Raw genomic sequence first — 205,642 nt, 5'->3', positions numbered from 1 at the left:
CCGAGTGTAGAGGTAGGGCCCTGGGTGGGTTTGCAGGGGCAGGGCTTGGGCTCTGCATGGCAGGACAGAGGCTCCGAGGGCAGAGGATTAGGCCCCAGAGCCTAGGAGGCTCCCCAGTGCCTGAGTGGACAGGGAAAGCACTGGCCCTGTTCCCTTCCGTTCCTTCGTGCCCTTCCCCACCATCTCCCCCAGGGTCTCCCCCGTCCCCACTGGACCCCTAACCGTGGGTGGGTCCCGCTGGGTGTAGGAACTCCTCCCCTCCCCCAGCTGCCCCTCAGGGGTGCAGGCCCCGGAGGTCTGGCCTTTACTTTTGCTCCCCCTTCCCTCCCTCATGCTCGCTCAGGATCCGCCCGGCTGGAGGGGGCCTCAGTGGGCAGAGGATCAGGCCCAGGATCTCAGCAGGCTCCCAGGGGCCCACGTGGTCAGGGGAAACCTGTCCACGCTCCCTTTTGATCCTCTGCCCTCCCAGTGGTCCCCCAATTTCCCCCTTTGGGCGTCGGATCCCTTCCCCTCCCCAAGCCGCCCCTCAGGGGCGCCTGTCCTGTCCCGCCTCCACCTGTCCTTCCCCCTCACTCCCCCCACGCCCCGCGTCCTACCCGCTCGCTGGGGGTTCCTCCCGCCCCCTTAGGTGTCCGCGGTCCCCCGCCGGGGCCTGGTCGGTGCCCTGGCTGTGAGACGCAAATTCCGCGTCCTCCTGGTCCGCCATCTGCTGGACTTTTAAAGTCCTCCAGGCCCCTCCCCACCCACAGTTAGGAGACAGAGTAGCAACGAGGCTTTCAAAATGCCAATAATTTTTGAAGCTGGGTGAGAGGCTTTCTCTACTTCTGTGTATGTTTGAAATTTTCTATTAAAAAAATTGAGAACCAGTACGAAGAGTAGCCTGGAATCAGTTTCTACCTCGCAAGAAGTACACACTATTCAGCTTGCTTCCCGGTTGTGTATTAGATTGACCCCCTTTGAGGAAGCCAGAGGGTCTCCAACGTTACTTCTTCTGTGCGCTCTTCTGCCTCAAAGATTAGATGATGGTAGCCTGTTCCCAAATCAGAGAAAAAATGACCAATGAGTGCCGTGTGCAACCTCTGGGCAGTGGAAGCAATCCCTCAAAAAAAAACTGGAGGGGTTGGGAAGATGTCTGAGAGGGCTTTCCAGTGGACCACGGACAGCCCCTCTGACCCACTGCCAGGGTGCACCTCACGCAGTGGAAACCGCAGATGTAAGTCCACGGATGCCAGGATCCACTGAACTTTCCCCCCATGCAGCTCCAGCCGGCTCTGGAGGCCTCCCACCCCACGACCTCACCCCTGACCTCGTGCCCTCTCTCCTCCACTTGCCGAGGCTCTCCCACCACGCCTGGATCCCCTGCCCAGCATCACTCTGTACACAGATGCTGGGAAACCATTTGCTAAACGAGTAAAGAGCCCACAGTGGCTCCACAGCGAGCACCACATCAAGCCACGCGGCTGCCGGGTCCTCCGCAGCCCTCGTGTGGGTCTCTTTTCTGCCCCACCCAGCCCTCTGCTGGCTTTTCTCCTTCCCTGCTGACAGCTCATGCTCTACCTGCCCTTGAAGTCCATCGGAGTCCCCCTGGCTGGGTCGGAGGCCCTCTCCTCGCCCTGCTTGCCCAGGACCCGCAGACTCAGCACAGCCCGGCTTCCGTGTCGGCCTCCTGCGGGGAGCGTCACTCACGGCGGCACCTCCAGCGCGATTTCTGTTCTGCACCTGCTAGCCAAACGCCTGCTTCGCACTTAACACCTGGATGTCTCAGCGGCCCCTCACCTCACTCCAGCCTGTCCCAGGCCTCACTCATTATCCTCTTTCAAACTTGCAGTGCCCCCCATCTTAGCCGACGGCACCAACATCTGCCCAGAGAACAGTCGGGGACCTGGGCCTCACCCACCGCCCCCATCCCGTCCATCGCCAGGCCCTGCTGACGTCACCCCAGAAACCTCTCTCAGACACTCCATTCACCTCTTCCCTGTCCACCACCTGCACCTTAGTCCACGCCACCATCACTTCACCGAGATTAGTGTAATAGTCCCTCATCTGTCACTCTCCACAGTAGGGCTGAGAGCTGATGTGGCCATAGGCCACTGGGAGGAACAGGCCTGGCTCTGCTTCTGGGGTCTCTCATTCCAGCAGAATCCTGGGGTTCTAGGCCTAGTTTGCCTGAGAGGTGGTAAGTCGTGGTACGTGGCCACTGCTTGCTATGTTAATGAATACCTGCAAAGTTAATACTGAGAATTTCATTTAAAAGGTAGGCAAGTATGAAGGTAGCAATAATGATTTATATACATACCCCTTTTCCATTATTGAGCTTGGGAAATACTGAAAGTGTACAGAAATAAAAGTAGATCTTATAACTTTTGAGTTAATAATGGGTTTCCTTCCTTTCTCTGATCTGGTTATTCCTTAAATATTAATTTTAAAATGATTATTTTTGCCAGTATTTACATAACCAGGTAAACTAACAACTGGGTATGGTAATTAAGCTAAATTCTTGGGAGTTCCCTGGTGGCCTAGCGGTTAGGATTCTGGCCTTTCACTGCTGTGCCCTGGGTTCAATCCCTGGTCAGGGAACTGAGATCCCACAAGCCACGTGGGGCGGCCAAAAATAACAACAACAACAAAAAGCTGAATTCTTTATAGTTATCTAATCTGATGAATGCTTACACACCATATGCAAACTGCTGTTTTATCTGCAAATGACCCAGGTGAGGAAAAAAAATCTGGATATGAAACAATATAGTGTGAATCATATCTAATTTTAAATATTTTAATTTATATACTTTCGTGATTATAGGTCAATAAGAAATCCACTTTTCAGATTTTATTTCATTACAGAATATATTTGATAAGGATACATACACACAGAATCATCTTTAATACATATTGTTTACTGGTGCCCGGCATTTCCGCAGCAGGCTGGAGATGTAATAAAAAATGCTTCCCAATCTTCAGCTTCATCGGCCACTCTAAACAACCAGTGCTGTAGAGTTGATGGTTCAATTCATTTACTTGCCTAGAACAAGTAAAAATCTTAACATTCGTCTTTAAGTCTGTTTATTACTCTTCTATTTTAAAATCTGAGATACATTCCCCAATGTAAACAATAAATTTCAATCTGCCACACAACTGAAATGGATAAGGCCTTCTCTGTTTTACTCAGCAGAGCGCAATCTTATTTCATAGCGTAATAAGCCGTCCATGCGCAAAAGACAGGAAAAGAAGCTGCCCTTAGTACCTGGTGGAGCCTTCCAGACTTCTCCCCGCTGCAGGTGTATGGTACACTAGAGAGATATCTTTTTGACTTGGTCTACTTGGTCTTAAAATACAAATATACAATGTCCGTAAGCATTAAAATAGTAAAGCCTAGCCTTACGTATTCATTATGAATTGCTAAAATCCTATACAAGTACAATACCATATCATGCCAATTAATATACAGAGGAAGGTGGCTAGTTGTCTCCACCATTCACCAGGGCCTGTGAACAGGGAACAGAGGGGACGTGATTCGTGTAGGCTTTAAGTGGCTGACTGCATATGGTTAGGCAGACAGTCTAGCTGGAACTCTGAAATGCCTGGGTACCCTGCTGCAATAGTTAAGTTAATCTGGAGTAGAATCTGCTTAACACAAGAAGAATCTGACCCCTTTCTCACCAGCCTCCCAGAGGGAGAACTGAATGAAACCTTAGAAAATGTTAACCAAATAAAGTCTTATTTCCATTTCCTGATTCAGTTGTGCAAATCAGTTATCCATTCTCTTCTCCATCGACTTATCCTTTTAGGACCAGTTAATCAACAGCGATCATGATTCAGTACCTCGTTATCATAAATATTTGACTCAGCAACCTCCATGGTGACCTAGTAAAGCCTATATACAATCTTTGAAAAGGCATCTGTGACCGTTTTTGAAGAGTTCATAGAAAAGTTATGAAGGATACACCAGTCACTTCTCGATGTCACCGTAATGTAAACCTTGGCATCTTTTTTATATTAAGTGTTTTATATATTGTACAACAAAAGAGAGACCTGAATGGCTGACCCGCTGTGACGCTCACCGATCCACTAAGCTAGGGTAACCAGTAAAGGGCATAATTTTCCTGAGGTTTGTGAGAACTCTTCAAACAAAGCAGAAATCACAGTGACCGAGTGAGCGAAACTCGAGTCTGTACCTCCTGGCCCGTTCTGCTCCCCCGGGTTCTTGCCGGGACTAAATGACCCGCCACTGCATGATGCTCGTGTCTTTGCCGCCAGTGGAGATGAGGTGGCTGTCGTCACAGAGGAAATCGACGTTGGTCACGTGACTGCTGTGCCCACTGTACACGTGGCTGGGAGCCTGGGGAAGAATGACATGGAGGGAGCTGAACGCAATGCCATCGAGGCGGGCTTGGAAGTGCTGGACGTCTACGTTCGTGCCAAACCGCACCGCGCCCCTGTACGTTGAGAATCTGGTCTGGAGGGGACGGAGGCGGGCAGGGAGAGGGTCAACCCCAGAGGCTGCACCAGGCACAGGCCGGCCCAAAGGAGGGCGGACCGGGTGCAGGGGTGGAGGGGAGGGTCTCCTAGGAGGAGGGTCAGGTCTGGGAAGAACGAGGAGGGGTGTTCCAGGCACTGGTGTGGGCTCGGCTCAGCAAGGCTGGAGCAGAGGAAGCCGTGGTGGACAGCAGAGGAGGGGGGCCCACGAAGTGCAGAGGCGGACAAGCCAGAACCACGTGGTAAGGGGCGGGGTTCTCCCTGGAGGGCAGTGGAGGGGGGCCTGAAGCGCCCTGGGGCAGCCGAAGGATGGTCACCCCTGCGTTTGTGACTGGTGGCATCACTCACAGCAGCTTTCTATTCAGTTACCAACAGGCCAGGCGGTAAGTGTGCCCCGTGGGGTGAGGCTAGAGAAGAAGATGGGCCTTTACCCTGAACCGTGAGCAGGGGTAGGAGAAGAGGTGCACTTTGCCAAAGTCGTCACCGGTTGACAGGAGTTTTTTCTCGTGGGCCCGACAGGCGGCATTGATGTCGGTTCCATCCGAGCCTTCTGGCCACACTCCTAAAACAAAGACCCCAGACAGAGCACTGGAAATACCAGGACACAGGGCCATACTGTGTGGGGACTGGCCATCGAACTCCCACAAAAATAGAAACGTCCCAGATTTAGAAACCAGGCCCAAGGAACGCTTCGTCTCAGATCATCTCCCTGCAGGCTGTTCCGGGAAACCCTCACTGCGTATACTGTTCTGCTGCATGACAGTCGCAGTGACAGGCCTTCAGGGCTTCCACCTCTTTCGGGCCCCTTCTTGACGCTACAGCAGAAAGCAGGCCAGAATCCCTGGTTCTGGACACAGTGGCTTTCTTTATCCCCAAAGCATCTGACGGGAAGCTGACTAGTCCTAAGCCTGCAGTTTCCTAACTTTTCTATTTTGGGGGTAACGCTTTACATATGAGAGGCCCTCCAAAGGGCTTTTTAACTCTGGGACTGCCTGTGTGTTTCAGGCGTTCCTTGGTGTCAGCCCTTCATGGCTGCTGTCTGCCTGGTGGTACTGGGCAGGTGGGGTGTCTGCTCACCGTGGGCCGGGTGAGGCAGCAGCTCTGACTCCACAGCCCTGTGCCCAGGTGGGCCTGGGGTGTGGTCTGGGGGATGGGGTCTCCTGACCATTGCTTCAGGAAACCCTGTTGGTCCCAATAACTTTGGATATGAGAGAGCTGCATGCACATCAGTTTCTTAACAGGCAGATCTAGAGTAAACCCAGGGCGTCCTAGCATTCAACACCAGAAGATGGTAAAACGCCAGCCCTAAGGAGACTTGTGAAATTCTGACGAACTTACTGACTTACGGCCATACATACAGAGATTATAAGTACTGCCTTTTCTTTTTTATTCTACTAAATTGTGGCAATTTATTTTAGACCATTTACAAACATATTCCTAATCTTAACTTTGAAGGAGGTGAAAAATTTAGTTTAAGGGCCAAAAAGATACAATCACTCTAACAAATGGTAAATAAATTGATCGAGTGCCATCTGGTCCATTTATCTAGGACGTTTGGCACTACCTCATATAAGAGGCTTCTAGAGAATTATCTCAGGACCCATTTCGTATGAGAGAAAAGGGTTCTGGTTCCTCTCGCCTGGCCAGAGCTGGGCAAGCCCTGGCCCTTCCCCAGGGCTGCGGGGACTGTGTCCTGTGTCCTGTGGGGTCCACAGGGTAGCAGAGCAGTTTGAAGCCGACCAAGAGATTTCATTACTATTAGCAAGTCATTCTAAAAGTAGATACATCCTACGTTTGAACAGAATGAAAGGTGCAGAAACCTTACCAAAGACGTGGAATCCCAAAGTGCAGGTGTATGTGGCCCATTCGATGTCTCTCGTAGTTTCCACACTTACGACTTGCTTACAAGCAGAGGGAACCCCTGGAAAGGCAAATGCAGGTCTGGTGACATCAGTGCCAAAGCCCCCTCTCCTTCTCGGGCAAGGCTGGGCCCTCGGAGCCAGGCCCCATCGGCTACAGAGCCCTCTGGGAGGGGCAGACCATCCACCTCCCAGCTCCGCGGGGACCGTGCTCACTGCCCAAGGCCCAGGGCCTCGGCGGGGACCCCTCTTCTTCCGTTTCTGCTCGTCTCCTTCTCTGGGTCTGTTCCCCCAGTCCGGCTTCTTTTCTTTGACCACCTCTGGTTCTGAGGCCTCTGCCTGCTCACTGTCTCCCTGGATACAACTCTACCCCCTGCTGTCAGGCTCCCTAGCCCTCTCCCAACATACGCTTGGGCGCGCGCGCACACACGCACACACGTGCGCACACACACACACACACACAAACCCCATCCCTTCAGCTCCGAGTCAGGGATGGAAGCTTACGGAAACCAGTCATACCAAGTACCTGTGGTGTTGCAGGTGATTTGTTTGTTCCCCAGTTAAACTCTCACTAGTGGAGTATGAGACCATGTCTGAGAAGATTCTAGACCCATGGCCTGTCCCTGAAAACCATCCCCCACTTCTGCCCCACATCAGGCAGGGCCTCCTGCCCCGCCCCAGGGAGGCCCCTTTCCTCCACCACCAGCAGCCCTGCCCAGGCCTGCTCCTCAACAAGGGGGTGCCCACCTCCCCACCCACTGGCTCTTGATGCCTGTGGCCTTGTATCTGAGATGATATTTCCTCTTCCTTAAACTGGGACAAGCTAGAAAGTGCTGTGGATCACCTGAGAGCCTGCGGGTGAAGCACGCTGCACTTGCTGGTACCTTCCGCTGGGGCAGAGACCGGGCCCGCCTCTGCCCCGGGACCCTGCACTTGGCACGCGGCAGGTGCTTGCCAGATGCTGGAGGAAGCAGTGCACAGCACGTAGCATGCGCCTGGCAAGTGCAGTCTTCACCATTCGTGCCTCCGCTGCCCGGCCCTGCCTGGGCTCAGACCTGGCCGGGAGGGGTTGAGGGAGGAGGAGGAGGGGCCCAGGGGGCTGCTGGGTCTCTGCCCGTGAGGGTGATGCCTTCACGAGGGTCCATCCCTCTCGCCCGGACAGCTCTGACCCACTCTCTCTGCCTCTCCCTGCAGGGCCCAGCCTTCTCCTCCTGGGGGCCCGAACCCCAAGTATCTCAGTGCCAAGGCGGGGGTGTCCAGCCACTCCTGTACTGCGCAGAGGAGGGGCCCAGGCCCAGAGACACCATCATGTGCCCACGTTGTATGGGGCGAGGGTTTTTGCAGGAGGCCCCATTTGGTCTCAGAGTGAAGGTTCTCCGTGATCTGCACCCAGACCACACCTGGCGAACCACTCACAGTAAAGGATTTCATAGTCTCCGGAATTCGACATGAGGAATTGTGAGTTTACAGACCAGTCCAGGTGAGTGATGAAGCTGGAATGACCCTGGGAGAGGAAACACTGGGTGAGTTTCACTCGCCTGACGGATTCCCACCCACACTGTCCTGACGTGACAAACAACTGCACAGACCCACGAGGAGCGACCAGCACGCTCACCGAGCACTTGCCGACCCGTGCGTACTTCCTCCCGTTGTCGCTGACTCCGTATATGTAGATGCAGTTGTCATGGGAGCCTATTGCTAAGAAATTCCCATCTGCGAAAACATGCAGGATTACATTTCAGTTGTTAAGAATAAACATTTTATCAATTACAAGCGATAACGCTAGTGGCCATTACAGAGTTAGAAAAAACAGCCATGAATTATTTCAAAGAGACAAAATTTGCTTTTAAGTGAATCCTATACCACTTCCAAAGCTATCTTTTGAAAATCCGCATCTGATCAGATTCTGCCCCTTAAGAAAACCTTCCCTGGCTGTCCCCACTGCTGAAGGATCAAGACTCAGTTCCTCAGTGGGGCCCCCACGGCCCTCCAGGATGCGGCCGTACCACTCCTCATTGAACAGACCGGGTCCTCTCAGGCCTCTGGCACACTTCCTCCGGCCCCCCCACCTGGAAAGCCCTCCCCCTCACCTCTGTGCACACTGCCCCCTCCTCCTCCCCTCTGTACACGCTGCCCCCCTCCTCCCCTGCCTGGAAGGCCCTCCCCCTCACCTCTGTGCACACTGCCCCCTCCTCCTCCCCTCTGTACACGCTGCCCCCCTCCTCCCCTGCCTGGAAGGCCCTCCCCCTCACCTCTGCACATGCTGCCCCCTCCCCCTCACCTCTGTGCACACTGTCCCCTCCTCCCCTGCCTGGAAGGCCTCCCCCTCACCTCTGTGCACACTGCCCCTCCCCCCCTGCCTGGAGGGCCCTCTCCCCTCACCTCTGTGCACACTGCCCCCTCCTCCCCCCCTGCCTGGAAGGCCCTCCCCCTCACCTCTGTGCACACTGCCCCTCCCCCCCTGCCTGGAAGGCCCTCCCCCTCACCTCTGTGCACACTGCCCCCTCCTCCCCTGCCTGGAAGGCCCTCCCCCTCACCTCTGTGCACACTGCCTCCTCCCACTGGCCTGGAGGGCCCTCTCCCCTCACCTCTGTGCACACTGCCCCTCCCCCCTGCCTGGAGGGCCCTCTCCCCTCACCTCTGTGCACACTGCCTCCTCCCCTGCCTGGAAGGCCCTCCCCCTCACCTCTGCACATGCTGCCCCCTCCCCCCCTGCCTGGAAGGCCCTCCCCCTCACCTCTGTACACGCTGCCCCCTCCCCCTCACCTCTGTACATGCTGCCCCCCTCCCCCCCTGCCTGGAAGGCCCTCCCCCTCACCTCTGTACACGCTGCCCCCCTCCCCCCCGCCTGGAAGGCCCTCCCCCTCACCTCTGTGCACACTGCCCCCTCCCCCCATGCCTGGAGGGTCTTCTCCCCTCACCTCTGTGCACACAGCGCCCCCCTTATCCCCCCCCTGCCCCACCTGGAAGGCCCTTCCTGCTGCTCTTCCAATGGGCCATCAGTTAGCACCTCCTTTACCCAGGTTTCTGGCATCAGGAAAGCTTAAGGAATCAGGCCATGATGCTCGTGTAGAAACACAAGGGAAGGAGCTCACTGTAATGTAAAAGCAGAGCAGCCCCTGTCGCTGGCAGATGAACCTGCCGCGTGTGAAGCCAAAGTGGGGAGGCCCAGGGTGTACTGGGAAGGAAGCGGGGCCTGGGAGACTAGTCTGGAGGAGGTCAGACTTTTCCTGGGGCCAGGAACCGGAAGGAAGGAGAAAGGAACCCCGTGGGGGGCGGACAACCTGCACCCAGAATGGATCCTAGAGAAGGGGGGTCTCTGCCCACGAGCTCGGGGACAGCGAATGCGTCCCTCCTCTCACTGAGCGCCAGTTCCTCCATCCACGAAGCACGGCACCGTCTCATGGAAATTCAGAGGATTCCCTTGGACAACGTCTGTAAAGGACCTAGCGGCCACTGGCACGCCGTGAGGTCAATAAGGGTTCTCCCCCCACCTCCTCCCCCTGGTTTTCCTTCTCGCGAGGTAGGAAGACCTACAGGGAATAGCATGGCCTGGTACCGTCAGGAAACGGTATCTTCGGAAGTCTCGGCCAATGCCTGGTCAAAATCCAGGTGTCGGCAAGTCAGAGTTAGCCTGTCCAAAGCAGGACTCGTGAGCGGGTGGGGTAAGTGGGCCGAGGACTGCTGAAGCTGGGGGACGGGCCACCCTCTGCTGCTGATGGTTCTAGAGAAGGCCAGAGGGCTGCCCGGCAGACCACCTGCACTTGATCCTCCAGCAGATGAAGCCCTGACGATAGTGCTGAGGATGACAGTGAACAGTAAATGCTAACAAGAATTACTATCAAATAATCATAACAGGCGACATTTGTTGAGTAACTACTATGTACCAGTACTATTCTACACTCCTCCTGTATTCACTTATTTAATCCTCATAGACCCCTGTGAGGTAGATATTATCTCCACTTTTCAGGAGAGGAAACTGAGGCATGGATGGTAAAGTAACTTGCACAAGGTCACACAGGTTTATGGAAGCTGGGATTCGAACCCAGAAGTCTGACCAGAGCCTGAGCATTTCTTTGCTAAATGCCACTGCCCCTGTGACAAAGAATAAGGGTAAAGAACAGCTGAAAATCTGATAAATGATGTATGCATCCTGGCTTGTACACTCTTTTTTTTAACATCTTTATTGGAGTATAATTGCTTTACAATGGTGTGTTAGTTTCTGCTTTATAACAAAGTGAATCAGCTATACATATACATATATCCCCATATCTCCTCCCTCTTGCGTCTCCCTCCCATCCTCCCTATCCCACCCCTCTAGGTGGTCACAAAGCACCGAGCTGATCTCCCTGTGCTATGCAGCTGCTTCCCACTATATCTACTGGCTTGTACACTCTTAAGCACAACGATCTTTAGATAAGAACGACCTTATCATTTGTTAACTCTAAAATAATGAGCTCTCTTTCATCATGGAACCATTTGTTATGATTTTGCCTACTCCATCTTTCATGATTTTGACTACACTAAGTACCTCATAAGTGAAATCATACAATATTTGTCTTTTGGTGACTGGCTTATTTCACTTAGCATGATGTCAAGGTTCTTCCGTGTTGTAGCGTGTGTTAGAATTTCCTTCCTTTTTAAGGCTGAATAATATTCCACTGTATATCACATTTTACTTATCCATTCATCTGTTGATGGACACCTGGATTGCCTCCATGGTTACTTATTGTCAATAATGATGCTATGAACATGGGTGTACACATACCTCTTTGAGACTCTGCTTTCAATTCTTTTGGGTATGTATCCAGAAGTGGAATTGCTGGACCATATGCTAATTCTACTTTTAATTTTTTTAGGAACCGCTGTACTGTTTTCTGCAATGGCTGTACCATTTTACATTCCCACCAACGGTGCACATTTCTCCGCATCCTCTCCAACACTTGTTGTTTTCTGTTTTTTTTGATAGTAGCCATCTTAATGGGTGTGAGAGGGCGTCTCATTGTAGTTTTGACTTGCATTTCCCTAATGAGTAGTGATGTTGAGCATCTTTTCACGTGCTTACTGGCCATTTGTATGTCTTCTCTGAAGAAATGCCCATTCGAGCCTTTTGCCTGTTTTTGAGTGGGTTGCTAGTTTTTTGGTTGTTGCTCCAGGAACACATGCACAGTTGCCTGTCAGGGGACTGGAGGTGAGGGGTGGGTAGCTGCCACTGTGCTAAGAGCTGAAACTGACTGAAATTAACTGCAACTTACCATCCAAGTCTTTCTCTGGAAGTTGCAAGCCTTCAATAGACTCTGGCTTTCCAAAACAGTTCTATCAGGCAGATTCTGCCAGTTGCTGTCTAGGTGGGGAGACAGATTCCTGCTGGTTCCTACTCACCATCTTCCCAGAATCCTCTCTCAAACCCCCCACTTAAAAAGCCAACTTTGAGGTATAATCTACACGCAATAAAATGCACATATTCTAAGAGTTTTGACAAAAATACCTGTATAACTACCATCTCCATATGTTTTTAAAGATGAATGAAAAATAGGATTTCACAATCTCCCTTGGCAATTCACTTCTAACAGCCTAATGAGATTGTAATTTCTCCTTAAAATTCGAAATAGAAAGTTTTCATGTAACGGTTTAAGCTCATTCATAAATATGTAATAAAACTGTCTGCCTAATACATCAAAACCAAGCAGTTTCAGTCAATATGCTAATCAGAGGCCAGATGAAACCCAAGTGCTGCCTATTTCTCGGGCCTCCAGAGCACTTTCTCATCCTGTGAACCACGTCCTTTCACCCATAAACTCTCTATGCCTCACCCCCAGCTCTCTCAAGAGACTACAAAATTCCTAAACGTACTCGACTAAAAGAAGCTGGCATTTGGTCCCAAATAAAAATCAGCTGGAGGACTGACTCATAAGAACAGAGAGCAGGGGTCCGGTCACCTGGAGGAGAAAGATAGCACCACAGCCAGTTTCACTGACTGCCTCTTGACAGGGTTAGGGGATGGGTTTCCACACAGCTCTTAACTAAGTCCAGCAGTATTTTAGGAGCAGGGGGAATTTGTCCAGCTGTGCAAACGACGAAACTGAGGTTCAGTAACTTGCCTGAGACGACGCAGCTCAGTGCGTGGCAGGGCTTGGCCTGGGCTGGAAGGACGAGTGAACTGTGGGCGTGGGAGGCAGTGCGCCAGGTCGGGGCACAGCAGGGTCTCCAGCGTAGCTGTATGGCTGCTGTGCATCTGCCCTGCTTGTCACACGGGGCAGGTGATCGGGGGCTCCGCGGGAGACTGCTGCACCTGTACGGGGAGCACGCCTGGTGGAGCGCAGGCTCGGGGACGCTGTGTGGGCAGGAGAGAGGTTGGCTGGGTGGCAGGGGCTGCATCCCAGCGGGTCTCTAGTCCCACCTGGGCAGCAGAGGTGGGATTCGATGCTGGGGTGATGCAAGTGAACACCAGATTCTGATTCATTCTTATAAAAGCAGAGAAACTCCACGTCTCAATGATACGGATAAGATTAAAGAAGAGATCAGTATAATCACATGAGCAATGCATTAGTTCACTGTGATCTTCCCTTTTTCATCTTCACGTTTAGGGTTTTAGATTTTTAATCCAAGTTTCAACAGGTTGAAACTAGACCAGGCAGGCTAAGTGTTTGCAGTGGGGCTTATTAACGAACATGAAATTATCTTCTTCCTATCTCCATTCTTCTTTTAAAAAATTTACAAATTTAATCCAATCAAAACTCCATTGGTCCACTGACAAAGTGCTCTGTAAGGTTCCTGATGTGCGTGTCAAGTTTGAGAACTGTCCCTACTACAGTTCTATATTTAATGAACCTACGAGGGCTCTGGCAATCGTAGTTGACTATGGTTTCAGTAAAAATTCACATAACATTAGCTTATTAGCATTAGGCCATCTTATGTAAAATATTTCATAAATGAAAACATGTAATAAAATGTGACTGAAATGGTTATCAGATGATCCATAGAAATGCTCTAGGTTTGCGGTTCTCAGGATGCCAAAGAACCCCTCCACCAGCCCACCCACTCTGGGCGATTCTAATGCACGCCAAAGGCTCTGCTTCACTGGCTCCCAGCGTGCACCTGTGTCTGGGACTATTGCTCTGAACCTCCCACTTCAACCAAACGCCAGATACAGATTAGCCACTGAAGCCTGGACCTCTCACTAGTGCCTGCGGAATTGAGAAATTATCTTAAAGATTTAGTTCTCAGCCCATACAGTTTAACTTCAGGAAGCAACTGCTCACCTCTCACCCCCCCTGCACAACATAACATCAACCTTAAAGAGGTTTTACAAAGCAGTCTCACTTCCACCTGAGCTCATCCTACACAACCCATGTGCGGCAGTGGGTAGGTGTCTGCTAGCGAAGAAATGTGATCATGCTGAAGTCTGGGGAAGGCATTCTGGCTTATTCATGATTTAACTTGAATTTTAGGCTAGCTAAAACAGCCTATTTGTGGCCTATCAAACATACACTGTACATCTGCTTTACTCATTAAAGAAAAGGGTGCATTGACCAGAAGTAAAGAATATCCACGTTAAAAATAAAGATTAAATGCCTCTCTTCCTGGGATGCCAGTGCTGGGCCTCCCTCAATGATAAGATTCCTTTTCCAGCCACCAGGTGCCGTCCTGACTTGCTGTGTATGTGCTGATCTGTTCTTTTTTTTAAACCTTGAAGAAATGTCTCCCTGACTTGTTTGAAGTTCTTTCTTCTGACAAGAATAAAACTGTGCTGCAAACCATGCTTCTCCGGAGCAGTGCCTCAGAATTATCTGAGAGGCTGTCTCCTGGGCTATGGTCCTCACTTTGGCTCAGTTCTATGCTCATTAGAGACTGGCTTATTGATTATTTCCATCTACATTGCTTGGTGTAGTTGGCAGGATATCAGAAAAACCCACGTGGGGTCACCTGGAGTCTACTTTTCTCCCCCCAGCCTTTGATATTTATTTATTTATTTATTTTTGGCTGCATCGGGTTTTAGTTGCGGCACGTGGGATCTTTCGTTGTGGCGCACGGGATTCTCTCTAGTTATGGTGTGCGAGCTCCAAGGTGCATGGGCTCTGTAGTTGCAGCACGTGGGCTCTCTAGATGAGGCGTGCAAGCTCAGTAGTTGTGGTGCACGGGCTTAGTGGCCCCGCGGCATGTGGGATCTTGGTTCCCTGACCAGGGATCGAACCTGCGTCCCCTGCACTGGAAGGCAGATTCTTTACCACTGGACCACCAGGGAAGTCGCTGGAGTCTACTTTGGATGGATGCTGGGTAGCAAGCACGGACCCTTTGAGCCCCAGCCCCAGCCCCCCAGCTTCACAGCACTCTTCGGTGGTTGAAGTTCGGTGAGTTGAGTTCAGTTGAGGTTGGTTGGTTCGGTGAGTTTTTCCTGATGTCTGGATCTTCTTGAATGAAGTGGCAGTCCATGACTTTTATTTGAGCTGTCATCTTAAGACCTGGACTCTTAAGGGGGTACCATTACATTTCCTAGGTGAAAGGAACCTAGCGGGAAGTTCTAGGCAAGGGATCTAGATGGAGTTTCCAGGTAAGAAACCTAGAAGGAATTTCCAGGCAGGAAAGGCCTAGAAGGAACTTTGGGGTAAACTGGGTTGGTTGACTTTTTTTAAAATGTGGCTTAAAATTGGAAAGATTTGTACTGTATAATAAAATGAAACTAAAATAAATCAGGAAATTGCGCTTCTAACGCCTAAGGGCTCCCAGACAGGCCAGCCACTCACTGAAATTCCGGCTGGCTTCTACAGTTGTAGAAATGATCTAGCTCCAAAATGGCCAGAATGGGACTCTTTTGAAATTCTAAAACTGATTTTTGCACGTGCAATTAAAGAAAGCTGGCTTGATAAAACATTTTTTTTCAAAATTCTGACCTGAGAGAATAAAAGTACTCCTAGGAGCAAACTTGAAGGTATAACTCTTATAACGTCCTTGAAATGCAAGCACAGCCCACACTGCCTGAGACCACAGCCTTGGCTCAACTAGTAGAACCTAAAACTGCAGAAAAGGGGAAATGAGACCTTTAAAAACTCAAGCAGGAAAACTATGAGATCTCTGTCTGTCTATGTGGATGTGTGTATGTCTGTATGTACATTATAAATATAACATGTTTCTACCTCCAAATGATATTATCAAAATTAATTTGAAAAAGAGCTCTATTTAAGTGCTTACCAATGAAATATTTCTAACTATAACAAGAAACTAACCCCTCACATTTTTAAAGTATCATATGATCCAGGATTAATCTTAAATGAAAATAAGTTTAAGTTGTTGGTTTGGTTAATACAGACACGTCTTTAAGTCATCAACATTAAGTATAATACTTTTATTATACCTAGGTTTATTGAAAGGCAATTCAGGGACTTCCCTGGTGGTGCAGTGGTAAAGAATCCGCCTTCCAATGCAGGGGACGCGGGTTCGATCCCGGGTCAGGGAACTATGATCCCACTTGTCGCGGTGCAACTAAGCCTGTGCGCCACAACTACTGAGCTTGTGTAACTCAACTGGAGCCCGTTGTGCTGCAAAGTACAGAGCCCATGCGCCTTGGAGCCTGCGCGCCACAACTAGAGAAGAGAAAAAAAACCCCGCACACCACAACTAGAGAGAAGCCTGTGCACCACAACGAAGAGCCGGCGCGCCACAACAAAAGATCCCGAACGCCTCAACGGAGATCCCGCGTGCCGCAACTAAGACCCGACGCAGCCAAAAAAAAAAACCAAAAAAATCTTTTAAAAAAAGTCAATAAGCTCATGTTATCTCTGTTCCAAACCTTGTCAACAAGAAAATTAACTTGGTATGATGATGTTTTCATAAGTAGGGAAATAGAGATACATGAGATAAAAGTTTTTAGGTAAACTCTTTAAGAATAATTAAGTTTTATATATAGTACGTTTACTTAAAAATAGTTCCTCCAGATTTTGGTAACTTGAAACTTTATAGAGTTTTGCTAAGTTAATATAAATTATGGAAATTCATTAAATATACAGATCATTTCCAAATAAGATAAAATACTAAAACTTTAATTGCTAAGCAAATCTAAGTTTACCTACTTTGTCTTCTTATTAGAGAAAAACTAAAGATGTTTGGGTTTATTGGACACACATCTTATACCACATTGAGAAAAGAAATTATGCTATAAGAAGATGTATGTTTCTAGATGTTATAGAAAATTTTCATAAGTTTGCCAATCGGGAAATGTTAATATGAGACAGTTCACAATTGCTTCTTGGTTTTTGCTAGAGGTTAATGTTTTTTAAGGGTTAACAATTATAATATATATGTAATTCATGCTACTAGAAATAATAAGGGAAATATTTCAGTATACAAGGAAAATAAGATGTGTGTTTTCAGTAAAAGAAGATATGGAATGGAAATGCATTTTGTTAAGGGAAAAGAAAGTGATTTTGTCCTGAAGCATCTCAAAGAGAGATATTAAACTAATTAGGTTTATTTGGTATGTTAAATAACATGGGAAGCGTGGTCAAATAAAAGATAACATTAAGCCTTCTTTATGTTCTGTCTATGTAAGTATATATTATAGGTGTTCCAGAAATTATATGAAATTCTTGGAAATCTTATCTGTCCCGACATAAAATGCTATTTGTCATCAACATTGAGGCTCACACTAAAGGGCCTGAACCCAAGTATTAGGGAAATACTCCAGCTGACTTTCAGGCAAAGGCAACAACAAAATCTGTAAAGGTTATGTAACGATGTAGATACAAAAAATTTTCTGCTTCTACAAAAGTTAACCCCCCATTGTTAGACTTCTGCCATCCTGACGCTTGTGACGTGGCAGCAGTCTGCTCCTAAACCAGATAATTAAGATGGGCAGACAGTAGCTGTGAGGTAAAACAGCCAGGGCTATGGGAAACCCATGACGGCTGCTTGGCTCTCCCTGCTCCCTGGAAAACCCCATTTTTGTTTGATGGGTTAAAGCCTTCTCTTGCTGCAAGGCTAATGTCCTCACAATGACAAAGAAACTGTTAGAAATTGTGTTTTCCACTTGGGATATACTTTCCACAATCTCCAGTGTTCAAAGGCACCCATGTCACTGGGAAAATCATATAAGCCTTAACAAAAACCTTAAAAATTTCTTGAAATTATCACTGTCACTATCACCCTCAATCGTCAGACAAGGTCAACAGAACTGATGGAAAAACTGGACTCAAGTGGAACAAAAATTAATTACATGGGATTGAATGAACTGATAAATATGATTATAATTTTTGTGACTTTCATCTGAAATATTACTGGCTTTTAATCTTTGTTTTCCAGATAAGGGAACCTTTCCTCTTAAGCTAATTATGACTTACAGCAATTTAGTAAATTTTACCTTTGTGAACAGAATTGAAGCATTTATCTTTTCTCTCTACCTGACCTCTCCAGAATTTGGAAACTCTTAGGTTCCCAGCAGCCTTTCCAGGTGAATAAGGAAGGCCCTTTCCTGGCAGGTGCAGTAACCTCAAGATATTTTGGACCTTGAGAAAAGAGCAATTCACCTAAGTCTGTAGGTATCGCAGGCAGAATCTAATGGCAAGTCTTCGGTGTGGCTTTCCTGGCTTTGAGAGGGCTTTTGAAAGTTCAATTTGAGATTCCCTATGAAAAGTTCCAGCAAAGCCAAATTTAAAAGAGCCTATATGATCAATTACATTTATGTAAGTAATCAGGCCAAGTTTACTGAAACCAGACGTATTTTGCAAACAATTTAGTCTTAATTTGACTATATTTGGTAAAAATGAGGATTATCTATTTATTTAACATAAAATTGTATATATTTATTTAAAAGCCTGCATTTTCTTCCCTGGACTTAAAACAAAGCACAGCACGTTGAATCCTGGCCACATGACTAAATACGAAATTTCTCCTTACTCACTTTGGGGTGGGGATGGGCATCAGATTAAGTTCTTTTTTTTCATCCTTAAGACTATTTCAAGGTCAAGTTATTTGCTTTGTTTTTCAAATATTTATTAGCTAAAATGAGGATAATTTAGAAAGAAAAATTATGTTTCAATAATACACCTTTGTGGATATTGAGGTTTTATATTGAGGTTTCTGTATTTACTACCTACATCCAAGATGCTTCTTTGTTGCTATGTTACATTAAAGTTTAACTGAATTATTAACAGGATATTCTAAGCTTGTTTCTGAAGCTGATTACAGTTATTTATCTTTGGATGAAGATCAGATGCACCATGACCTGCACCCAGGAGATTATGAATACTGTAAAAGACATTTTTTAAAGAACTCTCTCTCCAACCTAGATGGAATGACCCTTATCAGGTACTCTGCACAGTGAAAGTGAAGGGAATTGACTCCTGAATTCATATTCCCCACTTAAAAAGGGCCTCCGCACCAGACTGCTCTACCTCTACCTTTGAGGACTGCTAACCTCAAACTCACCTTAAAACAACCATCAAGCCAGGTAGAGAAGATGACAACAACAGTAGACCGGTGGTCCACAAATCCTAACTAGGTCTGGAAGACCCATCCTACCAGTTCAATTGAACTGTTTACTAAATGTTTGTCTCCCTATCAAAATTGAAGGTTACTGTTTTACTTTTAGCTATATTTTTGCCCCAATGTTCAGGATGGAAAAAAATTCTTTAGTAAAGTTATCACAGAGTATAGCTATGGGGGGAAAATCTAACCAATTGGTGGATCTGTCGTCAAATTCCTTGGTCAATACAAGACCGATATAAGCCCCTCATAATATGTATCGCTGACTGTTCAGATTTTCCTAATGTGACCACTCACCCAGACTAACCTCTCTCTGGCCTAATCTTCCAGGTTCAAACTTTTCAACATATTAATATGTCCATCCCTTGTCTGATACTATCCTCAGTCCTTAGAGACCGAGCACAACTTACCCTAGGGCCCCTTGATCTGTCCCTTACTTAACTGAAAAATGTCTTGAAGAGAAAAATGCGAGTAAATTATGCCAGCAACTACTGTATATTAAATACCATGCAAATGACTTTTGGAAAGTCTACAAGAGAAGTGATCCATAGTTTAATATTGTGTTGACAGCCTTCTCTGGTGGCGCAATGGTTAAGAATCCATCTGCCAATGCAGGGGACCACAGGTTCAAGCCCTGGTCCGGGAAGATCCCACATGCTGCAGAGCGACTAAGCCCATGCACCACAACTACTGAGCCTGCGCTCTAGAGCCTGCGAGCCACAACTACTGAGCCCACATGCCACAACTACTGAAGCCCACACGCCTAGAGCCTCTGCTCCACAACAAGAGAAGCCACCACAATGAGAAGCCTGCGCACCGCAACGAAGAGTAGCCCCCGCTCACTGCAACTAGAGAAAAGCCCGTGCGCAGCAACGAAGACCCAACGCAGCCAAAAATAAATAAATAAATAAATTTATAAAAAAAAATTGTGTTGACAAAACTCCCAATTCATGAGGCTATCAATGAGAGCACTCTGGGAGGGATCACCTGTGCTCCCCCAGGTTTTGTCTTCATAGGTGGTATTGGAATTGACCCACCTTCCCAAGGATGGGCACATAAATTTCTTAAAAGCTAACAAATAGAAGGTTTACTCTTATTGGGACATTATGTTACTCCATTGTCTGTACATCAGGAAATAGATGAACCTCCTTTGTCTCTTCATTACAGAGTCAAGAGAACCATGTTAGCAAGATACTAAGATACCTGGTGGCAAAATCTTTGGGGAATCTTAATTCCTAGTGCAGGAATATATGGTTTACATATTGTTACAAAAAAGATGATCAGAAATCTATCAGCCACTGTTGGTTAAATAGCCAAAAAGACGGCAAAAAGCATTGCAGCACAACAGACATCCCTAAATTCCTTAGCCCAAGTAACATTAGATAACAGGGCTGCCTTAGATTTTCTACTGGCTAAACAAGGGGGTGTTTGTGCTATTATTGCTCATAATGTTTGTTGCACTTATATCATTACCTCTGGAGAAACTGAGATGCACCTAGAAAGAATGTCCCAAAAGGCAAAACGGTTATAAGATATAAGAAAAACTGACCCTTTAAATGATCTGTTTAGTTGGCTCCCCTCAGAAACAGGCAATTTTTTTGCTCTGCTTTACAGATGATTATCATTTTCATAATATGTATTATTATTTTTTTCCTAGCCATCAAGTTACTCATGACATATATCACTGCTTGCTTTAAGCCTACTGGTAAAAGCACACGTACAATGTTTGCATGACAATTTGATACAACTGAAAAAATATATAGCCTATAAAATATTTCCCAATTAGCATACGTCTGTACTTGTTCACTATGTCTGCTTAGCTTCCCCCTAATGTGGATAACTAGGCAAATCTCCATACATATATAAACAACAAAAAAGAGGCCAAGCACCAAGGGACATGATGGACACAGGGCAGGCAGCAACCACCCTGACATCAAGGGACAAACATTTTGATCATCAATGCTTTCTATTGAAAGATTTATGATCAAAAGAGGCAAATATCGCAAAAATTTTCACATACTGAGACATGGAGAAGTCATTCTGGCTTATACATGATTTAACTTGAATTTTACACTAACTAAAACAGTCTGTTTGTGGCTTATCAAACATACATCTGCTTTAATCATTAAAGAAAAGGGTGCACTGACCAGAAGTAAAGAATGCCCATGTTAATTTACATTCCCACCAACAGTGCAAGAGGGTTCCCTTTTCTCCACACACTCTCCAGCATTTATTGTTTCTAGATTTTTTGATGATGGCCATTCTGACTGGTGTGAGGTGATACCTCATTGTAGTTTTGATTTGCATTTCTCTAATGATTAGTGATGTTGAGCATCCTTTCATGTGTTTGTTGGCAATCTGTATATCTTCGAACCTAGGGGCAGGACAGGAATAAAGACGCAGACATAGAGAATGGACTTGAGGACACGGGGAGGGGGAAGGGTAAGCTGAGACGAAGTGAGAGAGTGGCATGGACATATATACACTACCAAATGTAAAATAGATAGCTAGTGGGAAGCAGCCACATAGCACAGGGAGATCAGCTTGGTGCTTTGTGACCACCTAGAGGGGTGGGATAGGGAGGGTGGGAGGGAGACGCAAGAGGGAGGAGATATGGGGATATATGTATATGTATAGCTGATTCACTTTGTTATAAAGCAGAAACTAACACACCATTGTAAAGCAATTATACTCCAAGAAAGATGTTAAAAAAAAAAAAAAAGAATGTCCATGTTAAAAATAAGGATCAAATGCCTCCTTTCCTAGGATGCCAAAGCTGTTACTCCTTCAATGATAAGACTCCCTTCCTAGGCACCAGGTGACATACTGACTCGCTGTGTACATGTTGATCTGTTTTTTTTTAACCTTGCAGAAATCTACCCTTGACTTGTTTGATGTTCTTTGTTCTGACAAGACATAAAACTGCTGAAAACCACACTTTTCTGGAGAAGTTCCTCCGAGTTATCTGAGAGGCCGTCTCCTGGGCAATAATCCTCAGTTTGACTCCAAGAAAGCTCTTTTCTACCCCTATTATAGACTGGTTTATTGATTATTTCCCTCGACACTGCCTATGTCACTGACTGCAAAGGCAGCATTTATCACGGTCAAGCCTGGCAGCTGGAGTGTATTGGTCCTTCCCAGCATCCTGGGGGTCAGCTCCACCCATAAAGCTCAAGAATTGTTTGCTTTTCCTCTAGCTGCTAGCACAACATCCAGAACTTGCATGAGACTGAAGGAATGAGAAAAAAGCCCTCATAGTTTGATGTCTTCTCTTCTTAGCAAAGCACAGCTCAGGGAGCCACTGGGAGATGGCTGCAAATGCAGGCTGGGATTTGGCAGCAGTTTCCTGTGTGGCAGCCTGTGTTTGGGCATCTAATTGTGTGTATGTGTGTGTGTGTGTCTGTGTGTGTGTGTGTGTGTGTGTGTGTCTAAAATCTGTAAATACCTGAATCCGAAAAGGAGCCAGCCGGTAATCTACAACAGTAAAGCCCACGTGCCTGAAAAATCTCGTGTGCAACCAGAAAACTCATAATGACGATCACAGTGTGCTTTGCAACTAGTCAGATGCACTGTAGTTAGTCTGTCTGCATTCATGCATCAACTAATATTCACCGAGCATCTATTCTGTCTATGTATATATTACCTCCTCTTTGTACTCTGTTGCATCTCCTCCCAGCTAGGTGCTGGGCATACAGTGCTGAACAAAACACTATGGGACTCGGGGCCACAGCCCGAGGATCTGGGGCCACCACCACTGCCACTGCTGCTGATGACATCACATCACCCATGCCATCTGCATAATGCTCTGCTCTTCAGAGGGCACGTTCACACCTCCTCTTTTGGTTGAGCCCCACAATAACTTGTCTGATTTGACAAGGGACAGCTGGCTAATGAAGAGAGGGCACTGGATCCACATGCAGGTCGCCCAGGCTCATCACCTCTGCCCCACACAGCCTCCAGTCAATGACTCTAAAACCTGAGAGGCAGAGTTACTGGTAGTGAGAGCTCTCTGGTCTCCAGGGGACAGTCATTAGTATAACTGACAAGAGATAGAAATGGACTCCTGAAAGGACCCTGCTATGTTAGCAGGAGCTAATAGATATCTGAGGGCTTTCTAGAAAAGCAGCTGTAGATGAGGCCCTCCTGCACTCAGCAGAGGTTCAAAATAACTAAGAAAATGATGAGAAGCACGTAGGAGGATGCAAAATATTGCCCAGGATGAACAGAACGAAATAGGACACTTAAAATGTCGAGTGAAGTATGGTACTTCTCAACATGGAGAAAAGGTCCCCAAGGTGGCTGTGCAGTTGTCTGTTTAGGATGAGAAGTTATAAGTCTTTGGGTGCAAGGGTCTAAAAAGGGTATTCTTTCTATAAGGTTACCTCTAGAGAACAAGAACATAGCCCCACCATGAGATAGGTACGACCATCTATCAGCTTATAAAATAGAAGACTCCTACAGAGTGATGGCAAGTCTTGGCCAAGTATTTCTAAGGACTAAAACTGCTATTTCCAGTAGTGTTCACATAGCTGAAGGTCCTACATATCACAGAGAAAGAGTGCTTCCTAAACCAAAAGCATAAATGATGAGGCTTAGAAACAATGACCTACCCAGTAGCCATGAGCATCCCAGGAACCCAAGCTGTCAAAAGGACTCAGGAGCCAAACTGAAGTGGCCAATAATGGATAAACTGTTCCACGTACCATAACCATCACAGACTGAAACTTACCAAATACACTTAAATTCATAACGGCACCAAAACCCCCACCAGCAGCAACTGATCATTGTTAAAGGGAGCAGAGAACAAACTCACTATCTTGGAAACTGGTAAATAAAGGGAAAGAAACTAAGCATTTATCTTGGTTAACTCTACCATATGACTGGGTAACAAAATAGTATACTATTTGGGTAACAAAAAGTAGATGAAGGGAAGTTTCTCTTTATAGAAGTACTATATCTGATAAATGAAGAAAGGCTAAAATAGAAAAACCAGTCCCCTTATGGATCTAAGCGTTGGGCAGTGACGGCTCTAATGGCATAGACAGCGAGACAAGCAGACCTCATGTGTCTCTTGTAGGAAGAGGAGACCAATACACATAGAGCCGGAAGAGGACCTAGATCCCAAATTACATTACAGGAAATATGGGGGACAGAGGGACATGTTAAGCAACACCACAGAGATGCACTCACAAAAATCCAGAGTGTGGAAAATGCTCTGGGAAAAATGAAGCAGCTTCTTCAACAAATAAACTGCAAGTGAGGGTGGAGTGTGTTTGCCTGTGTGTGTGTGGAGAGAGAGAGAGAGAGAGAGAGAGAGAGAGCGCCTATGAGAGAGAAAGAGAAAGAGAGAGAGAGAGAGGGCGCCTATGGAGTAAAAGAGACTTATGAGTACAAAATGTACATATGGGGACTTCTTCCCTGGCAGTCCAGTGGTTAGAACTCCGAGCTTTCACTGCTGAGGGTGTGGGTTCGATCCCTGATCGGGGAACTAAGATCCCGCAAGCCATGAGGCGTGGCCAAAAAAAAAGAAACCAACCAATATGGACATATGATCAATGTTCCTAGCAGCATTATTCATAATAGCCAAAACACAGAAACAATCCAAATATCCCCTAACTGATGAATGGATAAACCAAACATGATATATCCGTAAAATGGGATACTATCTAGCAATTAAAAAGGAATAAACTACTGATATACATACAATAACATGAATAACCTCACAAACATTATTTTAACTTAAAGAGGTCAGATGCAACCGGTGACATGTTGTACGACTCCACTGATATGAAATGTTCAGAAAAGGCCATTTATGTTGCCTAGGGCTGGGGGTGGGAGTAGAGGTTAATTACTAATAGGCAGGGAGGGAACTTTTGGGGGTGATGGGAAGGTTCTAAAACTGGACGGTGGTGATGGTCGCACAACCCTACAAATTTACTAAGAATCACTGAATTGTACATTCATAAAGAGTAAAATATTGTATGTAAATTATAACTCAATAAAGCTGTTAAAAAAGGGTCCTCATCTTTTTTAGATCTCTCTATTTATTAACATTAACAGATGAAAGGATAAGACGTCTGGGAACAGCTTCAGAAACAACATGGGAGGGGGCAGTGGGTGGGGCTATGGGTGAACAAAATGGCTAAGAGTCGATAATTGTTGAAGCTGGGTGATGGGTACATAGGGGTTCATTACGCTATTCTGTCCAATTTTGTCCCTGTTTGAAATTTTCTGTAATAAAAAGTTAAAAAACATACAAGTAAACTGCTCCAAAGGCACCTGGCAAGAAAGCATGAGTGCCTGAGAGGCTATTATAAGTATAATAAAGGTTCTTTTTGACATGCTGAAACAAACAAAAAAACCCACACAAGCACAGTGACCCAAAGAAGGGAGGTTGAGAATGCCCAAGTGCCACAATTATGTGCAGATATAGTTTAAATTTCGCTTTTGAGGGGGCTTGTGAATGTTTTTCTTTAAAGACATCTACAGAGAACTTCATCAATCTGTCAGAGTGAATGGACCGTATTCTAACCTGGTGAGTAACGCATTACAGACAGCTGTTCATTTCCATCCGTGTGGACAGTGACCAAGTCTTTCGTTTCTGTGTCAAACACGAACCACCTGTTGTAAACATGGGGAAAAGTACAAATCAGTTGTTTAGTGAGAAAATGAAGACTATTACAGTCACAGCAAGGCTATTAAAAACAATTAACCTAAGAGTTTAAAAATGCTCTGTATTTGCTTAATAAGAATTCTTATTCCCAGCTTTCATTTAAAGAAAATTTCCTACATATGAGCATTTCCTAAAGATAGGAGCAGCAAACTGGGTACTATGGGAAATGATTCAGTTACTGATGCTATGGCAGGGTTCCCTGGTGTTTGAGTTTTGTCACTTACACATTAAAGGAGAGAAAGCCCTGGGCAGGGAAGATGAACCAACACCTACCCCCAGCCTGTGGCCAGAGGAAGCAGCAAAGGGGCCACTGCACAAGCTCACTCAGAGATCTGGCCCAGGGCAAGGCAGGATGGGTACAGGAGGATGGGGCCGGGACAACATCCAGTGCTGCTGCAAGCAGAGCTGGGCCAGCATCTGACCTTCTGTGATGCTGGTGTGCAACCAGCTGGGTGAAAGAAATGACCCAGAGAATGGCAGAAGGGCGAGTAGAGGACTGGCCTTTGAATTTAGCCTCTCTGGGCTCAGTTTCCCCAACTGTAAAATGGGAATAAAGGCCCAGAATGACTTTGCAGGCCCAGCGTCCAATCAGTCAAATTATAACCGACATGGAAGTGCTCTGAATCCTCTAATCAGGACACGGTACCCGGTCAATGTTTGTTAAATGGCAGGAAGATTGAACTCTCCTGCCCACATGTTCTCAAGTAGTGGCAGTGAGTCGGACCTCAGTGTTTTCAGGGATGAAAAGGAATGTGGACTCCCTGCTGCTGCCGTTTCAAACCTTGATGACACACATCCATCGGCGTGTCCACTGAGCTGGAGTCACTATCCACTCAGGGCCCTAATCAGCACCACTCAAGGGGACTGGCTGACCCCTGACATCTGGATTTGGCGTCTCAGCTTTGCTTCCTTGCATCTTTAACAACCATTTACCTTTAATGTGTGCTATTTAACTGTTTTTTTAAATATAAATTTATTTATTTATTTTTGGCTGCCTTGGGTCTTCGTTGCTGCACGTGGGCTTTCTCTAGTTGTGGCGAGCGGGGGCTTCTCTTCATTGCGGTGCGTGGGCTTCTCATTGTGGTGGCTTCTCTTGTTTCTGAGCACGGGCTCTAGGCGTGCGGGCTTCAGTAGTTGTGGTGCGTGGGCTCAGTAGTTGTGGCTCACGGGCTCTAGAGTGCAGGCTCAGTAGCTGTGGTGCATGGGCTTAGTTGCTCCACCGCATGTGGGATCTTCCCGGACCAGGGCTCGAACCCGTGTCCCCTGCATTGGCAGGCAGATTCTTAACCACTGCACCACCAGGGAAGTCCCTGTGCTATTTAACTTTAACAGAGGTCAGAATAGAAGAAGCAGAGAGACTGGGCTGTCTGGGCTGTGCCTTTGAAACATCGTGTTAAACTGCCCCATCGAGAGCTAAGCCTGGTACCAGGACCAGGGGTGGGGGAGGCATAAACGAGGGGAAGGATTAGGTTGCATGTTCCGTCTCTCTTCCTCCTACAGGACACTGTCTGTGATTCTGAGCAGCTGGCACTGTCCCATACCCTGTCCTGCCACAGAGTCAGCACGCAGCTGATGGCAGTAACTGGCTGGCAGCCATTCATTAGAGCCTGCTGAGTTGGAAGCTTCAGATGTCTCTAAGAGAGGTCCAAGGAGTGTGAGTGTGTGTGTGTGTGTGTGTGTGTGCGCAAACATTTTCACGAAGGATTCTGTTGGATACAAGGTGCCCAACTCTTAAGATGTTGCCACCTATGATTTATAAATGGTTACTCTTTCTTTATACATACTCTAAGTTCCTAGCAACAGAATCTAAGTGGTATTCCTTTTTTTTGAAGCACAGTTGCTGTACAATATTTTATAAGTTACAAGTGTACAATGTAGTGATTCACAATTTTTAAAGCTTACACTCCATTTATAGTTATTATAAAATATTGGCTATATTCCCCATGGTGTACAATATATCCTTGTAGCTTACTGTATACTTAACAGTTTGTACCTCTTACTCCCCTACCCCTGTGTTGCCCCTCCCCACTTCCCTCTCCATAAGTGGTACGCTCTTTAGAGAGGAGGGGATCACCAATGGTATATGAATTAAGCTATAATACGTGTAGATACTATGGAAAACAATATAAAAGTATAATCGAATCTTATGAAACAATGATATAATAATAACCACCGAAATCGCCTGCCAGGCAACCCCAGGAGCTGCTTCATCCATTGTCTCCCTCAGTCATCAGTGTACGGCCAGGCAGATATATCGTCACAATTTACAGAGGAAGAAACAAACTCAGAGAGGTTATGTAACTGGCTCAAAGACACACTGCGGCTAAGTGGTAAAGCTGGGATTCAAGCGCAGAGCTAGGGCCTGGCATGTCAGAGGCGCTTTGGCAAATAAGTGTTGGCTGAATCAGACATGAGGCTCAGGATCTGGGCAGTTTCTAAAAGTCTGACAGGGCAGCAAGAAAAAGCATTTAAAATCCGCAGTGCTTTGAAATGCTTTGTTGCCCCATTCCGAAGCTGAGAAGCCCCACAGTCCTGTGTGTGTGGAGCTGGGGCCTCTTCTGGGAGAGGGGTCCACAGCTTCCCTCGGGTTTTCCCAAAGTCCAAAACGTGAAGGGCCACTGCCTCAGGTTTCACTTTCGAGCTCGGACTTAATTCCCGGCAAGTCATTAGGAGCTGAGAGGGGCAGCCGAGAGCTACCCTGTGCCTGTCGCTGGGGACACGCAGACAACAAGCCTCTTTCCCGTGAACTCTGAAAGCCCAAGCCATGCTGACATGCACTTACCTCCCAGTCAGCGTTCCGACTGCAACCACAGACCCTGAAGGATGAAAACCAGAAGACTGAGCTGGGTCCTAGAACATTGTAAAGGAAGTGTAAATGGACGGCCAAACACCGCGCGGCCACATAAAACACTCGCAGGCACGGCTCTCAACCCTTAGCGCTACCTGGCCCCACTTAGAAAACCTCCTTTCTCTCCAGAGAGGAAAACATTTTCCTACTTTAAGGAAGGTCATGTCTCAATAACACTAAATTTTTTTTCTTTTTTTTAAGGGATAGTTAGGGAGGTTTGGGATTGACATGGACACACTGTTATATTTAAATTTATTTATTTATTTATTTATTTATTTATTTATTTATTTTTGGCTGTGTTGGGTCTTCGTTTCTGTGCGAGGGCTTTCTCTAGTTGCGGCGAGCGGGGGCCACTCTTCATCGCGGTGCGCGGGCCTCTCACCGTCGCAGCCTCTCTTGTTGCGGAGCACAGGCTCCAGACGCGCAGGCTCAGTAATTGTGGCTCACGGGCCCAGTTGCTCCGCGGCATGTGGGATCTTCCCAGACCAGGGCTCGAACCCATGTCCCCTGCATTGGCCGGCGGATTCTTAACCACTGCGCCACCAGGGAAGCCAACACTAAATTTTTATCCTCTTATAATTTTTCTCTTTCTGTCTTATATCCTTTCACAGCTACAGTCATCAGATGACAGATCAACAAAGACACGTTCTTCCTCCAAGTCTTGGAAGTTCCTTCAGTTGACCCCCATGCTGAATGGGAAGCTTGTGCTCCATCTGTCTGGAATTACGACCCCTGCACCCAATGCCATCAGGTCGATACTGGGTAAACGCCCCCCACTGGGTGCAAGACACCATGGTAGCCCCAGACGGATCTCAAGGTGAGCGGGGCACATTCCAGGTTTGGCTCTAGTGGGACACGTACGTGTTTGTTCCTAACAAGGTGCAACAAGACTGATGAGAGACGTAAAAGGAGCTGGAGAGGGAGCATTAGGTGAAGTCAGACGGAGAAGCTGGGCCGAGGCATCCCGGTGCTGGAAGCCTTTGACTCGGGCCTTCCAGTATAGGTGAAGGCGGACGTGGACACACCAATATTTTTTTTGGATCGAGTGTTAAGGGGACAACAATATGATCACGGAGGTAGAAGCATCACAGTGTGGGGCATATGTGAGGAATGGCAGGTAGAGTCAGCGGGTTTACAGGGTGGGGAACGGGACAGCGCATGGATGATACTAGTAACGTGGGCTGCCCTGCCATGTCAAGGACGGTGATCACTGGGAAAAACACAGTGAGAATAACTTTTTCTTTTCACTAAAAAGAACGATGTGATCGAATCTATGTTTTAGATCACTTGGTAGGAGGGCTCAGGACGAACTGAAGTGAGAAGAGATTAATCACAGGAAGAACAAGAAAATAGTAGCACTGGAAATGGAAATGGAAGGAGGCACTGAGATACCACTGGAGAAACCGATGAAAAAAGAGAGAGAGACCAGAGAGAAACTCTTCAGGGACTGATGACATTACTGCGATGCTTTTCCAAAGCGGGAGCTGTGATTAAGCTCAGGGCCTCCACTGACACACAGAGAGAAATCATGTGCACTTGAAGCTTTACTGCCTAGTTGATTTGAGGCTCATAACGTTTTTGAGATGAAGACACTTGAGTGTTTCTGTCTAGTGGCCAGTGGGTAAAGAAGCTACGGAACTGCAGATCTTTTTGGGCTCCGGTTTGGCGCCCGTGCCCTGATGCCAGGCTGGTGATGGAGTAACTGGCATTGCTTTCGGCCAGGCTGCCGTGTAGACCGAGGCCGCAGGGAAGGCTGCTCTCCTGGACCATCATGTCCCTGATGCATCAGTGGCTGCCAGCTCTGCGCCAGCGCTTCATGTATTCGCCATTCCACCTGGTCCTCCAAGCCCCCACCAGGGGACAGTCACGACATGGGCCGCCACTTCCTGTATCTATGCCCTGCCACCTGGGCCACTCCCGCTCTTCCCTCTGGTGGCGGTGTCACCCCCAGGGCTGTCATCTCAGTGATCAGCTCGCCCAGTGACCAGCCAGCTCCAGTCTCTCACAGACCTTCTCCAAAAGCGAAGGGCAGGGGCTGCCCTGGTGGTGCAGTGGTTAAGAATCCGCCTGCCAATGCAGGGGACATGGGTTCGAGCCCTGCTCTGGGAAGATCCCACATGTCGCAGAACAACTAAGCCCGTGTGCCACAACTACTGAAGCCCGCGCGCCTAGAGCCCGTGCTCTGCAACAAGAGAAGCCACCGCAATGAGAAACCCATGCACCGCAACGAAGAGTAGTCCCCGCTCGCAGCAACTAGAGAAAGCCTGCGCGCAGCAACGAAGACCCAACGCAGCCAAAATTAAATAAATAAATAAATTTATCTATTAAAAAAAGCGAAGGGCAGGAGGGCTGAAACATGGACCCAGCACATCAGGAAATGCCGGCAACTCTGCGGGGGCTGAAAGGAGGACGTGTGGGGTCTACAGAGGGGCAACCCCTTACCTGGGGCTGGATGTGTCATTAAGGGCGCAAGCAAGATGGGAGGTGTATTTCACTCACTACAGTATGATGTGGTGGAAGACCCTGACTCTGGGAGTCAGACTGAGCTGGGGGTGAACACTGCGCACTGGCTCCATCACAGATTCAGGGACCTTGGTGAGCTATTGACTTACCTAAGCTTCAACTTCCTAATCAATAAAATCAGGGTAAAAAACTTCAACCCGCAAGGCTGCTGCAAGGATTAAGGATAATACATGTACAACGCTTGGTATGCAAACAGTGCTCGATAAATGCAGACACTGCTGTGTGGTACGTAGGGAAAGGATACTTCAGCACTCTGATGTACAATTGGAGTTCCTTTTGCAAAGGTCACAGACATGCTGACTTTAAACTTTACCTTTACCGTCAAACTCAAAGTGCAGAGATAAATTAAACTATATGCTGTTACAATAGTTAATAAATTCTCATTCAAAAGGTACTCTGTAGATAGAATGCAGGCTCATAACAAGGGTTTTTCAGGCTTTAAGCCAGAAGAGATTGCACTTGGGAAACCCAGCAACCAACTCGGAAAGGCTCACTTGCTGTCCAAAAATGCAACAGCAAACTTCCGAATTACACAGATGAGACCATTTGAGGCAATGTTTAAAGCAGTGCAATTTGAAGGAGATAAAGGAAGTGACATTTGCTTTGGGACGAATTTATATCACTATTAATCTCATGCAAAAAAAAAAATCAACATGTTCCAGATGAATTTTTTTAAGAAAGATGGAATATAACATGCATGTCTACCTCTATTACTTTGTCCCAGACAGGCCGGTGACCAACAGCGTCCCACAGGGTGGCGTGCCTGTCATGCCCACAGGTCAAGAACTGAGGTTTTGAGGCATGGATGGCCAGTCCCCAGAGCTCATCAGTGTGACCCTACAAAGAACCGAGACAAACAGAAGCTCTCTGAAATATTACAGCCAACACTCAGGAGCCCTGCAGGACCATGAACCATGGCTTACTGCACACTCTGGAATTTCTCCCATCTGTTTTTCTTCCTCGCTGACTGAAGCCGAGGAAGGTGACGTTAGTATAAAACACAGGAAGAATCTCCTCTTTGTAACTCTGTCTTACGTTCTACTGTTACACAGAATGAACGTGTTTGGTGGGCTTACTGAGCTGGCGCGTACCTGAGTGATAGGTGTGAAGTCTCCGGACAGCGTGCCCTGTAGAACAAAGTTTCTGGTCGTGCCTATCAAGATCACATCGCCTTTCCCCTCAGCCACTGTCCGTATGGGACCAAACTGTTCTGGAATCTGCATTGAAAAGATTTCAAATGTCATTAAATTCTTAGCTCCATCATTCAAAATACTTGTTTATCATGATAGCTCCTATCACAAAGACATACACACACACATGTGCTATGGAGAGAAAGTACTTGAGTGAATGATCTCAAATCTTACATTTAAACTCCAAACATTTCATATACCTTAAAAAAATCAGCAATAGTAAGGTTTTTTTTTTTTAAATATAAATTTATTTAGTTTTGGTTGCATTGGGTCTTCCTTGCTGCGCACGGGCTTTCTCTAGTTGCGGCGAGCGGGGGCTACTCTTCATTGCAGTGTGTGGGCTTCTCATTGTGGTGGCTTCTCTTGTTGTGGAGCATGGGCTCTAGGCGCACGGGCTTCACTAGTTGTGGCTCACGGGCTCAGTTGTTGTGGCACGTGGCCTCAGTAGTTGTGGCTCATGGGCTCTAGAGCTCAGGCTCAGTAGTTGTGGCGCACGGGCTTAGCTGCTCCGTGGCATGTGGGATCTTCCCAGACCAGGGCTCGAACCCACGTCCCCTGCATTGGCAGGCGGATTCTTAACCACTGCGCCACCAGGGAAGCCCAGCAAGGTTGTTTAAAAAACAAAGAATAAAACATTTTTTTCTTGACAAAATATAAAAATAAGAAATACAACTGAGTAGTTTACTCTTTACTTGTTATGACTTCTGATAGCAGAACCAGGTAAAATTTGGAAAGTAAAGAATATGTAACATGCTGTAATAAGAGTTCCTAAACATTTTTTATAACTTAAAAGGATAAATTCTTTGGCAACGTCATTTAGTTTTGAAATCCCACTGCTCATGTTGGCAAACATATATGATTATCTAAGTGTCAATAAAAATAATTTCAAAATACACCAGCCAAGAACAATTTGCTATGATAAAATAAACAGAGGTTCTTGCACTCTATAAAAAGAACAAAAAATCGCAGCGAAACCCTGGGGTGGACTCCAGGCGCTGCGGCTCTGGGACGGTGCGGAGCAGCCGTTCTCACACAAACTTCCTACTTCCAGCTGGTTTGTTAGCGCGGATTTGAGAAGAGCTGGTAACAATCCATGCTAATGAAGAGGAGTTACAGGTACTTAAAAATGATGAGTATCTTCTATAAAACTAGGTGAGACTTTGGAGTATTTGTTAGGATTATAATGTAACTTGGGTTCATCAGATGCTGGTCAAATCTTATTATAAAAATTGCTACTGCAATTAAAGTCTCCATGAAAGGAAGGTGATTTCCAAAGCTCAGATAAAGGCCTTCCTTTATGAAGAGGAGGAATCAACAAAACCAAATTCTCATCCTGTCAGAGCACCAGGCCATGCTGCTCTCTGATGTAACTGTGCTGGGTGCATCTGACTTAGAAGTTGGAAAAGTTCTACAAGGTGTCCATGCTATGCTAGAGAGGAAGAAACTCAACCTTCGGATTGATGCCGACCTTGATATCTGTCTGCTCATAATTTCCCAGGGCCTGGGGAGAGAAAATTCAGTGAGTGTGTAGAAGGAATATTGAATTTCTTGCCTCTGGCTCCTGTTGCGAGTCCAGGGCTGCTAACCAGGTAGTAAGGAGGTGAAAGAGATGCCAAAAGGGGTCAGAGCTCTAGAGATGATACTGGCACTCAGCCATGCACAAAGTAGATACTCAGTAAACACTAGTAGTTCAAAGTGAAAATGTCTCCAAAGTAACACGCTGGAAATTAAAGTGAAAAGAGAAGAAACGTTTTAACGATTAATCAAAATGTGGATAAATGTTCCTTTGGAAAAGTGAGATTGGGTCTTTGATAAAAATATTCTAGATGTGAAACGCCACCACCTCACACTTTATAAACCTAATTTCCTTTTAGTACTTAAACTGCCTTCATGATTTTAGTAAAATACTACCCCGTTTAGGAAAATTTTATCTAAACAATTCTCAAAACGGTAAGCTGAAGATTTCAAACTAACAAGGAAACTGGTCAGTATAACAGTTTAACGTTCACAACGAATGTCAATAGCATGACTTGCTGTCTTACCTCGGTTTTATGAAGTTTCTGGTAGTTTCCATCCCAAGAAATGAGCTTCCGGTCCTTCCCTCCTCCCGACACCAGCGTGCCGTCCCTCAACATACAAAGTGCAAAAATACCGCCCTCGTGGGCCCCTTGAACTGCGTAGCTTATTCGATTCGTACCTAAACACAGCAAGACCAAGCTGAGGACATCGTCAAAGGCTCACCTCTGCCCATCTCATTTCATTTTTGTTTTAAAACGCGATACTGTTGGTTAGAACCTCATTGCAGTGTGAATCTATAAAGGATCCACTTTCTAGAAGTTCCCAGAGCACCAGACAAGCATGAAGTGGATTACTTTATAATTAAGGAAAACAGGGGGAGGGGGTTGGGGGAGGGACGGACTGGGAGTTTGGGGTTAGCAGATACAAACTATTACATATAGGATGGGTAAACAACAGGGTCCTACTGTATAGCACAGGGAACTATATTCAATATCCTGTGATAAACCATAATGGAAAAGAATATGAAAAAGAATACATATGTATATGTAGAACTGAATCTCCTTGCCGTACAGCAGAAATTAACACGTTGTAAATCAACTATACTTGAATAAAATAAACTAAAAAAAAAATAATTAAGGAAAACACGCTAACACGAAGCATAGTGTGTGAAGAGTACAGCCAGACTACATGTGGCTGAGAAATGAGCTGTGTGTCTCTGGACAAGTGACTTAACTGCTCTGTCTCAGTTTCCCCCTTGGTGTAATGGGGCTACTGCTTATCCCACTGGATTGTTCTAAGGGTGAAATGAACTGATGTATACGTAGAGTCCGTGGCACCCAGAGTAGCAGGGATACTACAAAGGTCACCATATTAGTCTGAAATTACATTGGTGGGTCTGTTTTCACCTTCACCCCCAACTCAAATACTAAGATCCTTGAGGACAGGGATGGTGCATTTTCCCTTTTTTCCTGGCACAAGGTAAGCACTCATATGTGCTCACTGAAGAACTTCCCTGGTGGTCCAGTGGGTAAGATGCCGAGCTCCCAATGCAGGGGGCCCGGGTTTGATCCCTGGTCGGGGAACTAGATCCTGCATGCTGCAACTAAGAAGTCCGCATGCCGCATCTAAGACCCAGTGCAGCCAAAATAAATAATAAGTAAGTAAATAAATAAATATTTTAAAGTAAATAAATAAATGCTCATTGAGCTTCACCGAACAAATGTTTCTGAGTAAGGAGACCTCCTTACCACACCGTTTGCCCACTGACAGCGGGGATGCCCATCTGACTCATACGTATGCTCAGCATCTAGCATGCTGCCTCAGACACAGTTATACTCAATCAACGCCTGCCAAGCACTACGTGGGCCAGAGAAGTTAAATACTGTAGAGCTAAATAAACAGTCTTTGACGACTTCATCATTATAAGCTGTTATCAGATCTCCTAAATAAGCTATTAATTCCATTATAACGTCTTGGGCTTAAAGAGCCTTTTAGAGTGACAGAAGTCCACAGCTTACTAGTCTCATCTTCCTCAGTCCCAGTTTTTCTGGTTCCAAGTTACACCCACACACATGCATGTATGTACCTAGGTACCTTGGAATCGAATAGTAAACCTGGAAATGATATGAACAGACAATTCTTACAGGAGCCACGTTTGGCTTCATACTTATAACATCACCCAGAAATGTCTGCTTTGGGAGGAATCACTTGTTACCTTTTCCCCATACCAGGATGTTGCCACTTGAATCTCCGGTGATGGTGTCACCATTTTCAGAAAAAGTCACACAGAGGACAAACTTTGGCTTTTCTTGCTTCTGCAGAATATTGAAGAAGAATACATCTATACAATCAAGCCATCCTTTTGTTCGTATTAATACCATCTAGAAGCACAGTCACCCCAAGCTGGATAGTGTCAGCTTCTGCTACCACACTGTGTGCCTTTCATTCTTATCCACCATTACGTAACTTATGCCCTGAGATTACCTGGTCTAAAATAAAGAGATTTCTGGTACTTATCAGGTTGAAGGCAGTTCGAGCAGAGGAGGGTGTTGGAGAGGCTAAGGGGCCGTGTTGCCGTGACTACGGCCTGAAGGATGGGCCTGGCATCCTCTAACTCAGCCTCTGGGCCCACAGGGCAGCAGGTGCCCTCCCGGTGCTCTCACAAGGCCCGCAGATGCTGGACTCAGTGGCACAGAGACTGCCCATCGCTCTCTGCAGAGTCCCACTGAGGTCTCCTGGGCGCCTTCCTCCTTGCTCTTTGCAGCCAGCAGGCCTCGGCGAGGGCCCCAGCCCCTGGGCATCCTTTCCTGGTGCTTCTCCCTGTGCTGGTCCTTCCTTCTCAGCATCGCCAGTGTTACCCATGAGACACGAGGGGCTCCCCAACTCTGCCAGGGATCTCCAGGAACAGTCTTTATCACGACACCCCCGCGTTTGCCAATTAAAACAAATTCTAGCACTGGGATGCCTCAAAGCTTCCTTAAAAGCTAGGTGACCGCAAGTACCATCGGTGAAAAATAAAACGACGGATGCAATTTCACTTTACCTCGAATAATCCTTGCTTCTTAATAAGGGAGCTTCCTTCTAGTGTCCAAAAGTAGAGATGGGATTTTCCACAGGTAACAATTATATTCGTGTCCGTGGGGTGGAAATCCGCAGCAAACACAGCTTCATTGGAACACTTTGTGCAAAACAGGAGAATCAGATGTCTCAAGTCTCTTAAGACACTTAAGAAAATAAATAAAATCTGAACCACAAATAAATAATTCATCAAGGTAAGCACTAGGCCTCTTGATATTTTCTCCCACTGAATTCATCTTTTGTAATCACTGAACCTGTGTCTGTCCGTGCCGACCCCTCCCCCTCCTCGTCTGTCTCCCCCACTGCACTGAGCCCTGAGGATGGGGCCACGAAGTCATCCTTCTGTACGGGGACTCACAGGAACTGGGACAAAGCAGGCACACAGTGAGCTCCGGCTGAAGGGCGGCCGGGGAACTAAGAATCGCAGGTTCATCGCCATCTAGCGATCGGAAGGGCCCCGGAGTGTGGATTGCATTCAGCTCCATCGTGCCTGGCCCACTTTGGCTGCCCCGTCTGTCTGGGGAGTCCCTCCTGATTCTCATCCCCAGGACTGTGCCGGTGGTTTGGCGACCGAGCCTGGAATCCAGTAGGGGATCTGGCTCTTTGGGTACCACTTCACCACCCTCACCCTGCTATCTTGATTTCCACGACTTGCACCCTGGTCCCATGAATCTGACCCTGATGGCTCCTCCTGCTTGATAATTCAGTTATACGTTCTTAAACCTGGAAAATAACTTGCTCTGATTGCTTCCAACCCAGCGACGTGGCAAGAACTTAAATACTTGAGCAGACTATTAGAAGGCACAGCTATAGCGTAGAAATAGTTATTTAATGCCTTATTAGAATACAGGGTCTGCATCCCACACACAAACAAGAGAGAAAGTTATGTAAGTGAGGTGACCCAATGGCGCTCCTAATGTTAGGTAGGTAAAGTGACCCGATGGTGATCCTAATCTTAGGTAAGTCAGGTGGTCCAGGGGTGATGCTAATCTTAGGTAAGTCAGGTGATCTAAGGTTAATGGATGCCCGGGTGAGAAATCTGAGGTCAGTTCTATAAAAATAGATCCAATCATGGTTTTAACAAGAGGAAAGCATAAGAAAGCTTAAGGAAAGTACACTGACATAAGGAAAGTCCAGTGGGTCCCACTGCAGGAAGAGCCCTGCTGGGAGGACCCCATTCCCGAGTCCACTCAGCTCGGGACAAGCCTCGTGCTGGCTGTGCTGCCCTCCCCGTCCCCCTGCTCCCTGCCTGGCCCTCCCGCTGGGCAGCAGGCACATCTCACTTGTCACCATCGTGCCAGTGTCTCGACACGTGTGTGCAAAGGGGACGCTCGGCGTTTGTGGATGACGGAGAGAACGTGAGCAAATGAGTGATGGAACGAATTAAAAGGGTGGTGACTGTAAAATGAGGAGGGAAAACCCTTACAGATGCTGTGGTGAGAAGAAGAAACCCTACCAGGCCTTGGGAAATGGGAGGTGGGGGCCGGGGGCCCGAGGGCTTCTCGGTGAAGGGGTCCTGCCTGGGGGCCGTGGCGGGGACAGAGCCCACAGCCCACCGAGACACAGAAAGCCAGCCAGGAGCCAGCAGGGGAAGGTGCCACATGGGAAAAGGACAACACAGCCCAACACGAGGCTTGGAGAGAGACCTTGACATCCGCCAGTCTCTCTTCCTTTTGCCAGTCCCACACGGACAGCACGTGGTCATTGGAGTCATCCACGGCACAGAGGTTGCTTCCTCCATTCTGGAAAAATAAAAAGGTATTCACAGGAAGACTACATTTGAGAATAAGCTAGGTTGAGAGTGATTAAAAAGGAACATAATTTTATTGTTAATAAAGAGTCCGCTACATCTTCATTAAAAGATATTTACCCACCACCGTCGAGACCTGCTCATGACTTGGGCAGGCAGACAGGGGGAGCAGGGGAATGCAGGGTGACAAGGGACAGGAGCGGGAGGGAGGGGTCGGGGGGTGCACTTCACCACTGGTGCTGTTAGAACCGGCCTTCTAGGGGCTGCAGAGCCCCCGCCCTGGAGGAGAAGGCACCTGCGGCTCCGGGGCACAGGTGTGCGCTGAGCGAGGGCCACGCTACCGCGAGGCCGTACAAGGGGAGGGGGCACTGGGGGTGAGGCGCGCGGTGTACGGATGTGAACGCATGCACGTTTCTGAACTGGCTGAACAAGTGCTTTAAAGGCGGCTCTGTTGAACGGGCACAGCCTGAGGAAGCCTGGGAGGCCACGAGGTCCAGCCAGCCCCTGCTTATGGCCAGGCAGCGAGCCAGCCGGGCTGGGGATGGCACAGACAGGCAGGGGAAATTCAAGGCCAGAGCAGGCAAGACTGCTCCAGGAGCCTGAAGACAGTGTGGCTGCAGGGCCTCTTCTCATCACCGTGGAAACGTCTGACTGGGAGCGTGTGTCACCGAGGGGGCGCATGCGACCTCTGAATGAGGGACCTGGGATGCGGGAGGTTTCAGAGTCCAAATCTGTACATACACCTGGGCAGTTACGGGCGTGTTAACTCTCTCCCTCTTCAACCTTGAGCTGATTCTCTCCTCCCTGTGGACAAAGGCTGCAATACCCACAGGGCTCATACTTACGGATTTTGAGAACGCGATACAGGTGACGGCTCGGTCAAAAAACCCGATTCCGATGACGTGCAGCGTATTCAGTGTCACGGAATCCCAGATGCGCACGTTCGGGGGCAACTGCTGCTTAGAAAACAATGCAGGGTCACCCATTGTGTCCAGTCTACAAATTTATCTTTACCTTGAAATTATGAGATTAATGTTGTCAAAAAAAAATTTTTTTTTAATGCATTTGAGGACTCTGCCTTTTAATATAAATAAAACATTCCCAATCTCTCCCAGAGGTCGTAGCTCCTGGGGCCAATTTAACCTTAGGAGAGGTCTACCGAGCTTTAAATTTTGAAGAGCCTGTTATTGATAACTATACCACAGGAAGTGATATTCTCATTTGTATATCGAATGCGTCTGAGTTTTAAAAATGAAAAATGACGAAGGAAATGGAGTCTCATTTAAGGGTTGTTCTTGCAAAGTCTGTATTGTTACTAAGGAGCAAGCGTGGTTCAATTCATCATGATGGTCGCCACCAACGGTATTAAGATCTTAACATCCTTGGGCCCCAGAGGAAATTGATTGTACACAAACGAAAATTTAGAATTGTTATGATTAGTTCAAAACCCTCTCAACTATGTTAATTTTTCTCTTCCTTAATAGAAGAAAGCATCACAGAATAATCAGCAGGTTTATCAAGAAAAGGACTAGCATTGTACCCCGTAGACGGGTGAACTAGGTTCTAGGTTGGACTTGTCTCTAAGTGGCTGGGCGTCCGCAGACAGTCCCTCGGTCTCTCCAGACTTCTCCACTTGTAAATGCAAAGGGATGGTTCAGATAGCGATGACATTTTCTCTGGCTCTAAGGTTCTGATTCAATTTCAAGGCCAGAAACTGAAATACACAGTTAATCCACTAGAGGGAGGAACAAATGATTTACTACTGATTTCAAATAACTTTTAAAGATCATTTAACAGTAAAAAAAAAAAAAGAAGATGAAGACCCTGTTCCCTCTGTGTTTACAGAATAGTAGTCTGATTTCCACTGTTCCTGTTACCTCCTTTCAAGTACAGGATTTTAATAGAAAATAGCATAAATATTTAAAATTTGATGTTATTAAAATATTTTCTGAAAAATGGTAGCACTCACGATAAAAATGGAAGAACTTAATGTAATTCGTTTCAGATCATACACTGTGCATGGATACACAATGCTATACAAAAATAGACATCAGAAAAGTAACAAGAGGGCTTCCCTGGTGGCGCAGTGGTTGAGAATCTGCCTGCTAATGCAGGGGACACGGGTTCGAGCCCTGGTCTGGGAAGATCCCACATGCCACGGAGCAACTGGGCCCATGAGCCACAATTACTGAGCCTGCGCGTCTGGAGCCTGTGCTCCGCAACAAGAGAGGCCGCGATGGTGAGAGGCCCGCGCACGGCGATGAAGAGTTGCCCCTGCTTGCCGCAACTAGAGAAAGCCCTCGCACAGAAACGAAGACTCAACACAGTCAAAAATAAATAAATAAAAGAACGTGAATTTCTTTAAAAAAAAAAAAAGAAAAGTAACAAGAAGTTTTGGATAAGACATGACAATGACCACAGATGGTGGTAAATAAGTACGTGGAAGCCAGTTCTGAGTTGTTCTATTTGTCAAATTCTACTAGCTCCTTCTCTGATTCCTTAAAATACAAACTGAAGTCTTGCTGAAGTGCTTACAAAATCTGTGCTAAAATCCTTCCAGCAGCCCTTATAGATTACACCCAGACACAAATTCCACGGGTTGAAGTCCCGATTACAGGGAATTCACGGCAGAGGGTGTCTGAAATTCACTGAAGAGGCAACATGCCCCAAATTCAAATGATTATTTATTATGATTTTAACTATGCTTATTAAGTGTGTACTTAACATTTTAATGTTTACCATGTGTGTGAATAAGTGTCTTAAGAGGTAATGGATTCTTAGGCAAGAACAATGCTATTTAAAAATTCGCTGAAACTAAGGTGAGCTCAAGGGGCTTTTAAAGTCAGAGTAAGAACTTTAATTTGCAATAGAAAATTCAAAGGAGGGATTAAGAAGTACTCAGACATTTTATATCTAAGCAGGTTTATTCGTCAGCAAAATTTTCAGAAAATTATTTTGTGTTACCAGTTCATTACAAAAATATGAAAATATAACTCACTTTTCCGTCCTTAGATGTACCTGCAACTTGTCCTGTGGCTACCGTGATCCTATCAGGGTGAACTGCGAGGCTAAACAGAGATATTTAAAAAACATCTACTCTTTAAAGGTAAGCTTCACTCTTCCCTTGACCAAATATAATCTGGTCAAAAATTTACAAGTAAGATATACACAGTGCCTAACTTCTTACAGACTCATGATAAATTCTCTAAGCACCTCATTTCATTTCATCTTAATTCCTTTATCTATAGAGAATTTTCAAATTCAAAGAAAAAGTACCCTCTGCTTGGGAAATACCATTTCGATCGCAGAACCACTTCATTAGTATACAATCTTTATTAAGAAGTCATTTGAGTATATCAAATAGTAAAAGCATCATCTTTTTCCAACAGCATTTTTTTAATAACTGACCAGGGAGTTAGATAAATAGAAATAACATAAATCCATCTATTCATCCATCATCTTTCCCAGATACATAAAATCGCTACCAAAGGTATAAATGAATTATAGGAATAGCAGACCCAGACATGCACATGAGGCAAAACATTTTTATTAAAAAATAAAGACCCAAATTAGAAGCCGTTAGCACGAGAAAGCCTCCAGATAGGGGTCTGTTAGAGCTATTTGTTTAGGTTAACACGGTTGGTTAAGATGATGTGTTATCAGGATAGAAAACTAAAAAGGTGTCTTAGAGAGTAGGCTACCCAGAACACAAAGAAGAGTTTTCCCCAAAGATCCTATTTTCTCAGATCCCTTTCTTTCTCTTTAGTTATATCCCATCACTGAACCCTTTCTGCCAATGCTCTTCCCACAGGTGTCAGAGGAATCCCAGTTTTGAGGACTCACCACTTCACGTCATCATTATGGCCCGTGTAATGCCTCTGAAGCTGCTCCTCCACATTGTACAGCACGACCACGGATGCGATGAAATACACAGTCTCGCCCGTTGGAAGTAAGTACAGGTTGTTACGACAGTCTCGACCCCTGTACCCATAGCTTCATGTACGTCAAGACAAAATAAAAAATGTTTTTTAAAAGTAAAAAATAAAGCAAAATAAAATAAAAACCCAACTCTTTCACATGCTCTGTTTTCTTGTCTTTCATTTTTTTCTTCTTGGAAGCTCATTCACGTTCCCAAATCTCATACTATGAAGGCTCGAGCAGCTTTATTTCAAGAATGCTAGTCATACGGCTGACTCAGATTTTTGTGGCTTAGATTTTGTGGGAGCTTTTTTGTTTTCTTTTTTTTAAAGGGTATTATATCTGCGCTACATGTCCATTTAATATAAGCCACACACTGTATTTCCTTCATTTAGTACTGGGTTCATCCTCATTTCCTCCCTTAATTAGTCGGTGTTAACTTGAAGTTAGGCTCCCAAGGTTGGCCAAGCCCCTATTTGGCTGAGGGGGGAATGCTAGTCCTTCCTTCCAGGGTAATCCTCTTTCTTTCTTTGGGTTTAAAAACTTTTTGCCAGCACGGTTTAGTTACATGATTTTCTACAGCTGAATTTCGATAAAAGCATTCATCGACTGATTACTCCGTGTAAGACATAATCAATAAATAAAGGATACACCCATTCCAGCTTAAGTCTCTTCGTTGGTAGTTCTACTTTTGCTTCCAAACTGTAAGAATCCACTTGATCTTTGGGCATGTGCATGGTAACAGGGCGTCCACGAAGAAACATTTTTACATATCCTTCTTCTATGAAAAGAACAAAGAGGTCAGTAAGATACCTCAGTGCCCAGCATACCTGAAAAAAGGTTATATTTTCTCTAGCCTTTCAATGGGAAAGCGGAAACTTTGTCCTTTATGTCATTTCTGGTTAAAGTCCTAGGGAAAACTACCTAAAACACAAACAGTTTGAAACAAAATTTTTCATCTTGTTTGCCTTTGACATTCTGCTTACTTAAGTAATGTAAGAAATTGTAAAAGGCAGGAAAGAACTGGATTCCAACAATTATTTTCCATGAGAGATTTTAGTGCTTACGTTTCATCAGCAGGAGGGGGAAAAATGCCATCCCCCCCAAAAAATTACGACTAACACAAGAAATCCACTTCAATTCTTTATTGAGTTCAATGTATATACAATTTCAGTATCAAAATTCATAAAATATCTTTCAATATTTAAATTGGTGTGTTATAGCGCAATGTAAAAATGTGTCTTTATGTATCTTTTACACTGTTCAATTCTTTCAAGTGTAAAGAACACAAAATCAGCAGAAGTACATGCTAGGATGCATGCAAAAAGGAAAATGCTCAAAGAAAAGCTAGAAATAGAAAACCAAAGAACAAAAGACCCATTAGAGAGAGAAACTGGGAAATAAACCTTTCTTAAACAAACATTTTTAATAACAAAATAACTTATGATGTTTTGATAAATTATAGGGATGAAAGTAAAACCCAGTAATATATTGACAAGGGGCAACTCCTGGACTTTTAAAAAGAAACGACTTTGGGTTTTCTGGCTACAGTTTTCAGGATATAATAAGACCAAAGAAAATGTCTTGTGAGCTCTTGATGAATTCTGTTCCGATTCAGAACTCACTGCATTCTGATGCTTCACTGCAGATCAAAGGACTGGGTCTTAATGGCATTTAAATTGGGCAGTTGGGACCACGGATATCTGTACATCACTCAACAGAAAAATCCTCCGCAGAGAGGAAATTGCTGAGGAAGTCATAAGGTAATTATAGTGTCGTAAGTACCACATTTACAAATTAGTTTTGTAAGTCTTATTCCTAAGGATTTGCAAACAATGCCACATGCAACATTGCCTAAAAGTTGGGAGGCCATCCCACTTTTATGTTATGGTGTGCGTGCAATTCAGGTCATAAATGCATGCGTGTGATACACTCTTCACTCCTGCGTACAGCGTGCCAGTTTCTGTGTTCTGTGATCCTCCTCCCCAGCTCCGCTGGGACTAGCCCGTCTGAGGCCCACAGCACCGCAGGCTTTCTTATCACCCCCCCACCCCACCCCAGGTCATCTTAGATACTGCTGCCAAACCTGTCAAGGCCCACAATGGATTCAGAATCCTTCTCCCATTCTCTTACCTGCTGGACCCAAAGCTCTAACTGTCCTGCCCCCCTCTTCCCATACGTGACCTCACTGGCCACAGCTACCCCCCACCCCATGGATCCTTCTCTCTCTCTGCCACCTACACACCAATCCTGCTCCGTGCCTCTACCCATGCTCGCCTCAGCTGCCCTCTGCCCTTCCTTAATCCCTCACCCAGATCTCAGCTCATCAGACAGTGTGGCCACCTCAACTGAAGACCCTAAAAACACCCAGCAGACCGACAGAAGGGGGACAGAGAGGGGCGGGTGTGACAGCTTAAATGACAAGCGATTCCGTTAATTCTCTTTGTAAGGGGAATCATGGAATGCAGACTCAGAATAAAGGGAATATAATGCCATCCCACAGCACACACAAGAAGCCTAGTGTGGGTGTATATAATCAACGTAAGTGAAACATCTACTTGAGTATATCGTTGTTATGTGCTGGTAAAGTCCTTATGATGGAGGTTTGCTCACTGGGCAGTTCTACATCACTGGACTGGGCAAAAAAGCGCTGGAGTTAGCCTTGGCACTGTTTTGTACTGGTAAGTCAGACATTCTACATCTAAAATAAAAAAGGCAGCAAGGGAAAGCAATGTTTTTTTTTTGTTTTTTTTTGGTTTTTTTTCAGGCATATTAGGGTAACAGCACACACCCACCAAACCCAAAGGTGCTAGAGGGAGCGGCCAGCAGCAGTGCAGGTTTCAAACAGTGGGGCATCCAGGGGTTGCCCTATAGCTCTCTTAAGGTTCATACAGATTTTAAAAAGAGTTCCTATAATCAGCCAATAATCAATCAAGATCCAATTTATAGCTACTCGTTAAAACCCACCCAAGTAAATGCTCAGCAACGCTTTTAACTTCCAACGAATCAACGTGGTTTGCATCACAAAAACATTTTCATACAAGGAGACTATCTGTTGGCCTGTATGAAAAGAGTTTCTGCAGCCTGGGTCACAGCTTTGCTCAGAGAGCTATGAGGTTTCAGAAATGCCGCCTACCTTTGCAGTGTGTCACCCGGCGTTTCCCTTGAGATTTCGGAGACAGAGACAGAAGTGCTGGGTAAAGAGACGATGGGGCACTGCAAGAGTGACTTGCCTGCCGGGGAGCACTCCCGAGCCCTCAGGCCGAGAGGCTCCCGGCCCCCCTGCTAGAAAAACCTGGACACATTTTGGGGATTCTGACAAGTGCACTCCAGGCCTAGCTCTGCAGGCTTAGGGCGATTACATTTTCAGTGAGTAATTTCATGCTTCTCGAAAACGAAATGAATACTGAAGCACATGCGGATAAATAGGAAAGTCCGACTTTTATGTTTCAATTGTGCACTTAAGGGGAAAAAAAAACTTGGAGAATTAAATGAATTTATTTAACCCGTTGCACACTTGTCAGTGATTTTGCGTTTTTAAATACGCTTTCAAATAAGGTTACTATTCTCAAAATAGCAGCTCCCTTATTATAAAATGTGTTAGAAAAGACATATAGAAAGATATATATGAACTATTAGTTTGCAGTTTAGGAAATCAAAGGCAGAAAAAGAAACAAAAAAGTTGCTTTTAGACAAAGTTATAACTGGATGCATCAGAAACTTTCCCCTTCAGAGAAATGCAAATGTTGATGATGGGGGGGGGAGCCCCATTAGTAAGGAAGGGATAACAAAGGCAACAGGAGTCTTTTAACCTAGAACTTTTGTTTCAGTATAATGGCATCTCACTCTTCCTCCTTATTGATGTATGTTGAATCGGTTTAAAGGGGGTGAGTAAAGGGTTTATTTAGTCTTTATACCATCTTCTGGGTGGTCTCTGTATGACGTGAGCCATCAGACCCCCAGGTACAGGTTGACAGTGAGCACTCAGCCCCCAGTCCTGCCACGTGGACCCCCATGTTCTGCCCGTCCCAGCTGCCCCTGAATAACTACTTCGTATCGCCCCTCAAGTTCTGAGGTGAGTGAGGGGCGCCCGCACCAACATTCAATCAGCCTTACCTGCGCTGAAGACCGGCTCCTTGGGTTTGCTGTGGAGATAAAACCAAACCAGTTTGTAAAGGGAGGCTGGGGGTGGTGGTTAGTCTCATTCACAGAAGACCCCACACCCACTAGCTGCCGCAGTTTGTCACACGGATGCTGTTAAAAAGAAAAACAAAACCATGTAACTGCAAAGAGGAAGAACGTGAACAAAAATGTCCAAAACCAGGTGCCAGAGGCGACAACCCCGACTTTATCACCAAAGCTGTGCTTTTTATGAGAGCAAATAAAGGTCTGGAGACAGAAAACATGTGGTTCATCACGACGGGAACAGCCCTGCCTAAATGTGTAGAAAGGTTTGTTTTCCTTCCCCACGCTCTTCTGGCAGATTATTTGAAGAACTTACTTAAAACTAGCAAACTCCTGTCACAGGGGCTTTGGGGAGAGAACTTTTAGCGCCCAGCTCCCAGCGGGGATGGGTACGGGGTGGGTGGAGGGAAGATGAGGGGGTGGGAGAAAGGAGGGAAGAATAAGGAAGATCGGGGTGTGACCACATCCTGGGATATGTGGGGATCCCCACTGTGGGCCTTGGCCAGGCCGAGACCCCCCACGACTGCACCTGGGAAACCAGAACCCCACCGTGTTCAAGGTCACACCACGAGGGACTGAGGTCATCCCTAGGGGCAATCCTCCCACGGGACGAGGCTGCACGGGGAGTCCCCCCAAGTGCAGGAGAGCACAGCCCTCCCCGTGACAACCTGACAGCCGCTTGCGGGAAGACTGTCACCTCGTGCCAGACGAGGGAAGGGACGCCCAAGCACGGCAGGAAGTGCGTCCTGTTCAAACCCAGAGCCGGTGCTTGAAGCCAAGTCTGTGAGACTCCGACGTCCATGCCGTCTTCCAAGGTACCCCTACCCCACCAGAGTACCTCCCGCTTTAAGATGTGGCACAAGACACAGTAAATAAATGAAGCCCGTCCCAAAGAGGGCTGGGAGAGCTCTGAGCCTGCAGAGGCACCTACATTTTTGGGGCGCGCATGTTGAAAACTACCTACTGGAGCAGATACAGTCCTAATGTTACTTTTCTCCTTCATTTTAAACTTGAAATACATTGAGAAGCACCACCAGTAAAAACTACCCCTAATCCCATGATGTAATAAATGATATTATTTATTAATGGCCTTGATTGTCAGATAATTTTATGAGTACATGGCGGGAAACTCTTTACTGATGCTTTAAAAGTGGTTTACTGTGTTTCAAGTAGGTGGATCTGCTATGGGCTGAGATTTCTGAATGCGAACCACTGGTCACTGAAAATAGTACTCTGCAGGCCCCGCACACCTTTTAACACAAAAGCCTAACTCCCATCAGCCCTAAAGGCCCAAAACAACCTTTGTGGACCCTGATATTTTTCCGATCTCATCTTCCTGTCTCTCTCCTCAGTCACGGACTTCCAGACACTCTGTCCCTGCTGTCCCGAGACTGGGCCAGCAGCTCCCAAGCCCGGTGTGGACCCCAGCTTCCCCCCCCCCCCAACCCCCCGGAAAGCGCATGGCCGGGCATGTGCTCAGAGCCGCCCCGAGAGGCCTTCTTCGATGCTCCACTCTGCGGCCTCCTCGGTCCTGCTCGCCACGCCCCGCCTGGCTTTATCTTTATTAATCTGTCTCTCCCCATCAGGAGGGAAGTGCAGGAGGGCAGAGATCTTTGTTCACGACCGTGTCCCGGGGCCTGTAACAGTCTTCAGCTGCTGCCTGGAAGCTGGTAAGGCCTGAAGCCCTCCCTGCCTCTGATCCCAGCTGGCCCCGTGGGTGCGTGTCTGGCCGGGTGGGCTGGGGACTGTCCCGACGGCCCTGCTGCTCCCCCACCTCCCTCCCCCGAGGTAGCCGGTACTTCCTGGCGCTTCTCGCTGTCCTCCTGGTCAGTCCTCAGCCTTTACTGCGCCTTCACTGCACGCCCCCCCCTCCACGGCCCCCTCTCAGCATCTTCGTCCCTCCTTCGGGGTGGTACCCACACAAGGCCCAGTGTGGAGCGTCCCTCCCGGTCCTCCTGCGGGGCCCTCGGCAGGTGCCATGCCTGGGCTCAGAAAGGGAGGCTGCAGGACTCCTGTCCTGCTCCCAGGCTTTGTCACAAGCTCACCGAAGGTCTGTGGAAAAGGGGTGTGTGTGTGTGTGAAGGTTCCCCTTGTGCCTGGGGCTCCCGAGAGGTCTACACCACTCGGCCTCTCGGGATTCTACAAGCTTTCAGCTACTTTCTTCTTACACCCATTCCTTCTCTTCCTGCGGCTCTGCCAAAGATCACAGCGGCCAGGGCAGTCCCTCCTAAGAGGGGCTTGTCACTTATGGGGTTGGAGTTCGTCATATCACTCGGTGACCTGGGCTCCACGGTGGGCTCACCTGGCTTGTTCTCGTCGTTGGGGGGAGCGACACTCTTGTGACTTTCTAAGCAGAAGCATAAGTCTGAACTGCAACGTTTATATCTTATTAGATTGATAGGCAGGGCAAGGACACAAGAGGAAAAGCTAAAACAGAAGACTACAAAGCAAACCTACTGGTTAGGTAAGCCAGGCAGGGAATTAGAAGACAGGAATGTTATTTTTCCATCATGTCTTTGATCACAAAAGCAGAAAGATGCCAAGTCCGTGAAACAGACATTAAGCAATCTGGAACCCTCCCTAGAGACAGAAAAGAGCAATTACAGATCATGTTCCTCTTAGAAAGAGAACATCCATACGGGAATGTGAACTTCAAATATAGGGAGGCCCGTGGAATTCTGATGCTGAAGCACCATAAGAAGGTGGATGAAAGATCTGTTAAAAGATCAGAGAAAGGCAGCCTAAGTGTTAACAGCTAAAGGTCACTGAGAGGTACCAGGTACTGAAGTTCGCACAGTTCTCTACACCTTGCTCTAAACGATGCCTTACCTTTTGGGTATACAGGTATTGTATTTAGAAAACATACTATCGCTAGGCTTCATTATTTTAGAAAGTTCAATTTTTATAGAAAAATATACTATATTTACTTTAGAACCCACGATTCCTGCCCACATACCACCCTCCTGAAAGGCAAGAAGCCTGGGAAAAGGTACTATTCCACTCACACATGCACGTCGTATAAATACAAACCTATAAAATGACAATAAATCTTCCCAACTATTGATAGAAGGGCAAACCCACAGAACATGTGATGACGATGATCCAAAATTAAAGATGCCGTGGCCCCAGGTCAAAATCAGTCAATGGGAGCCGCGCGCCAATCACCTGTCCGATCTTGAACTTACCATCAATAGAGCTGAGAGTGGGCCCTTCAGACCCAGCACGCTGGAAACACGCTCGGGCTGTGAACTCACTTGGAACGGGAGATGACAGCCTCTCAAGGTGTGGTGTAATTTGTCCCTGGGCACCCATTCCTTAATGTGAGCTAAACAGAAAACTGAAGTGGGTGACTTCGCACTGCCTCTGCCGCAGGGTGTGGTTCCTGGGGGCGGGGGGAGAGTGAATAAACTCTGGGACCAGGATGAAGCTCCATCCATCCCTATCCAAGTTCGGAGTCAGTGCAGATGTTCCCCACCCCGAAGCCCAGGACAGAAGTAAGCCCACAGGAGAGAAAGGATTTCCCTTCTGGCAAGCAAACCCTCGTCTCTTGGCTATTCCGGCCTCAGGCTGCTGGGCCCAAGATCTCCAAAATGAACCGTGGTGCAATCCGGTGCGGGTTTTTTTACTGCTCTGTTTTTGGCAGGAAGGAGATGTGCTGAAAGAGCTTGGCTGTACACTCCCTAAAGCTGGAAGGTTTGGGAGACTCTCCTAAGGACTCTTCTAACTAGAAGCAGTACCTGGGGGTCACGGAGGACGCGAGGCAGCCTGGAGCCTTCACCAGACCAGTAGCTGGATCTAGAGGCAGTAGGAGGAAACCAGACAGTTGGCCCAAAGGAAAACTCCCACCCGGAGCTGTGAGCTCACACCACGAAGCAGCTATAATCACCTAAGTCACATGTTATCCCCGAAAACGTTCACTGTGGACTTTGGTTGCCGGGACTGTCAAAAGCGGCTGTTTCCCCTTCATCTGATATCATTCAGATGACTCACTGTGGGCTGGGTGTTTGTAAGGGGGAGAGTCCAGCCAAGAACTCGTTCAGACTCAGATGCAACGAGTATTCCCTGCACTGCTCCTCTGCGGTGGGATCCGCGCTTAGCACGTTCGTATCTGTTACTAATTTACCCCAAGGTCCTGAAAGCCGGTCTCCGACACATGGGTGACGCATGTAACAGGGAGCTCTGGAGACGGGAATTAGGGCAGACTGACAGTGGCCAAATGCTTCCGAGCAGAGATACTTGCTTTACAAAATGATTAATAAGGGCTGATCGAGGAGGAAACCGTTCCAAAGTCAAACATGTTTTTTCCCTGCAACTTGTTCATCTACAAAAACGGTACCCCTCGGCATACGTACCATGACTCATTCTGAAAACGATTTCACTTGATGAATTGTGATCCCTGCTGGGAGTCAAGATACTCTGCTATGTAAATAATGATTCTTTTTATAAATTGCCCTTAAGTAAGCAGCTGTTAACTACAAGTAGGGTCATTCAGGAACCATCTATTTAAAATATTTAGAAGTTGCTAATGGGGACAAAAGCTACTGCTTCATAGACATTTCCAACCAATACTTCCAGCTTAACGTGGCAGAAGGAGCACAGGTTTTTTTTTTTTGGTTGCACTGGGTCTTAGTTGAGGCTCGCGGGCTCCTTAATTGCAGCAGGCGGGCTCCTTAGTTGTGGCACGTGAACTCTTAGTTGCATGCAGCATGTGGGATCTAGTTCCCTGACCAGGGATCGAACCCAGGCCCCCTGCATTGGAAGCGTGGAGTCTTACCCACTGCACCACCAGGGAAGTCCCAGGAGCACAGATTTTGAAGGCAGCTGGATTCGTGTTTTATTTGGGCAAATCATCTTACCTCCATAAACTTTAGATTCTTTCATCTACAAAAATGGGGCTAAAACCACTGTGAGGTATAGGGTACCAGCAGGATCATATAAAACATGTAACAAAGTATCTAGCACACGGTTATTAATTAATATGACTTCCCTCTTCCTCCTAATTTCACTGACAATAACCTATAAATACATGTATGTATTTTTGAGCTCTTCACCTAACAGCCTCAAAACTAAAACAAAATAAAGAATACCATACCAGCACTTATTATTTTAACATTTGTTAAAAACTAAATGACGCCTTGGCTTAAAGAGTGAAACAATCTTTTCATTTGAGGAAAAAAAAAAAAAAAAGATGATTCATTTAAATCACCTAATTTCCAGCATTTCGGAATCCAAAATGCAGTGTTAAAATCATCTACCAATAGGTGGTGCTGTTTGCATAGTTCTTAAATGACTATGGTTTTAAAATCTCAGTACAGTATATAGGTAACATCCTTTCATTCATTCAGCGAATGTTTATTGAGCACTTACTGTGTGCCAGAACTGTGCAAAGTGTTAGGAATACAAAGAAGAAAAAATGACACAGTTCTGCCCTCCCAAAGCGTAAGGGGGCGGGGGGCGGAATGTGTGGGGAGCCCCTGGAGGGTTGGGAGGGAGTTACAGTTACAGATAAAGTTAATGGGCAGGAACAAAGCAATCTGGAAGGCAGCTAACTCACCAGGGCGCTAAGGCAGGCTTCCCAGAGAAAGGGGCACCCTGAGCTGGGTCTTGAAGGATTAGCTGGAGTTCTCCTCCTCCTGCCAAGTTTCCAGGCACATACATATGCCACTCAGGACAAGGGACAAACCTCCACTTACTAAGTGTTAAAAAGTGTAATTCATCAAGCTATGCATTTGTTTGGTTTTGGTATCTGTTTGATTTTCTAATAACTACAATAAAAAGATTTTTCTACATATGCTACCTTCTTACTTTCATTCGGGTTTCTTTAATGAAGACTGAGTTTGAATATCTTTTCCTTAGTTAATTGGCTACGCGTACTTCTTTCTCAGTGAACTGTCTCTGTTCAAACCTTTTACCCACTTTCCGATTGAGTTAACTGTCTTTTCCCTCACTGGTGTGTGTTGTGACCTTTGGAAATGAAGGACATTGGCCCTTTTCAGTTGTGGGTGTCATTCGTATTTGTTGAGAGGATGAGTCTTCGTGGATTGCTCCTTCCCACTTCCCGCCAAGCCTTACGCTCTGTCCTGCAAATGGTAGGTGCTCAGTGAGTCAAGCAGTGCTGGGAAAGGGTATGAGTAAGGTGAGAGAAATGTTCAGAATTTCTGATTCCTCCCTTTTCAGGTTGGGATGAGATCAGAAATGGGAGTTGGAGAATTCTGGAATGTCCCAAAAAAGAGAGGCACTCAAGACTGGGGAGTGGGGTGAGCAAAGGTGTGCAAGCATCAGCTCCGACTCTGGGATGGAGAAGGCACATAACAGTAGTCATACCATCTGTAGAGCACCAGTGTCGGCAAGCCCCATGCTACGTACACCATCTTGTTTAATCCGCACGACAGCCCTGAGAGGTAGGTATTAGTTTTTACTGGTGCTGAGGGAAACCCCAAAGAGGTTAAGTAACTAGTTCACGGTCACATAACAAAAGTGGCAGAGCTGGGATTAAAATTTGGCTATGGCTATAATGCCCCATCCGTCTACACTCTTTTTATTATGTTGACTGGGGTAAAAAGATTCATTCAACAAATATTTATTGGGTACCCACTGTATGCTGGGCATTGTTCTAGATGTTGGGCTGGTCTGACTGGACTAGAAAAGCCTTGTTGGTATCCAAATGTCCAACAAAAGTGCATTCGCCTAGATAAATAATGATCCACATCTGAAATAACGTTGTAAGAGTATATTTCCTGACACAAAGACATGCTCATACAGCAAATGAAAAAGAGGGTTACAAAATGTATGCAGAAGAATATCCTTTATGTAAAAATTATACACTACACACATGCAACACCCTAGAAATAAAAGTCTGGATGGAAACACAATAAAATGGTAGCTGTGAGTTCTCTGAGTGCTGAGATTATAGGGGATTTTCCTTTCCTCTGTTTTGTACATTGGGATATCCTAAAACACATGTTTACTTGTGTAATAAATAGATTACTTCAAAAAGGAAAATAAATCCTGCTGGGGGAAAGGGAGAGCCAGTGTTGGAAGCCATGGATTTCAGGGTACAAGACGGGGTAAGGAGCCAGTAGATAAAGGACCTTGAACCCAGGCTGAAGATTAAGATTTAGATTCCAAAAAAAAAAAAAAAAGATTTAGACTCCACCATCAGTGATGCTAAAGGAAAAGAAAAGCAATGCTGAGCCTTGAGGACCTTGACGTGTCAATCAAAAGACTGCCTCATTGGTGTGCAGAAAAGGGAACCCTCCTGCATTGTTGGTGGGAATGTAAATTGGTGCAGCCACTATGGAGAACAGTATGGAGGTTCCTCAAAAAACTAAAAATAGAGTTGCCATATGATCCAGCAATCCCACTCCTGGGCATATATCTGGACAAAACTATAATTCGAAAAGATACATGCACCCCCTATGTTCATAGCAGCACTATTCACAACAGCCAAGATGTGGAAGCAACCTAAATGTCCACTGACAGATGAATGGATAAAGAAGATGTGTGTGTGTGTGTGTGTGTGTGTGTGTGTGTGTGTAATGGAATATTACTCAGCATAAAAAAGAATGAAATAATGCCATCTGCAGTAATATGGATGGACCTAGAGATCATCATACTGAGTGAAGTAAGACAAATACCATATGATATCACTTATATGTGGAATCTAAAATATGACATAAATGAACTTATCCATGGAACAGAAACAGACTCACAGACATAGAGAACAGACTTGTAGTTGCCAAGGGCGGGGGGGTGGGGTGCGGGGTAGGGATGGATTGGGAGTTTGGGATTAGCAGATGCAAACTATTGTATATAGAATGGATAACCAACAAGGACCTACTGTATAGCACATGGAACCATATGCAATACCCTGTGATAAACCATAATAGAAAAGAATATACATATATTATAATTATATATATTATATATGTAACTGAATCACTTTGCTGTACAGCAGAAACTAACACAACATTGTAAATCAACTATACTTAAATAAAATAAATTTAAAAATAAAAAAGACTGCCTCATTGAACGCTAGAGCTTAAAGAAGGATGGAGCTGAGCGTTCCACTCAGGGTTCTGAACCTTACAGCCTGGATAAAGCAGCCAGTTGCACAACACAAAAGGGGATCTAAGGGAACGCTTTTATGTGGTAGACATCTTCATAATTTTGAAGCTATTTTCATATTTGTTTACTCCAAAGATGGGCAGTTTACTTGTGTGTTACAACAAGGTTTCCAGCAGATGGCTGAAACATTTCTTGTTCTAACAAAATCAGCTCATATTGCAACAAGTTTTTGATGGAAACAAAGTGTCTTGCTTACAAAGTTGATACATCTTACTCCCCTCAGAATTACAAAGGGCGAACCAGTTGGATAATTGAAACATTTTATCAGTCTAGCAACATCTAACATAAACTATGCATTATAAACAGTAGTTGTTTTTCTGTCTGATACAAAACACCTTTTTAAAAAAATTTTAAAAGAACCTCTCTTGGATTAGTCTACTGGCGACATTAGATAGTACAGGTTGTTTATCAGAATGTTATTGGCGATTCCCTATTGAAATTTAGTAAGTACTTCATTATGACACAAATCACTGTATAACTGTTAATATTCACTTACGATCAATACTATATAAAGTGAATATTACATTGCCATATATTGTTTTTGTTCTTATGAAAGTTTTGTCAGTACAAAGATTAATAAGGGCTGTTAACATTCTGTGGCTGATTACAAGCAAAATATTTTAAAATGTTAACTATTCTAAGATAAAAGTCTACAATGCCACAAGAAAAACTGTTGACTCTCACGACCATTTCCAGAGAAAATGAGATACAGGAGCAAGAAAAGTGAAACTCTCAGGAATAATAGTTTCTATGAACACAAAACACGTAATTATTATTAAATAAATTAATGTATCTTGGAAAACGTGAATGTTTAGGACATCAAAAACACTGTTATTTTATGTTCGACAGTAAGATCTGTACAGTTTATAGGGAGTGTAATTATTATTATGGAGAAATATAAATGTTGAAAGGAGCCTCTTTCTAATTTTCACAAAAGTGCCAGATGCACTGAAGACAGCTTTGTATATGGTGTGCGGTAATTGTGAGCTTTATAGCAAATAGTCTGTGATTGATACAAGTTAAAGCACTGCCCTGTGTGAATGACTCGCTTCTGCAAATCAGGACAGACCCAAAGTTCCACCTCACTCACTCACATTCTGATGAGCCTTCCTGTGAATCTCGGGGCCTGCACACCAGCTCATTCTGATGTGACATTAACAATCATGAGAATATATGGCCGGTCCTCTGAATCCACAGGTTCTGCATCCGTGGCACTAAACACCCACAATCATAAAGATCCACGGTTGGTTGAATCTGTGGATGCAAAACCCACTGACTCAAGGACTTGAGCGTCTGTCCTTGGTATGGGGGTGGGGTCCTGGAACCAATCCCCCTCGGACACCCTGGGATGACTATATAATACTTTATTTCTCCCCAACCAATTTTACATTTTGCCAAAATCCAGGTTGCACGCATAGGACTGTGTCCTGTGAATGTACGTTAATATGTGTTAGACCAAAAAAACACTAATAATTTCAGATGGCATCCACCACCTTCATCTCATCAATGAGGAAATGAAATTCAGAATTTTGGAAAGCCTCATGAATGATTTTCTTCTACTCTGCACAGGTCTCGATTTATAACAGCTGCCGTTACTGAGTGCCAAGTGCTACGATAGGTGTTTTCCTACCCAGTTAGCTCTTTGACAAGATTCAAGGGAATTAGGTTATAAAATCCTTAATTCACAGAGGGGAAAAACTGAGGTTCAGAGAAGTTAACTGGCCAAATTCACTTACAAACCCAGATCTCCCTTTTACTCCAGAGCCTGTGTCCTTTCCATTACATCTTGCTGTTTATAGTAACCAAACACGGACAATGTGTTAAAATGCAAGACAGCATTCTGGAACCATGAACAACGTAAGACAGCATCCTGGCACCATGGACAAATACTTGTGTGTGATGCAGAAGAGGTCACGCTGCCTTAGACCACCGAGGATCATGTTTAAAAGGAGGAACTGCATGGAGGCCACCTCTCTATCCCTTCCTTTGCCTGCTTTAAGCCATGGGGACTGGGCACTGGTCCATTCGACTCCAGTTCTGATTTGGTACAAGGTCAAGGTAGCCCAAGAGTGGGGCTCTTCATATGGGAATGGAAAGGAAAGATGAAGGTCAACGGACAGGCAGCAACAGAGCACCAGCTTGACCTTCACCCTCTATTGCTTCTCAGCTACTTCTTCCTTCTGTCTGAGTTCCTGCTGCCATCATTCCCACGGGCCCCTAAAGGTGTCTGTCGGTACCAGCAATGACCTAAGAGAAGGCAGGAACTTTCTCTCTGAAGCTCCTTAGGTGCAACTCAACCAGTTCAGTGCTACGTGGGCCTCAACTACTATTCCTGGGTTCTAATGAGACGAAGAATTTATGTTTAAATGGACATGTTTAGTTGCCTGGATTATTTTTATAAAACGATTAGTAATTTTTCCCAGTCCCTCATTTCCAAATCAGAATTTCCTATGGTAGCATTAAAAAACAAAAACCAAAAAAACCCTTTGTAAATATCTTTCATGGAAATCTTTACCCAGCGCACTTAGCAAAGCCATAGGGTTTAAAAGATACAACAGATCTGGAGTTTGCACAATGCAGATTCTTTTTGGAAATTCTTAATACAAATCAGATGTGCAGAGAAGGAGCCAAGTTTTTAAGAATTGCCAAGATCTAGACATCTCAGGTCAACTTCCAAGCTTACGCTGAATTCAGAGAAGCCTAAAGGCCACCCTGCATCTCCCACTTATGCTCCGCTACCATTGTAACTACTTGGCCTTACTTCCAAAGTATTATCACCCAATTAGCGTAATCTTCTGATAAGAAGTCCTATTAATAGTCAAAATTAGAAGACAACCCCATGTTAGTGGCTTTGAGATTGTTAATGGACTGTGGACTTGACCTGCTAGAGATATGAGAGGCCCCTGTATCTCTTTCTACAAAACATATCTTTTAGGAATAAAACTGAAAAAGGGTTTAAGCTTCCTTTACAGGACTGAATCAGAATGGACTTACAAGCCTGGAATTTTTCCAGCCTGTGGGTTGGCGTCCACTGCTTTATGACTAAGCCTTCTCCTCACACGAACATTTGGAAAAAAACAAAACAAAACATGGTTAGCCTGTGAAGCTGAAATTCCTTCCTAAGCCTTGCTCAATAGAGAGAACAGAATTAAAGCACAATGTTTAAAAAGAGAGAATAAAGTACACTGAGTAGATATATACAGAGACAGAGAAACGGATCTCATATACACGATTCATTCTTAAACATAAAACAAGCTCTTAAAATGCCCCAAATTAGCTTTCACTAATAAAATGTTACTATTAGTTTAACAGGGAGCTATCATAATCCATTATAAAACCAACCTCAAAGAAAAAACTCAAAGCACGTTTCATGAAACCAGAAAGAAAATGGTTCCTAGTTCTGGTGTTAGCTCAATACTAAAAAGAGTTTCTGACAAATCATAAAATGACAACTTTTCACCCAGTCTGTCGTAGAAAATACTGTTCACAAACAAGCCACTAAAATTAACTTTAAAATGGCAGCAGAGAGTATTAGAAATATAAAGTGCTCCGTGTGGAAATTCAGAACAGGTTCTCAAATTCCATGGAGCTGGTACTAAGCAAATTCTCAGAAACGACTTCTGTCTGAATAGGAGCCCTGAGAGTTCAAGTTGTAATTTTCTACTCGCATGATAGCTGGTGTAAGCTGTGACCGGCAGCTGTTTGATTAGCGCCCACAGTGACGTCAGGAGAAGGCGTATGTGGCATGGAGGGCTGACAGCTTGTGTGCGTATTAGGGGGTCTTCTGATTCACCTCTGGGAAAAGAGGCCACACAATATCTGAACCGCAGGAACCAGCAGTAAGACGCCCCTTACCTTTCACTGTTCTTTTTGCCACTAGAAGAACTGCTGGTGGATCCCGTGCGATTCCGGTTTCCTTTGGAATCCCCATAGCTTTCCCTTCGACCACCAGGAGATACCCGTTCGGAAGAGCTGGTCCTCTTGATGGTACTAAAAGTACAAAGTAAATGACAATGAAATCCTTCACGGAGTGATTTTATTTTACTGCTGAGTGTGAAAATACATACATAGAACATTCTATTTCCATGTGGATATTTAAAAGATAGACTGGTACGAAATTCCTAACTATAGAGATCAAAAAACTTTTCAGAGTGTCACTTGAGATCAGTGCCTCTACTCATTGCCTTTGTAACTGTGGCAATTAGTGTAGTTCAAGGTCTTAGACGAAGCTGAAAGGTAAGATTCCCGACAATACCGTGAGAACTCTCCGGGGGCTTAGTGGGAGGTGATCCGGCCCTTGCGCAGGTTTCAATCGAGACCGGTGGTGCTCAACCAGGGGTGACTCTGCCCCCCAGGGACATCTGACAATGTCTGGAGACACTTTTGCTTGTCACAACTGGGGCAGGGGGAGGGCTGCTGCATCTAATGCATAGAGGCCAGGGACGCTGCTAAACACCCTATAATGCCCAGGACAGCCCCGCGACAAAGAAGGATCCAGCCCCAAATGTCAATAGTGCTGATATGGAAGAACTCTGGTCTAAAGGCATACGTGGGACAAAGACATGCCACTCTCTGTAGGAGGCCTCTGTTTAGAGGTGGTACCCATGCAAGTGCTTACTTCCTTCTGAATAACCAGAGGGACTAGAGCGGTTGGAGGCCTGGTGAGGGATGTCTGGGGAGGACTTCCTGAAGATTGTCAATTTCTGGGAGACAGAAAACGAACGGCTTGAACGTGTTATAACGACACAGTAGGGAAGAGCCTGTCCTAGGAAAAGGGATACCCCACGCACAGGTAATTCACAGGCGTGAGGGGTCAGTTAGCCAGGGCAGGGGCTGTAGGTTGATGGTTTGCTCTCGGAGCCCGGAAGTGTATTACAGGCATCCCTGTAAAGTTTGTTTGTTTTTTTTATCTTCATCATTAGGCCATATGTTTCCTGAGATCCCGTCTCATTTATCATTCTTATATTCTTTGCAGAGCCTAGTATAGAAGCTTGATAAATATTAATTAAATGAAGGGGTGAAATAAATGAAATGGTAGTGTCACAGTGACCCTGTCACAGGCAGAGGCGTGTGATGCTATAATTTAGCACCTGCTCCGTGAGAAAGAAAGAAGGACAAGAGTGGATGGTGGTACCGCTCCCGGGTGGGGCTGCGGGGGGAGGTCTGGTCTGGATGCACAGAGTCAAGGTGCAGGTGGGCGATAACGCAAGTCTGCAACCCAGGAGGTGGCTCGGGACTGGCCCTGTCAACTGGGGGGTCACTGAGCCATGGACACGGAGGAAATCTCCACGCCAGGAAGGAGAGAAGATGAGAACGAAGAGAACCTCCCCGGGAAAGAGTAACTTTATAAGACGTGGGATGAGGAACTGCCACAGGAATCTCAGGTAGCAGATAAACCCCGAGGGACTGGGGAGGAAGAACCCCCGGAGGACAGTGAAGGTGCTGGGGCTGTGGATGCAGGAGGGGGACCTCGATGATGAAGCCTCAGGGCCTCCAGTCAGGGGAGGGTGGAGACGGACCTGAATTTCAATCCGGAGGACACAGCAGCTGAGAAGCTTGAGACAGTGAGACTACCGCCCCTGGGCTGGATTCCAAAGCCCTCCTTTCTCACAGTTAAATAACACAGAATGTGCAAGAGCCTTGCATACGGGATGCTCTGCTGTCTTCCCTTCATTCTCTTTTTCCTCCTCATCTCTGCCTCCCTTTGGGCCAACTTTAAGTCCTTTTTCCTCTGTAACTTCCAATCGGTCAGTAAATAATCTCTTAGCACGTTTTTAAAAACTGCACAGTGTATCGGCTTTTGAAAAACCATCTCGCTCCCTGAGTGAATGAACATAAATAAAATGACCATAATCATGATGATCTGAAGACACTTTCTGCGTAGTCTTTTTGGTCACTGAGGAAACTCTGAATTGATAGCCCCAGGATCTCACAGCTGGGATCTGCACGGGTGTGTCTTAAGGTCAAAATGTGAATTTTTAGAACTCTCAATTTGAGGACAAGGAAATTATAGACCTTAGGAGAGCATTACATTTCTGAAATTTAGGATTGAAGTCTAAAAATTACAGAAACCTTTGTGTTTAAAGTTCAAGATCTTCCAGTGACGAAAAACACCAAGCTAATTTCACGTTGTGGGAGCGCTCTCTGCTGAGCATCTGGCCCGCCGAGGCTCTCAGGCACGCTGCCCCAGCAGCTGGCAGCCCTGAGCGGCACCTCCGTAGTGTCCTTGTGGGAGTTCAGGGCAAGTTCATGGCAATTTAAAGGCTTGTATAAAACACCCTTAAAGAGCTGAAAAGCCATGACTGTTAATCAATGATAGCAAACGTTAACCGATTTTCTAATAATCAACACTCAACCTGGTGGCTGGAAGAGTTAAGAGGGGAGATCAATGATGGAACCATGGGCAGCAACGGTTCACATATATTAAGAGCTTCGCGTTTTATATGAATCGTTTAATTTAAACCTCAAATCCCCTGCAAAAGTATCATTATCCCTATTCTACAGATGAGGGGACAGCTTCAAGGATATAAAGCAACACGTCTGAGGTTACTTGACCCCCTTGCTCTCTACTGGGCCTCCTAGTTAAGGCCACCTAGGGAATTCCCTGGTGGGCCAGTGGTTAGGACTCCTCGCTTTCACGGCAGAGGGCCCGCGTTTGATCCCTGCTCAGGGAACTAAGATCCCACAAGCTGTGCGGCATGGCCAAAAAATAAATAAATAAAATAAAGACCACCTGCAATTTATGAAACACTGAAGTCCATTAGTTTTGAGGACCTGTTGAACAGAGATGTTGAACGTCTAAAAATCCAATAAAGGTCAATAATTAACACAGTTATATGATTTAAGACTTGATCAATGGCAGGCATCGGATAAGGCCCTCTAAGCTACTGCACTAAAAGGGTGGTAAAACTACTGAAGCAGCAGCGAGGGTTACAAAGTAAATCTAAGTGCTCCTCACCTGGGTGTGGAACTGTTCAGTTTGCATGCACTGAGAAGACTCACAGACCTGTTTAATCTACGTATGAGAGGTACGGAAACAAAGCAGAATAAACATGAGTGCGATAATAGAAGCGTGGAAAAATATTTTGGTAAACTTCAATAAGTTACAGAATACACCGCACATTAAAATGGGAAAACATTTTGGTTTGCATATATAGACTTGGATATAATCCATCGTGGCTCTTTCAAGATATTTGTCATTCACACATTTGCATTAAAATGTTAAGCTTATAAAAAAATCTACTATTGTTGTACACGTAGAAAAAACAAGAAATTTCCTTTTGAGAGCCAAGAGCTCTCATGAATTAAAGAGGATTTACTAGGACTCAGAGTGAAGGACAGAAAATAGAGCTTGAAGACAAGACATTTGCAGGAACAAGGGCGGCCAGAGGAAGTAATACTGTATACTCGCTGAGAGAAGCCCCCTTCAATAACCAGCAGGGAATATCAAGGAAGTTATGCTCCCTCTGGACAGCAAGTGAGAAATCACGTTCTTTATTTTGAAAGTGGTAGAAGTCCTAGCTTGTGAAAGACTGTATAATAACACAGTACATTTTTTATTGCTTAAGGCAAGCATTTTTGGTGTAGAAATGCAGATACCATCATTTCTCTTTTCCCTTCTGCTCTCAACCTCCACTCTCAAACCCAAAGTTCTGAAAATACAATGGTTCTTTACCTTACACTACAGTTGCATTCAATGGTTTTTGCCAATTTAAACTAAATTTTAGACATAATAAAATCTCTGCAAAGGGAGAACAGAGGAAAAATGGCCATCTTTCTTCTTTTGGTTAGATAATAACTCTAAATGTAATAAGCTACCATAGCATCTTTCTTTCATTATGTGATTTAAAACCAAGAATTGGTTTTCCAAAATTTTGCAAAAAAGATCCCAAACTTTTACAATGGAAAAAAAATACTGGGACTTCCCTGGTGGTCCGGTGGAAGATTCTGCGCTCCCAATGCAGGCGGCCAGGTTCGATCTCTGGTCAGGAAACTAGATCCCGCATGCCGCAACTAAAAGATCCCGCATGCTGCAACGAAGACCCGGCACAGCCGGGTCCTATTTATAAATAAATAAATAATAAAAAGGAAAAAAAGAAAGAAAATACTAATCTGAGGGGAAGCTTGTACTCGTGACCCGAGATTTTCTGATGAGGTCATTAGTCATGACAGCCGGAGGGATTAACGCTAGATTAAAACGATTATCTACTCAACAAATACTCATTTGGAATCAATTTATACTGGGCTCTACGCTGAGCACGGGCAAATCAACATGGGACCAGGAGTAACCTGGTTTTTGTCCTGCAAGGGGTGAGGTAATTGTGACAGATTGAGGTCAGGCAACTTCAGTGATTAGGAAATGCTCTTATCTTTGTCTAAAGACATCTTTGTAGCAAAAACCAAGGCATTTCCTAAGAAGGTTGGTGGCCTTAGAGAATTTGACAGACCAAAATAAGTTTTTTTTCTATCATATGAAGCCAACTACCTGAGCCCAGAGGGGGCTCAACACTTGTAACACTTCTGATAAGACAATAAGTACCAATTCATCTTCTGTTCAACAGCACCAAATCCCATTTCTAGCTTGTTACAGAGACCACACTCAAAACCTGAATTTAACACATACATATCAATGGATCTCAATGATAAAGAATATATTAGAAAAAAAAAAAAACCCAAAGCAGATTTAAACCATGTAAGTACCTGGCACTGACTTTGGTGCTTTTACAAATGCTGTATTTCTAATGAGTGCAACTATTTTTCTAAAGGACTATCAGCTGTTTGTTTGAAAGCCATAGATATTTACCATCTTACCTTCCAACTGGAGCAGAGCATTTTAAAAATAATGCTCTCTTTTTGTACCAGTTTTGTTCTTTTGATCTCTCTTCTCACAGCTTTGCCCTATTGTAAAGCTCTACTTAGGAGTGGAAAGAATGAGTGATTGTTTTGAGCCAGTGGAAATGTTATTCTATTGTCAGCTCCAGCATCCCCACTGAGGAAGGTATGACCCTACAATGTCTTCCCCGGATTTTCTGCCTTTTCTCCTTTCACTAATGGAAACAAAGCTTTTCCCAAGGATTCCAAATCACGCCCCCAATCGAAGTCTTAATTGGCAACACAAAGCACAACCCCTGGGTGCTGGACAATTTCCAAAGGGGATTTTGTTCTTTAGTACTAGGCTGAAAAAACCCCAGAGAAAAGAAAACAAACATATACCCATCCACACACCAGAGATGCCCCAGCTTGGTTAATTTGGAACTCTGATTACAGAAAAATTCCTACATGATTATAAATGTATTTGAAATGGCTCGGAGGTTGTTTTAATCCTAACAGGCAGAATGCCCAGCTTGCTTCTGTTTTCAAAATTCTCTCCTAAGGAGAGATCTATAGGAACTTCGTCACAGAGTAATTATTATATGCCACTGTTTGGGTTTCCAACTTCCAGACAGATGGGAATTCACATCCACAGAAGCCCACAAAAGGCAGAGAAACAAAATAAATGAATCGCTATGCTCCACACCGAAACACCAAGAGTCTCAGACACTCAATCTAGAAAACCACGTATTTCTAGTTGGCTGCCGGACAATAGCTTATCAAATGAATAAAACTGATTATTTTGTAAATTAAAAAGAAGAGTCTACAGAGGCCTAAGAACATTTCTAGAAGGAAGGTTATTGTTTAAATGCTAATACACACACACACGCACACACGCACATACACATATATATAAAATATGATGGCTACTGATTATCCTTCCCCGCCACCATCCTTTCCTTCTAAGATAATATTGCTGAGGGCAAGCAGTGTCCATGAGCTCCTTCATACACGGCTGAAACGGGGGGGCAGAGGACCCAGGCTTCTGCTCACAGCAAGGGGCCTGGTCCTGTAATGGGAGTTCAGGCCCTGCAGCCCCATATTAATGGGCAGTTCTGCCTCTCAGAGTTGCAACTTGCTGCCAATCTCTGCTCAGAGTCACCCTCGCCCCTGCCTGCTACTCCTGTCAGCACCCTCAGGGGCATCTCAGAACATCACTGTTTCTAAAGAGCACCATCCAGACAGGATGGGGCACACAAAAGGGATGGTTTCCAAAGAGTAATTATATCAAGCATTTTTTTATGAGTAGATGTAAGCGCTGACCTGGGAATCTTTGCAAGAAGCAGCCTATCACAGTGAAAGGAGTGTGAGCTCTGGATCCAGGCAGACCTGGGTTTGAGCCCAGGTTCTCTACTCACTTGATCCCGGGCAAGTTACTTCACTTCTTTGAGCGTCAGTTTACCCACTGGTAAAACAGGGATAATAATATCTACCTTGGAAGGTTGTTTTGAGGATCAGTGATAATGGTATTAAAAGCTTGATGCTTAGTACGCTTTTATTATCAAAAGATAATTTCTATCATCATCACTGATTTAAAGAGGGGCTGAAGCACCATTACGGCTCTTTCTCTTTTTTACATCCTGTGAAAAGAAAGTATCAATTAGATTCTTCAGCAGAGCCTCACTCCTGTAGTCATCTGCATAAATCTCCTCCCCCAGCCTTATCCTACCCTGAATCAGTGTTTCAAATACTAGAACTCAACACACAATTTGCCAGGGATTCTAACAGTTGTGCCAATTAATCCTGCAAGGTCTAAGAAAAGCATAAACAGTCTATTAAGTGAAGGACATTATTGTACTACATCAAAGTTACTTTGGATCAAACACAGAGCCTTCTACAAAATCAAAGTGCAAGAATGCTTGACATATGCTCTCATGAAAGGAACTGAAAGCTAGAAATTGTATCTACACTTCAAATTTTACTTTTATGATTTTTTGCTCTGAAAAAAAATTTTCCTTTTACTTAAATGCCAAATATATAAAGAGATATAAATTTTAAAAGTTTATTTAAGAGTAAAGAAAAAGAATCTCATTTTTTCATTAACTACTTGCTACTTTAAGAAGTCAATCTTGAAATTCAACAACTCATTCTTAAACAGCCAATGAGTTAAAGAAGAAATTGCAAGAGAATTTTGAAAATATCTAGAGACAAATGAAAACAAAAACAAAACATTCTAAAACTTGTGGGATGCAGAGAAAGCAGTGCTAAGAGGGAAGTTTATAGCTGTGAAAACACATTAAAAAGAAGAAAGATCTGAAATCAACAACTTAACTTTATACCTCAAGGAAACAGAAAAAAACAAGAACAAATAAAGCTAAAAGTTAGCAGAGGGAAGGTAATAATAAAGATTACAGTAGAGATAAACAAAATGGAGAAAAGAAAAACAGTAGAAAAAAAATCAATGAAACCAAGAGTTGATTTTTGAAAAGATCAATAAAATTGCCAAATCCTCCATTAAACTGAGAAAAAGAGAGAAGACTCAAATAACTAAAATTAGAAACTAAAGAGGGACTATTACAACTGATGTCACAGAAATAAAAAGGATTATAAGAGACTACTATGAATAAATGCATGCCAACAAATTGAATAAACTAGAAGAAATGAATAAATTCCTAGAAACATACAACCTATCAAGACTGAATCCTGAAGTATTGAAAACTCTGAATAGACCTATAACTAGTAAGGAGGTCGAAGCAGTAATCAAAACTCTCCCAACAAAGCAAAGCCCAGGACCAGATGGCATGACTCCAGAATTCTACCAAACATTTAAAGAACTAATACCAATCCTCCTCAAACTCTTCTAAAGACTAAAGGGGCAGTGAGGGCACATCCAATCTCATTCTAGGAGGCCAGCATTATTCTGATACCAAAAAAAAAAAAAAAAAAGACACAACAAGAAAAAATACATGCCAATAACTCTGATAAATAATGATGCAAAAATCAACAAAATACTACTAAACTGAATTTAACAGCACATTAAAAGGATTATATACCATGACCAAGTGGGATTTACACCTGTAATGCAAGGATGGTTCAACATAAGAAAATCGATATAATATTGTACATCACATTAAGAGAATGAAAGACAAAAACCACATGATCATCTAAATGGATGCAGAAAAAGCACTTGACAAAACTCAACACCCTTCATGATAAAAACACTCAAACTAAGAATAGAAGAAAACTACCCCAACATAGTAAAAACCATATATGAAAAGCCCACAGTGAACTCATACTCAATGGTGAAAGACTCAATGGTGAAAGCTTTTCTCCTAAGGTCAGGAACAAGGCAAGGATACTTACTCTCATCACTACTGAACACAGTACTGGAAGTCCTAGCCAGAGCAATAAGACATGTAAAAAAATAAAAGGCATCCACATTGGAAAGGAAGAAGTAAAACTATCTCTGTTTGCAGATAACATGATCTTAGGGAAAACCCTAAAGATTCCACAAAAAAACTGTTAAAACTAATAATTTCACCAAAGTTGCAGGATACAAAAACCAAAACACAGAAATCAGTTGTATTTCTATTCACTAACAATGACCAATCTGAAAAGGAAATTCAGAAAATAACCACATTTATGATAGCATCAAAAAGGACAAACTACTTAGGAATAAACTTAACCAAGGAGGTGAAAGACTTGTAGACAGAAAACTACAAAACACTGCTGAAAGAAATCAAAGAAGATACAAATAAATGGAAAGTCATCCTATTTTTGTGGGATTGGAAGACTTAATACATTAAAATGTCTACACTACCCAAAGTGATTTACAGATTCAATGCAATCCCTATAAAATACCAATGGCATTTTTTGTAGAAATAGAAAAAAAATCCTAAAATTCATATGGAATCTAAAGGGACCCCAAATAGCCAAAACAATCTTGAAAAAGAAGAACAAAATTGGAGGACTCACATTTCCTGATTTCAAAACATACTACAAAGTAACAGTAATCAAGACAGTGTGGTACTGGAATAAAGACAGATAATATAGACCAATGGAACAGAATAGAGAGCCCAGAAATAATCCCTTGCATGTATGGGCAAATGATTTTCAGCAAGGGTGCCAATACTACACAAGGGGGAAAGTCAGTTTCGTCAACAAATGGTGAAGGGAAAACTGGACATCCACGTGCAAAAGAATGAAGTTGGACCCTTACCTTATGCTACATACAAAAATTAACTTGAAATGTGTTAAAGACCTAGAACTATGAAACTCCTAGAAGAAAACATAGGGGGAAAGCTTTAGGACGTTGGATTCAGCAATTATTTCTTGGATATGACACCAAATGTAAAAATAAACAAATGGGACTGCACCAAACTTAAAAACTTCTGTGCAAAGGAAACTATCAATAGAGTGAGAAAGCAATGTATGGAATAGGAGAAAATATTTGTGAATCATGTATCTGGTAAGGGATTAATATCCAGAATATATAAGGAACTCCTACAATTCAACAACAAAAAAATGAATAACCCAATTAAAAATGGGAAAAGGACTTGAATAGAAAATTTTCCAAAAGATATATACAAATGGCCAACAAGCATATGAAAAAGATTCTCAACATCACTAATAATAAGAGAAATGCAAATGAAAACCATAATGAGATATCACCTCACACCCATTAGAATGGCCACTATCAAGAACAGAAAACAACAAATGTGGGCAAGGATGAGGAGAAATTGGAACCCTTGTGCACTGTTAGTGGGAATGTAAAATGGTGCAGTCATTATGGAAAACATTATGGAGGTTCCTCAAAAAATTAAAAATAGAATTACCATATGACTCAGCAATCCCACTTCTGAGTATATATCCAAAAGAATTCAAAGCAGGATCTCAAAGAGATATCTGCACACCTATGTTGATTGCAGCATTATTCACAATAGCCAAGAGGTGGAAGAAACCCTTATGTCCATCGACATGAATGGATAAAGAAAAGGTGGTATATACGCACAACGGAATGTTATACAGACTTAAAAAAGAAGGAAATCCTGGGACTTCCCTGGTGGTCCAGTGGGTAAGACTCCATGTTCCCTGTGCAGGGGGCCCGGGTTCGATCCCTGGTGGGGGAACTAGATCCTGCATGCATGCCGCAACTAAGAGTCGGCATGCCGCAACTAAGAGTCGGCATGCCACAGCTAAAGATCCTGCATGCTGCAACTAAAAGATCATACATGCCGCAATGAAGATCCCGCGAACTGCAACTAAGACCTAGCGCAGCCTAAATAAATAAATAAAATACAAAGCCACTTTAAAAAAAAAAAGGAAATACTGTCACATGCTACAATATGAATGAACCTTGACGATATTATGTTAAGTGAAATAAATCAGCCACGAAAGGACAAATACTGCATGACTCCACTCATATGAAGTATCTAATGTAGTCAAATCATAGAAACAGAAAGGAAAAAGGTGGTCACCAAGGGCTCTGAGGAGGATTTACTGTTGAAGACATATATTGGGTTGGCCGAAAAGTTCGTTCGGGTTTTTCCTTCCCATCTTAAGGAAAAATCCGAACGAACTTTTTGGCCAACAAATAGTTTCAGTTCTGCAAGACGAAAAAGTTCTGGAGACCTGCTGTACAACAATGAGAATATATTTAACGCTACTGAACTGTACACTTAAAAATGGTTAAGATGGTAAATTTAATGTGATGTGGTTTTCACCACAATTAAAAAAAGAAGAAGAACAAAATGGTAACAGATGGCAACCTGAAACTTAAAAAGTCAGTCTGTCAATCTTATAATATCTAGATGAATAAAAGACAGTCCATATCTACTGCTGCCAATCAGAATCCAGAAGGTCATTTCATGTTGATTATAAATGAACGATTCAAAGAAATATTAAAAAGGTATGAAATGAGGCTGAGAATTTCATTTTAAAGTTCTAAAAAGCCCTGCAAAACCAAGTTTCTTAAAATTCACAAACAATAAGTACATGAAACTCTATCTGATGAAACACAATGCAAATTTGCTTGGTGAAGGATAAGCCTTTACGTATAAACACTATATGTTTAAAAGCTAAGACGGGATTGTTACATTTTCATTCCGAGTCACAATGCAGCATCAAATCTACTCTCACCAGCCCAGTGGGTATCCCAGCACACTGCAAAGCATACTCACACCCCGAATCCCCAGTGCACATAAAGCAAGTTAGCATCTTTTTTTTTTTTTTGGCTGTATTGGGTCTTCGTTTCCATGCGAGGGTTTTCTCTAGTTGCGGCAAGCGGGGGCCACTCTTCATCGCGGTGCGCGGGCCTCTCATTATCGCGGCCTCTCTTGTTGCGGAGCACAGGCTCCAGACGCGCAGGCTCAGTAATTGTGGCTCACGGGCCTAGTTGCTCCGTGGCATGTGGGATCTTCCCAGACCAGGGCCCGAACCCGTGTCCCCTGCATTGGCAGGCAGATTCTCAACCACTGCACCACCAGGGAAGCCCAGCAAGTTAGCATTTTAATGAACTTTACGAGTTCTTCTAACAAGCCCATGAGGTAGCATTGCAGAAAGAATTTCGTTAAGGTTTTCTATGCTATATTACTACCAGATATTTCGTTTTTTTAGGGCATAAAAATTTAGAAAACTGGCCTGGCATATAAAATATACAATTTTAATATGACAACTATGAAATTATAGAAAATTAAGAGCAACCTATGCTCTACCTGACAAACATAAACACCTGAAGCTCCACTGTTAGGCATCATTTAAAAGTACGAGCTTATACAAATTTTACTGATAAAAATTTACGCTCGGTACAGCAATCTGAATTTTGCTATATTCCAAGCCCTTGGGACTTGGGGGCAGCATATTCATGTTTTATATAGGTTATACTCCCACTTGTTTTTCCAAAAGAGAAGTTTAAGTAAAAACACAAAATGGTGCACTGCGGCTTTAGTGAATGAGATTTCAAAGACTGTATGATTACAACTAAAAAAAAACGCAGAATAATAAATCGACATGGTTCCTGTTTTGGCAACACACCAAATATTGTGCTTTTATAAGCTTTAACTCAAAGGAGAAATTTTACAGTGTCATATAAAAGAGTAATACTTATTTTAGCATCTGAGCCAGAACTGCTTTCAGAGTTCATGTAAGGCGCTTCTTGCCTACCTTTTGGCTGTGGCAGGTACTGCGGTTTCTTTCCTGGTCCCCGAGGGGGCTGGCAGGGAGCCACTGGCTTTCTTTGGTACCACAGTGCCGTTGTTGACGGTGGTTCTTAAAGGCAAGGTCTGCACCAGTGGTCTTGCTGTAAGACAAGCAGAAAAGGCAATCAGAACTTTCGCCTTTTCAAGGAAACTCCTTACAGGACTTAAGATAATGTAGAAAGAAAAAGGACGTCCATTTCAAATGCTAGCAGAATCGACAAAGGTGCAAAGACAACGGAGCTTTTCAACAATGGTGCTGAAACAATGAACCCAGACACCAACCTCAGACCTTACACAAAAATTAACTCAGAAGGGACCACTGGCCTATGTGTAAAATGCAAAACTATAAAACTTCTAGATGAAAATATAGGAGAAAAATCTGGGTGACCTTGGGTTTGGTGATGGGTTTTTAGATACAATACCAAAAGCACATCCATGAAAGGAAAAATTGATAGCTTGGACCTCATTAAAATGAAAACAACAACAACAACAAAACTTTTGCTCTGTAAAAGACATCATTAAGAGGATGAAAAGACAATTTACAGACTGGGGGAAATATTTGCCAATCACATATCTGATAAAGGACTTGTATACAGAATATAAAAAGAACTCTTAAAATTCGACAATAAGAAAATGAAGAGCCCAATTAAAAAAACGGGCAAAAAATCTGAACAGAAACCTCACCAAAGAATATATACAGATGGCAAATAAGCATATGAAAAGATGCTCAACATCTTTTATCATTAGGGAAATGCAAATTAAAACAATAATGAGATATCTCTATTACACCTATTAGGATGGCTAAAATCCAAAACACAGACAACATACCAACTGCTGGCCAGGATGCAGAGCAACAGGAACTCTCCTTCATTGTTGGTGGGAATGCAAAATGGTACAGCCACTTGGGAAGCCAGTTTGGCAGTTTCTTACAAAGTTGAGGCTTATAAATTTTACCATAGGATCCAGTAATTGTGCTTACACTAAGTATTAACCCAAATGATTTGAAAACTTATGTCTACACAAAAGTTTCATTTAATATTTATAGCAAGCTTTATTTATAACTGTGAAAACTGAAAGCAACCAAGATGTCCTTCAATTGGTGATGGATAAACAAACTGTGGTCCATCCAGACAATGGAATAGGATTCAGTGATAACAGGAATGAACCAATCCACACAACCATGGTTGAGTCTTAAATCCATATTGCCAAGTGAAAGGAGCCAGTCTGAGAGGCTATATACTGCACGATTCCATTTAAAATGACATTCTACAAAAGGTTAAACTATAGAGACAGAAAGTGGATCAGTGGTTGCCAGAGACTGGGGGTGGTGTCACTAGGTGAAGCACAGAGATTCTTCAGGGTGGTAAAGCTATTCTGTGCAATATCGTAGTGGTGGATGTGTGATGCTATGCATTTGTCAAAACCCACAGACCCTTACAGCACAAAGGGTGAACCTTAATACACGCAAATACAATAATAGTCAATAAGGAGATGGGGGAACCCCATGACGGAATGCAGACCGTGACAAAAGAATCTAACTGCATTACAAACATGCAACGTAACCTCACGGAAGGGGGTGGAGAGGAGAGGTGCAGACAAAGTAATTCTGGTAATGAGCACAGACTGGAAGACTACAAAAGGAACTGCACATAAGCACTGTATTCTAGTTGGTAAAGTTGTTTCCCACAGGGCCATATGGTAGGAGCCAGGCTTCTCACTGTTGGAGAGGGAGGTTACAGACCAGCAAGGGGGGAAGGCTAGAATGAACCAGGTGGAATGGAGAAGAGGAGGAGACGTCAGTGTGAACTCATGTCTCTAGCTTAATAGAGACAGAGACACACAGAGACGTAATTATAGGTAAGTCTGTGTACACGGGTTGTATAAACACATCTATTTCCCAGCTCTGTCTGCTGAGAGACCCAGGGCCCAAACCTGGGTTTCTAATACCATTCTACAGCTAAAGGAACCAGGGCTCCTTGGGGAAGCACCTGAATCCAGGGCTGAGACAGGGAATATCCAACATGAGCCTGGAGCATCTTATGGTGCCAGAAAGTAAGGAAGTGCTCACAAAACCCACACTGATGGGGGTGTGGCAAAGGGACCCAGGAGCCAATGGGAAGAGCCAAAGCCACAATAACGTGAGCAACAGAATAAATAGAGTAGTACTGGATTATACCCCCAACTATCAAATAAATATCCACAGGTTCACACTGATATAAATACATGAGGAGGACAAATCCCCAGGCAGAAGAATTCTGAATAATTTATGTAGATACTTTGTCCTTGAGATGGTGGAGCATATTCTCCACTCCTTCCGTGTGGGCCGTGCATAGTGACTTCCTTCTACACCATGCAGAGCGGAGGTGTGGCGAGAAGGAGAAACCTAACAAACACATCTCAGGTGATCAAGGTCAACATCAACAGTGGTAAGTCATGTTCACAGTACACATCCTTGGTAGATGTGATGAGAATGGCACCTTACCCCTGTGGTCTTTCTCGCTAAACCCACCCCCGGTCTAATCATGAGAAAAACATCAGACAAACCCAAATTGAAGGACAGTCAATGGATTATCTAAGCAGTACTCCTCAGAACTGTCAAGGTCATCAAGAGCGAGGAAAATCTGAGAAACTGTCAGTTCAGAGGAGCCTAAGGAGCGACCATGACTAAATATAATCCCAAATGGGATCCTGGGACCAAAAAAGGACATAAGGGATAAACTAAGGAAATCTGAATAAAGTATGCCCCTTGATTGAAAATAATGTATCAGTATCATGCCATTAGTTGTGACAAACATACCATGCTGATATAAGCTGTTAACAATAGGGGAAACCGGGTGCAGGAGATATGGGAACCGTCTGTACTCTGCTTGCAACGTTTCTGTAAATCTAAAACTACTCTAAAATTAAAAGTTTATTTTTAAATGCTAGCAGAATTTATTTTCTTCATCCCAGAATTAAATCTACCTCAGTGCAGGCTCTTAAAAACACTACCAGTGACAAAACTGCCTAGAATGTCAAAATTTTAATATATTGAAACTTTTCAGTGCCTAAAGCTGAGGGCCAGACTACCTTTTTTTTTAATTGTGAAAGAGAGTTTAAAAAGCCACCGTCAGGCCCCTCCAGCCAGAGCAGAACACCCTTCTCCACTCTCTCCAAGCGCTCTCTTTCCTCATTCCCTGAACACCTGCTCCAGCCAAGGGCCTAGACCAGGGCTCAGAGCTAATATTCCACAGTGAAAATACCACAGTTCCAAAACAGAGATCCTGAATCTTTCCTAACACACACAATCTGCTCCCCGTGCTGATGTCCACTCTCTGCCGGGACAGAACCCTTCCCAAGTAGGAAGAAATGCCATCCTGGGCTTCCCTGGTGGCGCAGTGGTTGAGAATCTGCCTGCTAATGCAGAGGACATGGGTTCGAGCCCTGGTCTGGGAAGATCCCACATGCCGCGGAGCAGCTGGGCCCGTGTGCCACAACTACTGAGCCTGCGCGTCTGGAGCCTGTGCTCCGCAACAAGAGAGGCCGCGATAGTGAGAGGCCCGCACACCGCGATGAAGAGTGGCCCCCGCTTGCCGCAACTAGAGAAAGCCCTCGCGCAGAAACGAAGACCCAACACAGCCATAAATAAATAAATAAATAAATAAAAATTAAAAAAAAAAGAAATGCCATCCTCACCTCATCTCTATCTCCTCTTTCTACTTCACCTACCATTTCAGTCTCCATTCTGTCTTTTGTTTTTTAAATACATGTACTGTGTTAGTGTCCTCCCCGAAACTCACGTCCACCCAGAACCTCAGAATGCGATCTTATTAGGAAACAGTGTCTTTGAAGATGTAATTGGTTAAGATGAGGTCATACTGGATTTGGGTGGGCCCTGAATCCAATGACTCGTGTCCTTTTAAGAAGCCCATGTGTATATATGTACATATAATGGAATACTACTCAGCCATAAAAAAGAATGAAATAATGCCATTTGCAGCAACATGGATGGAACTAGAGATGATCATACTAAGTGAAGTCAGACAGAGAAAGACAAATACAATATGATTACACTTACATGAGGAATCTAAAATATGACACAAATAAACTTATCTACAAAACAGAAACAGACTCACAGACATAGAGAAGAGACGTGTTTGCCAAGGGAAGGAGGGGTGGGGGAGGGATGGATTGGGAGTTTGGGAGTAGCAGGTGCAAACTATTATATATAGAATGGATAAACAAGGTCCTACTGTATAGCACAGTGAACTATATTCAATATCTTGTGATAAACCATACAGAAAAGAATATGAAAAAGAATGGCATGGACATATATACACTACCAAATGTAAAATAGATAGCTAGTGGGAAGCAGCAGCATAGCACAGGGAGATCAGCTCGGTGCTTTGTGACCACCTAGAGGGATGGCACGGGGAGGGTGGGAGGGAGATGCAAGAGGGAGGGGATATGGGGATATATGTATACGTATAGCTGATTCACTTCGTTATACAGCAGCAACTAACACAACAATGTAAAGCAATTATACTCCAATAAAGATGTTAAAAAAAAAAGACTAGTAATACAAAAACAAAAAAAGAATGCATGTATATGAATAACTGAATCACTTTGCTGTACAGCAGAAATTAACACAACATTGTAAATCAACTATACTTCAATAAGATAAATTAAGGGGACAAGAAGAGGCCCAGGTGAAGATGCATAAGGAGGAGAGCTCGCCACGTAAGGACAGAGGCAAGAGACTGGAGTGGCATGTCCTCTAGCCAAGGACAGACAGCAGCCACAAAGCCCGGCAACAGGCATGGACCAGTGTCTCCCTCAGAGCCTCCAGGAGGGACAATGTTGCCAGCACCCTGATTTCAGCCCGGTGGCACTGACTTCAGACATCTGGTCTCCAGAACTGTGAGGGAGTCAATTTCTGTTTGTACTAATTCACAACAGAGGCCCTAGGGAGTGACTGCAGTACGCGTATCAGCTTGCTGGGCGTCTTTCATTCCACTGTTACCATCTCTGCGGCGGCTCTCCCAGCCCAGCTCCTAGAACCGAGGGCTGGTCTCCCAGTGCGCTCGGCCGGTTCTGTTCAGGCCAATCTCCTTAAAAACATCCCTCATCCATGGTCGCCAACGGCTCCTGACAGCCCGCTACACCACGTGACAGGTCATCAGAACCCACCAAAGTGCAAACGCTGAAACAATGATGGCAGCTCCGAGTGCCCGGCGCCGGGCAGAGTGCTAACAACTTGAAATGCGTTATCTTGTCCAGCGGGGACACCACGACTGGCCCAGCTGCATTTCACACCCGGGCCTAGAGGAGGGCGGGAAGAGGACAACGTCCCCCGGCTCCCAAGCCCCTGTGCCTCCAGGCCACTCGCTATCATTCTGCTCTTTTACAACCTCAGTGATCAGAGCTCATTCTCTCCACCGATCTTCTTTTTCCCACCACGCACCCAGGTGCTCCAATATCCACCCCCCCACCCCCCAACAAGCAAATCCGGCCTCATTCCCACCTCCTTAGCTTGTTTCTGTGGAGAAGAATCCCCTGGAGTTAAAATTCAGATCCCTGGGCCCCATCCCCAGATTCAGGAGGTCTGGGGCAGAGCCTGAGACTCTGCATTTCTAACCAGTTTCCAGGTTGCTGCCGCTGCTGTTCCAGGGACCACACTTTGAGAACCACCTGTCTGTGCCATCCTCCAGCTTCGAAGGGCCTCTCCTCGTTAGCCCAGGCCTCCCTGGTTGCCCCGCTCTGATCTTCTGTCACACGTCAGTCTGTAGCTCACAGCTGAGTGCCTGATTGCGGGCTGTTGTTTCAGGCGGGCTAGCCTTACTTCCCCAGTTAGAGTGGGTGCAGACGTTGTGCTGGGAGGGGGCATCACCTAGATCCTTCTCCGTGTGCTTGGGGAGCGGCCTGGACTCCACACCGAGCCCCAGGCTTACTGCCCCGTCTCCTAGGCTGAGAGCAGCACAGCTATAGCTAATCCCACGCCTGCAGGGCCACGGGGAGGTAGGTCACCAGACCCTAAGAGGAGAGACGCTGCTGGGGGAGCAGCTACATCCAGGGGGTGGGGACACAGCCAACCCGAGGGGCCCCGTGTGGCAGGAGTCGGGGGGTAGATCCTCTGACCTCACTCTCCCTCCTTCCACTCCCCAGCTGGGGGTCCCCCTGCTCAAACCTCACCGGAGCGGAGAGCGTGGGGCTGGTCGGTGTGGTCCATACAGCTCAGCTCCCGGGGCAGAGAGCTGGCTGGAGGAGGGTAAAGGAAAGGGCCTGGAGGGGCTGATGGAAGACGCCTGGCCCCCAGCTCCTCTCCGGCACCTGGGCCAGGACCTGCCTCACCCACTTACATGCCCACCCAACCAGGCTGGGCGAGCCTCCTGGGCTCCCCTGGTCCCTGCTTTGCTGCTGTCCTCACATTGTTTATTCCTGCCCACTCCATTGCCCGGGGGCTCCACGAAGGCAGCAGCCCCTGTGATGCTGACACAGACGGTGTCCAACATGCATTTGTTGATCAGACTAAATTTCGAGAACAAAGACCCCGCTTTCAAGAAAAGGCATTGTGTTGCCATTTCTGAGTCACTGTTGGGTTTTTTTTGTAATTTTATTTTTTTATTTTTTGGCCGTGCCACACGGCATGCGGGATCCTAGTTCCCCGACTAGGGATCAAACCCTCACCCCCTGCAGTGGAAGCACGGGGTCTCAACCACTGGACCCCCAGGAAAGTCCATCTGAGTCACTGTTTTTTTATTTTTCCTTGAGTCATAATTTCAAAATTCAGTCTCATAATAATCTAGTATTGTCCTTCTCCCCAAAAAGGAAATGGGATTTTTTTAAAGACCATAGAAAGAACGTCAATTGCAGGCAACGGGCCTTCTCAGAGGGCATAATAAACCTTACACTTTAAAACAATAACAGAGTAGCATCAAAAGCAAACAGAATTGTTAAAGTTGTAATGAGAAATCATAAAAGAAAAATAGTGGATATGGAGAGGAGGAGGGGGAGAAGGAGGGAGGGGGGGATGGTGGCCACACTTGGAGTGACAAGAAGTTGGAAAGGTTCTCATTTTGGCAAGATCCAATCACCACTACATCCTTATCTTGATAATATCCTTGGCTTTTTGTCACCACTGACTTCTTAAATAGCATCATGACTACACCAATATGCTTGCTAAATACCTATTGTGCACACGACATCACGTCAGGTCTCTTTCATGCTTCCATATCTAAACATGATTAGTCACTCAAGGAAAAAATGTTGCCACCATAAAGAAAAGTTTTGGAAGAAAACAGTGTCTCCTAATGTCCAATCTGAACAGATACTAGCCTGGATCACAAGGACAGCAGGACACAAGAACAGCCATAATGAGTCACTTTTCAGACAAGCGATCTCAGAAACTGCAGAAGAGAAACAGCACCAGGGAAGGTTCAGACACAATTTCCTGCTCAGCAGCTGCTAAGATAAATGGATCCCTGGCTTTGAGATGACACCAAGATATGAGACATTCTTCCAGTTCATAACAGGTTTTTAAAAAATAATTATTTTAATTGTTCTTAGGGGCCAAACATAGATACATACCACTGAAAGGAGAATTTCTCAAAATAAAAGGAGAATGAGTGATACATGATATATGTTTAGAATGCATTCATTGGAAGGGATATCGGGATGGTTGGAGGAGCACAGAGGAATAAAGGGCAAAGAGTCTTGAGTTAGGACCTACTCATTCTCAGCTCGGCTTTATTACGTAACCTTGGACAAGTCACCTTTCCAAGCCTCAGCTTCTTTGTAAAATAGGATAAGAGTGCCCACCTTGCAGGGCTGCTGTGAGGGTTTGGAATGAGGCATGGCAAGCTGCATAGTGCCCTGCATGTAGCAGCACGTAAAAGGTGGTAGCTATTATCCCACGGCCACGCCCAGATGATGAAATGCTCTGTTTTGGACACCGGGATGCAATGTCATATCTTGAATGCAATGTCATATCTTGAATGCAATGTCGTATCCTGAATACAATGCGAGAAGAATTAAATGCAGGATTTCAGTTATGAGCAAAGGTGCCTGAGGCAGAATCAGGTCCAGTGAGTGTCCCCACTGCATCCTGCACACACACGGAGGGGTCGAGGAAGACCCCAGACAGTTCTCAGCCCCAAAACAGTTGCTTTCCTCCTCGCGCCCAGGCAAAGTGAGAGGGGGGGAGGAGAGTGCAGAAGGAGCTCAGGTCTGGGAGTCGGGGGCCAGGGCGCGAATTCCAGTGTGTCCTCGACTGGCAGTGTGACTGCAGACAAGACCCTCTGGGCCCCACTTCCCTGATCCATAAAGGAAAGACTTCAGTCTATAAGTGCTCTAAGGGTGGCTCTTCCTGCTCTGAAATCTAGGACCCTAATTCATGTGAGAAGAGTGTCCAGGAGAGAAACACCCGAGCTTCTGTGGGACTTTTCACACTGCGTAAGTTCCCTTAGACCCACCAACCCACCAGAAGTGAAGGAGAGGGGCCACTGAAGCGGACAGGCCTTGTCAGAGGGACAGATGCAGTCACATGCACAGTGTTCATGGCCCCCAGTGTCCTGTTACCGTGCGTACTATTTAGTATAAGGTCCCCATAAACTACCTCGAGTTAACATCCCTGAAAAATGACTCCAGAGTGTGGGAACTGAAAATCTCTAACATGGGACATCCCCGGCAGTCCAGTGGTTAAGACTTCGCCTTCCAATGCAGGGGGTGCGGATTCAATCCCTGGTCAGGGAGCTGAGATCCCACCTGCCTCGTGGCCAAAAAAAACCAAAAAACATAAAACAGAACCAATATTGTAACAAATTCAATAAAGACTTTAAAAATGGTCCACATCAAAAAAATCTTAAAAAAAAAAAAATCTCTAACAAAGGTATTCAGAATCTCAGGTCTAAAGCATTCACAAGTATGCCTGAAATAAAAAGGTTTCATCTTTCTAAACAGGGGGATTGGAATACTCAGACTTCCATGAAGTACTATCTGTGGCAATATATTTCCAAAACTACAGTTGATGTAAATATAGAAATTCAAGTATAGGTAGTCAAATCTACTAATGCTTATTATTATGATACTGTCATAATCTAAAGATGAAGAAATCCTTTTAACTTACATCACATTAATAACTCAGCGTGCAATATTTGATAAGTAAAACTTTCCATTAGGTTTCACAATAAATTTAATTATGCAAAGCATGACCATGTATGTGATTATGTGTAGAAATTCAAAGTTTAACACACCTCACCATTATGAACCCAGAATTCCTAATTATCTACTTCGAAATTGAAAAGATGTCTATATTTGGAATTGGAGAAGGCAACTTGCTTTTGCTAAATTGTCAGACAAAGTAGATAATTACTTATGTGCTGGGGAAGGTTCCCGTCACTAATACCTAGCAATATTACAGATGCATTTATCCTTGGATCCAGCAATCCCACTTCCAGGAACCTATTCTAAAGATACACTGGCAAAAATAAAAAATGCCATACACACAAGGCCAATTATTTGTAAAACAAAAGACCACCCATAGGGAGTGGCACATGCCCACTTTTTTCTTTTATATGCATTTCAACATTTTCATAATACAAAGTTTAAAAACAATCTTTCTCAGTCTCTGAAAAACTGAATATATCTACCAAGGCTTTTCTACAAATCACTAACGAACACCTATTTAAACTGGGGAAGGCAATTAAAGAGGAAAATGGAAGAAACTATAGCATGTTCTGTCTAAAAGAAAACACAAGTTACTTTCTGCAATTAAGCAATTTGTAAGGAGAAAGATAAGGAGAAAGCACAGTAGACGAGAGAGGGAAAAATTGCTAATTTGGTTAACCGGGATAAAGAACTAAGTTAAATATTCATTAATTTCATTCACTGCAAAGAACTTAAAATTTTTTCATTTGTTAGTTGCACCTAGCTAATAAAATTTGTGAAAGGACTATGATACAATATTTTACACAATTATATGCTGAATATGATTTGTTGTATTTGGGACACTTTGCAAATCAAATTAAACCTTGAAAAAAGAACTCTCATTTCAAGTCATATACTTATTCATTTCTTAAATATTTGGTTTGATTTGAATAATGCTAATTTAAATAATACTGCTAAGGGGGATATGCACAGCCAAGCAACACAGATGGCAGAAGGAACGTATGTTCAGCCAGGCCTTAGGGTCTAGTCCCAGATTTTCCCTAACCAGCTGTGGAACCTGGGGCAAATTATTCCATCTCCTAGAGGCTGCTTTCTCATCTGTAAAATGGGCACAATAATACCTACCTCAAAGGGTTGTGGAGAGGTGAAATGAGCTAACACATCCAAAATATCTATTGCAAAGGCCTGTACCCACCCAATTAATAAATGGTAGCTACAAGAATTATTATGACTATCAGGGTTAGGTGTTAATGTAGCAGAGGCTACTTAAAGACAACCTGCAGTCAGCTTTCAACACCAGTTGCAGAGACTAAATTCTGAGACCAGATTTTGATGTCCTGGAACAACAGGACTGTCTTGCTTGTCAGCATCTCCAGCTGAAGGTTTTTGCTTATATTTATTCACTCTCCGATCTGTTAATTAATGGGGTTATTAATATAAAGAACAGAAAAGTTTGCAAAAGGTGCATTCAAGTTTTTTAAAAGGCAAGCTGCCAAAGACAGTCTGAACTCCCAAGCAAAATCGAAAATGAGAAACAGGAACTCTTGCTGGTTAATGCACAGCGAAGCAGACCATCCCCACATACATGGGACAATGACAATATTTTAACCTACATTTTACATTGAAATCCTGTAACACTCCCCTAGCACGGAAATGGAAATTAGCCGTGCATGTCTACAATGGATCTATTATGAATTTAACTGCACACCATGATTCCTTCTCTTCTTTTTTTAAAAAAATTTATTTATTTTATTTTATTTATTTTTGGCTGCACTGGGTCTTCATTGCTGCGCACAGGCTTTCTCTAGCTGTGGCGAGCGGGGGCTACTTTTCATTGCAGTGCGTGGGCTTCTCATTGCGGTGGCTTCTCTTGTTGTGGAGCATGGGCTCTTCAGTAGTTGTGGCACGTGGGCTCAGTAGTTGTGGCTTGTGGGCTCTAGAGCGCAGGCTCAGTAGTTGTGGCGCACGGGCTTAGTTGCTCCGCGGCATGTGGGATCTTCCCAGACCAGGGATCGAACCCGTGTCCCCTGCATTGCCAGGCAGATTCTTAACCCCTGCGCCACCAGGGAAGTCCCTCCTTGTCTTCTTGAGAACACACGTGAGCACGCTCCAGCCTCCGGACATTTGCTCTGAGCTCTGCTATTGACCTTGGTGCAGTGAAGATCAGCTTCAGTGGTAAGAAAGGAGTCACTTTTAAAACACAAATTCCTTCTGCTTATTAAAGAATACACACCAAAGTACATTTAGAAACGAAGTAAAAGTATAAAAAAAGAAAAAAAATCATCATCCTCCCACTCAGAAAAAAAGAAAGATAACTCTTGGTATACTTCTCTCCATTCTTCTTTGCATAGATTTTGTCTATTTAGTTGAAAAATACAACATATCCAGTTTTATAGCCTGATTCTGCCTTTTAATATAATACACAAGCATCTTTCCTGTTGTTACCGAGAACACAAACATTTTTAAAGATTACATGGCTTTCCATCATACGAGGATCCACAGTTTTCTGGCCATGCCCCTATTGCTTGCTTTTGCTCAATTGTTTCCTACACAATTTTTCTCCAATATACGTAATTCTGCAAGGAACTCCCTACTTCATCACATGTTTTTCTGTATTTACACTCAGAATAGCAATATAATGGTGTCTGTTCACTGCATTCTGTGCCCCCAGTCCAACCACAATACTGGAAAAACTTTAATATCAGCAAGAATTTTAAGAATACAGGCCTCCAGAAACTATTTGATTCTCTTTTCTCCACTGTATGGTAGCCCAAGCTCAGTATAATTAAAACATCCTGAATCTTCCTATCTGAAAGTAAATCCCACCTGAACAAAGCAAACTTTGCAGGCTGAGGTTCTCTACAGTCGAGATGCATGACAAGGCAACAAGTTCTTCATATGTCTTTCTTTTTAAATAACAAAAGCAAAGGAAAAGGAGAATAGCAATCCTAAAACCCAGGGCAGTATCACCGGGTTAAAAAGAGGTGGAAAATTAGCACAAAAAGCCAATCCCGGGCACAGAAAAAGGTTACCAAGAAAAAGTAGAGTCTGAGACATAACTCTGTCTCTATAAACTGTGTGTCCACAGGCCTCGTATTTTACAGGGTTGGCCACAATCTTTCCTCTGTTTCAGGAGGCCTTGAACTTGATCTGTTAGTGAATTATCTTCATGAGACTGCAGTTCTCATTGGTGTACTAGTTAAGTCATGTGAAGAATGATGATAAAGTAAGTCAAAGTTTAGATGTCAGAACACCTTTCTTCAAATAAGTGAAGTACCGTCGTGAAAAGGATAAGCGTTATTATCCGTGGTCTCCCAGGCAAGTACTAAGGCCAGAGAGTGGACACGGCGGTCCGATGGTTCAGGACGGCGGCAGAGGGGATGTCGTGCTCACCAGGCACTTCCTTTAAGCTGACCCACACAGATGCTCACTGCCTTCCAAGGCAGCCTGGTTCTCTGTGGTACAGCCGTCCCCGTCACTGGGCAAGCGGCACAAAGATGTGCACCAGCAGCTCAAAACACTGAGCCCTAAGCTTCTGACAATTAACCTTGGGGGAAAAAAATCATTTAATATTTAAAAATTAGAATGCCACGTGTCCAGGCTACTTCAAGCCTGTATTAGGATGGCAAGCCCAAAGAATGGCAAATGATAATAATAATGTGGCCTTCTAAGAACCAAAGGAGGTTTGTCTCAAAGCCGTCTTGTCTAAATATCCCCTAACTAAGCCACGGCTATGGAGTGCCAGCTGTCCAGATAGAGATGTACATACCGTGCCAACACGGCACTCTCTGAAAGAGAAGCAGCGACCCAGGGCTTCTTATGGAATCACTCCTCCTTCTCCCCTCTGCTCCTACCACCCTCTAACTGCACCCACAGCCCACTGAATTCAGGGCGTGCCGCTCATCAGCTTTCTTACAATCTTTTTTCTGTTTCTTGGTGTGACTTTGGCTCTCGTACTTTGGTTTATTTTCACTTTTGAAAATAATGTTAAAAAGAAACATCAGATCTAACTATGAAAAAAAGTTAAAAGTTTCCAAAATTCAAACTGTACTCTTAAGCAAGAAAATAAAATTCCTGGGCAGGGCCCTTGTATTATTTTTCCCCCTCCTTTTCTAAAAATAGAAGTTTTAGAAGCCTGAAGTTGTATATAAAGCAACGACTTCAAATGTACCCTTTAGGATACGGTAGTCATCAGATTTATTTTTGGAAAGCCGAGTGGGTCAAGAATACCTAGAATAACCTGGTTTCTATTTAAAATACCCTAATTGCTTTGTAACTTAGGAGAAAAAGATTATTTAAAAAGATTATTCAAAATGTAGACATCGCCCAGTGTGTATATCTCACATGGAGCTGGTGATAATTATCCTGAAGGACAAGGAAATAGATTTCTTTCCATAAACGTGTGAAAATGTATCCAAGACCAGAGAAAAAACTAACATATGCAACATCAAGACAGTACCCTCTCTTGACTCCAAGGAAAAGCTGGTAACTGTGAAATAATTTGTTAAATCCAAACAAAATAAGAAAGTTAATTTTAAGGGGACATTTACATGCCGCAGACTCAAAATGTTTTAACTAAAGGAATTTTACAGCCAAGATGAATTCTGTTTTGTAGAGTTAGCCATGAGGAAAAGCCGTTCTGGCAAAAGACGAGCAATGCATATTGGTTGAAAGCAGACGTCAGGGTACTAACTAGGAGGAGAGAAGCTTTTACGAGGCGTTTTATTTCCAAAATTGTAAGAAGACGGTCACTACAAAGTTATTTAAAGCACAAATATTGCTTTTTGTTTTGTTCCCAGGCACCACTGGGAAATGAAATGGTGATTTCAATGTGCCAGAAATCCACTATTTATAGGTATAGAATTCTGTTGTAGGCTATGTTCTTCTGGACAAAAGAAAAAAGGATTTAAAAAAACCAGGAGGCTTTGCCCCAAATGAGCTTACTCGCTAGAAGGTGGAGGGAAAGTTGGCGATGAGCTTCAGGGTTCTGAGCAAATCAGGGAGGGGCCTGCCCGCCTCTGGGTCCCAGTCCTCAACTCAGAGCTTCAAGTGTGGCATGTGATCAAGTAAGTGTTTGCTGTGCTCAACTGGACAACAGTGTAAACTGAGGACAGGCTTCCCTGGTGGTACAGTGGTTGGGAATCCGCCTGCCAATGCAGGGGACACAGGTTCGAGCCCTGGTCCGGGAAGATCCCACATGCCGTGGAGCAACTGAGCCCGTGCGCCACAACTACTGAGCCTGCGCTCTAGAGCCTGCGAGCCACAACTACTGAGCCCGTGTGCCACAACTACTGAAACCCACATGCCTAGAGCCCGTGCTCCACAACAAGAGAAGCCACCGCAATGAGAAGCCCGTGCACCTCAACGAAGACCCAATGCAGTCAAAAAACTAAATAAATAAAATAAAAATCTTTAAACTGAGGACAGAGAAAGAGATGAGAGTCACCAAAAGTTTCTAGGTGAAACAGCCTCCACAGGGGCCCAAAGAATCGTGTTTGCTTTGGTTTTCGGTTTTGTTTTGCAAGCTCTCTCTATCCCAGAGAGTCTGGATAAATGACTGTTCTCTGGTCCACTGTGGACATTCCTTCCTTGACTCAACCAGCATTTACTGGTCACCTACAACTGTGCACTGCTGGGCTACAATTCACCAACGTCCAGCCAAAAAATACTGTCACACTTTGTGTGATGATTTCAACAATCCTAAGGATGCTTCACTGTTTTTCTAAGCTTGGGTTTTCTGTCAATATGAAGAGAGCAACATATTTGCTGGAGCAAGAATCTGCAATGAGCTACCATATGATCCATCAATTCCACTCCTGGGCATATATCCAGAGAAAACCTTAATTTGAAAAGATACGTGCACCTCTATGTTCACTGCAGCACTATTTACAATAGCCAAGACGTGCAAGCAACCTAAGTGTCCATCGACAGAGGAGTGGATAAAGAAGATGTGGTATATATATAAACAGAATACTACTCAGTCATAAAAAAAGAATGAAATAATGCCATTTTCAGCAATATGGATGGACCTAGAGATTATCATACTAATTGAAGTAAGCCAAACAAGGACAAATATCATATGATATCACTGCTATGTGGAATCTAAAAAAAAAATGATACAAATGAACTTATTTACAAAACAGAAATAGACCCACAGACACAGAAAACAAACTTATGGTTACCGAAGGGGAAAGGAGTGGGAGGGATAAATTAGGAGGTTGGAATTAACACAGACTCACTACTGTATATAAAATAGATAACCAACAAGGACCTACTGTATAGCACAGGGAACTATATTCAATATTTTATAATAACCTATAAGGGGAAAGAATCTGAAAGAAATAGATACATAGGTATGTACAACTGAATCACTTTGCTGTACACCTGAAACTAACACAACACTAAATCAACTATACTTCAATCAAATTAACAAATAAGGATACTTAGAATGAAAGAAAAAAAAAAGAATGTGCCACGAGCCCGATTCCCGTGAGTCTCGAATGCCCACCTTTGGTAGGTCCTTTCCTGTTGAGCACGGCCTGCTGCTCCTCGGTGATGTTCAGCCGCCGAACCACATCGGCCAGAGCCGACTTGAGCAGCTGGATGTCGTCTTCCTGCATCTGGACTTTCTGCTCCAGGGAGGCGATGCGGTCTGTCACCTCCATGCTACTGGCGGCAGAAGCGCTGTCATCTAGACCGAGGGAAAGGGGCAAATGAGTCTCAGCTGCTCCCCAGAGAAACCAGACTAAGAAACATACACCAACACGTTGCTATTATGTAACACAACAATATTTAAAAGCTGGAGACCACTGCTTGTAGGCAGAACTCGTGCAAAAATCTTTTTTTAAAAAAATTATTTATTTATTTATATTTTGGCTGCGTTGGGTCTTCATTGCTGTGCGTGGGCTTTCACTAGTTGCGACGAGCAGGGGCTACTCTTCATTGCTGTGCGCGGGCTTCTCTTGTTTCGGAACATGGGCTCTAGGCGTGCAGGCTTCAGTAGTTGTGGCTCGTGGGCTCTAGAGTGCAGGCTCAGTAGTTGTGGTGCATGGGCTTAGTTGCTCCATGGCATGTGGGATCCTCCCAGACCAGGGCTCGAACCTGTGTCCCCTGCATTGGCAGGCGGATTCTTAACCACTGCGCCACTAGGGAAGTCCCCGTGTGAAATCTTTTAAAATTAAGAAGAACTGCACTGCTTCATTCTGCTACTGTCTTTTCATTCTCTAGGTTTGTGCTTTTCATTTTTTTTTTAAACTGTGGTTTTAATTGTCATGATATTTTTCTAGATTCAGGCCATTTTCTTTTCCGTGATATCAGAGAACCTCAGAACTAGAGTGGATATTAGAATACATCTACTACAACTTCCCACACATAGCAGAAATTGACTGCATGGTCTTCTAGCTTTTGTTCCAATGATGCTGACAGGTTGTGCAGATAATCACAGGGTCATACTATCTTCCAGTCAAGATTCTTAAGGATTGGCTATTCTGACAAAACAACAGGAGTGGTCAAATCTGTTTGGTAAGCACACCCTTACAGCTAGAGTGATCATAGTTTCTTATCTAGAGGCACTAACTCCCAGTTCCTTACCACGGTCTACCAGGGCCCTTCATGATCTTCCTTACCTCTCCAACCTCATTTTACACCCTTCTTCTCTTCTCTTCCCATGCTCCAGCCAAACTGCCCTTTTTCGCCTACTTTAGGGATTTGGTATCTGCTGTTGCCTTTGCCAGAAGCATTTCTCAACCAGATATTTTCATGACCAAGTTCTGTTCTTTCGGTCTCAACTCAAATGGGAGTTTTTCAGAGAACCTTGCTAATAACCTTCCTTTAAGTTGTTCCTTTCAGTCACGTCCACCTTATTTCTTTCTTTCATAGCATCACTATGACCTAGAATCATCTTGCTTGTTTGCTTCCTGTCTATGTCTCCCAACTAACATGTTAGCATCATGGAGTCTCTTCTGCTTCTGGGTATGAGAAACCCCTACTGGACAGCACCCCATGCAGAAAGTAATTGTTAAGCCTGGAAATTATACAAATAACAGCAGAAGTACTGGAGCGTGGACACAAGCATATAGACTCTGGTGGGAGTTTGCATTCACTTGGTAGAAGGCAGATGGGGAACTATACAAGTAAACTCCCTTTTTCATGGCTTTGAGCCCAGGGCTAAGTGTTGTATACAATGGGGGTGAGGAAACACTCAGAAAACCCTGTTGCCTTTTTGTCCTTAAAAAATAAAAAAGTGAAGTCTGAAAACAATGAACACTAAAAAGAGTGGGGAAATCCCAGAAGGAAAAAAAAAAAACTAGAGAGGGGATCCCCAAACTCTATCTCTTTATATCTCTGACTGACCTGTGAATCACACAGGCACAGAATAGACTCGAAGCAGAGCCTGCAGTTCAAGCCCAACCAATTAAGGTACCCACTGAAACAAAGAAACAATACTTGTCAGAGAAAAAATAATAGAATACAGAATCTCCATAACTTAACATTCATAATATCCAGGATATAATCCAAAATTAGTAACATACTAAGAATCAAGAAACAACACATTCTCAAGAGAAAAGAAAATAAATTGAGTCCAACTCCAAAATGAAAAAAACACTGGAACTAACAGATAAGGAATTTAAAATGGCTATCAGGACTATCCTCTATATATAAAATGAGTATTTTTTTCAATGAATGAAAATTTCAGAGAGAAGTGGGAAGTATCAGCAGAAAGATAGAAATGAAAAATGAACTGAATGGAAATTCAAGAACTGAAAAATATAATTTATGACAATAAAAAATTCACTAAATGGAATTAACAGATATGACAGATGAAAAACCAAGCAAATCTGAAGACAGATCAATTGGAAGTATCCAAGGTGAAGAACACAGAGGGAAAAAATTAACAGAGCCCTGGGGACTTGTTAAGACAATCTCAAACAGTCCAACATACATTTAATTGGAATATAAAAAGAGAGAGAGCAGGACAGAAAAAAATATCTGAAAAATAATGGCCCCAAACATCCCAAGTTCAATAAAGGAAAGAAATGTAAAATTACAAAATGCTAAGCAACAACCAAGCAAAATAAACACAAAAAAGACCACCTCAAGGTCTATCATAATCAAACTGTTGAAAACCAAAGATAAAGTACGCATCTTGAAAGCAGCAAGAGAAAAACAACATATATAACTATACAGGGAACAATAATCTGATTAATAGCTGGTTGTCATAAACCATGGAGACTAGAAGAGAGTGAAGTAACATCTTTAAAGTACTGGATGAAAAAAAATTCAATCTAGAATTCTATATCCTGAAAAAATATCCTCCAAGAATGAAGGCAAATTAAGGCATTTTCAGATAAATGAAAACTGAAAGAATTTATTGCCAGTAGATCTGCATTACAAGAAGTTAAAGGAAGTTCTTCAGAGTAAAGGGAAATTACACACAATGGAAACTCAGACCCTCGGAAAAGAATGAAGAGCACTGGAAATGATAAATATTTGAAGGAGCTCAAGACTTTTTTTCTTTTTGCATTTTCCTTTGAGAATTTCAGGGGGGGAAAAAAAAGCAAGACTCAACTATATGCTGACCACAAGACACACACTTTAAATGCAAAGACACAGATAGACTGAAAGTAAATGAATGGAGAAAAAGATATAGCATGCAAATAGTAACTAAGCATAAGAAGGCTGGAGCAGCAATATTAATATCAGATAAAATAGATGTCAAATAAAATGTATTACCAGCTATAAAGAAGAACATTTCATAATGAAAAAAGTATTAACTTATCAGAAAGACAATCAAAAATATGCCCAATAACAGAGCTTTAAAATACATGAAACTCCATTTGCAGCAACATAGATGGACCTAGAGTTTGTCATACTAAGTGAAGTAAGTCAGACAAATTTCATATATCATTTACATGTGGAATCTAAAAAAAGTGATACAAATGAACTTATTTACAAAACAAACAGATCACAGACTTCAAAAATAAACTTATGGTTACCAAAGGGGAAATGTGTGTGGGGGGGAATAAATTAGGAGTTTGGGATTAACATATACACACTACTATGTATAATGAATAAAACAGATAATCAGCAAGGACCTACTGTATAGGTAGGAACTCTACTCAATATTCTATAATAACTGACTATTAAAAAGAATCTGAAAAAAGAATGGATATATGTATATGTATAACTGAATCACTTTGCTGTATACCTGAAACTAACAGAACATTGTAAATCAACTATAGTCCAATATAAAATTAAAAAATTGAATTAAAAAAATTATTAAGTAAAATACATGAAACAAAAATTGACAGAATTAAAGTGAGAAATAGACAATTCCACAGTTATTCCTCAAGATTTTAACACCCCTTTCTCAGCAACTGATGGAACAACTCATTTAAAAAATCAGTAAAGGGCTTCCCTGGTGGCGCAGTGGTTGAGAATCCGCCTGCCAATGCAGGGGACACGGGTTCGAGCCCTGGTCTGGGAAGATCCCACATGCCGCGGAGCGGCTGGGCCCGTGAGCCACAATTGCTGAGCCTGCGCGTCTGGAGCCTGTGCTCCGCAACAAGAGAGGCCGCGATAGCGAGAGGCCCGCGCACCGCGATGAAGAGTGGCCCCCGCTTGCCACAACTGGAGAGAGCCCTCGCACAGAAACGAAGACCCAACACAGCCATAAATAAAATAAATTAAAAAAAAAAAAAAAAAAAAAAATCAGTAAAGACAGAAGATATGAACAACATTATAAACCACTTTGACTTAATTGATATGTATAAGAAACTACAGCCAATGATAGCAGTGTACATGGTACATTTACCAAGACACATCATATTCTGGGCCATGAAACAGACCTGAAAAAACCTAAAGATTGAAAGAGTATGTTCTTTGACCACAGTGACAATAAATTAGAAATCAAAAACAATAAGAGAACAAGGAAACCCCCCCAAAATTTGGAAATTAAACAACACACTTCTATATAATCATTAGGTAAAAGAAGACATCACAGGAGAGAATAGAAAATATTTTAAGTTGAATGGTAATGAAAATATAACATATCAAAATGTATGGGTTGCAGGTAAAGCAGGTCTTTGAGGAAAATTAATAGCTGTAAGTCTCTATTAGAAAAGGAGAGTATTCTCAAATCAATGATTCTCAGCCATCACATTAAGTAACAAGAAAAAGAAGAGCAAATTAAACCCAAATCAAGCAAAGGAAAGGGAAAGAGCAAAGAGCAGAAATCAATGGAGTAAAACATGAACAAGCAATGAATAAAATCAATGAACTCAAAGGCTGGTTCTCTAAAACATCAATAAAGTGTAAGCTCCATGAAAGCAGGGATCTTTTTTGCTGGTTCACTGCTCTATGTTTCCAATATGTAACACAGAGTAAGAACTCAATAAATATTTGGTAAATGAATGAATAAATGTGTAAATGGGTATCTTTTATGAAGCATACATCAAATTAGTTTCTGGGGATGTAAAGATGACTGATTCACAGTCCTTTCTTTAGAAGCTCTCTTTGTGGTGGAGAAGACAAATGTCCCCAAATTTCTAAAACAATGTGATAAGTTATATAATTGAGAAATATACAGAGTGATAAATGAACACAGAGAAGAAATATTAATGGTATTTGGAAAAACAGAAGAAAGTAGGGGGTTGGCCATGAAAGATAAAAACATTTACAAGGTGGAAAAGCAAGAAGAATCCTTTGTCCTTTTGGACTCACCTCCTAGAGAAATGGAAATAAAAACAAAAATAAACAAATGAGACCTAATGAAATGCTTTTGCACAACAAAGGAAACCAAAAACAAGACAAAAAGACAACCCTCAGAATGGGAGGAAATATTTGCAAACGCAGCAACCGACAAAGGATTAATCTCCAAAATTTACAAGCAGCTCATGCAGCTCAATATCAAAAATACAATCAACCCAATCCAAAAATGGGCAGAAGACCTAAATAGACATTTCTCCAGAGAAGATATACAGATTGCCCACGAACACATGAAAGGATGCTCAACATCACTAATCATTAGAGAAATGCAAATCAAAACTACAATGAGGTATCACCTCACACCAGTCAGAATGGCCATCATCAAAAAATCCGCAAACAATAAATGCTGGAGAGGGTGTGGAGAAAAGGGAACCCTCTTGCACTGTTGGTGGGAATGTAAATTGATACAGCCACTATGCAGAACAGTATGGAGGTTCCTTGAAAAACTAAAAATAGAACTACCATACGACCCAGCAATCCCACTACTGGGCATATACCCTGAGAAAACCATAATTCAAAAAGAGTCATGGGGCTTCCCTGGTGGCGCAGTGGTTGAGAATCTGCCTGCTAATGCAGGGGACACGGGTTCGAGCCCTGGTCTGGGAAGATCCCACATGCCACGGAGCAGCTGGGCCCGTGAGCCACAATTGCTGAGCCTGCGCGTCTGGAGCCTGTGCCCCGCGACGGGAGGGGCCGCGATAGAGAAAGGCCCGCGCACCGCGATGAAGAGCGGTCCCCGCACCGCGATGAAGAGTGGCCCCCGCTTGCCGCAACTGGAGAAAGCCCTCGCACGAACCGAAGACCCAACACAGCCAAAAATAAATAAATAAATAAATAAATAAATAAAATAAAAAAATAAGAAAATCCTTTAAAAAAAAAAAAAAAAAAAAGAGTCATGTACCACAATGTTCACTGCAGCTCTATTTACAATAGCCAGGACATGGAAGCAACCTAAGTGTCCATCGACAGATGAATGGATAAAGAAGATGTGGCACATATATACAATGGAATATTACTCAGCCATTAAAAGAAATGAAATTGAGTTATTTGTAGTGAGGTGGATGGACCTAGAGTCTGTCATACAGAGTGAAGTAAGTCAGAAAGAGAAAAAAAAATACCGATGCTAACACATATATGTGGAATCTAAAAAAAAAAAAAAATTGGTTCTGATGAACCTAGGGGCAGGACAGGAATAAAGACGCAGATGTAGAGAATGGATTTGAGGACATGGGGAGGGGGAAGGGTAAGCAGGGACGAAGTGAGAGAGTAACATTGACATATATACACTACCAAATGTAAAACAGATAGCTAGTGGGAAGCTGCTGCATAGCACAGGGAGATCAGCTCAGTGCTTTGTATCCACCTAGAGGGGTGGGATAAGGAGGGTGGGAGGGAGACGCAAGAGGGAGGGGATATGGGGATATATGTATACATATAGCTGATTCACTTCGTTATACAGCAGAAACTAACACACCATTGTAAAGCAACTATACTCCAATAAAGATGTTAAAATAAATAAATAAAAGAGCAAGATGGAAGCACATGTACTAACATGGATAAATTTCTAAGACATCTTGTTGAGAAAAAAAATCATGTTTCAAAAAGACAAAATAATATATGTATTCTACAATATTCATTTATATGTATGCAAATGTATAGAAAAAGTTCTAGAAGGATATGCACAAATTGTCATCTCTGGAGAATGCAGCAAGTATGGGATTAGAGGTGGTGGTCAAAGAGAAATTTAGACTTGCCTGTAATATTACAGTGTTTTAGAAAGATTATATATATGTGTGTGTGTATTACTTGTGCAGTTTGAAATTAATTTTAAACGAAGTGTAGGACAGATCCACAAATAGCAATATGGAAAATATCGTAAATAAATTGCCAAGTGAAAACAAACAAACAAAACAAAACGAAACAACCAAAAAAAGAAGACTCCTTTGCATTCCAGGCAAAGGAAACAATTTAAACAAAACATGGGAACATGAAAGCATACGGAATATTCAGATAATCATGGCCTTTGAAATTGAAATCTACCATCTCGTAACTTCTACTTACTGGATATAATTCTGTCTTGCCCTGAAATTCAAGCTCTGCCAACTTCCTAAGTAATTTAATTGTTTCATACATAGAAATGTTGTTCAAGTCAATGTCAAGTCAAGTGTCAATGGCACTTCTGAGGGAGAATAACAGGTATTAAATATCTGATAACCCAGAGAACTTATTAAGCACTCACACACATCTAAAATTGTTACCCTCTTATGAAGAGACATTATATAACTCTTTAAAAAAATGTATCAAGACATATTTCTTTAAAGAAATCAAACTGTGAGGTAAGAACTTACAAACAATCCTCTTCTCACACTCCTCCCCTTCCTAGAACTGCGTACTCCATCCCTTACACTAATAATATAGAATTCACACTGTTTCAGCTAGGAACATGGGGGTAACCTTTTTCTCTGTCTCTTCCTGTTGATTGAGACATATAAAGAACTTTAAAAACCCAACAGTGAGAAAAGAAATAACCTGATTAAAAAAGAGAGAAAAGAAAAAAATAGGCAAAAGTCTCAGACAGACACTCTGCCAAAGAAGATATACAGATGACAGACACATGAAAAGATGTCAATGTCACTAGCCATTAGGGAAATGCAAATTAAAACCACAATGAGACATTGCTACATACCTATTAGAATGGTTAAAACACAGAATATTAACAAAACAAAATGCAGGTCTTCTCTGGTGGCGCAGTGGTTGAGAATCTGCCTGCCAATGCAGGGGACACGGGTTCGAGCCCTGGTCTGGGAAGATCCCACATGCTGCGGAGCAACTGGGCCCGTGAGCCACAATTACTGAGCCTGCGTGTCTGGAGCCTGTGCTCTGCAGCAAGAGAGGCCGCGACAGTGAGAGGCCCACGCACCACGATGAAGAGTGGCCCCCACTTGCCACAACTAGAGAAAGCCCTTGCACAGAAACGAAGACCCAACACAGCCATAAATAAATAAATAAATAAATATTTAAAAAACAAAAAAACCCCAAAAAAAACCCAAAATGCAATGAGGATATGGAGCAAATGAAACTCTCCTACGTTGCTGGTGGGCACATAAAATGGTATGGTCACTCTGGTGACCATACCATTGCAGTTTCTTATAAAGATAAACATACACGTACCATGTGATCTAGCAATCCTAAGCACTTACTCTTAGTCTAGAGAAATGCACATTCGCATTCATACAAAGCCTGTATATCAGTGTTTATAGTGGCTCAATTCATACTTGGTAAAAACTGGAAACTACTCTAATGTGTATACACTGTGGTATATCCAACATAGTGGAATACCACTCAGCAATAAAAAGGAACAAACTACTGATGCATGCAACGATTTGGATGGATGTCAAGGGCATTATGCTGAATGAAGACAGCCAGTCTCAGGAGGTTACACATTGCATGATTCCATTTATCTGATATTCTCTAAAAGACAAAACCATAGTGAAGGAGTATAGATCAGTGGTTGCCAAGGGTTAGGGTAGGGATAGAGCACAGGGGAGTTTTTGGGGGGTGATGGAAATGTTCTGTCCTGATGGTAGTGGTAGTTACATGAATCTATACTGTGTTAAAATACATAGAATTCTCTCAAAAAAAGATTTGTTGAATGTTAACATAAATAAAACAACTTCCTGAGAGTTCAAGTGAGATAAAGTCTTAAAGTCTTCTTCAAGTGAGATAAAAGCTTTGTCAATGAGAGGTTATTATTTTTGCTTGTTGAAGTTGGTTGCTTTTATACCATGAGATCTCAGCAAAGAAATATTTCAATGAAAACTGCATACTGGTTGCTCATTAGAAAGAGACCGTCCTTTAAGTTCTAGATAACTTCTTGTGAATGGACAGTGGTTCTGTTAAATTTCTCCATTTGTCCTTTGACCTGGATGGGAAAGCGGGAAAGTCCCACTTCATAATGTCAAGCTGATTGGAAGGGAGAAGTGGGGAGGATAAGATGGTATTTTATATCTGTCTTCCCTCTGGGCTCAATTACAGAGCTGACTAAAACCTTCAGTCACGTGCAAGCCTGGGCCATTGCAGACCTAACTGGGAAGGTCTCCGGCCTCAGGAAGCAGGCGGTGGGGGGATGGGGGACGGTTCTAGAGCTAAGTTAGTGTGGGAGAGAGTACTTGTAGGACCAGCGTGTACTTCAGTCATTAAAAGCATGAACTCTGACGTCAAGCTTCCTGGGTTCAAATTGCAGCCCTACTACCTACTAGCTAAGTGACATAGGGCAAATTATTTAATCACGACGTGCCTCAGTTTCTCCATTTGGGAATAAACAGCAGTTATCTACCTCAGAGGGTTGTCGTAATATTAAATGAGTTAATATAGCGAGAGCACTTGGGATCTGTTTTTGCATATAGTAAATGTTCTAAAAATGTAATCTGTAAGCTATTGTCATTATTATTACTGATAAAGATGACCAAAGCAAATTCAAGTTTAACATTTTTCCGTCAAGACTTCTATGTGTGCTGTCTGAACATTGTGATGCAAAAGAGCACAGAAAAATTAATTAGAAATTAGCGTTTTGTTAACAAGATGTTTTCTAAGTCATAAAAGAATCTGGCATATAGAATCATGTACTCCTCTGATCTTTTTGGGTTGTCTGCCTAGACAGCTGCTTTGAAGAGGGTGCTACACCCATCAATGGGACCTGAGCACACGGACAGTGGTGGCCAGCAGTCCTGGAGGTCAATAAGTTGGCCTCTATCATCCAACCTTGCATTTTCTAATCACTATCATATAACCTACCAAGTAAGAGAAGGCAGGCCTGCTCTACGTTCTCAAAATTTATGATGCAAAACAGCTTCCCTGTGGCCTCAGTTTGCACTATGGATGGCTTTAATAAACTGCATAAATCAGACTCTATTTTAATTAGATTGCCAAGTTTGCATAGGAAAAAGTCTAATTTTAATATTTTACCCAAAAAAACCCTTCAAAACCCAAAAACCAAAACCCTAACCACCTGAATATCTGCCTTCAAATACAAACGATTAAAAACTGAAATGTCGGGCTTCCCTGGTGGCGCAGTGGTTGAGAATCTGCCTGCTAATGCAGGGGACACGGGTTCGAGCCCTGGCCTGGGAAGATCCCACATGCCGCAGAGCGGCTGGGCCCGTGAGCCACAACTGCTGAGCCTGCGCGTCTGGAGCCTGTGCTCCGCAACGAGAGAGGCCCGCGCATCGCGATGAAGAGTGGCCCCCGCTTGCCACAACTGGAGAAAGCCCTCGCACAGAAACGAAGACCCAACACAGCCAAAATCAATCAATCAATCAATCAATCAAACATACGCATCTGATTCAAGATCCTCATTAAAAAAAAAAAAAAAAAAAAAAAAACTGAAATGTCTGATCTGCTTAAGAGACCCTCCATTTGCGACATGGGCTGAAATTTTCCCCAGGCCATAATCCTAGCGCTTATCAAATCCTGCCAGCACCACTGCTATAACCTGTCAGGGACTGACTTCTGCTCCTCCAGGTAACTGACTCTCGAGAATGGACCGGAGGCTTCTTGGCAGCAGTGGGAGCTGCCTGAGATTCTCAGCCTTCTTGCGCACAGAAAAGGCCAGTGTTGTTCAAATGACTTTACATTCCAATTCAGCTGGGGCCAAACTGATTAGCATAATGAAAAACAAAACCCAAAGCTTGGTTTAACCAAGGCAAACCATTTCCGACCTCTGTACATTGCACAGGAGTCTGGAGCACAGAATGGGAGAGCTTATCTGAATTCCATCAAAGAAAACCTCACTAGATTGGGAATCCGGCCCAAATAAAACCTTCATACATTATTTATTTTAAAGTAATTTTCATTTCAGTGCCTCTAAAATTTATCTACGGAGGTCATTAAAACGGTGTTAACATGAGAGTGGCTTTATCTTTTTTCAAAGTTTTCGCATTCTTTCAAGCACCACTGCACTTTGTGGTGTTAGGGGAGGTTTGAAAAAGATGATATTAGTCTATATTTTCACTTGTTGAGTTTTGAGCTAGAACCACTGGCTGGGGCTGGGGTACCTTCTCATTTCCTCAGGAAGGCACGGGGATCTATTTACACACGGCAGGTAGGGTGTCCCTTTATCTCGGTATCGGGTAACCATCTCTCAGGTGGAGATCATGCTATGGGCAAGGGGATAGACAGGATTTAATCTGAGACAGAACCATACCCACAGTGGTGCGAGAACCTTAATGTAGATGTTTCAGCTGGCCAACTTCTCTAGAAGATGCTCTGCCAGCAGCAGACCTTCCTGGGGCTACAATTTCCAGCCTCCTGGCATTTTGTCAAGGTCCAAATGTGGTTCAGTAAACTGGCTCTTGGAAAGGCTAGTAATCAGTGTCACCTGCACTGAATGGTCTGGGTCCTGAGGCTTTAGAGAGGACACTGACCTGGGATTCAAATTGGGCAGCGTTCAATTCCTGGGTCTGGCACTTATGAGCTGTGTAACCTTGGCAAACGACTTGACCACTCCAGGAATAATACCATAACCTGTCTTCTGAAGTTCTTGTGAGGATAAACGTTAATGTATATGAAACATCTAATAGGATGGTGGCAAACAGGTGCTCAACACAAATGGTAGTTTAGTATTTCCATAGTTGATTGTTGTTAATATTGTTTATCATAGATCATCAGTAAAATCAACATTAACAATAGTTACTGAACAAATTCTGCGAGTATGTGCAGTGCTTGTCCCACGAGACAGGTCAAGGCTAGACTAAAAGATACCATTCCTGGTCTGCAGCACCTCAGGTCAAGTTGAGGAAACGTGACATTAAGCTTAAGGTGAAGAATAGTTCCATAAAAGCCCTCTCCCATGACAGCACCTGATTAGTGGCCAAAGGATGGACCGAGCATTACACCAACGGCTCCATCCTGACTTGCCTCTCGTGAGAACCTAGCCAAATGCCGGCTTCTTTCTGAGCTTCAAGTGATGTCATGGACCCAGGTAGGTCCTACATCACCCCTGGTTCCACAGGTAAAAAGATGACCTTGAGCTCTGCCCTTTCCCTAGATCTTCGTGTAGCTATTTGTGGCGATGACTTTCAAGTTTAATCACCGTTTTACAGTAAAAAGTGGCACAAAAAGATCTTCAGGTAACTTGTCTGTTTTACTCTATTTAAAAGGCAAGGAAAGTATACTTTTTCCTCCATTCATATGATTATCTCATTACCTGGAGATAAAAACAGGCTCTTGCCTCTAAATCTTCTGGTGATATGAAGGTACTGCTATTATCTGAGTAATAATGTTCCAGGAGCTCAAAGGGGGCCTATTCATTTTAAAAGGTTAACTTAGAATCTGTCCCCTTTATGTTGAGATGGTCTCTCTTCTCCCTAACTATTTAAAACAATACGGATAGCACCAAAACAATAGTAGCTACCCTTATTCCCCACCCACTATGTGTCAGACCCTATGTCTTGCAGTGCATTATCTCCAACCCATACAGCTTCCTCCAGCTGGGTGCTGTCCTCATTTCAGAGATGAGGTTGAAGAAGTTAGGTTTCTCATCCACCTCATCTGAAGTCACGCAGTGAAAGTGGCAAGCCAAGGGCTAGCCTTTACACTGTTTCCTGTGGTCCATCCAAATGACAAGCTTTAATTCCAGTGGGACTTGTGTGGTACTAAGTAAGATATACATACAACTTTTGCATCATTTTACTTTTCCAAAATATTAGACAAATGCTATTTAGAAATCTTATTATAAGGTTCTAGTATTTTAGGAGCCAGTCATATAAGCAATAAGGACTAACAACCTTTCACTCAATAACCTGTAGGTAGACATCTATGTAAAAGCTGGCTTTCCATATTATGCACTGCTTGCAGAAAAGTTATATTTTGTTGTCATAGTTTGAACCACTATAGTATCCACTAGCAAAAGAAACATGGAAACAGGTAGCGTAGAGAAACAACATATCCCCTGTCATTTTAAGGTCTGGATTTCAGCCCTACTGTCAGATCTGCAGCCCTGTACACCACTCCTGGCTGAAGGGCTCCAGCTTTATTTCACTTCTGAGACTGGCTTCTTCTCTGATCATCTGGGTCAGTCAGGAACCCTGAGCCTTGCTCCTCCCTGGGCTGGACCTGTCACTTGAGCTCTCTCTCTGAGATTCATCACTTCAGAGATAATTACAAGAACTGACCCTATCCATCAGTAAACCCGTCTCAAATGACGCTGAGCAAACGTTCGTATACTTGATTGTGAGAGAATTCTACAACAGTCCTTAACTGCTATAAAAATGCTGGCATTGCCTACTGATTAAAGGAACTTCAGCAGAGCCTCTTGAATCTGGAAGGAAATGTATCAAGATATTTTATGAGTCTTGGGTTGTAAAACAGTGGTGCTGGAGACCAGAAAAAAAACGCATAAGGTCACCCTAAGAAGCAATATGTGACTCGGCTGCATTTAGGTGACACAGAGTTTAAAGCTAACAAACTTTCCGTTCAGTTCAATGAAACGTTACCAAGCGTCTTCTGGACCAGACCTGCAATCAACATTGCGACCTTCCGTCTAGCAGAGGAGAGACTGGCCAACAAATAACTCTCCAGGAAATACAGGGACACAGACAAGAGAGCAATTAAACTGTCCCCACCCCGCCCCCATCACAAGCTGGGCATAAAAGCTGGCTGGAAATGTAATATGAGGACTAGTCAAACCTAGAACAAAACACAGGTGAAGGAGGAAGAGCAGGATTTCAGGTGAGCTACTGGGTTTCAATTAATGCATAACGGATGAGGCAAAAGAGGAAGAATAAGAACAATCACTTATAGAAAGAACAGCCTTGAAATTCTCTAGTTGCGTATTTAGGAAATGTGTTAATTACTTTATCTTGAAAGATGCTCATTTCATTTTGCCTAAACCATAGTTACCAAGCCAGCAAAGACTTCCCATGGAGCCCTGAGATTCTTTGAAATCCTTAGAATGCTTATTTAACAATGAACACTTTAATATTTAACACTTGAATATTTATTTTTAACACTATACACGCACTCCCGCACACGCATACACACACGTGCATGCACACACACCCCTACCTTTGCAGACGTAATTCTGTTTCTTGTTTCTGTTAGATACTAAAAGACCTAGGTACTGTAAAGTCGTTAATACCTTTCCCCCACCCACTTTACAGTTTTCAAGCAAACAAGACATGCTGCAACTGAGCAGAAGAGAAACTTCCAACTGTGTGTGAAGTGATCTGCCCTGAAACTTGGGCTTCGCTCTGAAGTTCAGAAGCACAGGAGCACTGAGGCAGAAGTGGCATATCCAGTCTCTGGGTCAGCTGGGATGAGAGGGAGGGGAAAGGGGTAGAGGGGAGGGGAGAGGAGAGGAGGGGAGGAGAGGGAGAAGAAACAAAACGAAAGCTTTGTAATAAAGCTCCTAGCAAGTCATGCAGGATCACCAAATCCTTACCATAAAAGGAAAGATTAAAGTTATGGAGGTGGGGAAGGGGAGAGCAGACAGAATGACAAGCCTAAGGGTGGAACTTGATAAAGACCTAAAACCATAGTCTAAGTTTTTCTTTTACGTGGAGACTATGCAATATTCGCTCGTTACATTTGTTGTACACTTCTCCATAAGACGGCCTCAGTTCATAAACTGACCTAATAAAAAGTATCTAAAAAGGTAGCTTTAACAAGTTTTTATTTGATACAATGGTTTTAAAACCTTTCAGCAAAAGGAATAAAATAAAAGCTATTCTTTTTTTTTTTTTAAAGGATTTTCTTATTTATTTATTTATTTATTTATTTATTTTTGGCTGTGTTGGGTCTTCGGTTCGTGCGAGGGCTTTCTCCAGTTGCGGCAAGCGGGGGCCACTCTTCATCGCGGTGCGGGGACCGCCCTTCATCGCGGTGCGCGGGCCTTTCTCTATCGCGGCCCCTCCCGTCGCGGGGCACAGGCTCCAGACGCGCAGGCTCAGCAATTGTGGCTCACGGGCCCAGCTGCTCCGTGGCATGTGGGATCTTCCCAGACCAGGGCTCGAACCCGTGTCCCCTGCATTAGCAGGCAGATTCTCAACCACTGCGCCACCAGGGAAGCCCAAAAGCTATTCTTATCTTCATTTTTTTCTACTAATTTCCATTAGTATAAAAATATTTCTATTTAAAGTACTCTACAAGGGAGTTCCCTGGTGGCCTAGTGGTTAGGATTCAGGGCTTTCACTGCTGTGGCCTGGGTTCAATCCCTGGTCAGGGAAGGGACGTCCCCGCAAGCCACGAGGTGCAGCCAATAAATAAATAAATAAATAAAATCCACAGAATTCCCTGGCAGTCCAGTTGTTAGGACTCGGCGCTTTCACTGCTGTGGCCTGGGTTCAATCCCTGGTCAGGGAACTAAGATCCCACACGCTGTGCGGCATGACCAAAAAAATAAAAAATAAAAAATAAATGAAAAGTAAAAAAATTGAGTACTCTACGGTTACATTACCCTTAACACTGACTGTCTTCTAGACCGAATCGTTTTGATTAGTTTTAGACAATATTCCCTCATGGGAGAGCCTGTGCTTTAATAGTTGAGATGAAGGTCAGAAAAGCACAGTTTAAGTGGTCTGAAATCCACCACTAGAGCTAAAGCCAGACCACTGGTCTTCAAGTTCTAAAACATACTGAAAGTAGTGGTCCATCTTCAGGATAATACAGTAGATATGACTGGTTCATAGAAGACATCACAAGTGAAAATACCTAGGTTCTCGTTGTAGCACTTATCTTTTAGGTTCCTTTCAAAAAAGTGGAGCTACAACATTCTAAGGTTGGAATCTAAAGGGAGGTTTGAAATCTAACCTCTTCCACCCACATTCTTTTTTGTGATTATTGTTCTTGCTGTAAAACTTTTTCTTTGCCCTTCCTTATTGACACTGTGTAACTACTTTTTTTTTCAATTGCCATTAACTTCTGCTTCCAGCCAAGATAGAGCAACAGGGACTGGATTTGCCATCCTACCTAAAACAGCTAAAAAGAACAGACAAAATGTATTACACAATGGTTTTTCAGACATTGGACATCAGACAATGAGGGATAGGGATTGCTCAGTGATGACAAGCAAAAGAGGTGAACCCTATGACTGCCCCAGGATACAGCCTGAAGACTTTCCAGCAAGTGATGCCAGGAGGGGAACCAGGTGGAACCTGGAGGTCTCCCTTGGTGGAGGAGACCGTGCTGGAAGCCCAGAAAAGCCAAGATGACTAGAGTTCAGAAGGCAGAATACCAAAGAGGAGAGACTTGCAAATGGAGGAAACTTCAGAAATCTGCAGAGAATACCCCCCAAGTCTTCAGCTGAGTATTGATCAGCATTCACGTATGAGGAAATTACCCAGGTCTGGGGAAGGAACCATCCAATACGAACAGAGAGAGCAATCACCAGAGCTCACACAGGGCTGGGAATAGTTCCTGTCACCCTTAGCTAGAGTGGAAAACCACAAAATCCACAGGGCACTGGGTAGAGAACGCAGAGAATTTTACCCTAGACTAAATGCTACTCTGGTTCCCCCTAATAAAGCTTAAGAGCAAGACATGAAAGGACCAAACTGTTTCCAAGTAACTTAACCACATCCCAGAACAAAGCTCAAAAATTTTTATGGGAACATAAAAATATCCATCTCCCAACAAGGTAAAATTCATAATGTCTGGCATCCAACAAAAAACCACCAGGCATTCAAAGAAGCAGGAAAATATATGACCCATAATAAGGAAAAGAACCAATGGAGCAAAACTAACCCAGAAATGATAGAATTACTAGGTAAAGAAAATTAAAGTTATTATAACTGTACTGCCTATGTTCAAGAAGCTAAAAGAAAAAACTGGATGTGTTAGGTAGAGGTATAGAAGGTATATATTTAAAAAATAAGGCAAACTTCTAGAGAGGAAAACTACAATATACTAGATGAGAGTAAATGAAAAGATTACTGAACATGAAGAAACAACAATAGAAACTACCCAAAATGAAATTTCGAGAAAAAAAAAGACTCAAGGGAAGGAGGGAGGGAGGGAGAGAGAGATAGAGAGAAAATGAATAAGAATGAAGCATCAGGGGGGTTGTAAGACAACTCCAAGTGTACTAATATCTGTGTAGCTCAAGTCTCTAAAGGAGAGGAGAGAGGGGGGGAACAAATAATAATTAGAGAAATAATGGCTGAAAAAATTCCAAATTTGATGAAAATTATAAAGTCACAGATCAAGAAGCTCAATGAATCCCAGGCACAGAAAACATGAAGAAAATTACACCAAGGCAGATCAAAATCAAATTGCTTAAGACCAGAGAAAAAGAGAAAATCAGGCAAACTAGGAATCCAGGTGAACTTCCTCAACTTATTGATAAAGAACATCTACAAAAAGCCTACAGCTGACACCACCCTTAATGGTGAGAAACAGGATGCTTCCCCCTAAGACTGGGAACAAAGAAGAGATGTCCCCTCTCACCACTCCTATTCGACGTCATACTGGAAGTCCTGGCTAGTGCAAGAAGACCAAAAACGGAAGTGAACGGTATACAAATTGGGAAGGAAAAAATAAAACTGTCTGTTTGCAGATGACATGATTGTTTATGTAGAAAACTGCAAAGAATTGATCAAAAAACCTCCTAAAACTAAAAAGTGACTAGAACACTGTTGCGTGAAACAAGATTAACATACAAAAGTCAACTGTTTTCCCATGTACTATTGATGAACAATTGCAATTTGAAATTAAAAACATAATACCATTTACAATAGCACCAAAAAAAAAGAAATAGTTATAAATCTAACAAAATATATTCAGAATCTATATGCAGAAAACTATAAAATTATGATCAAAGAAATAATAAAAGAACTAAAGAAATGGAAAGATATTCCGTGTTCATGTATTAGAAATCCCGATATTTTATGATGTTGATTCTTCCCAACTTGATCTATAGATTCTACACAGTCCCAGTCATAATCCCAGCAAGCTATTTTGTGAATATTGACAAACTGATTTATATGGAAAGGCAAAGGACCCAGAATAGCCAACACAATACTGAAGAAGGGCAACAAAGTTGGAGAACTGATATTACCTTTAAGACATCATGCTATTGGTGAAACAAGGGTCATATAGATCAATGGAACAGAACAGAGAGCCCAGAAACAGACCTACTCAAATGCAGTCAACCTTTGACAAAGGAGCAAAGGCAATTCAATGGAGAAAGGACAGTATTTTCACCATAAATAAATAAATACATATAAATAAATAAATAAAATCTAGACACAGACCTTACAACTTGCAGAAAAATTAACTCAAACTTTATAGAAAGGAAAATTAGAACATAGTTTGAACTGAATGAACATGAAAACACAGCATATCAAAATCTGTGGGATGTTGCTAAAATAGTTCTTAAAGAGAGTTTTATAGCTCTAAACACCTACATTAGAAAAGAAGAAGAAGGAAGAGGAAGAGGTGAAGGAAGATGACCTCAGCATCTGACTTAAGAAACCTAAAGTAAGCAGAAGAAAGTAAGTAATACACAGCAGAGCAGAAATCAATTAAATAGGGAAAATCATGAAACCAAAAGCTAGTTCTTGTGGAAATAAATTTGACAAACCTATAGTCAAATTATTCAGAAAAAAAAGAGAAAAAGAGAAAGGACACAAAATATTAATATGAGGAACCAGAGGTGACATTACTACAGATCTACAGATTAGAAGGATAATAGGAAATATTAAGAATAACTTTATACCAATAAATTCAATAACTTAGATGAAATACAAAAATTCTTTGAGAGACAAAACTACCAAAGCTCCTGCAAGAATAAATAGGCAATGTAAATAGTACTACTAAAGAAATGAAATTTTGGGCTTCCCTGGTGGCTCAGTGGTTGACAGTCTGCCTGCCAATGCAGGGGACACGGGTTCGAGCCCTGGTCTGGGAAGATCCCACATGCCACGGAGCAACTAGGCCCATGAGCCACAGCTATTGAGCCTGCGCGTCTGGAGCTTGTGCTCCGCCACAAGAGAGGCCGCGACAGTGAGAGGCCCGTGCACGCGATGAAGAGTGGCCCCCGCTCACCGCAACTAGAGGAAGCCCTTGCATAGAAAACGAAGACCCAACACAGCCAAAAATAAATAAATTAAATAAATTTAAAAAAAAAGAGAAATGAAATTTTTAGTTAAAAACTTTTCAAAATAAACAAACCCAGACTCAGATAACTTCACCAGTAGATTCTACCAAACATTTCAGGATGAAATAACACCAATTCTACACACACTCTTCCAGATAACTGAAGAGGAGGGACTATTTCTCAACTCATCTATTAGACCAGCGTTACTCTAATGTTCAAATCAGACCAATATGAGACAAAAAAAGTGCTGGCTAGCACATGGAGCAACTGAGTCTCTGACATGCTGCTGTGGGTGTGTAAATTGGTGCAGCCACTCTGGGAAACGGTTAAACCCACACCCACTGCCTGATCCAATCATTCCACTCATAGGTGTTTACCCAAGAGAAATAAAAACATATGCAGAGGGCTTCCCTGGTGGTGCACTGGTTGAGAATCTGCCTGCCAATGCAGGGGACACGGGTTCGAGCCCCGGTCTGGGAAGATCCCACATGCCTGGGAGCAACTAGGCCCGTGAGACACAACTACTGAGCCTGCGCGTCTGGAGCTTGTGCTCGGCAACAAGAGAGGCCGCGACAGTGACAGGCCCGCGCACCGCGATGAAGAGTGGCCCCCGCTCGCCGCAACTAGGGAAAGCCCTCGCACAGAAACGAAGACCCAACACAGCCAAAAATAAATAAATAAAATTAAAATAAAGGAATTCCTAAAAAAAAAACCAAAAAACAAAACATATGCAGATACAAAGACTGGAAACAGCCCAAATGTCCATCAAGTGAATGCATAAACAAACTGTGGTATGTCCACACAGCGGACACACTAGTCAGAAATAAAAATATACTAACACTGAACAAGCAACAACATGGAGGAATCTCAACATAATTATGCTGAGTAAAAGAAGCCAGAAAATAGAGTACGTGCTGTATGATTCCATTTACACAGGATGCAAACTAATCTACAGTGACTGAAGATCAGTGGTTGGAAGGGTGGGCAAGGCAGAGGGATGATGAAGGGGCACAAAGAAACTTTAGGGGATGATGATTATCCTCATTATCTTGATTGTGGTTACGGTTTCATGGATACATGCATATGTCAAAACTTATCAAATTGTTCCTTTAAATATGTTCAGATTATTGTGTGTCAGTGATACTTCCAGAAAGCTTTTTTTTTTTAAAGGGGAGGAAAGAAGCAGCAAAAAAAAAAAAAGGAAGAAAAGAAAAAAAAGTATATATATATTTTAATGATTCCAAAAAATCAAGTGTTACATGATACCAAAAATTCTTTGTAGAATGAGGCAAGATACAAAAAAATAAGAAAATATTTGGCTTGGATAAAGAAAGGAAAAGGATAAATTGACCTGTTTCTGGACCTAAAGTTATAGCAGATTTTTTTCTTAATGGGCTTTAAAAAAGAAAGGAAAAATATTTTTGATTAAGGCCAGTGCTATATATGCCAGCAGTCATAGGAAAACTATATTTCCCCCATCTCCCACCCCCGCAATTTTACTCTCTTAGAATAGCTTTTAAAATCCCACTGGAGGCACAGTGGTTAAGAATCCTCTTGCCAATGCAGGGGACACGGATTCAAGCCCCGGTCCGGGAAGATCCCACATGCCACAGAACAACTAAGCCCATGCGCCACAACTACTAAGCCTGCGCTCTAGAGCCCGCGAGCCACAACTACTGAGCCCGCATGCCACAACTACTGAAGCCCACACGCCTAGAGCCTGTGCTCCGCAACAAGAGAAGCCACCGCAGTGAGAAGCCCATGCGCCGCAACAAAGAGTAGCCCCCGCTTGCCGCAACTAGAGAAAGCCTGCGCGCAGCAACCAAGATCTAACGCAGCCAAAAATAAATAAATTTATTTTTTTAAAAATCCCACTGGAAATTCCTCATTCCAAATTCTATAAAAGATACAAACTCCCTGGCTCACAGCTGCTAATGGTCCAATGGGAGCAGTGCCACGGAGCCAAGGGCTCAGGTCCAAGGTCCTGCCAGATGCACTTCCATGGTACCTGTCCTAAGGGCTGCTGTCCTCCCCACCTGGTTCTCTTTCCACTGAGAGTTTAGAGAGTGAGACTGAGATTAAACAACCAACGGAACCATTCAGCTGAACATTCAGATCTATCCACAAAGACATTTGCCTCTCCACATTCGAAACCCTGCTTCCAACCCCCATACCCAAACACATCGGCAAATACTGCTCAGAGTACACTTCTATAACGTTATCACCTTCAAACAGCATTCAAATAACACAAATTGACAATCTAGTTCTCTAATTTCTTTAATGCACTTGAAAAGGATATTGGCACATTTTTGCATTTTCCAAAGCAAAATTTTGCAGTTTGATTTTTCTTTTTATGTATTTTATTATCATTATTACTTTTTAAAATTTTTATTTTTGGCTGCGTTGGGTCTTCGCTGCTGTGCGGGGGCTTTCTCTAGTTGTGGCGAGCGGGAGCTACTCTTCCTTGCCATGTGTGGGCTTCTCACTGCAGTGCCTTCTCTTGTTGTGGAGCATGGGCTCTAGGCGGTCAGGCTTCAGTAGTTGCAGCACACAGGCTCAGTAGTTGCAGTGCGCAGGCTTCAGTAGTTGTGGCACACAGGCTCAGTAGTTGCGGCACGTAGGCTCTAGGGCGCAGGCTCAGTAGTTGTGGCGCACGGGCTTAGCTGCTCCGCAGCACGTGGGATCTTCCCGGACCAGGGCTCGAACCCGTGTCCCCTGCATTGGTAGGCGGATTCTCAACCACTGCACCACCAGGGAAGTCCCAGTTTGATTCTTTATTCGAGTACCATTTGAAGTTTAATCTGAAAGATGAATGCTAGAAAAAATGGTGGGGGGGGGGGGAGAGCCAAGAGAGTGGGAGGGGGAGGGACAGGAGATGATTAAAATAACCTTGTTAATCTAGAACCCTCGGAGAATAAGCTTCCTAGAAAGCCAAGTATTAGGAGGGGTCATCCTTTCAAGGAACACATTTCTTTAAAGTTTCAAACATTCTGTTCAATAACAGAAAGATAAATCGCCCAATTAAAAAATGGTCAAAGGACTTGAATAGACATTTCTCCAAAGAAAATGCACAAGTGTCCATTAAGCACATGAAAACATGTTCAACATCATTAGGGAATTGTAAATCAAAACGACAACAAGACACCCCTTCACATATACTAAAACGGGTATAATCAACAAAATTGAAAATGACAAGTGATGGAGAGGGTGTGGAGAAATTGAACCTTGTACATTGCTGGTGGGAATGTAAAATGGTGCAGCCTCTGTGGAAAACAGTCTGGTGGTTCCTCAAAAAGGTAAACATAGAATTATCACAGAATTATCACTCTACCTCTAGGGTATACACAGAAAAAGAACTGAAAACAGGGACTCCAAAGGGTATCTGTACACTCATGTGATAGCAGCATTCGTCACAACAGCCAAAAGGTAGAAATAACCCAGGTATCCGTTGATGAGTGAATAAACAAAATGTGGTCTTTCCACAAACTTGACTCTTACTCAGACATAAAAAGAAATGAAGTTCTGATACATGCTACAACATGGATGGAACTTGAAAACATGATGCCAAGTGAAGTAAGCCAGTTATAAAAAGCCAAATACTGTACGATTCCACTTATATGAAATGCCTAGAATAGGCAAATTCATAGCGGCAGAAAGTAGATTAGTGGTTACCTGGGCCTGGGGGATTGCCGGAGGAAGAATGGGGAGTTACTGCCTCATGGGTACAGTTTTTGCTTGGGGTGATGAAAAATTCTTGCAAACAGATGGTGGTGATAGCTGCGCAATGCTGTGAATGCAATTAATGTCATTGCATTTGTACACGTAACAATGGTTAAAATCTCAAATTTCATTATATGTTTTTTACAATAAAAAAGTACCCAAAAAACTTCAACCATTTTGAATGATTGGCTCTCAAGGGAACGATATGTCCATTCTTTCGTTCATCTGCTCACTCTGTAGCAGAGGCTGTCGGCACAGATGACGGCACCGAACAGTGCAGTGGCAGAAAAACAGCATGGACAGGGGCCCTCAGACCAGACTGGAGGGTCTGGAAGGCTTCTTGGTCCCGGTAACAGTGGTGGCTGAGTTTTAAAGGACTAAAGGAGCAAGCCAAACAGAAAAAAAAAAAGCATCCCAAGAAGTGCCACTCTGTATAAGAACAGCTAACAGAGTGTTCCAAACAAGAGCTAATGCATCTGGTATTTTAAAATAAAGAAAACGAAGGATGTGAAGAAAAAGGAACATTTGTACACTGTTGGTGGGAATGTAAATTAGTGCAGCCACTGTGGAAAACAGTATGGAGATTGCCCCGAAAACTAAAAACAGAACTACCATATGACCCAGCAATTCCACTGCTGGATATATATCTGAAAAAAAACAAAAACACTAATTTGAAAAGATACATGCACCCCAGTGTTCACAGCAGCATTATTTACAATAGCCAAGATATGGAAGCAACCTAAATGTCCATCAACAGATGAATGGACAAAGAAGACTGGTGTATATATACAATGGAATACTACTCAGCCATAAAAAGAATTAAATTTTGCCATCTGCAGCAACATGGATGGACTTGGAGGGTACTATGCTAAGTGAAATAAGCCAGGCAGAAAAAGACATATACTCTATGATATCGCTTATATGTGGAATCTAAAAAATACAACAAACTAGTGAATATAACAAAAAAGAAGCAGACTCACAGATACAGAGAACAAACTAGTGTTTACCAGTGGGGAGAGGGAAGCGGGGAGGGGTAGGGGATTAAGAGATACAAACTATTAGGTATAAAATAAGCTACAGGGCTTCCCTGGTGGTGCAGTGGTTGAGAATCTGCCTGCCAATGCAGGGGACACGGGTTCGAGCCCTGGTCTGGGAGGATCCCACATGCCGCGGAGCAACTAGGCCCGTGAGCCACAACTACTGAGCCTGCACATCTGGAGCCTGTGCTCCACAACAAGAGAGGCCGCGATAATGAGAGGCCCGCGCACTGCGATGAAGAATGGCCCCCACTTGCCGCAACTAGAGAAAGCCCTCGCACAGAAGCGAAGACCCAACACAGCCATAAATAAAAAAAAAAAAAAAAAAAAAAAAAAAGCTACAAAGATATATTGTACAACATGGGGCATATAGCCAATATTTTATAATAACTATAAATGGAGTATAACCTTTAAAAATTGTGAATCACTATATTATATACCTGTAACTTATATAACATTGTACATCAACTATACTTCAACTTTTAAATTTTAATTAAAAAAAAAAGAAAATGAAATGCCAGTGGATAATAAACATAAATGATTTGGAACCATCAAGAGAAAGAACTGAAACTATCAAACATCTTTGAAATGAACCTAGAGATCAATACCCGGGCTGCAGGCACACCGACGACTTCAGTTCCTTCACGGGTGAAGACTCTGCAGAGGAAAAGCACCTATTTGTCTTCCTACACCGCATGTGCACTGCAAGCCTCCTGGGTCCAGATGCTCTGCTGGGGTATTTCCAGCACGCATGTCAACTAGGTCCAAAAACTCTACGAGGGATGCTAAGGCTGCCGTAACCAAGAAGCACAGACCAGGGGCCTCAAACAACCAAATTCACTTCCTCGCAGTTCTGGAGGCTGGAAGTCCGAGATCAGGATCTTGGCAGGGTTGGGTTCTCCTGAGACCTCTCTCTCTAGCTTGTAGACGGCCGTCTTCTCCGTGTGTCCTCACGTGGTCTTCCCCATGTACATGTCTGTGTCCCCATCTCCTCTTCTCATAAGGACACCAGGCAGATTGGATTAGGGGCCACCCTAATGACTTCATTTTAACCTAATTACCTCTGCCAAGACCCTATCTCCAAATAAGGTCACATTCTGAGGTTCCGGGGGTTAGAGCTTCAACATATGAATTTGGGAGTGGACACGATTCAGCCCATAACAGACAGTATTTGCAACACCCATGCCTTCTAGGTCCGCAGGCGCTACGAGGACATTGACACAGTGCTAGGACCGACCAGGTCCGGCTGCTCTGCCAGCGTGTTTGCCGGCTGCTAAATGGCTCTCTGTGGGGCAGGACTGTGACCGCCGTCACCACTGGGGTATTCATTTTGCACCTCGTGTGTGCACAATGCCTGGCTCTGAATGAATGAAAAAATAAATGGATGAATTTACTGACATTCTAACTCGCTGAAATCAGTATCTGGAACCACCTTGAATAGTCTTCCTCACTGTTCTGAACCACAGTCGTGTTCTGTCCCCAGTCAATACAAAAGTCTTTGTTTTGTAGAACATTCCTGGTCACAACAAAGTTCTAAATGCTCTCTGTTCCTGACTCATTTCTTCTCCTTGGCATTGACGTGACTTCAGCTTTCTTTCCTTTAAAATGGAATCACATTTGTAACGCTCAGAATTCTTGAATAGTCCAAACAGTCATGCTTTGCCCTAAGATGTTTTTCAAGAAGCAGGACAATACTAAAATTGGACAACTACCACTGTCTTACAGGGTGGTGCTGTCAGTGAACAAAGCAGAGTGTCCATCCGTGATGGCACGTGAGCCACAGTTCATTTTCACTAGGCTCAAGGGAGCTGTGGAGGGAAGTAACGATGCTCTGAGTGGCTGGATTGCAGTCCCCTGGAGAAGGGAGCGGTCAGGACTGGAATGCTAGCCCTCCTTGACAGTTGCTCAGTGCATCCACAGAACTTGACTACATCCTTTTCCTGCTCCAAAGCAATGCACGGAAGCACACTTTAAACACTACAGACTTTCCAGATGTCAAACGGTCACCCCTCCCAAGAACGACCACTCATGATAAGCCAATTGTCTGTTATGTGCAACTGTGCACCAAGGCTTTTCAGCTGTCATAGGTACAGATCTCTACTTGCTGACGGTGAAGTTGAGTGGCAAGACTTTCAAACAAGTCATCACTCCTGTGAATGGAGATGCCTAACGTCTAAAACAATTTTTTAACATGAAAGAACCTTCCTTTTCCCTTATCTTCTCTCCAAACATATCCAGCTTGACCATTCCCTGCAGTCTATAGAGCAGAATTCTGGGAACCCGTAAGTGGAAATCCACGGCGTCCGTACACATGGCCGGGGCCTGTTGTGGCTGGAGCTGGTTATGGATTTAGTGAACTTGGGATAAGCTCCCGGGAACCACCAGGCACTGCTCCAGGTGCTATAGGTAACAGTTCCCATCCTTCGGGAACTCGGAGGCTCACAGGGGAAAAACACAGGAAAACGTCAATGTCCATAGGCTATGGTGAGTGTTGGATGAACATATGGTCCTGAGGGAACAGGGAGGATAGGAGGTGTGGTAGAAAGGGTAGAGACTGCAGTCAGACATTCACTTCTGCTGCTTTCTAGCTCTGAGGTATCGGGCAAGTGCTGATCTCTCTGAGTCTGGGTCTCCTTATTAAAAAGTGTTATATATACTATAAGTGCTAGAGAGGAGAGTGAAGATTAGAAATAACGCATAGGAAAGTCCTTGGCTCCTAACAGTTACTCAAAAAACCACAGATATTCTTGTTTCATCTGGACAATCAGGGAGAGCTTCCTGGAGGAAATGGTACTTAACCCCGAGTGATCCTAAGTGATACCCAGACAACTCAATCCACGTCATTTCAGTCACTGGTTCATTTTCTTCAGAGGACTTAATACTCTAGGAAGTGACCTTGTTACTTACCTGCTTACTTACTGTCCCTCTCCCACTAGGATGTAATGCCCTTTTGGGGTTTGTTTTCTTCACTGCTCTTTCCCCAGAGCCTAGAAGTGGGCTTGGCAAGCTGGAGGCACGCAATAAACGCACGTTGGAAGATTAAGCAGGCCAACCCTCCTCTAGGGCTTGTATAGCCCCCAGTCTTTGCACACACGCTGTTTCATCTGTCTCTACAATGAACAAGCCATTGGGATAGATCTTATTTGGTCACTTAATCCAATTTCATAGATGACAGAAAGTCAGCCTCAGAGAGGATGTATCACATGTGGACCCTAGGTCTCCTGTGACTCTCGTGATGCCAGGCCACGTGGCCCTCTGCCACACCACACTCCACCAGAAGGGGCTCCGGCTCTGATGCCTAGGCTGGGACACAGCTCTGCCAGGCCAGGACAAGAGCAACACCCACTTGCAGCCAACAAGGTCCACATACGGTCAGATGCTGCTGGAGCTGGGAGCCAGCACCAGCCTAAGAAAAGAAGCTATTCTGCTGGCAGCAGGATCTCCTAAGTGACATATTTTATACAAAGAAATGGAGTCAGTATAAAAAGATGCTGGTTACACACCCTAAGGCAGCCTCCCCACCATCCCCTGGAACTGACGGGCATGGCAGGACGGTGAGTCTCAGAGACAGGGGGATGTGTGGGGCTGGGGGGCTTGGGCCTCTTCCTGGGGGAGGTGGCTGCTGGAGCGCCTGGGCCTTCGATGCACGGGGACCCAGCTTTTCAAGGCTTTGGCACTTGTGCGAATCCAGAAAACACAGATGGATTGGACTGGTGACAACCAGCATGTCTGCTGGGGCAAAGGAGGCCAAAAAGAGGGAGTGTTAAAATATGAAAAGGCTCGAGAGAGGTTCCAGCAGCCTGAAACGGGGACCAAAAGAACGGAAATAAAGAAACAATCGGAGAAAGGAGCCGGGTGAGGTGCTGGCCAGCAGATCCGCTCCAAGGGGGTGTCCGAGCCTGTGCTAACCTGTGCGGCAGATTCAAGCCCAAGGGCCTTTCACTTGGGACACACGCGATAACAAAAGGAAAATTAACGGCATTTTAAAACAAACCCAACAAAGGTGCTCACAACAGTCACTGGTTCTGGGAGACCCAGCCCAAGAGGTGTTTTATAATAGAGGCTGAGAAGGGAACCGGGGAGGAGGCGGGGGGGGGGGGGGGGTGGGCGGTGGAAAAATGACATCAATGTGAATAAAGGAAATCAAAGCAAGAGAGGGAAGGGATGGAGGGGGGCATATCTCTGCTTCCCCACCCTCACCCCCCCAGCTGGGGGCTCAACCTCCTCAGAGCATTGGTGGGGACAGTAATGATCTGTAACTCTAACTGAATTATCATTCAAATGATATCTGGGCAAGCACTTTGGAAATGTTAATGTACCTTGTAAATATAAGGGATTATTACTAGTGTTATTCAAACAATTGAATGTTGTTAAATGATTATTCATCAGCCACCAGGGTCCCCTCCACACACACACACACACACACACACACACACACCCTCCCCCTCTCTCTCTCACATAGATTCTCATACATAGCTCCTGTATTTGATATTCAAAAACGCCATTCATGACAGTGTTATGGTTTAAAAAGGTGGAATTTTTTTTAAAAAAAGAACCTTAGAATGACAAGCAGTCCTAGCCATACTGAAAATATACATGGTCTGCCCTCCGGTTAGATGCCAGAGCTTCTATTCACAATCATTTCCCACCACCCCACAGGCTGCAAAATGCCTTTGTTCAAAAAAGAGCAACGCAATCTCTCATTTCTGCACACCAGGCTGTCTGTCTGCTCCTATTACCGAGTGTTCCACAGCGACATGCCATCACCGAAGCTGCGCTTCAACCTGCTTTCCTGATTTACTGCCCTCCTGATAGGGAGTGAATACTCTAGTTTTCTAACCACAGACACGCTTACTGTTAATGGTCTGTGGTTAGCCACAGAGGTACATTATAGAGACGAAACACAACTGTAGATCCTAATCTAAATGCTTTTTAGATCGGCTCCTATTCCGTGTCATCATTTGCTGTCTCACGGTGTAGAACCTCTAGGACTGAAGAGATGAATGTCCCTTTCCTCCTGGTGCAGAAGGCACCAGTGCAATAACCGGAGCCCTTAAAAGACCCAGGTCAGGGGTATGTTACCCCAAACACGTACTTTAACCCTCGATTCAATTTCCTCATCTGTACAATAGGGATAATGACCCTATTTCACAAGGTCATATTACTGAGATGCTCAAATTTAAAGAGCTCTATATAAAAGCAGGAAAAATTGTAAAGTTAGTGCAAGAATCCCTTCTGTAATACCATGTTAGTTCTCAGCCTCTGTTTCCACCTGCAGATGATGTCAGAGGAGGCTACTTTCTAAGGCACAGCTGGGAAGTGTGTAGGTTTTTTTAAAAAATCTTAGCCGAAATCTGCTACTGGGCCTCTGTGGGCTTCCCCCGTCAGCTGCTTCCTCCTGCGCCTTCCCCCATCTCCTCGTAATCAACGCACTTCAGCTCACTTTACAGCAACTACTTAGATATTACACTTTAACACAGTTGTTAACGGAGGAGTTGAACTACGGCAAACGCAGCTTCGGTTGTGAACCTGCTCCTGGATCCTTACATGACGTCAGGACACGATGGGAATTGGTTTGCTCAGAGAAAGTGCAATAGGTTAATGGAAAAATAATGATTCTGTGTCTTTGGTCTGACGTTTTGCCTATTACCAGAACTAGACATAGGACTTTCCTAAGAATTTGCTTCACACCAAACAGTAAAACTCTGATGCAGAAACCAGACTGGGAAGGTGCTGGGATATCAAGATTCTCCCTCTTCATCCTCGATAACCCTCTCCCTGCAAGCTGCCATGAGCTGAGCCTCAAAGGTGTGAAGTTTCCTTCTGAAGGTCTCCTCCACGCCAGGCAATGTGGTTGAGTCTGGATTTCTCGGGACACATCAACACTCACTACGAGGAAGAGCAACACGCCATATGATTCATTTTCAGTAAACACAAAACTAAGAATCTACTGAAAAAACTACCCCCCACCCCCAGAAAAGATACAGTGTATACGTAGGGCTAAAAAGCTTCAAATACAGATAGTTAAAGATAGATCAACTTTCACAACCACCTAGCAGGTTGATAAAGCCTCGAAAACCCTTGCTGGCAAGCTGCCTGCTTAGGAGATGGTACCACCCTCTGCGTGTATGCACAATCCTTCCATCATAACTAACCCTCCTGGATCCTGAGTTATGGGGGAGTCCCTTTAATAGACAGTCTGGGTTATAAGCAAATTGTCTGAATGTCCCAAGTGTAGGATTAGAAGTCATTTTAACTGGTTATCCTTTTTTTTAAATTTTTATTTTTAAAGTACAGAAACATATTAGAAAAGATATTAAAATGTAAAGAGAAATGGAAAGTAATCATCAGCCCTTCCCCCTCCCAAGTGAGGCTGCCAGTGCCAAGCCATGGCTCAAGCCCAACCTAGGCATTATCAGGGATGCTGGGGGGTGGGGGAGGGGGAAAGGCTGAACTCCCAGTCCAGACTCTCCCGTCTTGCCACCCACGTCCGCTTCACACCTGCCACCATGGGGGAAACCACTAGAAAATGCTCCTGATACTACTTAGTTCTAAGATGCTACTTTAGTTCTAAGATGGGAACAAATCCCCCTACTTCCCTCTTCCTGCCACTGCAATGCCAAAGCCCAGAGCTCATCCAAACCTCACGTGACAGATGGCACTTCTGATGTTATTGTTCCCATCTTTGGCCATCCGACAGAATGAAAATCATAACTTCTAAAATTACCAGCATATCTTATTAGTATAAAGGAAGAAGGGTAAAATTTCTGCGAACTGGAAAACCATAGATGGGGGTAAAGCTACCCTATTTTTAAAAGAAAAAAAATATTCAAAGGGGTGGGTAAGGAAATATAAATCATAATCGGTATTTTCACCATCCTTTACAGATTTAAAGTCTGTGTTAGTTCGGGAACAAAAATATGTGTTATAGGCGCCGTACTGCTCATAAAGCATCGTGTTTAGTATGAAACATTTAAAAGCACGCTCGGACGGTAACTAAATGTTTAGTTGAAGAGTTATGACTTAAAATCTTTTCTCTACTCTTTTCTGCACGTGACAGGGACTAGGAAGACCCAGGTCTGGGTTTCCTTCCTCCCAGACCTACTGAGCTGCTGTGACTTCTCTCCTGACGTGAGCCCTCCTCCTCCTGGGTGACCTCACCAACCCTCCCGGTTGCAGCCATGACCTCTGCTGTTGACTCCTCAACTGACATCTCTGACCAGAGTCGTCTCGAGCTCCAGATCTGACTCCATCAGCCCACTGACATCTTCACCTGAAGATACGGGCATGTATAGACATGTATACACACGTGTGTGCATAGGAACATGATACATGAAGTTAAACTGGCCGTCTTGCCTGTAACCACCTCCCCTGCTCCCTCACCTCTATGAATGCAGCACCGTGCAGCCTACTGTTGATCTACAAATCTCGGAGTATCCTTGGCTGCTTCCGTATTTCTTACCCTCTGCATCAAATCAATCCTCAAATCCTGCTGACTCTTAAGTACCTAAGTATTCAGAATATTAAATACCGTCTCAGTATCTACAGATCTCATCTCCACTATCACACCCTGGTCTGGCCCTGGTCACATGATCTCTGGACTCCATCCAGCCTCCACTGGCTCACCTGTCGACAGTCTTACCCGTTCCCTTCCCACTCTTTTTCATACGGCAGCGTGATCTTTCTAAAATACAAATTGGATCACATCTCTGCTTAAATCCACTGTCTTTGGGATAAAATTCTCAGCGCTTGGGATCAACCTGCCCGGTATATGTCTTCAGTCCATGTGACGCCCCAGCTCCTGTGCTCCAGCTCTAGCTGGACTCGTGTAGCTTCTCAAATACAGTAAGTCCCCTACATACGAACGAGTTCTGTTCCGAGACCACGTTCCTAAGTCCAATTTGTTCTTAAGTCCAACAAAGTTAGCCTAGGTACCCAACTAACACAATCAGCTATACAGTACTGTACTGTAATAGGTTTATAATACTTTTTGCACAAATAATACATAAAAAACAAACAAACACAAAAAATAAAGAAAACATTTTTAATCTTACAGTACAGTACCCTGAAAAGTACAGTAGTCCAGTACAACAGCTGGCATATGGGGGCTGGCATCGAGTGAACAGGCAAGAAGAGTTACTGACTGGAGGAGGGAGAGGAGGTGGGAGATGGTAGAGCTGAAGGACAGTCAGCAATAGGAGATGGAGCGCAAGCTGCAATTTCACTCACGCCTGATGATGACGGCACAGGTTCTGGTTCCTTACTGGAATCAGATGCACATTCACATCTTGAAGGTTCATATGTAGGGCTCTTACTGTATTTCAAGCTCTCTCCTGCTTCCAAGCCTTCTCCCAAGCCACTCAATCTTCGTGGGACTCTCCCCCTCTTCTTCACCTGGATTACTTCTCCTCTCGAAGTTCATCAGCTCAGAGCTATTCCCTCCAAGACACACCCCTCACCACCCACTGCTAGAAGAGCAAGCTGGGCTGAGTGGTCCTCCGGCGTATTTCCAGAGCATCCCCTCGGCTGACCATTATCACTGCACTTACTAGGATGTTTTGAAGGCATCCATTTACTTGAGCCCTTCTCCACTAGCCTGCGAGCTCCTTGAAAACAGGGACGGGCCATTCACACTGGGCATCCTCAGCCCCTAGCACATTACCTGGCACAAAGCCGCCCCACTCCACCCTCGTGAAGGTGCCGAATGAAAAGCTGTTTCCAACACTGACAGCAGCAGTTCCGAAAGTACAGGGCAAAGACCCCTGAGAGTCCCTGAGACCCCTTCAGGACATCCGTGAGGTCAAAACGATCCTCACAATAATACCCAGATAGTATTGCCTCTGTCGCTGTGCTGACACGTGCGCTGATAGCACGGAAGCTGCCAGGGGGTAGGGGCAATGCTGTTGTGCCTTAGCCCAGACCCTTGCTGCCACTGAGGGCGAAAAGCTAAGTTCACGCAAGATGTCTTTAGTGAAGCTGCGTGATATCCTCACGTTATTCAAGCAAACCCTCGAGAACGTGCCTCTTTCCTCTGTGAGAGGAATGGAAAGCACAGGAGGCCCTTGGCTGCCCGAGGCCCGCAAGCCGTCTCAGCCGTGGGCTCTGATTCGGGGAGCATCATTTTCACCTGAAAGAACGACAGAGCGGCAAACTGCGCTTATTCAGACAGAGTGCTGTGCAGTCATTTTCTCAACAGTGAATGAAGTGAGCCTGTCACATCAAGATAAACAATTGACAGTGTTTGCTGCCAATGATAAAATCTGAGCTTTCAAGAAAAAAACAGAACATTGGAAAATTTGTATCAGCCCCCGTGAGCTGGACAACATCCCATACTTCAAGACTTTTCTGATGACTTGGTGGTGATATTAACCCATATGATTCTTCTAAATTGTATAATGAAATGTGTCAACATTTGGAAGACCTGCATAACCAGCGAATCAATACTTTTCACGTGACTGAAGTGTGACATCAGAAAATCATGCATGAGCCGAAGAGATGTTCAAATGAAACATGGACCAAAAGGTTTGAGAACCTCCAACCGCCAGGGTCAAACTGAAGGACTCAGAGTAGAAAGACAGGCCGACAAATCTCCAGTAAAATGGACTCCTCCCCTCTCTCAGGAATTGGCCGTGTGCTCTAGCAGTTAGAGGTATGACTTGTACTTGCATCTGACAATGGTACCATTTCAAGTTAAGCTTTCCCCATTTAAAAGGAAACATGCACCTTTTGAAGCTGGGGAAAACTGAGAGGTGATGTGAATCAGGAGGAAGCCTGTGGACCAGGAGCCACAAGAACTGCCCTCCAGTTGTCAGCAGGGGCCCCAGGTGCCACCGGGTAAGCTAAGCAAAGCATCCAGCTTGCAAGACGGCAGTGCCTTCACCTGCAGCGGGAGGAGCCCTGTGTGCTTGCAGAGCACCTGTCTGAGGGGAAGACCTGCAGCTGAGCTCCTTGACCACAGGGGTCCCCAGGCCACATGTCAGGTGTCACCCAACAGCATTTGGTATCAGTACTAATCCTCCAAAAGGAAGGGGTATCAAAAGTCAACGGTTGGGCTTCCCTGGTGGCACAGTGGTTGAGAATCTGCCTGCTAATGCAGGGGACACGGGTTCGAGCCCTGGTCTGGGAAGATCCCACATGCCGCAGAACAGCTGGGCCCGTGAGCCACAATTACTGAGCCTGCGCGTCTGGAGCCTGTGCTCCGCAGCAAGAGAGGCCACGATAGTGAGAGGCCCGCGCACCGCGATGAAGAGTGGCCCCCGCTTGCCACAACTAGAGAAAGCCCTCGCACAGAAACGAAGACCCAAACACAGCCATAAATAAATAAATTAAAAAAAAAAAAAAAGTCAATGGTTACAGGGACTTTCCAGGTGGTCTGGTAGTTAAGACTGTGCTTCCATTGGAGGCGGGGCAAGGGTTTGATCACTGGTCCGGGAACTAAGATCCCACATGCCGCATGGCGTGGCACGGCCAACAGAAAAAAAAAAAAGTCAATGGTTACAGTCGGGAGAGGGAAGGGGGAAGGGGCAGTATAGGGGTAGGGAATTAAGAGGTACAAACTATTAGGTATAAAATAAGCTACAAGGATATATTGTACAGGGAACATAGCCAATATTTTACAATAACTATCAATGGAGTATAACCTTTAAAAATTGTGACTCACTATATTGTACACCTGTATATTATATAATATTGTACAGCAACTATACTTCAATTAAAAAAATTTTTTTAAGTCAATGGGACGAATATGGTATGGAGAAATAAAGTGGAAAAGGCTAGAACGAAGGAAGAGTGAAACAGTATTTAAACATCTGTGCTCTGAAGTCAGCAGGCACCTCTGGAAGTACCTGCTTCACAGGAATCCCCACATTCTTAATCCTGCCAGATTCCTATCTCATAGGAGCCACCTTTTCCCTGTAAGCAAACACAAAATGCTGATAAGCATCTCCACCACAGAAGTAATGCCAGTGTCACCAACGTGGTTTATCTTTCAAATCACAAAGAAGATAAAGAAGAGATATCACCAACACCCTAAAGGTCCTCTCAGTTTACGCAACCCAGCAAAAAGCAACTCTGAGCTATGCTACCAGCTCCAATTCTGCTGCCCCATCAAAATCGTTCTTCCCAATGGCAGAAAGTATTACACAGGCAATGCTTGAACCATGAAATGTGGGTCGTACAATAATCAAACAGACCCGAATCTGAGTACTGGTTCTGTCCCTCCTTAGCTGTGTGACCTCAATCAAGTTACTCTGCCTCTCTGAGGCTCAGTTACACCATCTCTAAACCTGGGGTAACCTGCCTACCACCGGATGGCTGTGAAGAGTAAGGAGCATAGAGACCTAGCATAGTGTCTGGCACAAAGTCATGCACTCAGGGGCTGTCTTTGCTAGAATAATGACCACCGAGACACATCTGCATGACAGCTGCCCTGCACTAGCCGTGCAGCTGTGGCCTGGGAAAGTGGGAAACGGTAGGGCATCTCTTGGCTCTGAGATAACTGGTCCTCGGGTTGGGATTCAACGAGGGGGGAGGGGGGAGGGGGGAGGGGGAGAGGGCAGCGGGATGAGAGCCTCTGCGTTCTGTAAAACAGAACCCATTTATATAACCCATTCTTTCCTTTATAGTTTTATGACCTATTAATTTAAAAGATGTTTCATAATAAAATTGGTTCAGGGACTTCCCTGGCAGTCCAGTGGTTAAGACTCCGTGCTTCCACTGCAGGGGGCCTGGGTTCAATCCCTGGTTGGGGAGCTAAGATCCTGCATGCTGTGCATCGTGGCCAAAAGAAGAAGAAAGAAAGAAAAAAGAAAGTAAGAAAATTGGTTCATTTGACCTTCTTTTTGGACTATTTTTTTAAAAGATGAACTTTCACCCTGAATCTTTTTAGGTCCCTTCCATCTCCAGGTTTCCATGACAACAACAGCTCTACATCATCAGTGTTTGGGGGAAAGAACAGTGTCAACTCTTAGAAGTGGCAGTAACACAAAACACGGTTGAAGGCTACGGTGTGTCAAGCACACGGACCTTCACCGTCTGGTGATGATCTTGGCCTTGCAGTCTGCAGGGCCTCGAAGCCTTGGTCAGCTGAGAAAGATCTCGGCGGCCGGCTCAGCGCCCGGGGAAGCCAACTCAGGCATTAGCAACCTCTCGGTAGGGAGGAAAGGAATTCTGGGGTCAGAGCTTCCAGCGCATAAACAGAAGTATTCAATTCACTTAAATTTTCATTAATTTTAGTTGATAACTAGTTTTTAATTTGAATTAGCATAATTACATGCAAAGTTTACAGTCTTCTTACATCTCTGTATTTTTTAACAGGTAAAGACAGTTATTTTTGTTGGCCTTGATAATCTACCAGGTTATTTTTTCTACAAACAAGAACAACAACAGCATATAAATGTATAGGCTAGGGCATCTGAATTTTTGCCTTGAAGACTAGAAAGAAAAAAAAAAAGTAAGCAAGATTTGTTTCCCCTTAAATCAAAAGCCAGTATTTCTCTTGCATGAGACTGACATTTGCTGTCCCTGATTGAGAAACACAAAATTGACAAGGTTGGAATTTCAAAGCATACAAAACTGGTTTGCTCAGCATAATGAGATTAATCATCTTTCCTCCAGAAAGGTAGCTAATGAAGATTCCTTGGCCAAACGTGGCGCTTTTTTTCTAAGGGCGGCAACTAATTTATTCAGCCTTAAGGCGCAAAATGCGGAGCTGACAGAGCAAGGAATGGAGTTTTTAGCAGAGCAAATTAGAGATCCTTTGCGTTATGGCCCCTCTACCTACTCTCGGCTTGTTAGCCATGGATCAGAAGAGAGAATTATTACACTTAGAAACACTTTATATCCATTCACTTGCTTTAAAAACCATGTAAGAACAGAAGCAAATTGTAACAAAGCAGTTGGTAACTGAGATGCTAGTCACTGGGAACTCCAAACAAACTATTCAGGGGCCTCTATTCAAAGGTTTGTATTATTTCCTTGACCCCTGAAACATTCCGCAACCCTGCAGAGAGGCCTGCATCCCCCTCCCACCCCCTCCCACCTCAAACCAGCCCTAAATCTTGACGCTGGGAGTCTCTTTGGTATGGAGGAAACCTCTGAGCCAGACAAATTGTAGCAGCCATTGTATACGGAGGGACAGCAGAATGCAGGGAGAAAGGGTCACCCAGAGGTTCCTGGCAGGGGAGACATTCCCACAAACACCTGAATGCTGGATGGTTCCTGCAAAGGCCTAATGGCCTGTAGACCAATCTGTCAGCCTCCCAGTTCCTATTTCTACTTACAGTGTATTAAAGAAGGATTGTCATCCGGATATTGCCTGCAATCTACACTCTCAGATTTAGGTTAGAAAAGACTCCTTGATTGACTTCCTTCTCAGTCTATACCCAGCTGTTTTGGTGTCATAAGGACAGAGCTTTGTCAATGCCCCCAGGCACACCTGACTGAGGGGGTCAGGCTGCCACACCTGCCAAGGTGATGTTGACAATGTCACCAAGCCCAAGCCACCCTAATGACAAGCGGACATTCCTCTGGTATATAAACTCCAACAACCATTTATCGTTCAGTAGTGAGCAAGGCAACACACGTTCTCAAAGACAATAGAGGCTTTGCCCTTGAGGATGTCAGGAAAGAGAGGGTGGAAAGAAGGGGAGGAGGTGAACCCCAAAAGACCTGGGAGGAAGCACCATGGGGAAACCCCAGACAGACATATCTGGATGTCGGGGTGGAGAAGAATTGGGAAATACTGTGCCACGCGGTCAGGGGCTCTGCAGCTCACAAGGCACAGTCTCATAGATTGTTTCGCTTGTAAGGATTATGAAGCCCACTTTGGGGCGTGGAAAACGGAGGTTAAATGATTCATCCCGGGAATCTGAAAAAGAGCCACCACTCCACTTGGATTGGGTTTTGAGTCCTAGAAGGGAGAAACTTGGCTTGGATCAACAAATAATTTCAGGGCCTCTGAAGGCAGCAGAAAAGGAAAAGCCTGAGGCCGGGCTCTGCAGATTGAGAGTTGTGTGTTCTGGGGAGGTGACTTAACCCTCAGCTCCTCCGCTGCGAAGACAGAGGCCAAGGCCAGTCTTGCCAGGAACTGCTGGCGGACGGGATGAGAAAAGACAACAAATTATAAGCTGTAGATACTAAGCAGATGCGAAGTATCACTGCTCCTCTTCACAAGCCAAGAGCCAGGCCTTGTTACTAGTAGACACAGATTGCTGTGGAAGGAAGGGAAGGAGGGAAGGAGGGAGGGGGTATGAGCTTTGTAGAGTCAGTAGACTCTCCCTGAACTCTGATTTCCCGGGACAAACCTCGGCACATCTGGCTGCCTGGCTCTGCAGGCAGCTGGCTGGCCCTAGTGGCACTGTGACAGATGATTGTGCTACAAGGGCCTCACGGCTCCCCTGGGGGCACCACCCACCTACAAGCCAGGCTCTCCCCTGAATGTCAGTCAAGTGTCGGGCCAGTGTCCACGGATACGGTCTCAGCAGGAACTGCTCTGGGCACGGGCCAGCCTGGCCATCGGGTCCCACTGGTCCACAAACCCTCTCCCAATCCCCTGGGGCCTGACAGGCTTCTGAATCCAGGTTCTGACCTCAGAACAAAAGCAGGGGGCATATAGCATATAATACCCAACACCCCCAGAAGGGTCTGGGGCAGCACCCCTAATCACACTCAAAAATAGCTCTAGATGGGGGAGGAGTAAGACGTGGAGATTACCTTCCTCCCCACAAATACATCAGAAATACATCTACATGTGGAACAACTCCTACAGAACACCTACTGAATGCTGGCAGAAGACCTCAGACTTCCCAAAAGATATATATATTTTTTTCCTTTTTCTCCTTTTGTGAGTGTGTATGTGTATGTTTCTTTGTTTCTTTGTATGAGTCTGTCTGTATACCTTTGCTTTTACCATTTGTCCTAGGGTTCTGTCTGTCCGTTTTTTGTTTTGTTTTGTTTTTGGTTCTTTTAGTATAATTTTTAGTGCTGGTTATCATTGGTGGATTTGTTTTCTGGTTTGGTTGCTCTCTTCTTTCTTTCTTTCTTTTTTATTACTTTTAAATTTCTTTATTTTTAATAATTTTTTAATTTTTAATTTTAATAACTTTTATTTCCTTCCTCTCTCTCTCCCTCCCTTCCTTCCTTCATTTCTTTTTTTCTCCCTTTTCTTCTGAACCATGTGACTGATAGGGTCTTGGTGCTCCAGCCGAGTGTCAGGCCTGCGCCTCTGAGGTGGGAGAGCCGAGTTCAGGACGTTGGTCCACCAGAGACCTCCTGGCTCCACGTAATATCAAATGGCGAAAGCTCTCCCAGAGATCTCCATCTCAACGCTAAGACCCAGCTCCACTCAACGACCAGCAAGCTATAGTGCTGGACACACTATGCCAAACAACTAGCAAGACAGGAACACAACCCCACCCATTAGCAGAGAGGCTGCCTAAAATCATAACAAGGTCATAGACACCCCAAAACACACCACTGGACGTGGTCCTGCTCACCAGAAAGACAAGATCCAGCCTCATCCACCAGAACACAGGCACCAGTCCCCTCCACCAGGAAGCCTACAAAACCCACTGAACCAACCTTACCCACTGGGGGCAGACACCAAATACAACGGGAACTATGAACCTGCAGCCTGTGAAAAGGAGACCCCAAACACAGTAACTTAAGCAAAATGAGAAGACAGAGAAACACACAGCAGATGAAGGAGCATGGTAAAAACCCACCAGACCAAAAAATGAAGAGGAAATAGGCAGTTTACCTGAAAAAGAATTCAGAGTAGTGATAGTAAAGATGATCCAAAATCTTGGAAATAGAATGGAGGAAATACAAGAAAGGACCTAGAAGAACTAAAGAGCAAACAAACAATGATGAACAACACAATAAATGAAATTAAAAATTCTCTAGAAGGAATCAATAGCAGAATAACTGAGGCAGAAGAACAGATAAGTGACCTAGAAGATGAAAGAGTGGAAATAACTACCACAGAGCAGAATAAAGAAAAAAGAATGAAAACAATTGAGGACAGTCTCAGAGACCTCTGGGACAACATTAAATGCACCAACACACCACTTATAGGGGTCCCATAAGAAGAAGAGAAAAAGAAACGGACTGAGAAAATATTTGAAGAGATTAAAGTTGAAAACTTCCTTAATACGGGAAAGGAAATAGTCAATCAAGTCCAGGAAGTGCAGAGAGTCCCATACAGGATAAATCCAAGGAGAAACACACCAAGACACATATTAATCAAACTATCAAAAATTAAATTAAAAAATATTAAAAGCAATAAGGGAAAAGCAACAAATAACATACAAGGGAATCCCCATAAGGTTAGCAGCTGATCTTTCAGCAGAAACTCTGCAAGCCAGAAGGGAGTGGCAGGACATACTTAAAGTGATGAAAAGGAAAAACCTACAAGCAAGATTACTCTACCCAGCAAGGATCTCATTCAGATTCAATGGAGAAATTAAAACCTTTACGGGCAAGCAAAAGCTAAGAGAATTCAGCACCACCAAACCAGCTATACAACAAATGCTAAAGGAACTTCTCTAGGCAGGAAACACAAGAGAAGGAAAAGAGCTACAATAACAAACCCAAAACAATTAAGAAAATGGTAATAGGAACATACATATCGATAACTATCTTAAATGTAAATGGATTAAATGTTCCAACCAAAAGACACAGACTAGCTGGATGGATACAAAAACAAGACCCATATATATGCTGCCTACAAGAGACCCACTTCAGACCTAGGGACACATACAGACTGAAAGTGAGGGGATGGAAAAAGATATTCCATGCAAATGGAAATCAAAAGAAAGCTGGAGTAGCAATTCTCATATCAGACAAAATAGACTCCAAAATAAAGACTATTACAAGAGACAAAGAAGGACACTACATAATGATCAAGGGATCAATCCAAGAAGAAGATATAACAATTGTAGATATTTATGCACCCAACATAGGAGCACCTCAATACATAAGGCAAATGCTAACAGTCATAAAAGGGGAAATCAAAAGTAACACAATCAAAGTAGGGGACTTTAACACCCCACTTTCACCAATGGACAGATCATCCAAAAGGAAAATAAATAAGGAAACACAAGCTTTAAATGATACATTAAACAAGATGGACTTAATTGATATTTACAGGACAGTTCATCCAAAAACAACAGAATACACTTTCTTCTCAAGTGCTCATGGAACATTCTCCAGGATAGATCATATCTTGGGTCACAAATCAAGCCTTGGTAAATTTAAGAAAATTGAAATCATATCAAGTATCTTTTCCGACCACAACGCTATGAGACTAGATATCAGTTACAGGAAAAAATCTGTAAAAAATACAAACACATGGAGGCTAAACAATACACTACTAAATAACCAAGAGATCACTGAAGAAATCAAAAAATACCTAGAAACAAATGACAATGAAAACACGATGACCCAAAACCTATGGGATGCAGTAAAAGCAGTTCGAAGAGGGAAGTTTATAGCAATACAATCCTACCTCAAGAAACAAGAAACATCTCAAATAAACAACCTAACTTTACACCTAAAGCAATTAGAGAAAGAAGAACAAAAAAAACCCCAAAGTTAGCAGAAGGAAAGAAATCATAAAGATCAGATCAGAAATAAATGAAAAAGAAATGAAGGAAACAATAGCAAAGATCAATAAAACTAAAAGTTGGTTCTTTGAGAAGATAAACAAAATTGATAAACCATTAGCCAGACTCATCAAGAAAACAAGGGAGAAGACTCAAATCAATAGAATTAGAAATGAAAAAGGAGAAGTAACAACTGACACTGCAGAAATACAAAGGATCATGAGAGATTACTACAAGCAACTCTATGCCAATAAAATGGACAACCTGGAAGAAATGGACAAATTCTTAGAAATGCACAACCTTCTGAGACTGAACCAGGAAGAAATAGAAAGTATGAACAGACCAGTCACAAGCACTGAAATTGAAACTGTGATTAAAAATCTTCCAACAGACGAAAGCCCAGGACCAGATGGCTTCACAGGCGAATTCTATGAAACATTTAGAGAAGAGCTAACACCTATCCTTCTCAAATTCTTCCAAAATATAGCAGAGGGAGGAACACTCCCAAGCTCATTCTACGAGGCCACCATCACCCTGATACCAAAACCAGACAAAGATGTCACAAAGAAAGAAAACTACAGACCAATATCACTGATGAACATAGATGCAAAAATTCTTAACAAAATACTAGCAAACAGAATCCAACAGCACATTAAAAGGATCATCCACCATGATCAAGTGGGGTTTACCCCAGGAATGCAAGGATTCTTCAATATATGCAAGTCAATCAATGTGATAAACCATACTAACAAATTGAAGGAGAAAAACCATATAATTATCTCAATAGATGCAGAAAAAACTTTTGACAAAAATCAACACCCATTTATGATAAAAACCCTCCAGAAAGTAGGCATAGAGGGAACTTACCTCAACATAATAAAGGCCATATATGACAAACCCACAGCCAACATCGTTCTCAATGGTGAAAAACTGAAACCATTTCCTCTAAGAGCAGGAACAAGACAAGGCTGTCCACTCTCACCTCTATTATTCAACATAGTTTTGGACGTTTTAGCCACATCCAAAGGAATCCAAATCGGAAAAAAAAAAGCAAAGCTGTCACTGTTTGTAGGTGACATGATACTATACATAGAGAATCCTAAAGATGCTACCAGAAAACTAATAGAGCTAATCAATGAATGTGGTAAAGTAGCAGGATACAAGATTAATGCACAGAAATCTCCTGCATTCCTACATGATTACCCAATCTACAGATTCAATGCAATACCTATCAAACTACCACTGGCATTTTTCACAGAACTAGAACAAAAAATTGCACAATTTGTATGGAAACACAAAAGACCCCCAATAGCCAAAGCAATCTTGAGAAAGAAAAACGGAACTGGAGGAATCAGGCTTGCTGACTTCAGACTATACTACAAAGCTACAGTAATCAAGACAATATGGTACTGGCACAAAAACAGAAATATAGATCAATGGAACAGGATAGAAAGCCCAGGGATAAACCCACGCACCTATGGTCACCTTATTTTTGATAAAGGAGGCAAGAATATACAATGGAGAAAAGACAGCCTCTTCAATAAGTGGTGCTGGGAAAACTGGACAGCTACATGTAAAAGAATGAAATTAGAACACTCTAACACCATATACAAAACTAAACTCAAAACGGATTAAGGACCTAAATGTAAGGCCAGACACTATCAAACTCTTAGAGGAAAACATAGGTAGAACACTCTATGACATAAATCACAGCAAGATCCTTTTTGACCCACCTCCTAGAGAAATGGAAATAAAAACAAAAATAAACAAATGAGACCTAATGAAACTTAAAAAATCTTTTGCACAGCAAAGGAAACCATAAACAAGACGAAAAGACAACCCTCAGAATGGGAGGAAATATTAGCAAATGAAGCAACTGACAAAGGATTAATCTCCAAAATTTACAAGCAGCTCATGCAGCTCAATATCAAAAAAACAAACAACCCAATCCAAAAATGGGCAGAAGACCTAAATAGACATTTCTCCAAAGAAGATATACAGATTGCCCACAAATACATGAAAGGATGCTCAACATCTCTAATCATCAGAGAAATGCAAATCAAAACTACAATGAGTTATCACCTCAGACCAGTCAGAATGGCCATCATCAAAAACTCTACAAACAATAAATGCTGGAGAGGGTGTGGAGAAAAGTAAACCCTCTTGCACTGTTGGTGGGAATGTAAATTGATACAGCCACTATGGAGAACAGTATGAAGGTTCCTTAAAAAACTAAAAAGAGAACTACCATATGACCCAGCAATCCCACTACTTGTCATATACCCTGAGAAAACCATAATTCAAAAAGAGTCATGTACCACAATGTTCATTGCAGTTCTATTTACAATAGCCAGGACATGGAAGCAACCTAAGTGTCCATCGACAGATGAATGGATAAAGAAGATGTGGCACATATATACAATGGAATATTACTCAGCCATAAAAAGGAACGAAATAGGGTCATTTGTAAAGATGTGGATGCATCTAGAGACTGTCATACAGAGTGAAGGAAGTCAGAAAGAGAAAAGCAAATATCGTATATTAATGCATACATGTGGAATCCAGAAAAATGGTACAGATGAACTGGTTTGCAAGGCAGAAATAGAGATGCAGACGTAGAGAACAAACATATGGACACCAAGGGGGGAAAATGGTGGGGGGGGTGTGTGTGTGTGATGAATTGGGAGATTGGGATTGACATGTATTCACTAATATGTATAAAGTAGATAACTAATAATAACCTGCTGTATTTAAAAAAAAAATTAAAAAAAAAAGTGTCATGTACCACAATGTTCATTGCAGTTCTATTTACAATAACCAGGACATGGAAGCAACCTAAGTGTCCATCGACAGATGAATGGATAAAGAAGATGTGGCACATATATACAATGGAATATTACTCAGCCGTAAAAAGAAATGAAATGGAGGTATTTGTAATGAGGTGGATGGAGTTAGAGTCTGTCATACAGAGTGAAGTAAGTCAGAAAGAGAAAAACAAATACCATATGCTAGCACATATATATGGAATTAAAAAAAAAAAAGGTTCTGAAGAATCTAGGGGCAGGACAGGAATAAAGATGCGGACGTAGAGAATGGACTTGAGGACACAGGGAGGGGGAAGGGTAAGCTGGGACGAAGTGAGAGAGTGGCATGGACATATATACACTACCACATGTAAAATAGATAGCTAGTGGGAAGCAGCCGCATAGCACAGAGAGATCAGCTCGGTGCTTTGTGACCACCTAGAGGGGTGGGATAGGGAGGGTGGGAGGGAGACGCAAGAGGGAGGAGATATGGGGATATATGCATATGTGTAGCTGATTCACTTTGTTATACAGCAGAAACTAACACACCATTGTAAAGCAATTATACTCTAATAAAGATGTTAAAAAAAAAAAAACTCTACAGAAGAGCAGAAGAACTTTCACATGAAAAGGGAGAAATAGAAACCATTAAAAGCCACATGTTTCAATTCAGGGGAGGTTTTTCCACCCTTCCATCCCCCCAATCCCCACCAAATGATGTCCAATCAGGCTGAGTCTAAATAATAACTGAGTTACCAAAAAACATTTGGTGTTCAGAGCCTTCTGGATTTTGAAATCACAGATAAGGGATTATGGGCTGATTTAGAAGCTAGTTCTCCCTCAGGCCATTGGATCTTAAGGCATCTGAGATAAATATGTGAGAGAGAAACCAAGCAAACAGGCAGAGCCCAGCCTAGGTTACAGGGCACCTGTCGGAACACTGGATACGACTTCTGGGCATGTTTCCACCCACACTTCAGCCACAGTGGAAAACTGCACAAGTAAGAGGTACTGCTGCAAAGCCAGCAGTTTCCCCACTCTTTAGGATGATTTGAGAGAGAACAGGAATTTAAAAAAAAAAAAAGCAAGGCACTTTACCCAGGATGTGGCCCTGAAGAACAAGGTCAACATCTGTCAAATATGATGTTTAAGTAGATAAGGAAATTTATGGTTTTAAGAAGATGCTATGGAATCCTGTAAATAATCTTGTAACAGCTTATGCTGCATCCAGATTTTTGAATGTCAGGTTTTTCCAAAAGCAAAGCGTATCTATAAATCATTTTTTTCAAGGTCCAGGAAAACCACCACCACCACAACAAAATCTGCAGCATAGAAGGTGCAAGTATCTATATCATATTTTCTTGTTAAATCAAGTGCTCTTTTCAAGGTCGATTACCCGATCAGTGTAGATACTAACGTATAGAAGGCAACATGGCACTGTTCAAAGGACGCTGGGTTTTGTCAGGAGACCTGCGTCTGGGGGTCTGTCGCTTCCTGAACTGAGTGGCCTTGGTGACGTTACTTAACATCCATCAGTCACCTGATGGATCTCATCGTCCGTAACATGAACGTGATAAAAGAGTATTTATCTAACTTATGTTAGAGTTTGGTTGTGAGAATTAAGTGAGAAACAGATCTGAAGGTGCTTTGAAAACTATAAAATACTAGAGTGGAGATAGCATCTCTCAATAAATCCCTCCAATGTTGGAGCAAATTACAATGGTTGGTCTGTGTTTAGAGGCCATGTCAACAACAACAAAAGGTAAATAAACAGAATAAAATTGTGTGTGTCTGTATATATATATATTGTTTTTTTACCAAGTATGTACACAAATATGTATAATCCATGAACGCTGAAAGCTCCTACACTGACTCCACTCTACAATAACTAAGAGGCTTTGCTACATGTGATTGTGAGTTATTTCACCACTGTAAACAATGAAGAAGTGTTTCTGGTAATACTGGAAAGCTTCTCAGGATCAGGAAGTTCTCCCTTTGCCTTTCATGATGATTTAAAGATAGCATGGCCCTTTGTCTAATTTTAGTATTTGATTTTTCTTTTTTTTTTTTTTAAGCAAGTTAATTACAGCATCACCAGGTATTTTTCTGTAATGCAACTCTCTAATCCTGAGTAGTATTTGATTTTTCATTCAACAAGCATTTATTAGACACACACCATAACCATGCCCCGTGCAGAGCAACGGAAGGAAGCAAAATAAAAAAGACAATACAGGGTCCCCACCCTGAAGGAGTGTGCTAGCTGATCGTGGGAACAAAGGTTGAACAGATAACCATAAGGCAGGATGGAATGAACCAAGTGCCAATTAGAGGGGTATGTACCAAAATTTGGAAATGCAGAGGAAAGACCAAGTGACCCTGGATAGATCAGGGAAGATTTCACCCAGGAGACAATGTGTAGGCTGGGTCCCTAGGATAAACCGTGTTTCAATATGGAAACAGGAGGGGATAAGGATTGATAAAGCATGACTACAGAACCACAGAAATTCTTGGCATACTGGAAAAGCAATGCACAGTTGACAGAGGGATGAATCCAACATTTATGGGATGCCTACGTGACATCAGGAACTAGGCTAGATCAATGTAGTTGCAACCATCAAATATTTATTAATGTGTTACAAAGGTAACACATTAATAAATCTTTACATCTTGATTCAAGACACCACCACTGGACCTCTTGCGATTGCCCTCAGACCCTTCCCTGTCCTCTGTGCTGGGAGGCTAACTCTGGCAGGGGTAGGGGATTGCAACACAGCCCCTTGTTCCCTGGCTCCCCTCTCCGTTTGCCCAATGGGACACAGAGCAGCAGATGGGCGGGAGGGAGGAGAGTGGGGTCAGGGTGCTTCTTCTTCATAATTGGCAGAGTCATGATTTGAACCCAGACCTATCTGTCTCCAAAGCCCATGCTTTGAACTTCGGGAATGTAATCTGGTGATAGATTATAGAAGGTCTTGAAAGAAATGCACACAATCTTTTGTGCTAATTCTCAAGAGTTAATGACTCATTCTGGACATGTGTAGCCTACGCCTGTTCATCTTTTTAAACAGTCCTGTGTGATGCTCCAATCAGACACTCACGTCAGTAGATCGTGCCAAATGTGCAACAGCAATCTTTTAAAAAAAAAGAACAAAAAATCAGAGATATTCCAAGACTCCAGTCCAGATCCTTCCTAGAGCATGGGCCTCACATCTGCTGTTTCCTTTCTTAGATTCTTAGCTAGTTGAGAGAGAATGTACGCTATTGGTGATCAGAAGGCATATGTCCTGGAATTTCTTTAGCAAACATATGCCCCTCATCATCTTTCTAAACTGCCCTAAAATTCCTCCCCCCCACCCCACCATTCCTAAGAGAGCTTAGACACTTGTTACCATTCTCTGCTTGTCAAAGTGGCTTCTGTTGCTGTTTGACGGTGTACACGGCAGTTTGGAGTCTGAGCCCTGTTTCCAGGACTCTGCACCACCCTTCTCGAGTCTGGCTTTGCCCTGACGTTAGCTCTGGGGGAAGAGCACACTTTTCACTGCAGGGATTCCAGAGATAAGATGCTTAGACTTTACACAGGCTGAGCAGAGCTGCTGGTAACGCACATGGGTGTGATCTGGTGACACCCCAGCAGGGACTCTGACAGCCTCGAACTTTGAGGCAATTACCCCCCTCCCCTGGCACCCAGCTTTGAACCCTTAGTCAGACATTGTTCGGTTTGGGATTCTGTAACTCATGAAACTAGAGTTTCACAAAAGGTTGTGCAAGGGAAATAAGCCAGTTACAAAAGGACAAATACTGTAGGATTCCACTTATATGAGGTCCCTAGAGTAATCAAATTCTCAGAGACAGAAAGTGAATGGAGGGTGTCAGGGCCAGAGGAGGGAAGAATGGGATTTATTGTTTAATGGGGACAAAGTTTCAGTTTTGCAAAACGAAAAGAGTTCTGTGGACGGATGCTCGTGATGGTTGCACAACCATGTGAATGTACTTCATGCCGCTGAACTGTACGCTCGAAAATGGTTAACAGGGTCAGTTTCATGTTATGTGTATTTTACCACAATTAAAAACTAAAAAAGGGTTCTAAGAAGAGCAAGAGAGTAATAAATGGGATGAGGCTGCTGGAGAAAAACGGAAAGAACCAGAACTACCGACAGAAAGACTGAGCAGTTTCCTTAATGCTTGCTCACCGCAGGGGAGGGGGCTACGCACAGAGCGTGTTAAAACTTTCTAAGTGAGCAATTACCAGACCAAATGACCGCTTCATATTTCCACTCTGAAATGACTCACTCTTTGGTTCAGCACACAGGGGCTGAGGGTCCACGATGCGTTCCTCTGGGAACTGCTGGTCTGGAGGGAAATCAAGGTTTGCAGCGCACCGAGACACAGCAGAGGGCTCGGGGCACCAAGAGAACCTCGCCTAAATTCAATATGCACCAGGGAGGCCTCCAGGGCCTGGAGCCAGGCTCTAAAGGTAAAGGAGGATTGCGGAAGGGTCCCTGCGGGGAGGGCAGGGGCACAGCATGTGAGGACGCACGTCAACCAGCCCTGCGCCTCCAGACACTACCGGGAGCCCAGGGGGCGGCCTCCAAGGCACCTGGGAGGAGAGGCCGCCCTGGGTCAGGGAAGCAGGCGGGAGGCTGTTCACCGACTCAGCCCTGCATCCTCAGAGCCATGAGTAGCTTCCATGGGACTTTGGGTAACTCAGAGATAAACGAGACTCCAGCTTTAGAAAGTGCAGAAGTGGTGTGATTGGAAGGGAAACGTGGGTGAAGACAAGGAACATGTTCGGAGACCCTCTCAGCAATCCAGTGGAAGGAACTCAGATCTGAACTAGTAATTAGAGTGTGGCCTCTCCCAGAAGCAAGGGGCCAATGAAAACCACCTCCCACACCCCTTCGTGTCTGGGACCGGTCCCATCTTTTGATCCGTTGCTCATTCATCAAACACAACTGAGCACTTCGTAGCCTGTGGACCGTGGAGCCAGATGCCTGGGTTCAAATCCCAGCTCTGAAAAGGACCAGCCAGGAGACCTTGAGCAAGTTACTTAAACTTTTAGGGCTCCGTTTCCTCACCAGTCACAGTGCAGATGATCACAGCAGCCATCCCAAAGGAGTGGAGTGAGGGTTAAAGAGGGGACACCTGTAAGTGCTCAGACTCTGGGACACCTGAGGTTGCCTGGTGAGACCTCCAGCACTGCCTGTATCTCCCGCTCCTCCCCTGCCACGCCACACACACGCACACGCGCGGTGCCCGGCAGTGGGCACAGAAAGATGAATGGGACGTGGCCCCCACTTTGAAGAAGCACAAGCTCTGGCTGGGAAATAACAACTCTGTAGTGTCAGAGCTATAATTAAGTACAAGATGCAGTCTGAACACATAATTTTATATAATTAAATTATATCGACTCAATACGAGGCCGTTTTCTAGGAAGGCAAAGAAATGACACACAGAGCAGATTTTAGTCTTTGAGAGCAGCGGAGTGTGGGCAAGGCTGCGTAATTACTTTCTAAAGGACTAATTTGGTGAAGCCACGCTCACAGATCATTACCTTTATTATAGTGCCCATACATTCCCAGGGGAGCAGTCTCCATGTTTTACACACGGGATAGGGAAGCATTACAAGAAACTTGATATTACACGAAGTATCACCGCTAAGTTCCATTCCTAAGGATTTTCAACTGTTGCTGACAACTGTAATTGGGTTAATATGTACAGAGATGCTACAGCATAAGACAGTCCTAACTATGCCCAACTGCTTCTCGTCTGGAGCATATTTTTCTAGAAATGGTAAAATTCTTGTTACACAAAATAACTTTGGGGGGTTAATTGAACAGTCCAAACTTTTTTTTTAGAGCTAAAAATGCCGGGTTTGCCAAGAACTACTTCCTTGTGTCAGTTCCTTTGGCTGAATATAATTTGTGTTAAGTCTGTTAAACCACCCCAGGCTTTTTGCAAATGTTTCTACTTATTGATTCAAGTGGACCTGTGTCCAGCTGGGGCTTTCTGTACTGTTTGTGCACGGGAGTCTGACTCCATCTGGCCAGTCTCCGCACTGTCCCACATCCGTATGTTTCTGGGTTTTACCCGTAATGTTTCCTTGCCTGCAATGCCTAAGTCTACTGGTTCTTTGATGAGGAAGAGAGTTAAATGTCACACGTGTGTGCATGTGTATCTACATTCCTGTGACGTGGGTACCAATATGTATGCATGTGTACTTATATACATATGTGATTCATAATATAAAATATATATACACATTATTTCAAGCATACAGAAAAGTGGCATGAGTGCTTTCCCCTGTTTAACCTCAGTTTAGTGCACATGTTACACGGGAAGCATTCTGACTGGTGTGTGTGTGTATTTCACACACACACACAATACCCATCAGGAAACCCACCAGGTGCAGGCTCAGCTGAGGAGCAAAAAAACACAAATGTGATCACCGGGAGCCTGTGCCTGGAAGGTGGTGACAGTCTAACGGGAGATCTGAAAATAAATCACCATGACAGGCCTCTGGGATCATCATGATGACAGAGGTTTATGTGGCCACCAAGAAAGGACACCTCACAACACTCGGGAGCCGGGGTGGTGGCAGGCGAAGGAGCTGGGACTCGGCGGAGACAGGCAGCTGCCGCCTGGGGGCTTTGGATGCCAAAGGGGAAGGAGGGGGCCCTGAAGACTCTGCAACAGGAGGTGGTTTTCCAGATCAGATCTGTCTTCCAGGAGGAGAATTCCAAGCAGCTAATTTCACCTTAGGTGAGCTCACCTTCAACGTGGATTCTGTCACCATCTGTATACTGATGGCTCTCAAACTTTTTATCTCCAGTCCGGACGTCTCCCAGGCTCCAGTCCCCACATCCTACAGCCTACTCAGCCCGTCGGCTTGCATGTCCCACAAGCCCCAACTGAACCATCGTCCACATGCCGGTCCTTCTAGGTCCTTCTATCTCGGCCCACGGCACTCACTTGGGTGGGTGAGTCAGGAGCCCAGGTGGTATCCTTGATTCCTCCTCCTCCTGCTTGTAATGACTTAAGTCCAGGTGAGGTCAGCCCCTAAGTGCCCCCCCTGGTGGAAATCAGCATCGCCTCTCCCTGGGTTCACACAGCAGCCTCCCTCCTCCACCCTCCCCTGCTCTTCCGGCCATGCTCCAGGGAGAGCCATCCTCCAAAAATCCCTGCATATCTGACCACGTCACTCTCTTGCCTCAAAATTCTCCAGCACATTCTCTCTGCTCCTTGGAAATAAGACCAAACTCCTCAGTGTGGTCGAAAGGCCCCACAGGACACACCAAGCCTCATTTCAAGCTCTGCTCCTTTTTCTTTCACCACAGGAGACTTTCTTTCAGTTTCCAAAAGGTCCTTCCCCCCAACCCCTCCGGGCTTCCCACCCGATCTGGAATGCTCTTCCCCGCCCTCTCCCCAACCCCTGTCAGTGAGTGGTTTCCACTCATCCCAGAAAGAGCTCACACAGGCCTTCCTCAGTCCGATGCCTGGCCACACTCCTACGCTTCTTCTCAGCACCATCTATTCCCGGGGTCATTAAACAACTCCTTGTGAACATGATGATGGGCGTCCCATTCCCCAAGAGCAACTCCGGCTTCCTGAAAGCAAGGACCACGTGGACCTGGTGTGTTGCTGGAACCCTCAGATCCATGTAATGATGAGCACGGTGGATACTCAACCACTTGTTCAATAAGAAAAGGAGCTGAGACTGGAGGCAGAAAGGCTAGTGTGGGGCTGCAGTCCTTACAACAAACCCCAGATGAGAACTGACCAAGGTCTGAGCTAAAGCGCAGGGAGAAATGATGAGATACTTGGGGAGCAGAACCTCCCAGGCCCACGGAGATGGGAGGCCGGGAGAAAGAGGAGTGTAGGACAATGACTAGGGAAATCTAGCGTTTCTAAGGTAAACCATGTTTTAAACATTTTTCATTGTCCTGTGCACATTGTAGGGATTCGCTCGAAATTGGCTCCATTTGCCAAGTGAACTTAAAGGCCTCTCTCTCCATGAATGCTTGCCTAACCGTCTCTATCCTCATTATCTTTAATGTGAGCTGCCCATTGTCCTCGAAAGGTTTTTTGTGGGAATAATTTGCAGCCCAGGACAATAATGCCTTCCCCTCCAGAGGGCACAGCATGAAGGACACAGCCAGTCCTGGACCACACCGCAGTGCTGCACGACGATCTGGCCCCCACCCCTCGGAGGGCTGACACCTCCCGTTCTCTCCCCCTCTGCAGGTAGCCAAGGTCTCCTGTGGAACTCCCCACCGTGGGCAGGCTCTGGGCTTGGCGTCCCTGCCCTCTTGCATCATCCAAGGGTAACGGTCAAATGTGCCCCTTCACAGAGGGGGTAGTTTACTAAAGTCAGAGAGTTTAAATCTTTTCCAGAAAACTGGCAGAAAAAATGTGCTATTGCATTTTAAGACACGACTAAGTACTCTGTAAAAATGTGGTTTTCCACACAAATAGTATTTTCCAGTAAAGATACAGCTTGAGAGGAAACAAAATTGGAAGTATGTCTACCTAACTCTTAATGGAAAAATAAATACTTTAAAGAAAGATAAACTTCTGAAGAGCTATTTCTTTAAAGTAAACCAAGGAGGATGTGTGCTGGCTTCTGCTGGCACATAAGGACAGACCCAGGCCTACATGATATTAAAACAAACACGCTGCTTTCAGCAGAATATTAAATGTACGTGCCCAATATCTAGCGAGAAAAACATGAAGCTTTGGGGGGAGGGTATATTGATAATAATTATATAGCATTTAAGGGTTACAGCACACTTTTTTATTATCCATGTTTCTGGTGGCATTTAAAACACTTTACAAATCCTAGAAATCCTCTATTAATAAGCTAGGATTTTTAAGATGAATAACCACAGTTTTCCTGAAAGAATTTTTGTACGTAGTACAAATTACCATTGATTTTAAGTCCTTGGAGAAGCTGCTTTGCTAATAAAAGCAATGCTTTAATGTTCAATTTTCAATGCTATCCATGATTAAGTTTTTTACGCTTCTAGTTTTATAGCTCGAACAGACTGTAACAGTAGAAACAAAGATGTTATTTTTCTTTTACCCATCCTCCACTCAACTAAAATGTTAATTTTTTAAAAAGACTATATGAAAAGGCTTACACCATCTCAAAAATTAATAACCGACCAATGATTACTTTTAAGCATAGTTTTGTGAATTCTCCACCAAAATGCTTGGGTCTGTTCATAATGTCATAAATGCTCGTGGTCTGGCTATAAAATAAATTCCCTGCCGGAATACCAAGTGTACCAATTAGAAGTTCTCGCTTAGCATGGGTGCTTGCTATGCACTCTCCCGTGAAAGCATTTTCTATAGATTTTGCTATCAGAGAAAGCGTAAATCAGTCCTCTGCCACCACATAAGAATACGTAAGAGGTCTGAAAATACTTCATGTTGTTGAGTTCAGAGTGATTTCCTCACACGAGGTCCTTGATGATGTTTCAAACCCAACTATTTGCCAACTTGAAAATCCTATCCTAATCATAGTAAAGAGAAAGTGGTCAGAATTACAGATGCCAAACTATTTCTAAGATTTTAAATAAAGTATTCTTAACTCTCCCAATATAAATGCTTAGAAATGAAAACAAGTTTTCATTTCACAACTAGAAAAAAATAAATGGCAGTAGCTCAAAAGATTATTATACTGACTTCAGAATGTCATTGGAAGCAGCAGGTTGTGAGTGTGGACTTGACCGGCCATGGTTATTAACAGGTAACACCTGCAGGGGAAGAAGCCCAGCTGCACCAGGAAGTGGTAGATACGCCATGCATAGCCTTTAGAAGGAAGCTGATAAGGTCTCTCACAACACCTTTCCAGGCAAGATGGAAAAAATGCTATCAGCCAGAATGATAACCTTTAAGGCAATGACTAACTTCCATGTTATTATAACACTGAAATATTTTACTTAAGTGTTGGGATTATTTACAGCATTACGATACAGATTACAATCACCTTGGGCTGGAGGAAATTCCTCCTCAAAAAGAAAATGTAAAAGTAAGCAAAAAAAAGGGCTTAGCCTCAACATAATAAAGGCCATATATGACAAACCCACAGCCAACATCGTCCTCAATGGTGAAAAAATGAAACCATTTCCACTAAGATCAGGAACAAGACAAGGTTGTCCCCTCTCACCACTATTATTCAACATAGTTTTGGAAGTTTTAGCCACAGCAATCAGAGAAGAAAAAGAAATAAAAGGAATCCAAATTGGAAAAGAAGAAGAAAAGCTGTCACTGTTTGCAGATGACATGATACTACACATAAAGAATCCTAAAGATGCTACCAGAAAACTACTAGAGCTAATCAATGAATTTGGTAAAGTAGCAGGATACGAAATTAATGCACAGAAATCTCTTGCATTCCTATACACTAATGATGAAAAATCTGAAGGAGATATTAAGGAAACACTCCCATTTACCACTGCAACAAAAAGGATAAAATACCTAGCCAAACATAAACACCTAGGAATAAACCTACCTAAGGAGACAAAAGACCTGTATGCGGAAAACTATAAAACACTGATGAAAGAAATTAAAGGTGATACAAACAGACGGAGAGATATACCATGTGCTTGGATTGGAAGAATCAACATTGCAAAAATGACTATACTACCCAAAGCAATCTACAGAGTCAATGCAATCCCTATCAAACTACCAATGGCATTTTTCACAGAACTAGAACAAAAAATCGCACAATTTGTATGGAAACACAAAAGACCCCCAATAGCCAAAGCAATCTTGAGAAAGAAAAACAGAGCTGGAGGAATCAGGCTTGCTGACTTCAGAGTATACTACAAAGCCACAGTAATCAAGACAGTATGGTACTGGCACAAAAACAGAAATATAGAACAATGGAACAGGATAGAAAGCCCAGAGATAAACCCAGGCACATATGGTCACCGTATTTTTGATAAAGGAGGCAAGAATATATAATGGAGAAAAGACAGCCTCTTCAATAAGTGGTGCTGGGAAAACTGGACAGCTACATGTAAAAGAATGAAATTACAACACTCCCTAACACCATATACAAAAATAAAATCAAAATGGAATAAGGACCTAAATGTAAGGCCAGACACTATCAAACTCTTAGAGGAAAACATAGGCAGAACACTCTATGACATAAATCACAGCAAGATCCTTTTTGACCCACCTCCTAGAGAAATGGAAATAAAAACAAAAGTAAACAAATGGGACCTAATGAAACTTAAAAGCTTTTGCACAGCAAAGGAAACCATAAACAAGACGAAAAGACAACCCTCAGAATGGGAGAAAATATTAGCAAACGAAGCAACTGACAAAGGATTAATCTCCAAAATTTACAAGCAGTTCATGCAGCTCAATATCAAAAATACAATCAACCCAATCCAAAAATGGGCAGAAGACCTAAATAGACATTTCTCCAAAGAAGATATACAGATTGCCCACAAACACATGAAAGGATGCTCAACATCACTAATCATTAGAGAAATGCAAATCAAAACTACAATGAGGTATCACCTCAGACCAGTCAGAATGGCCATCATCAAAAAATCTACAAACAATAAATGCTGGAGAGGGTGTGGAGAAAAGTAAACCCTCTTGCACTGTTGGTGGGAATGTAAACTGATACAGCCACTATGGAGAACAGTATGGAGGTTCCTTAAAAAACTAAAAAGAGAACTACCATACGACCCAGCAATCCCACTACTTGTCATATACCCTAAGAAAACCATAATTCAAAAAGAGTCATGGGACTTCCCTGGTGGCGCAGTGGTTAAGAATCCACCTGCCAATGCAGGGGACACGGGTTAGATCCCTGGTCTGGGAAGATCCCACAGGCCGTGGAGCAACTAAGCCCATGCACCACGACTACTGAGCCTGTGATCCAGAGCCTGCGAGCCACAACTACTGAGCCCATGTGCCACAACTACCGAAGCCCACGCTCCTAGAGTCCGTGCTCCACAACAAGAGAAGCCACCGCAATGAGAAGCCCCTGTACCGCAATGAAGACCCAACACAGCCAAACATTAATTAATTAATTAATTAATTATTAAAAAGTCATGGGGCTTCCCTGGTGAAGCAGTGGTTGAGAATCTGCCTGCCAATGCAGGGGACACGGATTCGAGCCCTGGTCTGGGAGGATCCCACATGCTGCGGAGCAGCTGGGCCCGTGAGCCACAACTACTGAGCCTGCGCGTCTGGAGCCTGTGCTCCGCAAGAAGAGAGGCCGTGATAGTGAGAGGCCCGCGCACCACGATGAAGAGTGGCCCCCACTTGCCGCAACTACAGAAAGCCCTCGCACAGAAACGAAGACCCAACACAGCCAAAAATAAATAAATAAATAAATTTTTAAAAAAATTAAAAAAAAAAAAGTCATGTACCACAATGTTCATTGCAGTTCTATTTACAATAGCCAGGACATGGAAGCAACCTAAGTGTCCATCGACAGATGAATGGATAAAGAAGATGTGGCACATATATACAATGGAATATTACTCAGCCATAAAAAGAAACGAAATTGAGTTATTTGTAGTGAGGCAGATGGACCTAGAGTCTGCCATACAGAGTGAAGTAAGTCAGAAAGAGAAAAACAAATACCGTATGCTAGCACATATATATGGAATCTAACAACAACAAAAAAAAGGTTCTGAAGAACCTAGGGGCAGGACAGGAATAAAGACGCAGACGTAGAGAATGGACTTGAGGACACGGGGAGGGGGAAGGGTAAGCTGGGACGAAGTGAGAGAGTGGCATGGACATATATACACTACCAAATGTAAAATAGATAGCTAGTCTGAAGCAGCCACATAGCACAGGGAGATCAGCTCAGTGTTTTGTGACCACCTAGAGGGGTGGGATAGGGAGGGTGGGCGGGAGACACAAGAGGGAGGAGATATGGGGATATATGTATACGTATAGCTGATTCACTGTTATACAGCAGAAACTAACACCACTGTAAAGCAACTATACTCCAATAAAGATGTTCAAAAAAAAAAAAAGGGGGCTTAGCCACAGTACATGTAAAACAGACAAGAATTTTAGGTGAAAACCAGTAAGAGGTAACAATGTGAAGTGACAAGCAAAAGAGCTAATACGATCTTGGGCTGCATCATTAGAAGTATAGGCTGTAGAATAAGGGAGGTGAAGTATCCGGCTCTACTCTGCTCTATTTAAAAACCATGCTTGGAATACAACATCCAGCTGTGTCAAATTTAAAAAGGCGTATAGAATAAAGAAAACAAACGTAGACCAGGAAAGCCAGGATGATTAAGGGTCTAAAATTGTGTCTTGTGAGGAATATTTTTCTTTTTTAATGGTAATGTTTAGCTGGAAGAAGACTTGAGAAAGAGCTATCATGACTGTCTTCAAACATGGGACAACCTAGCACATGGAAAACAGATTAAACCTATTTTCTCTGGACCCAAGGGACAGAACTGGGGCCAAACTTTGACTGCATTTAGGAACTGACAGTCTGAATTATACAAAGAAGGAATGGATTGCATGGAGGGACAGTGAGTTTCCAGTCCCTTGGAACTGCTCAAACGTGGGTTGGATAACCTTTGGAGCATCCCCCCATGGAACAGAGATTTCAAGCCCTGGAAGGATGGGTGGATTGAATCAGTGGAGGGCAAGACAGGCAAGGAGGACCAGAGAACGCTGCCCTCTCCCCAGTTTAGCTGGAGCTGCTCCCTGTTTATCTGCTTAACATTTGGATTCCTGGGTGAGCTGTACTTTGAGGAAACATTCAAAGGCTTAAGAAAGCAAACCATGAGATGAGATCACCTTTTTGGTCCCCTCGAACGCTGAGACTCTTACAACCTATGGCAACTAAGCAAGAGTGTGCGTTGACTTGTTTTGATGATCTGTGACTGATGAGAGAATCAAAAGTGACTCACAGAAATGAAACAGCAACACTATGTTCTTCCCACCCACCTCCTTCCCTCTTTCATCCAGCTCCTTGACTCCCTATTCTTATATCAGCAAGGTATAATAAAAAGAGCTTGACATTTAGATTTCAAAAAATTCAGATTGGTTCCTCAAAAATGTTAAACCCAGAGTTACCATATGCCCCAGCAATTCCACTCCTAGGTATTGACCAATGAGAAATGAAAACACATGTTCACACAAAAACTTGGACATGAATGTTCCAAGTAGTATTATTCATGATAGTCAAAAAGTAGGAACAACCTAAATGCCTATCAACTGGTGAATGGATAAATAAAATGTGACCTATCCATACAGTGGAATATTATTTGTCCATATAAAGGAATAAAGTACTGACACATGCTACAACATGGATGAACCCTGAAACATTATGCTAAGTGAAAGAAGCCAGACACAAAAGGCCAAATAGTATATGATTCCATTTATATTAAACGTGCAGAATCTATAGAAACAGAAAGTAGGTTAGTAGTTGCCAGGGGCTAGGGCAACAGGGAATACAACCTTGTGGGTCCTGGGGTTTCTTTGGGGAGGTGATGAAAATGTTCTAAAATTAGATAATGTTGATGCTTGCTCAATTCTGTGAATATAGGAAAAGCCACTTAATTGTACACTTTAAAAGGGTGAATTTTTATAGAATGTGAATTATATGTCTCTATAGCTGTTATTAAAACAAAGAAATCATACTGGTATCCAAGCTTTACTAGTTGTGTGGCCTTATAAAGTCAGAAAAATCTCTTTGAGCGTCAGTTTCTTCCTACGTAAAAGAGGATGGTAATTCTACCTATGTCAAGGGAAGGCTCTGGAAAAAAAAATGGAATAAAGGATGGTCAGTATTTCCCAAACGACAAACTGTCTTATAAATGCCAGCTTGAGTCCACTTTCCAACTACTGTAGTTTTTCTTAGGGCAATAAAACAAGTTTGTGATTTCTAGCTCACTTTACAGAGTTCTAAACAGTTTGAAGAAAAAACCTGGCACACATTTTCTACTTAAATGAGAAGGCCAGTATCTAAAAGATGAGAATGGATAGTCTTTTCAGGAGGCTAGATACTGCCTACATTCACATTTAATATCCATTACAAATTAAGTAGGAGAGATAGTAAGGAAAAAAAGTAGAAGGATAAAAGAGATTTCACTCATTACAACGTTTTTTCTTCCTTCCTTCTCATTTTTATTACTAACTTCTATCTTTATCTCACCAGGAGGACATTAACTGTGACAGTCATACAAATAAGAAGTATGGGTTGCATTTTCTGAAGCTAATATACAACTGTGACTTTTTAGTTCCTGTCACTACCAAAAGCATGGCGTGTACCCACATATGAAAATTTATGAGTTCATCTATTACACTGCTGTAGTCCTGCCACTGTCATGTAAATCTCTAATTTAAAAAGAAAAAAATGTTTTTCAATGTAGCTAATAAAACATCCAAATGTTTAATTTAGTTCTTGGTGAAATGGTGTTTCTGTGATCCACTGCTTTAATTGAATCATCATAGTCATTAACTGGATTGTATTCATTTATATTTTCACTTAATGGAAGCCTCTTAAAAATGAATAATTTCACATCAAAACATCTGCTGCCTAAGACATCACCAGTGAACACTCATTTCTGCCTGATAGGCTACTCTTGCTTTAAACTTTATTCATAAGGTAACCAAAAAATAAACACAGAGCTGAGCTTTTTAAGAAAAGCAATTCAACAGTTGTGATTCGATTGTATTTTGAACTGATCTTATTGCTTGATTCTAGCTATTTTAAAGTCATTTTTTTCAAGGGTGGTTGGGGGAAGGATGGATTAGGACTTCGGGATCAGCAGATGCAAACTATTACATATAGAAGGGATAAATAACAAGGTCCTACTGTATAGCACACGGAACTATATTAAGTATCCTGAGATAACCCATAATGGAAAGGAATATGAAAAAGAATGTATATACTGTATAACTGAGTCACTTTGCTGTAGAGCAGAATTTAACACAACATTGTATTTATAAATCAACTATGCTTCAATTAAAAAAAAATAAATAAATAATAAAGTCATTTTTCTTTAAACTGTTAGCCATACAATATAAGAGCTGGTTTTTACTTTCTTCTAGACACCGTTACCAGTAAAATTCCTTACCGATATCGCTAACCTAGCAAATTAACAAGAAAAGGCAGAAGACCAAAACATTCATGAATAGATGTGTAGGTCAACTTCATGACTGAGCGGCTGTTTAGAAACAATATGACCAGCCCCAAACAACTGCTCCAATATGTGGAGAGTAAAACCGTTCCCATGACTCTAAACTATGTATTGTATAAAGGATTCCAGTGGCCAGCAGAGTACCAAATACATTCTGTCTGCTTTCAACTCTGAAATGTTGTTAAATGTGGAGAGAGAGCCAAAACTCTCTTCCTTTCCACTGAAGATGGCATTACAAGTTAATGAAGGCTCACATGTGATTAATATGACAATTATAAGCTGCCAAAACTATCAGAATATATACTCTTCCATGAAAAAGATGATAAATTTCACCAGAGATTAAAATGTCGTTACAGAGAATGAATCAACCCAGTGATCTTTATTGCCAAGGCTAATACCTCCAATTTGCAAACAGGTGTTGAATAACTAGAAAAATTCCCCTAAATCACAATTACAATTGCAAAATAAATTGCTCGAGTTGTCAAAGCATCTAGAATTCCAAATTATTCCGACTGCACTATAAGCAAATTCCATAAAACACACATTTTTTTTTCTTTAACAAACTTCTGGGATCCTCTAATAAAGCAGTAAATCCGACATATAAAAAACTGTATGGTTAACTTTTGTGCATGAATTATCACACATCATGTTCTGATATACTATGCAGTCTGCTGTGAAAATCTTTTTCAACCCTGCTAGTGAGATTAAAATCTTTCAAGCATGTAGGATTTTATATTTTTTTAACGATGCCATATTATTGGTAGCTATTAATATTTCCTTCCTGTAAAAATAAATAAATAAATAAATCTATCACCCCGTAAACAAAACAGTCGAAACACTTTTAAGCCAGGTTCACTTTGCCTGTCCATTTAAAAAGCTCTAGATTGCATGAAACTGTGATGATTTCATCAAAGTAGAACTGAATGGATCCTGAGGGTCCGTCCGCGACAAACACTGCGCACATCCTCGAAGGAGTGTTTCGTTATTAAGTGATTTGTTTTCCGAGTTCTTCATCCAGACATTTCCAAACAGATGTGAGTTTGGAAGCAGAAAGCAACACGTCCCCGGAGCCCTGGGGCGGCCGGGCCTCCCCCCGCGCTGCCCGGCCGGTGCGCTCGCGCCGGTCTCCCGGGTATCGGCCGCCCCGCGCGCACTGGCCGAAGCCGGAACGGGAGCCGGGCGGGGCGGGGGCGCAGCGAGGCGCGGCCCGGGGCCCGCGGCCCAGCACAATGCGCCCGCGGCGGCGGGAACCGCGCGCCCCTCCGCAGCAACTTTGCACGGCCTCCCCGGCCGCCCGGCCTCGCCCCTCGGCCCGCTCGCGGCCGCGGCCCCCGCCCAGCCGGCCGCCGCCCCTCACCGTTGCAGAACTGGAGCAGCGAGGACGTGTCGTACAGGCTGCTGTAGCTCGAGAAGCCGTCCTCCATGCTGAGGCCGCCGGGCAGCGCCCGCTTCCCCGGCCCGGCCGCGCCGCCGCAGCTCACCCCCACACTGAGCCGCGCCGAGCCGCGGCCGGCGCTGGCGCTGGGGCCGGCCCTGCTGTGGCGGCGGCCGCTGCCGGTTACCATGGCAACCCCGGGCCCGCCGCCGCCGCCGCAGCGCGAGCCCGGCGCCCGCTCTGCCCGCCAGGGGGCGGCCTCCGCGAGGGACGTGGCCGGGCGGGGACGGGACGGGACGGGACGGGGCGGGGCCGCGGGCGGGCGGGGCTGCAGGGTCCCAGGAGCCCAGGGCGGCGCGCGACCGGAGTCGGGATGCTGCGGGAGCGCCGCGGCCAGGCCCCGCCTCCCCGCGCGGTCGCTGGCGCCCCCCAGGCGGGCGGGACGCGGGGGGCGCGGGGACAGAGGAGAGGCGGAAACGCGGGAGCGGGCGCGCGGGGAGCGGGGGCGTCGCCCCGGCCCGGGCAACCCCTCCTGCGGACGCCGGAGACCACGCTCCCCGGGGGTGCTATCCCCGCGCCCGCGGGCGCCTCCAGGACCATACATGGACAACTCGCGAGCTCATTTCGGCTGTCTTTCCACGTCGCAGCAACTCTGCTTTTGACCACGTCCTGCGAGGCGCGCCCCTCTTTCCGCACGTCTTCCGCCGCAGCACGGCCCTGCCTCGAGTGAGAATTAGCGCAGGGCTTGTAACTCCGCTTGAACCTTTGCTCTTGGGCCGATAAAAGATGCGGCTTCCCACTTCAAAAAGAGGCCCTGGTAATGTCAGGCTGGAAAGGCTGCGGCCTTTAAAGGAGCTAAAACATCTGCTCTGTTCTCTCCCCCTCTGATCAGCCCCTGGGGTGCAGATTTGTCACATTACACACTTGTTAGCTTGTTACAGGACCCACGGAAATCTGTATTTACTCTATCTCAGAGAGACGAAGAGTTGGGACAAAATATCATAGTAGGAGATAAATGCACAAATCCACGTGTTTGTAACTTTTCCATTCCCTGCGTACACATGCCAGGTTAATGGTCTGAGTTTCAGTGCCCATGGCCTGAAGTAAAGATGCTGGCAAATAACAAGTCAGGATGCAAGAGAGAAGAATGTGAGTTTGGTGATCCTCTGGCCTTGTCCAGAACAGACCGCATAGTGTTTATGCTCCCGGTTACACAACAGTTATAATTCACTTACATGTAAAATTCTGAGTGGGTTCGAGTTGTAGGTGTTAATTCCTGTAGGTTGAACACAAGTAGGTGAAATGAGAATCGAGTAAAAAGTTACTATTAGGAAAACCTGGGGGCCTCACTGGGGTTCAGAGGCGGATAGAGGCCTGTCTTTGCAAAAGCGGAAGACGCTGTCAGGGATGGGGCTCTGGTGGTGTGCCTGGTGTGTTTGGCACACGGGGTAGCATGACTGGCATTAGATGCTGTGGGCAGAAAGGAGAGGTTGAAGCCCTTATCCAGGTCCCGGTCAGGGAGACCAAGCAGAGGAAACAAGAGGGATTGTTAACGGGAAAAGTACATGGGGAGGTGGGGGGCTTGCTCAAGGGCTGCAGGTGCTGTGGGTTTGACTGTGATCTGGTGTTTGAAGGACAGCGTTAGTGATTGTGGAGGAGAGAAGGAGCAGGGCCTGCTGACAGGCCAAGGGCTGGCCGGACAAGAGCAGACAGCCTGTATATAGATAGTGGGAAATAAGAGTGCGCAGAGAGAGAGGGGCACGGTAAGAGAGGTCCCGAGAGCCGGCAGAGGAGCCTGAGCCAGACCTGGCAGCAGGTGGAGGGAGGCTGGCACGAGCAGTGTTAGAGGTGAGACTGAGTGTGAATTGGACCACAGGGGCCGTGTCCTGGAGCTGGAGCAGCCCAGTGTGTCTGCAGGGCTCCAGAAACCAGACACTCAGGGCCCAGACAGTCAGAGGGAAGAGAGAGGCTGAGGGACGGGCCAGAGGGAAACTGCTCCAGGACGATACAGCTGGAGAGACAGAGAGGCCAAGCAAGAGAGGACAGCAAACCTCCTGTTAGAAATGCCCCATAGCAACGGGGGATGCAGACCAGCTGGCCAGTGAAAGAATGGGGATGTGGGAATTGTCAGCAAAGAGGCTGTACATGAACTGTAAAGGAAAGAATGGAAGGTCAGAAAGGAGCTGGGAAGATCCTTGGAAAGGGAGAAGGACATTCCGAAGGAGCTGTCAAAGAGGCAGGACGATCAGCCTAGCGGGTTGTCTCATTAAGCGAAGAGCCCAGAAATTTGCAAGGAGGTGGGCCTTTTCACAGGTTTCTCTAGAGGACAGGTCAAAGAGGATGAGCCTGGGGAAAGGGCTTCGGTCTGGTGGCAGAGGGCTCCCAGCTGACTTGGAGCATCTTGGTGAAGCAGTGGGGACCGGAGCCGGGCTGCTGGACGTCAAAAGGAGAGCACGTGGGGACTTCCCTGGTGGTCCAGTGGTTAAGACTCTGCACTTCCACTGCAGGTGGCATGGGTTCGATCCCTGATTGGGGCACTAAGGTCCTGAATGCCGCGTGGCATGGCCAAAAAAAAAGAGAGCACATGTAGATGCACATTTCAGAACTTTGGCAGGGAAAGGAAATAGGGGCCAAATATAGAGGGCAGAAACATCACATGAAGCCTCTACCCCCGCCCAGTACAGGTTGACCCTCTGCATCCCGAAAGCAAGAGGCAGGTACTGTGGAGGAGGGGTTTTGAGCACATGTACACATTTGAACTTGGCCCTTCTCTCTTTTCTCATTTCCCATCTTCCCTTCTAGTCCAATCTTTATGCTATTGCTACTCTACTTTGTGGTTTCATACGTTAGGATATTTTGGATAATTGGTATTAAAAAATTGATATGTGGCATTCTCAAACTTGGAAATGAAGTGATAATCATGAATAAATGATCAAAAGATGATTCTCTTTAAGAATGTTAGCATTCCTGATTTATAATGTTAAAGGTATGATATTTGGTGGCCCCAACAAAGGAAGGTTGGAGAATAAAGAAAATTCAGAAGTGGGGCAAAGAAGAATTGAGCTGAAGATTTTCTTAGAAGATTTTACTTCCACCAGAGCAAAATTACAAATCACAATTAAGAACGCAGTCCACTGCTTTTGAGATGATAAAGATCATTATTACACTCTTAACCTAGAGTATTAAACAGCTCTGTTTTTCCCCACAATGATAAAAGCCTTACTCTAAAAGGAGCAAATTTTAGTGTAATTACAAGGATATGCATGTTAAGTCAATTAGGTATAATCTACACAGCATTTTTAAAAGATCTATGGAGAATGTTCAAGAAAAATCTCTGAAAACCTAATTAATAATGTGAGATTTTGTGCCCAAACATTTTAACAGGCTGTTATTCCACGTCATTTTGAGAAAATTTATGGCCTGAGTCCAAAACATGTTGTTGTCATAAATGATGTATGCTCTCTAGGACAATATAACCATAGCATTCAGTGGCATTAATAGCAGCATTTGTACAACATGTGAAAAAGAAAGGAAAATGGGAGCTCTGTAGCCATTATTCATGGAGAAGTAATAAAAAAATACCCGGAAATGTAAAGCCTTGTGCATCTATAGTTTAATTCAACATTCCTCCAAAAATAGTTCTGCAGGACTAGGCACCACGCAGGGGCTGGGGATACATCACACAAAACACAGTGCCTTCCAAACTGCAGGTGTCATGAAGTTAAAGAGTCACATCAGGGACTTCCCTGGTGGCACAGTGGTTAAGAATCCGCCTGCCAATGCAGGGGACAGAGGTTCAAGCCCCGGTCCGGGAAGATCCCACATGCCGCAGAGCAACTAAGCCTTGTGCCACAACTACTGAGCCTGCGCTCTAGAGCCCTTGAGCCACAACTACTGGCCTGTGTGCCACAACTACTGAAGCCCACGCGCCTAGAGCCCATGCTCCGCAACAAGAGGAGCCACCGCTCGCCACAAGTAGAGAAAGCCCACGCACAACAACGAAGACCCAACGCAGCCAAAAATAAAAATAATAAAATAAAATTTTTAAAAAAGAGTCATTCAGCACTTTAAAAAATGAAACAGAATCAACTATACTTTAATTTTTGTAAAAAAAGAAACAGAAAACTCCATTCTGGGTATATACCCAAAGAAATTGAAAGCAGGGTCTCGAAGAGATGTTTGTACACCCATGTTTATAGAAGCATTATTCACAATAGCCAAAATGTGGAAACAACCCATTTTCCACTGATGGATGAATGGAGAGGCAAAATGCGGTCTATCCATACAACGGAATACTATTCAGTCTTAAAAGAAAGGAAATTCTGACACTTGCTACCACATGGATGAGCCTTGAGGATATTATGCTGAGTGATATAAGCCAGTCACAGGAAGACAAATGCTGCATGATTCCACTTATATGAGGTCCCTAGAGGAGTCAAATTCATACAGACAGACAGTAGAATGGTGGCTGCCAGGGGCTGAGGGAGGGGGAGTTAGTTAGTGTTTAATGGAGACTGAGCTTCCAGTTAGGATGATGAAAAAGGTCAGGAGATGGATGATGGTGATGGCTGCCCAACAGTGTGAATGTACTTAATGCCACTGGACGGTACACTGCAAAGTGGTAAAAACGGCAAATTTTATGTTGTATGTATTTTACTACAAGAAAAAATAGATGAAATAGGAAATATCAAGGTGCACTGAACATAGTAAGAACAAGCATTTTTACCTGAAGTGTTGATCTTTACTTGAAATGTCTGTAGGTGTGCTGAGTTGGGATGTAAAATGTATTTCTCCCTGTAGGTGACATAGAACAATCGTACAAATAAATATGTCATTACAAATTGTGATAAGTATTATGAAACAAAACCAGAAGGAAGTGTTTCAGATTATTGTGGAGGGTCTGAACTGGACTGAGGCGTGAAAGGAGGGCACAAAGCAGCAGTGGACAAAGAACCAGTGGACGTTGCTTCAGGCAAATAAGGCTCATCTGGGGAGCTGAGATTACCGAGGTGGGAGACGGGGTGGTCTGTTCACAGGGGGGTTCTGATTTTATTCTGAGAGCAGAGAAGTTGCCTCTCAGTTAGTGTTTTGGGTTAAATTGTGCCCCCTCCCGCCAACTTCATATGTTGAAGTACTAACTCCTGGTACTTCAGAGTGTGACCTTATTTGGAGATGGGGTCTTTACAGAGGTAATCAAGTTAAAATGAGGTCATTAGGGTGGGCCCTAATCCAATATGACTGGTGTCCTTATAAGAAGAGGAAATTAGGACATAGACACACACAAAGGAAAGACCATGTGAAGACACAGGGAGCAGACAGCTGGTTGTCTCCAAGCGAAGGAGAGAGGCTTGAAATCCATCCTTCCCTCCCAGCCCTTGCCCACACCTTGATTTTGGGCTTCTAGCCTCCAGAACTGTGAAACAATAAATTTCTGTTGTTTAAGCCTCCTGGTGTGTGGTAATTCATTATAGCAGCCCTGACGAACTAATACAGTTAGTATAGAATCTCAAAGTCAAGAATTGGATATTCCAGAGATTCAGGACACCATTCATCACTGATACTAAATTATAAAATATAAAATACACTTTCTCATGATAAGACTGTTACTCCATAAAATGAGAGCTAATCACAGATTCTTGACATCAATAAAGAATATTAAACTCCATTGTCCCCAACTTGCCTGCTGACGCAGCAGTATTTTTCTGCAACATCCCTGACAAATGGTCACTTGGCTCATTTCAAAGTTGAAGAGCTTGAATTATTAAAAAGATTGTTGGTTATTTTTATCCCAAACCGCCCTTCCCAAAGCATCCTTCATTGATCCCACTTTTGTCTGGTCAATTTAATCTCCCTCTGTCGTGATGCAGGCTGCTGTCTGTTCTGAAAGGGTACTCTAACAGCCTGTGTCCCGGTTTCCCCACCTCTGCTTTGTTACTACAGGGTTAACTTGCCCAAGGAGGGGTTAACGACATCATTTCATTCTCTGATGCCTGCCACAATAAGTACACACATCTTGGCGTGGACTTCCAGTCTGTCTGTGTTCCTGCCACAAATGCTGTCTTTGGCATCCGACACGCTCCTGCCACACCACGTACACGGCAACCCCTATCCACGACTCTCAAACGTGCCATGCACGTGAGTGCTCTGGACCTCTGCCCACACCGTTTCCCAGTGCTGAGTGCCCACCTCCCTGCCTGCCAGCAGAGAAGCTGCCTCATCTGGGAGGGCTTGGTGAGCCCCCCACACCCCCCTCCCATCTACTGGTACCTGATTGCATCCCTTACATCAATCAGCCTTGTCTTGTAGGAACGTGTGTGTGTGTGTGTGTGTGTGACCTGAGTGGCATTTCCCTTAAATAACTTGGAGATTATGATTCTATTGATACAACGGAAGTTTGTATTGATTTTTTTTTTTTTTTTTTTGAGCAGCCAGGCTATATGCTGTTGGTTCATATTGAACTTCTGGTCAATTATAAACCTATCAGTCTTTTTCAAATGAATTACTGTTGGGTCGTCTCCAACCTGTACTGAGCTAATTGATTTTTAAAAAAATTTTTAATCTAAAGATAAGATTTATCTTTACCCCTGTAAAATGTCATGTGATTTGTTTCAATCCATCCTTTTAACGAACCAAAATCTTTTAAACTCTTGACTCTGGTATCTAACACATCAGCATTGTGACAGCAGCGAATGTGCTTTAATAAACCCTTTAATGTCTTCTTCACCCTTGTAGTTGATAAACACATTAGAAGCGTAGGGTGGGGCTAGCGGAGGCGTGGAGCTCTCACATCGGCCACACCTCACCAGCTGCACCTCCACTGATCTTTTTATAAATACTCTGGATGTGTCTGTCCAACTAAATGTCAAGTCACCCAATTGTTTGTCGGCCCAGCCTATTTTTCTCTGTACTTTCCACAGGGTTTTGGGAAGGCTCTTTACCAACGTTTTGTGCATCCAGCCTGGTAACCCCGTGAAAAGAGGGAATGAGTTTGGTTTGCCTCTTCGTAACAACATTTCCTTCCAAGTGAGTTCACACCAGCTCTTCAAAAATCTGTTAAAATTTTTGCTCAGAACCAATATTAATATCAAATTTATTATCTGTATTTTCCAGAACCCAACTTATTCTGCTTTTTGGAAAATTATGACATTTTTCCCTTCCCAGTTTTCTGCGACTCCCATCTGGCCAAATCCGAGAAAGTTTGTGGAGGCCTAGAGACTGGATTGACAGTCACTAAGCGCCACCCGCCTGCCCCCATCTCTCACCTATCTTGGGCTCTTGACAATTTCTCCTAAGGGACATTTCTTCAACTCTTCCCAGTTTTAAGATTATTCTCCTTATTGGGGAAAAAGAAACCCGCAAAGTCCGAGATACGCAGACTGGCTTTCAGAGTCCTTCAAGGCCCCCATTCTCTGCCTCAGTCAATCCATTCTGCTTTTTTCTTTTTTTTTTGGCTGCACCGCATGGCTTGTGGAATCTTAATTCCCTGACCAGGGATGGAACCTGGGCCGTCTGCGGTGAAAGCGCAGAGTCCTAACCACTAGGCTGTCAAGGAAGTCCCTCATTCTGCTTTTCATTCCCCAAACACCCTGCAGTTATCTGCTCCTGGGGCTTCACGTGCATGATTTCCTGGAAATATCCTTCCGCTCATCTGCGGGCTCAGCTCTTAAGCTGCTCCCTCTTTGTCCAGCCGGAGTCCCTGCCCCCTCCACTGCTGATGGCTGTCTGTACCGTTTCTCTGTGCTAAACCAACCTGCTTTTTGAATTTCTGTAGAAGCTGGGGGCTCCGTGGGGGCAGGGCTGCGGCTCTTCACTCTGTATTCATTCACCCTCCCGCAGCAGCCAACACGTGTCTTCCTGGCGCTCTCCCTGGCCTCGCCCCTGGCTGGGAGCCCCATCCCCGCGCATATGCAGGCGGATCTTGCAACTCATCTCGCAAAGGTGAACCCAGCTCTCTGACTACCTGTGCAGTGCTGGTCCCGGATGGGCTGGGGTGGGTAAGAGGCACCGGACGAGAAACAGCGCTCTGTGTAATAAACACAGCCTTATCAACTTCATTATCCTATTACAAAAAAGTCGACACTGCAGAACCATGAACTTCTGAGCCTCCCACAGATAATCTGCTAATAGTCCAAATGGGTATGAAAACTCCTTGTTATCTAAGAAACCCATGGGGTTTTTTCCCTCAGTAGGTTAGCCACTCAAAAGCATTCTTAATGATTTGCGTTGATCAAAATAATTTACCTATTTTGAAGTGTCTGAAGTGAAGTGGAAAATTAAAAGCAATATTGGTTGGTTTTCTCTCTCTTTTTAATCCTTGTATTTATTTGTTATTTTTTTATTTATTCTTTTTTTGGCCGTGCCGCACAGCTTGTGGGATCTTAGTTCCCCGACCAGGGACTGAACCCAGGCCACAGGCCGTGAGAGCTCAGAATCCTAACCCGGGACCACCAGGGAATTCCTGGTTTTCTCTTTTCAGAATGGCATTCCACTGAGGAAACTCAGTGTTAAAATCGTCCCTTATCCGTACAGTAATGCAAGTACTGCAGTGGATGGCAAAAGAAATTTCCGTTGTGGCATCTCCACCGAAAAATGTCATTTTCAGGAATTTTTGTTCATTTGCTCCATTGTGTCACCTGTGAGGTTTTATGGCAGTTCTTGGCATACCACCAACTAATCACAGAGTAAATATTCTAATATTAGGTCAACTACTCATCTCAGTGTGCTGGGGCAGCCGTGTTTAGGCTTGTGTCCTGGCATAATAATCCCCCTTTGACCCTGAAGTATTCTAGTTTGGATGACAGATTATATAGTCATCCTAGCTAATATGGAAAGATGTAGACTATACCCATATCATGCACTGAAAAAAATTATTGAGGTTCATACGGTTATATTTACAATGCCATCCTCAGCTTCCTCACAGCAGCAAAACTGCAAGAAATAAAAACAAGTTGCCGGGGCTTCCCTGGTGGTGCAGTGGTTGAGAGTCTGCCTGCCAATGCAGGGGACACGGGTTCAAGCCCTGGTCCGGGAAGATCCCACATGCCGCAGAGCAGCTAGACCCGTGAGCCACAATTACCGAGCCTGCGCGTCTGGAGCCTGTGCTCCGTAGCGGGAGAGGCCACGAAAGTGAGAGACCCGCGCACCGCGATGAAGAGTGGCCCCCGCTTGCCACAACTGGAGAAAGCCCTCGCACAGAAACGAAGACCCAACACAGCCATAAATAAATAAATAAATAAATAAATTAATTAATTAATTAAAAAAAGAAGTGGATTTATAAAAACACGTTGCCGGAAATCTGAATTATCCATCAGGAAAGTCAAGTAAAAGGCCTGCTTCTGAGGTTTGCCTGGTCGCTTCCTACAACCCCCATCAGAGCCCTTTTCATCCCAGTGGCTGAGATACATAATGCTTATTTGTAATTAACAAAGGGTCCTGGAACCCTTGCTAATATATTTGCCTATGGTCTGCAGACTCTAGTTATCGCATTGATTAAGGCAAAGGTTTCAAGGGTCTTCTGAGCAAAGATCACTGGTAAGATGCTGTTCCATCTCCCCCAGTCATGGGCTTGTTCACTGTGTTTTGTTTTGTTTTTTTTAATTGAAGTATAGTTGATTTACAATGTTGTGTTAGTTTCTGGTGTACAGCAAAGTGATTCAGTTTCTCATATATATATATATATATATATATATATATACACACACACACACACATATATGTGTGTGTATATATATATATATATATATATTCTTTTTCAGATTCTTTTCCATTATAGTTTATTACAAGATATTGACTATAGTTCCCTGTGTGTTCTTCATCACAGATGGTTGCTGGGTGCTGACTATTGGCTCACTTGTTTGCACACACTCAGTGCCCACTCTGTGCTGGGAACAAGGGACACAAACGGGACTAGAGCAACACCTGTCCCCGAGGGTCTCATCGTCCAGGAGGGGAGTAAACACCACAGGAACACACTGAACACACAGGAGGGGACCAAGGCACCCAGGAGCTCACTGGAGGAGAGTGTCATTGCTGTCCATGCATCAGTCACCATCCGTGCCACAGGCCTGTGGGGAAGGTAGTACTGCCTCAATTTCATGTGTAGGGAAACTCCCTTGTGAGCAGAGGGGCAGGTGCCTGGCCTAAGGTCACCTTGCTGGTGAGACGTAGAGCCAGGATTTAGATCTGATCCTGTCAGGCCCCAAACCTTGCTTTTCTGCCCTGAACTACCACCTCAGCAGCTGAGGATGGGATAAGAGAGCCTCGGGGAAGGATGGAAGATTTACCCAAGAATAAAAACTGACAGCCTGGTTGGGGACAAGAAAGAAGAACACCCCAAGATAGGGTACGACCATGGACCTCATCCTGTGGGGTGCAGACCCCAGGTCCAACTTACCAACAGTACGTGTGAAGAAAGTATTTGCTGCTTGGGCTTGAGACAAATGAAGGCATGAGGATTACTGAACCCCCAGGGGCTAGGGCAGGCAGGGAAGGAATCCAGGTTGGGGGTGTTGGATGGGACCAGAGTTCTGGCTTTGATGGATCTGAGAGATGAAGTAAGTGGAGAGGAGGAGATAAAGTCATCCAAGTAAGAGGCTAGAAATGCACACCCAGTGTGTCTAGGAAATGAGGAGCCATCAGCTCTGTTCAAGTCAAGGATGGGACAAGGAGGTCAGACAGGAGGTATCAGGCTGCATTGCAGAGGGCCTAGGACCCCTTACTAGGGGGTTGGACTTGGCCCATGGACAAAGAGGAGTCCCTTGGAAGCCTCACAATTAGGCTGTGCTTCAGGAAGTTTGATGGGGAAGAGCATGTAAATGGGACCAGGAATCACAGGGCAGACTAGTGGGCCACAGGCATAGTTCCAGGTGAGGCGGTGAGAGCCTGGGTGTGGCCAGCAGCCATCCTCCCATGTGGGTGGGGAATTGGCCAGTCGGACCAGGTTATTGATACAGAAGACACCAGGGGAGGGTCTCACTCTGAGAGGGACAGAGTGGGATGTCGGGAAGAGAGGTGAGTGCAGGGAGAAGGCCGAGGCCTTGGCAATGAGGATGCATTTGGGGACACAGAGGCTGGACAGATGAGCTGTAGCAAGGCCTGAGGGCCAGCAGTGGCCAGGAAACAGGCAGTCAGGCTGGGAAAGGAGAAAAGAGCTGGAAAACCCGCCTTGTGGGGCAGCGTGGTCAGAAGGGGCTTTGTCAGGAGGAAAGGGTCAGAGGAAGGAGAACTGGTTACAATTCAAGGAGAAGGGAGGTGGTGGCTGGAACAGACTTCCAGAGAACACTGTATGTGTGTGTGTGTGGGGGGGTCACTTGGGAAAGAAGGAGGAATGGCATGCCTTCCGGGAGGAGGGTCAGAAGGATGAGATGGGTGGGATGCTGCAGAAAATGTGAGGTTTCATTCATTTGTTCAACAAATCTTTGTTGGCAACATGATCATCCTTGTAAGGAAGTTCTAACAGTGACTTTCTAGGGAAAGACAGCACACAGATCATGCGTATTTGTCTCCACATTCTGGGAACACTCATCATACCCACGGGACAAAGAGGATGGAAGAGGGGACAACTTCAGTACAGCTTCACAGTGGTAAACAGGTAAAGGAGAGGTGTGGTCTCATCTGCCCCAAACAAGCTGAAACTGAAGCCAGCAAGCTGGGGGCAACCAAGGAGCACCCCACTTCCCACCAGAGAACCAGCAAAGATTCAGGAACTGACAGCACCACTATGGAAGTGGGGACACAGGAGAGGCTGAAAACAGGAGGATTGGACTTCCCTGGTGGTACAGTGGTTAAGAATCTGCCTGCCAATGCAGGGGACACAGGTTTGATCCCTGGTCTGGGAAGATCCCACATGCTGCGGAACAACTAAGCCTGCATGCCACAACTACTGGCCTGCATGCCACAACTACTGAAGCCTGTACACCTAGAGCCCATGCTCCGCAACAAGAGAAACCACTGCAATGAGAAGCTCATGCACCGCAACGAGGAGTAGCCCCTGCTCGCCACAACTAGAGAAAGCCCTCGCGCAGCAGTGAAGACCCAATGCAGCCAAAAACAACAACAACAACAACAAAACAGGAGGATCAGCCAACAGTCTGCTTAAGAAGCTGCTATGGACTGAACTGTGTACTCCCAAAATTCCTATGTTAAAGCTCAAACCTGCAAAACAACTGTATTTGGAGTTAGGGCTTTTAGGAGGTAATTAAGATTAAATGAAGTCATAAGGGTGGGGCCCTAATCTGATAGGATTGGTGACTTTATAAGAAGAGGAAGAGATCTCTCTCCCCTACCCCGAGAGGACAACTGCCTCCAGAACTTCAAGAAATAAATGTCTGATGTTTAAGACCCCCAGTTTGTGATATTTTGTTATGGCAGCCTGAGGTGACTAACACAGTAGCAGTTAAACCCCTTCCCAATCTCCTTCCTCTCCCTGCAGAAGATTGGAGGTTTAATCTCTGAAACAGGTGAACTAAGGTGTTCTCAGCACAAATGGATACCAGGGGGGATAATCAGGGGGGAAGACTGTGAAGATGAGAAAGAAGTGATGGCCTAATGCTGAATGGTGAAACCTCACCCCAGCCCCTTCCCATCCTCAGTTCCTGCATCCTGGCAGCCCAGTGTCTGCCGTCCAGGGCAGAGTGTGGAAGACCCTTCTTTAGGGACCATGACAAACTCTTGGGAAAAGACCTGGAGGTCAGGAAGGTCAGGAATCACAGTTGTTGACAAGTCCTCCTGTGGACAAATCTCATCTGTGGACTCAGAGCTTCGTGCAGCTTTTGAATGTTCGTCTCTAAAATTTGAATGGAGAGCCAAGGATCTCTAAACAGTTGAAAAAATATAAAAGGAAAAAAGGGCAGGGGAATATGAGGAAACAGACAACACAGAGAACAGAAGGATATAAAAAGATCATCAACATCCTCAGAGGCTGACGTTATTGTAGCCACAAAACAAGGACAAGATACTAAAGTTAGATGATAAAAATGAGTATTTGACAAATGTAGAAAACAAACTTATGGTTACCAAGGGGGAAAAAGCTGGGGGGGATAAATTGGGAGATTGGGATTGACACATACACCCTAAAGCAGATAAAACAGATAACTAATAAGAACCGACTGTATAGCACAGGCAACTCTACTCAGTACTCTGTAATGACCTATATGAGAATAGAATCTAAAAAAGAGTGGATATATGCATATGTATAACTGAGTCACTTTGCTGTACAGCAGAAACTAACACAACATTGTAAATCAACTATACTCCAATAAAAATTAATTAAATAAAAAAATGAGTATTTGGAAATTAAAAATATGATGGTAGAAATAAAATCTCCACAGAAGAGTCTAAAATAGAGTTAAGATAGACACACTACTGTATATAAAGTAGATAACCAATAAGGACCTACTGTATAGCACAAGGAACTATACTCAGTATTTTGTAATAACCTATAAGGGAAAAGAATCTGAAAAAGAATATATATATATATATATATATATATATATATATATATATATATATATACACATATATATATAACTTAATCACTGTGCTGTACACCTGAAACTAACATGACATTGTAAATCACCTATACGTCAATTTAAAAAATTGAAAAATAAAATAAAATAGAGTTAAGGAAATCTCCCTGAAAAATAGAATAAAAAGACAAAGCAATATAGAATATAGGAGAAAAAATTCAATAATCATATTGGGAAGTTCAATGTCTGAATAAAAGGAGTTTCAGAAAGAGAAAGTGAAGAAAATGGAGGGAAATCAGCAAATAAATAATTCAAGAAAAATTTCCAGGACAAAGGGACATGAATTCCGGCATTGAAAGAGCCTGCTAAGCGCTCAGTACAATGGCGAGACAACCAAACACGGAAATTTATATCCCTGTGACATATTACAACACTGGAGATAAGGGAAACGTTCAAAAAGCTTGCAGAGAGAAAACAACAGGTCTCAGACAAAGGATTAAGAATTACAATGAAACTGGATTTCTCAACAGTGATGAAAGGAGCCAGAAAACAATAAGGAAATGCAAAAAAGTAAATTTTGGCGGGAAACTTAATTTCAACCTATAATTACAGACAAACCATCCAATCAAATGTGTGAGTAGAATAAAGATATTTTCGGTCACGCAAGTTCTCAAAAACTTAGCTCCCACGGGCTCCCCTTTCTCAGGAAGCTACTGCAGGTTGTGCTCTACCAAAATGAGGGATTCACCAGGGAAGAAGACGTGAGATCCAAGAAACAAGGAACCCAGGACAGAGGTGAAAGGAATCTCCATGAAAACGGGTTGAGAGCTCCCAAGACATCAGTTGTGCGATGGGCAGTAATAACTGTGTTAGTGGGCAGCCAGTCAGGTTGCAGCCAGAGGACAAAGTCTCTGGAGAAAGGCTGCCAAGAAGACGAAACTGGAAACTATTGCAAGATTTACACATAAGCCAGAGTATTTGGGGATGACTTAGTAATAGGTACAGGGAAAACAGAAGACAGTTACTCACTCCAGGAAAACAAAAAAAATTGTACAAGAAAGAAAACGCAATCAAATACTATATGACTTAACCATGAATAACGTTCCATAGTCCTAATAATATAAGCATAAAACGATCAAATTAAAAAATTATGACATAGCTATATTGGAAAGACAGGGAGAAGTGTGCGTGCATGTGTGGGTGTAGAGTGAGTGATGGGAAAGAGAACTAGGTCTTCATCTTCCATGGTGGGACTTTAACAGATAACAAATTCCTGAACCTGGAAAAATCAGAAAGCATCACTATACCCACGTTATTTCAAGAAAGATAAATGCATTCCAAAAGGAATAGATAAAATATTTGGAAGGAAGTTGCTTCTGGGAAGTGGAAATGTGGGGATGGCATAGGGAATGAGGGAAGGTAACTGCTCTCTCTCTCTCTTTTTTTTTTTTTTTTTTTTTGCATTAAGCCTTGTAGAACTGCTTGATTTTTAAAAATATGTGCCATATGACTTTAATAAATTTAAGTTTAAAATCATATGTACATTTTAATCTAACTTCTTGAATTTAAATTGTTTATTTGCTCTTTTTTCTCACAAAATCGTCTTCTTATTTTTATTTGTTTTTTATCAAGGCCTTCATTTATTCATTCAATCAAACAAATGTGTTTTGGGGTTTTGTTTTTTGTTTTTTTGCTATTCAAATACACAATTTATTCCTTGGCTTTGGAACATTTTGGCATTAACCCAATAGGGTAAAAGTGTCTTATGTTTATTTGTTCTTTAGTTCATTCGTTTGTTGGTTCCTTCATTCTACAGACATTTGTTGTGAGCCTTCTTTTTTTTGTTTTTTTGTTTTGTTTTTTTTAATGTGAGCCTTCTTCTGAAGGTCAGTTGCCATGCCAGATAAAGACTCAATTCCTGCTGCTAAAGGACCTTCCCTTTTTATAAGAAAAACTTAAAGGCGGTTAAAGATTTATGTGCCTTTTCACTTTGTTTTGCATATAAGATGGGTTTCTGAAGAACTCTACATTTGTAAATCAGTTGAAGTCTTGGGAAGATGTATGGCTGGAGCTTGCTATTTAAATCTTTTGGGGAAAAAAAACTTGCATAATATATGTGTAAACTCATATATTGGCCACTCTGGTGAGAAATAGATGTGGCAGCAGGAAAGGTAATTTGAGAACAAATTTATGGGTGACATTCTTGCCATTTGGCAAGAGGGGAATTCGTTTATGACCAATATTACTAATGACAACAAATGAGAATTCACCTATATTCCATTCACTGAGCTGTGGTCCTTAATTTCATTATTATGTGCATTCTTAATGATGTCATTTAGTGATTAAAAACAAACCATAGCCAATAAACGGGATGGTAATATGTTCAGCTGTACATTGTTGAGATTCTGCCTGAATTAAATTCACAGGTTCTTAACTCCCTCCTTTATAACAGATATACTTGCTTCCTTTCAGCTTCATTGATAAGGGTACAGAGGAGAACCTCTTCTATTTATTTAATATACGAACGGATATGTTACCTGCTAAGATTTCATTTTTGCCTGTAGGACATTTTATTGCACCAAATTAGAGAAGCAGGAAAATATTCTTAAAAGATAGCCATCATTTGGAAAAACCATCTGTTTTAGTTGGAAAAGTGTACACATGAACTGTATCATGAAAATTTGCTGTGAAAGTGCTCTTTCTCCCAAATGTTACTTTTGTGCTATGACTATTTATAATGTCCTGGATGAGTCTACAAAATGTTTTATTCAAAGTCCTTGTTGCTCTCCCAAGACTGCCATTATGAGGAAACAGTAGAGGGTAATAAGTTACACTCGTGTATTAGGCATGCCTTTCAAGTTGGTACAAAAATCATATCAGGCAAAATACATCCCAGAGCAACGAAAACATCTTTTCCACCTGGTGGCCAGATTAGCCTGCTCAAGTGCAGCTCTAATCCTATCACTGCTCAGCTCAAAGGTCCCCCGTGGCTCCCCGCTGCCTGCTAAATGAAGAGCCAGGGGCCAGGCCATCCTTCCCAGTGTGGGATCTATCACACATGTTCAGGCCTTGGCTTACTAGCCTGTGAAATGGACCGTTTGCTGTTCTCTGGATACACCCCTACTCTGTCCCATCTCAGACTTTGTGCGGTCCCTTCCCGTTGCTCCGTGTTATAGACTGAACTGTGTCGCCCTGACATTTCTGTGTTGCAGCCCTAACCCCCAATGTGACTGTATTTGGAGACAGAGCCTATGAAGGGGTAATGAAGGTTAAAGGAGGTCATAAGGCCCCACTCTGATAGGACTGGTGTCCTCCTAGGAAAAGGAGCCTCAGAACTCTCCCTACCCTCCACGTGAGGACACAGTGAGAGGGTGGTCATCCTCGAGCCAGGAGAGAGTCCCCCCGCCAGAAACCTAACTTGCCGGCACCTTGATCTTGGACTTCCAGCCTCCAGAACTGCGGGAAAAGAAATGTCTGACGTTTAAGCCACCCAGTCTGCAGTGTGCTGTTACGGCAGCCCGAGATGATTAATATACTCCCTATTCTCCAAGTCTTCATCTCTCGAGGTTCATCAAATGCCATCTACTCAAGTGGCACCTGCTTTGGGGACCCCTCCTCCCTCCTCTGAACCTGGTACTGTCCAGGGAGACCCTAGCCCCGCGAGACCTTGCCTAACCCACCCCGTGGGCTCTGCACGCCCCGAGAACAGACTCGCTCCCTCCCGATGCTCTGGATGTAGAAAATAGATTGGACATGGAAACATGGGTTCCTGTAACTCTTCAAGAAGGCTGCGGCGCCCTGCCTCTGTGTCTCGGGCAGTGTGCCAGGAAGCTGCATTCCTAATTACCTAGCAGTATTAAATGTAAAGTGTGTCAGTATGAAGAGAGGAACAGCCTTTTTAATTTTTTTTATTTTTTGGTATTTTGTAACCAGAAAAGCTCTTTATGATCATTGGACTAGTTTCCATTTTAAGCTAATTAGTAAATTGCATTTTTGGCTCTTTAACTGGCTAGGTTAAATTTAGCTCATCTTTTCCCTTCGAGTCAAGCTGTCAGTGGGATCTGCAATTAAAATGTTCACTCTCAACTTTCTTTCCCATTCAGGGGAGAGGTTGGCAATGTACCCCCTCTTCCCAGCCTTCCTCCCTTCAGCTTCTCCCCAACCCAGGGCTTCTCATGGCTGCAACTGGACAGCTTCCTACCCCTCTGCTTGCTGGCCAGCCGTGAGCAAGGCTGACATCCCTGGGTCACAGCCACAAGCAGGCAGGGCATGTGCCCATGGCTGCAAATCAGCCTCAGTCGTGCAGCTGAACACCTATCATGCCTCAGACCCCAAAGGAGTTATTTAAAATATGCAACAAACTATATGACCAGGAGCAGGAGCCTGGAGGTGCCCCGAAGTGCAAGGCAGGAGCCCTTCCACTGCTGGACGCAGGAGGTCTGAGGGGGTCCCAGAAGAGGAGGCTGGGTGGCAGGAGGAAAGGGCGCATTCGGTGGAGGAGGAGGGGTGGGAAAACATTGCAGAAATACTGAGCTCTACAGAAGTATTTGAATCTTCCAACAATTGCCATGGCCAATCCCAGGTGTGCCTGCTGATGCTGGGCCCTGCCTGGCCCCAAAGACACCTGAGAAGGTCACGGTGAGGAGTGTGGATGAGTTCATGCAGAAGTCACAAGACCACCCCTGCACGGCTATCCCTGAGAGCCAGGAAAAGCCCCCCACCCCTAGAATCCCACCCTCTCACCTCCAAGCCCTCTGCTCTTTGCCTGGAACTCTGCTTCCCTCCCTCCCCACTGCCCCCCACCCTGTCTCCCCTTGAACCTTGCAGAGGACTCTTCCACGGCCCACCCCCAAGTGCAGCTCAGAGGCCCAGTTCCCCAGCCCCTCAGTAGGATGCCCTGAGAGTGGGAGTGGGGGAGATGCTCACGCAGCCTCCGTCGGGCGGAAGAGACCCCAGGCCAGTTCCCCCTGTGTGAGCAGCTTGCTGACCCTCCTCCAAGGGAGACGGGGAGTCACAGACCAGCCTTATGAGCAGAGGCTCGCAGCCGACTTCCCTCGTGGTTGTTAAGCAAGACGGGCTGGTGATTTCCAAGAAGCCAGGAGGAGGCCTCCGTTATGTGGGCACCAATGCATCTCCGGGTCTCTGTGCTGCTCCGGGAAGAAGGGCGGAGTGTGTGACAGGGAGCAGTGCCCACCTCGGTCCGGCTGTTCCTCTTCCCATCCACCTCTGTTTTCTGCATATCTGGGTGATGGCAAGTAGGGCGGAGGAGGCCACCCCGGGGGACCAGCTGCAGTTAATGAAATGAGCTCTGTGGCCTGGGGAGTCTATGCAGCAGAGAGGGAATCCGGGAACAAGCGCCTGCGTCTCCGCAGTCAGAGTGACTTGGAATTTCAGTGGAGAATTACCTGTGCAAAAACTGGAAAACATTTGTTCTCTCCCAGGTGTGGGACCCTGGGCGAATGCCCACCCCTCTCTGGCCGACACAGGAGGGAGGTGGGTTCCAAGACCTCCTGGTGTCCTCCCAGCCCAGGTCTCCCGTCGTCCCGGCTGTATCGAAGGCTTCCAAACACCTATCCATGGAATGGTGACAAAGGTAGGGAGTGAGGTTTCCATGGTAGGAAGAGAATTTAATTTCAACACTTGGCCTTATTCTGCGATTGTCCATCTGGCATTTTTGTAACCTTTGGTTTATGAAATGATGGCCAGAGTAGATGGTCATTATTTATTTATTTATTTTGTCCATGCCACATGGCCTGCTGGATCTCAGTTCCCCAACCAGGGATTGAATCCGGGCCATGGCAGTGAAAGCCCAGAATCCTAACCACCAGGCCACCAGGGAACTCCCAGATGGTCATTATTTTTAAATATCCTTATTTAACAAAATAAAAAGTTGGCAGCCTTATGTTTCTGTCCTGGATGGCCAGAGATGTATGAAGTCTGTGAATCCCATTTAGCAGGGAGTACTGGGTCCTGAGGGACTCTTACTGTGGGCTTTGGTCACGGTAGCCCCAGAGGGGTGTGGAGGGGGAGGGGACACAGATGTGCACCCCACCTGTGGGGACAGCATCATGACCACCATGCTCATAGTATGTTCAGGATGCAAAGCTTCTAAACCTTGTGCAGGGGATTGAGATGCTCTTGTGTTTTGTTCATTCAGTGAGTGAGCTCTCACGGTAAAACACCTGCTCCTTGTCTGCCAGGCATTAGAGCACAGTGGGTCAAATCAATTTAGCAGAGGACTGAGACCAGCCTTTTTTTTTTTTTTTTAGCGTTTTTTAAAATATTTATTTATTTATTTATTAACATCTTTAAGTATAATTGCTTTACAATGGTGCGTTAGTTTCTGCTTTATAACAAAGTGAATCAGCTATACATATACATATATCCCCATATCTCCTCCATCTTGCATCTCCTTCCCACCCTCCCTATCCCACCCCTCTAGGTGGACACAAAGCACCGAGCTGATCTCCCTGTGCTATGCGGCTGCTTCCAACTAGCTATCTGTTTTACATTTAGACCAGCCTTTTTTAACTGAAAGATTGTGGAATAGAACAGAAATGATCAGAGTATATCATATGCAGACATGTAGTAGGTAAGTATTGATTCATGAACCTTTTGTTTCAAGTATATATAAATTCAAATATTCAAATATTTTAAAATATGTATATATATGTATATATTCTGCTTCTGTATAGAGGAGTAAATTGCTCACAAACCAACACTCCTGCAGACAACATATACAAATCTACAAACTATGGACAATATAGCCAAAAACAACAGGGCCCTAGAGGGTAAACATAAGTAGAAACGTTTTGGAGCAGCATCAAAACCTAGAAGGATCAACCCACAAGGGGCAAGTTTCCTATTTTTGTGGCTTTGCCCTGAGGGCAGTCACATTTGTGATGGGGGCATGAGGTAGCTAAATTCTAGTAGGAGGCCTGTTGTCCCTGTGGGCAGAGGAACCAAGAGAAGGAGACTTAGACAACCAGGGTCACTGGAGAGTGGGAAGGAACCCCACGATGGAGAGAGCTGGAGAAGAAAAATCCAGATTTTGTGTGTAAACCCTGCCCAGGTCTCTGGCTGAGCCCCAGACATGTGCCTGGCAGATCAAAGCAGTCTGAGCTCCCACCTATCACAAGCGTCATAGAGTGTAAAGTTCGAGTCTAGCCAAGTTAATTGCCTAATGAAACAAAAACATCAACGTTCTACAAAACAATATCACTGAATCAGATTCCACAACACAACATTCACAATGTCCAGGATACAATCTAAAATTACTCTACACATGAAGAGCCATTTTCAAGAATAAAGTCAATCAATAGATACTGATCCTAAGGCAACCCAGATATTGGAATTATTAGGCAAGAAATTTAAGCAGCTATTATAATACTCAGTGAGGTAAAGAAAAATATGTCCTAATAAAAATATACAACATCTCAGTCAAGAGATATAATACATAAAAATGAACCACTTGGCAGCATTATTCATAACAGCCAAAAAGTCGAAAATATCCAAATGTCTATCAACTAATGAATGAGGAAACAAAACGTGGTTCAACCACATAATGGAATATTTTTCAGCCATAAAAAGGAATGAGTTACTCATACATGCTGCAACATGGATGAACCTTGAAAACAGTAAGTGAAAGAAGTCAGTCATATTGACCACATATTGTATGATTCCATTAACAGGAAACTTCCAGAAGAGGAAAATCTATGAAGACAGAAATTAGGTTAGATATTGCCAGCAGCTGAGAAGAAGGGAATATGGGGATTGATTGCTAATGGGTACTAGATTTCTTTTGGGTGTAATGCAGTGTTTTGGAATATATAGTGGTGATGATTGCACAACTTTGTGAATGTACAAAAAAAACCCCCACTGAATTATATACTTAAAAATGAACCAAATGAAAATTTCAGAACTGAGAACTACAGAATTTAAAATGAAAAAAGTCATGGGATGGGCTCAGAATGAGAATGGAATGACAGACTGAAAAAATCAGTAAACTTGAAGGGAGATGAATAAAAAATTTCCAATCTGAAAAAGAGAGAGAAAAAACATAATAGAATAAAATTAACAGAGCCTCAAGGACATGTAAAACAATATCGAAGTCTAAAAGTCCCAGAGGACAGGAAAGAGAGAATGGGGCAGGAAAAGTATTTGAAGAAATAATAGCCAAAAACTTCCCACCGTTGGACAAAAACGTACATTATAGTTTTAAGAAGCTCAGCAAAATCTGAATACAGTAAATGAAGAAAACTATGTCTTAGGTACATCATAATCAAACTGCTGAAAACCAAACATAAAGTCAAAACTTTGAAATCAGAGAGAGAAAAACCATGCATTTCATACAGGGGATCAATGATTTGAATGGCTGCAGACATCTCATCGGAAACCACGGAGTCAGAATATAGTGGAATAACATCTTTAAAGTGTGGAGGACTTCCCTGGTGGCGCAGTGGTTAAGAATCCGCCTGCCAATGCAGGGGACATGTGTTCGAGCCCTGGTCTGGGAAGCTCCCACATGCCGCAGAGCAGCTAAGCCTGTGCACCACAACTACTGAGCCTGCGCTCTAGAGCCTGCAAGCCACAACCACTGAGCCCACGTGCCACAACTACTGAAGCCTGCGTGCCTCTAGAGCCCGTGCTCTGCAACAAGCCACCGAATGAGAAGCCCACACACCGCAATGAAGAATAGCCCCCACTCGCCACAACTAGAGAAAGCCCATGTGCAGCAATGAAGACCCAACGCAGCCAAAAATAAATAAATTTATTTAAAATAATAATAATAATAATAAAGTGTCGAAAGAAAAAAATATCATCAACCCAGAATTCTATATTCAGCAAAAATATCTTTCAAGAATGCAGATGAAATGAAGACATTTTAAAATAAAGGAAACTTTGGTAATTCATCACCACCAGACCTGCATTACAAAAAATGCTGAAGGAAGTTCTTCAGTTGAAGAGAAATGATGCACGTGGGAAAATCGGATATTCATGAATGAATAAGTGGCATCAGAAATAGTAAATATTTGGGTAAATATAAAAAGCGATTTTTCTTCTTAATTAAAAAAATTACATGTAACTTTCTGAAGCAAAAATTATAACACTGTCTTGTGGGATTTATAATAGATATAGATATAATACATTTTGCAACTGTAGTGTAACGCGGGGGTCCCCAACCCCTGGGCCGTGGACCGGTATCAGTGTGCAGCCTGTTAGGAACTGGGCCGCACAGCAGGAGGTCAGCAGCAGGCGAGCGAGCAAAGCTTCATCTGCCGCCCCCCATTGCTCGCATTACCTCCTGAACTATCGCCCCCCAGTCTGTGGAAAAATATCCCACTAAGCCAATAATTACATTAAATCTTGGGCTAAACATTCTAGTTAGAAGGCAGAGATGACCAGAATGGAAAAACAAGTAAGACACAACTATATGCTGTCTACAAGAGACTCACTTCAAATATAAAGACGTGTACTGAAAGTAAATGGGTAGAAAAAGATGTAACATGCAAGCAGTAAGTATGAAAAGGTTGGAGTGGTTTTATTAATATCATGGAAAACAGACTTCAGGACAAAGAATATTACTAAAGCTAAAGAGAAACACTTCATAATGATTTAAAGTTCAGCATGTCTTCATCAGGAAGACATAACAGTAATAAATGTTTATGTGCCAAATAGCAGAGCCTCAAAAAATACATGAAGAAAAATTGACAGCTTTAAAGGGGAGAAATAGACAATTCCACAATCATGCTAAGAGATTGTATCACCCTTCTCTCAGCAACTGATAGAACAGTTGGAACAACAACAACAACAAAATCAGTAATGACAAAGAGGATTCCAACACACCCTGACCTAATTGATATTTATATGTACAGGTTATGCTATAAAATATATTTCTAACTATGAATCATTTCTTTAAAAAAAAGTTTGAGAATCACTCTGCCAAGGCAAACACAGAGGACTGAACCATAGACCCTTAAAATTCAATATCTAGTGGGGGAGGCAGACACAGATCATGGTAATATAATTGGAAATTGCTATAAGGAAGACTAGGAGAGGGAAGGGATTAATGTTTACCGAGTATCCACTATGTGCCAGGCCCTGTGCTCAACACATTACATAGTTATATAATTCTTGTTACCTGTCCAGGTGTATTATCATCCCCATTTTACAGATGGGGAAACTGAGGTCCAGGGAGGTAAAATTACTGGGTTCGTGTCAGAACTGGGATTTGAATCAGCTCTGACTCTTACAAAATGACCATAGGAGGACAGAGAAGGTAGTTCCTTTACTTTTGAGGAAAGTGGAGAATAATGGTACAGCGAAGTTTAGGTGCCATCAGAACAGGGTGGACAAGAGAGAAATGGAAGAGTGTGAGCAAAGGTGAGGAGGGGGGAAAGTTTGTGTGTGGTATTTATGGATGTCAGGTGGCTGGAACTTGGAGGGAATAGGAGGGGCTGGTGGCAAGTGTGGCTGGAGGGGTCTACAGGCACTAGATCAAGCTGAGCCCCATTTCCATTCCCAGGCAAAGGGAGAAAGAGAGGCAGCAACAAAATAAAGAGCACGTCTCCCCCTGCTTGGTTGGCTGCATGTGGGAGACGCAACCTGGGAGGAGTTTTCCCTACCCTTAAATTGAGGGTCCCCAATGTAATGTCCTGAGAAAACCTGAGCATTAACGGCAGGGACGTCTAGAGGACATCGTGACACTTGTCCAAGTGCTGACACACATATTCCCTGCCCCCAGTCCAGACTGACGGCTTAAAGGATGGGGATGGATCGTGTGGAGACATGTAAACAATTAGCATCCCCTTCACTATCCGGGAGGTCCCAAAAGGAGTGAAATAAGATGGACCACATAAACTAAGGAACCTCGGACTGTCTGCATTAGATGCATGTCTAGGGGAAGAAAGGGATGCCCACAAATGAGAAGGCACTTCTTTCCCTGCCCACTGCCAGGGAGGCCAAGGTTACTGAGGTTCAAGGCCAGCATTGCCTACTGAAGGTGACTCTGTGGAACTTCTGGCTCTGACTTCCACGGGGGTTGCCTCCTGCATATGCTCCAGAGGGCCTTCTCCTGCTGGTGCCCACCACAGGGGCCCTGGATCCAGGGCCACGACTTTTGGGTCGATACTTTTCTTGGCATCTCAGGGATGAGTTCTGCCCACAGGAAGACCTCAAGCTGGGTCAAGTGTCCCCACAGGTGACCAAGATGCCATCTGCAGAGCAGGCCTTGCTGCCTGCACACTGACACCCTCCAGCTCCCCAAGTGTCCAGCAATGCTGCAAAACCCCTGCCAGCCTGACTTGCCAAAAGAGATGATTAAGGCTGTTCCCTTTTCTGCTTCTCAGGCAAGTAGCTGGCAAATGGAGGCTCCGGGGGCTGGCTGAGAAAGGAGGACCAGAAAGGGATCCTCCGGTGGCTTCCCCTTGTCGCTGGAGGGGTCTGTGCTTCCTGCCTACCTTGAGTCCAGATCAAAACAACCAACCAATGCCAGTTTGGGTCGCTCTGGAGCCCCAAACTCATGACAAAAAGACATACCTGCTCTGGGGGTTCTGGCCAGTGAATTTCCAAGTCTTCGCCCTTGACCAGCTGTTTTGGTGCATCTGAGCAGGGATTCTCTTTGTGCCCATGAATCGAATGCTACAGTGCACGTGGTCATTCTCGGTGTGGTGCCCCGTCCGCCTTCTCTCCACCTCCTCCCTTTTCTATGCTCCAGCCCCGTGGAATTACTGATGGTTCCTTGAGTTGCATCAGGCTGTTCTGTGCCTTTGCCCGCCTTCTTCCAGATTTCTTCCGAAATCTCTTCCCCTGTGGCAGCTCAGGGAGCTCCACCGCCTTCACCCTCCCAGCTCAGACTTAACCCTCTGGCTCACACGGCTGCCCCGGGAGACTCTCTTAGCCCTCAACTCACCAGGCAGAACAAATCCTTCCCTCCTCTGGGTCACTTCTGCTGACAGGACATCCTTCTAAGAAGTCCACTTAACACGTGCCATCGTAATGACCCTATTTTCTCAACTCTAAGACAAACTCTTTTGCTTTTGAAGGTTTCCGAAATAAGGCTGACTCTTAATGTTCAGTGCATACCTTTTGCGTAGGAGGGCTTCTCCCCTGTTCCCCACCCCAGGGAGAAGCTGCTGTGAAATCACAGGCAGGTCTTAGAATCAGGGGGACTCAGGCCCCTCCCCCAAATTATCTCTATGCCCCACAGCCTGGCGCAGACGGAACTTGGCAAGCATTTGCTGGATACAAAGCATAATTCAGTTCAAGCATTTCTTGAGGCTGCACTAAGTCAAATCACCTGCTCTGCAAAGTGGAGGGTTCTGGATAAAGGTAAAGCAAAGTTCCTGCCTCTAGGGGGTCCCAGATATGTGTGTGTGTGTGTGTGTGTGTGTGTGTGTGTGTGTGAATGGGGGGCTGGAGAGACCATAAGGAATGCCATCGATTGTAACGCAAGATAAAACCACCTGGAAGAGCACCTTGGCCTGCACTAAGTAGAGGTTTTGTATTTGTTTTTTGTTAGTGATTTTTTTTTTTTTGGAATAAGTTTTTACAATTTGTCAGTGTCTTGAATTTTTTCAATCAATCCTATAGAGAATCCTAAAGTCCCATTTGCCATTTTCATTTTGCAGAGAGAGAAACCAAGTAAAGAGTATTGCCCAAGGTCAACAGCTAGAAAGTGCCAGAACCAGGACCAGTGGCCCAGCTGGTCTCATTCCCTGACCCCCGCGCTCTCTTGGCTAGAGTAAACTCTGCTTCGTGGGACCTAACTCTCCTCTTTAAAATGTAAAACATGTAGCCCACTCTTCAGCAGAAGTCTAATTTCAGTTCTGTGAATAAGAAGTAAATCCTGAAGTTTCTCTCTATGCCTTGTTCTCACACAGTCACCATGGTGATGGGAAAATATTATGGGAATATGAATCAGCAGAACCAGCGAAAGGGCCTTTGGAAAACCATGACTCCCAGTGGACATGCCGTATTTTCAAAGCAAACACTCCAGAATGATGGATTGCACTTTGCTTCCTACAGAAACTGGAAGGCCGGCCTCACTCCATTAGCGACAGCACCACTTCTCTGGGTGAATACTGGTCTCCTCTCCTTTTGGTAAGAAAAGCACTGGCCGTTTATTAGTATGATTGCTGCTTGGCAACATGGGATTGTGATTATCTGCTGGCTTCGTTAAATTTTAAACATTTTTCCTTGCCAAGTGGAACAAATTATTGATGTTGATTTGGGTGGATATTTAACATTGTCCAATAGAATTTCAATGGTGAATAGGTCAAGCCTGGTTTTTAAGTCTAGAATGATGACCAAACATTAAATATTGTCTGAACGTAATGACTGGCTTATCCTGTTCTTGGTAAGCCTCCCTAAAATTCATAGTAAATCTATGTGTGATAAAAAATACCAACTGAGTTCCTCAAAAAAGTCAAAATAGGGGCTTCCCTGGTGGCACAGTGGGTGGGAATCTGCCTGCCAATGCGGGGGACACAGGTTCGAGCCCTGGTCCGGGAAGATTCCCACATGCCGTGGAGCAACTAAGCCCGTGCGCCACGACTACTGAGTCTGCACTCTAGAGCCCGTGCTCTGCAACAAGAGAAGCCACGACAATGAGAAGCCCGCGCACCACTCGCTGCAACTAGAGAAAGCCCACGCACAGAACAAAGATCCAACACAGCCAAAAATAAAAAACAAATAAATAAATAAATTTATTAAAAAAAAAAAAGTCAAAATAGAACTACCATATGATCCAGCAATTCCACTTCTGGCTATACATTCAAAACAACTGAAAGCAAGTACTTGAACAGGTATTTGTACACCCATGTTTATAGCAGCATTATTCACAATAGCCAAAGGATGGAAACCACCCAAGTGTCCACTGACAGATGAATGGATAAAAAAATATATATATGGTACACCATGAAATGGAATATTATTCAGCCTTAAAAAGGAAGGACATTCTGACATGTTCTACAATGTGGATGAATCTTGAGGACATTATGCTAAGTGACAGTCACAAAAAGACAAACACTATATAGATTCCACCTATATGAGGTTCCTAGAGGAATCAAATTCATAGAGACAAAAAAGTAGAATGGTGGTTGCCAGGGACCGCCGAGGGGTGTGGAATTCAGAGTTAATGTTTCAAGGGTATAGAGTTGGTGTGTTGCACAATGGGGAGTTCTGGGGATGGATGGTGGTGATGGTTGTACAACAATGTGAATGTGCTTAATACCACTGAAATGTACACTTAAAAATGGTTAAGATGGTATATTTTCTGTTATATGTGTTTTATCACAATTAAAAAAAAACCAGTCGAGGAATGGGCAGGGCAGCAGTTGGTGTCCCTGAACTCTTATTTGGATCTACTGCTGGCACTTTAGTCCATGTCTCACCAAGCATGGATGGTGCTGTGGTCATGTGTGGTCCACCCTGCTTCCTCTATTCTATTCCTGAACTGCCTCTCTCACTCCTGACTTGGTCGGCCACCTCCTTCTTTCCTTCTCACTGCACCTCAGGTGTCTCCTGCAGAAAGCCTGCCCTGCCCTTCCAGGGCCCTCACTATCCCCCATCTGTTTACAGGCCCCTGTGCCTCCTTAGTCTGCAGCCCTTGAAAGCAGGATGCAGTGCCTTGGGACTCAAAGCATGAACTTCAGACCAGTGGCATCAACAGCACCTGGGAGCAGGCTAGAAATGCAAACTATCCACCCAGCAAATCAGAATCTTGGGGGGTTGGCTCAGGAATCTGGATTTTACCAAGTCCTCCAGGTGAAGAGGGGTTTGTCACCCATCTTCCACCCTGCCCCCCAACCATGGCTCTTAGCCAACAACTGCCCGGTGAGCCAGCAGGATAGGTCAGCCCCTGACCTCAGGTAGGGGCAGACTCTGAGGGGCCATGCACCCTGCAGAGCCCCACAGGATGCAATCCCACCTAGTTTGGCCTTTTCCCCTTCCCTGCCCTGCTTCTCCCTCTCCTATACCGGTTTCTCCTGGGAGCACGGCTCTGGGGAACCCACCTTACATACACAGCAATGGCTCATTGATTTTTGCACTGTGGGGCTGGACATGCAGTGGGTGTCAGTCATTGTTTGTGTTAAACTCTATTGCCTAACATCTGTCAGTGCATTTTTTAATGTGTTTTTTTATTTTCGCCAAAGATGTCATTTCTTTCAACCAAGGGAGTGACACACTAAGGGGACCATTTACAGTGTCACTCTTTACCCTCATTCTTCCACACCTTAATGAGTGTGATGGTTCAATTTCTGTGTCAGCTTGACTGGGATAAGGGTGCCCAGATCGCTGGTGAAACGTTATCTCTGAGTGTATCTGTGAGGGTGTTTCTGGAAGAGCATTTGAGTAAAGAAGTTGGACTTGGGACTTCCCTGGTGGCGCAGTGGTTGAGAATCTGCCTGCCAATGCAGGGGACACGGATTCGAGCCCTGGTCTGGGAAGATCCCACATGCCTTGGAGCAACTAAGCCCGTGCGCCACAACTACTGAAGCCAACGCGCCCTAGAGCTCATGCTCTGCAACAAGAGAAACCACCGCAATGAGAAGCATGTGCACCGCAATGAAGAGTAGCCCCGGCTCACCACAACCAGAGAAAGCCTACATGCAGCGACGAAGACACAACGCAGCCAAAAATAAATAAAAAAGAAGTTGGCCTTGGGAGGGATAAGTTAGGAGTTCAGGATTTACATATACACACTACTATATATAAAACAGATAAACAACAAGGACCTACTGTATAGCACAGGGAACTATATTCAATATCTTGTAATAGCCTATAATGGAAAATAATCTGAAAAAGAATGTATATGTATAACTGAATCACTTTGCTGTACACCCGAAACTAACCCAACATTGTAAATCAACTATACTCCAATAAAAAAAAAAGAAGTTGGCCTTCCCCAGTGCAGGTGGATACCACCCAAGCCACAGAGGGCCTGAACAGAACAAAAAGTGGAGGAAGGGCCAGCTCATTCTCTCCTCTTGAGCTGGGACAGCCATCTTCTCTGCCGGTGGACATCGGAGTTCCTGATTCAGCCTGGGACTGACACCTAATGGGACTTCTTGGCCACCCTTTCTCAGGCCTCTGGGCTGGGACTGAATGACACCCCCAGCTCTCCTGGTTCTGAAGCTTGCAGGTGGCAGATCACAAGACTTCTCGGTCTCCCGTGATCTGCCATCTGCAAGATTTATGATAGGAATTGGCTCAGCCAATCTCCTCTTATTTCTCTCTCTCTCTGTCCTGTTGTTTCTGTTTCTCCAGAGAACCCTGACTAATGCCCTGGGCTCTCCTCGCCCTGCCGTAGGCCGTCCCCACCTGGAGGAGGCATCTGAGGCCCTCAGCTGACCTGTGATGTTAGCACCATGTGAAGTGCAGCCCCGACACCCAAACCCTGCCTTCCAGGAGGGTCTCCATGGTTAGCAACCTCCTGGAGCCAAAGCCTCCCTCGGCCCGGCCCCTCCCACATGGCAGATTTGTGTGAAGGGCAGGCAGTGATGTCTCGGGCCCTCTGGTGTCCCCCACTGCCCTGAGTGGCCCCCCATGTCACTATCCATGCTCGTGTGTGTTGTGCAGCTGTGCTGAGGCCCCAAGAGGCTAAGGAATGTGAATGGTAAAAGCTAAAATCAATGGAAACATCTGTACAGCTTAGTGGAGGATCCAGAGAGAAATCCCAGGCCCGAGAGTCATGACCAGGACACCAGCTCCGCGTCCCAGGCACGCGGTGGCTGCCAGGCGCTGCTCTAAACACTTCTCAGGGGTGGCCTTGGGGCTTCCTCAGAGTGACCCAGGGAACCTCGCTGTGGGTGCGCCTGGGGGTCTGCCTCTGAGATCCTTCCTGTTGTCCATCCTTCTTTCCTTCTTATTGCTGAATCGCAGTGTGGTGCATGAATGTACTGATGGTTGATCGAGTTTATTGTGGACGAACTTGAAGCTGTCATAAAAGTGCTGCTGTGAACATTCTTGTCTTGTAGTGAATACATGTATTTATGTCTGTCTTACACACACACACACACTTACATACATGTACACACATCATGCATACATACCTAGGAATGTCATTCAGCTTTAGCAGATAATCTCAGTCTTCCAAAATGCTTCTTACAAGTTACACTCTACCAGCACCAGGCGTGAGTTCTAGTGGCTCCAAATCTTTACCAGCATTTGCATTTCCACTGGCATAATGTCTAAAACAAGCAAAGCTAATCTAGAGTGAGAAGTCCGGTAGTGTTCACCTTGGAAGGGGTGCGAGGGGTATTCAGGTGCTGTAGTGCTCTGTCTCTTGATCAGGGTGCTAGTTACATGTGTGTGTGTTCACTTTGTGAAAACTCAAGCTGTGTTCTCACAATCTGTGCACTTTTCCATATGCAATGGTCAAATTCAATTAAAAAGTTTATGAAAAAAAGTAAACTTAGAAACAATCCAGGGGCACAGGGGCCATTATTGTCCTTCTGGTTCATATGAAGATACTGAAGGTCAAGGTCACGACCTGGTGCTCGGTTCACTGTCAGAGTCAATTTACGTGAAGTCCCTTTCCTGACGCATCCCCACGTCTGTTTGGTCACTGAGTCATTTCTACCGCCACGGTGTTTCTCTAACTGGTCACCCGTTTCCGTTCGTGTTACTCCTCAGGCTGGATTTTGTCACCCTCAAATTTCATGTTAACTTTGCCCTCAATTCCAGCCCAGGTGTGATCATTTTGAATACTCATTCTGTGATCTCCCAGGCCACCTCTTGGCCCCAGGCTCGGTATCATCCACGAATTTGATAAGCGTACCTTCCATATGTCCATCCAGACACCCATACAAACGCTGAGCAACTTTCCTCTACCTGGAAAGGGGCAGCCAGGTCCCATGACACCCAGCGAGAGCCCTGGCTAGATTGCGGTGGGCTCAGCGATCCGTTCTGGTCTGTGTTTGACACCCACCACATGGCTCTGCCAGCCTGCTTCCTCCCAAATTATCCACAAGCGTGCTATCTGGCAAACAGTCCTCCACTGGACAAATACGGATTCAGCACCTCCTTTGGGAAGGCCCTGTGCAGGCGATGGTATGGGTACAGAGCTGGATTGAACTTGGCTCCTACAGAGCTGAGAGGAGAAAGGTGACTCTGGAGCCAGACAGCCAGAGCTCAAATCCTGACTCTGTCGCTTGAAAGCTGTGTGACTCTGCCCAAGTTACTCAGCCTCTCTGAGTCTCAGTTTCCTCATCTGTTAATAATAATGTCCCTAGGGGTGTGGTGAGGATTAAGTGAGTTAACAATTATAAAGCTCTTGCAAAAGAGAAAGCGCTTTACAAGCTTTGTATGGCATTACTTCTGGATCCATCTGTGATTCCTTGTTTCTTTTTTTCCCTGCTTGCCTGTGGTTCCCCCAGGGTCAAACCTTGGTCGTTTCTGTGGCCCTCGGACAGCAGAGAGCGAAACATGCACCAGAGGCACTTGGGTGAGATGCACCCGTGTTTGAAACCCATCTCTGTACTCACTGGCTGAGCAAGACGCTGTTTGCACAGCCTAAGATGAAAGCAGGGCTGCTGCACGCGGAGACCGTCAGCCCAGGGTAGGTGCTTGCTTGGTGAGGCCAAGATTAGTACCAGCAGCTGGGGAGAGAAACGTGTTTCAGGCTGCAGGAGACTATCGACGTGAAGGAGGGACGGTCGATAGATGGTCCTCCTTTAGCAACGCAACACAGGGATTAAATCAACAAAAGGCTGAAAGTCATTTCCCGTGACCAGTGACTTTTAAAATCCTGCACGGTAACGCCCAACATCAAGGACTGATTCCATGCATAATGCTCTGCCATCGTTAAAAGCGGTAACTGTGGACATGACGCACCGATGTGGGAAACTTACCACAATGTTGAGAGGAAGGAACAGGAGATACCATTTGATGGGTGGCTTGATTGGCAACCCTGCTCAGAACAGGTGGGGAGAGAAAGGAGGCCCACATGGCTGGCAATGCTGGGTTTCCAAATGAAGGCACTACAGTGGATTTTGTTTTCTTTTTCTCTGTTTAATGCAGAGGTTTTGTTTCTTATACACGTTTGGAAGTTGACTTTTTTTAAAAAAAATACATTTATTTCTGTATTTATTTTATTTTTGGCTGCGTTGGGTCTTCGTTGCTGCGCGCGGGCTTCTCTAGTTGCGCTGAGCAGGGGCTACTCTTCGTTGTGGTGTGCGGGTTTCTCATTGTGGTGGCTTCTCTTGTTGTGGAGCATGGGCTCTAGGCGCATGGGCTTCAGTAGTTGTAGCACGCAGGCTCAGTAGTTGTGGCGCACGGGCTTTGTTGCTCCACGGCATGTGGGATCTTCCGGGATCAGGGCTCAAACCCGTGTCCCCTGCATTGGCAGGTGGATTCTTAACCACTGTGCAACCAGGGAAGTCCTGGAAGTTGACTTTTTAAAAAAATGGAATGGTTTAAGCCTAGCCCTTTAGCTCCTGATCCATGAACAATCATGGTGTTTTTGAGGGCATAGCCCTGGCCCTGTTGCCCGTGAAGATGGTTGAGGCTGGGCTGGGCTGGAAGCAGTGCCTGAGTGTAGACGGGCGTCCTCCAGACCCACAGTGCCACATCCCAGCTGCTGACTAGGACAAGCCCTTCCCTCTCTGGCCGAGGCCTGGACCATGCGATATGCACCGGATTCCTGCCCAGGCTGCTGGGAGGCTGAAATGAAAGGAAGGCTGAAGTGGCCACACGTGGTGGCCATGGGTGCAGGGAAGGTGCTGGCAGTCACAGGACATTCGCTAAGAAGAGAAACCTCGCTGCCCAGGAATGCACACGAGGCCGGCAGAGGCGTAGCTGGCAAGGAACAGCCGAACTGTAGGAAAGCCACGAGGTCAGTGAGATCAGGAAGTGGGCATGTATGGCAGCAGCTGGGGAGGAGGAGCGAGGGCCCCCCAGGGAGAAGCAACCTTCAGCCAAGGAGGCCGTGCAGAGCTCACCTCGAACCCCAGCCCTGACGGCCCGTGTGCCCACCGCGTGCACCACATCACCAGTGGGAGGGCAAGGCTGGCTCCCGCAAGGCAGGGGGCCCTGCGCTGGGGGAAGCAGAGCCCCTTCCTCCCCTCCCTGCTAGAACCTGGGCCCTACCCTGACTCCTGGCCCAGTGCTCGTTGTGTGATGCTGGGGCCACCTGCACCTGAACGCGTCTGATCTGGAGGAGCATAAGCTCTTTAAACGACAGGTAAATTACACAACTGGGCGTCAGCTTCTCAGCTGCTGGGGCCTCGGTAAAGTCAAACTTCTTTCAAGATGTACGGGCCTGAAGCAAATCTCCCAGACGAGCACAGGCCTGCTCTGACCCCAGTGGCCCCTCCAGACCTGCCAGCATTGTCATTGGAGAAGCAACAGCCAAGTAAACTCCAGATTCTGTGAAAACCAAGGTGCCATGTTTTAACAGAGCTAGAGAGGCGTCCTGCAAGTTCACTGTGATGGGGAGGGAGGGAGGAAGGCAGGAATATGTGCTTTATAAGAAGTTTTTGGGAGCAAGACTTCTGACACAGGACTGAACCATTCCCAGCCCTCCTTGGCCTCCCCAGGAAGCCTCGGTTTAAAAATGCATAATTTATGCGGATGAGCCTATGCATATTCATGAGCTTGCAGCCTTCCGAGGCCAGTCGCTGTCTGTGAAAAATCCTCCCGCAGTGAATTATTGCGTGAAGGAGCTACGGAAGCCGAGGGCAGGCCTCCAGTCCTCAAAATGACTACAATCTCTAAAGCTTGCTTTGAAGAAAATGCTCCCAACGTGCCTGCCTTTGGTCAAATGAGGGGGGTTGCAGAGAATGAAGTCTCCACCGTGGGGAACCCCTGAGCCCCCAGGCTGCATAGATCAGGGTGAACCAGCAACATTTCAGGGAAACTGAGGCAGGTCTCCATTCCCCAGAGCAACCCTGCATACCTAGCAGGTGTGACTCAAGACTAAGCCTCCTAAGCCTCTGATCACAGACTAGCAAGAGCCTAAAAGGCCCTCTGGTCAGTTCTCATCCTTTCTGGGCCTCAGTCTTTCCATCTGTTGACTGGGGAGGCTAATCCCTCCTTCCATTGACTCTGAAACATACTTTTCACATTTAAGCACCTTCAAGACAGAAGTGTGCCCTGCCATCAATGCCTTGACTGGGGTCAGGGTTTGAATGGCAATGTTTCCTCTTTCTAGGCGGTCCAGAAGATAAAGTGTGTGTTACAATCAGTGCATCCTAGGCTCTGATGAAATACAGCAGTAAGCTACCATTTACTAAGCACCTATTGTATGCCAGGCACCATGCACACCACTAAGCACAGGGGCTGGCGCATAGTAGGTGCTCAATAAATGTGCATTTCCTCCCCTTCTCAATCCTAGGAAGAAAGGGCAGTCCTGCTCATGGCAATTTGCCTGGGAGAGAAGTCTGTTCACGAAACTCCTTATGTCTGCATTGTATTCAGGGAGCTTCATGGTGTTTGAAGCATTAATTAAGTGGTGCAGGTTTTTTTTTTTTTGTGGTGCAGGTTTAATTTGGATTTGGGGTGGGGTGGGAGGACTGAAAAGTTTTCCCAAACTAGTCACAACCCAATTAGAATGTTACTCATGAACCCCAAGGCGGTGATTCATTTAATATTCCAGCTGGCATTTCTTGCTTACAAGCAACTCACATGTGACTCAACTTTGATTTTGCTTATTAAACATTAACGAGCACACTTCCTCATCCCCAAAAAAGTCATTTTGGAAGCCTTGCTGCACCTGAGCTTGTGCGCCCATGACTGTATATTTGTGTGTGTGTGTGCGCGCACGCACAGGTGCGTGCACCTGCACCCTGGGGTGAGTTCATCCAGGAGTGTCCCGGGATGTATGATGTGAGGGTCTGCAGTGCTGGCTTTGTTGACACGTGACCTGTGCTGTCACAATAGGGCCCTGCACTCGGCTTAATGTTCTGCTTGAAATTCTTTTGCACCAGGCCCTGCAAATTGTGTAGCCAGCCTGGGTGTACTTGTGCATGTCTGCGCGTCTGTGTGGGCGTGAGTCCATACAGATGGGGTGCAGGAGTGTGTGAGGACATGTGTGGGGGGGGACTGAGAAAGTGGACATGAGGGGACATTGAGTGCTAGAGGGTGCCTGAGAGAGGGACCCACAGCCCACAAGGGAAGCCCCAAGATGCAGATTCCACGGGCCTGGGTGCAGCTCAGGAATGCAGGATTATCGCGAGCCCCTCCCTCAAAGTGACTACAGTTTGAGAACCACTGGCCATAGGTCTTAGGTACTGAAAATCAAGGCCATGACACAGCGGCATTCTTTAAGGGTGCGTTAGAATCTCATGCAGCTCAAAACCATCTCACCGCCCACGCTATTATCTGAGTTCAGGTTCTCAAAGGACCAGCCGCCCACCAGGAGCGCCAAGGAACCAGTGAACCTTGAGGCTGCTAGCCAGGGGAAACCCAGCCAGAGGCCTCCCTCAGCTTCCCGGGCCCTGAGCCAGGAGGTGACTCACGGCAGAGCAGGACAGAGTGGCCTTGACGGCCAGCCCTCCCAGCCCGCGTCCCTGCATCAGTGGGGCAGGGCCAGGGCTGCCACTGCTGCGGCTTCTCCGATTTATCAGCATGGGTCGTACAGTGGGCCCTGCTCCCATGTTCCCGCCCTCGCCCGTGTTCCTGGCCTGACCCTCACCCACACTGAGACCCACCCTAAATCAGAAGTGATTGGCATTGGCCAGCACCCCCGATGCCATCAGGGGATGCCACCTCCAGAAGCCCAGGGGAGGTCCTAGTTGTACCCTCCTGGGGCCTAGCTGGCACTGGCCCTCAGATTGCTGGCACCTGACCCCACCCAGAATAACTCTGTTCCCAGGCTCCGTCTCACTGAAAAGCCATTCCAGGGTCAAGGTGGTGCCCCCTCGCTGAGCACGTCACGGCTGGGTGAGGGGCTGCAGGGCAGCAGGCCGCCGCTGCCACTGGGCAATCCCTTGAGCTCTCCGAGCCTCAGTTTTCTCATCTGTGAAACAGCCCTTTCCTGTGCCGGCCCTTGGCCTGGGGCCTGGGGCCTGCCTCCGGCCTCCCTCTGGCCACACCTCCTCCCAGCAGCCCCTCTTGGCCACCAGAAGCTCATCTCGGTTCCATCCCTGCCCTGTGGGGTTCAGGAATGGAGACACTCATCAGCATCAGTGTAAATGAGACTTAGAGTTCTGAAACCTATGGTTACCAAGGAAGGGAAGGGGGCAGTGGGATGAATTGGGAGACTGGGACTGACATATATACACTACTATGTATAAAATAGATAACTAATGAGAACAGACTGTATAGCACAGGGAACTCTACTCAGTGCTCTGTGGTGACCGAAATGGGAAGGAAAGCTAAAAAGGAGTGGATATATGTATACGTATGACTGATTCACTTTGCTGTACAGCAGAAACTAACATAACATTGTAAAGCAACTATACGCCAATAAAAATTTTTAAAAAAAAGTAAATCAATATACTCCAATAAAAATTTTAAAAAATGTATTATAGGGCTTCCCTAGTGGCGCAGTGGTTGAGAATCTGCCTGCCAATGCAGGGGACACGGGTTCGAGCCCTGGTCTGGGAAGATCCCACATGCCGCGGAGCAACTAAGCCCGTGAGCCACAACTACTGAGCCTGCGCGTCTGGAGCCTGTGCTCCGCAACGGGAGAGGCCGCGACAGTGAGAGGCCCGCTCACCGCGATGAAGAGTGGCCCCCGCTCGCCACAACTGGAGAAAGCCCTCGCACAGAAACGAAGACCCAACACAGCCATAAATAAATAAATAAATAAATTTATTTAAAAATGTATTATAAAAAACTAATGTGTGTTTGAAATATAGTCACAATCTGAAAACAAAACCAAAAAAAAGACTTAGAGTTCTACAAGCTTTGGGTGGACCAGGAGGAGCTCCCTGTCTCCCAAGAGGAAATTGGCCCCAGGACGGGAAAAAGGCTGGCCCAGCACCACACTGCCAGCCTGAAGCTGTAATGGGACAGACATTTTCTGCTGCTACTCCCTCCCTGCCATTGAACGCTTTCTTCCATAGCTGCCACTGCCAAACACCTACTGTATACCAGGCACTCTGCAGGCTGGATTCTGGAGCCCCTGAAATGATCATAAGTGGTAGGCAGGGATGTCATAGATGAGGAGATGAGGGCTCAGAGAGGTTAGGCATCTTGCCCAAGGACACACAGCTTATGAGACCTGGGACTTAAGCTGGGGCCTTCACAACGACACCTCACCTCTGAGCAGCATCAGCCTAGCCCCGAGCTCCTCTGGGCCTCTAGGGTCCCCATGCCAGCCGAGGCTGTGTAGCTCCCATGGGTCCTCCCTCGGCTCCCTGACACAGCCCAGGTGGCTGGGAGCACAAGGCCAGCCCTCCTATTATTCACGCCTCTCTTTGTTTGCCAGTGGGGAGCTGGCCCAGAGGCCCCAGCTTTGCCAAGAAAGATAACATGCCAACACCTGACTCATCCTCCTCTGTGCTCCACTTCAATTTCCCCAAAGAACCCGAAGGCCTATTGTTCCTGGCCCAGTGCAGGAGGCTGGACCTCCCTCTCATGAAAGGAAGACAAGCCATCAGCAGGATTACAGGGTTAGAGTTACAGCTTTTCCTTGTGGCCACCTGTTCCCTCCTGTAACACTGCATGGGCATGAGGGGCGGGTGCCTGCCCACTGCGGGGTCTCGGGCAGGGGCGGCATCGGCTCCCACAAGCCCGGCTTCACCTGCATCGTGGAGCCCATGCAACTCTTTTCAAGGTTGGTGCTACTAGTCCCATGTTAGAGGTGAGGAAACTGAGGCTCACTCAGACCACACAGCCGGTGGATGACTTTGCCAGGGATCCCTGCCCCATGCCGGGTGGCAAGCTGACTCATTTGTCCTCAAAACAAGACTCAGAAGAAGTGAACTCGTGTATAAGCACACCCTGCCCGTCCACACCTCTACATCTAAATTGATACTTGCCTCAAGCAGAAATCGTAAAGAGAGAACAAAAATGCGAGGCCACAAAAGGGAGCCATGGAAGGTCAGCCTGCAGCCCCCCTCACCCCTTCCTCCTCTTCCTTCAGCACAGGGAGCTGGGCGGCTGATCTGGGAAAGAGTCACGGCTCCGGTCAGAGGTTCGATGGAGTCCCTGGATCAAAGGATGCCTTTGGTCTCCAGGTGTCATGGGTGCCACCATGGGGGAAGCAGGGCAGGGAGGCGGCCTTCCAGCCTAGGAGATGGGTCCCTCCCTGCCCTGGCAGACCTTGCCACGCTGGTGAGGCCACTGCCCACACAGGATTAAGATGATGTAACAGGAAGCAGCCCGGTGCTGGGACAAATTAACGTCTTCAGAATGTTGGCAGGCACTCCAGTGACACCTGGGCATGAGCAAAACGTGGCAATGTCTTGTGTCTCCCCACCCCCAGTGATGAGACACTTTAATATCACCCACTGCAGCTCCACCCATTTTACACATCAGGGAACTGAGGACCAGAGAGGAGAAGGGATTTATCCATGAACCCCCAGGGCCAAGGGGGGCGTCACATGGGGTGGATGGGGCATTGGTTGGAAAGCTCTCTGGCTTTGCATCCCAGCAGCCCTGCAGTTGAACCCTCATGCCTCCACAGACTAGCCATGTGATGACCCACACCCTCTGACCCTCGGTTTTCTTGTCCATAAAATGAGAGTGTTAATAACACCCAGCTACTAGGGTTGCAGGGAAAAGATAACAGACACTACGACTTAAAGGCTTTGCAGACAGCTCTCAACCCTAAGTCTGCGTAAGGGATGTTAGAGGAACCATGACTAGCAGCATCAGAGAAATAACAAGACAGTTTGTTGAACACCTGCTATGTGGCAGCTTCTGGACGTAAAGATGACTCAGACATAACTGCTGCCCTCAAGATGGTCAACATCTAATGAGAAGATGCACGGAGTGGAGTGACGGAGGCACACAGAGGAGGCCCTTCCCTGCCGGGGAAGGAGACGGGGGAAGGGCAGGAGGGCATCCCTGGGAAAGATAAGGCATTCCAGGAAGAGGGACCAGCTCTGGTCAGGACCAAAGGGCGAGAAACGGCGTGAAATATGTGGAGTTCCGTCTGCTTGGCTGCACGCGGATGTGAGGGGGTGGGGTGCTGGCAGGGCTGGGCAGGGAGCCCGGGGTGGCCAGCGGTGTCAGGCCACCCAGCGAGGGCCAGTGGGTGCCAGGCCAAAGGGCTCAGACTCAACTCTAACGGGGAATTCTCCCTGAAGGGCCTCACTAGCTGAAGTGCCAGGGACCCCAGGCCGCTGGGCTGAGACAAGAGGTTGCCCCGCGGAAAGGGCAGGTGGGGGGCTGGGGAGCTTCCGTGGGGGACGAGTCATCAATAGGCAGGACCCCCCAGCACGGGCTGCGCTCGCTGTGCCACCTCCCCTGCCTCCTTCTCACGGCCATCTCGAGGTGGGCCCCGAGTTACAGACGGGGAAACCAAGGGGCAGGCGCTCAGCAGGGAGTCGAAGAGGGGCCACCTCCTGCCAAAGCCCTTGCTCCTTCCTTTGACTATGCTGCCTTTCAGCTTCCTGGAGTATTTCTTCCGTTATCCACACATTTCAGGGCTTGTTTCCTAATTCAGGCTTCACTATTTTAAAAAACTTCTATTTCAAAATGTGCATTTTTAAATGCATATTTTTAAAAGGTAGCAGCTGATTCTTCTGGAGTCAGCCCCCCATGCATCCTCTCCCTCCAGCCCCATTTTCTCAGGGCCATAAATCACTTTCTTAAAGGGGGCCGGGAGACTAGCTGTGGTTCACCAGCCAAAGAGGTTTGGGCTCCGGAGGCCCAGAGGGGCAGCCGGGAGTCGCCAGGCCCTGAGGCAGGCACTGCTCCCCTGGGAAAATGCCCCAGGCCCTCGTGTCTGCTCCTCAGACCAGCGGGCCCAGAATGCTTTCTGCCGCTGCAGGCCTGAGCTCCGAGACCCTGATCTTCACCCTCTTTGGCTGCACACACAGGGCTCAGGGATGTGCTGTGCTGGGGGTGAAGGTCCAGACCAGCCAGGTCCTCAGTCCTGTGAGCCTGGAAGGTGCAGAACCGTCAACACGGGAGATATTCTTGGGGGGATGCTCTGGTTGCCAATAAGGAGAAATTTGGGGGTTTTACTTGCACTTAAAAAATTACCTGTTGTTGATCTGCAATTCACACTGAAGCAGACATGTGCATTCTACCCGGCAGCCCTGGTGTCGCTCACAGGAGTTACAGTGAGTGCCTACCCATGTGTGTGTGTCGTGGCGGAGTCCAGGGACAAGGACTTGAAATAAAAAACGCCTCTCCTGGGGGCTGTGCTGGCTGCACTGTCTCCAGGCAGAGGGCTTGGAGCTCCCAGCACGCTGGCACTGAGAGCCGGCTGATGGCATTTTAAACACCAGTCGCTTGCCCGGTCCATCAAGAGGGCCTCTAGAGCAGCTCCGTCTGGGACGCGGTGATTAACAGCTCCAGCCTGGGCTGGCAAAAGGCCTTGGCTTTGACACCTCTTATCTTCTGACGCTCAGAATCACTGGAAATTAGCATCTCCACTTCCTTCCTGCTGCTTGCTTGTAAAACCCAAGTGAGGTCTCTCCACTCCTCTGCTCTAAACCCTTCCACAGCTCCCACCTCACAGAGGGTCAAAGCCAAGGGCCCCTCTTGGACTGCAAAAAGGCCCTTCACAACCTTCCTGCCCCCTCCTCTCTGGGCTCATCTCTTCCCACACCCCTATTCACTCTGCCCAAACTGACCTCACTGGTGTTTTTTGAAGAGATCAGGCACCTCCACCTCAGGGCCTTTGCCCCCGCTGTTTCTTCTGCTGGGAACTCCCCTCCCTCAGCCATTCCCAGGGCTCACCGTTCAACTGTCACCCTCTTCGAAAGACCTTCCCGGGCTCTCTCCAAAGCGCTGCTCTCTCTCTTCCCTGATTCACTGCCCTCCATCCTTTTCACCCTCATCACCATTGTACATCCTTTGGCTATTTATTTTGTTCATTGTCTGTACACTGAAGTGTCAACCCTGTGAGGTCAGGGACCACACACTCTTTACAGCTGATCAACAAATGTTTGTTGACTGACTGATTGACCAAATGCTGCTGCTGCCTCTGCTTCTGTGCCAGGTCACCCAGGACCTTCCATGCAGCAGGCCTCGCTTCAAGGACTCGCTTTGTAATAGGAAGACCCGTGTGTGAGGCTGTCTTCAGCACCCTGGAGGCTCAGCTCCTCCTGGGCCCTGGATGGCTGTGCTTTCGTGTGCCTCTGAGCCAGTCGTGCTGCCCTCTGATCTGGAAGACTCTTCCCTCCCTCGTCACCTCCCAATTGCCCCTCAAGACCCAACTCAGGGTCACCTCCTCCAGGAAGCCTTCCCTGTCTATCCCTCATAATTTGAGTCACAGCACACGGGTTACTGGGCTCTCATTGTCCTTCTTCTCAGTTGTCTCCCTTCCCAGCTGTGACAGAGAGCCCTCTGTGTCCCCAGGACCCTGCGGTGGCCCGACCGACAACAGGTGCTCAGGGCATGATTGGCAGCTAAGTAAACAATGGCTTGCATAGTTTCTTTTTATTTGCTTTTACGATTCTCCTTCATAGATCCTGGTGCTTCACTGGAAGATCTTTAGAGGCACTGGCTCCAGTCTGGTTCATTTCACAGGCAGGGAGACTGAGACCTGGAAGATGAAAGGCGTGGGAACTAATTCCTTTCCAGCATGTTCTCTGAGCCCAGCACCAGTGTCTGAGCAGGGTGACTCCTCCCCTGGCCACCCCCAGCTGCTGTGGGACTCTCCGTGGCCATTCCTTGGGGGGCGGAGGTCACAGCTTGCACCGAGGCCATGGCTTACTGGGATGCTCAGCCCAGACCGAGTCCTTCTGGAGAGAATAGACTTGGATTTTTCATAGAAAGATGAAAAGGGTTTCTAAGCCCCCAAACTTCCCTTTCCACAGCAAGAGAAAAGCCTAAAGAGCACAGAGAGGGTAGGGCAGGGAGAGGAGGGGCCCAGGAGGGAGGGAGAAGGGCAGGGGCCACAGGTAAGGCGGGTGCTTGCTGGCTCTCCCTTGGGGCAAAGCCACCTAGAGACATCTGAGACCCTTGGGCCATTTCCTTTGGTCCCCAGCAAGAGCCCCGGGAAACTATAAGCTTCTCTGAAGAATCCTGTACTTGTGCCTGCAGTGGGCTGAAGGGTGGTCCCCAAAGCTATCAGGCCCTAATCCCTGGACCCTTTGAATGTTACCATATGTGGAAAAAGGGTCTTTGCAGGTGTGATTAAATTAAGGATGTCAAGATGGGGAGATTATCCTGGATTATCCAGGTGGGCCTAAATGCCACCACAATCGTACTTATAAGAGGGAAGCAGACAGAGATTTGACATACAGAGGAGGAGAGGGCAGTGTGGCCTTGGAGCCAGAGATGGGAGTGATGTAACCACAAGTCCAGGATGCCCAGAACCACCAGAAGCTGGGAGAGGCCAGGGACAGAGTCTCCTCCAGTGGGAGCCGAGCCATGCTGACCCCACAGGAAATTAATACAGCGCCTCAGCCAAACTGTGCAGGAGCTGGGGGAGTCGGGGAGGAGGGGAGAAGAAAGCGGGACCCTTGGGGTTGAAGCCACCTGACTCACTGGGGCTGGGGTGCAAAAGCTGGGCCTCCTTGTCTCAGACTCCACGGTGCAGTCTGTACCCCAGAGCTTCCGCACGCAGGGCCAGGCTACTGCAAGGTCCTGGGTGACCCGGCAGAGAAGCAGAGGCGGCAGCAACATTTGGTCATTAATCATTCAACAAACATTTACTGATCAGCTGCAGACGAGGAAGGCGTGGTCCCTGCCCGCACTGGAGTGTACAGACAATGAACAAAAGAAAGCTAGACGTGTTTCTCTCCAAAGTCTTCCCATGGAGTTGACAGTTTTATTAAACCACTATTTATTTTATTAAACTATTATTTAAAAAAAAAAAGGGGGCTTCCCTGGTGGCGCAGTGGTTGAGAGTCTGCCTGCTAATGCAGGGGACACGGGTTCGAGCCCTGGTCTGGGAGGATCCCACATGCCGCGGAGCAGCTAGGCCCGTGAGCCACAATTACTGAGCCTGCGTGTCTGGAGCCTGTGCTCTGCAACAAGAGAGGCCGCGATAGTGAGAGGCCCGCGCACAGCGATGAAGAGTGGCCCCCGCTTGCCACAACTAGAGAAAGCCCTCGCACAGAAACGAAGACCCAACATAGCCATAAATTAAAAATAAATAAATAAATAAATATATAAAAATTAAAAGAAAAAAAAAAGGAAAGCATTAAAAAAAAAAAAAAAAAAAGAAGGCCAGATGTCACCTGAAACCCTACACTTTTTCCCTCCCTCCTCTCCTAAAGCCTCTCCTAATAAGCCACGTGCATAGGATAGAAGCTCTGCTCTAATAGAATCCCCCCCCACTTCTGCCCTTGACCGCGTGTGCTATTTCATTCACACTTAGCAGCCGTCCTATAAGGTATCATCAGCCTCGTTTTGCACATGAGGAGACAAAGGCCCAGGGAGATTATATGACTTGCAAAGACCACACAGCACCAGGTGCAGAGCTGGCATGCCAGGGCCAGCCTGTCTGATTCCCCGTCCCTGCTTCCCACCTGTGTCCCGCGTGACTGTGGACATAGTGGCAGGATGAGGAAAGAACCTGGGACTCCTGCTGGCTGCAGCATCCACACCCAGCCCCAGGGCCTGGAGCCCTCTTAGGATATGACCCGCCCTTCCCAGGTTATAGACTCAATTGAGCATTCCAGGGCCATCAGGGTGGGCTCCAGAATAGAACATAATTGTTCCCTCGGGGGCAGCCTAATGAGCTCGCCGTCCAGCAGTGGATTTGTTTTCCACCCGCTGACTGTGTTCTCTCACCTCCCGCCTGGCTCCTGGCTCAGGTTTCTGCTACACAATCGGCCTGACCATTGGCACCTCCGCCAGGTCCCAGGCTCTTGCCCAACCTCATGGGAGGATGCTCCCGGCCTAGTTCCAGAGCTCTCTTTTGACAGACGCAAGGGTACAAATCCAGGAAGGGCAATGTCATCCCCCTTGGGAGCAGCCACGGGGAGGAGGCCAAATAACTCATGATAAGAAAACCCACAGGTGCCCCCCCCCACCAGAAACCCAGATGACAGGCCGGGCTTGTCTTCACTGCGCATGTGGTTTGGACACCTGCCTCATCTGCATTTCACCAGGCTGCATAGACACAGCCCAGTCACTTGGACTGCCCAGCCGAGCAGAGCTTCAAAGCTGGGGAAGAAGTCAGCCAGGGCTGGGCCACTGCCAGTCAGCACCTTCTCTGATGATGTTTGTCCCTTTCTTTGGAACTTGCAGAAGCCTCCAGATTTCCAGCTTTCTCCATGTTCCTCCTTCACACCAGCCCTCAGAGGAGAGGCTCTGACCCCAGCCTGCAGCTTCAAGCAGCAAATGTTTGCTGGCAGCCTCTCTGCACCAAGACCCTAGAATTATCTCACTGAATCCTCACCACAGCCTGTGAGGCAGCTGCTGCTGTCATTATTCCCATTTTACAGATGAGGAAACTGAGGCATAAGGTCTCAGAGCCGAGAGGTGATGGCCAACAAGCACATGAAAAGATGCTCAACACCGTTAGTCACTAGGGGAAAGCAAATAAAAACCACAGTGAGACACCACTTCACACCCACTGGGATGGCTAGAATCAAAAAGATCGTAACAAGTGCTGGTGAGGATGCGGGGAAATCAAGACCCTCACACACTGCTGGTGGGAATGTAAAGTGGTGCAGCCTCTGTGGAAAACAGTCCGACCGCTTTTCAAAAAGGTAAACATGGATCCAGGAATTCCACTTCTAGGTGTATAACAACCCAAGAGAGATGAAAACCTATGTTCACACAGAAACTTGTGCACTAGCATTCACAGTGGCATTACTCATAAGAGCTAGAAAGTAGACACAAGCTAAATGTTCATCACTTGATGAATGGATAAATAAAATGTGATCTAGATCCGTACAATGGAAGACTACTTATCCACAAAAGGAACGAAGCACTGATACATACCCAAACACGAACAAACCTAAAAATGTTATGCTGAGTGAAAGCAGCTGATCACAAAAGGCCACGTATTGTATGATTCCACTTACATGAAATGTCCAGAACAGGCAAACCTATAGAACCAGAAAGTAGAGTACTGGTTGCCAGGGGCTGGGGGTTGACTGCTAATGGGTTAGGGGTTTCTTTGGTGGGGGGTGTTAAAAATGTTCTAAAATTGATTTTGGTGATGGTTGCATAACTCACTTTCAATGGGTAAGTTGTATGGTATGTAAATTACATCTCAATAAGGCAGTTACCAAAAAATTAAAAAAGTGATGGCCCAGGACTCTCCACAGAGCCTGCAGCCCTGAAGGTCACTGGCTATAGCCTCCTGCCGCCCTGTGGGACTCAGAGGGGCCTGAGCACAACTCCCCTGACCGGCTGACCCCCCGGCTGATCCCACAGCTTCAGGGCAGGCTTGGGAACCTGGGACCCCCGCATGCTCTGAGCTAAGGCCACCCCCTAGACCCCACAGGACCAGGGAGACCCCAGCTGTGGCCTGTCCTCCTGCCAGATGCGCCTGCGTGGATGCTGATTGGAGTGGGGCTCCTCCCAGGAATTGCGTGGATGCTGATTGGAGTGGGGCTCCTCCCAGGAATTGCGTGGATGCTGATTGGAGTGGGGCTCCTCCCAGGAATTGCGTGGATGCTGATTGGAGTGGGGCTCCTCCCAGGAATTGCGTGGATGCTGATTGGAGTGGGGCTCCTCCCAGGAATTGCGTGGATGCTGATTGGAGTGGGGCTCCTCCCAGGAATTGCGTGGATGCTGATTGGAGTGGGGCTCCTCCCAGGAATTGCGTGGATGCTGATTGGAGTGGGGCTCCTCCCAGGAATTGGACGGTCTCACGATGGCACAGCTGCCGGTCCTGGTGGCACCTATTTATTTATAGCACCTTTGCCTCCTGGGTTGGGTTCATGGCTGAGGCTCCTCCTCTCTCAACAAGTTTCAAGATGGAAAGAAAAGGGAAGGCATTCCATGCGGGCTGAGAGATGGAGTTTTTGCAGGGCCTCCCCGTGTCCACCTCTGACAGCGCTGAGGGCTGGATTTCCTCCTGGTCACGCCCCCAGATGTCAGGAAGGAGTACCTGCTGGGGCGGGCTCCCAAGATCCAGGCTGGAACTCAGTGGTAATTCATCACCCACAAGTGCCCAGGCCTGTGAGACGGGGACAGTGTCCCTCACAGAGCTGTGACGGCACGGGGTAGCAAACGCAGATGGGAGGGAGCTGCCCAGAGCAGGCCACGCAGCCGCCGCTCAGTGAACCGGAGCTCGTGGCCGTCGGTGCTTCTCTCTCTGGGAGGAACTGGGGAGGCCTGGGGTGGGACCTGCCCGACGGGTAGAGCCACAGCCCAGGCTCTGTTCCAGCCTCAGCCACACTTCTTGGGTGTGAAGGTGCCAGGAGCACCCACCAGCAGCAGTTCAGGGATGGACTTTAGCCCCGGGCTGCATGGAGGGGCCCCACCGTCACAGGCGCGGCTGAGCCCACTGTGGTCCTGGGGCAGAGCCGGGGGCCAGCGCTTGGCTGACAGGCACTGAGCAAGCAGAGAACTGCTCCAGAGAGATGCTGGGCCTTTGGAGGCCCCTCCGGAGTCCTAAGATTCTGCTACAGGAAAGAGAACTGATTATCTTATGTAACATTCCTGAGCCCAGATTCTGATGGAAACCTCTTCAGAAAGGGCAAAGAACTTGCTGGAGGTCACTGAGTACTTTCATGTCAGGACTGAGCTCAGGGCCAAGTGTCCAGGCTTCAACCCCGGTGCTCCTGCTGGCATACCCCTGCCTTCCAAAGGAATTCAGAGCGAATCTCATCTGCTTGTCTTGGCTCTCATAAAAGCCCTCTCCCAAGCCTGCTCCCTGATCCACTGGCCTTCTTTGGGAAGGACTGAATCTCTCCCGGCCCTCCTCGGGCTGCAAGGCTGCTTGGTGCAAAAGAGGAGACCCAGGTTGGGACCAGCACACCTGCCTCCTGGTCCCACCTCCCCCACTGTGTGCTCTGGGGTAAGTCACTCAATGTCTCTAAACCTCAGTTTGCCCATCTGTAAAATGGAAAAACAGTGTTTACCACATAGGGTTACAGTATAAGGAGAGTTATGCTGAATTAGGTATGCGAAAGGACCTAGGCAAAGGGGAGACAACATTTATTTAGTGCCTACTGTATACAGTCTCACTTAGTGCTCTCGTAACTTAAGTCTATTAACACGGTGGAGGAGGAAACTGACGTGGGTTGGTGAAGGTAAGTCTGCAGGAGGAGACCCAGCTCTCCCCTCACACTGCAGGGTCCAGCAGGACATGTGCACAGAGGACGAGCTGACAACAAACACACTGAATCAGGGTGTCCACTCGGACTGCCAGCTCATCCCTCCAGCGAGAAGCGGCAGGAGGGGTGTTTTCGGCACCAGTGCTTTGACGTGTTTTTCCACCCAAAATAAATGAGGCGGGATTCCTAGAAATGTGTTTAAACCTGGTAGAGAGTTCTTTAAACAGTTTGACTTAGATGTTGAAATACGGGGCCCAGAGCTGCAGGAACATCTGTGCCCCAACACGAAGCCCAACAACCCCAAATTCCGGTTTTAAGTCTTGCAATTTGGGTGACATCATCGACTCTTGGGGCAGGGCTCGGAGACCACCTCCAGTCCCTGCAAACATTATTTTTAAACCAGGTCTGATCTCGTTATACAAAACAACGTGTGTCGTCCATTGCCACAGCCCTCTGTTAGGCTGTGCATTTTTATTTAAATTCGTTTAGTTATATACTATTAAAAGTCAGGTAGGAAAGCCTGTAACAAAACTGATGCTGCAGCATTTATTTGGTGATGTCGTACAATCGAGGAAACAGTGTCTTTATGAGAAGAATGAGGTACAGACTCACAGTTTTTATTTTCCAATATATTTGCATAACCATTTCCTTCTAAACTCACGTCCTATTTTTTTAATCTGTTGATCTCGGTGATTAAACTGGCTCATGAACTATTCATCCCAGCTCCCTCCTTTGTGCCTTAGCAAATAATAAATCAAGACAGCTTTTTGGCAATAAGCAGCAAACTTTTCTCTTGCTTATGTTTTCCTCGCTGGTGTTGTGACCACATCTTTCAGAAATTAATTTTTGGGCTTTTCAACGCAGGTTCAAATCTGTGGGAGAGAACACGTTTTGGGAAATCTTGCCCCTGGTTTTGGGATTTGCATATCAGGACTCATGATTTACATTTCAGAGGCTTGCTGACCACAGCACATACAATATGCTCCAAACATTTCATAATTAAAATGGATTACTTTTTAAAGAGTCAATTGGGAAAAAAAGTTAATGGGGGGCAGATATTACTAATCTGTTCCCTAATGGGAACCTGTACCCTGCCCTCATGCCATTAGGTGCGGCTATAGGACTTGTTTTAGCTGATGAAATGCTGGTAGTGATGATACTAATCACTTCTGGGAAGAAGCATTTAATTGCCGGTGTGATGTCTCCGCCCATCCCTTCACCTGCCTCATGAGAGGGGGAGCTCGGTCCCTATGGAGGCATCACACCCACTGAGTCACCATGTAGGCGACCTGCCCTGGAGAGTTACCCAGACCTGCAACAGACTTTGCATGAGCGAGGAATACACCTCTGTTGCTTTAAGCCACTGAGATTTATTTTTTTCACAGCATACCGAGCCCGTCCTGAGTAATAGTACAAACCAAAAGGGGCTGTTTTGATCAATGCAAAAACTGGAAATCAATAAATATGGATGATAACAGATACCTTTGGCCCATCTCAGCCACCAGTTTCTGTATTTTATTTTGCCTGCATAGTTTCAAGAAAAAAGCTGATAAATGGTTGCAGATACCAACAGCTTTGTGTCATTTTAAAAATATAATTTAAAATATTTAAAATGTATCCCGCTATCTCAAGAAAGGTCAGTTAGAATGGACCCAATACTTTAAAAGAACAGAAGTGGGGGGGGTGGAATTCCCTGGCGGTCCAGTGGTTAGGGCTCAGCACTTCCACTGCAGGGGGCATGGGTTCCATCCCTGGTTGGGGAACAAAGATCCAGCATGCTGTGTGGCGTGGCCAAGAAAAAACAAAAACAAAACAAAAAACAGAAGAGGGTAACTTTTATTTCCTGGTTGAATTCCTAACAGCTTCTAAGCTGTATTTCTTGTCCTAAGTGTAAAAGCCCCCGAGGGTGCTTCAGACGCTGGAGCTGGGACTGGAGCTGCATAGATTTCTTCATTTGCTGCTCAGAGGTTCACGGGTAGAGCCGGGGTCCCTGAGCCCTGCCTGATGTCTGAACACAGGACACATGTGCAGAGCTGTGTGCTCACCTGTAGGATTCTACCGGGGTGGATGCAAATTAAAAAAACCCCTCTGGGACCAGAAAGGGAAGGAGGCTTGTTCTGGGTCACACAGCAACGAGCCCCCAACACATCTCCCAACACCCGGTGTCCTGTGAGCGGTACAGGGGTGTCCAGGTTGGCACCAGTCGAGCTGTTTCTGAGCAAGAGAAGCAGATGGTGGGGTGAGGGGGGCCCTCCAGGAGTGCAGGGTCCCTGGGGCTGCAGATTCCGGGGAAGGGTCCCTGGAGGAGGTAGGGCCCCACCAGCCTGGAGGACGGGCCGGCTCTGAGCGGGAGGAGCGAAGGGGTGAAGCCCGCGCACAGGTGCCGAGGGGCCTGTGTTAGGGAATCAAGTCCCGGCTCATCACTCTCTAGCCGGTGACCCTGAGCCAATCTCTCTTTCTCTTGGGCCTCAGTTTCCCCCTCCATACATGGGGATCCACGGGTAGGGAGTGTGGACTTGGAGTGTGGCGTGAGCTGTGACGCGTGGGAACCGAGAGGGGCGGAAACGGGGCGCTGTCTGGAGGGTCCCGAGCCGCCCCTGATCCCAGCCTCCTGTGCCAGGTCTGACGCTCCTCAGGTTAAGCCCTTCTTGCCGTCACTAGCACAGGTACCTGGACCACCTATGGCCACAGTTTTAAGGTTCATTCCTGAGGACCACTGGCTGCCACCCATACCTCCCCCGGCCCGTGGTTCAATGGAGTCTGAAGGCGACATCTCATCTAACCCCCATGACACCCCCGAGGCCTTGGTGTCAGCCGCACTTACAGATGCGCCGGCGGAGGTTGAGAGAGGAGGAAGACCCGCCTGTGTCCCTGGTCGGGGACAGGTCTGCCTGACCTGGGAAGTCATTCTCTGTCACCTCCAACGCGCTGTGACCAACCCCTGGGGCTTTGCCAGGTCACCCCCCTGCACCCCGAGTCCCTGACAGATGAGTCGTCTGTCCTCTGGACCGTCCTGGCAGGGGGGCAGCATCGGGCCTCGGCCTCCCCGGCCCCTGCAGCTGCCAGGTCCTCCCGTTCTCCCCCCACCCCGCAGTGGGCCTCGCCCTCTCTGCTCAGGACCATTTCGCCAGCCTCCTCCTGGGCCTCCTGGCCCCCAAAGTCTCTCTCCCGACCTTTCAGCCCCCCCACGTGGACGTGATCCAGGCACCTCCCTGGCTCGAGGCCTCCCCGGCTCGAGGCTTCCCCGGCTCCCAGCCAAGAGGTGACAATGGAACCCAGTTGCTGCCTGGGGTCGGGGACAGCCCTCTCCGCCAGGAAGTGAGCCACGTAGAGAGATGCTGAGACCCAGGGGCCAAGCCTGCCTCTCCTGGGAGAAGACGCTTCCTCTCCAAGAGTGGGGCCTAAATAATTAATAATTATTAAATAAATAATAATTAAAGCGTTTTGCTTTTATCTCCTCACGGAGATGCTCGCCCCAGACCCAGGCCCAGAGGTCGGTCAGTAACCGTAAAGGAGAGCAGGACCCAGTCCACAACTCGGACGGAGGTGGAGGCTATTCTGCACCCTGGCAGGGGGCCCACCTCGAGGTCTGGGGGCAGGAGGCTGGGGCAGGTTGTCTCTGGGCTCTGGGATGCCAGGAGCTGAGTGAGAAAGGGGTGGACCACCCCGATGTCAGCCCCCAGCCCCCCTCCCCCCAGAAAAACCACTTACAACTGTACAAACAATGTGACTGCAGTCCCCGAGGTTGGGGGTGTGGAGCGGGCAGTGGTGCTGGTAGAAGAAGGTTTTACAGGAGGAGAAAGGAGGTCACTCTGCTGGCTGAGCCCTCACTCAGGTTAGGGGTGTCCATCCTCACCACACCCTCAGGGAAGGGCAAATGTCCACCTGTCACTGAGCCCCAGAGAGGTTAAGTGACTTGCCTAAGACCACAGAGCCAGGGAATGGCAGAGCGGGGATTCAAACCCCAGGCTCTGATGGACCTGCATTCAGGTGCTCTGCTGAGAATACAACGGCCTATTCCTTGGTGCTTGGAATCATGAAATTGCTTTGCTGGAAACTTTCCCAAACATGGGAGGAACTGACAGCACAGAGGCTGGATTCTCTTCCTGTGGAGTTCTGCCAAGAGGTCAAAGTCACCACAAGGCCAAAGGCAGGAAAAGACAGTCAACAGACCCAGGATATAAGGAGCCCCTCTACCCAGGCATGTGCCAGCACTTACAGGTGCTGTGTAAGTCTCAGGGCCAGTGAGGGACGTGGCAAGGCCCCACTTTACAGATGAGGAAGCCGAGCCTCAGTGAGGAAGTGAGCTGTCCAGCCCTCCACCTTGCTAAGGGGCAGAGCCAGGTCTGGAAGCCAGGCGACTGTAAGGGAAGCACCTTCACTGGACATGGTTACAGGCTGGCAGTTCTCGGTGCAGGCGAGTTCCTGCTATAAATATGATGCTGACTCCTGGTAACCTTAGCCTCCAGGCTCCCCTGCCCAGGCACAGGGCCATAAATCCCAGAGCGGACTACCTGCCACTGCGCTCCGTGCTGTGGAATTTTCCTGACACTCTAACAAGGTTCCACCTTTTTTTTTTAACAGGCTCCAAATTACTGGAAATAATTGGAGCCTGTAACATTGGAGAAATGTTGAGCTAGCTGTCTCCAAATGAGAAGGGCCATTGCTCACAGGCCATTGCTCACAAGAGAAATGTTGAGCTAGCTGTCTCCAAAATGAGAAGGGTCATTGCTCACAGGAGAGCCAGAAATACCTGCAAGATGGCCAGCTTCCCCATCCCCCAGGTAAGGAGGGTAGGACTTCCTGGAAGGGGCATCTGATCTGGGTTCTGCACAAACAGGGTCCGGGAAGCTGGGTTCAAAGCCCAGCTCTACTATTGACCAGATGGGTGAACTTGCACAAGTCTGTCTGCCTCTCTGTGTTTCAGTTTCCTTAGTTATACAGTGGAGTTCATGCCACCCCGCCTCCAGGGATTAAACGGTGTGTCCACAATGGCCAGGACACAGCAGACAGTTTGGTCCCTTCATTTTCCTTTTTGGGTCGCAGCTCATTTACTGGTTGAATACTAAAAACAACAGCTATGACTGCTAACAACAAGCCTGGCATTATGTTCAGTGTGTTACATGCTTTTGGTCACTTAATCCTCCCTGGAACTTGAAGAGCTAATGTCTATTATTGTCCCCATTTAACGGATGAGGAAACTGAGGCACAGCACCCTTGAGTAATCTGCCCAAGGTCACACAGGTCATGGGCAGAGAGCTGAGAAATTTCCCGCTGTCTACACGGACACAGAGATTGAATACTGAGAATAGGTGGAAATATTTCACAGCAGCCTCCTGGGCCCAATCACTGCTGCACAGTAGGAATCCAATAAAGACTTGAATTTCAGACAACAGACACTAGGAGCGCTCCCCCCTCACCATAAACAAACATACATCCCTGCACACAGGCTCTGTCTTTACTCCTGCCAACCAGGTGTGATCCCAAGCCCAGCACATCAGAGACCAAAGACCATCACACGGTATTTTGTAGGCGGGAAGCCAGGCACCAACCTCACCCAGAGAAGCCCACCCAGCCAGGATGGGCAGAGCAAGAATGCTGCCCACCAGCTTCCGACCCAGCTGACCTCCTCCCAGACCCGACAGAGAAGGCTGTCTCCTCCCAGCCTCCAGCCACACACAGACACACACACACACACACACACACACACTCGGTACCCATTCCATCGCCCGAAGGGCTAATATTGTCCTGGGCTTCCTGAAATACCCATCCCCACAGCAGGGTGGTTTTACAAGCTGCTAAAAGCAGGGCTGTGTCCCTGGTGGAGGGAGAGAGCTATTCCGGGTTTGCGTCAGGTGTGGGCAGAGCCAGCCAGAAAGGGCCTGTCTGCACTCCCCCCACCATGCTGGCTCAGCGGACAGTTCCTGGCAGCCACAGCCCAGAAGAGGGCGAGGTCAGGCCAGTTTTGTCGGTGTCCCCCTCCCCAAAACACATACACACACCCTCTGTTCCACATCTGACTCAGCCAGGCCCAGGCGCTGGAACTGTCCATCCGACACCATGCAGAGTGGGCACACACCGCTGTTGCCCACAAGGCACCCTGAGGCCCTCCGGGACAGCCTGACCGGCCCGAGATTCCCCACGGCGACATTTGATGGAGAAGGAATCCGTGGCCTACAGGCACGCAGCGGCTTAGGCGCCGAGACTTGGCTGGAGGGGACCGGGCAGGGATGCACAGGCCCATGGGCTTCTGTGCACCGGCCCGGGACCCCCACTTGCTGTTTCCACGAAGACACTGCTAAGCGCTCACTACACACCTGCAGACGCTTTCATGCATCATCACATTCAATATTCACGACCCCCTGTGGGTTACGTACTGTTACAACTGCCTCCTTTCTCACCTGGGGACACTGAGGCTCAGAGCAGTCAAGCCACTTGCCCAAGGTCACCCAACTTGGAAGTGAAGGAACTGGAACTTGAACCTGGGCAGGCTGTCTCCAGAGTCCCCAGTACATGCCCTGGATTAAACTGTCTCCAGCCCCCGCCCCACCCGAGGCAGGTTCAGGGTGACGTCCACGTCAGAGCTTGTCTCCAGCTGGACGGAGCCAGGGGCCGTCACCCAGGGAGTCCCCGCCATAGCCCCTCGCCCCGGGCAGAGCAGAGGACATGTGGGCAGACTCCAGTGTCAGACCACCCCTCCGCCTGCCTGTGTCCCTGGCCATTTCCAGCCTAGAGGATTTGGGGGCCCATGGGGGGCCTGCTTTGTGCTGTCAGACCAGAAGCTCAGAACTTCCTGGAGGTCTCAGACCTCCGGGGAGTCTGATGGATGCTGTGGGTTCCCCCTTCCCCCTGATGACAGGTAAACGTTCACGCACGCTCGTTTGCACATGATTCCAGAGGCCGGCACCCTGAGCCCACCCAGGGTCCAGCCGCAGCCAGGGCCCCTGCTGCACTTGGTGGGTCGCTCCGGACGCCCCGCTGAAAGCCGGGAGGGTCTGCAGCAGAAACAGCTTCCTGCTCTACCCCCGTCAGGAAGCCGGGCGGGGGTGGGGGGGCGTGTGAGGCACAGTGAGCTTTGAAAGTCACTCGCCCCCCTCCAGGAGCCAGCCCCCCCAGGCATCAGGCCCAGAGGAAGGGGGTCCAGCCCCACAGCTGCCTGCAGACTGCGGGGGGCCCAGCACCCTCGGTGACCAGTGGCCTTGGCTCTGCAACCAGAGCAGCAGTGGGTAAATATAGCGCTGCCACTCACCGGCCGAGGGGCCCTCGCCGTCCGACATGGTGCAGGAGATGGGCGGGCAGCCCGCCACGGCCCGCGGGGACGCTCAGGGCCCTCGGCGGCTGTCACCCACCTGGTGGGACTTGCTGCTGCCGGCCCCACTCAGCGTCCAGTCCCCAGGCAGTGTCCTGCCCCGGCAGCCCTGGCTACCCCCCCCCCCCCCATGCTGGGTCAGGCAGATAAGAACGCGCTCCAGGGCCAGGAGCCGGCGGGATTGGTGGATAAATCTGGGCACTGCCCTCCCCTGCCCGGGCCTCTCCGGCAGCCTCAGAATGTTGCCCAAGAAACCACTGCACCCCTGGGTGCTTGGTCGGGCTGCGAGACCCCCGCCCCAGCCTGGGACCCCAGAATGCCTGCAAGCTCTCTCCCTGGGACTGGTCCCACCCACGCAGTGAGAGGCACTTAGGGGCATTAGAGAAGGAAGACAATGAGTGACGCCACCCTGGAGCGTGTGCCTGGTGCCGGGGTCGTGCTGAGAGCTGCCACACTTGCCCCTGCTCTCAGGTCCCTGGGGCGGCCTCCCCTATCTTCTCCATGTCACAGAAGGGGTTAAGTGACCTACCCAAAGCCGGTTGGGGTGTGAACGGAGCTGGGCTCTGGAGCCCGGCTGTCTGTCTCCAAGGCGACTATAAGGTGTGTCCCTCGCCTTTGTTTGGCAGATGGGAGCCGTCCACACTCAGGGGCACCTCCGCCTCCTGGGTTCTAACTGCTCCATGTGTGCTGGGGGGGCGGGGAATGGAGATGGACCCCCCCAAGGGCAGCCATGTGACCCTGTGTCTGGCACAGAGTGGGTGGTCAGGAAATATCAGTTGAGAGAACACACCTCAGCAAGCACTTAGTATGCACTTGCTGTGTGCTTGCCTAAGAGCCAAACCAGTCCCGCTCCTGAGTCCCCACAGGGACCCAGGCCAGAGACCAGGGCAGTGAGGCAAGTGGCGGGCTCTGGGCTGAGTTCGGTGCCAGTGACTCCAACCCCACCCCACCCCCCGCCCAGGCTCGAGGTCTACCTTGTTCTGCATGCAGAGCACAGAAGGAGTACGGTGACTTAAAGAGAAGGCTGGTATCAACCCCAGTCAGAGAAATACTGGAGAGCTTCCTGGAAGAGTTGGCATTTGAGTTACATCTTTGAGGAATAAGAAAGTTTTTTCAGGGGAAGAAAGGACACTCTAGGAAGAGAGACCAGCAGGTGCAAAGGTAAGAAGTGGGAAAGCTCAACTGGAGAGTGACAAGGGACCCTGGCAGGGGCTGGAGATAGTAGTGACCCCAAGGAGAGACGAAGGTTGATGCTTGTGAAAGGGGAGGCATACAGGGCTGGGGAAGCCAGGGAAGGATTCCTGGAGGAGGGGGCAGATGCTGGTGGCGAAGGGTCCACGAGCCTCAGAAAAATGAGAGGGGGGTGGAATGGTATTCCAAGGCATCTAGCAGCTCTTCCATTGGCAATGAGACCTTTCCTAGCCCAGAGACCTGGGGAGTAGAGGCAGGAGAGGCTCCCTTCCAGAGACGGGGTCGGGGGAGGGCTGTAGAGTCACACCAGCTGTCAGAGAGAACAGCAAAGGAATTCAATCCATGTGAGATGGTTCCAGGCCTCTTGGCCTTTGACTGTGGTGTTCCCTTGGTCAGGAATTCCCCGTCCTCCTCCCCAGTCTCCTCCTCTGGGAAGCCTTTTCTGACTGTCCCTAAAGGCAGGTCAGAGGACCCTGCACTCTTCTCTGCAAATTCTGACCTCACTGTGGTCAGTGCCTGGTCCTGGCTGTGTCTACCTCTTGGTTGGCTCTTGCTGTTATGAACAGTAATGAGCTCACTGTCACTGGAGGTATGTAAGCAGGGCTGGACAGCCACTGGGTGAGGACACAGTGGAGAGTTCAAGCATCAGGTGGAATTAGATTAAATGGCTTTGGAGTCCCTGTAGAGTGACTTGTCCTGGTTTCCCTGGACATTTCCCTGTTTTAGCCCTGAAAGTCCTCATGCATCCTGGGAACCCTCAGTCTCAGGCAAACAAGGACTGCTGGTCATCCTGGGTCCCTCCTAACTGAGATTTTTATTTTAAGTGAGAAAAAGACAAAGAAAGACTGGATCTGTCTCTGGACCCCTAAACCCCCAGCCCCTCCACCCCAGAAATCCTCCCCCTCCTTCTGCACCACCTAGATGTGATTCCAGGACTGGGATTCTAGGCGTGAGTGGAAACCTAGCTGCCCTGTGCCTTGGCAGGGCGCGCAGGAAAGAAAGGAGGCAGGTCAGCAAGGAGAGAAGCAGATCTTCTGGGCGCCCCCTACCTGCAGAGTGGGAAGGAGTCTCTCCCGCTGGGTCTGGAGGACTAACGAGATAACGCAGCAGC

General features: G+C 45.4%; 1 protein-coding gene across 7 annotated transcripts; it reads right to left on the bottom strand.

The window, feature by feature from the left end:
- Positions 1–2,812: 2,812 nt before the first annotated feature.
- On the bottom strand, positions 2,813–203,438 carry EML1 (EMAP like 1). Of its 7 annotated transcripts, XM_057543473.1 has the most exons (25): positions 148,292–148,514; positions 86,279–86,461; positions 70,592–70,727; positions 58,475–58,609; positions 46,424–46,452; positions 45,444–45,500; positions 42,959–43,088; positions 42,233–42,382; positions 41,388–41,457; positions 39,235–39,345; positions 38,286–38,381; positions 36,605–36,739; positions 35,777–35,876; positions 34,086–34,240; positions 33,512–33,544; positions 31,945–32,070; positions 31,559–31,690; positions 28,265–28,332; positions 25,342–25,430; positions 7,948–8,045; positions 7,749–7,836; positions 6,299–6,394; positions 4,905–5,035; positions 4,173–4,336; positions 2,813–3,019 (listed from the first exon to the last, which is right to left on the bottom strand). In XM_057543473.1, exons 1-24 carry the CDS (start codon positions 148,497–148,499, stop codon positions 4,211–4,213), a joined length of 2,682 nt encoding a protein of 893 aa, XP_057399456.1. In that variant the 5' UTR covers positions 148,500–148,514; the 3' UTR covers positions 2,813–3,019; positions 4,173–4,210. The 7 variants fall into 7 exon arrangements, with proteins under 7 accessions (XP_057399456.1, XP_057399461.1, XP_057399455.1 ...); XM_057543478.1 differs by lacking the exon at positions 148,292–148,514 and adding an exon at positions 203,281–203,438 and having other exon boundaries at positions 2,813–4,336; XM_057543472.1 differs by having other exon boundaries at positions 2,813–4,336.
- Between the last annotated feature and the right edge of the window lie 2,204 nt (positions 203,439–205,642).

This window comes from Balaenoptera acutorostrata, chromosome 3 (assembly GCF_949987535.1).
Source record: "Balaenoptera acutorostrata chromosome 3, mBalAcu1.1, whole genome shotgun sequence".
Lineage (NCBI taxonomy): Eukaryota > Metazoa > Chordata > Mammalia > Artiodactyla > Balaenopteridae > Balaenoptera > Balaenoptera acutorostrata.
The sequence above is the reverse complement of the archived record's forward strand: the minus strand, read 5'-3'. Positions and strand labels throughout refer to the sequence as shown.

Bases quoted from the DNA above. Each gene is read 5' to 3' on its own strand.
- EML1 (XM_057543472.1), bottom strand. From the start codon at position 148,499: ATGGTAACCGGCAGCGGCCGCCGCCACAGCAGGGCCGGCCCCAGCGCC. The intron at 38,382-39,234 runs GTAAGTATGAGC...TTATTTTTCCAG, and splicing joins GTATCGCGTTCTCAAAATCC to AATGGAGGAAGCAACCTCTG. The intron at 5,036-6,298 runs GTAAGGTTTCTG...TCTTTGTTTTAG, and splicing joins TTTGGGATTCCACGTCTTTG to GAGTGTGGCCAGAAGGCTCG.